At 41.7% G+C, this 280,935-nt stretch overlaps 4 protein-coding genes across 8 annotated transcripts; 3 read left to right on the forward strand and 1 right to left on the reverse strand.

Moving 5' to 3' along the window:
- Window positions 1-7,893: 7,893 nt before the first annotated feature.
- Window positions 7,894-12,619, forward strand: LOC136675827 (tissue factor-like). Of its 2 annotated transcripts, none has more exons than XM_066652594.1 (7): window positions 7,894-7,909; window positions 8,858-8,970; window positions 9,803-9,926; window positions 10,109-10,305; window positions 10,571-10,749; window positions 10,865-11,033; window positions 12,171-12,619. In XM_066652594.1, the coding sequence occupies exons 2-7, from the start codon at window positions 8,922-8,924 to the stop codon at window positions 12,311-12,313; spliced, it is 861 nt and encodes a 286-aa protein (XP_066508691.1). In that variant the 5' UTR covers window positions 7,894-7,909; window positions 8,858-8,921; the 3' UTR covers window positions 12,314-12,619. The 2 variants fall into 2 exon arrangements, with proteins under 2 accessions (XP_066508691.1, XP_066508689.1); XM_066652592.1 differs by lacking the exon at window positions 7,894-7,909 and adding an exon at window positions 8,093-8,108.
- Window positions 12,620-34,969: 22,350 nt separating this feature from the next.
- On the forward strand, window positions 34,970-85,875 carry LOC136675406 (rho GTPase-activating protein 29-like). Of its 4 annotated transcripts, none has more exons than XM_066651938.1 (24): window positions 34,970-35,090; window positions 35,603-35,654; window positions 36,129-36,379; window positions 45,261-45,395; window positions 52,856-52,952; window positions 53,770-53,836; window positions 54,351-54,411; window positions 54,937-55,074; window positions 55,370-55,434; window positions 56,096-56,206; window positions 56,851-56,931; window positions 57,192-57,359; window positions 66,725-66,862; window positions 67,825-68,015; window positions 69,048-69,205; window positions 70,666-70,806; window positions 73,241-73,339; window positions 73,793-73,956; window positions 74,169-74,357; window positions 76,691-76,828; window positions 77,655-77,887; window positions 80,267-80,561; window positions 80,718-80,829; window positions 81,147-85,875. In XM_066651938.1, exons 3-24 carry the CDS (start codon window positions 36,178-36,180, stop codon window positions 82,262-82,264), a joined length of 4,101 nt encoding a protein of 1,366 aa, XP_066508035.1. In that variant the 5' UTR covers window positions 34,970-35,090; window positions 35,603-35,654; window positions 36,129-36,177; the 3' UTR covers window positions 82,265-85,875. The 4 variants fall into 4 exon arrangements, with proteins under 4 accessions (XP_066508035.1, XP_066508032.1, XP_066508033.1 ...); XM_066651935.1 differs by having other exon boundaries at window positions 80,715-80,829; window positions 81,147-85,874; XM_066651936.1 differs by lacking the exon at window positions 35,603-35,654 and having other exon boundaries at window positions 80,715-80,829; window positions 81,147-85,874.
- A 2,544-nt stretch (window positions 85,876-88,419) lies between these two features.
- Window positions 88,420-175,719, forward strand: LOC136676101 (retinal-specific phospholipid-transporting ATPase ABCA4-like). Its single transcript, XM_066652959.1, has 49 exons — window positions 88,420-88,485; window positions 89,260-89,353; window positions 89,433-89,574; window positions 89,879-90,018; window positions 90,312-90,439; window positions 90,558-90,755; window positions 94,638-94,727; window positions 99,782-100,022; window positions 100,282-100,421; window positions 101,173-101,289; window positions 103,764-103,961; window positions 105,136-105,341; window positions 106,435-106,611; window positions 106,834-107,056; window positions 107,258-107,479; window positions 107,828-108,032; window positions 108,869-108,961; window positions 111,108-111,329; window positions 111,829-112,006; window positions 112,089-112,220; window positions 112,556-112,695; window positions 114,869-115,006; window positions 120,029-120,210; window positions 121,060-121,159; window positions 121,255-121,460; window positions 122,868-122,922; window positions 152,693-152,865; window positions 154,027-154,151; window positions 154,233-154,331; window positions 156,694-156,883; window positions 157,159-157,253; window positions 157,338-157,370; window positions 157,500-157,605; window positions 157,964-158,038; window positions 159,085-159,254; window positions 159,510-159,687; window positions 160,234-160,349; window positions 166,470-166,617; window positions 167,107-167,230; window positions 167,837-167,966; window positions 168,063-168,180; window positions 168,848-168,910; window positions 170,988-171,094; window positions 171,238-171,379; window positions 172,291-172,425; window positions 172,531-172,634; window positions 173,011-173,103; window positions 173,459-173,708; window positions 174,350-175,719. Exons 1-49 carry the CDS (start codon window positions 88,420-88,422, stop codon window positions 174,476-174,478), a joined length of 6,936 nt encoding a protein of 2,311 aa, XP_066509056.1. The 3' UTR covers window positions 174,479-175,719.
- A 511-nt stretch (window positions 175,720-176,230) lies between these two features.
- LOC136676102 (very-long-chain enoyl-CoA reductase-like) lies at window positions 176,231-195,688 on the reverse strand. Its single transcript, XM_066652960.1, has 12 exons — window positions 195,521-195,688; window positions 184,488-184,539; window positions 184,281-184,325; window positions 182,860-182,963; window positions 181,888-182,003; window positions 181,580-181,685; window positions 180,026-180,098; window positions 179,491-179,534; window positions 178,761-178,818; window positions 178,095-178,183; window positions 176,455-176,500; window positions 176,231-176,358 (listed from the first exon to the last, which is right to left on the reverse strand). Exons 1-12 carry the CDS (start codon window positions 195,686-195,688, stop codon window positions 176,231-176,233), a joined length of 1,029 nt encoding a protein of 342 aa, XP_066509057.1.
- Window positions 195,689-280,935: the final 85,247 nt, after the last annotated feature.

Here is a 280,935-nt window from a genome sequence, read left to right on the forward strand (position 1 = left end):
CTCCATCACAGACCGATGCAGCCCCTTCATCACAGTTTGTTACACAACCTCCATCACAGTCCGATACTCCATCTCCACTTTGTCCGATACAGCTGCTCAGACAAAGTCCGATATACCACGCCACCACAGTCCATTACTCGACATCCACACCACAGTCAGATTCAGCCATCCATCACATTCCAACACGGCCACTCAAATACCGTCCTATATTCCACCTCATCACCACATCACAGCCCATTAAACACCCTGCATCACAGTCCAATACACCCCTTCCATCACAATCCGATACTCCATCTATACCACAGTCAGTTAGACCCTCCTCCAGAAGCTCTAGGTGAAGTGGGGGGGGGGGGGGGTGTCAGACCATGACTGCAGGGTGTAGACGATGTGGCTCTTTGGGAATTGCTTCCAGCCACTCTACGTACTGCCTCAGCACTGTTGCTGCACAGGGTGTGGAAATCATTTGGTGCCCATGTGGATGATGATGTGCTGCGGGTTTCTGGAGCTGTTCTTTTAGATTTTCAATCTGTTTTGTCAGGCTTCTTTTGTAGTAGAAGGTGTGAATGGGTTCTCTGGATTGTCCTTTACAGTGGCATTCCCCCTCTCTCTCCACCTCTGTCCTCAGCATGGGAAAGGTCTCCTCAAAGTAGCCCAGACTGAGCTCATTCCCCTGGATCAGCACTGTGCCCTTGGTCTCTCTCTCACTCTCTCTCTCTCTCTCTCTCTCTCTCTCTCTCTCAGCTCTTTACACACACACAAACTCCAGAGAAACTCTGAAGTAATGGGTCCAGAGAAATCCTGGAGTTATTCTCTCATACATGGCTCAGAGTGGGAGGTTTTCGCTGAAAGATGTGTTCTCTCTGAGGGAAAGGTTTGGCTTAGGCTTTGGGGGCAGAGCCTGTGCAGCGTGTACAGGAAAAACTCTGGGATGTTAACAGCTCTGTTCATGCACAAGCTCACTCTGACTTTACCCTGAGTCCCCACTAGGGTAGCAGGGGGGCTGGGGTAAAGTCTGTGGCAATTCTGTTTTACTGTGCAGGCAAGGTGATGCTTAGTGTTCTCCTCCGAGCGTGTTGAGTCCTGGGTAGTGTGTGGATGTCGGAATGATGTAATTGGTTAAAAAAGGAAAATTAGTGTAATTCAAGGTTTAATATTGTTGGGAATTATTTTCTAGAGCTGAAACATTAATGAGCAACTTCCAGTCATCCAGAACCCAGCAAAAGCCCGTCGAGTATCTGAATTCTCTTGATGCACATTCAGCACATACCGCTTCCTGTTATTGCTCTCTCTCTCTCTCTCTCTCTCTCTCTCTCTCTCTCTCTCACACACACACACACACAACCAGCTCAGCTCATTATAGTTCATCATTTTCCATCACAGTCCACCAGACCACCCCAGTCCTGCCCCAGGTCCATCAGGATTGTGGCACTGATGAGCTGTTTGCAGGAGTTTCGAGTTGAGTGGAGATCTTAGCTGTGAATGGTTCAAACAATTTCAGGAGTCCTCACCACACTCTGCTCCTTATATGTGCATGAGTCTGTGTGTTTATACTGAGGCATTCTCTACATTCCAAAGTTTTAAGGTGGAAGGGAAGCAGATAGAAACTGCTCTGTGGCCCTGTAGAGATCTGCTGGAGGCTCCAGAATGCCCCCTGGAGTTCAGCTGCTGTAAAACACTCCTGGAACAGACACTGATCCTCACTGATGATTATGAGGCTGAACACCATCAGATTCTCACAGCAGTGTTCCAGTGTGTAGTGAGAAGTCTGTAGTAGATCAGAGTCTGTTCCTGCAGTGAAGAGGAGGATGTTTCACTCCTGGCGCTGGGTTCTGTTTAGTGAGAAATGTCTGAAAACTCTTGCCCCAGAAAACACTCTTTCTCTGAAATTTCAGGCAAGGTTAAAAAAGGCAGATGTATGTAGATGTTTGGTCACAAGTCTCTAACTAAAGTTTAAACAAATAAGCCATTTCTAAATTTAGTTTCAGGTTGAGGACACAGTCCACACACAGACACACACACAATGACAAATAATAGATTATTCATTCATTCATCTTCTGTAAGCACTTCATCCTGTTCAGGGTCAGGATGGGTCCAGAGTATACACAGAATCACTTGACACAAGGAACACACACTGGACAGAGCACCACACACTCACCAATTTACTCAAACACTCACTCAGTCACTCACACCTGAACAGTCTGTGTGAATAAACCAGTGTGTACTGGAACTGTTTGGAGCTCAGTTGAGATGTGTGGAGCTGTATTGAGCCGTGTGGATCTGTACTGAGATGTGTGGAAGTGTGTGGAGCTGTACTGGGATGTTTGGATCTGTATTGAGATTTGTGGAGCTGTATTGATGTGTGTCAAGCTGTATTGAGTATTGAGGTGTGTGGATTGGTACTGAGACGTATGGAAGTGTGTGTAGCTGTGCTGAGACATATGGATCTGTGAGACATGTGAGAGAGAAAAATTCAGAAGATTACGACACAGTTACAGCTGTAAAAACAGTCACTAACAACATTTCACCTCCCTCACTGTCGGCCGTGTCTAGACAGAGTACCTCAGTCCTGATGTAAACTCTGCCACTATTCTGAGCATCTTCCTCTTTTTTTAGACTGAAATTGAGACTTTTCTTTCATGATGAATTTGATACACCTCCCCCACTTTCAACCCCTTACACCTACACAAATACACAACCTCACCATTCTACAGCTCCTGCAGGAGTGTGTGTGACAGCTTGTGTGTTACTGCAACATGTGTGTGACGTCTCTCCTCAGGTATTAGGACGATTCCCTGCAGTCTGCGCCCAACAGGCTTTGAACCGAGTCTGGACAGGTTGAAATTTAAGACTGCAGTGAGCAGTCCTCAGACCACATGACCATCCTCCACTGCCCCCGGACTTTGGGCTTTAGCTGTCAGCCTCTGACACAGAACCCTGGGGTTCTTCTTCTCCACCGCCCAGACCAAGTTCCTCAGAGCTCAGCTTTATACTCATCCTTCACTTCACTTTCATAACAAACATGCATTGGGACTACATGTGTCTGTGTGAGAGAGACGGAATGGAGATATTGTTATGTTGTTTTTGCGTAGCCACTAGTTGGCTAATCCAGAGAAGGCCATAGTAATGGTTTCCTTCCTCTTTCGCCTCAGAGCACACACACACACACACACACACACACACACACAAATGGAGAAGATGTGTCCACTGGGGCCAGAAATACCTGGACGGTTGACGTACGATTCACAAACACTATAAACACCATCAAATTTTCTGAACCTCTTACTTTCAGACCCAGTGTTGGTTCTGTTCAGTGTCTGCAGGTCTGAGGAGTAGCTGAGTTTCTCCTGTCTTGTTTTCCCTGTTCTTATCCCCACAGTCTCACTGACGTATTTCCATATATTGTGGGTGTGGCTGGATGTCCATATAACCCCCTAATTTATAACTTATATTTAATATTTTTGTTTGGATTTTTTTGTTGATATTCTGTCTCTCTCTGTTAAAATAAACCTACCATACAAATTAGTCTTCATGTCTTTGAAAGCAGGTAAACTTAAACTTGAAAAATGCAGGGTCTTCACTGAAAGAGATGACGTCTAGGTGGGGGCATATGTTGTTCTAGAACCTGAAAATAGTTCTCTGCATTAATGGTGCCTTTCCAGACATGCAAGCTGCCCATGCCACAAGCACTCATGCAACCCCATACCATCAGTGATGCAGGCGTCTGAATGGAGCGTTGATAACAACTTGGGTTATCCTTGTCCTCTCTGGTCCGGATGACATGGCGTCCCAGTGTTCAATAAAGAACTTCAAATCGTGACTCATCTGACCACAGAACAGTCTTCCATTTTGCCACACTCCATTTTAAAAGACCCCTGGCCCAGTGCAAACGTCTGAGCTTGTGGAGCTTGCTTAGAAATGGCTTCCTCTTTGCACTGTAGAGTTTCAGCTGGCAACGGCGGATGGCACGGTGGATTGTGTTCACTGACAATGTTTTCTGGAAGTATTCTTGAGCCCATTCTGTTATTTCCTTGACAGTGGCATTCTTGTTTGAGCTGCAGTGATGTTTAAGGGCCTGGAGATCACGAGCATCCAGTAGAGTTTTACGGCCTTGACCCTTACGCACAGCAATTGTTCCAGATTCTCTGAATCTTTTGATGATGCTATGCATGGTTGATGATGATAACTTAAAAGTCTTTGCTATTTTTTACGCTGGGTAACACCATTCTGGTATCGCTGCACTATCTTTCTGCGCAACAATGGTGGAATAGGTGATCCTCTTACCATCTTGGCTTCAGAGATACACTGACACTCTGAGAAGCTCTTTTTATACACAATCATGTTGTCAATTGACCTAATTAGTGTTAATTGGTCTTCCAGCTGTTCGTTATATGCTCAATTTCCTTTTTCCAGCCACTTATTGCTACTTGTCCCAACTTTTTTGGGATTTGTTGACACTGTGAAATTTTGAATCAACATATTTTTCCATTAAAATGTTACATTTACTCAGATTAAACTTTTGATCCGTCATCTATGTTCTATTACGAATAAAATATTTATATAAAATAATTGCCATCTCCACATCATTGCATTCAGTTTTTATTCACAATTTGTTTAGTGTCCCAACTTTTTTGGAATCCGATTTGTATATATATATAGGCACTAGGGTTTCACTCAGGATAGAGCGCCAGTCCATATCTGGGCACATACAGACATTCATTCACATACACACTTATTCACTCACACACCAGGACAGTTATTTTAGAAGCCATTTCACCTAACCTCCATGTTTTTGGACTGTGGGAGGAAACCGGAGACCACAGAGGAAACCCACGCAGACATGGGGAGAACATGGAAACTCCACCTACATTTCTATGCATTGTGAGGAATTTTTTAAATAATGATGCAGAAATGGGAGAATTCCTGTTTGTATAGAAAAGGAAGGCAATAGTTGAAGAGGAGCTAGATGTCCAGCTAAAGTTCCATTTGTGTCTCAGATACAGCGCAAACTTAGGGTCCTACACTAACACGGCACACAGACACACACACCGACCCGTCTAGTTCTGTTCTGTCATTAACACACACACACACAAACACTCTCTCTCTCTCTCTCTCTCTCTCTCTCTCTATATATATATATATATATATATATATATATCTTTATCCCTCTCTTACAACATTACAGAGTGCAAAGAAAGAATTAATTTGCATTGTTAGTTGTTAACATTCTCCCTCTCTCTCCCTTTACCTTTTCCCTCTCCCTGTTCTATCTCTCTAACTCTTCCCTCTCTGTTTTCTCTCTCTGTATGTTTTTTGTATAACCCTCACAGTCTGAGAGCTCATGTCCCTGATCAAGAGCCCTGTAAAATCTGAGAGTGTGCAGGAGACCATTTCTAGTTTAGAAAGTGAGTTATCACTTCAGACAAAAAATTTGTGTCTCCACAACAGCAGAGTTTCAAGAAAATCAGAGAAGTTTGTTCCAGAGTTTCCGTGAGGGCTGTGGTGAAGTAAACGTCCACTAGTGAATCATCTGTTTTTCTGCTGAACGTCTTGGGGTCAAGAAAAGTTTCATCCGAGAAAGCAGCAGAAACTCAAATCTCAGCCCCAGTCAAGAATTCTTGTCCTGTACCAGGCATTCCGAAAGGAAGGATTAATACCAGCAAACTCTGTTATATAATTCCTGGCAAAGTCAGATAATGAGCTTTTCAGCAAAAAAAAAAAAAAAAAAAAAAACCAGTGGAAAAACACCACCCAGAGCTGAGCCAGTGTCCACACCACTACTCTCAGAGCGGAGGCCAGTTTAACAATGGATGTCTTGACTCAATCAGCATGTATCTCTCACAGCCTCATGCATGTCCCTCTCCACCAGGACTTGGTTTAAAAATCACCACCTTCTCCAAACTAAGGCCAGACATCAGCCGTGTGTCCCCCGCAGTTTACTGTCTCCGCTTTCTGTGAGGAGCTTTTAGAAGAGGACGTCTGGTTACATTCACCTCCGTTGTCCACAGTCCTCCAAAATTTATTGTCCTCACTTTCTTTGAGGAGCTTGTAGAGGAGGACATATGGTTCCCCCTTGGAACTATTTGGTCCCTCCACTATTCGACTCTACTTGTCTTTTTTGCTACTCAAACAGGTACATTTGGTCCTGGAACCAGGTTCTTTTTTAGTCCTTGTTCTCAGAGAGCTGAGAAGCTGATTGTTGCAGAGAGCTGATTGTCCAGAGAGAGTCATCACTCTATGCCATGCATCTTGCATGTGTAAAATCTCCAGCTACAGCAGAGATCACATTTGTTCTTATCTTAACGCACAATGGCAGCTCATAAAAATATGCCATGGTGTTTTGAAGAGGTTCAAACGCTCCTTGGATCGGTGGCTGATGAAATAATCCAGTGAGAGCTGGACGCTACAACAAGTAAGGAACAAACTTTACTAATCTGTCTGAACTCATGACAAAGCTGTGTTCCCAAACAACAACACACCAATACACGATGAGTAAACAGTGCTTAATGTTAGCACTGCCACTGTTGTGGTTTCCGGCTGTTTACGGTGACCACCTAAGTCACATCAGAACAACATTTACAAAGCAAACAAAAACTCAACTCAGCAAACGCAACAGCATAAATGAGAACACAAATACATTTTAAAAATGCAGCATTAATAAAAATGTTGCATAAACTCAGAGCACAACAGCATTAAGGAGAACACAAATAAATAAATAAAAGACTCGACATTACAAAAATGCTGCATAAACTCAAAACACAACAGAATTAAGGAGAACACAAATATATTAAAAAAAACGCGGCATTGAAAAAACGCTGCATTGGAGAATAACTCACACCAGAAAAGCCCCTGGCCACAAGGGCCATTGTATATGTTGACTTGTTGTGATTGCACCAAAAGCCTTAGAAAAACATGAAACGTGATTTGTGAGATTTCATTCATTCATTCATTCATTCATTGACTGTAACCGCTTATCCAGTTCAGAGTCGCGGTGGGTCCAGAGCCTACCTGGAATCAGATTTTATGCTCTATAAAATTATTTCTAATAAGTAGCCCATACAACCATCAGATATCACTTCAGTGTTTTCCATATTATGTACCTGTGAAATATGAAATGATATTGTAAAATTTTTTGAGTAAATGGCATCCAAAATCCCAAATCTTTCAACCGGTATAATGATTTGTTAGGTTCCGTGTTCCATGAAATTTTTTCTAATAAATAGTCCATACAGCCATATGTTTTCCATACTATGTACCTATAATTATTATAAAAATAATAATATATAATTATTAGATAATGTCCATTTTCATTTTTTTACAAAAAGCATTAAACTCATAATTAAAAACAATGGACAATTATGGGGATTTTGGATGCCATTTACTCAACAACTATACAGTAAAATCACTTCATATTTCATAGGTACATAGTGTGGCATACACTGAACTGTTGGTTGTATGGACTAATTAGAAATGACCATTTTATGCAGCATGTAATCTGACAAATCATTTAAAACAATGGACAATTATGGGGATTTTGGATGCCATTTACTTAAAAAAAAACAGAAATTTAATTTAATACTTCATAGGTACATAGTACGATAAACACCAAACTGATATCTGCTGGATTTGTGAAGTATTTAGTAGAAATGTTTCTTTTATAAATCGATAAATTGTGGTTATTTTTCCTTTAAAATTAAGGGCTTTCTTTCTGATTTTCACTCGCTTTGAGTATTACCGTTCAGTCACCGGTATTAGCGCACTTAAATGTGATGTGTGACTAGTTTAATTGTGTTTTCTCAAAGGGCGACTGCTTAACCACAGTGAGGATAGCTCACACCGGAACGTGCTTAAGTCAAAGAAGGAGAGAAGCGGTGGATAGAAGTTCGTCCCTCGGGGCCTTATTAGAGACACGGTAAGCTTTCTGGTATACAAATTTCTACAAACTTATAGTGCAATCATAACAAGTCAACATATACAGTGCCCCTTGTGGCTAGGGCATTTCCGGTGTGATCTATTCTCCTAAGCAGCATTTTTAAAATGTATTTGTGTTCTCCTTAATGCTGTTGTGTTCTGAGTTTATACAGCTCTTTTCAATGCAGCATTTTTGAAAGGTATTTGATTTCTCCTTAATGCTGTTGTGTTCTGAGTTTTTGTTTGCTTTGTAAATGCTGTTGTGATGTGACTCAGGGGCCACTGTAGCTGTTCCATTAGAGATGACACCAGATACATTTCAGGCGGGAGCTGTGGGAGTGGAAAACCAGGCAACAGGGGCTAAACAGCGAGTAGAGACCAGCAGAGTCCAGTAGAGTACTGTAGAGACCAGTAGAGTCCCATTAGAGATCAGTAGAATCCATTGCAGTCCAGTAAAGACCAGTAGAATCCAGTAGAGCCCAGTAGGGTCCTGTAGAGAATAGTAGGGTTCAGTGGAGTCCAGTGAAGTCCTGTAGAGATCAGTAGAGTCCAGAAGTATTTTACAGTAGAGACCAGTAGAGTCCAATGGAATCCAGTAGAGCTGGTTCCATGCAGGGGAATTGTCAGACCACAGTTAGATGATTCATTTGTTCTGTGACCCCCCCCCCTCTTTTTTTTTCTTAGTGGGTGCCTGTTAGAGGACCTCTATTTTGGGAATAATTCTATGTGTTAAGTTCTGAACAGAGAAGTGTGTTAGAGTTTAATCCTGGTCTGTAAATAGTTTAGCGGATGTAAAGGGTTAATGGGGGCCCAGGGAGTGGGGCAGTACTGAAGTGTGTTCTGGGCTGAGACCGGAGGACCATATTTGGTCATCCCACTCCCCCAGTGATGAAACTGAAGGAAGGACAGAGTGAGTCGTATTTTCTACAGCGCTCATATACTCTCACAGTTCAACCCACCTTAAATCCAGCTGCAAGCTCCTTAGGAAATACTTCACCAGGCTCACGGACAACATGCGCCCGCTCTTTATCGTCCTCTTTGGCCTCTTCAGCGCCTCTTCGGGTAGGCTGGGTTTACAACGTGTTTTTTTTTTGTTTGTTTTTTGTTTTGCATTTATGGTTAAAATGATTTTTTAGACTCATGTCTTAAAATCCAGTTAAAGACCAACATACAGACTGTATATCACAGAGCCAACACTGATATATTATCATTTTCAGAATTTCTTTTTGGAATTTTCCGTTCCACCTTAAACAGTGCATAAGGTAACGTGTATTCCGGACCTCAGAATAGAACCACTCCGCTGTTTAGAATTCTTTAGAATTCTTAATTTATCATTTCAAGTTATTTCCATTCTACTTTTAAAACAATCATTTGTTTAACTATTGGTAACTGGTGAATCATTTTAAGGTGGATCAAACAATTCCTTCTCTACAGCACATTTAATAAGTATTTAGGTAATTTATTTTTATAATTTTTACAAGTTTCACAATCATCTCACCAAGTTTCAGGGCTACATTCATTTAAGGTGGAAAAGAAAAATCGTATTGACACTGTATTGTTTAACTTGATTTCTTAATAATATTTGTTCTAAACCTTGTTTTAAAACGCTTTAGGCATCAACAGCTCCAAACTCAGTAAATAATCAATATAAAGTAAATATTTGGACATTATTAATATATACAGAGCTGAAGTTGGCATATTTTGGAACTCTCAGTTCCACCTTAAACGTGGAACTATCAGTGGAAATTGGAAATGCTCATTTTATCATTCATTCATCTGTAAACTTAGATTCATTAAATAGTATTTGTGCTGGACTATATAAAGTGGAATTCGTCATTTGATAAGGTGGTTTATATGTTTATAAATTGTGCGTATATACCTCTCTTTATTTCAGCCTCATTAGGTACAGACCCCCTTCCCAAAGCTAAGAATGTGACCTGGATTTCACACAACTTTAAAACCATCTTAACCTGGGCCCCCAAACCCATCCACCACACCTACACTGTGGAGTTCTCCAGGTGATCTGCACACACTTTATCATTCACAATGCCACATAATGATACATACACACACATACACACAATACAAACATTATACATTTGCACAAATTTGAGTATTTGTGATTTATATGTATTGTGTATATTCAATATATATGTGTGTGTGTGTGTGTGTGTGTGTGTGTGTTTGTGTGTGTGTACAGGGTGGGTAGAGACAGACGGACGAATGTACACTGTATCCAGAGCGTGGAGACAGAGTGTGACCTCACAAAAGACCTGCGTGACTTCAGAGCTTCATACACTGCAGACATTCTGTCAGAACTTTCGCCACAGAAACACGGTTCTGACCTGGTGGAGCCACCCTTTTCAACGTCCAAGAAGTTCTGCCCTTACAACGATAGTGAGCACACAGTCCTCTCTGTTTACTTACTGTTTACAACCAATTACTCAGTGCTTACTCTGTTTGCTCAATGTTAACATGTTGCTTACTCACATTGATTACACACAAATACCTTACTAAGTTTGCAGTTTTTAAAGCAGTAGTCAGTAGTTTCTTCTCTAGATTTTAGTGCTGAGACAGCTGTTATATAGACTCCTGCTGTGGTTCTGACTGAGGAAGACAGGCAGGTGGCCGCTGACTGTTCCTCCTCTTCCTGTCGTTTCAGCTCTAATCGGGAAACCTGAATTCAGCATAAAGCTGATGGAGAACAAAACAGTTGTGCTGTACATCCAAGATCAGCTGACTGCTCTGTACTCAGACCACAAACAGCTGACCATCAGAGATGTCTTCAACACAGACCTGAAATACAAGATCCTCTACAGGAAGGCGGGGAGCACCGGGACAGTCAGTAAACATCACCCTGTCACTACACAGCGTCAAGCATCAGACACATTCACTCAGTCACATGCAGACTGGTGTTTATACTCATTACAGTTATATGTGTGTGTGTGTGTTACAGAGGGAAGTGGTTGTAGATGGAGATGTGGTGGTGATGGCAGAACTGGATGAAGGGGAGAGTTACTGTTTTACTGTTGCTGCATTTCTCCCGAAACGAAAAGGAACCAAGCGTCTGGGGAGGTGGAGCCTTTACAAGTGTTCACCAGCAGAAGGCAGCAGCTCCATCAGCGGTCAGTTTTCGCAGAGACACTAGTAAAGTGACACTGGCCACGTTTACATGCAGTCTGATAATTTGTTAATAATCGGACTAATAGCTCAGTCGGAATAGAATCCATGTATACACCTCAATCGGAATACTGATTGGGGTCATTCTGATTACATTAGTGATCTGATTGAACAAGGTGGTTATCCTGTATAAATCTGTTAAACAGAAGAATAATAGCCATGTAAACACCTGTATGCGATTAAATACACCCAATTGGAAAACTTTTCTACATTCTGCAAATGAACCGAGCTTGTACAAGGTAACAGCAGTAAACATGACTGAACTCGAAGTCTTACTGTGTGCTCTGTACATATAATCACCTTAGTCGGAATCTATAATCAGAATTAATTCATTTTGATTAGAGGAAATGGGGGACTGTGGGGCTCCGGCTGTGTCTGACCCGCTGTGGAATGAAGATCAGCTGATCAGGGGTCACTCTGGGTCAAAGGGTCAGCTGTGTGGAAAGAGTCCAGGGATTTTTTCCTGTTCCTGGAGAGTTAGAAAAACCAGGATGCCATCTCTTTAATAAAAATACACTCCAGTTGTCCCTTACTGTGTCAGGAGGCTGGTGCCAGGGGGAGGGTTTAAGTGTTGGTGTTTAATCTCCTCTGTCCACTTTAAACTGCCACTGACCATCTCTGATACAATAGCAGTCATGGTCTAATGTTTAGAGAAGCGTGTTTGGGTTTAGAAGGTTTTATCCCCATGACTGGCAGGAAAACTGGGGGTGGAGTTAGTGAACACCACTGTCTCCTTCATCAACATCCACAGCGGTGAGGCCCTTGAGCAAGACACCTAAACCCCAGGTTTAGGTGTCTTGCTCAAGGGCTTCACCGCTGTGGATGTTGATGAAGGAGACAGAAAGGAGAGCCTCAGAGCCTCCTCCTTGCTGCCCCCAGTGCACAGTGTGTGTGTGTGTGTGTGTGTATGAGTGGGTGTTTGTGGTTCATGTCCTGCAGGGGTTCAGTGTGGTTGTATGTGCTGATGATAAAATAACTTTTTCCTCTGATCAGAGCAGTAACTGAGTGAAAATGTAAATGAACTGTGTTGTTGTGTGAATTTCTTATTAAGTGTGTGTTTCTGTGTTTTTCTATATATAAAGAGTACAGATTGGAGCTGGTGGGCTCAGTGCTGCTGGGAGTTTTGACTCTGGTTCTGATCCTGATCATTGTGATCATCGCCTGTTGCAAACGAGTGAATAAAGAAAATCAGATGAAACACAGTGAGGACATCAGCCAGGTTTAAACTCAAAACACACACTGCACCGTTTCCAACAGAAATAAAATATAAATATGACCCCTGACCCACTGGCACCCTCAGCAGGATGGAGCACTTACAGAAGATGAAGGAATCAATGTTTATTTCTGATTAAATAAAACAGATGTTATTTCTGAGGTTAGTCACAGAGTGAAGATGGTGTTTTATACAGAGCTTTTATATTTTAGTAGGCTTTTATTTTGATTTAATTTGAAAAAGGACTTTATAGTTTTTTGTTTTGTTTGACTAAGTTGTAAATACACCTTATTTATTTATTTATATTTGTAAATGAACTTTTTTATTAGATATAAATATTTTGTACAGATCGTTGTGTAAAATATTTACAATAAAATACAGTGTTATACTTTGGGAGTTTTGTGTCTGTAGTTTACTCCAGATTATCCTGAAGTAGATAAGTTTACTGCAGAGCACATGTTTATCTACAGAATTAATGACGGAGAAACAACACCCCTTACTGCACAGTCAGGACTACTTCCGGAGGTTAGAGGGTTTAAGGGCGTTCTGCGGAAGGCTCAGAGAAGTTGCTTCTGAAAAGTTTTTTTGTTTTATTGTTTTGGTATGGTCGTTTACTCTGAATTAGTTTTGATCTGTTTGGGTGAATGTAAAGCAGAGAATGTGAACATTTCCAAAGTGTGGACTCTGGCAGATTTGATTATGACAGTTTTAACTAAAAGGAGAGAACCAGAAGGGGACACAGACACGGGAGCATCCTGAAACACACCTATGGAGAGAGATTAGTCCCAAAATAATTTACAAATGCATAAATGTTAATCCACTAATTATAAACATTATAAATATCTAATATTTTATTCAGAATAGAACACAAATCAAAAGTTTAAACTGAGAGAATGTATCATTTTAAGGGAAAAATATGTTGTTTCATGGCGTCAACAAATCCCAAAAAAGTTGGGACAAGGTCATTTTTTACCACTGTGTGGCATCCCCCCTTCTTCTTACAACACTCAACAGACGTCTGGGGACAGAGGAGACCAGTTTCTCAAGTTTAGAAATAGGAATGCTCTCTCATTCATGTCTAATACAGGCCTCTAACTGTTCAATCGTCTTGGGCCTTCTTCCTCTTTATGATGCGCCAAATGTTCTCTATAGGTGAAAGATCTGGACTGCAGGCTGGCCATTTCAGTACCCGGATCCTTCTCCTACGTAGCCATGACGTTGTGATTGTTGCAGATTGTGGTCTGGCATTATCTTGTTGAAAAATGCAGGGTCTTCCCTGAAAGAGATGACGTCTAGATGGGAGCATATGTTGTTCTAGAACCTGAGCATAGTTCTCTGCATTAATGGTGCCTTTCCAGACGTGCAAGCTGCCCATGCCACAAGCACTCATGCAACCCCATACCATCAGTGATGCAGGCTTCTGAACGGAGCGTTGATAACAACTTGGGTTATCCTTGTCCTCTCTGGTCCGGATGACATGGCGTCCCAGTGTTCCATAAAGAACTTCAAATCGTGACTCATCTGATCACAGAACAGTCTTCCATTTTGCCACACTCCATTTTAAAAGACCCCTGGCCCAGTGCAAACGTCTGAGCTTGTGGAGCTTGCTTAGAAATTGCTTCCTCTTTGCACTGTAGAGTTTTAGCTGGCAATGGTGGATGGCACGGTGGATTGTGTTCACTGACAATGCTTTCTGGAAGTATTCCTGAGCCCATTCTGTTATTTCTCTGACAGTGGCATTCCTGTTTAAAGTGCAGTGACGTTTAAGGGCCAAGAGATCACGAGCATCCAGTAGAGTTTTACGGCCTTGACCCTTACGCACAGCAATTGTTCCAGATTCTCTGAATCTTTTGATGATGTTATGCATGGTTGATGATGATAACTTAAATAGCCTTTGCTATTTTACGCTGGGTAACACCATTCTGGTATTGCTGCACAACAATGGTGGAATTGGTGATCCTCTTACCGTCTTGGCTTCAGAGAGACACTGACACTCTGAGAAGCTCTTTTTATACCCAATCATGTTGTCAATTGACCTAATTAGTGTTAATTGGTCTTCCTGCTGTTTGTTTGTTTCCTTTTTCCAGCCACTTATTGCTACTTGTCCCAAATTTTGGGATTTGTTGACACTGTGAAATTTTGAATCAACATATTTTTCCTTTAAAATGTTACATTTACTCAGATTAAAATTTTGATCTGTCATCTATGTTCTATTACGAATAAATTATTGACATTTGCCATCTCAACATCATTGCATTCAGTTTTTATTCACTTTGTTTAGTGTTCCAACTTTTTTGGAATCCGGTTTGTATATAATTCCATATACACTAATCCTTTGTTAGGGAGCAGCACTGATTTTGGGCTGGTGATTAATGGGTTGAAGGAGGTTATATTGAAAACAATAGAAGCCTATTTATTGAGAGAAAAAAATAAACAAAGGCATGTGAAATAGTTTATTTTTGGAGCTGTGAATTTAGTTAAATTTTTCAAAATTAACTTTGAACATGGACTAATTAATTTTCTTTATGTAATTATGTAAAGATGGATTGCAGCAAGAAAACTAGTGGGGCAGTGAAAAGTGCAGGTGGGCAGGGAGAAGGTAGGTAGGAGGTTCATTTAAGTTATTTACATGAGATCAGTTGTAGGATAATCATTTGTACTATAACCTGATAATCTTTTACATTTGAAGTTCTGTAGTTAATGAATTCGCATGCATAACAGTTTACAGTTTTTCGTTAAATATCTTTAAATCTAAAGAAAATATATTGAAGAGAACAGAACATGTACATAATCTCTATATGTTTAATTATAGAGCCGGAATTCAACAAGGAGTACAACTGAGGTGACTACATTTGAGCGTTCTTTCAATACTCTGCACGTCCTGTCAAATATGTACTTCCACACATTTGAGGAAACTCAAGCTTTTTTAAAGCTTTTTTTTTTTACTTTTCCAAATCTACTGGTGAAATATTTATTTTATATGGGCTTAGCGTAGTACATAAATTGCATATTTCTAAAGAAAAGTCTGAATGTAAATGGCAGTTCTTAGGGTGTAAAACCAATTGTACCATTCGCTTCTGGATACCGCTCGGAAGAAGATGGACGCCAGGATCGTCGTCTCCGGCCCCCTACCCACCTACAGACGAGGATGTGAGGCGTACAGCAGGCTCTTCGCACTCCACTCCTGGCTCCGGGTTTGGTGTGGCACTGTTGGCATGGACTACGTCGACCACTGGGAGTGTTTTCGGGAACGTCCTGCCCTCTACCGCTGGGATGGGCTTCACCCTAGTTGTCTAGGTTCTGCAGTTCTCTCTGGGAACATCGAGGATGTTCTTCGCCAGGCTTGACTAACCCCACCCACCAGCACAAACCAGGCAAGTAGATTACACAGCGAACAGGTAAGTGATTTTAAGGATACACTTACAGATAATGGCCATTTGTTTGCCCATAGTAAGGGTATATCTACAAAGCTTGCTTTAAGAAATATAAAAATTTGTTACAGTATCAAGACTGTGTCTGTCCCCCGAATCAAACTTAATCCCAGAAAATATCAAACAGCGTGCCCCAATAACCTAATCACTATTAAACCATCAGAAACAGAGGGTAGTATCATCCCCACAGACCTAAAGTTTGGCATACTCAATATAAGAGCACTTAACTCTAAAGCAGTCATTATACATGAAATAATAATGGATCAGAAACTTGATGTTTTATGCCTTATTGGAACTTGGGTCAGAAATGATGAATATTTAGCACTAAATCAAGCCACTCCTACAGGCTATAAATATGTACACAGCCCCAGACTGACAGGCAAAGGGGGTGGATTATGTATAATTTACAAAAATAATTTAATTATTAACCAAAAAAATGGTTACAACTGTACTTCCTTCGAAATTATGTACATTAACATAATTAACCCCGCCACAAATAAGAACACTATCTCCGTATTAAACATTTATAGACCACCAGGGCCCTATTCAGAATTTATAAAAGAATTTGGTGAACTAGCTGCTAATTTAGCAGTGTCATGTGATAAGTTAATAATTGTAGGAGACTTTAACATTCATTTTGAGAAAAGTGATGATCCCCTAAAAAAGGCGTTCACATCAATCATAGATTCTGTTGGTTTCACACAAAATGTATCAGGTCCTACTCATTATTGTAATCACACACTAGACTTGGTTTTGATCCTGTGCACGAACATAAAAAACCTAAAAATTCTCCCTCAGTCTTCCACGGTCTCAGACCACTACCTAATTTCATATGAACTGAGTTTAGATATTAAAAAATGTACATGCCGACATTATTATCTAAAGCGCTCACTAACCCCATCTACAGCCCCTAAATTTACTGAAAACATCACTGATTTATTGACCTCAGTCAGTAGTCCAGCAGACCCACTGGAGCTGGACAGACTAACGGACTACTTAGATAACACTTTTCGATCAACTTTAGATAGTGTAGCACCGCTTAAGCGTAAAAAGCTACAACAGAAAAAACTCGCTCCCTGGTATAATGAAGAAACACTCACCCTAAAACAAACCGTAAGGAAATTAGAGCGGAAATGGCGGTCGACTAAACTGGAAGTATTTCACTGTGCCTGGAAAGACAGCCTTATCCAATATAGAAGGGCACTCGTCAATGCACATTCAGCACATCTGTCCTCACTGATTGAAAATAATAAACACAATCCTAGAGCACTCTTTAATGTAATCTCTAAACTTACAAACAATCGGGCAGCTACTGATCCACAGATCCCAGCCATTCACACCAGCAATGCTTTTATGGACTTTTTTAACAATAAGATTGAAAATATTAGACAAACCATAAATACCATATTACTAAACCCAGCCTGTCTGTCATCTGGTGTGGATGATATAGAACAAAACCTAGAAGAAAGACTAGAGGACTAGAGGAGAAAATCATCTACTCGTCAAATTGTACGACCTGCACACTTGATGCAATACCAACAAAACTATTTAAAGAAGTATTACCAGTCATAATCAATCCCATTTTAACAATCATAAATTCGTCCCTTAGACTAGGTCACATAACCAAAGCATTTAAACTAGCAGTTATTAAACCCCTGATCAAAAAACCTAATCTTGATCCTAGTGTACTATCCAATTACAGACCTTCCCTTCATATCTAAGATCTTAGAAAAAGTTGTGGCCCAACAACTTAGGTCATACTTGCATAAGAATAACATATATGAAAAATTTCAATCTGGTTTTAGGCCACACCATAGCACCGAAACAGCTTAAGTTAAGATAACAAACGACCTTCTTCTCGCCTCTGATCGAGGCTGCGTATCCATGCTAGTTCTACTAGACCTCAGTGCAGCTTTCGATACAATTGATCATACCATTCTGCTAGAAAGATTAAAAAACATGGTTGGAATAACAGGAACACCCCTATCATGGTTTAAGTCTTACCTCACAGATCGCTATCAGTTTATAAACGTAAATAATGTTTCTTCTACTCATACAAAAATAACATTTGGAGTTCCCCAAGGCTCCATTTTAGGACCTTTACTATTCATATTATACATGCTGCCACTGGGCAGAGTTATTAGCAGGCATGGCATTACCTTCCACAGTTATGCAGATGACACACAGTTATACATATCAGCCAAACCAGATGACAAACATACACTAAAGAAAATGGAGGACTGTGTTAAAGAAGTGAAGCATTGGATGTCATACAATTTCCTTCTGCTAAACAGCGACAAAACCGAGGTTCTCCTTCTAGGTCCAAAACCTGCTATAAATAAGGTATCAGACTTAATACATAATTTTGACTTCCCTGTTCTCCCTAGGTCATCAGCTAAAAATCTGGGTGTTATAATTGATTCAGATCTATCATTTGATCAGCATATAGGTAACATTACAAGAACAGCTTCGGAACCTCGCTAAGTTAAGAAATTCATTATCCCTCCCAGATGCGGAAAAATTAGTTCACGCTTTTATTACATCAAGATTAGATTATTGCAATGCACTTTTATCAGGATGCTCCAGCAGAAACTTGAGTAAACTCCAGTTAATTAAAAATGCTGCAGCCAGGGTCCTCACTAAAACTAGAAAATTTGGTCATATCAGCCCAGTATTATCGGCCCTTCACTGGCTTCCAGTTAAATTCCGTATTGATTACAAAATTCTTTTACTCACGTATAAATCCTTACATGGTCTTGCCCCTGAATACTTGCAAGACCTCATTACACACTATGAACCACCAAGATTACTCAGATCTCAGGGCGCCGGCCTCTTACTAGTACCCAGAATTCATAAGACTTCAGCGGGGGGGAAAGCCTTCTCCTACAAAGCCCCTCAGCTCTGGAACAATCTTCCAGCTAGTGTTCAGGACGCAGACACAGTCACTATGTTTAAGTCTAGGCTCGAAACACACTTGTTCAGTTTAGCCTTTGGCAACTAACTTCTGTCTAGTTTAAGGTTGTCATTTCAGGAACTCATGGACATGGAGAATCAGGGTAAACCTGGATGATGTGCTCACAATTTCTCTTGCTTGGAACAAAAGGATGTCTTTGCCTGAGCTCCTTCTGGTTTCCCTACTCCCAGTCTGTTACAGTCAGATCCGTAACTACACTAAAGAAAATATTCACATGCTCTTATTCTCTGCTGTACTCAACTAAACTAACTGCTTCCCTTTATTGTTTTACTGTTTTCTGAGAGAATGGTGGCCCACTGATGGAAGATTGTTTGCTGGATTCTCCTGCAGACCAGACCAGACCAGACCAGCTGCTCACCTTATTATTATTATTATTATTATGTAGCATAATGACACTTCATTGGTGATCATTTAAAATTCAATCTATAGTTTGATCAGAGGAGGATGGGTCCCCTTTGTGAGTCTTCGTTCCTCCCAAGGTTTCTTCCTCCAGCCTCAAGGGAGTTTTTCCTTGCCACTGTTGCCTTCGGCTTGCTTGCATTGGGCTTTGATTTAAATGTTCTGTTTTGAAACTGTGAAGCTGCTTTGTGACAATGTCAGTTGTAAAAGGCGCTATTCAAATAAATTTGATTTGATTTGATTTGTTTCTTTGAAAAACAGCATTTGAATGTTAATTGGATTTAGGAAATCATGACACTGCCCAATTCAAATTTCAATGCCAGTTACAAATGCATTTTCTATTTATTAATTATATGTACTATTTGTATACATTGCAACTGCTGTATGTTTACATTGGTTCAAAGTTGTATGAAAAGCACACTTACTGATATTGCATTGTCAGATGTTGTGTAGTATGATATGATGAATGTGTATTAATTTCTAATAAGAAATTTGACTTTCTGAGATTTCATTCTAATACCCAGATTTTAGCTGGCTCTCAGAGACATCCCCTCCTTGCACCAGTAGATGGAATTTGAGATAATACAGAGCAGAGTCATAAAAACCAATCTCCAGGGACCCTTTTTGTGGTGTAAAATTATGACAGAATAAGAAAGCTGAGTCTCTGATTCGGCATCAAGTAAAACAACAATTTAATGGAGAGAGAATGCTACGCGTAGAACTGTTTCCTCTCTGTCTGACAGTTTCTCAGAGTAGAAGCAGAGTATTTTATACCTGTAATTCCCTCACCCTCATTACCATGGTGCCCTTTGAAGTTACCATCTTCTCACTTTTTTACATTTCAATCAAATTTCAATGTATCCTGTTCTCAGTATCTACCATTTGTTTTATTCCCTTTTGCATTTCTAACGCCTTTCTAGACGTGCTCTTTGCACCACCTCTATTCAGTTGGTCTGGGTTGTCTCCTCTCTGGTTTGGAGACAAAAGGAGTTGATTGAAGGGAAGGTGTCGATATGCTGTTATTTGAAACACACGCACACACATAAGTCTGCTGTTTCACACAGAGAATTAGGAATAAAACAATTTCAGCAATTGGAGCATTGGAGCAAGAGAGGCTCCAATCAGGTCTTCAAGGCAGGTTTTCTAAGCTCTGGTAAAAAGCCAGTGGCCCCAAATGAGAAAGGCTTTTTCCCACACTTTTCCGCCCTCTTCACACACCTTCGCTTCACTTCACACTTTTTCTCCTTTAGCCTTTTTCAAGGAAAAGAGGAAAATGGTTTTGAAATTACTCTGTAGGCACCTCTGCAGGCATCAGACTCTCATGGCTTTCTTAAATAGTCTTGGGCCCCTCAAGCGTGGTCCAGATAGAACAGAAGTTCTATTTTAATTTTATCTCATGTAGAAAACTATAGTTTAAGAAAAGCTATAGTTTAACTCCAGCAACATTCAATGCCACTCAGAGCATGAAGGAGACCTCTGATTTTCACAGTGATAACAAAAGGTTCCGGACCAGCGACGAAGATGGCCACACGCACCCTCAGAATGACCTTCTGAGATGAGGCCCAGGAGAGACCTGCATATGTGTCTCTCACAAGGCGGCAGATCAGCGATGACAGAGAACTTCAGAACGCCACCAGCTCCAACGGTGGGGTTGCCGTGTCTGGAAAGGGGGAGAAAAGGAAAGCCCGCGGCTGCAGCCTACAAGGCCCACATCTGCAGTTCTCCAGGACGCCGTGCCTGAAAGCACCACACGTCAGTGACATTCTCCTAGTTCATCTCCCGGGATACATAAGGTCACATGTTTTCATTTCTTTCATTGCTCAGGAGGTTGGTGCTGAATACTTGCTGGGATAAACAATAGCCTTTCTAGAATCTAGGGTAATTATCACAGAGAAATTTCCTCATATATAAATCTCCCTGTTCCCTCATGTATCGCTGTAATCCATTTCATTATATGAATGTATAATCAATATTCATTATTTTATATTACAATTAATAAACCAGTTGTGTGGTAAAACCAATCCTTGGTTATTTGTGTGTGCACTTTTTTTTTAACACAATTATTACTTCTAGCTCAGATTCAATATCAGAGCCAAGAACCTACAGCGGGTCAATGAGCATAATTCATTAATAATAATTAATTCTAGCTAATTCTGCTATATAATATGTAAAGTTATCTAACATGATGACCTACTTGTCCAAGCTAAAATTGGACCGGTAAAGACACTATAAATAAATAAAATATAATAAATAATTAATTATTAATCAAATGATAATTAATTATCATTGACTCCGCTATGTAGTGTTTATGCCACCGCAACGTGTGCGTAATCATTTCCACTACAGTTGTCACTGTGGTGGTACCCTCAGTTGTATATATTTGTACATTTAATTAGGGAATATAATTAAACTATAATTGTAGATTTTAAAGTGTGTTGATTTCATACACCCTGTTTTATCTTCAGGATGTTTTTCAGAATGTTTTTCTGAGAACAGACTTGAATGTTTTTTTATATGACATTTCTATAATGAAATATTACAAACATGTATCTCTCCCTCTGGAGAAGAGAATGCAATGTACCTTTAAGGAACTGCTAGCTTAAAAGCTTTGGGTACATGGCCCAGACTAAGGGATGAGTTTAATATAGTTAAAAGAGGATTGATAATAACTGGTAGCATCTCTCTGTGTAATTGTGTGGGAATTGCATCAAGTGTGCCAGCTGTACAGTTTGCAGAGGTGCTCATCTTTTCTAGTTCTAGCCGTGGGAGTAGGTAAAAAGTTGTAAAAAGTCTTTCTCGGTCAGATTTAATACTGTGGGTTGAGTTTGTTGGCAAATATTTTTGCTAAACACTACTTCAGGATTATATTTATTATTGTAGATCAGCAAGGCCAAATATGCTGAACGAGTTTTAGAGGGCATTTCTATACTCTAAAAGGCTGTCCTTCCAGGCAGAGTGGAACACTTCCAGCTTGGTTTATCGCCATTTCCGCTCTAGTTTCCATAGTGTTTGTTTTAAGGTACAGGTTTTCTTTTTGAGGTACGGGTACATTGTACCATGGGGCGAGCTTTTTTTTGTCTCATACTTTTTCTTTTAAGTGGTGCCACATTTTCTAAAGTAGATTGTATTTTCTAAGTAGTCCATTTGTACATCTAGCTCCATTGGTTCTGATGGAGTGGGAACTATGGTTGATAATTATAAAAATGTGTTCTTTTCTGTGACCGGATTTGTAATGATGGTGGAAAGAACCTCAAAAGAAGTGAAAGGGTTGCATTGTTTCTGACTAATAATTAGTAATCTTATATTGAGTAATCCAAATTTTATTACCCTTAGTTACCTCAGACTGCTGCAGACAAATATAATTGGCCCCTACATGAATGATTATCCTTGAATATTTCCTATTAGCTAACAGTCTATGGTTGGCACTAATGTCTGGTGCTCTGGCTCCCGGTAAACAGCTACCTGTTACTGCTGGCACCTCTAAACGAGTAGCTAATTTCACGTGTCGAACGATAGTCTCCTATAACCATAGCAGTTTTAACAGGCTCCTCACTGAGCGGGGAAAACACGTTTAACACATGAATCGGAAGAGCATGGTGTTCCAGTGGGCTAGCTTTGGCCTCAGTGTTAGCATTAGTCTTAGCTCTCTGGCTATGTAGCAGAGACGTCACCCATTCACCCTGCTGTGAGGGCTCTACCGCCAGAGCCGAGGGTGTGCTGACTCTCCCTCAGGCACCCGGAGTTGCTAGCAATGAATCTCGCTGTTTATCCCTTAATAATAATAATAATAAGCCCCATATGCGCACTTCTAACTAGTCCACCTTAGCCACCAGAGAGCTAACTAACTGGCACTTAGCACAAACACAGCCCCTATCATTATCGCTAGAGGTGGAAAAGGGGGTTAAACTAAACATGCCACACTCTGAGCAGGCAAAACAACCAGCAGTAGTCATGGTATTGCAGGTACTTAGCTACTGCTTTTGGTTGATTTAGGAACTTACACAAGAAACTTTGCAGGTGGATCAGCTCTGTGGATCTGATCTTGTGCCTCTGTAGTAAATAATCCTGGGGAGATAATCTGTGTCCTGCCTCAATGACTATTGTCATCAAGTTCGCTGATGACATGACTGTGGTGGGTCTCATCTGTAAGAACGATGAGTCAGCATACAGAGACGAGGTGCAGTGGCTAACTGACTGGTGTCAACAACCTGTCTCGTGGACGTGGACAAATCCAAGGAGATGGTTGTTGACTTAAGAAAAACAAGGGGTGAGCACTCGCCGCTGAACATTGACAACTCTGCTGTGGAGATTGTCAAGGACACTAAATTCCTTGGTGTTCACCTAGCGGATGATCTCACCTGGTTCACTAACACCAGTAACATCAGAAAGAAAGCCCAGCAGTGACTCTACTTCCTGCGAAGGCTGAGGAAGATTCATCTCCCACCTCCAATCCTCACCACTTTCTACAGAGGAGTCATTGAGAGCATCATGACCAGCTGCATCACTGTCTTATTTGGGAACTGCACTGTGGCAGATCGCAAGTCCCTCCAGCGGATTGTGAGGACAGCTGAGAAGATTATCGTTGTGTCTCTTCCCTCCATTACAGACATTTACACCACTGTGCTGCACGCGCAAAGCATTCAGCATTGTGGGAGATCACACACACCCTTCACACACGTTTCAACCTACTGCCGTCTGGAAAAAGGTATCGAAGTATTCGAGCCATGACATCCAGACTCCGTAACAGCTTCTTCCCACATGCTATCAGACTCCTGAACACCTAGAGACTGAGACTGGACTGAAGAAGCGCGCACACACACACACACACACACACAGACACATTGTTTTATGTAGCACCTTGGTCCTGGAGGAACGCTATTTCGTTTCACTGTGTACTGTAAACACTGTATACTGCTGAAATGACTTGAACTTTAACTTGAACACACTGAATGAAACACTACAGCTATACTCACTGATCAGTTTACCTGAAATAAGACTTGCCTTGTTCTCTAGGGAGAGTTTGGTGCCTTTTGTAGTGGATACGTATGCTGATCACCTTAAAGATTATGGATTATTTAAATAATTTTATCAGGGAACCCCTACACACACACAAATGGTCTCTATCTATCTGTCTTTCCCTAAAAGGAAAGGTATCATAGACATATTTATGCATTTCCCCTATCCAGTTTATCCATTATCAAATTTATTATATTATCCAAAATGATGTGTGATTCTATATTATTCTCTAAATGTGTGTAACCCTGTTTGCATGATTTTATATGAATTTCTGTAATAAGGAGATTAATTCCTTCCTCAATCTAAAAGAATACCAATTAATATCTAATGACTAGAGTAATTTTATGCCCAGATTATCATACTCAGTTTATTAATTCAGGAAAGAAATCAACAGTAAAATATAAAAAAGGTTTATCCACTACTGTCATCCTAAGCAAAAGTAGTTAAAGTTAATTAATGTAGAACTGCATGCTCAAACCACATGGCGGTTGCATGGCTCTATGCTCAATAGCTAATCAGAGAATAGTCCCCTCTCAAGTGGGCGGAACTGCATGACTCAAAAAAGTCTAAGCACACCAACTAGAAGCCATTCAGTCAGGAGGCCAGGAAAATCAGAGGAAGGCAAAAAGATCAGAAAAGGCAGAAGTCAGAGAAGGTGACCTACAAACAATTGAATTAATTGTGATTCATTAATTCATTAATTGTGATTAAACGTGGAGGAATCACTTTTCACATAACACCCAAGTTTAGAATTATACACAAAAACACAAAATTTCAAAATGGGTTCCCAGGGGCTTTAAGGGCAAGACCTTCAGGTTGGAGTTTCCCCTCGACTGGTTTTCCCTGTCTTTCAAGCTTCAGAGTTTCAGGGTTTCAAAAGCTCCTCAAGGTCTGAGGGTGGTAGATCAGGAAGACCAGCAAATCCTGTGAAACACACTTTTAAGAGTCATCAATATCAAATGTTTTTGGACGTATACCTGGTCTCTGACTGTAGCTTTAGGGTCTGTTCAACTGACCAACTGACCATCAAAGATCAGCTTCTGGAAAACTGACTGTATCTGACCTTTAAAAGAGCACTGCTTCACCTAGTCAGGAGTTCTGAATGACGACGCTGGACACCACATCATTTCCAACATTAACCTTTAGTCTGTGGTAAATTTAAAGATCAAAGCAGAATAAACTCATCTGAGACACAAAGGAATAAAGATACCTGGCTTATAAATCCTTAAAAATGATTAAAAAAAAACATCCAATCATGAAGATGTAAGGTGAAATTGCCTAATAAATTTATGAAACTCAATCAGAAAAACAGTTAATTAAACATTAGACCATTTTCTTCAAATAAAGCTTAAAGATTAGAATCAATGACTGATAAATTAATGCGCAGAAATTATAACCAATTCTCCTCTAAACCATGTTGTTGGTGTTATTTGAGAGGAGTATTAAACTCTAGTTTGTTCGGTCTACAGCACTACAGAGTTTGTCTCATTAAAGAACAAATCCACCAAATTCCACAGAATACCCTGCATGAGGTCTTGTTTCCCCTGAATGTTTTTTTTTTTTTTTTTTTTTCTGTAGAACACTTGTTTCAACACTGACACAAGCTTTTAATGTCGCTTTAATCAGACAAATATCTATTTATTATTTCATATGTTCTGTGAGTGTTCCTGGTTCAATCCGGTACCAGTGCATTTACTGAAGAACCAATAACAGAGGCTACCAGACTCTCCAAAGAAAGAGACCAAGCACTAACTTCCCCTAAATGATGTATATTTTAAATACAAAATCAGTTTGGTAAATCTGCATTTACATCATAACTTCTCAATGATTTCTAACAAGAACAAGTCTTACAGAATCCTCTGGGTGAGCTTTAGACAGAGAGGTTCAGTGTGTCCGTGAGGGTCAGCAGTGCAGATGAATGGATTACAGCGTGAACCTCGAGTGTATGACTGTAGATAGACTGTGTATGACTGTAGGTAGATTATTTCCATTCTGTCAGGTGCCCCTTGCTGTCCTATAAGTACTGGTGTCACTGTTGGTTATGTGTGTATGTGGTGGAGTAATACTAGAAGAGCTTTTGTCAAGAGTGACATTACCGTGCAATATTCGCACTCTTACAATGTCCCTCAGCTAATTACAATGCAGAGGCAGGAGTTAATGGGTTAATATGTAACAAAAACATTCAATTTTTTAATACAGGCTATTGTTAATTTTTTTCTTGACTTTCCATCAATCCAGCAGAAATCTAATGTGCCACTAACATAAACTTGAGGGTCATATATTTTAATCTGAATCATTATGTCAGGAATCACGGAGCGGACTGACGGAAGCGGACTGAAGGAAGCGGACTGACGGAAGCGGACGCACTCGCTAAGAAAGAATCAAACAGAGACCTAGACTAAAGAGACAGCTACTGACTAAACCTAAACAGAGGGAACTAGACAGACAGAGAACTAATATACTACAGACAGAAACCACAAAAGTACACAAAGCACAGGAAAGGAAACACTAACAGACAAGAGAAACAAACTAGAGAGGCACAAGGAAGAAAACAGACAGAACAAACCGAATAGAGGGACAGATTGACTAGACTGAGCAACGAGACAAAGGAAGCAAAACAACGAGACTAGGAACTGGAATTAAATGAGAACGAGAACGACACAAAATGACATGAATTGACTGGGAACCTGATCAAACAAAGGTGAAATGTCTGACAAGAGGGAGTGAGAGAAGGGGACTTAAATACACATGCAAACGAGACACACCTGAGACAGATAATGAGGACAGCGGACAAAGGCGGGACATGGGCGGAGACAAGGACAACAACAGACAGAGTCATGTGCAGAGAGAGCACATGGCGGTGAAAACAGGCATGACAGGACAAGGGCGTGACAGATGCCCCCCCTGGACGCGCAACTCCCGGGGTGCGTACACTTAAACCCCCCAGGAGCTGGCACAGGACAGGGCACGGAAAACAAGACCGGATATAGGAGACAGGACTAGAGACTGGAATGGACTAGACAGGACGGGACCGGAAACACAAGACTTGACAGGAGACTGGGGTTGTATATTAGACAGGAACTGTGACAAGACTGGGGACTGAACAGGTTTAGAGACAGAAGACTGGACAGGGGCAGGTGACAGGACAGGGGACAGGAGTGGAGACATAACTGAGGTTTGAGACAGGACAGAGGGTTGAAATGGGGACTGGACTGGATTAACAGGGGACTGGACAGGACTTGGCAGGGGAACAGGGACTGACATGAACACAGACATAGGAACAAAAACAACTGAGGGATGCCCAGGACTGTCAAATGTCTGAGGAACCAGCCTGGGCACAGTTCTGGGGATCAGCCATGAAGTCCTTGGGGCCGACCTACGGACAAGATCAGGAGCGGCCGGGGCCACAGTCACGGGTGCAGAGGCGGCCGGGGCCACAGTCACTGGAGCAGAAACGGCCATGGCCACAGTCACTGGTGCAGAAGCGGTGGGGGACGCCGCCTTCATAGGAACAGACGTGGCAGGGAATGCCGCCAGGAGCGGGATGAAGCCGCCTTCACGGAGTCAGGAGCGGCTGATGAAGCCGCATTTTCAGGAGCACGAGCGGCCGGTGTGGCCGCCTTCTTGGAGACAGGAGCGGCGGGCGCCGCGTTCACCGTGACAGGAGCGGCGGGCGCCGCGTTCACCGTGACAGGAGCGGCGGGCGCCGCGTTCACCGTGACAGGAGCGGCCTGGGTGGCCGCCTTCACGGAGACAGGAGCGGCTGTGGAAGCCGCCTTCATGAAGACAGGAGCGGCCTGGGTGGCCGCCTTCACGGAGACAGGAGCAGCTGTGGAAGCCGCCTTCACAGATATAGGAGCGGAAGCCGCATTCACGGAGACAGGAGCGGCGGGTACCGCGTTCACGGAGACAGGAGCGGCGAGTACTGCATTCACGGAGACAGGAGCAGCAGGTGCCGCATCCACGGAGACAGGAGCGGCAGGGTTTGCCGCCTTCACATAGACAGGAGCGGCCTGGGTGGCCGCCTTCACTGGGACAGGAGCGGTGGGTGCCGCCTTCATGGAGACAGGAGCAGCTGGGTTCGCCACCTTCATGGAGACAGGAGTGGCTGGATTCGCCGCTTTCACGGGAACAGGAACGGCCTGGATGACCGCCTTCACAGGGACAGGAGCAGCCTGGGTGGCCGCCTTCACGGGGACAGGAGCGGCCAGGTGGCGTCGCCTTTGACAGACATCCAGAAATGCATAAAGGCTTGCAAAATGGAGGCAGGGGGCCCTGCGACGACATCCAGTACTCGAACTGTTAAGGGTTTAGGGGGTCTGATGGGTGCACTCTTGAGGGATCTCTTTAACCCTGGATCCCCCAGAGGTGCGCCCCTGTTAGCCTCACTTCCCTTGTCCAGAAGTCGGAGGCTAACAGCCCCCACCCTTATCCCCCCCCAAAAAATTTCCCCGGACCTGAGGGGGTAATCCATCAGCGAGGGGGAGACTCCAGCCCGCTTCTTTCGCTGGTTCCTACGATTCACGTTGGAGTAATCACTCGATTCAAGAGTCGACTCCTCTGGTAGGGGATAAGGAACCGCGCCGGGCATGAGCTGGAGCCGGCTACTCCATTCCGAAGCCGCTTTTAAAACCTCCCCCACAGGATCTTTGAGACCAGTATGGAACGGCGTCCAGTGAATAGCACACCTCGCAAAAGGTTTGTTTGTGTTAGCTGCGTCCTTATTGTGGTCAGACATTCTGTCAGGAATCACAGAGCAGACTGACGGAAGCGGACGCACTCGCTAAAACACAGAATACTTTATTTAATCTAAGGTTAACAAAACAAAGACAGGCAGACTTGGACAGAAAGAATCAAACAGAGACCTAGACTAAAGAGACAGCTACTGACTAAACCTAAACAGAGGGAACTAGACAGACAGAGAACTAATATACTACAGACAGAAACCACAAAAGTACACAAAGCACAGGAAAGGAAACACTAACAGACCAGAGAAACAAGCTAGAGAGGCACAAGGAAGAAAACAGACAGAACAAACCGAATAGAGGGACAGATTGAATAGACTGAGCGTCGAGACAAAGGAAGCAAAACAACGAGACTGGGAACTGGAATCAAACGAGAACGACACAAAAAAACATGACTTGACTGGGAACCTGACAAAACAAAGGTGAAATGTCCGACAAGAGGGAGTGAGAGAAGGGGACTTAAATACACATGCAAATGAGACACACCTGAGACAGATAATGAGGACAGCGGACAAGGAGGTGGAACAAAGGCAGGACATGGGCGGAGACAAGGACAACAACAGACAGAGCCATGTGCAGAGAGAGCACATGGCGGTGAAAACAGGCATGACAGGACTAGGGCGTGACACATTAATTTCTTATTTTTGCTTGACCTGATGTCATTGACCACACTGATCTGTATAGACCATCAAAGACCAACAAACAAAAACAACAATAACCACAACAAACGTGTACAGTTTGTGCAAAAACAGCATGTAAAGTTCAGCTACAAGTAAAAAGTAGCATATTGGACGGCAGATCATTTATGCATAATATATTAGCTGTTCCTGTTTAAACGTTTTATCACTGACACATTTTGTGTGGTCATGTTTAAGGCTGTGTAAGGTTATATTTGTGTTGAGATTTTGGTCCTCCAGGAATGGGGCCTGGTCTGAGAGGAAAACCTGTGTGCAGCAAAACTTCATATCTCCAAAATGCTAAAGTGGACAGGATATGAAAGACCTCTGAGTTAGTGGACTGAGACCTTTTCTTTAAAATGTGAACAGAATAGAAAGAGCAGGTGGTTCTTTTGTTTACAACATCACCAAAACTAATCCACATAGAAGCTTTGTCCCAGCACCGACTATATGAATCTCCATCCAGCCCTGGATGAACTGCCCTTTGAAATGCTTCAACTCATTTATGTTTCCATTGAGAGTCTTTCGGATGTGGAGGTGCCTTATGATGTTGAGATGTAATCGATTGCAGTGATACATTTTTACATGCATTAGTTATGATGCACAGGCCAAGAGCATAGCTGGTCTGTGGTTGATGTTATATTTTGCATTTATTTTAATACTCTTTGATATATTTATTATGATTAAGTGTGATTCATTCCATGTGATCAATCATAACTAAATCATATTAATCATGAAAAGGGGGGAATATGATGGAAAAATGCAAATTAACTCTGTAATCCATGTATGATGTTCTAAGACAGTAGATGATATGTAATGACCCAACAGAATGTGCTGTGCTTGACCTTGAGTGTAACTTTGAGAAAGGAGAAGTGTTTTGCAGGTTCTGCTTAAGCTAGATTAATCCAAATAAGTTAGAAGCTTTATCCAAATGTCAAATATACATAAGAGGGCAACATAAGGAGAAGGAAGAATTAGCTAGCAAAATCATACTGAGAATGTCTAAGACTTGGGGAAGTAATCAGAGATAACAAGACAAGTGTTTGTGACAAAAGGCATATATAAACGTGTGATTGTCCAAATAAATTGAAATTGGAGTGAATGCTTGACTCTGTGTCTTTATTCCTCTGTTTTCTCCTCGGATCTGAGAAGAATCTGTCTTCCTTTCTGGTGACTAGACTAATTGCCATAACACCCACCTCTTGCACAGTTTTTGCTGATGAATATCATTAAAGGTGTGTTTCTAGAAGAAATGCTATTTTGGTTTCCAGCTGTTTTAGAGGATTAAGAACTTTATTTTTTTTTTTTTAGTTTTACTGTTGCATTACAACCAGTAAATTTTAGTGAACCTCCAGGACCATGTAACTAACATTTTTTTTGCCAGTATACATGGTCCAATGATGCAAGCTATATGTCTGTTTTTCCAAAGGGAGTACTGTTGTAATTTGAGTTAACCAGAAATTAACAGATTGAGTTAACCATAAAAGTAAATTTTTATGGTTAAATTAATTTGGTTTGTTATTATTCCCTTTTCATATTATTTTTCTATTCACAAAATATAAAATGCTATTTCCTCCTAGTGTTTTCATGCTACAGCCACAAAACTTCACATGGTCATAGATCCTATGCCAGCTCGGGTTGCTTGTGCTTTTTGGAGTGATCCAACTTACGGATTTCGGAATTTTTCCCATAGGAATGCATTGGCCAAAATTTCAACCTGCTGTAACTCTGAAATTTCGTGGCTGTAGCTTCAAAATTGACAAACGGTCGGACCCAGGTACACCAAGACCCATCACATCAAATATCGGACCTCTCACACTCATCCGTCCCATTTAATCCCTCCTTCACTATCCCTCCATTCACTTGAATGCGGGATGGCTAGAGTGCATGATGTCATTGCACTCTAGCTCCTCTGCCCAGAAACACATAGTATGTGACTACCTTGGTTCTACATAAATTCATATAAACAAAAATGACTTTAAACACATGTAAATTAATTCCACCTATTTTGATCGTCAAAACGGGATTAATTTCAAACAGTTGCGCCCATATACAACTTGTTTCCATGTAAGAACTTTGGGATGTTTGAGTCTTTTTAGAGTAAACAGTCTTTAAAGGTGTAAGAGGGCATTGTGAGTTTCAATCAAGATTGAGTCTCTGTGTCTCTCTGCATTCTTTTCTTGACCCTGGGGGTCCTTAAGTCATAAAAAGGGTCTTTGGAGGGGGTTTTATGGGCCTGCTCTGGAGGTTTATCTCACCTTACGATCTTGGTTAGAGATGTCTCTGAAACGAGCTAAAGTTTGGGTATATCAAATCACATCTTCAGAAAGTCACAATTTTGAATTAGAAATTAATACACATTCATCATATCCACTACAAATGTATTTTCAGAGCGGCTCAGTGCGCAGAATTTATGTAATTAACTCGTCATGATGCAATCAATTCTTGCTCAAACTGCTAAACTGCAACCAAATTATACAGCCCTCAGAATTCCCCCAGTAACCCCCACAGCAGTAGGTAACTGAGCATGTGTGTGTGTGTGTGTGTTTGTGTGTAATGCATCAGGTGTTCTGTTGTACACCATCTCTGTGTCTGTGTGGCCCCCCTGGACCCAGGGGTCCTCAGAAACGAGCAGAGCCTCAAAGTGCTATAAACAGTTATAAACATTATATTATAAAATAAATGAAATATAAAACGGTTTGAGACTCACTGTGGCTCTGATAACCAAGGTCTGTTTGAAGATGTAGATGGTGATGTCCAGCAGTGGCTGCCGAAACACACCCACACACCCACACAGAGGTCCTCTTCACTGTTCAAGTCTGTGAATGACTGAGTAAGTGATTGAGTGAGTGTTACCTTGCTTATGTTGGAGTAAAGGTCCACAACACTCGTACAGAACTTCTCCAGGTCCTGAGTCAGCAACTGGTCAGGGTTGGTGATGCGATTGTCCAGGTTGCACAGTTTATAGAAGGTCAAATATCTGCAGAAAAAATGTAGTTCCTCCTGAAAACCCGTACTGGGGTGTGTTTGTGTGTATGTGTGTGTGTGTGTGTATATATATATATATATATATATATATATATATATATATACACACATAAATATGTATATATACATATTTATATATGTATATATATATATATTTATGTGTATATATATATATATATATATATATATATATATATATATATATATATATATATATATATATATATATGAGTGTAGTTCTGTACCTGAGGTAGTATGTGTGCGGTGAGTCTCACTCTGAAACAAAGCTTCATTCAGACCAAACTTCAGAAAATTATTCACTAACGAGATCCGAGATAGATAGATAGATAGAGGGAGAGAGAGAGAGAGAGAGAGAGAGAGAGAGAGAGAGAGAGAGAGAGAGAGGGAGGAAGAGGTATTTTATTAGTTATTGATTATATACTGGATAAAGGTCATGAAAGACACTCATTAATGAATGAGTAGTAGTCCATTAATAAATGACGCACTTACAAATGGCATCATAGCAATAAAGTTGAATAAATATGCCTTAAATACTTTGGTTGATTGCACTGCAAACACACACACACACACATATACACACACACACACAGAGAAATAAGTTAACAAATGATGGACATTTATAAATACTGGTTAAACAGTGGTGTAACGCCTATGTGTGTAGTGGTGTGCGTTTGGGAGAAAGATATGTTAAACAGGTAAAACAGGGTCGGCGACTTTTACCTAAGCAGATAAACTCCTACAGCGACCCCTAATGGTAAAACACTCACTACACAGAGGCGCACAAACAAGGTTCAGTACATTTCACCACCACATTGTAACCTACACACCACTGCACTCTAACCTCAACCACTTCATTTGCTCACGCACACACATGCACCTTTAGTAAAGATTAAAAATGTAATGCAGAATAATTGCAGTGTAATTAATGCATAATTATAAATTCCGTTGTAGATCATCCACACGTCGCAGAAAGTTCTGGACATTAACGTCACAGTGATGAGCAGTAAACATCACATATTTATCACAAATAAACACATAAACAACTTTAAAGAGAACATTTCTGACAATAAGACCACAGCAGGACCGACATTACAGAGGAATTCCTCTTCAGGGTCTTCAGGCCAGGCTGTAAACACAGAGATGATCAGAGCCGTGAAGAGTATCAGGACAGTAGTTGAGATGAATGGAACTGGGCATCCTCCTCTAAAAGCTCCTCAAAGAAAGTGAGGACAGTAAAGGAGAGGGACGTGCAAGGTGCTGTGTGGGGGACACACTGTCCTCCACTATAATCAGAGACTCTGTAGACCATGCTGGCACTGGTGAAGGTGAAAAGGGAATAAAATGCTGGGTGTGTGATGCCTGGTTCCGTTCACCAAAACTAGTCTCAACAATCAACCATATCACATCGGCGAGACACCACATCGATGTGTAATTTGTGAAGGACTCACCTCTTTACAAAACACCTGTGGAGGATTTTCAGGATATGGAAAATTCGGCCGAGGAATATTTTATCCACCACAGCTTTGTCCTTCTTTCCATTCTGTTCCTACTTCTAACAGTAATAACCATAATAACAATGTATTTTATTCATGTACTACTTTACATTAAGGTATAAAATCCTAAGATCAGAAGAATACAAGCCATAAAATATTCATTCATTCATTATCTGTAACTGCTTTTCCAATTCAGTGTCGCAGTGGGTCCGGAGCCTACCTGGAATCACTGGGCGCAAGGCGGGAACACACCTTGGACAGGGGTGCCAGTCCTTCACATGACGACACACACTCACTACTGTGTCACACAGACAGACAGACATCCGCTCACCTCTAAAACTCACACTACAGACACTTTTAAGTCACCAATTCACCTACCCAACGCATTGTTTTGTTTTTTTTTGGACCATGGGAGGAAACCGGAGCACCTGGAAGAAACCCACACAGACATGGGGAGAACACACCAAACTCCTCACAGACGGTCATCAGGAGTGGGAAGCTGTATGACTGTGACACTATACTGCTGCACCACCATGCCGCCCTTAAATAAAAATATTATGTAGTAATAGTAAATATTTTAACACATCCCTGGTTTTTGTCCCTACAATTTATAATTATAACCTTATAATTCCTTATAATTTTATCATTTGTATATAAAAACAAATTATCTAACCAAAATATCAAACAGCAAATATGGTCTGGGCATTTCAGTCGTGCAAAGACAGAAACATTTCATCATGTTATAAAACACAAAGTGTGACTTTTTATAATATACATGGATTTGTCTTTAATGTGCCCTCCACAAAGATTTGTCGGAAAACGTGTGGGAAATAAAAAAAATACAAACTAATGAACACAACCTCAATTGAGGAGCGAAATGGGAAACAGCGCCAGCCAATGTGAAGTTTTTGCAGTACATTTACGGTTTACCTCAGAGAGAGTGCAGTTGGAGACTTACAGATTTTAACTCAGAAATCGCTTAAAACCGGATTTTATGGACTATAATTTTATGTAAACTAAAACTCCAGCCGTATGATGTTGCTTAGTAAGTACAATTTTACATTTATTCGATGTTATCTTGTTGAATTTTGTCTTTTACGAATTTTCCGTTCCACCTTAAATGGCGAAGGAGTTACTGCATCATTTAAGGTGGAACGGAAAATTCTTCCAGCACAGTGTAATTTTTTTGCATTTTATAGCACTAGCTTCACCTAAAACAACCAAACTATTTATTAACACGGCTACGGGTTCATTTTAAGGTAGAACCACTCAAGATGGAATTACAAATTAATTTGTTACTCTTCGTATTTGTGTATTTTTCAGGTGTTTGTTAGCCGTCTTAAATCTCCCCCTAAACCTCGAAATCCAGCTATGCTGTCATTGTTTTAAAAATGAGACCCTTTAAACCCTTGTCTAAATTAAATACGACTTAAACAAGTTACATTTTCTGTAGGCTTTGACTTGGTTTAACTCAAGCCAGAGATCTTAGGTATGAGAAGTATTTAGAAATGAGGTTTTTCAGTCCTGAATTAATGATAAAGATCTCTTACATTCCAGGAAGTCCAGAAGATTTCAGCTGTTTTAGCCTTGGCTTTTACAGGGAAACGAGGTGTGTAAAATGCTGAAAGAAAAGAGAAGTCATGGTTTAAATGGGATTTTACTCTGAAATGTTTTTAAGGCACAGTTTGAGTGAGGGATGTGTGATGAGATCAAGAAAGTATATAGGCATTGTTATATATTGTATATTGGTGTTAATATTATTCACTGATGTATTTATTATACTCTGAGACGGGATGGCGGTGGGTGGCAATTAGTTATTATCACGTGATTCTGTGATTCCAATTTTAAAATATACTAATATAATTGTAGCAAAAATTGTGATATTAATGTTAGATAATATTAGAGATATATGTAGTAATAACAATATTATTGTTGGCATAGTAATAACAGTAATACAGATCATATTTATATTTCTGCTGATCTGTCCATATAGCCCTCTATCCCTTTACCTGCCCACTTCTTAATTGAAATCATTATATGATTGACTTGAGATGAACTTACTCTCTCTCTCTACCCCTCGTAGGTACAGTGAATGAGGGTTTAAGTGCCCATTTGCTGTGGTAACCGCTGGGATGTTTGGTCAGAGCGGGGTCAGTGTGAGTGGTGGTGTAGGGAGTGGTTCTGTGCTGTGGGATAGTGGCAGGGGCCCAGGCGGTACGGTTGATGACACGACCCTCTGCGCCGATCGTCCTGATTACATTCTGCAGCTGGTCAGTGACGTCCGGAACTTTGCCAACATCCTGTTGAGCCTCAAACAGGCCTTCCACCGACAGGGTGAGTCTCAATTAGTCTCCGTGCCAGTGAGCACACACACACAAACAAACACACACACAGAGAGAGAAATAGAGTGGTGGGTTTATGTGTTGGAAGTTATGTGACTTTCTCAGAGCCTCCTCAGCTGTAAATGTTGAGGGAGGAGATGTTACTGTCCCTTTACTCTCTCCCAGTCTGCATCCTGGCCATCAGAGGAATTCTGTAGCTCATTGCAGTCATAGAGAAATCTGGCCTATACCTGGAGTTCCTGGGAATGATGTAGCATGTCAGGGGGATGTAGATTCATTGAAGATTTTATCCCTCTGTAGGAAACAGAACCACACTTGTCCGCTCACCTGTTCACTTTCCATGACACCAGTCTTTCTGAACCTCAGCTCATTAACCTTTACCTCCCAGAAAATCAGACCAGCGTTCACTTCCATACACAGCTGAAAGCTTTGGGAGCGTAAATCACATGTCCACATCTCCTCCTCCTAGAGGATGGCTCCGCCTTCTATGTCTAATCTCCGTCTCACCTCCTTCTCTGTCTCTGCGTGTCTGTGGACCCCCATCCCTTTTGAACTGAGGGTCGTTCCTCAGGTGTGTGTTCCTTTCTTCACTGGAGGAACAGTCTGTACTCTCCTGGGAGGTTTTGTACTAGGTTTTGGAACATTACTGTGAGGATCTAATAGTGTTCAGCCTTCACATAATTAGCCTTCAGCTTGTCTCACAGGTATGGATCTTCACAGGTAGGGATGTACACACTATCCTGAGTGGGGTCTGGTTACAGAAGGGTGTTCACAAACATTTGGACACTCTCAGATGTTTTTGTTTATATTTATTACCCCCACCGTGGGTGGACTTTGGGTGGTTTTAATGCTGGAGAATCCAGTATATTTACTTTCCCAGCTATTATTAGCCTCCATCAGAGACACTGTGGATTTTTGGTCTGTTTGATGGGAATGGTGGCATTCTTCTCCATAAATGGTAAAAGGAGCAGAATCCTGTGGTATTCCTGTGGACCAATTGAAATGCTTTAAAATTACTTCTAATAAAATGTACTTACATTTACTTCCATTGATATTCAACAAAGTATTTTTCTTCTGTAAAGTTACTATTTTGGGAGATACAAAGATATGTATTGCTGCTTTCTTCCAAACTCAATTCTTCTTGAGAATTGTCCTTGTGTTTTTACAAAGAGGCGTCATACAAAACGGGCAAATAAGAAACATCCATGTTATCTCTACAATGCTGAGAACAGGAACACAATGCCAGTGGGAACAGAATATTCAGAGAACAGAAGCTGAGGATCTTGGGCCAGTATGTCCAGTGGTGTAAAACGTTGCTTAGCTCTGCCATCATTCATTTGTTTGACACTGACAAAATCCCAGAACAATCTGTCACTTATCGCTCTGGCGCAGTGTCACTTGTTGATAAATTACAGCTATTAATCATGCACTCCCCAAGGAAATGACTGATCACTCACCTTGTGGGTCGCCACATTGTGGGAACACACAGTTAGAAGGGATGTAGGATGGAGAGAAGTGTAAATACAGTTGTGTTGGAGATGGCTCCCAGCACACTTTTCACTACATTATACACTAAATAGTGCACTCTTACAGGGAACTGAACTCAGGAGGGTAGTGGGCAATATCAGACACGACCTCAAAATGGTTCTTCTGTTGTAACAAGATTGACATTTTAACAACAGAACCATTGTTGCCATATAGATCCCTTCTCTGAATGGTGATGCATTGTTTAATGTGGGCATTAATCTCTGTTCATAGCAGCTGATATCAAAATGACCAATGAAACCTGAAAAATCACTTTCTTTAAAAAGTATCTCCATTGGCTGCTAGACCTTTATGGCCCCCTCGCCATTCTGCCAGTACAGTTTGAGTGTCCATTAAGAACTGATAGCAGGTTTACTCACTTGACATATTAGACTAGCGTGGCTAAGGATTAAATATGCTGATTTTGATCAAGTGTTGTAATGATAGACTCTGCTTTTGCTAAAACATCAATTCGTAGTGGCAGTGTTTTAGGAAAATACGCTGCAGGTTGTGGTTACACGGAGTTGGACGAGGCTCATTGGAATCCACTAAAAGAAATCTGCGTTTGTCAGTATTTGATGTCTACAATTGTCACACATTTTGCCCTGTTTCTTGTTCCAAGCTCTTTCTGTTTCCTGAGCACATGGCTCTATTTTTGTTTTGTCCCTTGGCTCCGCCCTCTCGTCAGTGTCTTCACCTGTGTCTCTGAATCTTCACTGGTTTCATGATTTGATTAGTTTACGATTATCATGTTTTCGATTCAATATCATGATGCATCACCATGCGGCACATACGTTTTCTATATTACTTCACATGGTTTTGTTTTCATCAATTAATACAAATAGCATGATATAAGCTCCTTTTTTATTTAACAAAGCTTGAGTATGAACACAGCATACAACAAACTTTGATGAAATGCCACAAATTTGTTCACAAATCAGAACAATTCCTGAGTATGGCAAAATCTAGAACAATCTGGAATGCAGTAGACACCAGGTAGCATTGAATTAGTGAATTTTATATGATGTTTACTTAGTATTAAACTAATTACTTAATTGTGTTTACTAAGTATTAAACAAATATTGTTACATATTAAACAAATATTGTAAATATTGTTGTATAATACAACAAAAGAGCTTTTAAAGTAATAAGTGATTATCATGTGATTTGGGTTCAAAGCTCAACCTGAATTAAATTTTCTATGATGATAATAGTGAAGATTTCATATTTTCATATCAATTTCCTTTTCTGGATGAATAACTTTAGTGCATTAATACGGGTATACAAAGATTAATTTGGGTTAGTAGATATTACATCATACACATTGCTTACACATACATTTAGCACAAAAAGTTAGGGCATTTGTGTTTGGTAGATACTACACTTATTTGGTAGATTATACATTATTTCTTTGTTGTAGCAATGCTTCTTGGCAACAAATCTTATGCCGTTGGAAAGCCTGTTAATTTCCCTTTTAAATGGTGCCACAGTTGTAAGGAACATGCATTTGTGGGATGTATAGTAGCAGTAGAGCTGAGTTTGTGGGTTGCGCCCGTGAAAAATGTGCAAAATTCTCTCTGCCTCCTTGAGCAACTTGTACCAAAGAAAAAACAGCATCTGTGATGTTGTTTTGACTTTAATTTAGACAACACTTAACAAAAAGAAGTCTAATGTAAACACTGAGAAAAAAACATTTCAGTGACCAAAGCACAGTCACACACCAAATATGAACAGTGCTCAAAAAATGAGAGAAGAAAGAGCTCTCAGCAACTTTAGAAAAAATGTCCCAGTTTTTCTGAAACAACAGAAAACAAAGCAAAGGAATATGAAAATATGAACTAAATTGTCCATTTTTTTCTGGAAAACATTTTAAATAAAGTATTATGTTGACATGCATTCGTTTCATTGGTTTATTTTTTGTCATGGTATCGAAATTGGTATTGAGTGGAATTGGTACCGACTTATAAAATTCTGTTCTGTTTTTTTTTTTAAATCAAACCAGATAATGGAGAATGCTGCTGCTACTGTGGAAGGAATTTGTGAAAAAAACAAAACAAAAACTGTGCACCCAAGCGTTTTCCTTAACTGCTAAAAATCTTCAATGAAAGTAACTCACATTTCACCTTTATGTAACAGTGTGAGCATCTTAGTCATATCTTCAGACTCTATAAATTGTCTTCATAATGTTCATAACATTCATTCATTCATTATCTGTAACCGCTTATCAAGTTCAGGGTCGCGGTGGGTCCAGAGCCAACCTGGAATCATTGGGCGCAAGGTGGGAATACACCCTGGAGTGGGCGCCAGTCCTTCACAGGGCAACACACACACATTCACACCTACGGACACTTTTGAGTATCAACATGTGTTTTTGGACTGTGGGAGGAAACTGGGGCACCCGGAGGAAACTCACGCAGACAACACACCAAACTCCTCACAGACAGTCATCCGGAGCGGGAATCGAACCCACATCCTCCAGGTCCCAGGAGCTGTGTGACTGCGACACTACCTGCTGCGCCGCCATGTTCATAACAGATTATTACAATTAATTTGTTTGATTTGATTCTAAATTACTCAAAAATACCTGACATGAGAGCGTAACCAAGGAAATGGTATAGTGTAGATGAGGTAGTTTTAATATACAAATAGTTTATTTATATTAAACTGTAGAATTATAGAAAATGTTAATTCATTGATCTCCAAACTTTTGGACACAGTGTAGAGGGTGAAAGCAGTAGGTATTCACTGAGTTCTGTAGGTGGGTGTGCATATGTGTGTGTATGTTTGTGTGTGTGTGTGTGTATGGGTTGGGAGGACATCAGAGAGACAGTTTGTGAGTGCAGTGTAACAGTGTGAGTGTTGGAGTGAGACAACTCTGAGTTTACAGTAAACTCTACCTTCAGTGTTCACTTGCCTTGCTCTTAAAGGGACAGCGCTTTTAATGGGACAGCGGTCTTAAGGCTCATTTATACTCCCTCTTGGTATGGAAATGTACAGGGGTTGGACAATGAATGAAACACCTGGTTTTAGACCACAATAATTTATTAGTATGGTGTAGGGCCTCCTTTTGCGGCCAATACAGCGTCAATTCGTCTTGGGAATAACATATACAAGTCCTGCACAGTGGTCAGAGGGATTTTAAGCCATTCTTCTTGCAGGATAGTGGCCAGGTCACTACGTGATGCTGGTGGAGGAAAACGTTTCCTGACTCACTCCTCCAAAACACCCCAAAGTGCCTCAATAATATTTAGATCTGGTGACTGTGCAGGCCATGGGAGATGTTCAACTTCACTTTCATGTTCATCAAACCAATCTTTCACCAGTCTTGCTGTGTGTATTGATGCATTGTCGTCCTGATACACGGCACCACCTTCAGGATACAATGTTTGAACCATTGGATGCACATAGCCTCACTGGTGCAATGTGCAATTAATGAAGATTGGCCACCAGGCTGCTCCAATTTAGCCATGAAACCTCCGACACTACAATGACAGGTGTTTCAGTTTCATTGTCTAACCCCTGTATTTGTGCACTTCAAGCGATATAACTGTCACTGCCAACAAGCTTCCTTGCATCAGCTCCATTGACATGTTTGTTGAGCAACACATCCAGTAGAGGGCAGTTCAGAGTAAAAAGCAAACATGGCGATGGCGGAGGAACTTAGTAATTGTGTTTAATTAAAAAACAATGAAAAGGCAGCATTCTAGATGGCGGTGGTCTCTGGGGCTATTAAATACTGCGTTATATTTGGACGGAGAATTTTATTCACTCGTCTTACCAATGAGGGAAATTGATGACGAATATCATTTCCAGTACTTTCAGATTGCCACCAGGACATTCAAAAACTTGCTTTGCCAAGTAGACTCACACGTCAGGCATGAGAACCTGCACAGTGCACCTCTGAGTGAGACAGGGCGATTAGCATCCCCATTCGCATCTTGCACTGCCCTCACGGTTTCCAGTGGTATTCCTCTGTCCCATCCACATCCGTAAGTTTTTAGAAAACTTGCAAATTATGTACAAAATGAACACAGAGTACCGACAGAAGGCTCTGTCTTCATCTGTATCTGTGTTTAACGTTGAGCATAAATGAGCCTTTAAAAGGACAGCATTCTGATCCTCACTGCTCAGGGCTCTGGGTCTTGGGAGGGACATTTTAATTGAAGCTTCTTTATCCCGTGTCCCAAAGGACCTTTGCAGGGACCCTCGCTCCACACTCTCAGAATTGCACTATTTACAGTCTACAGCAGTTACTGAATTCACTCATTCATCTTCTGTAAAATTAATTTGGATCTGGTCTGGAGCCCATGCTTAAATCAGGAAGGAACACACCCTGAGCAAAGCTCAGGTCCACAGCTACTTCTCTCTGTCTGTCTATCTCGCTATTTGCCTGTCTGTCACTCTTTCTGTCTCTTTGTCTCTCTACCTTTGTTTTGCTATCTATCTATCTATCTATCTATCTATCTATCTATCTATCTATCTATCAGAGGTGATTGCTGTAAGATGGCAAGGGAAGCTCAGCTTCCCCTAAAATGTCAAAAAATAAGTGATCAAATATATACTGTTGTGTGTACATGTCATTGAATAAATATGCACTACAACACGAATCAGCTTCTTATTACTGGTAAAGACGCAGCTTTCCTCTCAATCATTCCCGCAGCCTCACAGTGATTTAAACAGTGTGGACGCTGAGCCTCCACAGAGTTCAATAGCGAAGCAGCGAAGTGCAGCGAAACGAGACGAGTCATTAGATAAATGCTGGGCTTTGTCCTGTCCATCGGACGCTCAGCGTCTCTGGGGGTCTATGGGGCAGTGGGCTGGCCTCGCCCGGACGCTCAGCTTCTGCATGATGATTGGATGATCTGTCTGAGGCTGAATCCCTTTTTGATTGACAGCGAAATGAGCGAATCAGCGATCCTTTGGTGTAGAGCTCCGTGGGAGCATTACATTTTCATTCTGTTCTGAGTTGAACCGGAGACGTTCTTAATCCACTTAGTGGCATTTCTTTGTTAAAAACGACTAGCGACAAATCGAGCTTCTATTTTTTGTAGCTGCTTGTTATTGGAGACTGACTTCTATCACTCTTTCTGACTTCTATCGCAGTTTCTGTCCAGCGGGTGATGCTGAGCCCCTCCACCGTCAAAAAGCACTCACAGACGGACACACTTCACATGGGCCAAGGCCGTTTAAGCAGCCTAGCTCTGCTGGCCATTGAGAGGACACTAGTCAAGTCCCTGGAAAAGACGCCTTGTTGGTACGACAGGGTCACAGATCATTGTCTTGAAAAGGAACGGAGGGTAGAATTTACGTATAAATAAACTAACACATTTTATGATGTAGGCCGAAATTGAGCTTCCCCTCCTTGAAAGACCAGCATCTGCCACTGCTAGCTATCTATCTATCTATCTATCTATCTATCTATCTATCTATCTATCTATCTTTTTCTATTTTCTTCTATCTGTCTGTCTGTCTCTCTGTCTCTGAGATTAAAGTGTTTTTTCTGAGCTGAAACCAAAGCAAAAATGTACTCAGAGCTGCTGCAGGTTCAGACTTGTCCCTCCATAGTGTTCTGTAGAAACAACACAGCGGAAATAACAGAGGAATCTCTCTCTCTCTCTCTCTCTCTCTCTCTAATTCTGGCTCTCTCTGTCACTCTACCTCTGTCTCTGTCACTCTCTGTATCTCTATGTCAGTCTCTCTCGCTCTGTCTCTGTATCTCTATCTCTTTTTCTTGTCTTTCTCTGTGTGTCTGTTTTTCTTTTTTTTTGTCTTGTTTGTGTCTCTGGAAGTCTGTGGACCCCCACTCCTCCAGCATTTCTCCTGAACTGAAAGGGTTAATTACACTGAAAGAATGAAACTTTGAATTTACTACACGTCAAAGAAATTAAAAAATCATATGGATCTAAAATTTTAGAATGAGTGTGAGGATTTGATGGCTACTATTGAGATAAATATGTGTTTAGCTCACGGGTTGGTGTTTATGCTTAGTTCATAAATATTTTAGCTCCGCCCATTCAGCCTAAATAGAGTGTCAGGCTGAACTCCTTTCTGAATAAGGTACACCGAGAGTGTGTGCTGCTCCTATTAGTGATGTGTCGGTCGCGAACGAACCGGTTCAAAGAGCCGGCTCTTGTAAGTGAACGATGAGAGCTGGTTCCCGTCTAAGACCGAGCCATTTTTTTCTAAGGCTTGTCATTCAACCAATCAGAGAACAACAAGCGAGCTCCAACCCTCCAACCCTCCAAGCTGAGACACTTGGTTTTCCTGAATGCCAATCTGCCTTCCAAAAAATAGTTGAAGAAAGTGTTAAATCAGTTAAATGTTTGTTGACAGTTGTGGTTGTTTTAATCACTGCTGTTGAATGCTGCTGTTTTGCACTTTGCAGAGTATTTGTTTATTTTATTACCCAGAAATGGATGATTATTTAATTTAATAAGCTATTTTGTAATACCTACCTTTTGGGTTCCATTGGCTGTATTTCAGAGTTTACAAGTGATTTTTTATTAAGGTGTTTAAATAAAAATCCAGTTATTTATACAATTGAATGTGTGAGTGCAATCAGTGAGTTGTTACAAGACAGCCATAAAAACAATTGGCCATTTCAACACTATTTATTATTTTTAATATTGAACAATAATATTTTGTCCATATAGTCATGTAAAATTTAGGTAATATTATTCTGTACCAGTGGAAAAAGTGGTAAAACCCTACACGGAAGTTCTCACGGAATACTAACTATTATCACCAGTAGATTGACCAGAGGAGGATGGGTCACCCCTTGTGAGCCTTGGTTCCTCCCAAGGTTTCTTCCTCAGCTGGGGGAGTTTTTCCTTGCCACTGTCGCCCCTGGCTTGCTCACTTGAGGGTTTTACATTTGTTTTTACATTTCATGTCAAATCTTTGTCTTACTGGAGCCGAAAGAGCCGAGCCAAAAGAGCCGGCTCCCCAAAAAGAGCCGAAATTCCCACCACTAGCTCCTATAGTCAGTGTTGTGTCCCACTCTCATATAATTCGTGTCCTCGTACTGTTGGGGGGGGGTTCAAAGTTGGAATGTCCCTTTATACACTATACAACCTGCCGTATTATTGGGTCACCTGCCCTATCACACTCAGAGATTCTGACCCTCACACCCAGCTCAGACGGTATTTAACAACCTCCACTTCTTCATACACCCCATGATTATCCTGGGGTTGCAGACTGGGTGGAGAGGAGGGAGGAGCTTGTGAAGGTAGTTTACAGTGTGTGTGTGTGTGTGTGTGTGTGTGTGTGTGTGTGTGTGTGTGTGTATGTGTGTGTGTGTGTGTGTTGGTGTGTATGTATATGTGTGTTTGTGTGTGTGTGTGTTACAGACTGGGTGGAGACACTGGTGGAGGACAGGCTGGCGGAGCTGCTGCGAGTGCTGAAGGCTGTGATCAGTAAACACCAGCCTCTGAACTCGGTGGAGATCCTCAGCACCGCAGGAACCCTCGTCACCAAGGTCAAAGGTCAGCTTCACTCACAAACACAATCCCATCCTCCAGAACCTGTAAACACAGCGCTGGACAGTGTCTCAGTGAGGGTCAGGACAGAAGACGGTGTTGGACAGTGTTGTGTGAATGGAACCATTCCTCTAAAAGCCCATAACATAAAATGAGAACAGTAAACAGTGGGGGACAAACGGCTGAAGTCTGACCATAGTTTGGAGATTATGGTATGTGTAGATGCCTGGTTCTATTCACCAATATTGGAGAGAAATCTAAGTCTCTACTGTCCTCCACTCTCCCACAGGACACTGTCCAGCACTGTGTTCCTTGTCCACCAGAACACTCTCCACTGCTCACACAGGGAATTATGTGGCGGAATCTATTTAGATCCACTTCCTCTGGAATATGTAGGTTAATTCTGGTTTATTTATAACGAGTTGGTGGGGAATGTGTGTCACGGTTGAGACCATTACCTCTTTTAGATTTAGAAATGAAACTAATACATCTTTTGGACACAGACGCAGAGCAGTTCAGGCTTAGTTTGGTTTTGTTTTTACTTTAATTTAATCACTCAAAATAAACAAGAAATAAACCAGAAACAACAGTGCACAGACAGTGTGACAATAAAATCCCAGACAGGAAACTGACCCTGTCCAGTAGAAGCTTGGTCAGCGATGGTGAGTTAAGTTGCAGGTCAGATCTGCTCCTGAGCTGCTCTTCCTGAGGCTCAGGGTCCATGTCACCTCTGAGGAACTTCCCTCAGCTCCACCCAGTATTGGAGGTGTCACACTCTGCACTCCATCAGCTCTGTGCAACGGAGCGTTTCCCTGGAGTGTTTAACCAGTTCCACAGGTTCAGCTTTGTCAGAGAACACTCTGCTACCCTGAGAGCTTCTGTGCTTCAGGGCAGCAGGCTCTCAGCACTGTATTCCACACACTTCAGTATTCTCTACGTTTCTGTATTCCACACACTTCAGTGTTCTTCACGCTTCAGTTTTCCACACACCTCAGTTTTCCTTACAATTCAGTATTTCACACACTTCAGTATTCCAACCAATCCAATCCAACTTTACTTATAAAGCACTTTAACACTTTCACAAAAGACCAAAGTGCTGTACAAAAGTAAAATACAAAACAATATAGCAATACATTACAGAGTAAAAACAAAAATAGTGTTCTCCCCGTGTCCGCGTGGGTTTCCTCCGGGTGCTCCGGTTTCCTCCCACAGTCCAAAAACACACGTTGGTAGGTGGTTTGGTGACTCAAAAGTGTCTGTAGGTGTGTGTGTGTGTGTGTGTGTGTGTGAGTGAATGTATGAGAGTGTATGTGTTGCCCTGTGAAGGAACGGCGCCCCCTCCAGGGTGTATTCCTGCTTTGCGCCCAATGATTCCAGGTAGGCTTTGGACCCACCGTGACCCTGATCTGGATAAGCGGTTACAGATAATGAATGAATGAATGAAACAAAAACAAATGCAATCAACAGACTAGGTGACGAAAAGCTAAGAAGTGATTTAAAAACAGACATTGTGGGTGCCTGTCTAATGTACAGGGGCAATAACCTAACTGTTCCATAACTTAGGTGCCGCTACAGCAAAAGCAGAGTCCCCTCTAATCTTAATGTTGGTTTTGGGCACCTTTAGGAGCAGGAGCTGCTCCAGACCATTTAGGTATTTAAAAGTAAGTAATAATATTTTAAAATGGACTCTAAAGTATTTGGGCAGCCAGTGAAGTGAAGCTAAGATGGGGGATATATGCTCATGCGTCCGTGTGCCTGTTAAGAGCTGTCCTGCAGCAATTTGTACAGACTGTAACTGGGCAAGAGAGGACCCACTGACCCCCATGTAGAGGGAGTTATAGTATTCCCTCCGAGTGATAACAAAGGCATGGATTACAATCTCAAATTGTTGTCTTGAGACAACTGGCTTTACTTTGGCCAGTTGCCTCAGATGAAAGAAGCTTGATTTGACTACTGCTTGTATTTGGCTATCCAGCTTGAATTCTGGGTCCATTTTAACTGCCAGATTTGTGATAACGAGCTTGGTGTACTGAACCAAAGAACCCAGATCTACTGGTAGGGTCCTAATGGTGCCACCAAAGACCATCGCTTCTGTCTTATTTTCATTTAGCTTAAAAAAGTTACCTGCCACCGCTGATGTCCCGCAGATCTTCACTCTGTTGTTTCTCTGGGGCTTGACTTGTCACGGCTGAAGTTAGGCTGATCAGTGGGGAGATTCCCTCCCGGAAAAGTCAACCACTTTTCGACGTCCTTCGGACGGTGTGACGTCAGCCGGGGATTCCCTTCACAGAGAGCTGCTGGCTTGGCTGGATTTTATCCTTCCCGATAGAAGGGCTTCAAGATGAAAGTCTGCTGTTTTTCCTCCGATCTCCAGAACCAATATCGAATTATTTAGCTTGTACTTAATTTACGATTTTCCTCTGTCTTAGCGGTGTCTTTTATTCTGGCCACGAATAAGTTTCACCTGCTTTGATCAGTCGTAAAATTAAAACTTGGATTGGGCTACAAACACGAACACAAATAAACAAAGAAAAGATTACTGACAATTAGTCAACGTTACTCTGTAGTTTCTGTATCGCACTGCTAACTGGCACAAGGTGTCCCTTGGGAGTTGCGTGAGGTCCTTTTCTTAGAGTTCTTTGAGAGTCGGCTTGTCGGCTTAGAGAGGAGACAAAGAAACAGAAAACGTACGGTAGCTGTACGAGAAGATTCAGAAAAAGGTGAGCGGAAAAAGAGCTCGGAAGTGAGCGCGAAAAGAAGAGAGAAGCGAATTGAAGAGGGAAGAGAGCTGCTTAGAGCTGGGCGACTCCTTTTCAGATGTGGCGCGGTCACGCCCATTTAGGAGGTCTCCTTTCTTTGATTGGATTCTGGGTCTGAGGCTCACGTGACTTTCTTCACGTTTCAGAGTGAGAGGGAGAAGTCACATTTTTGGCTATTACAAATATACTGGATAAAATAAAATACTTATACATACTTGGGTATAGAATAATGAGTGTACTGGATTATTTTTTATCAAATATATATGTATATATCTTGAGTACATTACCAACTATTCTAGATGTTAGAAACTAATTCGTTTTCCTTAACAGAGACAGAAATTTTCCTTCATGATTGAAACAGTAATACACATCACCTCATTAGTTAGTAGACATTCTCCTGAGAATAACAGAGGGTAACATTAATACATATTGCATAAAACATGTTTATAAACAGCGGCTCCCCGACGCGTCCGTTATGTATTTAGAGGGCGGCAGGGCAAAACGTGATTTTGCAAATGTCCACTTGGGGGCACTGTTGGTCCATGCTGTTTGTCTGGTTTGAACCAGGGTTGCGAGAGTTCACTACAAGGTCAGTTCTGGGGGCCATCTGTTGATTTGCAGAAGATAATCATTGCGCTATCTAGGCGCCAATCTAGGTGCCCATGGCTATAACTGGGGTTCTTTAATCCTGGTCTCCAAAACTTTGTTTGATCTCCTCGGCTTAAAAGCGTCATAAACTGGGTTCTCCTTTTCTTTACATTCCTGAAGAAGACGGGGAGTAGTCATCTGGGTTGAAGGTGGTGATTCATTCATCCTGGGGTCACTGGAGTGTGTTCTGCTTAGTCCTTGGGTTGAAGACATATGTGTGTGCGTGAGTTTGTGTGTGTGTGTGTGGGGGGGGGGGGGTGCAGAGTCTTTCAACACACACACATTTTGTGGAATGTGGGGTTCTGTTCCAAAAATCCTTATCAGAGTGGAGAGTCTTAAACTTTTCATTTCTTGATCTGGTCCATACTCTACTACAAGTGGCACATATATTTGACTATTATCTGCATAGCAGTGAAAAGCAGTGCCAAGTATGGAGCCAAAAGGGAGTAGGTACAGGGAAAATAGCAATGGTCCCAAAATTTAGCCCTGTGGTACCCCACACAGAAACGGAGCAGAGGATGACTCAGAGTCAGCTATTCTGATCTGAAATGTTCTATCAGTCAAGTATGACCTGAACCATTTCAGGGCTATGCTCCCAATACCCACCCACTGTTCCAAGCGGGAAGACAGGATTTCATGGTCCACTGTATCAAAAGCAGCAGTCAAATCAAGAAGTAAGAACACAACACAATTCCCAGAGTCAATAGATAAAAAGATATCCTTAAAAACTTTTACGAGTGCTGATTCAGTGCCATGCAAAGTTTTAAATCCTGATTGAAAAACCTCAAGAATACTTTGCTCGTCCAGAAAAAACATTAGTTGACTGTAAACAATCTTTAAATACCTGTAAATAACTCACAAACTAATAAAGTTACGTTAAAACCTTTGTTTTTCTTGTGAAATTCCCAATAAGTTTGATGTGTCACATTGACCCTCTTCCCATTGAAAAAACAAAAGTTGGATCCAAAATGGCCGATGTCAAAATGGCCGCTATGGTCACCACCCATCTTGAAAAGTTTTCCCCCCTCTCATATACTAATGTGCCACAAACAGGAAGTTAATATCACCAACCATTTCACGTATCTTTGAAAAATAGCCGCTTATGTCCGCCTTCTTATTTTTTGCTACCATCCTCACTCCTACCAACGTGTTACCCACAGTCTTGCACAGTAAGTCTCGCATATGACTGGAAAATTTCCCTTCCAGTTTTGGCGCTGCTAACAACCCAACATAGCTACAGAGTCTCGTGTGACAGCAGGGAAAGGCACAGTCCATCACATTTGAAATACAGGGAGGTAGGACTTGAGAAGGGAAAGATGATTTAACCATTTCCGCAACTCTAGGTTAATGAGACGTTGACAGACATTTTTTTTGAGGGGATCAAATTATTGGTGGGGACATTTCAATAATCGCTGTATATTGGTGGTGACATGTCACTTCCGTCCATGATAATTTTACGCCCTTGCTCCAAATGCTTCAGGTTTCCACTCTTCAGTATTTCACACACTTCAGTATTTCACATGTAGTGGGATGACAGTGGAGCTGAGAGAGGGGACAGAGCTCGGGGTGTAGGTCACACCTGGTGAACTTTAATATGATCTAGAGTTTCAGAGAAACATCCATGAAACTGTCTCCATTTATTTTCCAGCATTCCAGATATTTACTGCCAGTAAATCTCTGCTCTGTTCTTCCTCAACTTGTTCATCCTCTGTCACATTTTACTGTATGTGAAGGGGAGGTAGTCGTCACTGTAATTTATTTCCTCCAGCAGGAAAACTGGGTCTGAACAATGTCAGGAGTGTGTTTGCCCAAAGAATTTCTCAGAGCTTCGGTTACTCCAGATTTCCTATGAAATTCCTCCCACTCCGGTGTTCTGTCCGCAATGAAACAGGGTAAGTCTGAAGGAGTCGCAAAGGCTCTGGAGGAACGTTTCTGTTTTTTTTTTCTGGATCACATCGTGCCTTCTGGATATTCTCAGAGGAGCAGGGAAGTGTCAAATATTCCTAAATTCCTGAGCACACCCTCACGCTTCTCAGGAGAGAACACAGCTGGCTCAGGGATGTTATTATGACCTCCAGCTGTTAGTCACAGTGACCATGGACCATGCCTTAAACGGATGCAGTGTAAAATGCCACTTGGGACAGAAGGAACAGAGCTCCTAATGTCAGAATGGTTCCTGCAGGGTTTATTCAAATGGACTTTGGAGCATTTCTGTTGGTTGGTTTCTCATGAGGATGTGACTCACTGTGGGTGGAGTTTATCTACGAAATTCACAACCACAGACATAAGTGTGAATCAGCAACAGACACTGATAAAACGTGTATTGTACCAATGGAGATTGTGTTTAGTGTTATAGTGTATAGTGTGGAGTTATAGTGTAACTAAGAAATCATATGTAGTATAAACATGGAAATGGGTGTATCTTAACCATGGCAATAATTCTGATGTAACCATGGAAAACAATGTAGTGTAAAAAATAGAAAATTGGTGTAGTGTAACCATGGAAATGGGTGTGGTGTAACCATGGCAACAACCATGATATAATCATAGAAAGAGATGCAGTGCAACCATGGAAATGGTTGTGGAGTAATCACAGCAATACTAACCGTAAAGTTACCATGGAAATAGATATAGTGTAACCAAAGGGGCACTTAGTGTGTCCAGGTGAATGCCAGCAAAGTGTCTGTGAAGGTGTAGACTATGTACTAACTCCATCCCCTCGTTTGTAGTAGTGGTAGTGTAGCTGGGATGTGAATCCAGCGCCTCCCACAGGTTGCTGGTGTGCAATGAAGCATTAAACTGTGGAACTTAAAGACTAGAACCACTGGTCTCAGACCTGTCACGGCTTCCTCACACGACTTGTTTAATAGGTCTGACGTTAGGAGCAGTAAGAGTCCTGAGGGGTCTGGCTGGAGTTCCGTTCTGAGAGAACGCTGTTCCTATGCGTGATGTGGCCGTTCCCTTATTTGGGTTGGAGTTTGGGCCATTGTTGGGGAGCTGCAGGATGTCCTGAGGAAGAACTTTAACAGAGAGCAAGAGCAAAAGAACTGAGAGTATACACACACACAAACACACACACACACACAGAGCACAGAGCTAAGGAACATGGTTCTGCCTTTGGTTTCACGTGGAAGAAATTAGAAAATGGCGACATGGAGCTGGTGTGCCATCTGAGGAGCTTCACTTTGTGCGGAACTAGAAAGTGGCAAAACTGAAGTGGACGTTCTGAAGTGTGTGTGTGTGTGTGTTTGTGTGTGCGTGTGTGTGTGAAGAGAGGAAGAAGTGGAAGTGTGTCTCAAGTCGATGCGTTTCTCTTGTCTGAGAGACTGAATTTTGCAGATGGAGAGTCTGAGCTGATCTCAGGTGTGTAAATTTGAGTTGAAATTAGATTATGTTTGAGAGTTTGAGTGTCTGTATTTCCTGTGTGTGTGTGTGTGTGTGTGTGTGTGTGTGTGTGTGTGTGTGTGAGAATGGGGGAGGTGTTGAAGGCTCTGAGACAGGAAATCTTGCTGCTTTTACAGAATTATTAGATTTTAAAATCGCTCCAAAACTGATTTCCTAGCTAGAAATTGTTTATTAGTTGTACGTTTCTTAAACAAAATATTAAATTAAAATTACTTAAAGGTGACTGGAAATGAGTTCAAAATTAAGCTCTCCTCCGGATGGCGGAACTGAAAGACTATGGGTAAGTGTAGTGTTTAATCCTTAAACTGTTCTGGAGAATGTAAGTGATGACTGATCACTTATTCCTTATACGTGAGCTATCTACAACATAGTGTCTCGTCACTGATGGAACAACATTTTGTACTTACGCTGTTGTTGTTTGTTTGTTGGTGACTGTGCAGGTGTTTGTGTCTTTGCTGTTTGCTCGGTTGTTTATCATACCGTGTATCTCACTGTTCTCTGTAAATTGGGACCACAGCAGGTTGGCTGGTGCTCAGCCTGAGAGTGTTTGGCTAGAATTTTTGAAACAGTATATCATAAACAGTATATCACTATATCATAAAAAGTATATCAGAATTAACATTTCTTTATTTTATTTTATTTCACTTTCCTCAGGTGTGAACTTTAAGGAGGTGAACAGAGAAAACCGGAGCGCCGTTGTTCGGGAGATAAACTCATCCATCGACACCTTGGCATTCACCTTTGGCAATGTGTGAGTACAGAGAGTTGTTGTGGATGTGTGTTGTTACTGCCTGAAGCTGTCACTGGGGTGTGGTAACATGGCTCAGTTTATAGCTCCACAGACCCAGCCCTGGACTCTGGGGATCTCCTGAAACCCCGAAACCAGTGGAAACCCCCTCTTGACCACAATTTTGTGAAATCTAGACCAGGCTTTAGGACTTTTATCAGAGAGGAGGGAGGGGTAGAGATGTACTTGTTGTATCATGGCTACCTTGTGTATCCTGTGCCCATTTTAAGTGTTGGTTGTGCACGTCCTATGCGTAGGCAAGGTTCAGTACACGTGAGACTGTAGGGAGTAGTGCAGGTCAAAACTGCATCACAATGCTGGAAATTTTTGAAGAAAGCTTTCCAAGTCCACAATTACCTGTGTCGTTCCCTGGTCTGCCCTCTAGTGGAAGCCTCCAATTACAAGCATAGCAAGTAAGCAAGTTTGTGAACAGTTACGTTCACAACACAGACATTTGTCAGTGCGAATGCATGGCTAAACAACAAGTATATCTCAATCCTTAGGGATTAATTTGGGACCTGAAAGGGCTTTACATTTGAATTTGTTGTTTTTTGTAATTTTGTAATTTTTCCACAAGCCTCAGTTCGATATAGATTTTTGTGTCTTGGTAAAGAGCATTGTGTACAATGTAAATCATTTTAACTCTGTGTTTCTGTCCTGACTGTGCTTTTCTGGAAAGAAGAATGAAGAAATGTGTGTTTTCCTGTTTGTAAATATCCATGTCTGTTTTTGTTGGTCAGTAACTGTGTTTTCTGTGGTGTTGTGTGCTCTTTGTGTGTAGAGTGTCTGATTTCCTTATGGAAGATGTGGAGGGTGGCTCCAGCGAGGGGCCGCACAGAGGCAGCCGGGTAAACACAGCCCTGACACCTTACACACAGGATGTCAAGGTGCAGTCAGTGATTTTCAACACCAAAAAGAGCAAATAGTACTCGAGAAAGTGATTATTTTTTATATTTAAATTGTTTTCAAAGACTTCAAATTTGTCCTCCCTGAATGAACCAGTAATTACTTGTTAGAACGGGACCTCCACCAGGGGGTGGTCATGTTTAAAACAGGGTTTAGTACAGAATCCCTGATACATCCTGGGCACTAAGTGTCAGTGTAATGGCTTTTTCATAATGTGAACAAGAATCAGTGCAGAAAATTACTGATTGCCTCTTTTAATCATGTGATTATTGCCACACACACACACACACACACAAATAGTATGTGTGTGTTTTATTTCTGTTTGTGGTAATCTCCCTGAACAGACTGCGAGTGTGTTAAAGTGTGCAGGAATGAGTTGAAAGTGTGTACAAATAAATAGATGAATGAAAATAAGCTCATGGAATTAATGTTTTGTTTGTTTGTTGTTTCCCTCAGCTCTTTGAGAACCTCTCTGTTGAGTCGGGAGGATACAGGGAGGAGAAAGATGCTCGGCCAGGTGTGGATTTATTTATTAATTATTGTCCTTTGAGTTCCTCAAATAAACAAATAAATAAATAAGTAAATAAAGAAATTAAATAACTAATAAGTCAGAAAATCATTGCTGTGATCCAGTCCTCTTTTGTCAGTAAAGTGCTGAATATTCAGCAGTTTGTGGACACAGATCTCAATCTGTTAAATCAGGACTGCAGGAACAGCCTCAGCTCTCTTGGGACTTTACACTAGATGTAGTGGAACATAGCTGTAGAATTCAGCCTCGTAATCATCAGTGAGTGTCAGGGGCTGGTGTTGGTGATTAGGTATGGATCACAAACACCACTCCAACTCATTCCAGAGGAACTCCATCACTCCAGAGAACACAGTTCTCTGTGCAGCTGCTCCAGAGCTACAATTTATCTTAACTGTAGAGATTGTACACACTGCAGGCTGTCTCAGCCAGCTCTAAGGTCAGAACATTTCTGTAAGCACAGCAGTAGTTTAATTTGTTTTAAAAATGTGTGTGTGCGTGTGTGCGTGTGTACAGAACTCTCCTCTATACAAAAGGTTGACCAGGCCCTGCTGAAGAACGACAGTGGAGTGGAGTCTGCTCTCCTTTACGCTAAAGCCTGGTCTAAATACACTAAAGACGTTCTGACCTGGGTGGAGAAGCGCCTCAGTGTGGGTTAGTCTAAACACACTCACAGACACATACACACACACTGTGAAAAATTATCTTAAAACTGCCATGAAGACCCTTTTACTGTGTATTTGATAGCAATTATGATGTGTGTGATGTTTCCTTGTGCAGTGTGCTACAACAGCCATGATACACATACATACTCCCTCACTTGCACACACACAACTCTCTCTCTCTCTCTCTCTCTCAAATGAAATCAAAATTTATTTATATAGCACCTTCAGACTCCTCCAGATCTCCCAGGTATCTTGTTCTAACTCTGGTCATCTCTTTGTGTTAGATATGGAGTGTGCCAAGAGCTTCACTAAAATGGCAGAGTCTGCTAAAGCTGTCGCAAGTCAACAGGTATCATTTTACATCTTTATCCATGGTTGCACTTTACACCCATTCCCATGGTTACACTTTACACCCATTTCCATGGTTGCGTTCTACCTGTTCATATTACACAGGTTTTCATGGTGTAGCGGCTGAGCAGGGAGGACAAGGAGATGCAAGGAATTTATTTAACAAAAGACAGAATCAAAATAATCACGGGTAGATACAGGGAAACTAGACAAGACTAAACTATGAACTAAACAAAGACAGATAGGGAAGAGCCATGAACCGGGTTAGACACATGTAAACAGAAAGACTGAGAAAACACACCTCTACGCACACAACACCAGACAAAGGAGCACTCAAACCACAGGGGTATATAAGGACAAGACAAACAAGGAACACGTGGAGACAATTGGACAGAGGCAGGACTAAGGCGGGACTAGGGCAGAGACAGGAACAACAACAAGCAGAGCCATGTGCTACATGAGTACATGGTGGGGAAAACAGACAGAACAGGGCCAGGGCGTGACATGGCTACAGTTTATGTCCCACCTGTCTCCATAGCTCTGCCACATCATCTTCTATGGTTACATTGCACCTGCTCTTTTTTGTAAGAAATCCTAAGAAATATTTATATGACTACTGTTATATTTTGTTGATGTTTATTGTTATTTATTTTAATTTATAGGACTACATGCCATTTCGGGATGTTTACGTCTCTGCATTCAAGAACGAGATTGAGTACAGTCAGGTCCTCCTGCAGACAGCAGTTGCCCTCCAGACCAACAGATTCATACAGGTAAACCATCAAACACGGCGTTAATCCATCAAACACACCAGTAAACCATCAACCACACAGGTAAACCATCACACCCAAGAGATTCATACAGATAAACAATCAAACACACAGGAAAACCATCAAACCCAGTAGATTAATACAGGTGAACCATCAAACACACAGGTAAACCATCAAACACAACAGATTCATACATGTAAACCACCAAACACACAGGTAAACCATCAGACATACAGGTACACCATCACACCCAAGAGATTCATACAGATAAACAATTAAACACACAGGAAAACCATCAAACACAACATATTCATACATGTAAACCATCAAACACACAGGAAAATAATCAAACCCAACGAATTCATACAGGTAAACCATCAGACACACAGGTAAACTGTAAAGCCCCAAGATTAATACAAGTAAACCATCAAACACACAGGTAAACCATCAGACACACAGGTAAACTATAAAGCTCCAAGATTTATACAAGTAAACCATCAAACACACAGGAAAACCATCAAAACACACAGAGTCATGTATAAAGCACACTGTTGGCTGTGGGTTGGGGATGACCCACTGCACTTCCCTGGAGTGGTGTGTATATTTTAAGCAGTATGAATCTAGTAACTCTTCCCTGTTGACTCTAGCCGCTCATGTCCCGGAAGACAGAGTTGGACAAGAAGAGGAAGGAGCTTAAGGAGCAGTGGCAGAGGGAGCAGAAGAAAATGGTGTGTCCACATTACTGCACAACACTCACTCTTTATCTTCCTGATGTTACCACACAAATAAAATCCATCACACAAATACGATTCAGCACCTCAGAGGAGTGCAGGGCAAACCTGGGTAGTTTTGTTTGTTTTTATAGATGTCTGTTATAACTGTTAATATATGGAAATGTAAGCATGGTGGGGTGTTGGGGTGTGGTCCCTGGTATATTTACCTAAAAAGCTGTTGAGGAACCAGACTGATTTGTGTTTGTGTGTTTTAGAGTGAAGCTGAAAGTGCGGTCCGTAAAGCTCGCCTGCTCCACAGTCAGCGCCGGGAGGAATATGAAAAAGCTCGTAACTCCACCCATCGTAGCGGAGAGGAGCAACAGAATGCAGGAGGAAGAGCAATGGAGAAGAAGAGGAGGCTGGAGGAGGAGGCCCTGCAGAAGGTGCACAGTGTGGTTGGCTGATTGATGATGTAGCCCTCCCCTTTTTCTCCTGTTGGTAGAGGAATCTCAGGAGAATTATAAAGCCTGTATAATGTTTTGTGAATGCGGCTCTCTGAATGGATTTGGATCCTATTTTACTTTGCTCGCCTATAGGCAGGGGAAGCTCAGGGGTAACATAACACATGATACATAAAACAAAACGTGAGTGTGTCAAAGCAAGTGACAGAGAGCGCATTTTCATTTTACTGTTTCAATTATATTTTGTTTTTTAGTTTCCTATTTTATTTGTTATTTATTTAATTATTTAATCTTCGTGGCTCCCCACCATGCCCTCGCCTACCTCACCACATGCAAAAGTTGTTACTGTCTGTCGCAAAAGATAGCGGAATTAGAGGGCCACGCAGCTGCACCAGATCATAGAGGATGAGGACCTGCTAGATTCAATACTGGCAACAGCCCAGGCTTTGAACTCAGGGATGGGAGTTGATGCACCTTTGTTGCAGTTGGAGGACCAGTGACCCAGACTGGGTGTGGTGCCTAAGATGGTGAGTTGCTCAACTACTTACCACATGGTCTGCAGGAGCCAGCATGGTGGCAGACGCTCTGCACTCCACCCCCAGACTCTGAACATTCCTGTAGATCACCAACCACCTCCTCACCTCCTATACCATGTGCTTACCAGATAGTCCCATCCACCACAAGCCCCTTCAAGGCCACACTTACCCAGGGCTCTGATGCTGGACCCAAACACGCAACAAACACACCAACCCCTGCCACAGGAAACCAACGTGCGGCAAATACAAAGGTCTATCGCTGGTATCCAACGTGTGGCAAACATGACAGGATCCATCCCAGCAGACTCAGTTCATAGATTTTAAACCATAATATATCCTACAGAGTAGACAGAAATTCAAGGGGTAGAGGTGTTCAGTATTCAAGTAAAAAATACTAAATACACGATCCAAAGAAAAAAATTTGAATTACTATCTTTGCAAATCTGCTTAGGGTGCAATAATAGCTTTGTGGTTGTCAGGGTTTACAGACCTCCTTCAGTACCCTCTCAACTTGCTAACTAATGCATCTGATCACATGAAGTAAGTGCATGGTAACCTCTCTCTCAATCAACTAATTACAGAATCAACAAGACCAAACATGCATGGCCCCACTAAGTCAACTGTAATAGGTTTAATTTGATTAAACAGACATGATAAAATTACTGCTGTAGGTGTTTTTGAGCCTGGTATTAGTGACCACTGTCCTATCGAATGAATTAGGAGTAGCGGCTTAAAAATTGGGTGGTGGTTAGAAGGTATTTTAAACATTTTATTGATCAGGCATTTCTAAATGATCTCTGTAATCCCTGATGTTGACTTGGCACTAGAACATTTTAGCAAATAATTTCTGGCCATGATAAACAAACTTCAGAGTGCGAAATAGGTCTAATCCTTGGATGACAAATCAAATATCCTTTTACTAAATGCAAGGAATAAAGCATGGGCCCTTGCCAGAAGAAGTGGGGGTAGAGACCAATCGCTTACTTTCAGACAATTAATTAATAAATGTACTTCCCACATTAGAAAAGCAAAAGCCGAATATTATCTGCATCAATTTTCCAACTCAGCTTCAAACCCTGTCAAATTCTGGAAGACAGTTCATACTCAAAAACAGATCAGAGCTCACTCCAACCCAAATCTTTGTAAATAAGGACTAAATTTTTGGTCAGAGAGAGCTCGGTCAAGCATTTAATAACCATTTTGTAGCTTCTGGACATTTATTTGAGAGTACTAATGCAGAGGCCTCCCCAGAAGAAATACATACTCCACCTATTGTAAGCTGTGGTCTCTTTAAATTGCACATAGTTTCTCCTCATATGCTCATATGGTTGCTAAAGCCCTAAGCACTATTAACATAAAAAAAGGCTCAGGAGAAATAAACTTGACCCCTTTACTGAAGCTTGCCTCTCCAGGCATTTTAGAACACATTACATACATTTTAATCTCTCCCAGTATCTGAAAAATAGCACAAGTATCTCCACACCACACAGGAGGTGACCTTTTATAATAATTTTAGCTCATTATTTTAGAATCGTTAGTGAATGATCAACTGAAGACATCCTTTTGTGCAAACTCAGTTCTGTCTGAATATCAGTCTGAATATAGAGAGAAGCACAACACAATCTCGGCTACCACACTCATTGTAGACGATCTTCTAACTTCCATTGATAGAAAATAACACTGTGTAGCCATTTTTATTGATCTCTCTAAAGCTTGTGACACAGATGATTTTTCTTTGCTTTTAAAAAATTTACAAAACATTGCTTTTGACCATAATAAGGTTGACTGGTTCAGCATTTACTTATTCCATAGACAGCAACATGTGGTCTTGGGACAAAGAAAATCAGAACTGCTACAAATCACTAAGGGTGTCCCCAAGGAACAATTCTTGGACAAACACCTTTTAATCTTTATATAAATGATATTGGCACCTCCACTCTCGATTGCAAAATACATCTATTTGCAGCTTATCACATTAAGTAGTTTATCCACTGTACTTTTTTAATGCCTTAGAGTCAGTCTTTTTAAAACACAAACGGGTTTTAAATGCTGAGAAAACTGTTCTACAGATCAGCTATTATAGATTTTAAAACTTTTAAAATCACAATATAAGTAGCTTGGCATATGGCTGGATGATAAATGTACTTTTAAAAAGCATATAAACAAGCTTACAGGTAGGCTAAGGCAAAAACTTGTCTTCCTGTATTGAAATAAATCATGTTTTCACACACACACTCACAAGAAAAAAGATTGTTGAAGCAACACTGCTGTCTGTGCTGGATTATGGTGACATGATTTACAAACATGCATCTGCAGCTATATTGAATCGATTGGACGCTATATATCATTCGACCTTAAGATTTGTAACACAAATTACCAGACCCGCTCCAGAGATTGGATCACCCTTCAGGTCCCAAGAGTTCTTTTTTTTTTGGATAAATAATTTTTGGATATGTAAAATAGTATAAGTCACATTTTTACAATTTCTAATTTTTAATGTATACACATGTAGTGGAAATGATTATGCAGATGTTGCAGTGACATAAACACTACATAACAGAGTCATTCATTCGTTCATTCATTATCTGTATCCGCTTATCCAATTCAGGGTCGCGGTGGGTCCAGAGCCAACCTGGAATCATTGGGCGCAAGGTGGGAATACACCCTGGAGGGGGCGCCAGTCCTTCACAGGGCAACACAGACACGCACACACACCTATGGACACTTTTGAGTCGCCAATCCACCTACCAACGTGTGTTTTTTGGACTGTGGGAGGAAACTGGAGCACCCGGAGGAAACCCACACACCAACTCCTCACAGACAGTCACCCGGAGCGGGAATTGAACCCACAACCTCCAGGTCCCTGGAGCTGTGTGACTGCGACACTACCTGCTGCGCCACCGTGCCGCCCAGAACGGAGTCGTGTTTGGGAGCCATTAAATAATATGTAGTGTCTTTACCGGTCCAAAAGAAGTTCTTAATTAAGCAGTTTTACACAGAGCATAAACTGAGCCTTGAGAGTGTCTCCCAAAAGATACTTCTCTTTACGCTGTGTCTTGGTGAGGGCCTGTAGTGTCATTTTTATGACCCTCTGACAGTCCTTAGACGGTCCTTCAGGCACCAATTTGGGGCCAATGCTTGCTGGAAGGGTTATCTCAAATTCATATCTAGGCTTGGAGATGTCTCTGAAAACCAACTAAAGTCTGGGTATTAAAATCAAATCTCAGAAAGTCAAATTTCATTTTAGAAATTAATACACATTCATCATATCACACTACACACATTTGTTTGAAGTAATCATTTATCGCAGTCCCAACTCCCAACCCTTCCCTCCCTCAGCCCATTTCCCCAAAAAATAAAAAAGGATTTATTAGGATAGGTCATAAACACCCAATTCAAGTGCAACTTCATAAATGTGCTCATATGTACATGTACAAAAATACAAATATATTCAAACATAACATGAGAAACAAAAACTGGATTCCTGTAATATGCAAATGTACAAAAAGACCATAGTTTTAAATAAATTAAATAGCATCAGGTAAAAGTTTTTGTTTGTCCAAATACATGAGCACTGGCCTCCAGACCGAGAAAGATTTGTTCACAGAGCCCCTGAATGAATATTTTATTTTCTCCAGTTGTATGAGTTGTAACAGATCACCAAGCCACATAGAAGCTTTAGGAGGATGTTTTGATTTCCAATGTGGTAGAATTCTTCTCAGAGCAAGTAGGGTTGTAAAGGCGATGATATTTTTATGACTCTTTAAAGTTTTGCTGTCCAAATAGCAGCTAATGCGTTTGGCCGAAGATCAATATCAAGAGATTCTGATAAGATGTGAAAAATTGTAAGCCAGTAAGTGGCTAGAGCAGGGCAAGACCAGAACATGTCAAATTATCTCAGTGTTATGACATCAATTACAATGAGAATCAATATCGGAAGACATGGCTAACCTTACCTAGATTTGTACAATGTAAAATTTTAAGTTGTATTATAATTTCGCACAGGAAATACTATTATTAACTCTGAGTAAAGCATAGTTCCAAGAATCCTCCTCTATAATCAGTCCTAGTTCCCTCTCCCAATCTGCCTTAATTGTTGCTAAGGATATATTTTAAGTGAGGTAATGATGTCATTTATTCTTGAGATTAAAACATTGGATTTAGGAGATGTTTCTAATTTATCGTCTAATGCTGATTTTAGGGGTAGATTTAAATTAGGGTTTGAAAATAACGGAATAGATCAGACCTACCTAGAGTTTTTACTGAACTGGGAAAATCTGCTTTTAGTTACAGTGCACCAGTGAGCTGAAATTCACTACAGGAAACATTAAAGCTCGCTGGTGTCAATCAGTCATTTTAAACTTTTAATTTATAACCACCTGGTGCTATAGCCAAGCAGAACACATCAAGGTCCATAACTCCTACCCTGTGTGTCGTAGGGACTAAATTATTTTTCCCTGTTTCCTCAGGTCAGTCCCTACAAAAACCGCCCAAAGAACCTATAAGCACCACCCACTTACATTTTTAGCTAATTTGCATAAAATGTTTAGAAAGCTAACTAGTTGCTGAATATGAATCCAATATGGACATATGTGTTGTCAGCACAACCTAAGAACCTGAACTTAATTAATTGTCCAAAAGGAATTTCATCACTGCTTGACTTACAGACTCCTCCTAATAACTAATATTGTCTGAATAAAAATTCAGACAAATACAGCTATAACTCACAAATGTTTTCGCCGAATGTTACGATACTACACATCCTTGATCCCTATAAGAGTTGGAATATATGATTGCATCATGATGCAACTGCAAACATAGAGGGTGCTATAACAACAAAAAAACTGTTACGCTTGGGGAAGGACCTTGTGCATTTTCATAACATATGGCAAAAGCATTTTTGTGATAATCCTGTATTTATGTGATGCTTGGACGGCAGGCTGCACAACGGTTTTTAAGCAGAATCTGGAAGTCAGTAATGAAAGTTCAACATATTTTTAATCATTATTAAATTTCAGGTTGTTAAGATTCTCCTGATACCATATATATATATACCATAGCATATATATCCTGATACATATGCTAATACTGGGTTATTATCCAGGGATGAGTTTGCTTGCCATTATATGTGGGTTAAATCTCACCAGTGCATTCAAAGCACCATTCTGTTATGCTCTCATCAGCCCATCAGCCCTCCCTTTCCCACTCCTTCAAACACACACGCACACACACACACTGTCAGACAGGGGCCCACAGCTACCCATCCCTCTCACACTCTATCTCGATAGAGACAATAGAATGCCAAGGACTACCTTTAAAAACACTACAAAAACTACACTAAAGTGTGGATTCTGTCTCAGGAATGGTCAGGTGCTGTCACAATGGGTATCTTCCAACAAATACCAAGCTTGGACCCAGTAAATTGCAGCTTGCTGCTATATTACTTGAATTTATATTTTAAAATAATTTAAATTTATTCTTTTAATTTAAATATTTTTATAATTTAGGGGGGCACAGCAGCGGGTAGTGTTGCAGTCACACAGATCCAGTGACCTGGGTGTTGTGGGTTCAAGTCCTGCTCCAGGTGACTGTCTGTGAGGAGTTAGGTGTGTTCTCCCTCTCCAGGTGCTCCGGCTTCTTCCCACGGTCCAGACGGAGAGTCCAGACACCCTGTGGAGAAAACTAATTTCAGTCGCTTGTACTTGTGATCTTCTTTTGGTCACTACCCAAAGCTCATGAATATAGGTGGGGGTCGGGACGTAGATTGAACGGTAAATCAAGAGCTTTGCTTTTCTGCTCAGCTCTCTCTTTACCACAACAGACCGGTACAGGGTCTGCATTTCTGCATTCGTTGCACCAATCTACCTGTCAATCTCCTGCTCCATTTTTCCCTTACTCATGAACAAGACCCCAGGGTATTTGAACTCCTCCACTTGAGGCAGGAGCTCACTTCCAACCTGGAGAGTGCATTCCACCTTTTTCCGACTGAGTGCCATGGACTCAGATTTAGAGGTGATGATTCTCGCTTCCTATCGCTTCACTTCGGCTGCAAACTGGTCCAGCAAGAGTTGGAGGTCCCGGCTCGGAAGCCAACAAGACCACATCATCCACAAAAAGCAGACAAAAGACCCTGAGACCACTGAACCGGACACCCTCCGCCACTTGGCTACGCTGAGAAATTCAGTCCATAAAAATTATGAAAAGACCCGGTGACAACAGGCAGCCCTGATGGAGACCGGCTCCAACTGGAAACCACGGACTTACTGCCATCCATAAAAAACAGGCTCCTGCTCTGTTTATGTAGGGACTAAATAGCTCATAGCAAAGAGAAACCCACACAGACACGGGGAGAACACACCAACTCCTCACAGACAGTCACCCGGAGCGGGAATGGAACCCACAACCTCCAAGCCCCTGGAGCTGTGTGGCTGCGACACTACCTGCTGCGACACTGTGCCGCCCATTATTATTATTATTATTATCCTTGAAGTATTCCTTCAACCTCCTAATGACGTCCCCAGTCGAGGTCAACAACTCCCCACCCCCACTATATATAGTGTTGGTGGAAAACTGCTTTCCTCTCCTGAGTTGCCTGACAGTTTGCCAGAATCTTCTTTGAGCCGACCGAAAGTTGTTTTACATGTCCTCACCGAACTCCTCCCACACCCAAGTTTTAGCCTTTGCTACAGCCAAAACCACAATCTCGCTTGGCTCTTCGGTACCCGTCAGCCAACCAGGCCCGATAGGACTCTTTCTTCAGCTTGACAGCCTCCCTCACCCTGGGTGTCCACCACCGAGTGTGCGGATTGCCACCACAACAGGCACCAACAACCTTGCAGCCACAGCTCCGGCTAGCCGCATCGACGATGGAGGTCTGGAACATGGCCCATTCGGAGTCAATGTCACCAGTCTCCCCCAGGATGCATTTGAAGCTCTGCCGGATGTGGGAGTTGAAGATCTTTCTAACACGTTCCTCTGCCAAACGTTCCCAGCAAACACTCAACACACGTTTGGGCCTGCCAGGTCTGACCGGCAACATTCCCCGCCACCTGATCCAGCTCACTGCTAGGTGGTGATCAGTTAATAGCTCAGCACCTCTCTTCACCCAAGTGTCCAGAACATATGGCTGCAGGTCAGATGATATGACTATAAAGTCGATCATCGAAATGCTGCCAAGGGTATCCTGATGCCAGGTGTACTTATGGACACCCTTATGCTCGAACATGGTGTTTGTTATGGAAAAACTGTGACGGGCATAGAAATCCAATAACTGAACACCACTTGAGTTCAGATCAGCGGGACCGTTCCTCCCAATCACGCCCCTCCAGGCCTCACTGTCATTGCCCATGTGAGCGTTGAAGTCCCCCAGTAGAACAATGGAGCCCCTAGAATGAGTACTCTCCAGCACCCCCTCTAGGGTCCTCAAGACGGATGTACTCTGAACTTCTGTTTGGTGCACAAGCACAAACAACTGTCAGGGCCCTTTCTTCAACCCAAAGGCGCAGGAAAATTACCCTCTCGTCCACTGGTGTAAATCCCAACATACAGGCACTAAGGGGTCTATGAGTAAGCCCATTCCTGCCTTATGCCTCTCACTCTGGGCAACTCCAGAGTGAAAGAGCATCCAGCCCCTCTCAAGGAGAATGGTTCCAGAGTCCATACTGTGTGTCGAGATGAGCCCACCAGAGAGGTTACATTCCATGTTCCAAGAGCCAGTTTCAGTAACGTCAGAGTCCCCACCCTCGGCTGCCACCCGATCCACATTACATCAGACCTGAATTACTACCTCTCTCACAGATGGTGTGCCCATGGGAGAGTGGACCCATGTTGCTCCTTCTGGCTGAGCCTGGCCTGGACCCCATGAGTAAAAGTCCCACCACCAGTCGCTCGCTGAGGAGCCCCTCCCCCAGGCCTGGCTCCAGGTCCCCGGTAACCCTACTCCGAGCAAGGGAAGCTGTGTCCCTGTTGTATTTTTCATCAGGATCTTACATATCACTCTTTGTCTGCCTCCACCACATTATGATGGTGATCCAGGGAGGGGTACTGTTATTATTTCTTTTACTATTTTGTTTTATTACTTTCTGTTTTTACTGCTATATTATTTTTTACTGCTGTGTTATTTTTATTATTATATTGTTATTTATTTTATTTATTATTTTTTTCTTTCATCTTATTATTTTTATTACTGTTATTATTTTTCTTATTATTTTTAGTTATTACATTCCTTTTTTTTACTGCTGTTTGCCTTAAGTTTTTATGTTCCTTTCTTATTTATTAATTCATGAGATTTATTCTTAGTTTCTAATTTTGAGTTAAGTTTTATATTTATATTATTTATTTATTCTTTATTTTGTCTTACACTTGGTTTTAGGTTATTTAAGTGTGATTTGTTCTCTTTTACAATTTGCTTTAATTTATTTTCATTTTGGTTACATTATTTCTTTATATTTTAAGTTCCCATATTAAATTTAATTTAAGTTTTCCTTTCTTTTCTCAATCCCTTTATGGTAAGTTATATAATGCTCAGCCACATGAGGGTAAATGAGGGTTTCCCTCAATGTACTTCCAAGTGAAAATAATGGTTGATTGATCGATGTGGCTGATGTATGATTTGCTGATTTAGCTCCTCCCCCTGTTCTCCTGTAGGCAGATGGAGCTGTCTGTTTTGCTGTTGTGTGATTGGCTGATTGATGATGTAGCTCCTCCACCTGTTCTTCTATAGGTGGAGGAATCTCAGGAGTATTCTAAAGCCTGTGTGGCTGTTGTATGATTGGCTGATTGATGATGTAGACTTCCTCCGTTCCCCTGTAGGCAGAGGAATCTCAGGAGTATTATAAAGCCTGTGTGGCTGATGCCGAAGTGAAGAGGACGGATCTGGAGAACGTTAAGAGTGAGATTCTTACTCACATCCGGGAACTCATCTTCCAATGCGACCTCACCCTCAAAGCTGTCAGTATTTCTTTCTATATTTCTTCATTTATTAATTTATTCTATCAATGTAAGACTCAAATTAAGCTTAATCCTGGACTTTAAAATGGCCCCTGCTGTGATTCAGCATTGACGCTGCAGTTTAGTCCAAATCTAGATCCCAGACTGGGTTTAAGTTCTTCACTACAGGATAATTCCATGCACCTCTTGGTGTTATAGAAATGATCAGATTAATCGATACTTGATTTAATTTTAACAATGAGCTCGTCTTAAGCAGTGGTCACACTGGGTTTGTGTCCACAAATATTTGCATGCAAAAGTCATTTGCATTTATTTTAATGACTTCTGGCCGAATACATTTTGCCTGTGAACTTTTGCATTGAGTTCCACTTTGGTGAAATTTGGTGTGTGAATTTGTGTTTCTGACCAATAGCACTGCTGCTCTGTGTGTCCTCTGATGCTTTCCGTACTGTCTGTGCTCTGTCTGAGCCACACAGAGACTGCTGCTTCTCCAGAACTGGAGACATTACACAACTCTTTTGTGTGGATTACAAACTAAAACACGAGAGTCACCGTGAAAGCAGAACTAACACAACTCTTCTATGAGAACTCCTCATGCTCTAATGCCAGCTCTTCAGATGTAAAACTGCTGAACCAAAATGAAGGACAGTTTACATCTCTGATTTCCATCTGTGCTCGCAACCACATGCACTTCACATGGTGAAGCGAAGTACAAAAACCCAGTGTGACCAACCGCTTTAGTTGACTCTGCGAATAATAAATATTGGGTAATGTATAATTAAGAGCAGATAAAGATAGAAATAACTGACATTACACACAGAAAAGCTTGGATTAGATGTGATAAGTATAAAATATTGAATGGTGATTTATGTCAGTTGTAAATAGGGTTAGACGCTGTTTGATGAACACTGCGTGTGTGCATGTGTGTGTGTGTGCGTGTGTGTGGGTGTGTGCCTGCACAGGTGACCGTGAACTGGTTCCAGATGCTGCAGGCTCAATGTGTGCTGATGCCAGGAAAGCTGCAGGTTCTGTGTGACGAGGTGAAGCTGTATGAACCGGGTCAGTGTTATTCAGAGTTTGTGCACAGTTTGCCGAAAGAGAAAGTGTGGCTCGAAGCTTTGTCTCAGGACAACACCGGACCCTCCAGGACCGGGTGAGGACCTGCACATCTTTATTTTATATTTATGACATTTGGGATAGACTCAGAAGCTCTTTTGGGAATTTTTAACACGCTGTACTTCACCGTTCCTGTAACAGGGAACAATTCCAAAGACAGCTTCCCTCTTTAGTCTTGGAGTCTTGCCCTAGGGAGTTTTATTGATGTAGTGTGGTGGTCCTACATAAGCTGGGAGTCGAACCTGAGTCTGCCTTGTGGAGAACAGAGATGTCATCAGCTAAACTAATCACCCACTTAAAAACTCAGGAGAATACAGGAGGAGAACACAGTCCTCCAACAAAACAGTCACCACTTAGGTGAAATAAAAAAATGTTTTAACTTCTGCACTATTTAATAATTTAATGTGGACTGGCACCAGAATGTAATGCTATGCCCTTTAAGTGTGAGGAGTTCAGACCCTGCTGCGCTGGAGCTGAGAGTGTGAGCAAGCAGCGTTTCAGCCTGGTTTCCTGTGTGTGCTGTATGAATTAATGCTGAAGTGGTTAGAGATATTGTGCGTGTCCTTCCTGAGGAAGTGAAGTGCTTCATTCAAATTGTGCTGTTTACTCCAGAGTGTATTGTTCTCCCTGTCCTCTGATAAACCCAGGCCCTTTAGTCCTCTGCTCTCAGTCTTAAGATGAGGTAAAGGCATTAATTTAACCTCAGGACACTCAGGATGTTCAGCGATGGGGGTTTGATCTGTGTCAGTCACAATCTAACGGTTATGTCCCAAATCTGCACGTGTTCACTCCATATTTGTTTAATTCAGCTCAAACCAAGTTCAGGAAACTAATGCCAAGAAGTTTAACTCCTGATACAATATAATCTGAACCAGTACAGTGAGGATCATGCACAGCATTCCTGGACTCTTAAATCCAGGGACTGAATTCAGTGTAAATGAGTTAGAGTAAATTTGCATCACAGACTAAATGATATGAGCGCAGGGTATAACTGAAGTGTGTGTGTGTGTGTGTGTGTGTGTGTGTGTGTGTGTGTGTGTGTGTGTATGTGTATGTGTATCTCCTTTAGGATATCGTTCCACAAGCGTTCTCTGAGCAGTACTCACTCTCACGCATCTGGATCTATTTCTCATGGAGACAGACTTGGTTCTGAGGAGATAAGCTTCCCCCACAGGCGGGTTGGCAAGATCGGCGAGAAACGCTCCAACAGCACTGCGGATATTCAGGGTAAATACCCATCAGTATATTACAGATAGGTTACAGATACACACATTATATTTACACACACACACACATACACACACACACACACACATTTATATATGTGTCTAGAATGGGCTCTCAGAACCTGTGCTCCTTAAATAAATACACAGGTAAAAATCTGAATCCACCACACTTGTGCAATAACAATAATAATAATAATAGGAATTTCCTTTCATTATGCAGAATTTGAGTAAAACATAAAACCAAAGCAAAACCTAAAGATGCATCAAACTAAATTGGAAAAATGAAATGCAACATGAAAATCATAATCGCTGATTCTGTTTTACTGATATATGAGTTAGTAAGCCGTGTTTCTTGGGAAAAGCCTGATTCTGCTTTTCCAGTTACATTTACCCTCACTGCTCTGGGAAGAAGAATCCCGATTTCACAGTCTGTAAACAGTTGTAGTTTCGTTGTATGTTTGAGATTATCAGCACACAGTGAGTTGGGAGTTGGGAAGGTTGGAGAGGGGAAGTTAGAGGGAATTAAATGTGTTTATAGCAGAGTGAAAGGAGGAAGTAACCTGAAGATGGTGATAAGCCCGGAGCTTTGTGAGTTTGTGTTTGTTTTGTGTTGTGTATATTTTGTGGTCGCTACAGAACCATCCACAGTTCCCCTCCACGTCAGTCAGCAGCGTCTTCCACAAATTGACTCTTAAACTCATTCCACATGTGTGAGGTTTTCCTGGCCTTTCCCGTCCATGACGTGTTGAAGCAAAGGCTGACACATGAGGAATGAGTTCCTCTGAAATCCCCTGAAATAACTTCCTTAAAACAGAAACAGAAGCAGCTCTTTCATGGTGTTGTGGTTGAAAACTTTTAAAACTGTAAAGGTCATGAAAATTGTGAGTCTGTAGATATTTAACATTACCTATTCTCACTCTATTCTGAGTTTGTGTTTCAGTGTTTCAGCTCACTTCTGTTTAAATGGAGCAACCTGTCACAACCAAGCTCAATTAAATAATTCAGTTTTGTTAGATCTTGTTAGATCAGTGTTTCAAGTTTATTTATTTGTCCACAACAGAGTTCCTCTTTGAGGGAAGATGTGTTTTTTGTGGTGTTGCTTTGAAAACTGAAAACTTGAGGAGCCTCAGAACTCAGACACTAAACCAAAATCATATTTGATTCATTAGAGAGTGAAGAAGAAGCTAAAGTGATGTCTGATGCACCAGTATTGGTGGATTTGATCCATTTTTCTACTTTCTCCCATAGCTGTGAGGACAGTAAATGGTGGAGGACACACCACTGATGTCTGACTGTATTTTGGTTTTTAAACCCAGTCCTGGTGTAGAGGGACATGCAGGACACTGTGTAGGGCACTGTCCTCCATCACCATCATCATCTCTCCATAGAAATTGTGTAGACAGTGGAAGAACTGGTGGAGTTGGAGACGGAATAAAATGTTGTGTGTGTGTGTGTGTGTAGGAGTGAAGTCACAGTGCCCCCCACAGGCATGGAGCAGCAGTGTTTCTATCGGAAGAGGGGAAGGGCCAGCTGTCAGTGACTCTGAGAGTGCTGGTGGCAGCAGTGAGACTCGCTCTGTAGACTCACCTACAGCCAGCCCAGGTACACACACACACACACACACACACACACAGACACACCTACCTATAACATAAACCTGTCTTTAAACTCATCTATAGTCAGCCCCATTATACATATCTGCCTACAACACACATCTGTCTGTAACATACTGTCTACAACATACACCTGTTTATAGCACACACTTCTGTAGACTCACCTGCAGCTAGCCTAGTTTGTACACCTGTCTTTAACACTAGAAGTGCAAAAAGCAAACTTTTATTCGTAAGGCAAAGATCCTGCACACCCCTGCTGTGAAGCAGTTAGTGCCTATTGTTTTGCTAAGTAGGAGCGCTAAACAGGGCATGGGGTGGAAAGCAACAGGCTGCAGTCTGTGCTTCGGATGAACTTGTCACATTTTGTAATTCTTTTTTTGCAATATATACATTATGCCTGAGACATTTTCTCCATATTCATTTTTTATTAATTGATTCACTGCGTCTTCAAGCTAAGCTAAATACTCTAAACACTATGTTTCCAGGACTCGTCAAAAGCTAAAATTTTGTTATTCGTTAGATGATTGTTTTTACAATATTTATTATTATTTTTTTAGTCTTGTTGCTTGTCCAGATTTTATTTTTTTTTATAGCAGGAAGAAAATGGGTAAATGTGTGGGCGTGAATGAAAAGAGATATGCTCTGATAATAATATGGTGCAAATGCCCCTGGCATTGTGGAACTTGGCAGTGGAAACTGGTTCTTGTTACGTGGAATGGAACCTAACTGGGGGGAAAGAGCCAGAGCTGGTGTGGGATGTTGAGAGATACCAGCTAGATACAGTTGGGCTCACCTCTGCACACAGTGTGAGCTCTGGAACTAAACTCCCCGATAGAGGTTGAGCTCTCTCCTACTCAGGAGTTGCACAGGTTAGAGTCGTCTGGCAGGTGTGGGGATACTCACAAGTCCCCAGGTGGCAGCTGTACAGTTGGAGTTTGTCGCTTCAATGCAGCTTCGGCTCACAGATAGGAAAACATTGACTGTTGTGTGTGCATAAACACCGAACAACAGCTCAATTCAACAAGAGTATTCAGATTTCTTGGAGGTAGTGTTTGGGGTTCTAGAGAGGATTCCATTCACTGACTCTATAGTTTTGCTGGGACATCAATGCTCAGATTGGCAAGTATATATATATATATATATATATATATATGTCAGATTTACATTAGAAAGTGTAGCTAATATTCCAGTAATAGGCTGCAAGAAGGAGGTATAGTGTCCTCAGGATCCCAAAATTTCAGCCTTCCTTCCTATCTTGCATACAACGATCTAAAGACTCACCTATACACGGCCTTGCACTCAGTGATTCTGGGTAGGCTCTGGACCCACCGTATATCTGAACTGGATAAGCGGTTACAGACAATGAATGAATGGATAACACACACGTCTGACGTACATAATTCAACCTGAATCACCTATATAGAACCTACAGAACGTTTTACAGAGACATGCTTTCTCATACTGTCAAAAGAACTGTTAGTCAAAAGAACTGTAAAATAACTTTATATTAGAGAGGATGGAAAGGTGGAAAGGGTTATGAACAAGACGATAAGGCCTGAGCTTCTTTACTCGCCCTGTTGCCAAAGTGGATGATGATGATGATGATAAATTGCTATATATATATATATATATATATATATATATATATGGTTCTGAGGGTGCTGCAGTGTTAAAGTAATGTGGCATGGTATGGGAGAGGGGCACTGGAGCTACCACTCACAAGTTTAGTTGATAAATTTAAATGTGCATAGGTGAGTCGCCAAGTGATTTTGTCAGAGTCGAAGGATGGAGCCTTACTCACCAGGTAGGCCTGTGTGAATTTATGGTTGATGGTTAAGAGTAAGGTAGGACTGCAAAACTAGCTTGGAGAGGGGTGGGTCTGGGATGCGAGACTTCCGGAGGTGTCGTGGGCTTAATTCAGTGAAATATTGATAAGAGGGGGTGCCTACCTGATAACCATGCAGCTAGAATGCAGCTAGTGATGCAGTGGGTGGTTGGGTATGCAAGAGATGGGCTCAGTGAGTAACCATAGTTGTAAAGGGTTGCTGATTGGATCGTAAATGGCCACAGCAATCTTCATTTCTAAATTTCATTTGAACAATAGAAATATTGTGACTGCAGTTAGGAAGGCTGTGGAGTGGGCCCTATGTGAAGCACTAAAGGATTGGATAGGATATTGTACATCTTGTGTGTGATTATAATAATAATAATAATAATAATAATAATAAAGATAATAGCTGAGAGCCGAGGACAGAGACAGAGATACATTAAAGAAACAGAAAGTGAGTGGCTGAAAGCCAGTGGTGAACCTGTGAGTGTCTTCTGTGAACCTGTGTCTGTGTTTTCAGCGTCTTGTGTCCGTGGGAACATAAATAAAATGTTTTTTAACGTTTATACTATGTCATATCTCTGTGGATTTGCAGGTGATTTTAAGCGGAGGCTTCCCAGAACCCCCTCCACCGGCACCATGTCGTCCGCTGATGATCTGGATGAGAGAGAACCTCCTTCTCCTTCAGACAATGGTGGGTCACTGAGGTTGAGATTCCTCTGTCCCCACATTACATCCTCTACTCTACCGGGATAACTATTAAATTGTCAGAAAACTGTTGTGAGGACTTGATGGCATTCCACATATATTGTGAGGTCATGTGCTTGTGTTGGACGATGTGTTTTGCATCCCAGTTTGTATCAAGGGTATTCAACGGAGCTTTATTTCTCCCCTCCACAGAATTATACTGGGGGTGTTATACCCCTCTAGCCCACATTTGGCATTGAGCTTGCTGATTTTAGGCTCATGTGCAGCTGCTCCAGAGGAGCCCTTTGTGTTTTATGTGATTCTAAAGAGTTTAAACACAACGTCCACAAATTGGCGCAGCTTAAAACAGCTGAACTCACTTAGTGTAGAGAGATATCTATAAATGTCTGGCTGTGTAGTGCAGATGTGTGACCCATGTGTGACCGCTGTGGTCCTGCAGGTGTGGGGGAGATAGTTCTGGAGGTGGCCAATTCTCCTGGACCGTTTAGAAATGCTTTGATGTCCAAAGCAGCTCAGACTCACAAGCTGAGGAAACTCAGAGCTCCATCCAAGTGCAGAGAGTGTGACAGTCTGGTGGTGTTCCACGGGGCTGAGTGTGAGGAGGTAGGCAATCATCATCATCTTCCTCATCATTATCATCATCTTCCTCATCATCATCCTCACAAGTGTCTTTACAATAATCACAATAATAAATACAGACACATGGGAGGCAGCAGCTCCGACCGTGGGACCCTGCTCTACATGCCACTTCGCACATGCAGCCTTTCCACTGCAATCTCTAATAATGGTGTTTATTTGTGTGTTGTGTTGTGTAGTGCTCGTTGGCATGCCATAAAAAGTGTTTGGAGACGCTGGCGATCCAGTGCGGCCATAAGAAGCTGCAGGGACGACTGCATCTGTTTGGGATAGACTTCTCTCAGGCAGCGAGGAACAGCGGAGACGGAATTCCTTTCATCATCAGGAAGTGCACCTCAGAGATCGAGAACCGAGCACTCAGCATCAAGGTAAACAGCTCAGGACAGTACAGAACAGAACAGGGTAGGGCAGAACAGAAAAGGACAGGACAGAACAGAACAGTGGTTGGTGCAGTGGTAACACCATTGGCTCACATGTGAGAGATCAAACAGATCAAACTGGGTTCGATTCCAGGTCTGGGCAACCATTCTGTGCTACACCAATAAAAGTCCTTGTGCAGGACTCCTAACACTGCATTGGCCTACCTGTAATACCAGTAACCTTGTAAGTCGCTCTGGATAAGAGTGTCTGACAAATGCCTTAAATGTATAAGACAGGCCAGAACAGAATAGGACATGACATCACTAAAAAGGAAAGGGCAAAATTGAACAGGATAGGACAGAACAGAACTATGGATCTAAATCAATGACATAAATATTTGAATTATATTTTTCTGAATATATTATATCTGAATTATTTTTGTATGGCATTTGATAAACTTGAAATTTTGAGGTGGTGAAATATTCAGATTTGAAAAATTTGAAAAAAATTTCAGATAAAAAAAAATCAGAATAAAACAAAATTCAGTAGTAGCAAGAAAACAATCACAGCGCCCTCTTCTCAAGAACACAAATCACAGAGCAGTCTCACACCATCCCAAATCCTGCTCTGAAACCAAAGTACTACTTTGAAGTGAGCACTTTAATGACAGTGTAAGCATAAGCAAAAGGGGTGCAGTGTTTAAGTGATGAAGGGGTCTGAGAGTAGAAATTGGACACTTAGCCTCGTTGCTTCGTCCATAACTACGGCTCTAACGCCTTCCACACTGTAGTTAGCCGAGCTCGGCTCAACATTACAGTGTTTTACTGGATGTTCAGACAGAAACGTGTTGAAAGTTGTTGAGATTTTATCATAATCTCTTATTCATGTGCGGAGAGTTTCTGTGACACACGTGTGTTATTTTCTGATGGAAAGCACCCTCTGTCCAAAACCCACAGACTTGCTGATTTTCTGACAGGTTCACCCGCAGCTTTTCTATTTAACTTTACAGAAAAACAACAGAGATCTCCAAAATAAATCACAACATCTGAGAGTGAGTGCTTTGATCACTATTTGAGCGAGACTGAATCTCCATTACAAACACTGTTTGATCAATCAGACCCTTATAGATATTTAAACATTTCTAAATAAACGGCCAGTTAATTCATCTAGTATATACTATTCTGGTTAATTAAATGTAAAGGTCCTTGTGTTTAATGACACATCACCATTAAAATTGTATCTTTTAAGCTCCTTCCATGATCTTGAGTTTATTTGTGTAAATTAGGCAGTGTCTTCAGTTTGGTCCCTAAACTGCATGAACTGCTTGACGTTAATATTATATCACCATGGCAAATTAAACAGAGTGTTTCCCCAAACTTTAGCATGTTTTTAAGAAATACACTGTACAGAAATGCCACTCGTTTACATGAGAAAACGGATCATTAGTTTATTTTAAACGGTGATATATTTAATGTTACTAAACGCAAATACCTTTAATCATTTATTTACCAGAATATGGCACAGGGCATAGCAGGGAACCTGTCATTTGTAGAAATACTTACATTTTCATAAACATCTGATTATAAAACCATGCTGTGTGTAATGGAAGTCCAGTCGCCATGTCTAAAATGTAATACCAAAAAAAAAAACAAAAAAAAAAACACTTATGCACTTGTGGCTTTATCATCCGGAGATTTGCCCTGTTTTGGTTTAAAGTTAAACAGAGACACTGTGTAAATTTGTCAGAGGTTCAGTCAGTATTTATCCAGTTAAACACTGCGATCGATCTCTCTGTGGAAGTTTACTTTTTCCTGGGAAGCCTGCTGGTTGACCTCTGGCCTAGATTTGTATTTTTGCCATCTGATTTTTTTCAGCTTGAATTTATGGGTCTGTATTTTTTAAATCTGATTTTTTTTACTCTCAATTATTGTAATATGAAATTTGTAATGTGTTTTCAAATCTGAATATTTCACCACCTCAAAATTTCAAGTTTATCAAATGGCATTCAAAAATAATTCAGGTATAATATATTCAGACAAGTACATTCAAATATTCATAATTCAGGTTCAGATACTGATGTCATTGATTTAGCTCCATACAGAACAGAATAGGATAGCACAGGACAAGACAAGACAGGACAGGACATCACTACACATGACAGGACAGAACAAGTCACCAACACCAGCATACTTCCCAGAGAGTAGAGTCTGTTCTTGCAGTGAAGTGAGGAACACACTCTGGACCCATGCCCTTGGTTTCTGTGAAGGTGCTGGGAACTCTGTGCTCGGTGTGTGACTTGATGTGTGTGTGCGTGTTTGTGTGTGTGTGTGTGTGTGTGTAGGGGATTTACAGAGTGAATGGAGCAAAGTCTCGGGTGGAAAAGCTGTGTCAGGCGTTTGAGAACGGGAAAGACCTGGTGGAGCTCTCTGACCTTTACCCTCATGACATCAGCAACGTCCTCAAACTCTACCTGAGACAGGTGAGCCCTGCCTACTCAGACCAGTTAAGCCCCACATATTCAAGCCAAGGTCTCTGCAAAATAACATCAGCTAAATTAGAGTTTTCCTCCGGGTGCTCTGGTTTCCTCCCACAGTCCAAAAACACACGTTGGTAGGTGGGTTGGCCACTCAGAAGTGTCCATAAGTGTGAGTGTGTGAGTGAATGTGTGTGTTGCCCTCTAGGGTGTATTCCCGCCTTGCACCCAATGATTCCAGGTAGGCTCAGGACCCACCGCGACCCTGAACTGGATAAGTGGTTACAGATAATGAATGAATGAATAGATTAGAGGTTGAAAATTAAAACTGAAGCGTGCTAGTGTTTGGTGTAAAGCCCAAATGTGATTTAAGTGAGGATTACGAAGAATAATGCAAAATGTGTGTCTTGTAATTGTCCAGTATATATTGTATATCAAATTGGTAGTTATTAATAGAGGCAGCACTATAAATCATTTCATTTCTGATACTGATTTGTTGCGATGTGGAAGAGTGAGTATCGGCTGATACAGATATGACTTTACGACTTGTTATTAACATTGGTGAATGTTTTATAAATTTTATTTTCATGGGTATGTGCATCAAAAATTATTTTTCTTTATCTTTTAATAAAAGGTCATTTTTCTTTTTCCTGAGTTTATTGCACCCAGCATTTCCCAATATCAGCCAGAAACTGACACTGGAGTCAGATCAGTGTCAGCTGTAGATATCAATTTACATTTATTAGTAAATATGTTATTACTTTGCAGATTGAAAACTCAGATTTAATTACTTACTCCTCTGATGTGAATGTTGTTGTTTTTGTTTTCTCAGCTTCCAGAGCCTTTGATATTGTACCGTTACTATAACGACTTTATCGGTTTGGCGAAAGAGGCGCAGAGCATCCTGGTGGATGAGGCAGAGTCAGCTCGGACACTCCCTTTGGGGGAGGAGCCTAACCTAAATATTGAGCTGAACAGGATCATCTTTAAAATAAGAGACCTCCTACGACAGCTACCGCAAGACAACTACAAAACGCTACACTTCCTCATAACTCACCTACACAGGTACACTACTGCAGAGGTATACACCTGTACAGGTACACTACTGCACAGGTACACACTTGCACAGGTACACTACCTCACAGGTTCACTACTGCACAAGTATACACCTGCACAGGTACACACCTTGTAGTATGGGAACTAGATTATATTTATTTATAATTACGTAGGATTATTATTTATTATTATTATTATTTTTTTTTTTATTTTTTTTTATACCCTTTAGTGGATCATGATAATAATACGCTGTTGTGAGACTTGATTCAAATTCTAGAATGTGGGATCTTCACGGACTTTTCAGATCTTTTAGGAGTAAATTCCACACATACACATCACATTCAAATAAAAAAAGGAATATTTTTTTGGATAAACAATAATCATTTATCACCATAGTACCATTATTAAAGCTTCATAGCTAGGTTAACGCATGTGAAACTCCTTTTATGGATTTTTAATAATAATAATATGGAAATGATATAGAGAATGTTTGACTAAATGCGATCTTACTCTAAGCTAGTTTAACTACAGCGCCCACCATAATTATTGGCACAACTAGATAAAATGTGTTAAAAGTATGTGTAAGGTGTGTTAGTATACATATATCGATTAGTAAAGATCAAATATATGAGGAATAATGCACAATAAAGTTGAGAAAAGAATCCCTTCCAGGTTACAGGCACTAGAACAGATTTAAAAAGCTATGTATCTGAGCAGTAAGTGTTTATTTGCTAAAAAACTAGTAAATAAACTAAAAAACAAACAACAAATAACACCCAACATTAGAACAAAACCAAATAACATTATTCCAGTAAGTGTGATATTCTGAGTGAGAATGTGTGGGTTTAACATTTTCCAAATCTCTCCTCGTGACAGTTCGTATTATTATATAGGTTATTATCCAATATCTAGTTGTACTGCTTAATAAAGAATGATTTTAAACAATGTGTATTGTTGATTTAACAAATTCATGCAATCAAGGAGAATCTGAACAAAATATTGTTCTTCAAACATCTTCTTCAAATACCTACTTTATAGAAAATCAAACTTTTTTATTAAAAAAAAGTACTGTACATATATAAACGTAAAAGAAATAAAAACAATATAAACTTCTTTAAGGTAGTGTGGCATCATCCTTTGGTGTGTCCACTTAGGAGCATTATTTGTCTGAGGATCCTTACCAACAAGTATGATCTCAGTATGTTTGTTACACAAAGTTCTGTTGTTTGGTCAATGTGTTTGTTTGATGCTGCCAGCAGGAAAGAAGATTTTTAATATTGAAATTCTCTAAAAGCCTCTTTAGGCTTGAACGGGTGAAAAAGATGTCAGTTTGGCAGGGCAAGAAATAAGGGCCATTTGCTTGTCTTCCACAGATTGGGCCTGACCTTTAGGGTGAAGGACAACTCCTTTGGATGCATTATGGTATTATCCTGGGCCATTTTCTAGAGTCAATATTTAAAGCAGTGGTCCCCCCCCCCCCCCCCCCCCGAAAACACACACACACACACACACACACACACACTTATTGACATATCCACTGAAATTGATTTATACATTCATACAGAACTGCAACTACTTATAAAAAAAAACAAAAATAAAGTTGTACGTTTGCCTTGCTGCACCCTCCCTGCAATAACTCCCTCCACTTTGGGAACCACTGGTTTATAGAATGCCAGAGTGGTTGACCACAAATTTGTGGGGGTGTTTTATGGTAGTCATAAACCAAGGTCCAAGGCCAGAGGAGATCTCCAGACCCTTGTTTATAACTACCCATTCTCCAAAGCTGGTAACTTTGGAATCTCAGAGTGAGGTTAGAGAGAGTTTCAGATCCTCTTTCACCCATGTGAGTTTAAATCCTGCAGATAATTGGCATATTTCATCCTTACAACACCACAACCTACATACGTACACTTCTCCACAGGTACACACCTGCACAGGTAATCATCTGTACATGTACACACTTGCACCTCCTTAAAGCAAGGTGTGCAGCTGCTTTAAGCTGCACACTCTGTGAAAAAAGACGCTCTGGACCAGCTATACATGAGCCTGCGATAACAATGTCCAGTGCCAGCACAGGGCTGGGGAGCAGTGGAACTGTGTTCTCTGTGGTGATGGAACTCCATCCAAAATATCCATCAAACAGCAGAAGCCACATTGCCCCCTGTGGTTCCTGTAGTGTATTACACTCTGTCAAAACGATTATGTGAATCATGTGAACATATGAGCAGCTTATCTTAGCTCTTCTTAGCTTATCTTATTTTGTTTGATTGTCTAATATTATCTGATCTCATCTGATTTGATCTTACATTACCTTATGCTATATGATTTAATTTTATCAGATCATGTTGTGCTGTTTAATTACATGTTAAATCCACTCTCTGTTCCCAGGGTGATGGAGTGTGCGGAGGAGAATAAGATGACAGCGAGTAACCTGGGCATCATCTTCGGGCCGACACTTATCAAACCGCGTCAGTCAGAGGCGGAGGTGTCTCTCTCTTCTCTGGTGGACTATCCTTACCAGGCCCTGATGGTGGAGCTCTTCATCAATCACCACACAATGATCTTTGACCTCCCCCCAAGCTCCATCTCGCATGTACCCCCTCCTCACGACTCACTGGTCACACAGGCTCGGAATACGGACCGACTCGGACGGCACTCCACATCCCTGCTGGACATTAAAGAGGTCAGTCTGAGCACACACTGAGCCCAGAGCTGCAGAGGAGCAGAAGAACAACACTGAAAACAGCTGTTTTACATAAATATTAATGATTATTATAATTAATATTCATGATTAGTGTTGTGTAGTGAGGTTGTGTGTGGTTTTGATTTCCTCCAGCAGAGCTCTAAATCTTACAAGCGATATTCCTCCATCTTCCCTTCTACACATTTGCTGGATGAAGCGAAAGAGGTAAAGGCAAGAGACGAGCAGCAGGAGGGAACCAGCAGCACTGGTCAGTATCAGTCCAGCCAGAAACATAAAGTATATGTACACGTTAAAATGCTTAATATTTAAATTGGACTATATGAAGAATATGCAGCACACTGAAAAAGAAAGCCATATCACCACCTACCCTTCCTGTACTCTACTACAATCTGTGGAATATTGAAGAGCAGTGACCACGGAAGTTGCTGTCATTGCCAATTTAGGATTTCTCCAGATTTCATCCTTTGTTTTTACTACACTCTCAGACAATGTCTGAGTGAATCATTTTACTCCTTCACATCTCTCTCTCTCCCTCTCTCTCTCTCTCTCTCTCTCTCTCTGTAGCAGGAGAATGTACGGAAGGAGTGAACTATGTAGCGGAGACTCAGAGATCAACCCTGGTTTTTGGACGCCCGAACGTTCAGCTCCGCCCACACCGCTCTCGTCTTGTCTCTCGGCCAATCAGCATGCCTGTCGATCGACTGCTCAGCGAGAGGAACAGACACAACTCAATAGAGCAGGAAAACAATCCAGCTGCCATCCAGGAGCAAACAGAACCTGAGAGAATGGAGAAAACTGAAAAGTTGGAGAAATCAGATAATACAGAGAAAGAGAAGTCTGAGAAAACAGAGAAATCGGAGAAATCAGATGGCCGTTATAAGAGTCCATTCATACACACACATACTCTACGGCGCACTTGGGACAAACAGTACAGACACTATGATGTCACACCTCGCACAGCAATGATCATGGCCAACCTGCCCCCAGCTGCAGCGACAGATAAAGGCAAAGTGTCCGCCGGAAGCGAACCTGCTTCAGTGTTCAGCTCGACCACTATTCGACCTTTCCGAGCTTCATGGAAGGACAACAGTCAAACAGGAGAAGGGCCAATCTCTTTCCGAGCACCGAGAACCCTTCAGCCACCTCCTGGAACTTTTTATAAACCTCCCTCCACCTCACGAGCAGAGAAGAGCCCTCCATACTCTTTCTCAGCATCTGTTACCACGACGACTGTGGTCACAAGGTCATCGGATGCAGAACTGAGGTCCGTCACAGCATCTTCTCCATCTTTGGCATCTGTTAATATAACAACGGCCCTTTCTAAACCTGAACTGCGAACTGCCAGTGTGACCTCGTCTCTAACCACGCCTAAGGTTGTCACAATGGTTTCCATGACGATGGGAGCCCCCGTGGCCACGTTGACGGTTTCCACGTTGACAGCTTCAACTATAGCTACACCCACTTATACAACAGTTACGTCATCATCATCGCTGCATAAAGCAGAGGACTCTCAGTCGGAAAGCGGCTCAGACTTGGTCAGTGTCTCGTCTCTCTCTCCTCCGCTCTCTCCGTCCTCCATTCCGGATGATCTCAGCTCCCCCGATGCCAGGCCAGTACATCAAAAACGCAGCAGCAGCCGCCACATTATCCCCAACAAACACAGGGAGGCGCACTTCGTATAGAAGTACAGATGTGTATTGGCTATGTAAAAATGCCCACAGCTGTGATTGTATAAGTGAACGTGTGATTGTGTGATGTCCTGTGAGGGACTGGTGCTCTGTCCAGTGATTCTGGGTCGGCTCCAGATCCAGCGTGACACTGAACTGGATAAGTGGTTACAGACAATGAATGAATGAATGAATGAATAATTGCATTAAGTCGCTGCTGGGACAAAGCTTCTATGTGGATTTTTTTTGGTGATGTTGTAAACAAAAGAACCACCTGCTCTTTCCATTCTGTTCACATTTTAAAGAAAAAGTCTCAGTCCACTAACTCAGAGGTCTTTCATCTCCTGTCCGCTTTAGAATTTTGGAGATATGAGGTTTTGCTGCACACAGGTTTTCCTCTCAGACCAGGCCCCATTCCTGGAGGATCAAAATCTCAACACAAATATAACCTTACACAGCCTTAAACATGACCACACAAAATGTGTCAGTGATAAAGTATTTAAACAGGAACAGCTAATATATTATGCATAAATGACCTGCCGTCCAATTAGCTACTTTTTACTTGTAGCTGAACTTTACATGCTGTTTTTGCACAAACTGTACACGTTTGTTGTGGTTATTGTTGTTTTTGTTTGTTGGTCTTTGATGATCTATACAGATCAGTGTGGTCAATGACATCAGGTCAAGCAAAAATGAGAAATTAATGACTCAGATTAAATTGTATGACCCTCAAATTAGATTTCTGCTGGATTGATGGAAAGTCAAGAAAAAAATTAACAATAGCCTGTATTAAAAAATTGAATGTTTTTGTTACATATTTACCCATTAACTCCTGCCTCTGCATTGTAATTAGCTGAGGGACATTGTAAGAGTGCGAATATTGCACGGTAATGTCACTCTTGACAAATGCTCTTCTAGTATTACTCCACCACATACGCACATAACCAACAGTGAAACCAGTACTTATAGGACAGCAAGGGGCACCTGACAGAATGGAAATAATCTACCTTACAGTCATACACTCGAGGTTCATGCTGTAATCCATTCATCTGCACTGCTGACCCTCACGGACACACTGAACCTCTCTGTGTCTAAAGCTCACCCAGAGGATTCTGTAAGACTTGTTCTTTTTAGAAATCATTGAGAAGTTATGATGTAAATGCAGATTTACCAAACTGATTTTGTATTTAAAATATACATTATTTAGGGGAAGTTAGTGCTTGGTCTCTTTCTTTGGAGAGTCTGGTAGCATCTGTTATTGGTTCTTCAGTAAATGCACTGGTACCGGACCGAACCAGGAACAGTCACAGAACATGTGAAATAATAAATAGATATTTGTCTGATTAAAGCGACATTAAAAGCTTGTGTTAGTGTTGAAACAGTGTTCTACAAAAAAAAAAAAAAAAACATTCGGGAAACAAGACCTCATGCAGGGTATTCTGTGGAATTTGGTGGATTTGTTCTTTAATGAGACAAACTCTGTAGTGCTGTTGACTGAACAAACTAGAGTTTAATACTCCTCTCAAATAACACCAACAACATGGTTTAGAGGAGAATTGTTTATAATTTCTGTGCATTAATTTATCAGTCATTGATTCTAATCTTTAAGCTTTATTTGAAGAAAATGGTCTAATGTTTAATTAACAGTTTTTCCTGCTTTACTGACTGAGTTTCATAAATTTATTAGGCAATTTCACCTTACATCATCGTGATTGGATGTTTTTTTAATCATTTTTAAGGATTTATAAGCCAGGTATTTTTATTCCTTTATGTCTCAGATGAGTTTATACTTTAAGTTTACCACAGACTAAAGGTTAATGTTGGAAATGATGTGGTGTCTAGCGTCATTGTTCAAAACTCCTGACTAGGTGAAGCAGCGCTCTTTTAAAGGTCAGATACAGTCAGTTTTCCAGAAGCTGATCTTTGATGGTCAGTTGGTCAGTTGAACAGACCCTAAAGCTACAGTCAGAGACCAGGTATACGTCCAAAAACATTTGATATTGATGACTCTTAAAAGTGTGTTTCACAGGATTTGCTGGTCTTTCTGCTCTACCACCCTCAGACCTTGAGGAACTTTTGAAACTCTGAAGCTTGAAAGACAGGGAACACCAGCCGAGGGGAAACTCCAACCTGAAGGTCTTGCCCTTAAAGCCCCTGGGAACCCATTTTGAAATTTTGTGTTTTTGTGTATAATTCTAAAAGTTGGGTGTTATGTGAAAAGTTCAGTAAAGTTTAAATAAAAAAAAAACACAAACCAGAAATATGATAAACCTCTACTCAAAAATGACCAGTACTGCTCTCCTCTTGATGTGGAATGAGCAGTCCTAAAAGTGGGTAATGCTTATATCACTGTTACCCTGACCAGTCACAAGGCTGCCATAGCCACGCCTCCTCTCTGGGTCGAAGACAGTGGTGAGCTAACGTTTAGGAGCCAGTAGTAAACGAGCTATTCACGACCTATGGGGAGGGAATGAAACACATAAACAGAGCAAACAGATCACAAAACAATACAGAATGAATGGATCAGGTCTGAGTACAACAGAGATAACAGCAACACTCCGACAGCGTGTTTAGCGGCGTATCTGCGTAGATAGCCGCATTTGGCTGGCGTGTATAACAAATTAGCAGCGGGGATTAAAGCTACACACCTTCGGCAGTACACCAGAGTACTTGTGAGAGTAGCAGCGGTAGAAAGCACTCCAAGGTATGCAGTTCGTACAATTATGTTAACATATATATACTCTAACATCTAATATATGCACTCTAACATTTGGCAGAGGGTAGTATACCACCCCTTTCCCCTTTAATTTCAATAAAGTGCTGTAACCATTAATCACACCAGGGTGAATCCCAGGAGCAACAAACACAAATCATACCTCGTGTTCCTTGGAGAATTCCTTCATCAGCTGTTCCCACCTTTCAGGTTCCAGGAGTTCCTCAGGGTCCAAGGGGGTTGTCTCTGAGGATGACCCAGGAACACCACCGGACCCCCAAGACAATGAGTGTTTGTGTTTTTGATGTTGTGTATTGATTACAGCTGGTCATGTGGGGTAAATGTTGGGTGTGTGTCTGTGTTTGTGTGTGTACAGAGTGTAATCATTGTATTTATTCCTCTCGAATTGGTGTGCAAAGTGTATTCTTGATGTGTGTGTGACCCCCATGGCACACTGCAGTCACTCTGTTTTCCCAACATCCTTGTTGCTGTCTTGGACAGATCCTCGGTGTTTCTGTGTGTCCTCACATCCTCCTGTTCTCGCTGGACATCTTTGTCATCCGCCCAAGATGTGCTTCAGTGTTCCAAAAAACAGACCCGGAACAGTCAGTACTCCCAGATGTTGTTCCCTATCCCCTTCAAATAATTAGTATGCATCGGTTCCTCACTCTCAACAAGAACCATCTGAGTCTCCCATCATGTACAGTGGCCTCACTGGGACGTCTGCAGAACCTCCTTCTGCAGAACACAGGTGCTGAGAAACACTGATTTTACATTTTCATTTAAACTCATTTGTGCCTGAATTGCACCTGAAAATACAGAGGATTTCCAAATTAAAAGTGTATAACCTGTTCTCAAAATGATCTGGATTCTTTTCATTCAAATTGTTTGGTTTGTTTGTTAGGTCTGTGTATGTAGATTCCTTCTCAAAATTCCACTGTTGTTAACTTTTGCTGTGTTGTGAAGACGTGATGGTGATGGAAAAGAATCTCCGCAGACACGGTTAAAAGTGTAAATACATCTTTATTTACCAAAACAGTGTCTTACGGGTTCTTAAGGATCCCGTGAGAGGAGTCAGAGTCTCTCTCCCATCTCTAAAATCTCTCTCTCCTCCTGGCTAGGACCTCGCTCTATATGTTTCTCTCCTTTCCAAATAAAGTAAACATAAAAGATAATTTACAATGCATGTTAAGGGAGGGGTAAAATTTATGGCCTCCTGCCCTCACTGCCAGCTTATCCTAAACATTCCTCTTCTGTGGAGCACAGACACAGAACATATGGCTGAACATGAAAAACACAGTGAACATTTCTTAATACTGCCTTACGAGGCCTTCTGATAAATATACCTCACCACCTAAAAATTTAAAAAGAAGCTAGTTATATTTCTAAGCGGACTGTTTGCAATTTGTGTGCATATTTTCTTAACATACCTTCTCACAGCAGTTTAACCCCATCCAATTCTTCTAGGCTTCAGCTTCTAACTTTTAAGCCAATCAGAGCAGAGCTCATTTACATATCTGAATCTTAAAGGTGCAGTGTTGGTTGTGAGTATGAGAGGAGAGAAAATGAGCTACGGATTTGTTTCCTAAAGAGAAAATAAATAAAACAATGGGCTCTTTAATGAGTTTATACACAGGGCCCAGCTAGTGTTTGTGTGTGTGTGTGTGGGGGGGGGGGGGGGGGTAAGATTCATCAGCTTTAATCAGCTGTGACATCACAAATCTGCCCTGACTCAGCTTCCTTCAGCTCAGGTATAAGGAGAGACAGAGAGAGTAGAACCTGAATGTCTCTTTGTTGTTCTAGAATCATTCTGTGTGTCTACTGGGATATAAGTGTGTGGTTCCTGTGTGCGTGTGTGTGTGAGGCAGGGAGAGCAGATTGAAGCTTGGATTAGCTTAGATTATCTCTCACATGGCTCAGTGCAGCGCTCCAGCTTTTTCCCCAGGGACATGGACTCGCACCCGCAGCTTTTCCACCTGTGAACATACCAGAGTCTGTCTCTAAACTGAGGTACGAACTCACCTGTCTTATCTGTCTCTCTCACTTGTCTCCTGTCTCTCTCACAGTGCCTTTAGTAGGAGAGTTAATCAGAGTTTCATTCAGTATGAGTGTATAAAGGAAGGGTGCATGAGGGACATGTTGTTTATTCAGTTAAACTGTAATTATTATCTATTTCCGGTTTATTTGTTTGTTGATTAGGAGCTTTGTTAGAGCATAACAGAGTTCTGTTTATAATGCTGTAATAATCACATTTTCAGCTCTAATAAAGAACATTTAACCCTCCTTCTGTGAACTGCTGAACAACTGCTGACCTAATTCCACTAAACTGCTTTATTTACCATTATTCTTCATAGATTTATTGTACAATTCTTCAGGGGATCAGAGTAAATGCTGTTTTTATGCTATGCTGAAATAATGCAGAGTAACAGGAGCTCCTTTAAAAATCACTAATTTAATATTGTTATTAAGTCAAAAAATAAAATAATAACCATAATGGTAAAAAAGATTTTCATGAGTGGCTGCATTTTTTTTTTGGTGTGAAGTGGTGAATGATGAGAGGAAGGTGAATACTGTTGGAGAAGCAGGTGAAACAGATCCTGGAGCTGTGCTTATGTGTCTGCAGTGTGTGTGTTTGTGTGGTGCTTAATGTTGGGGGCAGTGCGTGTTGAATTTATTTTAGACTGGCATGGTTGGTGCATGATTCAGGTTTGTGTGTTCATTTGTTTAAGTTGTTTACCAACTTAACGTAAGGGGTTAAATTGTCATGGGTTTATTTGTCTATTTTAGGTTGTTTACCTCTAGCCTATTACTGGGGTTAAAGGGTTAAATTGTGTGTTTGTTTATTTCATTCATTTAATCATTGTCTGAAACCACTTATCCAGTTCAGGGTCACGGTGGGTTCGGAGCCTACCTGGAATCATTGGGTGCAAGGCGGGAACACATCCTGGAGGGGGCAACAGTCCTTCACAGGGTGACACAAACTCACACATACACTCACACCTATGGACACTTTTGAGTTGTCAATCCACCTACCAATATATGTTTTTGGACTGTGGGAAGAAACGGAGTGCCCAGATGAAACCGGACATGGGGAGAACACCCCAAACTCCTCACAGTCAACCGGAGGGGGACTTGAACCCACAACCTCCAGGCCCCTGGAGCTGTGTGACTGTGACACTACCCACTGCGCCATCGTGCCACCCTGTTTGTTTGTTTTAATTTAAACACACCTGAGCCCCAGGTGCTGTTCCACAAAGCCAGATTTAACCAATTTAACCAGATAAAATAATCCCAATAACAACAGACTTGAGGGACATTTGTGAGTGGCTTAACTTATCAGGCTAAATGAGAAATCCTGCTTTATTAAATGCCCCATTATGGGGTTAAACTTTTGTGTGCTATGTTTATTTTAGGTTGTTTACTCCTTGTTGACTCCTGAGGGGGTTAAATCTGGGAGATGAATTCAGCCGAACAGGTCCGTCTCCTGCTCTGGAAAAACTGGTCAATCCGCAAGAGACAGAAGGTACTGTCCAGTTTTTTTTTTTGTACACAAAGATTATTAAACTCTCGTTTTGATTTAATGTGTTTATATTTACAAAATACAGAATTATTCAGAGACACCATTGGAAACCTTTTCTTTGATCTGTTATGGTTACATATGAACAAATGAACTCCGGAGACACTTCAGTGAATCTCTGGCGTATCAGATCTGTCCCGGAGTTATCCTTTCACAGGCATCGCACAGTGGGAGATTTTCTGTGTGAGACATGTTCTCGCACCTGGAGCCTGTGCAGCAAGTACAGGCAAAACTCTGGGACATTATCGGCTCCGTTCTCACGTGTTGCGTCTTGTTTTTAACTCGAGCTTTTACTATGTGCTAGTGGGATAAAGTCTGGAATAAATATTGCGTCTGTGTATTCACACATTCATCTACCCTGCTGTGCGGGTGTGAATGGGGCTCTAGATTTATTGTCGAGTTTATGCCTGAATGGCTTGTGTTTGCCTTCAGAGAATGAAAACACTTCCCTTCCCTGACAGTCACAGTCTTCCTGGCCTTGGTCAGGACCTTTCTTTAGGTCTGTTTAAATCAGGGCCTTGGATTCAGGTTTCATGCAGAAATTTTAAAATGGTCGGCGTGTATGACACAATAGCTACAGATGTTAATGCACCTGACTGACCAAGTGTAGCCATACCGGCTGAACATTGTAAAATCCTGGCCTGGAACCTGGACCCAAGTCCATATTTGAAGTCCTCTGCTTTACAGATGCTTTTGTTCTATGTCCCGGCCCATTGGCAGGTGCGGCTAGTGGTGGAGGTGTTGTGGCCCGTGTTGCTGTTCACTGGTCTGGTTTGGCTGAGAAGAGCGAACCCTCTCTACCGACAACACGAATGTGAGACTTTCTGCTTTACTCACCACCATCTGCATCAACTCAGCTCTGAAATTAAACTGAGACCCATTTTTACCTTCAGGTCATTTTCCAAACAAGGCCTTGCCCTCTGCAGGAATTCTGCCGTGGATTCAGGGAATTTTCTGCAACGCCAACAACCCATGCTTCCGTTATACCACTCCGGCCGAGGCTCCGGGAATCATCTCCAACTACAACAACTCCATGTGAGTAACATTCCACACAGTGCCAGAACCAAAGCACCTCACATCCCTCACTATGAGACTGCAGCCTAAGGTCACCATACCCAATGCCAGGAGTCCACCAGAGCACTGTAAATCTCTGGAACTGTGTTCTCTGGAGTGAGGGAGTTCTTCTGGAATGAGCTGTAGTGGTGAGTGTGGTCCAGAACTAATCACCAACACCAGCCACCGACAGTTGATCCTCACAGTTTTGTTCCAAAATCTAGTATAAAGGCCAGTCTGAGATGTCTTCTTTTGCTGAGTTTGTGTTCCTGTCCTGGTTCCCCAGTCTGGCCCGGTTCTATGCAGACTCTCAGGAGCTCCTGTTAAAGGACCCAGAGTTCCAGCAGCTGAGTCGGTTGTGGCAGGAGGCATCCAGTCTTAGCAGCTTTATGGATACTCTGAGGAAAGACCCGGGTCGAGTTTCAGGTATGTCATCCACATCAGTTTCTGGTCCAGTTTGTTCACATCTTGAGGAGCCTGACCTGCTGCAGAAGCCTGTGCACATGGTGGTGCCGCTGCAGAACACAAGAACTCTGTTTCCTGACAGTGCTGTCCACACTGGAACACTCACGGTTCTTACAGCAAAGAATTACATTATCTTCCTTTTGTGTTCTCGAGTCCTGAGGCCAGGCGTAGGAGCTTCTGGAGAAATAAAAATGATCTAGGTCCAGTTAAGTTCTGTTCATATTAATTCAGTTCAGTTTAATTCTCTCTCTCAGGGCGTGGTCTGAAGGTGGAGGATATACTGAAAGATGATGAGACTCTGACCTCATTTTTGCTGCGTGATGTTGGACTCTCTGAATTCGTGGTCCATCAACTCACTAAAGCACTAGTCCGAGTGGAACAGGTATTACTCATTTTACCTAGAATTTACCTACATTTTACTTGTCCTTTACCTGTCCTCTCTGTTCTCTCTTTTCCTCTCTCTCTCTCTCTCTCTCTCTCTCTCTCTCTCTCTGTTCTAGTTTGCATTCGGGGTTCCTGACCTCTCTCTTAAGGAGATCTCCTGCAGTCAGGTTCTGTTGGAGAGGTTTATAATCTTCCCGAGCCATAGGGGGCAGTATAACGTCCGGAGTGCTATGTGTGCTCTGAGTCCACAGAAGCTGCAGGACATTGAGGACAAGCTGTACGCCAATGTGGACTTCTTCAAACTTTTCAAACTGGTCAGTCCCACCTGCCCAATTCCGGCCACCATCTGACAGCATTTTTGCTACACTCTTAAAAATAAAGGTGCTATAAACGGTTCTTTGAGGTATGCCATAGAAGACATTTGGTTCCTTAAAGTACCCTGTGTGTTTACAGTTTTTCTCAATATCTCAAACACAATTTCTGAAACCTTGCTCCATTTTCTTAGAACATTAAACACAAAACCTCATCTTCAAGCAGCATTTACAAAACCTCTGACAAATCATTAACAAAGCCATCAAAATGATATATACTATCAAGCAGTCTGTAAACAATATACCAAAAAATAGAAAACGCATTGTTCAAAACATACCGTTCTCAGGGAGAAGAACATTTTTAATCTCAAAACAAATTTCATATTTTTCTGTCATTGGCTTTTGATGAACGAAAACATGTTATATCATAGTAGCTCAACTACAATTCTTGTTCTTTGTTGATATGAACCTGCAATAAGGCAAAATCTAGTGAGGAGTACTGTAAACAAATGGAAAGTACAATGTTCAGGGTCATACAATTTGTTCATTGTACAGTACACAGCCTACAATGCAATACTACAGTATATAATACGTATATATAAAGGGACAAAAAGGACCAAACAAGTGATCAACGTGCTTCCTCTTTTCTTTGGGCTGGCTCGGGCCAGAGCACTTTGTTGACATCACAAACAATATTTTCCATCCTGAGGCAATGGAGAAGAAGCCTCTTTTGTGCCATATCCAGCCCTGACATGATTACCACATACAAACTGGATTCCAAAATGGGACACTAAACAAATTGTGAATAAAAACTGAATGCAATGATGTGGAGATGGCAAATGTCAATATTCATTCATTATCTGTAAGCGCTTATCCAGTTCAGGGTCGCAGTGTGTCCAGAGCCTACCTGGAATCATTGGGCGCAAGGCAGGAATACACCCTGGAAGGGGCGCCAGACACACACACATTCACTCATACACTCACAAATGTCAATATTTTATTCGTAATAGATAGATGACAGATCAAAAGTTTAATCTTAGTAAATGTAACATTTTAAAGGAAAATATATGTTGATTCAAAATTTCAGTGTCAACAAATCCCAAAAAAGTTGGGACAAGGCCATTTTTTACCACTGTGTGGCACCCCCCCCCTTCTTCTTACAACACTCAACAGTCTGGGGACAGAGGAGACCAGTTTCTCAAGTTTAGAGATAGGAATGCTCTCCCATTCATGTCTAATACAGGCCTCTAACTGTTCAATCGTCTTGGGCCTTCTTTGTCGCACCTTCCTCTTTATGATGCGCCTAATGTTCTCTATAGGTGAAAGATCTGGACTGCAGGCTGGCCATTTCAGTACCCGGATCCTTCTCCTACATAGCCATGATGTTGTGATTGCTGCAGAATGTGGTCTGGCATTATCTTGTTGAAAAATGCAGGGTCTTCCCTGAAAGAGATGACGTCTAGATGGGAGCATATGTTGTTCTAGAACCTGAACACAGTTCTCTGCATTAATGGTGCCTTTCCAGACATGCAAGCTGCCCATGCCACAAGCAGTCATGCAATCCCATACCATCAGTGATGCAGGCTTCTGAACGGAGCATTGATAACAACTTGGGTTATCCTTGTCCTCTCTGGTCCGGATGACATGGTGTCCCAGTGTTCCATAAAGAACTTCAAATCGTGACTCATCTGACCACAGAGCAGGCTTCCATTTTGCCACACTCCATTTTAAAAGACCCCTGGCCCAGTGCAAACGTCTGAGCTTGTGGTGCTTGCTAAGAAATGGCTTCCTCTTTACACTGTAGAGTTTCAGCTGGCAACGGCGGATGGCACGGTGGATTGTGTTCTGACAATGCTTTCTGGAAGTATTCCTGAGCCCATTCTCTTATTTCCTTGACAGTGGCATTCCTGTTTGAAGTGCAGTGACGTTTAAGGGCCCGGAGATCACGAGCATCCAGTAGAGTTTTACGGCCTTGACCCTTACACACAGCAATTGTTCCAGATTCTCTGAATCCTTTGATGATGTTATGCATGGTTGATGATGATAACTTAAAAGTCTGGTATTGCTGCACTATCTTTCTGCGCAACAATGGTGGAATTGGTGATCCTCTTACCATCTTGGCTTTAGAGAGACACTGACACTCTGAGAAGCTCTTTTTATACCCAATCATGTTGTCAATTGACCTAATTAATGTTAATTGGTCTTCCAGCTGTTCGTTATATGCTCAGTTTCCTTTTTCCAGCCAAATATGGCAACTTGTAACAACTTTTTAGGGATTTGTTGACACTGTGAAATTTTGAATCAACATATTTTTCCTTTAAAATGTTACATTTACTCAGATTAAACTTTTGATCTGTCATCTATGTTCTATTACGAATAAAATATTGACATTCGCCATCTCCACATTATTGCATTCAGTTTTGATTCACAATTTGTTTAGTGTCCCAAATTTTTGTATTTTGTATATCATAATTTCCATCTACAAGAGGAGAATAATTCCTAAACTTTCTAAAGTACATAAACTGCAACTTTTGCAGTGGCAACTGACATAAGTGGGAATGGGATTCTCATTTAGCTTTTGACTCTGCTGTTCTTGACCCTGCTGCTCAAATAAAATATATCTTAGAGTGGCAAGGAATCTTAGAAAGTGCTGGGTGTTATATGGCCCCAGTGTAACATGGTGATGTAGAACACCATGGTTGTTGAAAGCAGCACAGATTGTGACATTGCCACCTCGTTGACCAGGGACTTCAACAATGGCCCGCTGTCCAATCATGTTTCAGCCTCTCCTTCTCCTTTGTTACGATGAAGCCTGCTTCATCGGCAAAGATGAACTCATGGGGTCTGTCCAAGGATTCCAAGTCTAATATTGTCTGTGTAGAAATACAATATATTGTTTGCAGAATTTTGTAAGTCATACAAAGGCAGTGCTATACTGTAGAGTATAATTAGGCTTACTGTATGCACTTCTGATTCAAATACATTGTGTGTAACAAAGTGTAATGTTATTCACATAATATGTGGCAGTACGCTATATGAGTGGTTCTCAAACTGTGGTGCAGCAAGAGGTGGTACGCCAAATGACCTCAAAAAATGTACTATTAAATTAAAGTATTTATTCATAACTGAATATCTAAAGTTTTTATGTGTAAATTACATAATGTTTTACAGTTTTCATAATCTGTCGACAGCATTGACGACAGCATTCCTCCACATTTTTCCTGGGAATATTTTAGCATTTTGCTGAAAAACATAAGTGAGACCTGCAAATAATGTTTTACCATGTGAAATGTTTAACGTATTGACAACAGACTGAACAATTAGCCAAATGAATTTAGGCAACTTGGAAACTCTGTTCAGCCAATGGGATTCAGTGTTTTAGCAATTGAGAATAACCTTTTAAAGGGTTAAAATCCCATCACATGATCTTAAGGTTCTTTACCCGTTTAAACGTATGAGTAAAAATGGTTCTATATGGACCCAACAGTGGTACTTGTATGGCATCGCTCAGAGAAACTTTTGTAGCTTCTTTATTTTTAGAATTGTGGGAAAATGCTAACTGCCCCGATCTGTTGTGCAAACTAACAGATGTCTGCACTGGATAGTACTGTGCTTTGGATGGGCGTGGTCACTCTGTCTCTCTCTCTGGTAGGTGTAGTTGTCCTAGTTATGTAATTAGATTATGGTGCAGATGATCCTGATGGGATGTGCTGGTTCTGCTGGTCTGGGATCAGGTTCCTGAATGCGCTGTTTACAGTGTTCTGACCCACAATGACTCAGAGAGCGAGAGAGAAAGAGAGAGAGTGAGCGGTGTTAAAATGTGATTGCATGTGTTTAAGTGAACTTAAGATATAATCTGTTTCAATCTCTCTCTCCCTCTCTCAGTTGCCGATGGTGTTGGATAGATACTCCTCTGGTATTGATCTTTCTTTCTGGGGACAAGTGCTGACGGCTGTGTCTGAAAAATTGCAGGAGGTAAAACAGCTCACTTACCCTATCACTCCATTATTCTATCACTCTATCAGTCCATCCCTCCCTCACTCTGTACTTGGGTCACTCTTTCTCAAACGTATGATCCAGTTATGGACCCGGCTACAGAACTTGAACATGGTAAAATTTATGACTATTTTCCTTTGAAAAAAAGTTTTTACCGTGAAGTTTTTAACAGAAAATATCTGTGGTGCACAGCTGATGAAGCTGTATGTTTGTGTTTACATGGCCGGTGACAGAGCGACAGGTGCCCAGTCGTTCCCACTGAGATTCACAAACCACAAATAAGTTGAGATTTTCTCAACTTTATGCAGAGGATTTACAACATGGTGAAGAGACATATTCAATGACTGGCTCCAACAAATCCCTCAAACATGGTACCACACCCCCAGCTTCTGCCCTCTTTGGCTGCATACAAAATTTCCTACTTGAATACAACCGTGAATACTTGAATACTTGTATGCGACCGTGTAGTATGCACACTGCCTTGGACGCACTTGATCTGCCATCTTACCAACAACATTTGACCCAAGATCACACCAGCTGAACACCACCTTTGAGAGCCATGTCTCATGTATTAATAAATTTAATCCATCTTCCTGTGGTACATTCTTTCATTCATTGTCTGTAGCCACTTATAAAGTTCAGGGTCGCAATAGGTCTGAAACCTACCTGGAATCATTGTGCCCTGTTATGGCAATTGTCTAAGTGCAACCAGGAAGGAAGACCGATTCTCAGGCCCAAGGAGAAATCAGAGAAACAAAGACACAGAGTCAAAGATTCTCTCTAATCTCCCTCTTTATTGAACAAAATCAGTCATATATATATATATATATATATATATATATATATATAGGACCTCAGTCACGTACACCATCAGCATGTCTCATTCCTTTAACCCAAACGTTCCCTTATTGGTGCCTCATTATCTCCAACTTTATAGTTGCCAGGGAGAAATGGTGAGAATGTCCTTCTAATCTGCTCAGCGCATTCCTCCCACAGATCACCGTAACCATACAATGCAATAAGTCCCTTTACCTTCAAGCACTAAGGCCTACATAATTTAGTAAGAATCAACCAAGATTAATCAAACCCCATATAGATTATGTCATTTGTTATTATTAATCATTACTCATTAGTGTTAACCTGCATTTTTCCATTACATGCCCAATGCAGGAACACACCCTGGAACACTATTTATATAAAAAAAAACATTAATAAGCAAAATTATGACACTACATGTAATTATATATATATATATATATATATATATATATATATATATATATATATATATATATATATATATATATTATTTTATTATATATTATATTTTAATTATACAATCAGATTTTATAAAAAACACATTTAGAGAGCAGACAAAATCTTGATTAAACAAATTATTTATTTAAAAATAGCAATATTTCACATAATTTTAAAGAGACATGTGAAAACGTTCATTAAAAGTTGTTTTCGTTAAATACACAAAATGATTTATTAAAAACATTTAGCTATTTTCGAGAGAAGACAGATATGAAACTATTTATTACTTAATTACAAATTTTAATTGTTTATTTAAAACAATATCCTTGGGCCAACTTTGATCTCTCTGTTACCTGGCCAATCCAAAGGGGAGTGGAACAAGATAAAAATAAAACGTTTATTACGTGATAAACCAATACTTGCCAACAGTCCAATAGTAAAATATTTATAAATATATATTTTACAGCATGGGAAACTGAGCTCAAACTACCTCCTGAACAGAAATGTGCCCATCCTGCATGCATTGATGGAGGACAGTCTAAAACACTTAACCTGGCTTTAAGTATTAAAACAACGACTTAGGAACACTGAATTTCCCTCAGTTACGACTGATCTAAGTGCTCTACTACTGAAATTACGATCCTGTGACTTAAGCATTTTTCTTCTCATTTAAACACATATGAAATGAGCTTAAAATGTATTACTGCCCTTCGAGTCAAAGGTTAATTCTTTCAGCAACAGAGAGCACTTCTAGTAACTCAGTAGTAATTTTAAAAAAAGATGTTCCTAGATTATAGTTTTAGCACATTAAACTGAGGTCAGCTTACCTTAAGCGTAGACTCTCTCGTTGAAGCTGAAGCTAAAGCTCACTTCACCCAGGAACATTTATGATTCGTCAGTGTTAACCAATTTTAATGTGATGTACAGTTTCGGTTTGTCCAGTCCCTACTTTGTGGTACACTTTTTATTAATCATTGTGATAACCTTCATTTGTAAATAAATGTTACCTCAGCTCCTACACCATAAACTTGCTCCAACTCTTTTGCCCCTTTCACACATGCTTAGTAATCCAGACATGTTCCGGAGTCTACCCGGAGGTTTTGCATGTGTGAACGCGACCACCTGCAATATTCGTCCCGGACCTTACCCAGATTTTATCCTCCTCAAGACCTAGTAAATGTCCAAGTCCGAGTCAGCGCATGTGAAAACGGCTCGGGAAATCTTCCCAATTCCCTGCACGCGCTGTACATATTCTGTGCACCACGCAGAAAATTTCCCACACTGAGCTGCATGTGTGAACGACCACTCTGGGAAATCTACAGACCGAATACTTCGGAGTTTCTCTTAAAAAAAATGTAAAAGTGACATGTAAAATTGGCTTTCCACTCATCACAAAGTTATTTATTGTGTTATATACATTACAGTTTGCAGATTAAATAAATCTGCTAATAAATATTAGTACAGACTGTTCATTTTACTCACGCTTGTAAACCGTCCGACCGTATCCACTGTTACTCCTCTTTTCTCTGCTTCGCTGCTCCAGGTGAATTATGGGATATGTCGGGCTTGAATAGTGTGCTGGGGCATGCTAGCAAACCTCTCCCGACCTCTGATGATATCTGAGAATTGTTTGCATACTGCCTGTTACATACTAGGTATTCAGACACACTAAATCGTATTGCATACAAAATTTCCATACTGACTAGTATGGGAATATGCCATTTTGGATGCAGCCTTTCTCTGGGGGAACATTGTGCTCAGGCACGGTAAGATTCAGCCAGGCCCAGTGTGAGTAACATTCAAACAGTTCAGTCATTTACTACATCATTCCCTCATTCTCTCACTATATCACTCCCTTATTCTCTCACTATATCACTCCCTTATTCTCTAACTCAATCACTCCATCTTTCTCCAACTCCCTCATTCTCTCCCTCCATCACTCCTTTCTTCTCTCCATCACTCCATCATTCTCTTACTTCATCACTCATTCATTCTCTCACTCCATAACTCATTCACTCTCTTACTCCATCACTCTTTCATTCCATTGCTCCATCACTCTTTCATTCCATTGCTCCATCACTCTAGCATTCTCTTAGTCCAGGGGACGGCAACCCGCGGCTCTTAGATCCCTCTGATGCGGCTCAGCTTTTGAAAATAATTAATGATTATTTAATTAAAATGTATTTTATTTTAGTGCGTTCATTTTCAAAATGTAATTCTATGAAGATTATGGCGATCTTGTAACATCTAAAATATTTTAATATTTAAAATATTTTTGTCGCTCTTAATACACGTCAAAACTTCCACTGTGCGACACCCGTCAGTGTGCGGTTTCTTGAACTTTTTGACCGCTGACTGCACTGCGCCAGTAAAATAATGACGGCACGCGGAGACAGGACAGCATTGTTGTTTGCTGCCAGTGGATAATTTAAGTTCGGCGTTTTTTTTTTCGATTACTACAACGACTCAAATAGACATTGAGTATTTTACCGTCAACACAACGTCTTTTTTTCGGAGTTAAAAATGTTTTGTTGCATGCAGAAGAGTTATTTCATTTTCCCTGCAGTCGTTCATTGATTTCATAAATGTAACACAATATAGTTTGTTTATACATAGCACAAAGGCAAAAAAAACAAAACAAAACCCTGTTATGTGCCGTGTTATTTCATTTAGAATTTCAAAAGGGTTTTGTGGCTCCCAGTGTTTTCTTTACTGTGTGAAACGGGTCCAAATGGTTTTTTTGAGTGGCAAAGGTTGCCGACCCGTGTCTTAGTCCATCAGTCATTCATTCTCTCACTCATTTACTCATTTACTTAATCACTCTCTCATTCAGTTACAGTGTTTAGTTCTTGTAATCTCAGAAAAAACTGCTGGAGTAAACTGTGTTTGTTTGTGTGTGTGTGTGTGTGTTCTGGGCAGTGTTTCAAAAGAATATTTTTTTTGCTTGATTAACCCCTTCAGTTTAGGAGAAATTTTGTGCAACTATGTTTGGGCCTGGTGGGTGTGTGTGTGTGTGTGTACAGAGTTAAAAAATTAATTGTTTGTGTGTGTGTGTGTGTGTGTGTGCACGAAAAAGAGATGTTCACCCCACCCCCCTTCACTTCAGCTGTCTGGCATAAAGACAGAGATAACATCAGGACAGAATACACACGCACACACATCCTACTTCCTTATCTTGCTCTTGAGTGCTGTATAACTCTGTGAACATGGACCCAGTCTGGCCAGGACTGTCCTCACACTGTACCCTTTCTCAGCTTCAATCTCCCCATTCTCAGCTCCACTGTCCATACACGGTCTCCTCTCTAAGCTCCACTGTCCCTTCTCTTAGCTCCACTGTCCCCACGCTTCCCCTTTCTCAGCTCCACTGTCTCCTCACTGTTCCCTCTCTCAGCTCCACTGTGCCCACACTGTCCCCATTTTCAGCACCATTGTCCAGACACTGCTCCCTTTCTCAGCTTCACTGTCCCCTCTCTGAGCTCCACTGTCCCCACACTGTTCCCTTTCTCAGCTCCTGTCCCCTCACTGTCCCTTCTCTTACTTTCACTGTCCCCTCTCTCAGCTACACTGTATCCTTCGGTCACTAGATGTCTATAAGTGTAGTTGTACACTTATAGACTGTAGTCAACGTATTCTTCTGCATACTTTTTAACAACCCACCCATTTCTTCCTTTTCTTCAATGTTCAGGACCCCCACAGAGCATAGGGGATGTGATCTTGTTTTATGAATGGAGGAATTATAACTCTGCTGTGTCTCCCTGTGCCTCTTTGTGTCTCAGCTCGCGAGCCGACCAAGCAGCAGGGCTCTGTTGGAGGTTCTGTTGCCAGTGTTCCAGGAGGGAGGTCCGTCCTCTTTTTCTCAGCTGAGTTCAATTGTGTCTGGTCTGTTTTGTGGGTTTCCGGACGGCGGAGGGTCCAGGGTTCTGTCCTTTAACTGGTATGAGGACAACAACTACAAAGCCTTCCTTGGGATCAACACGTCCCGTAGCCAAGACAGCTACATCTACGACCACACCACCAGTGAGTCAGCTCTCACTTACTGTCCAAATTTCTCACCGTTGTAGACCGGCTCAGGAGACTCAGTGGAGAGACAGTGTGAGATGGTTGTTTCCAGCATCAGAACTGAGTTGGTTCTGAACACTAGTGAGAAACGGTGGAGCTCTGATATTTGTTCAGCTGCAGATAAACAACAGTGATATTATTGCACTGCCTTTCTCTCTCTCTCTCTCTCTCTCTCTCTCTCTCTCTCTCTCTCTCTGTGTCTCTGTCTTTCTCTCAGCTCCGTTCTGTAACAGTCTGATGCAGAACCTTGAGTCTAATCCTGTCACTAAGATCCTCTGGAGTTCGGTGAAACCACTGCTAATGGGGAAGATCCTCTACACCCCTGACTCTCCAGCTGTACACAGAATAATAAAGAGTGTAAGACACACTCGAATACACACATACACACACACTTGTGATCCATCACCTTTACGCACTTTACTATTAATTCTCAGAAACTATTCACAATTTTTGTGATGTCACAGGAACAAATATATTTACATATGTCCATATTTCCTACATCAGTTGAGCCCCGCCCTTTCAGCCTTTATCAGTCTAGCCCTGCCCATTCTGACTACATCAGTTTGGCTTGCCCATTCAGCCTACAGAAATCAAACCCTGCACCATTCATCCTACGTCACTCTAGCCCCTCCCATTCAGCCTACATCAGTCTAGGCTGACTCTTTCAGACCATATCAGTCTAGCCCCTCCCATGCAGCCTACATCAGTCTAACCCCACCCCATTCAGCCCACATCAGTCTAGCCCCACCCATTCTTCCTACAGATGTTTAGCCTCGCCCATTTAGCATACATCAGTCTAGCCCCACCCTTTCATCCTATATCAGTCTACCTGCCCATTCAACCTACATCAGTCTAGCCCCTCCCATTCACCCTACATCAGTGTCCCTAATTTTATGTCAGACTTTTCTTTTAAAAAGCCACAGCCAATCAGTTCAGAGCTAATTTAAATCAATCAGACTTAAAGATCCAGTAAGTACAGCGATGTTTAAATCTCTGGCTCTAGTTTATGTCCTGATGGACTGAACCAGACTGGAACACGGTGCTGAGCTCAGTGAGGGTTACACTGCTCAGGTGTGTGTGCTGTTGATGATGACGCCATGTGTTTCAGGCCAATGCCACGTTCGAGGAGCTGGACCGGCTGCTGACGCTGCTGAAGCTGTGGGAGGAAGTGGGTCCTCAGGTCTGGCAGTTCTTCCACGACAGTATCCAGATGAACATGATCCGGGTACGAACTCGCCGCTTGTTCACTTCACTCCGGACCACACACACGGCCCTCTGCCTTTAGACCAAACATTTCCCAACCCATGGGTTTCTTAAGTTAGAACAGAGAAGGTGAAGGTGGTTAAGGACACAGTGGCTCACTCACTCTAGCCTACCTTAAGGGGAGGAGGGACCTTGACTTTACAGATAATCTATGTTAATAAAGCAGACACACATTTCTGAAATACTCCATACCAGACTCTAGAGCAGTAGTCCCCAACCACTTTATGTACAAGATCACCTATTGAATTCGGAACAATTGAAAGATCTACCAGCATCAATGCCAGGCTTAGGCTACATAGAAAAACAAAGCTGTGTACATCCACATTGCCTCCAATAACATATGAAACAAATGAAACGGTTAATTACGTCATTAATATACAGCTCAGTATTGGCTGTAGTGGTAATCAGTACCTGAAGCTGTGCTACCCATCGATACCTTTCCTACAGCAGCCCTGCACATGCTCAGACCCACAATTTTTAATGATTTTATGGGAAATATCTTTTTCTCCAGTGCATTATACAATCTTAGCTTACTGTTATTTGCTTCAGCGTTCCAAAACTATACATGCTGAATCAAGTGTTAAAAAAATATAAATTTATATACAATGTATTATCACTGTATTTACCTTAATTACCTTATCTTTACACTCATAGAGGACTTTAGACATATCTCTGTGCATATCTCTTGCTTACCAACTTCAGTTGGTAGCATTTTCTGAAGTTCATTAAACCTATCCAAATATCCTACCTTTCATTTAGGTGTCTGTACTTACAAAAGTACATTATGTCGGCATTTTTCCACAAGGAAATGACATGACAGAACACCGACATGACATGACAGATTACCGACATGAGAGAACATGACATGACATAACACCAGGGGTATAATTTGACTCTAGTTGTATTGTTTATAATCTGAATGAAATATTTGTGTAATATCTCCTGGTTTAAAACCAAAACCGTCAGCGCTGCCGTCGCATTGGCTCATACAGGGCAGAGACACAGCAGCAGCACTATTGGTCAGAGACGCATATTTGCATGTCAGTATTCACAGACCCAAACCCCATGTGGCTGCAGCTTTATATGTCCCTGCTTAACTAGCTTGCAAACCAACTATAGTATAGACCTTTTTATTGTTTGTAAACAGAAATGACATCGTTTGTGGGCAGAGCTTAATTGGTAGAAGGAAGTCACAGTGAGCATAGAGGTGTCAAGTGTAGGAAAATGTGAATATGGCTAATCCGGATGCTTTCTCCAGTTATTTTATTAGGTTACAAGTAAAAGAGTGGTTCTCCTACAATAATAAGCTGACTCTTAGTAATGGTGTGAGGTTTCTTGACCCATTCTCACTGTCAGGTAAGTGAGTCAAGGAACCAACTAAATGGCTAAAGTAACAGTGCGGATATCTTCTTATGGAACAACCCAGCATGTATACAAAAGAAACACTCAAGGAATAAAACCTCTCAGTGCCTTGAATACCAAGATTTGGCGTATGCTTTTTGTGTTTTACAGACCAACGTACTGCCACGAATGCCAGCTTTGTGATTGCTGCTTTCACTAATTTGTTGTTATTAAGTACATCATTGATTTTGCATTTCTGTGTGACAAATGATGGTGATGGTGAAAAACCTTGCCTGATATGAAATGTGCACTGCAGAAGCGAGAAAGGAAGCTTTCATCAGTCCAGTCTTAATACCTTGTAAACATAAATGTCTGCATTTTACCAAATGGCGTCTTTGACGATGGTATTTTATAAAAATGAAGATGATTTGTGTTTCCACTCCGATTCTGGCACAACATGACATTTTTTGTCCCTATTTTGTGTATCTTGCCCGTTTCACTCCATTTGTTTATGCTGTTTTACTGCCACAACAATGTGCGCAGCTGCCAGTGATATAATGATAACGTCCATTCCAAATGGGTCTATAGAATGACGCAGCTTAGTAACTTAAATGCCATAACTGAAGCAGCCATGATTGAAAATGGTCTTGGAGATCCTGTTGATCACGATCACATAGTTGACGACCACTGTTCTAGAGCAGCGGTTCTCAAACTTTTCTAATATGGGGCCCCTTTGTGGATGGTAAGTGCCATAAATAAAAAAAATAAAAAAAACTTCCCTAACACATCAGACAAACAGACCCCCAGGTGTTTGTGATGACGAGATTGTTCTGTTGGTTCTGGTTTTAAAGTGTGCTCCACATTAAAAGAGACCAGGCTGTGGAAGACATTTTAAAGTCATTAACAAAGGTTTGTGTCACTGTTCCTTTGTGCTTTTTATTGTCTTTCTATCCTTCGGCAGGTTTCTGATTAAATTAACGAGATAAGGGTTTGAGTGTCAATGAGGTATTTTTATATATTTTTTTATACTTTTATAATTTTCTCTCTCTCTCTCTCTTTCTCTCTATGTGTGTGTGTGTTTGTATGTGTGTGAAGGACACTCTGAGGAACCCTACGGTGATGGATTTTCTGGATCGGCATCTGGAGGAAAGCTCGTTTAATACCAAGCACATTCTGAACTTCCTCCATAATGGCTATGACAGAGAGCGCTATGAGAACATGCCCAGGTTCGACTGGAGAAACATCTTCAACCTCACGGACCAGGTTTTCCGCCTGTTCCTCCAGTACAGCGAGGTACAGCTTCACTGGAACCACAGCACTGGGACACCAGCTCAAAACGTGCATCCTTTCACGTCCATATAAGGAGTGTGGGTGTGTCTGGATGTCATTATAAGGAGTGTGTTTGTGTCTGAATGTCCATATGTGTGTGACTGGATGTCCATTTAAGGAGTTGTGGGTGTTGCTAGATTTCTCTGTGAAATAAATCTCTGCTGATGTGTCCTGTGGGAAACATTTAGAACCACATCCATATCCACTGTGTTGCTGTCGCAGATCCAGACGATGGCGATGTGTTCTCTGGTTCCTGTGAGTGTACATCACAGAGCAGCTCTTCCTGGTTCCCTGTGCTGTGTGTTCAGGGCTGGACCAGGTCTCTGTGCAGCTGTAGATTAAACTGAGGAGTAAAGCCAATTAGCTCCGTGTGCTGGGGCCAGCTGGGTGAAAGGGAACACAGTTCCACTGCTCTGGTTAACAGGCTGCTGTGGAGGATTTGTAGAACGGGGTCTGATTTATTAAGAATAAAGGATGAGTAAAAAAAAGAGTTTTTACCCCTGCCCTGTGTTGGAGTGTCTCTCTCCCAGACTGACTGGACAGTTTGGGAATGCTTTTGTACGGAATGTCACAGCTCCTTTGTGTGCTCGCTTTGTATGTTCGTTGTATGTTCCCCATTTCATTAACTGTCACAGCCTGTTAAGGAAAGGAAAAGGGAAAAGTCCTTTTCCCTCAGTTTCCCCTAGATCTTGATTAGCCAGATCTGAACCTGGCATCTTTAGCAAATCTTGTCTGTCAGTATGTGTGTAAAGAGGAGTTCTGGGTGGTGAGTTTTGAGTGTGGGGCTGTTGTACAGTGTGAAGCCTCTGTAATGGAGAAGATCTTTTATATCAGGGTTTCAGAGGATCACACATAACACACAGTGAACTCAGCTCCTCTGGGAAAAACAGGCTTCTGTTGTGAGAGGAACATGCACTAAATCTGTAAGAAATATGCATTAAACAGCTTTTATAAAATTGAGCTCTAAACAAAGGTTGCAGTGTGATGTGGTGTTCAGTGGTAGAGTGGTGAGACTGATTTCTTTCCTGTGGTGATGAATGGAACCAGGCATCTATAGAAATAAGCTCTTAGTGAGAGACAGAGCTGCAGACTGGAGTTAAGTGGACTTCACTCAGATGTGTTGTTTTTTTTTTTGCAGTGTATAAACCTGGATAAATTTGTGGGTCACAGAGATGAGGAGCAGCTTAGTCACCAGGCTCTGTACCTGCTGGAGGAGAACAAGTTCTGGGCCGGATTGGTATTTCTGGACATTTACCCCTGGACCACGTCACTCCCCAAACACGTCAAATACAAAATCCGCATGGACATCGATGCTGTGGAGCGCACCAATAAAATCAAAGACAGGTGAGGCACTCCTCTCTGTTCTCCACTCTCCAAGCTCAGAGGAGAACCAGGGGTTCTCAGGGAAATTGCTAATGTTCAGAGGAAGTTTTGTCATAAATTATTTACTTTCTGTTTATACTGTTTAAAACAGCCCTTTTTCATCTAAACATTAGCATTTACACCAGTTACCAGCATTCTCCAATTAACTCCAACAGTCTCCAATAAATTCCAACATTCTCCAACAAACTCCACACATCTCCAATAAACTCCACACATCTCCAATAAACTCCAACAATCTGCGAACACACATCAGTCCACTTCACTTGACTCTGGTGATATTAGTTCCATCTGGATACACACCTGCGTGTTTTAGGCCACATATATTAGTTAATTTTTTTAAATTGAGGTTTTTGTCTGTGTTGTTCCTCCCGTCCACATGGAAGTTGTAGGTCACTGAAAACTGTGTCACTGAGGTTTTCAAGAACACTCTCTGAGGTGGATATTTTGGAAAACGTTGTTGTGACTGTTCTTGTTTGGACAAGTAAATTGAATGAAACTCAAACAGCTCCTCTATAGTGAATTACATCAATCATAAAACTACATTGTACATACACAGACAGCACTAGATTTTAGATTGCCACATGAATAAATATAAATAATGCTGTATTAGCAATAAATAATGCATTGTTAAGACCTAGATTCAGTAATTTCATGACTGGCACAGGGTACTACATAGTGAGTATGTAGTAATTTGGGATTTAACCTCTGTTTCTCTCATGATTAACTGTGTTTTGATGTCTCTCTTAAAGACGTACTATAGCCCCATACAGGACTGATATGATAATGCAATCGTTGTCATATTCGTCTGGATGGGGACGTTTTCAAAAACGGAGGGAGGGAAATCTCCATTTTCAGCTTAGAAGGAGAATATCTGACTCCACTGCCTGAATGAGCCCTTAATCCATTTGTAAATGTAAATTATATCTAAATCAGATTTGAATATGTCAATATAATCAGTCAGTTTGATTTAATACCTCTTTGTTTGAAGAACTGATCCCCTCTGATATGTGTGTGTGTGTGTGTGTGTGTGTGTGTGTGTGTGTGTGTGTGTAAGGTACTGGGACCCTGGTCCGAGGGCTGACCCCATGGAGGATCTGCGTTATATCTGGGGAGGGTTTGCATACCTACAGGATATGATTGAACATGGACTACTGAGGCTGCACACGGGCCTGGACTGGACCATGGGGGTGTATGTCCAACAGATGCCCTACCCTTGCTATGTGGACGATATGTAGGTGGAACACACTTTTACTGTAATCCAAGTTAATTTAATGTAATTCAAGCTCTAACTGCTTTATCTCAGCCCTCAGAGTAACAGCTAACATACCGTTGTAGTTAAAACAAAACCTGTTATACCCAGTTTTCTTGTTGTTCTCTTATTCTGAAAGAGAGTATTTTGAAAACTCTGAATATTGTGTGAAATAAAACAGAACCTACTTACCCCTGGCCCCAGGTTCATGCTGACCCTGAACCGGTGTTTCCCAATCTTCATGGTCCTGGCTTGGATCTACTCCGTCTCCATGATGGTGAAGAGCATCGTTCTGGAGAAAGAAATGAGATTGAAGGAGATGCTGAAGGCCATGGGGGTCAGTAACGGAGTGCTATGGACCACTTGGTTCATCGACAGCTTCGTCATGATGACCATCAGTACCAGTCTTCTCACCGTCATCGTCACGGTGAGAAACAATTAGAAAACAAAGCCCTGTAACTTTCAGCTTTTTCCTGGTGGACCTTCGCAGTAAATTCACAGCAGAGAAACTGACCCCAGCACCTTTTCTTCAGCTCCTCCTGCAGCAGGAACCATGCCTGAAACATTTTAAGGGGATTCATTCAGTTTTTCACATCTTCTTCTAAATCTTCTTCTCCTCTGTGTCCAGGTCGGAAAGGTGTTGAACTACAGTAATCCCTTCATCCTTTTCCTCTTTCTGCTGTCGTTCTCCACTGCTACGATAATGCAGTGCTTTCTGATGAGTGTGTTCTTCAATAAAGCAAACCTGGCAGCAGCCTGCAGCGGTATCATCTACTTCACACTCTACCTTCCACACATCCTCTGCTTCGCCTGGCAGGACCGCATCACTCAAAACATCAAACTCTCAGTGGTCAGATAACCTTTACTTTACCATAAACAACTATATAGAACAATAAACACAGTTACAAAAAATATACACAGTTACAGACCAATAACATCACCCAAAACATCAAACTCTCAGTGGTCAGATCACTTTTAAACTACTGTAAATAACACTTGCACAACAATAAACACAATTACAGAACAATGATATCACAAAAACATCAAACTCTCAGTGAGTCACATCACACTACTATAGACAACAATAAGCAATATTACAGAACAATAAAAGCACGTAATACAAAGACTTAGTGAAGTAGGTGTCTAATGAGCTGGCACTATGTGTGTGTGTGTGTGCACATGTGTATTCGTATTAAAGAGCCTGCTGTCCTCAGTGGCTTTTGGGTTTGGCACGGAGTACCTGTCCCGATATGAGGAGCAGGGCCTGGGGCTGCAATGGGACAACATCGGCTCCAGTCCACTAGAGGGCGACCAATTCTCCTTCCTCAACTCCATCCAGATGATGCTCCTGGACACGCTGCTGTACAGTCTGCTCGCTTGGTACCTCGACAACGTCTTCCCAGGTCAGTATCTAGAACTTTAGAACCCACCAACTCGGGTTACACCTTGGACCCTGTCCACTACAGTTACACATTAAGAACCTGCTCACTTGGGTTACACTCTAGAACTCGCCCACTAGGTTTATTGTAGAACACTTAAAACGCCAGGAACGTGTTTCCTGGAGTAATGGAGTTCCTCCGGTCTGTGGAACACTAGAACTGTGTTCTCTGGAGTGATGGAGTTAGAAATTCAGCAGGAAGAGACTGGAGTTTATTTTCACATACACAGAGTTATGTACATCTGGGTTGATCTCGATCACAAGATGGTCTGAAGTTTGAAGACAGGATGTTCAGATTCTGAGGTTTCTTCACGTACATACAGAAAACCATGGGCATAGCTTGGTCATCAGTTTGTTACCAGTTCAGTCGATAACCAGTTCACACTGTACCCATTCAGGTCTGTGGCTAGTTCAGCCTGTTGCAAGTCCAGTTTGTGGCTGTTACCAATCCAGTCTGTTCCCAGTCCAGTCTAAAACCAAATATTTTAGGGGGGCTTTATATACATTGATAATTGGGGGATGGAGTAGGAGGAAAGTGAGTAGTTAGAGGATGGTTAAGGGTGGCGATTAAATATAGAGGTTGAAGAGGAGGAGTAGGTGTGATGATAAAAAAAGAGGGACATAAAGAACTAATCACCAACACCAGCACTGACCCTCACTGATGATGATGAGGCTGAACATCAGATCCTCACAGCTATGTTCCTATGTGTGGTGCAAATCCTGTCCCTGCAGTGCAGAGGAACAGAAGACACATGGTGTGGTGTGTTCTCCTGAAAATTTGCATTTCTGAATGTTCTGCAGGTCAGTATGGGATTGGACGTCCATTACATTTCCCTCTGCAACCGTCCTACTGGCAGAGCCCACAGCGCCCTCACACTGATCAGGCAGATTCAGGTACTGTGTGTTAATTCCCCCGTACATCATCTTTTTATTCTTTGCATTCTTTTTTTTTTCACTACCAAATTTAAATTCCTGAATTTTCTGTTGCCAGGGTCTGAACTGCCGATGTACTGCTGAGAGCACCACAGCCCTCACACCTTAGCTTGGATTTAGTGTCTTCCTCAGAACCGCACAACGCTCTCATGTTCTTTAGCAAAATTATTACAAACCGGATTCCAAAATAGTTGGGATACTAAACAAATTGTGAATAAAAACGGAATGCAATGATGTGGAGGTGCCAACATCTAATATTTTATTCAGAATAGAACACAAGTCACAGATCAAAAGTTTAAACTGAGAGAATGTATCATTTTAAGGGAAAAATATGTAGTTTCAAAATTTCATGGCATCAAAAAAGGCCATTTTTTACCACTGTGTGGCATCCCCCCTTCTTCTTACAACATATGTTGTTCTAGAACCTGAACATAGTTCTCTGCATTAATGGTGCCTTTCCAGACATGCAAGCTGCCCATGCCACAAGCAGTCATGCAATCCCATACCATCAGTGATGCAGGTTTCTGAACGGAGCATTGATAACAACTTGGGTTATCCTTGTCCTCTCTGGTCCGGATGACATGGCGTCCCAGTATTCCATAAAGAACTTCAAATCGTGACTCATCTGACCACAGAACAGGCTTCCATTTTGCCACACTCCATTTTAAAAGACCCCTGGCCCAGTGCAAACGTCTGAGCTTGTGGAGTTTGCTAAGAAATGGCTTCCTCTTTGCACTGTAGAGTTTCAGCTAGCAACGGCGAATGGCACAGTGGATTGTGTTCACTGACAATGCTTTCTGGAAGTATTACTGAGCCCATTCTCTTATTTCCTTGACAGTGGCATTCCTGTTTGAGGTGCAGTGACGTTTAAGGGCCCGGAGATCACGAGCATCCAGTAGAGTTTTACGACCTTGACCCTTACACACAGCAATTGTTCCAGATTCACTGGATCTTTTGATGATGTTATGCACAGTTGATGATTATAACTTAAAATCTTTGCTATTTTACGCTGGGTAACACCATTCTGGTATTGCTGCACTATCTTTCTGCACAACAATGCAACAATGGTGGAATTGGTGATCCTCTTACCATCTTGGCTTCAGAGAGACACTGACACTCTGAGAAGCTCTTTTTATACCCAATCATGTTGTCAATTGACCTAATTAGTGTTAATTGGTCTTCCAGCTGTTCGTTATATGCTCAGTTTCCTTTTTCCAGCCACTTATTGCTACTTGTCCCAACTTTTTTGGGATTTGTTGACACTGTGAAATTTTGAATCAGCATATTTTTCCTTTAAAATGTTACATTTACTCAGATTAAACTTTTGATCTGTCATATATGTTCTATTACGAATAAATCTCCACATTATTGCATTCAGTTTTTATTCACAATTTGTTTAGTGTCCCAAATTGTTTGGAATCCGGTTTGTAAATTAAAGACTTTACTACCATTAATATGTTTATTACTGAGCTGTTATTCACATTTTAGTTTCTTTAAACATATTTCATCTTTAAAACTGAGTGTTCTCAGTTCAGAACACTCTCTCTGATTCTCTCATTTTCTCTCTCTCTTGCTCTCTCTTTCTCGATCTGTCTATTTATCTGTTTCTCACTTTCTGTCTCTCTTTCTTTCTCTCTCTCTCTTTCACTGCCTCTGTCTGTCTGTCTGTCACTCTATCTATGTCTCTCTGTTTTTTTTTTTTTAAGTTCAGTGATGCTTTATTGGCATGAATGTAGTGAGATACACTGTTGTCAAATCAATAAACTAGAACAAAAAAATGATCATTGCATAGAAATTGGGGGAGGGTGTTCCCCCAACTTCTTAATTGTGAGGTTGGGTCACAATTAATCACAAAAAAAGAGAAATCACAAATTATTTACAAGATTAATGATGATCAACATAGAAGGTCAAAGAAAACAAACAAACAAACAAACAAAATTAATATAACAATGTAATAACAACAATGTCAGTAAATATTAGTGAGTGGGCCCACTGGTTTCTCTCAGGTAGTGACAGGCTGCTACATATCTTTCTTTTTCTCACTCTTTCATTCTCACTCTCTTTTCTCTCTCTCTTTCTTAATTCTCTCTCTGTCTCCCTCCTGCAGGTCCTGAGACTCCTCCAGTTCAGATGGTGGAGACCCCGGAGTATGGAGAGACGGTGGGACAAAAGGAGAGTCCCGGGGCCGAGCGCTCAGAGCCAGACTGTAATGGCTCCAGGAGGCAGTGTAAACACCAGGAGAGACGACAGAGACTGGAGAGGGAGAGAGAAGAACAGATGAAGAGAGAGGAAGACCATTCTCGGGATGAGAGACCCACAGGCAGCACAGGTCAGAGAGGCAGGTCTGGACCGAGAAATCACTGACCCCACAAAGGATTATAATCTTCTTAATTCAGATGGAGGGAAATGAGTTTTTCATCACATACATTCAGCAGAGGAGGAGTGGAGTGTGTGTTATTGACCCAGACAGCAGCCACATTCAGGCCAAATCTCACTTTTGGCTCATACAATTATGGCTGTGGCTCATGTTTGGTGCTCCAGATGTGGTCCAAATATCATGAGCCGGGCTTGACTTGGGTTATGGCGAATGTTGTGTGGGTGGGACAGACTTGGGCAAAATATCGATTGTAACACACGTCCTGACCCATTTAATGTGGAACTGTGGCTGAGATGAATCAGCAAGACTTGGGAAGGGGCTTGAGATTAGGGGGTCACGACTGGAAAGAAAAATATGGGACAGGGAAATAAAGGAAAAGGCAGAGACGGGGGTGGGACATATTTACAGTGGTTATGTGAATGTTATAGTTACTGAACCCTGTTCTCTTCAGGGGGTCCCTTCTTCGAGGCTGAGCCCGATGGTCTGATGGTGGGGGTCTTGGTGAAGGACCTGGTTAAAGTTTACTCTGGAAGCTCCAAGCCAGCGGTGAACTGCCTCAACATTACCTTTTACGAAGGACAGATCACTTCCTTCCTCGGACACAACGGCGCGGGAAAGACCACCACTCTGTACAAATCTTAATAATGATAATATTAATAAAAATAATATATTGATATAATGCTTTTCTAAAACCTTCTCCTGCTCCCTCAGGTCGATCCTCACCGGATTATTTCCACCAACATCAGGAACTGCGTATATCAATGGCAGAGACATTCGGACAGACATAGATGCTGTCAGACAGTCTCTGGGCATGTGTCCTCAGTACAACATCCTCTTTCCCCAGTGAGTTCACGGCCCAACACTGGGAGCTCTGAGCATTCACAATTCAGGCCAAAGTCTGGGGAAATTCCTAAGTTTGTAATTCCTGCCGTAGCTCAATAGGTCTGATCTCAGTCTGATATTGTCTCCTGTCTCTCTGATCTGATATAGTCTGACATTGTCTCCTGTCTCTCTGACCTGATTTGGTCTGATCTCAGTTTGACATTGTCTCCTATCTCTCTGATCTGATCTTGTCTAATGGCATTCCATTTATGAACTTGCCTCTCTGATTTTGTGCGATGTGATCTGATCTTAGTTTGTCTGTCTCTCTGATCCTATCTGATTTTGTCTAATCTCAGTCTGACGGTGGAGGAACACATCCTGTTCTACTCTCTGCTGAAGGGGCGTGACAAGAAAGAAGCAGAGCAGGAGGTTGAGGACATGCTGGGGGACCTGGGTTTACCCAACAAAAGAGACGACCAGGCTCACAACCTGTCAGGTGAGTGAGGACACTGGGACACTCCTCTGGACCAGACCACATTAAACAGCTCACTAACACAGTCAGGTGAGTGAGGACACTGTGACACCCCTCTGGACCATACCAACTTAAACAGCTCACTAAGGCAAGACAAGTTTATTTAAAGAGCACCTTTTGTACACAGTCGCAATTCAAAGTGCTTTACAGAGCGATACAGAAATATTGCAGTAGAATTTAGAAAGAAAAAAAAAACAATTAGAAAGTATGAAATTGAATTAAAACAGAATATATAATAAACAACAAACATGATAAAAAGCTATTCAATAAAATTTTAAATTATAAAAACAGAGTAAAAAGGGGACAGTTATTAAAATGGTGCTATAAATAAATAAATTAAATCTACATTTTTAATTCAATCTAAGTGTAGTGCTACTTAAATGCACAGGAGAACAGGAAGGTCTTTAGTCTAGATTTGAAGATTGTAATATTTGGGGCAAATCTGATGTCTTCTGGGAGTGTATTCCAGGTGCAGGCAGCATAGTGACTGAAAGCTGCCTTCCCCTGTGTGGTTCTGACCCGGGGCACCACTAGCTGACCAGTCCCAAGTGATCTGAGGGGCCACTGGGTTCATACACTTCTAGCAGATCTGAAATATATTTTGGTCCGAGGCAGTTTATTGATTTATAAACAATTAATAACACTTTAAAATCAATTCTGTGTTTAAATGGCACCCAGTGCAGTGACCTGAGGACAGAAGTAATGTGCTTGGTTCTCTTGGTTCTGGTAAGAGTTCTAGCTGCTGCATTTTGGATAAACTTCAGCTGCCTAACTGTGGACTTGGGAAGTCCAGTAAGGAGATCATTGCAGTAGTCCAGCCTGCTAGAGATGAATGCATGAATGAGTTTTTCTAAGTCTGGTTGTGACATATACCCTTTGAGTTCTGATGTGTTCTTAAGGTGATAAAATGGACATTTGTTATTGCCTTTATTTGGCCATTAAAGTTGAGATCCTGAGTCCAGGATTACACCAAGATTTCTGACTTGGCCTTAGGCTTTAGAGCTCTGCTGTTAAGCTGAGTAGTGACCTCAAGTCTTTGCTCCTTGCTGCCAAACACAATCACCTCTGTCTTATGTTTGTTTAGCTAAAGGAAACTGTCCTGTCAAGAATTGATCCTTGTGGAACACCGCAGGTCAATGATGTTCGTTTTGATTTATAATTACCACTAGCAATAAAGTAGTCTCTATCCGCTAGATATGATTTTAACCAGCTGTGAACTGTTTCTGAAAGCCCTGCCCAGTTCTCTAGTCTCTCTAAAAGGATGCTGTGATCGACTGTCTCAAATGTAGCATTAAGTTCGAGAAGCACTAGCACAAATATTTTACTGCTGTCTGTGTTCAGACAGATGTAATTTAGGATCTTTATGAGGGCAGTTTCTGTGCTATGATGTGGACAGAAGCCTGACTGGAATTCATCATAATAAAAATGTTCATGTAAAAATTTGCTGAGCTAAATAAAACAACTAAAAAAAACAGTCTAAATTGCTCTTTTTTAAGAGAGGTTTGATTACTGCAGTTTTTAATGCTTGAGGGAAGATCCCTGAAAGTAGAGACCCATTTACTATTTGCAGTATGTCCTCAGATAGACAACAGAATACTTCCTTCATAAAGTGTGCAGGCAACACGTCTAATATGCATGTGGATGGTTTTAGATGCTGGACAGTTTTATCTGTTTTCAGTTTTATCAGATCAATAGCAATGAATTCAGACAGGGTACATTTCAGATTTTGAGGCTGTATCAGAACAGCTCTGCTGTCAAGAGACGTATTGAAGATCACTTGCCGGATGTTTAGAATTTTATTGCTAAAGAAAGCTGCAAATTCATTACATTTTTCCACAGAGAGTAGTTCTGGGTTTACCTGTGGTGGTGGGTTTCTCAGCTTATCAAATATTTTTAATAATGAGCGGGTGTTGTTAGAGATTTTACTAATGATCTCAGAGAAGTAGGTTTGTCTGGTCTTTGTAACTTCCAAATTGTATTTTTGGAGTTTCTCTTTATAAATTTCCAAGTGAATGTGAAGTTTAGTGTGCCTCCATTTACGCTCACTAACACAGTCTCATGCAGCATTTCCCTTCAGCAGCAGCTGTGCGAAAGCATCATATTTTTAAGGCATCCCATTTCTCTCTCTATGTTTAAGGTGGGATGCAGAGGAAGTTATCTGTTGCAATGGCATTTGTAGGGGGGTCGAAGGTGGTGATTTTGGACGAGCCGACCTCAGGGGTGGATCCTTACTCCAGACGCTCCATCTGGGACCTGCTCCTCAAATACCGTTCAGGTACTAATTTAATTTAAATTATTTAAAATTACACTTATATAGCGTCTTTATAAAAACCCAAAGACGCTTTAAAAGAGGGCCAATCCATATCTGGGCACACACACATTCACTCACAAACATACACACATTCATTCACATACATACTCAATCATTTATACACCAGGACAGTTATTATAGAAGCCAATTCACCTAACCTCCATGTTTTTCTTTTTTTTTTACTGTGCTTGTGGTTGGAGGTATGACCCTGAGACATAAGAAACATACCTGGGGATTCCACCTTCTGAAATCTAGTCTTTAATTTAATATTTCTCATTTTCAGACAGTGAAGATTACTTGTGATTTTCTAGGAATTACTTAAGGAGTTTAAATATTAGGAGTACAAATAAGTTTTAAAGTTTTTATTGTGTATTATAAATATGTAATTAAAAACTCAAACATTCTCCTCTCTTTTGTCATTTTATGGTCACCGTTGTGTAGAATTAAATATCATAATTATAATTTTATTTAGCAAAAAAATAACCAAAAATGAAGCAGTGTGAAAATTCCATGTGAAAAAAATATTAGTGACTGAATTTCTTATGAGCTCCATCTGTCACGCCTTCGTCCTGTCAGTCTGTTGTCCCTGCCATGTGCTTTATTTGCACATGGCTCTGTTTTGTTTATGTTCGAGTCTCCGCCTTTGTTCCGCCTCCTCGTCCGTGTCATGTGTTACCCGTCCTCGTTATCTGTCCAGGTGTGTCTCGTTTGTGTGAGTATTTAAGCCCTCTTGTCTCTCATCCGTTTGTCGTACATTTCCCCTTTATCCTGTGTTTAGTTGGTCACGCTATTTAGTCTGTCTGTCTGTCTCTAGAGTTTCCCCGTTTCTTCTCCTTTTTCGTCGTGTCGCTTTTCGTCCGTCCGTCCTGTTCTCCCTGTCCAGTTTCCTTTGTTTTATTTAGCTTGTTTGGCTCCTTGTTTGTTTGTGTCCTGTTTAAGTATCGTTGTTTTGTTTATATTAAATTATCCCGTGTTTTAGCGAATGCGTCCGCCTCCCTCAATCCGCCCCTCACTCCTGACAGAATGTACGACCCCCAGGACGCAGCTAACACAGCCGAAATATTGGACGAAATCCTTAAACAAGGGGAGAAATTACTGGCCAGAACGGTGGGTGATCAACCCGCTGTTTTACAGTCTGTTATGGGAGTTCCTGCCGAATTCGAAGGCGGTCCCAAGTGTGATGGATTTATTTTGCAGTGCAAACTTTATTTTCAGTTTTTAACCTGTCCTGCTCCTCCCGACCTGATCCAGGTCATGTTCCTTAAATCCCTCCTTAGAGGAGAAGCGTTGAAGTGGGCAGAGGAACTACTAAAAGAAAAAGCCTCAACCCTTACTGTTGACTCATTTTGTGGACTTCTAAAAAGACGATTCTCACAACCAGCTCCCGAGGACGTCTCTGCAGGAACCCCTGCTCCCGAGGACTACCCCCTCAGGTCCGGGGAAATTTTTGGGGGGGGGTTAAGGGCTGGTACTGTTGGCCTCGTCCCTCAAGACAAAGGAGATGAGGCTAACAGGGGCGCCTTCAGAAAGCCCCACAAGTGTGCGCCCACCAGACCTCCTAACCGTTCCACAGCTCCAGTCCTCGAGAGCGCGGCACCTCCAGCCGCGCCTATCTTCGTGAGCGCGGCGCCTCCAGCCGCGCCTGTCTTCGTGAACGCGGGGTCTCCTGCCGCGCCTGTCTTCGTGAGCGCGGCGCGCGCCTCTCCTGCCTCCGAGGACGACGTCGCTGCAGGTTCCCCTGCCTCCGAGGACGACGTCGCTGCAGGTTCCCCTGCCTCCGAGGACGACGTCGCTGCAGGTTCCCCTGCCTCCGAGGACGACGTCGCTGCAGGTTCCCCTGCCTCCGAGGACGACGTCGCTGCAGGTTCCCCTGCCTCCGAGGACGACGTCGCTGCAGGTTCCCCTGCCTCCGAGGACGACGTCGCTGCAGGTTCCCCTGCCTCCGAGGACGACGTCGCTGCAGGTTCCCCTGCCTCCGAGGACGACGTCGCTGCAGGTTCCCCTGCCTCCGAGGACGACGTCGCTGCAGGTTCCCCTGCCTCCGAGGACGACGTCGCTGCAGGTTCCCCTGCCTCCGAGGACGACGTCGCTGCAGGTTCCCCTGCCTCCGAGGACGACGTCGCTGCAGGTTCCCCTGCCTCCGAGGACGACGTCGCTGCAGGTTCCCCTGCCTCCGAGGACGACGTCGCTGCAGGTTCCCCTGCCTCCGAGGACGACGTCGCTGCAGGTTCCCCTGCCTCCGAGGACGACGTCGCTGCAGGTTCCCCTGCCTCCGAGGACGACGTCGCTGCAGGTTCCCCTGCCTCCGAGGACGACGTCGCTGCAGGTTCCCCTGCCTCCGAGGACGACGTCGCTGCAGGTTCCCCTGCCTCCGAGGACGACGTCGCTGCAGGTTCCCCTGCCTCCGAGGACGACGTCGCTGCAGGTTCCCCTGCCTCCGAGGACGACGTCGCTGCAGGTTCCCCTGTCTCGGTGATGGCGGCACCCGCCGCTCCTGTCCCGTTGATGGCGGCACCCGCCGCTCCAGTGTCCGTGATGGCGGCACCCGCCGCTCCAGTGTCCGTGATGGCGGCACCCGCCGCTCCAGTGTCCGTGATGGCGGCACCCGCCGCTCCAGTGTCCGTGATGGCGGCACCCGCCGCTCCAGTGTCCGTGATGGCGGCACCCGCCGCTCCAGTGTCCGTGATGGCGGCACCCGCCGCTCCAGTGTCCGTGATGGCGGCACCCGCCGCTCCAGTGTCCGTGATGGCGGCACCCGCCGCTCCAGTGTCCGTGATGGCGGCACCCGCCGCTCCAGTGTCCGTGATGGCGGCACCCGCCGCTCCAGTGTCCGTGATGGCGGCACCCGCCGCTCCTGTCCCGGTGATGGCGGCACCCGCCGCTCCAGTGTCCGTGACGGCGGCACCCGCCGCTCCAGTGTCCGTGACGGCGGCTACGGCCTCTCCTGTCCCCGTGACTGTGGCTACGGCCTCTCCTGTCCCCGTGACTGTGGCTACGGCCTCTCCTGTACCCGTGACTGTGGCTACGGCCTCTCCTGTACCCGTGACTGTGGCTACGGCCTCTCCTGTACCCGTGACTGTGGCTACGGCCTCTCCTGTACCCGTGACTGTGGCTACGGCCTCCCCTGTCCATGTCCGTAGGTCGGCCCGAAGGACTTCAGGGCCGATCCCCAGAACTGTGCCCAGGCTGGTTCCTCAGACTGTCCCACAGACATTAGCCAGTCCTGGGCACTCCCCTGTTATTTTGGTTCCATTGTCTGTCCCTGTCCTGGTTCCCGTCTCTGTCCTTGTCCCAGTACCCGTGTCTGCCTTTGTGTCTGTCCCGGTCCCTGTTACTGTATTCATGTCTGTCCCCGTAAACGTCTTGGTCCCTGTTCCCCTACCAAGTCCAGTCCAGTCTCCTGTCAGCCCTGTCCAGTCTACGTTTCAACCCCCTGTCCTGTCTCATGTTCAGTCCCCTGTTAGTCATGTCCAGTCTCCGTATCTGTCCAATGTCCAGTCTTATGTTCCTATCCTGTCCAGTGTCTTGTCCCCTGTCTCGTCACCAGTCTCTGCTCCCGTCCATTCCCAGCACCCAGTCCTGTCATCAGTCCCGTCTCCATTCCAGTCCCCTGTCAGCCCTGTCCAGTCTATGTTTCAAACCCCTGTCCAGTCTCAAGTCTCGTCACCTGTCCAGTCTCAAGTCTCGTCACCTGTCCAGTCACCGTTTCAACCCTCTGTCCTGTCTCCGTTCCAGTCCCCTGTCATGTCACCTGTCCTGTCTTCTGTCCAGTCACATACCCCTGTCCAGTCTAATGTTCCTATCCTGTCCAGCGTCTTGTCACCAGTCTCTGCTCCCGTCCAGTCCCAGCACCAAGTTCTGTCACCTGTCCCGTCTTCTGTCCAGTCCCTGTTTCCATCCAGTGTCATGTCCAATGTCAAAAACTCTGTCAAGTCCCATGTGTCCACTCCTGTCCTGTCCAGTCCGTTCTCGTCTCTTGCTGCCCCCCTTTGTCAGTCTCCTGTCATGTCCCAAGTCCCGTCTCGTATATTCGGTCCTGTCGTGTCCCCAGCTCCTGTGTCGGTTCCCGTCCTGTCCTGAGTCCTGTCACCTGTTGGTTTGTTGTCCTGTCATGTTTTTCGTGCCCTCTCCTGCGCCAGCTCCTGGGGGGTTTAGGAGTACGCGCCCGGGAGTTGCGCGTTCTTGGGGGGGGCATCTGTCACGCCTTCGTCCTGTCAGTCTGTTGTCCCTGCCATGTGCTTTATTTGCACATGGCTCTGTTTTGTTTATGTTCGAGTCTCCGCCTTTGTTCCGCCTCCTCGTCCGTGTCATGTGTTACCCGTCCTCGTTATCTGTCCAGGTGTGTCTCGTTTGTGTGAGTATTTAAGCCCTCTTGTCTCTCATCCGTTTGTCGTACATTTCCCCTTTATCCTGTGTTTAGTTGGTCACGCTATTTAGTCTGTCTGTCTGTCTCTAGAGTTTCCCCGTTTCTTCTCCTTTTTCGTCGTGTCGCTTTTCGTCCGTCCGTCCTGTTCTCCCTGTCCAGTTTCCTTTGTTTTATTTAGCTTGTTTGGCTCCTTGTTTGTTTGTGTCCTGTTTAAGTATCGTTGTTTTGTTTATATTAAATTATCCCGTGTTTTAGCGAATGCGTCCGCCTCCCTCAATCCGCCCCTCACTCCTGACACCATCAGGAATAAGCACTGCAAAAGCAAGTGATGGATTTGTTTTGTTCTTGGGTATAATATTGTATCCAATATTACATTTCTTCTTTAGAAGATGGGGATTTTGAGGTTAGAGATTGTGAATAGCATATTATTGCTTAATTTTTAGATTATTTTTGTTGAATAAAATGATAATTGTGATTTTAAAATAATACAACAGTTACCATAAAATGACAAAAGTGATTACTCCATCTACAGTAGAATTTAAGTGTGTGGTGCTGGAGAGGTGCAGGCTTTAGCAGTAAAACTGGTTGTTTATTGTATGTAATACATTAACCTGTCTCAGGCCGGACGGTGGTCCTGTCCACTCACCATATGGACGAGGCGGATCTGCTGAGTGACAGAGTGGCCATCATCTCTAAAGGCCAGCTGCACTGCTGTGGTTCCCCTCTGTTCCTGAAGAACTGTTTTGGGGTGGGGTTCTACCTCACTTTGGTCCGACGCATCAAGGACCCACGGAAAAGAGAGGTCAGTTCCTCCAGACTTTAGAGCACTATTCATTCACACAGTAAAGGGCCCGGCCCAAGAGTACGGTCCTGCCATTCTCCTCTGGTTCTCCTCTGGTACTGACCTTAATGGAGTGCTCCCTATAAAAAAATTATTTATGTTGTTATTAATTAAAGTACTTTTTAATTTTATTCCTTATTTTACACTGTTTCCTTTACAGAATTAAACTGGTTTATTTTCCTTAGAGAGGATCTCCTACACACGGTAGCAGTCATGTTAACATCAGGTGTAGTACAGTATCTCATGCAGATCCATGGGGCAGTTTAACACCACTTTCAGAATGAGAAGAAGCAGTTGTGGAGAAAATGATGACATGCTGCTTTAAACAGCTTTCAAATAATGGGGGAGAAAAAAGCATAGGCTTCGGCTGAGGTAGGACGTGTCCTTGGTAGGACTGTCTTATGAAAGCTCCCTTTTAGTAACATAGGTCACACTAAATGGAACAGTTCTAGGAGGCTGCGTTGTGACATCACGGAAAGGTTGTATATGCATCAAAGCATATATTAAAACATACTTCAACCTTAAACACCCAAATTTTATTTCTGACCTAATTTGACATAAACTCAAATAAATAAATTATGTTACTCATAATATTTGAAGAGTTGAAATGAAGAGTTGTGCATGTAGTTCCAGTTTTAGGGTTAAAATGTGAGCTTTTATATGAAGGGAGTGGATTTAAATGAACAAAATTGGGACCCTGCAGTGGGGCTGACTATATAATCTCTGTAGGTGACTGTGTGTGTGTTATATGTGATTTGTATGTGTCTTTATGTTTTCCATATATTTAATGTGTGTGTTGTGTGTTGGCAGAACGAGTGTGACTGTGCGTCTGAGTGCTCCTGCACCTGCTCCACCTGCACAAGGTACAAGGAGGAGACTCAGGGACTTTACCTGGAGAGAGCTCTAGAAGGTAAGTCACACTGGAATTAATCTCCCTACATATACCTCGTAATCTCACACCATCTCCCTGAGCAATGATTTCCCCCTCCTGTTCCCTGTCCCCAGGTGACGTGGACAGCATCACCAGTCTGATCCATCACCATGTCCCCGAGGCCCAGCTGATTGAGATGGTTGGTCAGGAGATGACCTACCTCCTGCCCAACAAGGGGTTTAAACACAGGTCCTATGCCAGTCTGTTCAGAGAGCTGGAGGAGACACTGGGGGACATGGGTCTCAGCAGTTTTGGCATCTCTGACACATCCCTGGAGGAGGTACGGCTCTAACATCACAATGGTAAAAGATTTTGGGGACCCTGGGTACATGCTGGGGACCACTCTGCTCTGTCAAGGCTGTGACAGCTGGGACACGGTGTTTTATTTGCAGGAGAGACAAGAGAGCAACAGCTCATCAGGAGGAATAGCAGTGTTCTGGCTCCTGCTTTATGGAAGTAGTGCCACTGTGTTGATTATAACATGAGTGTTCTGTGTGTTATGTTATCGCTCTCTCGTGCTGCCTGCAGTTCAGACCCAGTGTTACAGCTAAAGGTTCGAGAATCACTTGACCAACCCCTACACTACTGAGTCACCACATGTCCAGTGCTGCCATCCAGGGACATTGGGTAGAGGTTCAGCTTGAGGAGGAAATCCTTCATGTGTTCATGTGATTTATGTGAGAGATTATCAAGGTCTTTAGGATATGAATGTCATGTTTAAAGAAGGTGATGTTGTTTGCAGATAAAAGAGAAATCCATATTTATTAAGGAAGTAAGGGATAAACAAATGCAAAAGCCAGAAAGTCAATCACAAAATCTGAATAAACAAGGCGACCAGGGGGATATTGCACAAAGTAGGATTTGCCCAAAGACCAAATCATAGATATAGTAAGAAATAGTAATGTCCCTCAGCTCTGTTGCTATTGGACAAGTTTAAACTTGGGCTTAAATAAGCTGGCTAAACTGAGAAATCCTGCTTTATGGAATATCCCCCATATCCAAAAAAGTGTGAATAAAAAAAAGAAGTTAAAATACAAGCATAAGGTCAAAATCAGAAAAAAAAATACACAGCAAAAAAGAGAAAACTTTATGTTCAGGGAAAGGCCAAACTCAGCAAAGTTACCACTAAAGCCTGGGCTTTAATACAGACTATAATGATCTATAATGGTGAACAGGTGTATTAATTGTGTGAATTGGAGAACTAGAAAACATTATCATTGGCTGCTGTGTCCAGATATTGTTCCTGAGGTTTCTGGGAATTCTCTGTTCTGAGGGAGGTGTCATGAACTTGGTGTTGTAGTTTGATGATGAACCGGTCTCGGTTTTGTCCAGCTCTTCTGGAACTGGTGTTGGTGTTGTCTGGCTCTGCTGTGTTTTCCACCTCCTGGTGGAAACTTTTGTTCCAATAACCAGAAAGATGATATGCAGAGCTGCACCAAACAAACCTAGATTACTTTCACTGGTGACAAAATTATAAACAAGCAGTGTTTGATGGGTGGAGCTAGAGGCGGAGCCAGACCAAACGGGATATATTCCATTGGCTGTAGTAAAGATGATTGTATTTTAAAGTTAAGAATCCAAGGTTAAAGCTGGTTTCAGAGCAGCAGGGTATCATGTGTTGTTCTCTCATATCTCCTGTTACATGCTGCAGAAATACAGCTGTTCATATAGGTTTCTCCTCTCTCAGATTTTCCTGAAAGTCACTGCGGATGGAGAAGCAGCGAATGGAGCCATGAACCTAGGTAAATATTCTTATACTTGTCCTTCACTTTCAGCATCACCCTCAATATGGCTCCTTAAAGATAAATCATATTAAATCTGGAGGATATCACTAACACTCCTTGTTCTGAGGTCACAAGAACACATACAAGGCCAAAAGGTTAGTAAACCAGCCGGAAAAATGGTGTGGGAGGAGTGAAGGAACATCACTTTTTCGTTCCTCAACATCCACAGCTGAATAGCCCCTGAACAATACACCGAAGCCCCAATTCAACCCTGGTTGTTTGCTCCTAATGCAAATATTTTTGTAAATAAACAAACAGTGGCTGTAATTGGACCCTCTGACGAGTGTTATTATATCATTATTGATAATGTATCACATCTGATTGGTTCCTCAGAGCAGTGGATGCTGCTGCAGGGGTGACATGTAAACACTGTGGGTCCTGAAGGTGAACAGAAACAAATGAACAACAGATAAAAACTGTTTTCGCTTAGCGTTCCCCAGCAGCTTAATGCAGACAGTCAGCCAGGGCAGTGTCTGAGCGGCTGTGCTTTACTGTAGAGCATTGAGACTAGTCTAGACCAGGCTACACAGCTCACCGAGGAGGGACAGAGCTCTTCTGCACTCTAAAATATATGAGCATCATTCATAAAACCTTTGTAAGAAAACAGAAGCAAACTGTGTTTAATTTACGTGGAAATAGACATTCCCAAAAACTTTTCCGCCAGATTCAGGAAAACTGCGTAAATACCAGAGCTGTATATGAAACTATGCCCTATTTACTATATAGTGCCCTATATTGGTGTTCCACCATTTTGTAGAAGTGTCTGAAAACATAGTGGACAATTTTCAGAGCATTCAAACAATCCCACAATACAGTGTAGTTACAACCCATGTACACTAACAGATTACCCATAATCCACAGGGTTGTTTGCCAAAGACTCACATGAGGTAGTGTCCTAAATCATTCACTAACCTCCTGAATTCAGTTCCCTATAATATTGAACTATATAGTGAATAATATATATAATAATAAATATATATATATATATATATATATATATATATATATATATATATATATATATATATATATATATATATATATATATATATAGTGAATAATAATATGTGAATAGGGAGCCATTTCAGACACGGTATATTTTTTAGTAGAAAGTGTGTATGTTAGTGAATACCAAATATGTTTCTTTGCAATTAACATACCATTACCATAATCAGGGGTGTATCAAGCTTTTCAAAAGTGGGGGTGTTCTCGGATGGGGAAGTAAAATTCATTCATTCATTCATTCCTTATATGTAACCGCTTATCCCGTTCAGGGTCTGAAGCCTACACGGAATCATTGGGTGCAAGGCAGGGACACACCCTGGAGGGGGCGCCAGTCCTTCACAGGGCAATACACACACACACACACACACACACACCTCTGGACACTTGTTCACAAGCTTAGCAGGATGGCTTTGGACTCCCCTCTAAACATGTCAAAACGCAGCGGTTCACTGGAAAGAACCAAGGTTCCAAATCGGGAACGGAACCAGTTCAAGAACCAGAGTTCTTTTCGTGGAAAAGCGCTATGGTTGACAGAAACAAATCAGTGTTCCAATTGGTTTCCACCTCATCCAAAACACCCACTGTCACATTTGGAACCTCAAAAGTGTTTGCTCTGGCACATTTTAAGCCGTTTGAGAGGTACTGTTTCACACATTCACTACATTTGATTTACAAATGCAAATCTTTTTTACACATTTAAAAATTATTTCTATACATTACATATATTTTTTTCCACATTTGCGATTTTAAATTATTAAATTGTTATTATTGTTGTTGTAGTGCATTCGAAGATGTCAGGGTCGAGGGGCGGATTGAGGGAAGCGGACGCACTCGCTAAAGCACAGTATATTTAATATAAACAAAACAACGATACTTAAACATAATGAAAACAAACAGGGAGCCAAACAGGTTAAACGGGACACGAGGAGCAAATCAGGGCAAAACGGGACAAACAGACTAAAGAACGAGACGACAGGAAATGAAACGACAACGTGGGAACTTACAGAGACAGACTGGATACCACGACTGACATGACAAAGAATGAGAGAACAAGAGAACACGACAGACTTGACATGATACAGGGAACAATAGAACAATGACCAACAAACAGGAAGTGTAGGAAGGGGACTTAAATACAAGACACTGACGAGACGCACCTGAGACAGATAACGAGAAGGACGGGTTAACAGATGACAGACGAGGAGGCGGGACAAAGGCGGAGACTAGAACATAAACAAAACAGAGCCATGTGCAAATAAAGCACATGGCGGGGACAACAGACTGACAGGACGAAGGCGTGACAGATGCCCCCCCCAAGAACGCGCAACTCCCGGGCGCGTACTCCTAAACCCCCCAGGAGCTGGCACAGGAGAGGGCACGGAAAACAAGACAGGACAACAAACCAACGGGTGACAGGACTCAGGACAATACGGGAACAGACACTGGAGCTGGGGACACAACAGCACCGAATATACGAGACGGGACATGGGACATGACAGGTGACTGACATTGGACATGACACAGGATGGAAACAGGGACTGGACAGAAGACGGGACAGGTGACAGGACTTGGTGCTGGGTCTGGACGGGAGCAGAGACTGGTGACAAGACACTGGACAGAATAGGAACGTTAGACTGGACAGGGGTACGTGACTGGACAGAAGACAGGACAGGTGACATGACACTAGACTGAAACGGAGACGGGACTGGAGACTGGACAGGGGATTGAAAGGGAAACTGGACCGGAGACAAGACAGGTGACTGGACATTGGACGGTTACGGGAACTGGACGTGAGACAAGACAGAGGGTTGAAACAGGGACTGGACAGGACTGACAGGGGACAAGACAGAGGGTTGAAACAGAGACTGGACCGGAGACAAGACGGGTGACTGGACATTGGACGGATACGAAGACTGGACATGACTAACAGGGGACTGAACCGGGGGTTGAAACATAGACTGGACAGGGCTGATAGGGGACTGGACAGGACTCACAGGAGACTGGACTGGACTTGGTAGGGGAACAGGGACGAAGACATTCAGGGGGACAGACACGAACACAGTGACAGGGACTGGGACAGAGACAAAAGCTGACATGGGTACTGGGACAAGGACAGAGACAGGAACCAAGACAGGGACAGACAGGGGAACCAATATAACAGGGGGGTGCCCAGGACTGGCTAATGTCTGTGGGGCAGTCTGAGGAACCAGCCTGGGCACAGTTCTGGGGATCGGCCCTGAAGTCCTTCGGGCCGACCTACGGACATGGACAGGAGAGGCCGTAGCCACAGTCACGGGGACAGGAGAGGCCGTAGCCACAGTCACGGGGACAGGAGAGGCCGTAGCCACAGTCACGGGGACAGGAGCGGCCGGTGCCGCCATAGTCACGGGGACAGGAGCGGCGGGTGCCGCCATCACCGAGACAGGAGCGGCGGGTGCCGCCATCACCGAGACAGGAGCGGCGGGTGCCGCCATCACCGAGACAGGAGCGGCGGGTGCCGCCATCACCGAGACAGGAGCGGCGGGTGCCGCCATCACTGAGACAGGAGCGGCGGGTGCCGCCATCACCGAGACAGGAGCATGTGCGACGACGTCCACGGAGGCAGAGGAATCTGCGCCGTCGTCCACGGAGACTGGAGAACGTGCGACTACGTCCACGGAGGCAGAGGAATCTGCGCCGTCGTCCACGGAGACTGGGGAACGTGCGACGACGTCCACGGAGGCAGAGGAATCTGCGCCGTCGTCCACAGAGACTGGAGAACGTGTGTAGTGGAGTATGGACCAAATATGAATACCAGATCGAAATGAAGAAATGAAAAGTTTTGGATTAAAACTTTTCCAGTCTGAATAGGACCTTTCCTCTGCGACCAAGTCACATTCCAGAGGACTGTCTGTGCCCGCGGGGGTCAAAGCCCACACACACGCACACTCATAAGCTAAGAGCATCAAAGAACCCTTTAAAGCAACACATGGCCCCAACAACCCCGTCTCTCTTTTAACTAACAGGAACTGTCGAGATAACTAACTTAAAGAGACAGGAACCTCAAACAAAGGAGAGAGCTTTTACGGCCCGTTTTTATGACAATGGCACCTAAATGTCTAATCCTTATCTTTCACGGAGATCAACAGATGTTCAAACCAAAGTGACCTCGAGTGAACTCCCGTGAATCAACAGCTGAAGCACGAATCAACAGCGACACCAAATGGACACTGGCGAAACTACGCCTCGCTCGGAGTCGCTGGAAAACAATAGCGGAAAATAATCAAACTCTGATTATTTGTGTATTAAACCTATGTATTGATGTCACTTTCTGTACCCTCAGATGAATGCCTACCTCCTAATGAAATGTGTATATTGTGGACTGTTTTCTATCATGAAGAGAAATCCTACCTCTGAATAGGATTAAACGAACTAATATACTTTCCCAGCATAGCATCATAAATGGGACGTAAAGATGAAACCTTATGTAACTGTCTGATGTTAATAGTCCAATGTACTCATTGTTATATGTTGATAGCGGGTATAAGAATTTTGATATGAGAAATTCATATTCTTTATGTGAGAATCAATGATTCAAACTCCCTTCGACTCTCTCCCCCTAGCGAGAGTCACGTGAGACTGAACTCGCGTCCAATCAGAAAGAGGACGCCTCCCATTAGGGCGTGACCGCGCCAGCCTTGAAAATAGCAGCTCGACTGCTCACATCCAGTTCGAAGTTTTGAAGAGTCGCGAGGACTCTACAGAAGTAACGGACCACGAAAGAAAGTGGAAAGAGAGAACAACCACGAGGAGATCCGAGAAACTTTGAAACAACAAAGAAACGCTCTCGTCTCCACGCCGACAACAAACAAAGAAAAACCTCTCAGACTTCAGAAAAAGCTTACGAGAGACGTCTCGAAATTAGCTAAGAGTATGAAGTTTTACTAATACGTCGAGTAATTTGAATATCTTTCTTTTCTTTTAATCTTGTTTATGTTTATTACCTATCGAAGTGTGATCTCACGAGTGATCAAAGCGGGTGAAACTTATTTGTGGCCAAAGTAAGGTATCAACCGTTTGAGTAATCGATAACAGATATATTAACGTTATAAGCTGATTCCTGAAGACATCAATCCTGGAAAGCTGAACAACGAGACTAGCTAATACTCTGAAAAAGCCTCTCCACTACGGTGGAAAACCAGCCACGCCTGTGAAAAACCGAAGAAGGGAAATCTCGATCGACGCAGCTCAGCTCGGAATCGAGAGTCTTCAAATCGACTGTAAAGAGATCCTCCATAAGCGGGCCTGCTTCTCACCACGTGGGAACGACGAGAACACCCCGGGACACGGAGATTAAACAGCAGGACGCGACGGCTCGGTGAAACGGCGAACGAGTAAGCTAGCGTATTTAACACCTTTTCAGGAGCTGATGTCTAAATAAACCCTCTTTATAATTTACCATTTATTAACCTTAGTTAGCAACAATTTAATCACAAGACAGTAGTGCCTAGCTCACCTTTAAGCTTGAATCAGTTCCCCCTGCCGGACACAGTGAGATTACAAGGTTGTGCTATGTTAATTAAATACTTCTCTTTATTAATAAAACTCTCATTATTTGAAATCACAGTGTTTGCAATTTGTTCATTAGAATTTCTGAAAATCCGGAAGAACTCATTTAGCATGATTATTATTCATTCTCAAACTAATTATTAATGTTCTAATTGCTTAAACCAATTATAAATCTTAATTAATTTCATTAAGTCAAATATCAGAGGTTGAAGGAGTTTGAATAAAGTCAAGGCTATAAAACAAATTATAAAATTATATGTATGTATTTGTGGTGTACCTTACTACACTACATATACGAACCATTATAAATTTTTGGCGCCCACGCGAGGCAGGAAAAAGGCTTTTTAATGAGCAAACTGAAAAACACTGAAACAATCAGCTTGGGTTTATGAAATACTTTACGCTGTTGTGTTACTGAATAACGATTGAGATTCAAAGCTTGATGTGGGTAATTTCGTGTTGTGTTTGTTACTGCTGAAAAACTGTTCTGTGATATATATACCGGTTAGAAAATAAGCTTGGTTGTTTTTGAAAGAGCGCGGCTCTGCGCCATTTTGCATGCATTAAATTGAGGCCTAGGCACGTCTGAACTGCGCGAAATTCCGCTGTAAGACTTTGCCGTCGGATTCGACCTCCCGCCGCGAAACTCCGGCGAAGTGAGACCACCGAACCGAACACCCCCGTTCGTTTTAAACTGGGTCGCTACCAGCGTTAATAACGAGATCGCGCGCTAGGCGATTGGGAGGTTATTAAACAGCCGAAAATACGGCTTGTATGAAGAGCGGTCTGCTCTTGTCAGCTGTTCCTGTTAAACTGAACTCGTATTCAGAAAGGAGCGAACCCCTTTGAAGGGGCGGAGCTGAAACTAAGGAGGGAAATTCAAAACGCCCCCAAAACAGAGGAAGACAAATTCCCTCTTGTGGTATAAGTGCGTAATTGCAGGGAAAAATACTTCAAAACTAGCGTCTATTGAAGCGTGTCCTCCCGTGCTCCTCCTTGTGGTCAAGTGGTGCTACCCTTGACGTTTGATTCCCGTACACCCTCTAGTGGTTGGGAGGTTGTCCGCCGAGACAACATAAGTGTTTAGCAGCCCTCTGGTGTTTAAAAGTTGTCATTACAGATGAAATTCTTTTAAAATACCTTAGTGTAAAATCTCTGTTCCCCTTTTAAATTGTTATTTTTATTTTTGATAGAGTATCTGAGCGTTTAAAATCTTTATCCCATTTTAGATTTTAATCTGATAACGCCCTCTAGTGTTGAAACTTCCCGCTACAGTGGAAATTCCCACTTGTGTTATATTGTGTCTGCCCGTACTGTGTCGATTGGGATTCCCACCAGCGCCGACTGGTGTCCATTGCTGCTATTGCATTGTAACTTGCTTGTCGCCCTCTGGTGTCCTAGTCTGGTATTAAAATTTAAGTTCAACTTAAATACTGAAGCTCGCTGTTGCCATTCAGACTTACCTTCAGTACCCTCTGGTGGAGAAAACTTGCTATCACAATTGAAATTGTCGACCAGTTCACACTGATAAGACCTGGTATCACAGCTCTAGTGGCTGTCTCTAAACTCTGCACATCTGAATAATTACAAGTAAAGGCTTGGAAGCATAATAAGTTGGTACAACTACAGCAGACAGTGTGCAGTAATTAGAGATTGACACTTTAACTTGATACCAGATCACAAACGCAGTTAAAAGAGAGAGTCTTTTAATCTTGCTGTTCTTAATAATTCTTTAATTTGGAAAATTCTTTTACTTTCATAATTCCTTAATTGGAAATTATATCTAATAATAAACCTCACTTAATATTAACATTCCTTCATCCAAATTTTTCGACAATCCTTTAATTCAAAATTTTTAATAATTTTAATTATTGAAAATTTTTTTTTTCTCTCTCTTCTTTTATTCACTCGCGCATAGCAACTTTCACTCCACCCTCTCCTACTAACAGACTTCCCTTAGAGATTCACAAGTGAACTCTAACACCATACATACTAGCAGTTACTCTTAGAGCACTCGATACAGGTGAATTTAGTTCAGATTTAGTTAAGAAAAGGGATTAGCGGAATTAATCCTAACTAAATAGAAGTAAGTTACACCTCGCGGTTAAAACACAGCTAACATGGCAGAAGGGACTTTTTCCTCGGAAGTATATATAGAAGGTTTGTGGGATGAGGCATTCTCTGTTCTGACCAGCATCACCAGTGATGTGATGCCGGGACTCGCAGAAACTGTGCAGAAAACCTCACAGGCCCATCGTGACCACATGGTGGCTAAGTGGGTAGAGAACCACTTAACCGACATCCTCAAGGGCAAGCCCCTAACTGAGGCATTAGGTCAGATAGCCCTCCTCGCTGTAGTACAGCTAAGAGCCAGCGAACGTGAGCTTGAGGTATCAAGGCGACAGCAGGCAAAGGTAGAGGCAGAGCTAAGTCGACTTCAAAGCGAAATAGCTGAAGGGAACACGCTGCCCCAGGTCACACCCGATGTGCCACCTAGTGCCGCTACAGAAAGACAAGGCCAGCAGGAAGATAGTGAGGATCAGGAACCAGACTCAGGGACCGTAACCTTTAGAGCTGCTGCAGCACCTCCTCTGGTATCAACGGGTATTTCCCCTTCCCTTGTGTCTCCTGTCAGTCGTCCCTTACAACGCCCTGCTAGACCCAGAGCACTGCAACCCAGTGTCTGGTCCCCTCAACCTTTACCCTCTCACGGTCCCTCATACAAGGACCTAGATAAAATCGCGCGTAATATAACCCGCTTTGATCCCAAACCTGACGGTTCTAATGATATCTTTTCCTACCTAAAAGATATTGACTTTTACCTCCAAAGGTTCCCCGGGATCACCATAGATGACAGACTATATGTGATCAAACTGACCTCCAACCGAGACGTCAGTAACTTCATTGAACGTCAGCCAGACTATGTAAAAGCGCGATATGATGTGCTGTGCCAAGCATTGGAGGAAGAATTCTCCAATCACCTGTCACAGACCGGACTGGCCGCTGCTTTGAACATAAAACAGCAACGCCAGGAATCCCCTCAGCAATATTATAACCGACTCAGACAGGCGTACTTCGGACCTAGAAATGACTCCGGAATGGAGGAAGAGTTAAATTTCAAATCACTATTTATCCAAAACCTCCATCCCCACACCAGTCATCAGTTGGGAGTCTCAGCTTGCCCTCGCACCCTGTCTAGCAGACAGCTGCGCGATTTAGCACTCAGAGGTTTCCTAAAATCCCAACAAATTCCCAACAGGCGGTCCGAAACACCCCAAGTCTTTAATGTCGACTCCCACTCCTCACATTTAGAGTTAGAAGGTGCCACCCAGGCCGATCCACAAAGATCCACCCTGGACCCTTCCTCCACTCCGTGGACCGGTGAGGGCCCGAAACCTCATCCGCCCTCACACCAATACAAGCGCTACCCTCCTCGCAGGCCAGACAGAAATCACGACAAAGATTTCTGGAACCCTCGGGACAGGGCTGGGTATGGTCGTGACTATTACCCTGTAGAAAACCGCGGTGCGGGCCGTGGAAAACCATCACATCCCCATAAGGGATATGAGCGAACAGCTCCGAACCAGCTTTCTAATTCCTATAGAGAAAAGAAAGAAAAATACTGGTATCAAAATAAAGAAAATCACGCTAAAGACAAGCTTAAAGACAAGGAACTCAGCTCTAAGGAGTTAGAGGACATCCGCCGAATGCTTGTAATGATTTGCAAAGAGAAAAAGAAAAAACCTGACGTTCTTTCTATCACCTCTTCGCGGTCTAACCCAAAGCCATCCTCTAACACCCCAGAAATGTTAGAAAGTTATGTAGGAGAAGTGACAAGCGAAGCTCCGTCTTCTAGCGCACCGTGCAATCTCCTCGTGACCCAAACAAACACTGAAAACCCGATGATACAGGGGGGTGACTCGCAACCACCCTCCAGTGCTGTTTTAGTTGTTCAGTTAGACGGTAAAGAAGGTTTAACGCCAAATGACCCTTCAGTCATTGAAGGCGACACACCTGTCCGACAATTCATGGGACACCTAACGGAGAAAGGGGTTGCACGCAAATTCTACTTGTCCACCATTGTGGAGAGAAGGCTAGTACATGAGGCCCTGTTGGACACTGCATCAGATGTCACGCTCATGTCTTCCGCCTTGTTCCACCAGGTTCGAGCCATTGCGCGGCGTGAAAATCGCGAGATACAGCTCCAAAACTGTTCTCTTAAAATTCAGCCGTATTCACATGCAGGCCTCACTATCCAGTCTATGGCACTAATACACTTAGCCATTGGACCAATGACCTTAGTGCATCCAGTCCATGTGTCTCCTCTCGAAACAATTCCCTTCCTCATCGGCAAAGATCTCCTAAATCGCTTCGAACCACTGATTGACTTCAAAAGGTCAAAGATCTGGGCACAAGTGCGTGAGCCTTTACCCATCTGCACCCCACACCACCGGGAAGCTCAGTGTTGCCGCCTCGAAATCCGGCCTGAATCAATAGGAGATCCACCAAGTCAGATCCCTCACTTCGAGGAAGAGGAAACTGAGCCCATGGCGGCCACACCAGAGACAGCAGTCTCTCCCTGGCCCCCTAGTGCCATGTTAGAACAACGGAACACATTCCTATGCACTTTCACACAGCCGTCCACAACAGACGCTCCAGGCCTTCCCATCGTGAATGGTCTCACAATGCAGGACTATCATGTAGACAATGCAGTTCTGGCTCTATGGACCGACCAGTCCGCCATAAGCCAAACCCTCTTTAACACTCTGCGCCTCACTCAACCAAATATTCCTTTGGTGAGCAGTCCTTGTCGCTTTCCTCTTAACCTGACATCAAAAGCAATGTCACCCACTGATGGAATTTGTGCTTTAACCGTCCAGTGGAACAAAAGGGTAATCACCCATTATTTCTTAGTCGTCCCTAACTTGCCGCACGACGTTTACATTGGAAGTGACTTCTTGGTGCGCCTCGACGTCCACGTAGACACCCTCAATAGTGTACTGTGGTCTTTGACTGATGTTTCAACGGAAACCTGGTCCTCCGATCTCAGCAACCTAGGCTCAGGACAAACTATTCCCGAGGTATGTCAGGTCACTAACCAAGGTTCACTTGTGGTACCTGCGAACGCAGCAAATGTACCCATCCGCTTAGTCATGCGACCTGGCCAACACTTAAGCCACGCGCATGCACTTTTCCAACCGTCACCTCAGTTCTTCGAACTAGGCCTCACCCTCGAAGCCACACCTTTGGTGGAGACGCGAGCAAGATCCACCTATCTATTCGTACGGAACGAAACCACTCAACCCTTAACAATCCCTCACTCATCTCCTCTGGGTTGGTTAGTCAGTACGAAATTCCATGACTTTGAGTTGCGAATTCCGATCATAGGACCAATGCCTGAATCCCTGCTTCTTGACCATGCAGAATCAAAGGTGTTCTACACTCATCCGACGCGAGCTGTTGCTCTCTTCTCAGCTCTGGACATGAGTAACGACGCCATTTGCAGGATAGATCTCGCTGACGACAATCAAATGACGATCACGGTTCTTTCCATAGATTCATCCCCGGAATCCTCCCGGGAACCATCTCTTCTTCCCGAAGCGGGAGAAAACACTTCAAATCCACGTACTTCAAAAGAACTATCTGACTCCGAATTTCGTATCCAAGTCGAACAAGTTCTAAAGGAGGCCGACGCCCTCCAAAGCAAAGAAGAACGTGAGAAACTGTGAAGTGCTCCTTAAATATCAAAAATCTTTTTCCAAAGATTCAACGGACTGTGGTCTCACTGACATTCATTCAGTACGTATTCCCACTCGTCCAGGAGCACCACCCACGTTTGTCCGCCAATACAAAATTCCGTTGGCATCCTATGAACCGGTACAAGAAATCATTGATGACTTGCTGGAAAAGGGCATAATTCGACCCTGTAACAGCACGTACTCGGCACCATTATGGCCCGTCATAAAACCAAATGGTAAATGGCGCTTAACCATCGACTATCGGAAACTAAATCAACAAGTTCCCTTGTCTCGATGGCCGATGACACAATTGGAGCAAGAACTTCCCTCGGTCCGAAACGCTAAATACTTTTCCACCATCGATGTAGCCTCTGGCTTCTGGACCATCCCGGTGCAAGCAGAAGACCAACACAAGCTCGCTTTCACTTTCGCAAACCGACAGTACACATTCACTCGGTGCCCTTTTGGATATGCCAACTCACCCGCGGAGTTTAATATTTTCTTAAACAAAGCATGCCCTGATGCCCGCGAGCGAGGCACCCTCATATATGTGGACGACATACTCATGCGTAACCACTCCCTACAGGCACACATTGACGAGATTGATCATGTTCTTGACCAGCTTACAACAGCAGGTGCGAAAATATCACTCTCCAAATGTCAGTGGTGCAGAACAAAAGTGAATTACGTCGGTCTGCTCGTAAGCACTGATGGTGTTGAACCACAAGTGAGTCGAGTGCAAGGGGTAACAAACCTCGCAGCACCCACCAATCTTAAGGAACTCCGCAGTTTCTTAGGAGTATGCAACTACTCACGACAATTCATAGAGAACTACGCGGACCTAGCTCGTCCACTTTATGACCTCCTGAAAAAGGACACTCCGTTCACCTGGGGCGAAGCCCAGGAACACGCCATGCAGGCACTAAAATCGAAACTGTGCACGGCTCCATGCCTTGCCTATCCTGACAGTAGCAAAGAATTCTACCTAGAAGTAGGGTTCTCGAACCACTGTCTCAGCTCCGGTCTGTATCAATTACACGACAGAGACAAACGTGTCATAGCCTATGCTAGTAAAACTATGCTGGCTGCCGAAAACAAATACAGTGACTGCGAAAAAGCACTACTAGCAACAGTGTGGGCAGTCAAACATTTCTCCAACTACCTAGGTGGTCAGAAGGTGATTGTTGAAACTCATCATCAACCAGTCACTTTCCTAAACAGCCAACGAATTCGAGAGGGTGTAGTAACTAACGCTCGAGTAGCATCATGGCTAATGGCTCTTCAAAGCTTTGACTTAGAGGTGCGTTACGCGCAAAACTACAAGAGCCCCCTAGGCACAGGCCTTGCTTCCTGCAGGCGATGCGAAGGAGACATGCCTTCCCAAGTGCCACAAACTCTAGAAACCCTCTTACCTACCGTGGCTAACCACCACTATTTTGATCCTAACACATGCAAAGACCTTGTCACTGCATATGTAGATGGTTGTTCGTTCCGCCGAGAACACACCCTGATGGCAGGGGTGGGTATTATCGGAATAAACGGATGGCCTCACGAACCCCTAAGTTTCAAATTGGGTGCTCAGTCCTCCCAATATGCTGAAATAGCAGGAATTCTCATCACAATCCAGTCTGCGGTCCAGAAAAGCGTAAAAACGTTGGTGATCTGCACAGACTCCAACTACGCACGCCTAAGCTTCACATGCCACTTGAGACTGTGGAAAACCAACAACTACACCACGTCAAACAAAAAGCCAGTTAAACACAAAGAGCTTTTCGCGGCATGCGAACACTTGGTAGACACGCATAACCTGCAGATCTACTGGAAGAAAGTGAAAGGTCACTCCCGAGTCCCGGGAAATGACAAAGAATTCAATGATCAAGCAGATAGCTTAGCCAAGCAAGGGGCACGCAAAGGCACATTGTGGACATTCGATCCCTCCCTTTTTCCAAACCCACCCGACATCGAAGTCCTAGCTGTCACACGGTCTCAAACTGTAACAAAGGCGTCGCCTGACAATGCCAAAACTACCATTGTCTCTATTAACCCTGCTTTTTCGGACGCTGACTTAGTTACTCTCCAAGCTCGAGACCCATCCATTTCGAAAATGCTTAGCCATGTCTCTGACCCATCTACTAATCCCATTGCAGCACAAGATCTTGACACCATACCAGGCCTTAAAGACCTATACGGCGCCAGAGCGTCCCTCCAAGTCGTCAAAGGCTTGCTAGTTCATGCCACTGACTCGCACACTTCACCTACGTTCGTGGTTCCTCAGTGCCACAGGGGGGTGATGCTGATGCACGCCCATGACTCCCCATCTGCGGGACACAAAGGGGTCAAAGCAACACACCATGCGCTCAGGCAGGTGGCATATTGGCCCCACATGGTAAAAGATGTGGCTGACTACATTAAAGGCTGTCTGGTATGTTGCCAATTTCAACCCTCGAATCCTCTTCATAGAGCCCCCTTGCAAAAGAAAGGAGTATCCTTCCCTTGGTCAAACCTCCAGATAGACTGGGTTGGACCACTCACTCGAACAGTAAGAGGTAACAAGTACTTCCTCACAGTCACGTGTGCATTCACTAAATGGGTAGAATGCCTCCCCGCACCGAATGACACAGCGCTAACCACTGCATACTTACTGATGAACCATGTCTTCTCACGGTTTGGCCTACCCAGCCGTGTCGACTCTGACAGAGGGACACATTTCACAGCTGAGGTCATGCAGCAGCTCTGGCAACTCTTAGGAGTAAAAGCCAGCCTTCACATTAGCTACCATCCTCAAAGCTCAGGTCAGGTAGAACGAGCCAACCGAACTGTTGTTAGCATACTGAAAAAGTACGTAGCAGCAAACCAACGAGACTGGGATGTCAAACTCCCCCTCGTACTGATGGCCATACGGGCGACCCCACACGACGCGGTCAGGGTCTCACCCTTTGAGTTGATGACAGGGAGACAAATGACTCTGCCTCTACATCTGTTATATCAGCCAGGTGAAGCTAGCATAGCCGTAGCCTACACCACTCATCAGTATATGGAGGATCTGCAGAAACACCTCAAAGCCACCTTTGCCTTTGCCCAGCAGAAACTGGAAAAAAGTGCAGAAGGTCGCAAAGCGTACTACGATCACAAAGCATCCCACGATGAACTCCAAATAGGGGACAAAGTATGGTACTACATCTTTGTCCAACCTGTTGGAAGGTCGCGAAAAACAGGGGGGAATTTGGCCCGCAAATTCCTACCCCGATGGTCCGGTCCCTATAAGATAACAGACAAACTGTCCCCCGTTGTTTACAGGATCAAAATAAACAAAGCTCGGGGCAGTACCGAATTCAAATGGGTCCACCGCAACCAAATCCGACCACACACAACCCCCATGGGACTTGTAGGGGATACTAACGCTTGTGTTAGATCATAAATGACAGAACCAAAGGCAGGAAGGGTGTTAGTTAACAAACAACTATAACCTTCTACTCACACCTTAGTTCTCCTATCCCTTTTCCCTTTTTCTCTCACTCTTTAGCAGGCAACGAGCTTCTAACCAGACTGAGGACACTCAGGGTGCAAGACCCTAGTCCCTCATCGTCAATTATTGTAGAGTGCTTACCCTAGGAAATTTTTATCAAAAAGGGGGGTATCGTGAAAATTTTTTTATAATTTATCTAAACGACTCGCCGTAAATACCCTAAATCTAACCATGAGCATCTCTCCCGGTAGGATGGCCCCGCTGCTCATTCTCCTGATCGTCGGCTCCCTAGGAACCGCCGTGCTCCCTGAAGTGATTGAACCAGGTCCTGACTCAGGAATAATACTGAAAGACCAGCCGGGACTGCTAATCACTAATTGCCGCCTCCATACCCAGAGAGTATTTGTACGGTTGAATCCCGCCGAAGCGTGTAGCAAAAACCTACCGAAAACCACGCTGCAGACTGGCCGGAATGGAGTTAGATGGACTGAGGAAGCTATCAGCCATGCTGAAGCCGACGTAACTCACATGCTCCGCCAGCTACAAAAGTTTACCGTAACGCAATCAGAACTAAATGGTTTTAATAAACGACCTAAACGCTTCATAGGCGGATTACTAATGGCAGCTGCAACTGTGGGATCACTACTGAGTCTCGGAACGTCCGCCGTCAATGCCGTCAATGTAGCCACTGTTAAACGTCAAGTAGGGGAATTGCAAGCGGAAATTCCGAACATTAAAACCCAATTAGACAAACAGCAGCAGCACCTGCAAACCATTGGGCAAACCCTACGTGGCACCGTCGTAGTGCTCAACGCTCACAGTGTCGCTTTGAACAAAACGCTCCAGACGGTTAACTCCATGCTTTCAGTAGTACAACTTGACCTTGCCCACATCCAGCTTGTGAATATGTTATTGTCTGATATGCTACAAGAAATCAGCTCCTCTGTAGATAGCCTAGCCATGGGGAGAATCCCTCCCTACCTGGTGCCCCTATCCTTAGTACAGGAGATTTTATCCACAGCAACTCGAGAAGTAGTTACTGATCTCCAGGCCCACCTAGCCTATACCTTAGGTAGCGCCATCCCAATTTATGTTAATCCTCAAGACCGAGAATTAGCATTCATTATTAACCTTCCCATAATGGCGCCTGAAAACATATACCGTTTGAAAGATGTTGTCAACGTTGGTTTCTGGCAAGATTCTGCCTACGTTCGTGTGAAAACAACATCTCTTGTAGCATACCAAGACGATAACCCTGACCTATATCTGGTACCCAATTTGCTTATGTGCACACTCACTAAAGACATTCACTACTTGTGCCCTAGCAAACCTTTCATTCGTGACAGCGCAAATGGGATCTGTGGCCTTAAGCCTATGATGAGTAATACTCAATGCCCGGTAGTCGTCACGCCCCGACGTTTGGTAACCAGTACTCAAGCTGAAATTGTTGGAAATCGTTGGTTGGTTAACACCCCCTTTAGAGAGGCCCTACTAACCTATGATCAACATGACACCTCAGAAAGGGTACTCCTTCCTAGCCAAACCTTCTGGGTAGACGTCCCCGTAAACGCAATCTTACATGTAGGAGACCTGGCCCTGTATCACCTAAACCCTGACCAATATGAGAGCGACATAGAAATCTCAGAGTTCTTCTCTAAACACACCATCGAGCTAGATACTAAAACACTAACTCGCCTAGAATATGAGGGAACCCAAGTCATTGACCTAACCCCCATAGATAACACTCTTAGAGAACTATCGTCTCAACCCCTATGGCCAGTTCAGCCTGTCACCTATGCATGGTCCACCCCGGACACCTTACTAGTTACCCTGGTAGGATTAGGATATCTTTTGACCTTTGGTATAGCTTGGTTCTATTTCAAACGCACTCAAGCCCTCCAGAGCAGGTTAGAAACTTGGTCTAATAAAATGGTCAAATTCGTTAGACATAAAAGAGCCCAGAGAGGTGAACCCCCAAGTTTTAGATATGAAGCCGAAGGCCATGTCGAAGAATCAGCTCTCGAGGTTGCGTTTGAACAAGACCTACCCCTAAATAATTAGGATCCCTTCAGCATGCAAACATACACATTCCATATACACCCATAAACTAATAGGAATACATCAGCTCTGGAAATGTGTTTGAATATGCTTGCTGACCTCACCTTCCTCCACAGCAAAAGTTCTTTTCAGCTCCATGATCCCTGACGAACCATAAAACTGAAAAGAAAGGGGGGAATGTAGTGGAGTATGGACCAAATATGAATACCAGATCGAAATGAAGAAATGAAAAGTTTTGGATTAAAACTTTTCCAGTCTGAATAGGACCTTTCCTCTGCGACCAAGTCACATTCCAGAGGACTGTCTGTGCCCGCGGGGGTCAAAGCCCACACACACGCACACTCATAAGCTAAGAGCATCAAAGAACCCTTTAAAGCAACACATGGCCCCAACAACCCCGTCTCTCTTTTAACTAACAGGAACTGTCGAGATAACTAACTTAAAGAGACAGGAACCTCAAACAAAGGAGAGAGCTTTTACGGCCCGTTTTTATGACAATGGCACCTAAATGTCTAATCCTTATCTTTCACGGAGATCAACAGATGTTCAAACCAAAGTGACCTCGAGTGAACTCCCGTGAATCAACAGCTGAAGCACGAATCAACAGCGACACCAAATGGACACTGGCGAAACTACGCCTCGCTCGGAGTCGCTGGAAAACAATAGCGGAAAATAATCAAACTCTGATTATTTGTGTATTAAACCTATGTATTGATGTCACTTTCTGTACCCTCAGATGAATGCCTACCTCCTAATGAAATGTGTATATTGTGGACTGTTTTCTATCATGAAGAGAAATCCTACCTCTGAATAGGATTAAACGAACTAATATACTTTCCCAGCATAGCATCATAAATGGGACGTAAAGATGAAACCTTATGTAACTGTCTGATGTTAATAGTCCAATGTACTCATTGTTATATGTTGATAGCGGGTATAAGAATTTTGATATGAGAAATTCATATTCTTTATGTGAGAATCAATGATTCAAACTCCCTTCGACTCTCTCCCCCTAGCGAGAGTCACGTGAGACTGAACTCGCGTCCAATCAGAAAGAGGACGCCTCCCATTAGGGCGTGACCGCGCCAGCCTTGAAAATAGCAGCTCGACTGCTCACATCCAGTTCGAAGTTTTGAAGAGTCGCGAGGACTCTACAGAAGTAACGGACCACGAAAGAAAGTGGAAAGAGAGAACAACCACGAGGAGATCCGAGAAACTTTGAAACAACAAAGAAACGCTCTCGTCTCCACGCCGACAACAAACAAAGAAAAACCTCTCAGACTTCAGAAAAAGCTTACGAGAGACGTCTCGAAATTAGCTAAGAGTATGAAGTTTTACTAATACGTCGAGTAATTTGAATATCTTTCTTTTCTTTTAATCTTGTTTATGTTTATTACCTATCGAAGTGTGATCTCACGAGTGATCAAAGCGGGTGAAACTTATTTGTGGCCAAAGTAAGGTATCAACCGTTTGAGTAATCGATAACAGATATATTAACGTTATAAGCTGATTCCTGAAGACATCAATCCTGGAAAGCTGAACAACGAGACTAGCTAATACTCTGAAAAAGCCTCTCCACTACGGTGGAAAACCAGCCACGCCTGTGAAAAACCGAAGAAGGGAAATCTCGATCGACGCAGCTCAGCTCGGAATCGAGAGTCTTCAAATCGACTGTAAAGAGATCCTCCATAAGCGGGCCTGCTTCTCACCACGTGGGAACGACGAGAACACCCCGGGACACAGAGATTAAACAGCAGGACGCGACGGCTCGGTGAAACGGCGAACGAGTAAGCTAGCGTATTTAACACCTTTTCAGGAGCTGATGTCTAAATAAACCCTCTTTATAATTTACCATTTATTAACCTTAGTTAGCAACAATTTAATCACAAGACAGTAGTGCCTAGCTCACCTTTAAGCTTGAATCAGTTCCCCCTGCCGGACACAGTGAGATTACAAGGTTGTGCTATGTTAATTAAATACTTCTCTTTATTAATAAAACTCTCATTATTTGAAATCACAGTGTTTGCAATTTGTTCATTAGAATTTCTGAAAATCCGGAAGAACTCATTTAGCATGATTATTATTCATTCTCAAACTAATTATTAATGTTCTAATTGCTTAAACCAATTATAAATCTTAATTAATTTCATTAAGTCAAATATCAGAGGTTGAAGGAGTTTGAATAAAGTCAAGGCTATAAAACAAATTATAAAATTATATGTATGTATTTGTGGTGTACCTTACTACACTACACGTGCGACGACGTCCACGGAGGCAGAGGAATCTGCGCCGTCGTCCACGGACACTGGAGAACGTGCGACGACGTCCACGGAGGCAGAGGAATCTGCGCCGTCGTCCACGGAGACTGGGAAACGTGCGACGACGTCCACGGAGGCAGAGGAATCTGCGCCGTCGTCCACGGAGACTGGGAAACGTGCGACGACGTCCACGGAGGCAGAGGAATCTGCGCCGTCGTCCACGGAGACAGGAGAGGCACGCGTCGCGCTCACGAAGACAGGAGAGGCGCGCGCCACGCTCTCGAGGACGGGCGGCTGGAGGCGCCGCGTTAATGAAGACAGGCGCGGCCGTTGGAGCCGCTTTTACAAGGACAGGAGTTCGTGCTGCTCGCCGGGCTCGCGCTGGAGCTGTAAAGGGTTTAGGGGGTTTCACAGGCACACCCATTAGATCCCCTCGAGGTGCGCCCCTGTTAGCCTCAGACCTCAGAGCTACGGAGGTGAGGCTAACAGCCCCTACCCTTAACGCCCCCCCAAAAATTTCCCCGGAACTGAGGGGGTAATCCCCCAGCGAGGGGGGGACTCCAGCACGTGTTTTCCGCCGACTCTTACGACTCGCGCTGGCGTAATCACTCGATTCACGAGCTGCCTCCTCCTGTAGGCGTTGATTAACGCTGGCGTGTATCTGCCGGAGCCGGCTACTCCACATCGCAGCCCTGTCGAACATATTTTCTGTGCTAGCTGCGTCCTGGTGGTTGGTCATTCTGTCAGGGTCGAGGGGCGGATTGAGGGAAGCGGACGCACTCGCTAAAGCACAGTATATTTAATATAAACAAAACAACGATACTTAAACATAATGAAAACAAACAGGGAGCCAAACAGGTTAAACGGGACACGAGGAGCAAATCAGGGCAAAACGGGACAGACAGACTAAAGAACGAGACGACAGGAAATGAAACGACAACGTGGGAACTTACAGAGACAGACTGGATACCACGACTGACATGACAAAGAATGAGAGAACAAGAGAACACGACAGACTTGACATGATACAGGGAACAATAGAACAATGACCAACAAACAGGAAGTGTAGGAAGGGGACTTAAATACAAGACACTGACGAGACGCACCTGAGACAGATAACGAGAAGGACGGGTTAACAGATGACAGACGAGGAGGCGGGACAAAGGCGGAGACTAGAACATAAACAAAACAGAGCCATGTGCAAATAAAGCACATGGCGGGGACAACAGACTGACAGGACGAAGGCGTGACAGAAGACATTTGGGGATTTTAATTTTACGTGTATGTAGTTGCTCAAACTCAGTTACAAATTCCGTTACATTTGTGAGTATTATTTTAAAAAACTCAGAATCTTTTTGACCCTTTTTTGACTCCATAGGTCTGGAGTAATTGCCTCATAGTAGCAAGCATCTTTGATGATGTACAGATTAAGCAAAGCCACAAGTAGCTGCTGCCTTTACAATATAACACAATTGTAAATATCCATCTACAGGTAGAAAAACCAAACTAAGTTGTGAACAACTATTAACTGATTATACACAGATATCTGTAAAATATACAGTCATAGCGTCATTAAAGAACATAAACAACAGTTAAGTCTGCCCTAAATACTACAGTGTTTAATGCATGAATATTTTAACTGGCTTTTTCAGCAGGCTTACTTTACATTCATCAATAATCAGGTTTCCTCTGCTAGCATAATGCTATTTCAACTAGTGCATCAGTGAAATTCACTACACCTTCTCATGGGCGAAGGGTTGACAACTTTTTGAAATCAAAATAAGGAATTTAAATAGTAACAGTTTCTGACTGTAGTAAATCAGATAAAACATACATAAAGCCTTTTTGAACAATGGCAAAGCAGAATCTGTCCATGAATTTTGCAAATACTGTATTAAAAGTTTAAAATAACTATTATATAAAATTGTTCATTAATTACAATAAGGTCTCAAGTGAAAGAATCGTATTTGTCTAAGAGTCTAAAAGATTCATTTAACATCATTATCAGATGTCCAATCAAAATATCACATAATGAATTGCTTATTTAGGACTATTTGTCTTACACTCTAATTAATGTTAATCTGTATGAAAATACTGAATTTGCTTTTAATGTATAAAGAATTACTTTAATTCAAAGAATTTTCTGTGATGTATTGAGGGAGAATGAAATGTAATTTCTCCAGGACAGAGTACTAACATTATTTCTATTTAAAAGTAGACCTGTAGTTCCCAGTTTTTGAGCACTGACCCGCTGCTCTCAGCGCGGCTGCAAAACAAACCCTCTGGAGGGTTTGTGACTCCATTGGCTGCTGATTGGCTAAATAATGGTCACGACCAATGGAAAGCTCATTCTCTGTTTAGGACCCGTGGAGAATCTGCGTGTGACCTCCAATACTACGGAACAAAACGAGTCCCATATTAGTTCAAAACAGAACACCTTTTAGCGTCCAAATATGATACGATAACCTATTTTACGGGATGGTTGTATACGTGTATGTATTCTGTCAAAGCAATACAGACCGATTGCCAACGGCTATCTGGAGACAGAGAAATGATGTTTAGATTAGATTCAAGATTAGATTCAACTTTATTGTCATTGTGCAGAGTACAAGGGCCAATGAAATGTAGTTAGCATCTAACCATAAGTGCAATATATAACATTATTTACATAATTTACATAAAGTGCAGTTGTGATTATTACATAAAGTTGCTTTTGTGAAATGACATTATGATTATGGATTGTGATTAAAGTGCAGTTGTGATATGACATTGTGATTATGGTTGTTAATGTAACCATATATACATATTGAAATATAAAACATGTAAACAAAGTAACATTTTGTAGGTGATGCATTAAGTACTGAAGGATAAATTAAATACAACTTTACAGAAGGTGCAATGTAATGATTGTGCAATGTTTGTTTAAAGTGCCTGAATAGTGTTCATAGTGTTCAGCCTCAGGAAAAAAAAAAACTGTTACGAAGCCTGTTACTGCGGGAACGGAGGCTCCTGTAACATCTGCCAGATGGTAAAAGGCTGAAAAGTCCATGATTTGGGTGGGTGACGTCCTTGACGATGTTTCTTGCCATGCCCAGGCAGTGTTTATGGTAGATGCCCTCGATGGTAGGTAATTCGGTGCCTATGATGTGCTGTGCTGTTTTTACCACCCGCTGGAGAGCTTTGCGGTCTGCAGCACAGCAACTGCCGTACCATACAGAGATGCAGTTGGTAAGTATGCTCTCGATGGTACAGCGGTAAAAGTTCACTAGTATCCTGGGACACAAGTGAGCTTTCTTCAGACTCCGAAGAAAATAGAGGCGCTGCTGCGCCTTTTTGATGAGGACGGAGGAGTTCAAGGACCAGGTGAGATCATTGGAAATGTGGAGACCAAGGAACTTGAAACGGGGCACCTGATCCACTGCAGTTCTATTGATGTAAATGTGGGCGTGAGCTTGGTTCCTAGTCCATCTGAAGTCCATGATGATCTCCATTGTTTTGAGCGTGTTTAGTACCAGGTTATTGTTGTGGCACCACAAGGACAGATGCTGTACTTCATCCCGGTAGGCTGTTTCATTATTATCTGTAATCAAGCCTATCACCGTGGTGTCATCTGCGAATTTGACTATGGTGTTTGAACCATAGGCAGGTACACAGTCATGGGTGAAGAGAGTACAGAATCGGGCTCAGAACACAACCTTGTGGAACGCCAGTGTTCAAGGTGATGGTTGATGAATGAAGGCTGCCTAATCTAACAGATTGGGGTCTGTTAGACAGGAAGTCTAAAATCCAGTGGCAGAGTGATGTGCTGATATCCAGTTGGTTGAGTTTGGATATCAGCATAGACGGAATCACTGTGTTGAATGCAGAACTAAAATCGATGAACAGCATTCTCACATATGAGTTCTGACAGTCCAGGTGGGTTAGTGCAGTGTGTAGTGCTGTTGAGATAGCGTCCTCGGTGGGTCTGTTGCTACGATAGGCAAACTGGTGTGGGTCCAGCGTAGCAGGCAGGCAGGATTTCAAGTGGGAAAGAACTAGTCTTTCAAAGCACTTGGAAATTATTGGGGTGAGTGCAACAGGTCGAAAGTCATTTAACTCTGAAGCAGTAGAGTGCTTAGGCACAGGCACAATGGTGGCAGACTTAAAGATGGATGGTACAGCTGCCTGGGCAAGCGAAACATTAAAAATGTGAGGGAAGACACCCGCAAGTTCCACAGCACAAGCTCTTAGCACACGGCCAGGTACGCCATCAGGGCCAGCTGCTTTTCATGCATTCACTCTGCTCAGCATGCGACTGACGTCCGAAGTGGAAAGTACAAGTGGGTTGTCGTCTGGTGGAGGATCGTTTATTGAAGATATCTCGTTGCCCTGGTCGAACCGAGCGTAGAAGTTGTTCAGCTCATCAGGGAGTGAAGCACTGTTGGTAGATGGAACAGAGTTGGCTGGTTTATAGTCAGTCAGGGTGTGAATTCCCTGCCACATACGCCAAGGGTCAGAGGAGGTAAAGTGCTCCTCAATCCGGCGTTTGTAGCAGTGCTTGGCTATAGCTATTCCTCTCCTCAGGTTAGCTCTGGCCAAGCTGTATGCTTCCCGCTCTCCTGATCTGAAGGCAGCATCTCTGGCTTTGAGCAGAGTGCGAACCTCTCTGTTCATCCAGGGCTTCTGATTAGGGAATGTTATTATTGTCTTTTGTGATGTCTGTCCACACAGTTGTTGATGTGTTTCAGGACAGAGTTAGTGTAGGTGTCCTGTGTAAGTGTATGTGCACTGAAAACAGTGAAGCTAGCGCGGAGCTACAGGAAGCGAGAACAATGCTTGTTTTTCTGCTCTCTCTGTTGATGTTTTCACTCGGTTTTCTTGATTCTGTGCGTTGAGTCTGACTCGCTCAATTTAATGTCATTTTTGCGCTCTCGCATAAAAAACAGTGATCTCACTCCAAATAAAAAGCCCTAAAAATCTCCACAGAAAAGCAAAAAGAAATTATCTGAGCGGAAATCAGTTTTATTGAAGTGCATTCAGATTTGCACATTTTAGTTTCGTTCTATGTGTAAGTTTACTCACTTATGGGAAATTCTAATGAGGGAAGTTCTGTGCAAAAGTTTTAGGCACCTGAGAAAATAAGATTTAAGCTATTATCTGAACAGTAAGAGATAATGTGCTCAAATAAAAAATAAAATCAAATAACATTAATAGTGATATTCTGCATTTTAATGTATTGGTTTAACCTTTAACATCTCTCCTTGTGGCAGTGCAGTTACATTGACAACATTGTGACCTCAAAAATATAGAACAAAACGCATCCCATATTGGTTCATAACGGATTGCATCTTTTAGTGTCCAAATACTGGAGGATTACATATTTTATGAGAGGGTTGGCAGCACTAGTTCCAGCCCAATCTTCATCCAGCTAATCATCCAACAGGCTAACAAAACCATAGCACAGCGTACTTTCCGCAGTAGCTCTAAACACTTCTCTGGCGTCATCAAAGTATTGTGACACCCCTACCAACAACTATGAGAGATAATGCTTGATTAAAATTATTTACATTATTATAATTTACAATTATTTATATCTAATTTATAAAGAATAGCAAAAGAACCTAATGAATGAAAAATTGCGAATGCAAGTGTGAATGCAAATGTGGTAATATGTGGCATTTTGTCTGAAATTCTGTTTATTCATGGGTAGCCCACCCAGAAAATGCTGTGCAAAACATGAGCAGACCTCCAACTTTGCCCACAGTGGACCAGCCGTGGTCTGTCACCTCCTTGCTATTAGGGGTGTCTGGTAAATCTAAATATATATACATATATATATATATATTAGTGTATTTCAAATCATAGCTTCATAAAGAATAAAAAACATCAGATTAATTTATTTAAAGTTCAAATGTCTTTATATATGCAGAGTACACAGTGAACAGAAAAAACATTCCTCCGGGACCATGGTGCAACACAAAACATGAGTGCAGACAAAAACACAATTGCAACACAAGTACTAGTGTAGACAGACAGACAGTGCAACACAATACAGAAAAAAAGTGTAAATTTTGTTCTGTGGAAGATCTGTACAGCAGTCTTCCTGGTAGCAGCCACAGAACAGTAAGAGTACAGGAAGTAAAGTGCAAATTATACAAGTTATACAATGTACAGGGGTAATGTGCAATTTTTAAGTGTATAAGAGGTAATGTGCAATATTAAAAAAAAAACGTACAAGAGGTAGTGTGCAACACATGCAAGATATGTATGTGACAAGAGTCCAGGGTCACAGTCACAGTGTGAGGAAGTAGTAAAGTGCAAGAATGCTTATCATGTTAACTGGGATAAGTGGTTGGTGTTTATGAATGTGTGTGTGTGGAGCAGTCTTGTCAGTTCAGACTTTGGAGTTGAGGAGTCTGATGGCTTGTGGGAAGAGGCAAAGTCAGGCTGTGTTGGACCGCATGCTGTGGTACCTCCTTCCAGACAGCAGGAGAGACGACAGTTAGTTTGAGGGGAGGGTGGGGTCGTCCACAGTGTTGGTTGCTTTGTGGAGGGAGAGGGTGGTGTAAATGTCTGTGATGGAGGGGAGTGAGACTCCGATTATCCTCTCAGCTGTACTCATTCTGCGCTGGAGGGTTTTGCAGTCAGAGACAGTGCAGTTCCCAAACCAGGCTGTGATGCAGCTGCTCAGGATGCTCTCTATGGTGCCTCTGTAGAAGATGGTGAAGATGGGTGGAGGGAGACAGGCTTCCTTCAGCTTGTGGTGGAAGTAGAGATGCTGCTGGGTTTTCTTGCCTGTAGAGCTGGTGTTTAGTGTCTAGGTGAGGTTCTCTGCTGTGTGGACACCATGGAACTTCGTACTCTTAACAATCTCCACAGATGACCCGTCCATGTTGAGTGGAGAGTAGCTATTTTGTGCTCTCCTGAAGTTAGCAACCATTTTCTTGGTCTTGCTCACATTCAGGTGAAAGTTGTTGACTTTACGCCAGTCTGTCAGTCCCTGCACCTCCTCTCTATATGCTGACTCGTTGCCTCTGCTAATGAGGCTCAGCATGGTTGTATTATCTGCAAACTTTATAATGTGATTTGCACTGTGTTTTGCCAGACAGTCATGAGTCAGCAGAGTTAACAACAGAGGACACAGAACACTGCCCTAGGGGACCTCAGTGTTCAGTGTGATGGTGCTGGATATGGTTTTCCCAATCCGGACTGACTGGGGTCTCGCAGTCAGAAAGTCCAAGATCCAGTTACAGATGAAGGTGTTGAGGCCCAGCAGGCTTAGCTTTCTAAGAACAGCATTCTAATGTATGTATCCTTCTTCTCCAGGTGAGTGAGAGAGAGATGAAGTGTAGTGGTGTTGGCATCACCCGTGGAGTGGTTAGGATGATAGAAAAATTGCAGGTGGTCCAATGAATGGGGCAGCTGAGTTTTGATGTTCCTCAAGACTAGCCTCTCGAAGTAGCTCATGATGATGGAAATGAGTGCAACCGGTTGGTAGTCATTGAGGCAGGACACTGTGGACAGGGGGATGATGGTGGTGGTCTTGGGACAGTGGAGATGCTCAGGGAGATATTGTAGATCCATGAGAACATCCGTCAACTGGTCTACACATTTACTGAGCACTCTGCTTGGGATGTTGTCTGGTCCTGCAGCTTTCTATGGGTTGAGTCTGGCCAGAATTTTCCTCACATCCACCAAAGACAGACACATCACCTGTTCATCTGGCTTGGGCATGGTCTTCCTCACAATTGTGTTGTTATGTGCCCCAAACTGTGCATAGAAGTCATTCAGGGCATCAGGGAGGGAAGGCATCAGTGTCACAGGATGGTGGAGTTGTCCTGTAGTTGGTGACTGCCTGGATACATGCGATGTGTGTCATTTGTTTCCTCAAAATGGACACAAACTACATTAAATTTAAAACAAATATATTTATTTATGAGATTATCTCAGTGATATACATATTAGTACTCTAAGCTGATCTCATGCAGATATTGAAACATGTATTTACTTTGTTACTTATTTCATAACCCAATGTATTAGTTTGAACAACTTCAACAGTAACAGGGCTTAGCGCCGCTGAAAGCTCCATATTTTCTACCTCTGTATCTGGATAGTGCCTGCCTGCAGCACAGAAGGTCTCCATCAGAGACTGAAGAGAGACAGACCTGAAATTCTGCACAAAAATGACTCTGCTTATGCTCTGCTTTTTGTGTCTGTCTTCAGACTGAGTGACTGACTGTCACTCCGCTTATGCATTACACACTTACCCAGGCGGAAGAAAAAGTAGCTACCACCAACCGCATATTTAGACAAGATCTCAATAGTTTAGTTACTTTCCACTGTGTTCCTCTTAATGATACACATTACCCCAAATGACTGAAGTATCAAAAGTATCGATATTTTGATTTGAGAATAGATTTTAGAGCATAAACATCTGGTAACTGAGGTTTTGCTATTTCAGTATCTATATTTCAGTATCGATCCTAACATCACTAGCGTGCACACCCTTGCGCCAGTGACATTGCATCAAGTATAACAGCTTAAAATTCCTGGGATGATGGTTGGATGAATGTGGGCTAAAGAATTCATGTTTTAAACGCTCCGGTGTCCAAGCAGCCAAACATGAACAGTTCCTGCACAGGTTCAGGAACATTACAGTGTTCTAAAATGGTCCACAAATACAAAAGAATGAATCTCGAGAGTAAACTGACCACATCGAGAGATCACTTAGCTAATAAACCTAAACACTGTATCATCTCTAAAGACGATACAGTTCTCTGTGTCAAGCTGTCTGTTAAATTGTGCAGTGCAATATCAGCTATTAACACAGGTTACAGACTTTAAACTCTTTTATATTGCAATGATCCATATTAAGAAACTGTCTGACTGAGTAACAAAATTATTTAGCAAACTTGCCTTTAGTTACTGGAAGTTGCTCTGAATACCAGGCTGTATTAGGAAGAGGACTGTTTTGTGAAATTTCTTTTGATTATTTATTCATTTATTATATATTTATGTAGTTTGTGCATTTTCATTCATTTTTAATAACGTTTATTTAAAGTTCTGTCAGGTCAGATGATACTTTCAAAGTCTTTTGGATATTATGCACACTTTACATGTTTTCAGGAGCAGGTGTAAATTTCATTCGTACCTACAAATATTTTGAGACCACGAACATTTTAATGAATCGGGATATTTACGAAAAAAAGTCAATTACGAGCAAAGTCATTCTGGTCTCATTACATGGACGAGGCCCAATGTGGTTAAAGACCACACACACGACAGGCTCTATACCCTGCAGAACATAGATCCCTGATCAGAGCAAACACGTTAAGTCAGGTCAGCTCCTAACATTCTGAGAGCACTGCAATGATACTTTGTCTGTGTCTGTGTGTTTTGGGGTTTATTATTTTTCCTTAATTTGAACTGTGTCCAGAGGTTATGCAGGTCTTTTAGCTTTTTCAGGAAATGATGCTTGAAACAAGTTAAGTTTTTGTAGATGTTATGTGAAACAGATCCAGAAAAGGATACTAACGCTTCCTGCTCTCTAAAAGTGAGGACAATCAGAGACACTGACTGTTTTAAGAGGATTCCCTCAGTAAGCGATTCTGACCCTTAGTGGCATTGTTTACATGCAAAGATTGCAGACTGAATTCATTCAGATTATAGGTACAGACTGATGTGTTTTCATGTACACTACACTCACCAATCTGATAAAAATGGCAGTTTATGTGCATACTACAAGTAAGATTTGCAGGCGCAGAGTACCACTTAGTCTACACGTTACTGGATTTTACTGTAATTGAGAGGAAGACGTCATGACTAATCACACAGGGACACGCACTCAGACCTGCAGAATTTCTGTATGACATGGCAGTCTTGTATGACATGGCAGAAGGTGAGTTGGCTGTAGAGGCTTTTGACTTGTTCCTTCTTTAGTGTGGGTTGTTAAAAGTCACCAAAATCACGAATCTTTGGATATTCCAATCAATTAATTGCCCCACTTAGCTAAGTATTACATAAAGAGAAAGACAATACTCCAGCATCTGGGCTCAAATTACATAATGGATAATAATAATAAATAATAAATAATGGATTATTTAAAGGACTACCCGCCTCGTTCGATTGGATAGAAAATTTAATCAGAATTGGCCTTGTTCAGACTACACCATTCCAATTGAGATGTGTACATGGACTACTACTATTCCAGTTAAGCAATTGTTATATTTATTTATAAATATTATTGGTTAATCAGGCTGCCTGTAAATGTGGCCAGTGTAAAATAAACTCTGGGCTGTGCACTAAGCTCAAAGGCTATGGGAGGTTAATCCTGTCAAAATTAAAATTCAAATTTTTCTTACCAGCATAATTTTGAAAATGAAACGACAAAAAGCTTTTTTAATTTTAATTTTGTCATTCTGACACATGACTGAGTGAAAAAATGAAATTGCATATGTTTCATTTCAACTTATTTAATTTTATTTTTAATTTTGTCATGATATTTACGCATTTGGAAAAAGAAACGGTATTTGTATTTTCATTTTATTGGTTTCATTTCACTTTCAATTTTGACAGGATTAACCTCCCATAAAGAGGCTGCAACAGCTGAGACTAGAGTCTGAACTCTGTCGGAACAGTGGGAATGTGATGAAAAGTTTCTTATTTGGTTTCCACAGAGGGGAACGGTCTGCAGGAGAATGGATTGGGGAAGCCTGAAGAGTCGGACAGCAGCGCAGGGAAAGCGTCCAGGCAGGTGAAGGGTTTCAGTTTGGTGCTGAAACAGTTCCATGCTTTGATGGTGAAGAGGTTTCACCATGCCACGCGTAGCCACAAAGACTTCCTTGCCCAGGTGAGACCCTCAGACCGTCTGAGTCCCACTAAGTCCACCCGAGTCCCAGTGAGTCCACCTGAGTTTGCCTAAGTCCCATTAAATCCACACAAGTCTGTCTGAGTCCATCTGAGTTCCACCTAGTCCACCTGAGTTTGTCTGAGTCCCATTAAGTCCGCCCGTGTCCGCCTGAGTTTGTCTGAGTCCCACTGAATCTGTCTGGGTCCCACTGAGTCCACCCAAGTCTGTCTGAGTCTCACTGAGTTCATTTGAGTTTGCCTGAGTCCCATTGAGTCCACTTAAGTCTGCCTGAGTCCAACTGAGACTGCCTGAGTCCGCTCTTGTCCCTGAGTTTGTCTGAGTCCGCAAGAGAGGCTCTAGTCCCACCTATTCCATTCTGAGTCTGTCCAAGTCTGCCTGAGTTCCAGTGAGTCTCTCCAAGTCCCACTGCATCCCACTGTGTTCATCTGAGTCTGTATGTGTCCCACCAAGTCCATTTAAATCTAAGTCCACCTGAATCTGCCCGAGTTTGCCCAAGTCCCCCTTAGTCCGCCCGTGTCCCTTTGAGTCCACCTAAGTCTGTCCCTGTATGACTGTGTGTGTTTGAGTGACAACCCAAGGTGAAAGTATCTCTGACCTTATGTTTACTTTAACGGCAACATATCACACATTGTGTCCCTGTTTGTTACTTGTAGGTGTGATTATAACTCTATTTGTTGTCCTTTCTTTCATCACCTGTTGCCAAATCACTTGCTCTCACCGGTGCCCAGTCCCTCTGTCGCTCTCTAGTGTTAGCGTGAATAAGTGACCAGCAGTAGAGTCTGGCGACAATGAGGAAGCATAAACACTGACTACAAAAAGTGGGTGGATATAGCCCATTAATGTCAGTACTAGAGGGTATAAAACACCATTTCTTGTGTGTAATTATCCATCCAATACAATTATGAGCTTGGCGCATGAGGAAGTCTTTAAAATCAAGAGGGAAAACCTATCTGAGTCTGGTGATTAACAGTAGGAGCAGAGTTGTACATGCTTTATCTCTGCTGCTAATCTCTGGTGCTTAGTGTCATTTTCAGAGGCAATGACTTGAGTCTAGTGTGAGCAGAGAAAAGCAATGAATGTATCTGTGTTTAATCACAAAGAAGGACACACTCATGATTAATGCCCTCTGTGTGTTTGTAGATTGTGCTGCCGGCGAGTTTTGTGCTGATAGCTCTGGTCTTCACACTGATCGTTCCTCCATTTGGAGAGTACCCCAGTCTCCCCCTCAGCCCTTGGATGTATGGACCACAGTTCACCTTCATTAGGTAAACACAACATCACTGACAGAGCCTGGAAAGTTCCTCACACTGAGAGATGTCTGTCTCTGAGCCATGTGTGTTTTGCAGTAACGAGCAGCCGAGGCATCCGAAGATGCAGCACTTTGTCCAGACACTGCTGAGGGAGCCTGGGATGGGGACGCGCTGCATGAAGGACTCAGTCTTACTGTAAATATATTCATGTTGTCATCATTCAGTCTAAACATCTGTTTTTTAGGAATGTTCATGGTCTAATGCCATGATTTTGTGACTCCTGCTGACACTCTGTGTTTTACTGTGTGTCTGCAGCAGGTGGGGCACCTTTAAACCATTTAAATAGCAAATAGACCTACCAACGTGTTTGTAATCAATAAAACACGCTTATATAAATTATTTACAATAAGGGTACATATTTCATGATACCTAAGACAGTAATAAACCTTATTACATGGTTAGGGAAAGCCACAATTAATCATTAATTATTGATAATTAAGAAGCGTTAATTAAGGTACCCTTAATGTAAACTGTTACCCAGGATTATAGTTATCTGACTGAATATTTTTATTATATATTAAATATTAATAACTTTTAATATGAAAAAACTGTCTTTAAAGCCCAATATTTAGAATAGGCTACAGTAAACACGTTTTATTTATTTTATAATATTGAAATCTATTTTTGTTGTTATATTTAATATGAATCAAGTCTATGTACAGCTTTTACTCCATAACTTGATGTGTCACAACAATTAAAATATCCAAATCAGGAATCAGTCAATCTGTCATAATTCAGAATATTATGCTGAATAAAGGAAGGGAAGGTCTGAAATGATCCCCAAGTATCTAAGAGGAACTCAATGATACATGAAAGACCGCCATCTAGTGATCTTCATATGTCAGTTACAGTTTCCTTGTGTAAAGATGATGTGGTCATTTGACTGCTGATCCACGCTTCTACGTTTAATCATGATTCCTTGCCAGAAGTGTCTTTGGAACAATTTCACTATGCTTGTTATTTGTCATTACTTTGTTTTTCTGTTTTCTCTAAATTTTCCTGTGATTTCACCATCTACAGTATTGTGGGATTAGTTGTAATTAATTTTTATTAATTATTTTATTATGAATCTAATTAATAAGTGAGAGTTTCTCACTCACCAACCTCTGAGTTATGACATGACCAACATGGCATTACGCTTTCCCTGGGGTAGCAATGAGATGGTAAGTAGAGGAGTTACTAGATGCACAGAGCTTTCAGAAGCCATTTTTGTTGCAGTGGTAATCAGCCTATGGCCTCTTCTTCCTCTGGCACTGGTCAGAGGCACAGCCATATTCGAGTGACCATTCTGCAGGATCCTGTGGCTTTCTCCATCGCTGGATCTGCATACTTTGGCAAACCATGGCCATATATGTCCTAGGCAGCAGGCTGGGGCCTTAAGCTCTTGTTCCACAACTTCCAGCGCTCAGAGGTCAGAGGGTTCTTTAATGCCAGGGCGTGGTGTCGAGTGTTGGTAATGGCTGTTACAAGCTAACAGCTTCCTAATTTGCTAATGTAAACATAGAAATAAAACTTTGGCTGGAATTTCTATTACATTGAGGCACTGGCTTTAAACTTATTTGAAGTAGTTTTTTCTTACTTTATTTCTGCAGTGCTGAACTGCCAAATTGGAAGTCCAATTATTCTGTTTGTGTCTCTCAATTCTGGAATTGTTTTTACAACATTGTATATCTTGTGAATATGTGAAACCTGCTTTGTTAATGCTTTTATATCAATGGGAATTAAGGAAGTTTTGATTATTTAGTCTTAAGGGTCTTTGAGTACGCAGTCTCAGAGGACATAAAGGTTGTGTCTCTGATTTGTCTTGCTCCCTGTAGAAAAAATAGATCCTGGAGTGAAGTTTGTATTACCCCATATTCAGACCTTTAGGCATCTCGGGGATTGAAACAGAGTCTTGTGTACACTGGAAGGTCTTTTTGAAATAACTGAAGATCAAAGTCCCAAAAGTAAAAGATTTTGTAAGAAAAATTAAACCCAATTCATCGTACTACAACAGAAGCCTGTATTATTTGTATATTGCTTAAATAAACATGATGTAGAATAATTTTAAGTATAGCTTTCCAACAGGTTCCAACAGTAAAAACCTGACTTGTTGCAACATCAGGTTTTAGGCCTTTTTATATGTATAGGGTCAGGGTTTGCCCTCAATGCAGCTGCTACATTTTAAAATACAGCTATTTGTTGACACGCTTACTGGCTGTGTTTGTACATTCAGCAGAACTGAATTCTGTACTGTTTCTGTATAGACGCAGCTAGACTGCCACATGTGGCGTATTTTGGCACCTCACAGGGGCCGGTTTGAAAGACTACATTGATAAATACAGGAGCACAGCATGTGTTGTCTGGTTCGGGGTGGGCTCCTTAACCACCACAATGTTCCACTGTTTCATAGAGCATTTAGGAAATATCAAGAACCTGACTCGGTGAGGATGTGTGATTGAGAAGGTTCTAAGTATTCTCCTCCTGGTTTAACTCTTGCATTTACATGTGTGTACAGGGATTTTCCATGTAGCAACCAGACATCAGACTGGGAGGATCCTGAGGTTTCTCCTGTGGTCAAGAACATCTTACAGAGCCCAGAGTGGACGGAGACAAACCCCTCCCCTTCCTGTTTGTGCAGCACTGAGAAAAAACTCATCATGCTCCCTGTGTGTCCAATCGGAGCCGGAGGGCTGCCCCCCCGCCAGGTCAGAACTGGCCATAATTATCAGGACACTTTTCAAGATGTTTGAAAACGTGACCATTTTCACTGCTGGCTGCTCTGACTTGTAATTCATTTTGTTTACAGTGAGCACAGTAACCAGTTTGAGGCCTTCAGAATCAGAGTCAGAAACGGAGACAGAGACATTCAGAATAAAAAATCCGAATCAGAGTCAGACACAGTGTCAGATACAGACTCAGAGTCAGTGTGTAGGGGTGGTGTAGTTTAAAAACCCTGATGTTGTGTTTCCGTGTCTCTCAGAGGAAGGAGGCGACGGGTGACACGTTGTTGGATCTCACGCACAGAAACATCTCAGATTATTTGGTGAAAACTTACCCCAGTCTCATCAGGACCAGGTCTGACCTCACCAACTTTCACTGATTTTGTTTTTAAACTTGTTCACTTTCTCAGAGACAAACTTGCCCTTTGTTTGTTTCCAGCCTGAAGAGCAAGTACTGGGTCAATGAACAAAGGTATGGACCTTCCTTCAACCTCACAGAGCGCGGGTTTATGGAGAAGAGAATTCAATTCTGAAGATGTTTAATGGTGTTTTATGGGGTTTAAATGTTATAGATATAAAATTATAGATATCTGATTCTCAGGTATGGTGGTCTCTCTGTGGGGGGACAGCTCCCTGTCCTGGATGTGGACCCTAAAGAAATCCAGAGAGTGTTCTCTCAGCTTGGACAGATGATGAATATCACTGCGGTACATTTATATGTTTACTCTATATGTTTTCTTATATTTCTGTAATGTCTCTCACTCTGAGGTTGCTGTGAGAGTCTTATAACATCCATCACCTGTTTCTGGATGTGTTTACTTGTTGAAAGTATTGAAGTTGACGTGTTGAATTTATTTGTTCTTTAGAGAAAATGTCTAATTCCCCCAGCAGATATTTTGACTTGCTATAAAGCAGCAAAGTTAAAAACAAGTAAAACCATCTCCAATTGGAATCAGACATGACAATTACAGTTCTGAATGCCCTGGTGTTGGGGACCCACCCTCTGGAGCATGAACAGATTCCTTCAGGGATGACAGAGCAGTTAGTTTTTATTTCCCATTGCAGGGACCTCGATGCCGACTCGCTGCCAAAGAGCTCGGACCATTCCTTCGCTACATGGAGAGCGAGTACAATATCAAGGTATTTTAAAATTGAATTATCTTTTAATATCAGCTGATAAGGGGTTGTGAAATTTACTTGTCTTATTAAACCTTACAGCAGCTTTTGACACAGTATGCCATAGTCCATTACTACCTCGACTTTGTAAATTGATTGGCATAACTGAAACTGCTCTTGCTTGCTTCCAGTCTTACCTTGCAGACAAGCAGAAGCTTGTTTCTATTGGAGGTTTTAGATCTGACTCATGCCCTCTGTCATATGGTGTCCCTCAGGTTTCAGTCCTTGGTCCACTGCTTTTTTTGCTCTTGTTGACATTATTAGGCAGCATGGATTGCAGTTTCACTGTTTTGCTGATGATGTGCAAATTTATATATACACTAAACCATCACTCAGTCTACCACCCTCGGTTCTGATAAATTTTTTAGCTGATGTGAGGACATGGATGAAGGTGAACTTCTTGAACCATTGTTCATGCATTTGTAACATCTAGAATTGGCTACTGCAATGCTGTATTGTATGGACTCTCAGCTCGATTGTTGAACAGACTCCATACTGCAAGGTTTCTGACCCATACCAGATCCTGGGCGCATATTAGTCCAACTCTGAAACATCTTCATTGGCTCATAGTACAGTATTGTGTACAGTACATGCTAATTGTGCTGGTGTTCAAATCTTTGCATGGCCTTGCTCCCTCTTACCTAGGTGATCTCCCTCAGTTACACTCTCCAGTATGCACTCTCCACACTTGATTCACATTCATTTAAAATTCTGCTCTCAAAGCTGCGTTCTGTTGTTGATAGGGCCTGGCCCAAAGCTGTGGAACAGTCTCCCTTTCAAGTTACGTGCTTGTTCGTCCAAAGCCATGTTTAAGGCTAGCCTTAAAACCCATCTTTTCCAGCTGGCTTATTTTTTTATACTGTATTTATTGTTAATAAAATTAATATTTAAAATTTCAGGTATGGTGTAAAATTAAAAGCTTGTATTTTGTATTTGTTTATGTCTTTTCAGGTGTGGTGTAATAATAGTAATAATAATATGGGTTTTATTCTGTATTTTTTTTATTTCAGGTATGGTATAATAACAAAGGCTGGCACGCGATGGTGGCATTCATGAATATAGCGAATAATGCCATCCTCCGAGCAAATCTCCCTCATTATGTGAATCCAGCAGAGTACGGCATTACCACCATCAACCACCCACTTAACCTCACCAAGGAGCAGTTGTCCGAGGTCACTGTGTAAGTTACATCCCCAACATGATGAGAGAGAGAGAGAGAGAGAGAGAAAATGAGAGAGAGAGAGAGAGAAAATTATGAATTATTTCCTGGTCCCGTCACCCTCTGTTAAAGAACCTTCATGCTGCTAAACGTGAGAGACAGTGAGGAGCCTTGCTTTAAAAACTAAACAATATTTTTTAATCTAGTTTGTAGAAATTTCATTTAGACTGAAGTAGCATTTACCGTTTTAACCCCTGACCTCCCGTGTCTTTGCAGTTTGACCACATCTGTGGACGCAGTGGTGGCGATCTGTGTCATCTTCGCCATGTCATTCATCCCTGCAAGCTTTGTCCTTTACCTCATTCAGGAGCGTGTAAACAAGGCTAAACACCTACAGTTTGTCAGCGGTGTCAGTCCCCTGGTCTACTGGCTCACCAACTTCTTCTGGGACATGGTTAGCGACCTGCACTATCATCATTGCAGTAAAGATTTTGCTCCAGTCCCCTGAATTCTCAGTGTTTTCCTCTGATGTCTGGGGTGACCTGGGGAGATCTCCACAGAGCTGAAGGTCCAGGCGGTCAAGTCCTCAAGTCCTAGAAAGAATGGTCACCACTGTCCACTTCTCTTAACTTGATGTTAAGCTGTGTGGGTTTACTGAGCAGGTTTTGACCTGCTGAGTGATGTTAATGTGGTCATGGAAACTGTTGTATGAGCGCTGTATTGGACAAGCGCAAAAATAAATGGAATATTAAAAATTAAATGGAATTAAATGGAATAAAAATTATAGCAAATATATACGGTCTCCTAAGCTTCCCAACAGAACTGTCTGTTCCACCTTAAATGGGGCAGCACATCCCGTGTCCCATGTCCCATGTCCTGTGTCCTGGACATGTTGTGGCATCTGAGTTGCTGGGTGTTGCATTGTGTTGGTATCAGTGTTGACTGTTTTTTCAAATTGTTTGCTTTTTTACTTTTTGCTCCTCCTGTCCCCTCTCTGCAGCTGAATTATTCCATCAGCACAACCCTGGTGGTGGGGATCTTCATTGGCTTCGACAAAAAGTGCTACACATCCCCCATGAATCTCCCAGCTCTGGTGGCTCTGCTGTCTTTATATGGGTCAGTAATCACTCTTTTAGATGATTATGATGATGATGATGATGATGATGATATATATATAACTTAAAAAAAAAAAAAAAAAAAAAAAAATATATATATATATATATATATATATATATATATATATATATAAGTTCTGATCCAAGGAAATGTACTTACCTTCTTCCTGTTTTACTCTTTTGGATGCCCCTTTAGTTGAGAATTTACTTCTTTGGTTTACCATTTTTTTTGTGATAGCCAGCCTTAAGTTTCATGTTCTTTGTTATATTTCCCACATAAACCAAAGGAATCAAAGCAGGTGGATTTTCTAATTACCTTTGTTCTTTGTTGTTGAGTGTTTACTAATCTTTATACTATGTTGGATTGAGGTGTTTGTTGAAGTTGTTGAGAATTAATTACACAGAGTCACATGCATGTGAGGAGATTAAGTATGTTATTTTATTTAAAAACAGAGATGGAAAAGTTTGGGAGGACTTTGTTAACCTCAAGTGGTGGAGCTGGTTTAGGTGCTGTTGGTGCTGGGAAAGGTGACTCAGGAATACCTTTGGACATTGGATTCTGCAGCTCCCTATTAATGTCAGTAGTTCTCTGTTGGTTGCTAAATAGCTGTGAGTGTACCTCCTCTAACTCTGCTTTAGCAAAGTCTAGCTTGCTTTCTGTCTCTGACTGCAGGTGCTGAGACAATTTGAGTTCATCTTTGACAGCAAAAAGTTCTGCTGTTGTTTTTGCTTGCAGTGTCATTAACTGATTAGGCTCTTTGCGAGCATTTCTCATGTTCTCCATTTTGGGGCTCATAATTTGTGTTTACACTCCATCTAATTCTATGTCCCGGAGACTGTGTTTAAGTTTTTCTAATGCTAGTGTAGCCATTTGGCTGGGTAACTTTCTTAAGGCCTCGCCTGTAGGTTCATCCATTAAATGTAGGGCCATTAACTGCGACATCAAATTTGCCATGTGAGAGGGCTCAGCGCCGTGGATCATGGCTATATATTCTGATACTGTGGCTTCTGTTGAGTTTGCTAATTACAAATACACATCAGTCTTACCACTGATGTTTTGTGACTGGGTTGTGCGCCAGATTAGATACTAATTAATGTTTAATTAGATATGCAGTTTTATTTTATTTCACCTCAACCAATATGGATTTTATAATCAGTAATTGGCTACTTCCACTTATGGAAGACTGAGTAAAGGACAGAAGCAGTACATCAAAAATAACTTACAATTTACATGCCAATTTAGTGTGCCATATGAAAAACAACTGCTTTTAATCAACTTGCACTTACACAAGTCATACACAAGGATGCACCAGAGAAACTTTAAATGCAGTAGTGCAAGTCAGTTTTATTTGTTTCCAGGGCTGGGTCAGTGGTGACACTTTATTTACTTAACTTAACCCCTCCTCCCAAGGTAGTCTGACTGGTTTGGCTTAAATGGAACCACTTAAAGTTCAGACACTGAAGGAGCAACACACACCATTGCCAGTTTTAAAGAACAGGGACGTTCTTTTTTTGGGCCGCTTTAGAGCGAGTTCACTATTTACGTTGTTTTACAGATTCAAGGCACAAGATTTTGTGTGCAATTATGAGCTGGGATTCACGGTCTCACTACTCAGGGGTTGAATCAGTGTTGCTCACAAACAATTCCTGTATTTATGAACATATTCTGACAAGCCGTATCTCAGAGGTACAACATTTGCTGATCAAAATCAAAATTCAGAACATACACATACACAGAGATTCGCGTGCAGTGATTACTTTAACCTTTACTTTAATACATACGATTAAACAGTGGCACAGCACAGCTGATAAACCCACAGTATTACTTCAAAATTAGGTGCATGCCAGCAGCCTAATAATTTCACAAATGAAAAGCGTGTTCACACTACTCATTAAATCAAAACAACAGTGAAATCGCTCACATTCAAGGCTTAACTTAGGAGCAGGTCCTAGTTAAGAATTAATTAGAGGGGAGGAAGGTATAAAGCAGTTGTGAGGCCAGTGTTGCTTACACACTCTTATCACTGAAGCACAAGGCTTATGCTTAACTTATTGGTGTGCGATTTTCCTGCACAGGAATCATAACTTCTGATCATGATTATGTCCAGAGCCCCTTAGTTGGGGGCCATTATATATATGTAGTGAAATAATTATGCCTCTTGTTGGGCGCCATTAAATATATGTAGTGAAATAATTATGCCCCACATTGCGGTGGCAAAAACACTACATAGTGGAGTCAATGATAATTATTATTTGATTAATAATTAATTATTTAATTCATTTTATTAAGCTCCGTGTTTGGGAGCCATTAAAAAATATGTAGTGTCTTTACCTGTCCAATTTTAGCTTGGACATGACATATTATATAGCAGAATTAGCTAGAATTAATTATTATTAATGAATTATAATTAACCTGCTGTAGGTTCTTGGCTCCGAAATTGAATTTGAACTAAAATAACAATTTCGTACAAGAAAGATGTGCACACAAACAAATAACCAAGGTTTGTAATATCAAAATCATAAATGTAATATCAAATAATGAATATTGATTATACATTCATAAAATGAAATGGATTACAGCGATACATGAGGGAGCAGGGAGATTAATATATGATGGAATTTCTCTATGATATTTACCCTAACTTCTAAAAAGCTATAGTTTATCCCAGCAAAGCGTTCAGCACCAATCTCCTGTCATGAAAGAAATGAAACCATGTGACCTCACGTATCCGTGGAGATGAACTGGAGATAGCTGGGAGTATGTCACTGATGCATGGTGCTTTCCAGCGCGGGCTTCCTGGAGCACTGCAGACACAGGCCTCGTAGCACTGCAGCTCGCCAGAGACACGGCGACTACTCTGTTGGAGGTGGTGGCGTTCTGAAGGTCTCTGTGGGAATTCTCCGTCATCGCTGATCTGCTTCCTGGTGAGAGACACATCTATGCAGGTCTCTCCTGAGCCTTTGCTCAGAAGGTCATTCTGAGGTTGCGTGTGGCCTCCTTCAATGCTCTGGGCATGGCATTGAGCTTTTGCTGGAATAGGCTATAATTCTTTTAATTATAGTCTTTCTACTAGAAGTAAAATTAAAACAAAACTTCTGGTTGGAAGTTCTGGATTTGTTCTATCTGGACCCTGCTTGAGGGGCCCCACACTGTTTCAGAGATAGCCATAAGAGAGTCTGATGCCTGAGAGACGCCCGCAGAGAGCTGGATACCTCTAGAGAGAGCTGGGTCTCTCCCTTAATTGACTACCCTTCCTACATTTTCTTTCTGTTCTTCTCCTGTTCTGTTCTGAGAGTGCGAGAGTGTGAGTTAGAGTGAGTTCTCGCTTGTTCTAGTCATTTCACATTTCTAGTCATTCCGGTGACTCCATTCCACTCCGCAAACTCTTCCTTGCTGTCATTGCTGCAGTTCTTTGGAGACATGACTGGACTGGCTGAGTCATTCTTCTCCATTCAGATAACGAATCAGTCATTCACATTCCCATTCCAGTTCACTCAGTCTCATGCCATTCATTCGCAGCTTTACTTGGCACTCAGTTGTATATCAATTTCTGTTAAAACCAGTTCACATTTCCGGTCACATTAATCCTATTGCTGACTCTATGTCTCATTTCCAGTTTCAGAAGTTCAAACTATTGGCTCCACCGTCCGACCTACATCCTACTGCGGTTCAACTATTTTCAGACCACATCTTCCATCTTCCCACAGATGCAGCAAACTGACTCTAAGATCTCAGGATTTAATCATATAATCTCTGGCACCAAACATCTTGTCTACCTACTGGATGGGATGGCAATGCTTTCGGTGCTTCCATCACACACACATATTGTTCCCTTCTTCTGATATCCACTTTTTCACAGCATTCCTCTCCTTCACTAACTCTCAATATTCTATCCGTTCATCAATATTAAAAGTCTAGGAGCTGCAACCTCTTTTTTAAACTGATTTATGGCTCTCCCCATCCGTTTACTAATCACCACCAAGTCGCTTTGCTTCCTGAAGGAATAAGAAGGACTAAACCTCATCATCTACATCAACACATGCCTTCTCACATACTTTACAGCTCCCTAGCTACTCTGCAATCCGGTTACATATCACCAACTACCGATGCCACTCTCAAAGCCATGTTCCTTTTAGCTTTTTTGGTCTTCTCCGTTGCTCTGAATTCATAACCCTGTCTTCTGTCCACTATAGCTCTCTCCACCCTTGTTTATCTGACCTACTCATCCTCAATCTAAACACAAAGTAAACACAGTAAAACAGATCAATTTCACAATTATTCTCAAATATTTCTTTTTAAACTCCCGTCCCCTATGAGCCCATATGAAGCACCTAGATTATCTCAAGGTGCCTCCCAATTCGATCCATTATTCGCAACTGAATCAGGTTTGGTTACCACTCGCCACTGGTTTCAATCCCATTTACATTGAATCCTTTCACTTAGTAATTTTAATCCATCACATTTTTCCGCTTACTTTTTCAGGATCAGTGCTGCCTCTATCGCTTACCATCAAGATTACTTTCAGATCATACCATCCAGACACTCAGCCGATGGACCTCTCAAGCATATAATTTATACATACGCACCCATATCCGTGATCTTTTCGAAGCTCACCAATGTATCGCTTCTCGATACATTTTGGGGCCTGGTTCTACACACGCTCAAAACTGTTCCGAACTCCATCCCAAATTCCTCTGAGTTTGCCTTCCCCTTTCCAAACTATAGGGCGTGGCGCATACTAGCAAAATATATAATATTATAATATTGTAAAGACATCTTTCTTCTTCAAAAAACAAACAAAAAAATCCCGTACCTGCACTTGTCGATCAACAGACCTCATGCAACACTGACAAATAAAAATGGATACACTTCTACAACTATTATTTATTCATTCATTCATTATCTGTAACCGCTTATCCAATTCAGGGTCACGGTGGGTCAAGAGCCTACCTGGAATCATTGGGCGCAAGGCGGGAATACACCCTGGAGGGGGCGCCAGTCCTTCACAGGGCAAAACAGACACACACTCACACATTCACACCTATGGACACTTTTGAGCCAATCCACCTAACAATGTATTTTTTTGGACTGTGGGAGGAAACTGGAGCACCCGGAGGAAACCCACGCAGACACGGGGAGCACACACCAACTCCTCACAGATAGTCACCCGGAGTGGGAATCGAACCCAAAACCTCCAGGCCCCTGGAGCTGTGTGAGTGCGACACTACCTGCTGTGCCACCATGCCGCCCTTACAACTATTATACAATTAAAAAAAAAAAAAAAAAAAACCATATATATATATATATATATATATATATATATATATATATATATATATATATATATATATATATATATATATATACTGGGCTTCCAAACAGAAGGATTCACCTACTCCTCCAGATCTGAGGGGAATGAGCCACATAGTGGGACCCCTCATTAGCAAGTTCGAGAAAATAAGCAAAACATAAAAAATAAAATAAAATAATAGTGTGTTAACCATCCTTACTAAAAATAGTGGTGGAAGTTACATATTGGTACTGGCCATTAATAACTATAAAACATATTTAATTTTTTTCAAACAAGAAAAAGGTTAATAGTTCACCATGTAGACTGTATCTCTGTAGCATCACTTACAGTTAGACCTTAACAGTCCACTTCTGGGTAAGGCTTGAGCTATAACCCAAAACGTAGAGGGAAAATAAAGAAAAAAGAATTAATCCTCCTTCATCCCTTCCTCTCGACTTATCCTTTGAAAGCCACAAAGTTTTTTCTTAATATCTTCTTGGAACTTGGATATATTCCCCTCTTGATTCCTTTCAGCTATATTCCAAGGGAGAAGCCTTTCCAGGGATTCCTTCATGGTGTCATGCCTTCTTTTAACACCAATGGAATGGGACTCCTTTCCTGGGTAAATTCTCAGAGTCTTCAAAGGCACTGTTGTAGGTGAATGTGCCCAAGTTGAGATGCACCTGATATTTAGTCAGTGGACGACATAGTTGTGGTCAAAAAAACACCCTCCTGTACAAAAATTCTCTTGTTCTACCAGGTGCCCTGGTATCCTAGAACATGGCTAGGATATGTGTATTAACGTGTGTGTGTGTGTGTGTGTGTGGCAGGTGGTCAGTAACTCCCATGATGTACCCCATGTCCTACATATTTAGTGTCCCCAGCACAGCGTACGTCTCTCTGTCCTGCATCAACCTGTTCATTGGCATCAACAGCAGCGCCATCACCTTCATCCTGGAACTCTTCGAGAACAACAGGGTACAGACACTGTTCCCTGATACTTATTCTGAGATTGTAAACATTTATATTATCATTTCAGATTCCAACTGAAACACCACCCCTGGGGAAAGAGGACACAGATAAGCGCAAACTCCTGTTACCAGGCATTTGGCTGAAACAGCAACAATAGAATCTGTGTTCGTCTTGTTTTTGTAAAGTCCCCACATGTGGTGTTAGAGTCTGAATCTGAATCTGAATCTGAATTTAATGGACTAAATCTGTGTCTGAATCTGAATCCGATTAACTGAATTGCGGCATACAGTGTCTTTATCTGAATTTTCCACAGTGTATTATCCACAGTGTACCTAAACTGAATTAAATCAAACAGCATTCCTTAAACCATAAAGATAAACACACAATCCGATCAAAGCAAAAAATATTCTGCTGTAAATATTTTACAAAGGTACATTTTCTAAATGTATAAAAAAAACTGTTTTGTTTGTTTGTTTGTTTGTTCCCTGGGTGTAGTCTCTGCTGGTGTTTAACGAGGGTCTGAAGAAAGCTCTGCTGATTTTTCCTCATTTCTGTTTGGGACGAGGCCTCATTGACCTGGCCATGAATCAGGCAGTGACCGATGTCTATGCCAGATTTGGTCAGTTTATCATCTTCAAAAACTTCAGTGCAAAAATTTAAAACTATAATTAAACTAAGACAAAAAATTTCAGACAGTCATCTGAAATTATAAGATAATAATTAGAGGTGGATTTACAGATATTGGCCTGAGCTCAATATTTCATTTGATTTTAGCATCTCAGAATGAGTCGTTTGAATATTTTGATTGCCTGACTATGTGAGTTCTAGTGAATTTGAATGTTTAATAGGCAGTTTATATTCTTGCTAACATTATACATGTTCATACTGAAGAACCATGACCTGTCTAAGGTCTGTCCTCCATCAGAGGTCAGTGTAAAGCCTGTGTACTTCATTTTGCTCGAGGTTAGGGTTTCTCTGTTTGGTGCTAGTGCTCTGTCACATTTGATGGCAAATGGAACAGTGGAAATGGAAATGTCTTTTATTAAAACAAGAGCCTTGGTTTATGAGAGAAGGCATAGCTTTACCAGAAGAAAAGACAATAAATTGTGAGAAATAAGAGAGAGTGATTAAAAGTGTTTGTGTAAGATGTCGGTCAGTTAGTGGCTGGTCAGTCCTGTGATGTGATGATTTTCATATCTCTGCCTGCATTTGCTCCTGTTTGAAGGTGAGGAGTACAGCATGGACCCATTCCGGTGGGATTTTGTGGGGAAATACCTGGTCTGTATGGCAGTGGAGGGTCTGCTCTACTTCATCTTCAACATTCTTATTCAGTACAGGTTCTTCTTCCATCACTGGTGAGGATAAATTTGGACTATAGACTTTGTCTCTGAAGAGAACCCCTCCATGTCTTTGCACTTGTGTATGATGAAGGTGTGTCCTGGTCTCTGCAGGTTGTCTGATTACAGCCAGGCTCCTGTACAGGATGAAGATGATGACGTGGCTCAGGAGAGACAGAGGATTTACAGCAGCAGCAAAAATGACATTCTGTACATCAGAGACCTGTCAAAGGTACAGTTCAGTCACCCAGAGGAACCAGTTAAGGATGCACCCTTGAGTCATTTCTGTTTGTTTTCTCTATAGAAAGGAGTATTCTGAGTATTAATAAGTATAAATAAATATTACAAAGCATCTGAGAAAGTAACAGCTGCTAGAGGTGGGACGAGGCTGTGCAGAAAAATCATCACTCATCATACATGTACACTTAGATGTCTGGATTTTGGAAAGGGTCTCACACACACACAGAGCTCATGATATAAAATATTTGTAATTAATTTTAAGGATTTAGAGCTAGAAATTGAGCTTGGTTGTTCTGTTGTCTGATAAAGACTTTCTTAAATAGACTGATAATGATACATTTGATAGACTCTACTGATTGTTGTGATGTGTGTGATATTAACCCTTTCATGACTGAAGAAGACTAGAAAAACTGCCTGCAAACAGTCGCAGTTCTGCCTTGGTTTCCAGTGGTAACCATATTGAGTGGACAACAGTGCAACTCTGGGTTACAACTCTCCCAGAAATCACAGTAATGTATAGTTGGTGGAACTGTGGAGTAAATATGTCTTTCCTGATTTTTGAACTGAAACAGTTTGCTCTTTTCTCTCCCTGATCTCCACAAAGCCCCTGTCTTTACCCTGTGTGTTCTCAGAATGGCAGTCTCTCTCTGTGTTTACAGACATATGTGGACAGGAAGAGGCCGGCAGTGGACAAGATCTGTGTGGGGGTTCCTGCTGGGGAGGTATATAGTTATATATATAGTTAGACAGAGTTTTAAAGTTCTGGAGTTTTTAATGTACTTATGCATCAAAATATTGTACAAATTCCTTATAATTTGTGATTTCAGATACATTAAAGGAGCAATCTGTAATACTGACAACAAGAGTTTAAAATCAGAACGATAATACAGTTTATAAAAAAGTTTCAGAACAGTGACGAGTGTCTGCCTCCTCCCCAAACATGAAGGTCATTCAGTTTTGCCAGTTTGAGGAAAACCGAACAAATAATCAAGACACAAGTTTAGGAATTTTGGGCCATAATAGCTAAGAAGAATGTGCCATAATCAGAATATTTACAGTGAAAAGTGTTCATCATTTCACTAAAACATCTACCTACTCAAGAAAAGGAAATAATTGAATGAGAGGCTGCTTTCCCTGCATTTATAAGTCTGTACTGTCCAAACCCACCTTAAATATTTAGACTAAAAAGGCTGGTGTTACTTATCGATTTTCCCTACTACCATAAATGTCGTAAAGGAGGCAGAACTTTGCTTTGTATTCACAATTTTGATAGTCAAACATTTAATTCCACCTTACTTAAGAGTCTTACTGGCATTACTAAGCTCTGTTCCACCTTAAGAGCCAAAGCTAGAGCCATACCATTTGATAATTTTTGAAGCAACGGTTATTCCAGTTCATCCATTTAAAACACACAAACAAATTGAATGTGATGTCACTAAACTTTAATCTACTTAAGTGAAAGGCAAAAAATGAAAAGAGCCACCGCTGTTTTTCCTGCATTTACAAGAATTTACTGTCTAAACCACATTAACATTTTAGACTAGACAAGGCTGGTGTTTTTGCTTCCAGATCCTTACTTCTTATTCACAACATTCACATTCAAGCATTTAGGTCCACCTTAAATTGGTCAGTTTAAGAGTCTAATCTCCAGCTTCTTATTGAATACTCATTTCCACCTTAAACAGCTGTGTGAAGCTAAAGCTAGTGCTAGAATTAATAACTCTCATTAACAAAACTGGTTTTGAAAAAAAATTCTTATTTCTTATTTTGTCCATTTAAAACACACAACGAAGTGTACATCATGTCACTAAAACATCTACCCATAGTGAAAGCTTATATTTGCTGTGCTTTCTCCATTCTACCTTACAAAGGCAAATATGTGAGATCTTTCAAACACAAATTTTATTCTTTAATTTGTTTAAAACACACACACACCACAGAGAAACACAAATGTATCTACCTCAATTTCTTTAAAATATGCAAACAATGGTATTTACACCTTTCAGTTGTTCAGTGTTTACTCCTTTTAATCTATACATAGGTGTCTGTACTTCTATATTTTTTCAGGAACAATTTGCTTTTAACACAAGGCCAATATTTCCTCTCTGTTCAGTAAAATTAAGACAAATTCTGTCTTGGTCTTTTCATGGCTGCACTATGTATGTAGACAAAGCAGCGGTGGGCTTGGACTGAAAATGATTGGACAGAGGGTGGGATCACAGGCAAGACCTTGGAGGGCGGGATCACAGGCAAGACCCCGGAGGGTGGGATCATAGGAGCTCCGACCTGGACTTTGCACTTCTCAAAGAAAAAGTGTTTTAGCTTTGACTGTTTCCTTAATTTATGATCACACATTTTATGACTAAGTACAGTAAATATCTTACAGATTGCTCCAGAGTGTGTGATATGTGTTTCTATTTTGAGAGCACAGCAGTACAGGGAAATTTATACTTTTAACCCATTTAACCCATCAGTGGAATCCCTCATTTTTCCCGCTGGTCAAGTGCTCAAACTGGTCACACAATCCCATGACATAAGTTCATCTTGTGTGCTGAATTGTGGAACTGTGATCTCTGGAGTGGTTTGTGTGATCGAGAACTAATCATTGACACCAGCCCCTGGCCCTTACTGATGATTATGAGGCTGAACTCCACAGCAGTGTTCCAGTGTATGTGTGTAAGAAGCAAAAAGCAGAAATTGCTTTAGCAGTCCCTGTGTGCTTGTGAAATGATGTGATTTATGAATGATAATGAAAAAATTAAATTCAAGCCCTGAATGTCTGGTCTGATTGTCCCATAGTGCTTTGGGCTCCTGGGCGTAAACGGTGCTGGAAAAACAACCACATTTAAAATGTTGACGGGAGACACAGACGTGACATCTGGCGAGGCTTCGGTGGCAGGATACAGGTGCTTTGCCTGGAAAACATAAAATATAATAATAATAATGCATGCTCTAAAACTAATCCTGATATATGTGAACATATGAAAATTACTCTCTGAGTGTTTAAATTTTTAACACATCTGAGTGACTGTGTGCTGTTGTTTGTCAGTATTCTGACCAACATCCTGGACGTGCACCAGAACATGGGCTACTGTCCTCAATTTGACGCCATCGATGAGCTGTTGACCGGCCGAGAGCATCTGTACCTTTACGCTCGCCTCCGAGGAGTTCCAGAGAGAGAGATCTGCAGAGTGAGCACAACATCTTCAGCCCCCACACTCAACCACAGACTAGTGCTGCATCCCAATTATGTACCACACACTAATACTAAAGAGTATATACTACATACTAACCTGTGTGAGTTTGGCAGCTAGCACACAAAATATTAACACATGACATTTTTGTTACTCACAGCTTGAGCTGCAACTCATATAATTCCCTCCACACTAGAGCACAGATTCTGCATTAAAGTAGTGCACTATACGTCAGATAATGAACTATATTTAGTATATGCTTCATATCACTCTAACATTAATGGTGCTTTTCCACTGCATGAGATCGGCTTGACTCGCTTTTACATGGTTGCATTTCCACTAGCAGAGCTCCATGTGAAATGGAGCCAGGGATGTCACATGACCCATCTCTAATGGAAATCGCAGGCTTTGACTACCACAAAAATGCTGGCGGTATATTTAGGCACTGTTTACTCATTGTGTATTCACGTGTTATTGTTGTTGTTTTTGGATGGCTCCATGCCCAGTTCTCATAGTTTTCCTTCTTGCACTTTGCACTGAGGATTTTTATCTGCCTCTGACCGAAGGGCCATTTGAACCTCTTCAAAACCCCTCTGGGTAATATACAAACTGCTGTGGGAAGTCGAATAAAAACAAATGTGAAAGCTACCGTAACTTCAAAGATTTTACAAGTAGCAAGTTTGTGCTGGTGCTCTGCCTTTCATGCTGATTGGCCAGTCAACGCTCTGCAGTGTTTACACATCACGATTTAGTATCTACTCGAGCTGAATTGTAAGAGAGCACGGACTAAAAAAGAACCTGGTTCACAGAGGTATCTCTGCAGGGCTGTGTTCTGTAAGCAGCAGGACTTTGCACCGCCATGTGAGAGCTGGTCTCTCTGATACTGCAATGCCTCCTCTGTCTTATAGGTGGCAGAGTGGGGTATTGAGAAGCTGGGTTTATCGGAGTATGCTGGACAATGTGCTGGGACGTACAGTGGTGGAAACAAGAGGAAACTGTCCACCGCCATTGCCATGATCGGCTGTCCCCCCCTTGTCCTGCTGGTGAGACACTAAACTACATTAATCCTCTCCGTACCCACTTTCTCTCTCCTCTGAAATACAGTAGAGCTAAGAATTAGTATCTAATACTTGCACTAACCATTCCAGGATGAGCCCACCACAGGGATGGACCCTCATTCCCGACGGTTCCTCTGGAACGCTATTATGAGCATTATTAGGGATGGACGAGCTGTGGTTCTGACATCACACAGGTCAGAGATTATACAGAAGTGCTTCAGGATACTGTTATAGTGGACATATATGAATAATCAGTCGCTACACTGACACCTAGTGGTCTGAATGTGTCAGAGATTCTGCTCTAAACCTGTTTTAAAGAGTCATTGCTGTCATTGCTGCAGGGGTGCTTATAATATTTGTGATATCTGGGAGTGAGTGGTGTGTGGGAAAACTGTGTGGGTGGGGTGTGTGGGTTGGGGCATGGTCACTGCAGGGAGGTTTATAATATCTGTGATTTGTGATATGTTAGCATGGGGGCATGGTAAGTGCAACAGTTATAATATCAGTGAAATCTTTGCATGGGTGGGCGTGTGGTCACAGGGGTGATAATAATATCGGGTGTTGTTGCAGTATGGAGGAGTGCGAGGCGCTCTGCACGCGTTTGGCCATCATGGTCAACGGAACCTTCAAGTGTCTTGGCACCATCCAGCACCTCAAATACAAGTGAGTCTGTCTCAGGACACAGGAGTTATATTTCACCTCTTTAGTCCAGATGTTTGAAGCCATTAAGGACAAAGGTTATATTTGTGAGTAATTTTTTTAGACCTGTGGCTGAGACCCTGGAGGCTGGGCAGTGGGGGCTTGTTACAGTCATGCCTTGACTCTCTGGTCAGGTAATGAGCTCCCACCCGATGAAGGACTGAAGAGGGGACGAGGGGCAGAAAGAGACAGAGATTTGTCTGGTGTTTGAGCACTGAAATGCTGCTTAGTTTGGAGTTCTGGCTGTGTCTGGAAATAGAGAAGGACTGCACTATGGGAAAGTAGTTCAAAATAGTTGGTTTGTGTGTGTGTTATCCAGATTTGGTGACGGTTATGTGGTGACGATGAAGATCCGAGCGGTCCGGCCTGGTTTGTCTCCGGACCTGGTTCCAGCGGAGACATTTATGGACGGCAGTTTTCCTGGCTGCGTCCAGCGAGAGAAACACTACAACACTCTTCAGTACGAGATCTCGGCCTCGTCTCTTGCGCGAATCTTTCAGTTGGTGGCCACCAACAAGGACAAACTCAACATTGAGGATTACTCTGTCTCTCAGACCACACTGGACCAGGTAATGAAGACACAGGGAAATAACTATGCAGACATGAGACTTCTGTGAGATATTCACCCACAGTGCAGCAACACTCCCCTACAGCTCTGAAATCTGTAAAGAGCTCTAACCCAGACCTATACATTTTTACTTTACATACAGTTTTATGAACTCCATTATGATGTACACACTTAAAAATGATGGTTCTACAAGGATTCTTTATTGAAAGAAATGGTTCTATATAGAACCCTGAAAACTTTTGCATGATTAAAGGCATTCTCCATCAATCTGAAGAAACCATTCATGATGCAAAGAACCCTTTAATCATGAAAAAGTTTCAAGTGTTTAGGTCTCTTATTAGAACCATTTCCTTTACTAAAGAACCATCATTTAAATGTGTATTTTTAAATAATTGTTTACACATAAATGCCTATGGTCAAAGTGTGTTAGAGTGGTGTGTGGAACTGTATTCTCTGGAGTGATGGAGTTTTTCTGGGATGAGGAATGGTGTGTGTTATCCAGAACTAATCCCCAACAACAGCTCCTCACAGATGTTTATGAGGCTGAACTCCATCAGATCCTCACAGCTATGTTCCAGTTATATGTGTATGTGTATGTGTGTGTGTGGGTGTTCACTGACGCTCGTTCTTCTTCCTTTGCAGGTGTTTGTGAACTTTGCGAAGCAGCAGTCAGGTGAGGATGAGGATGTAATGATTCTTCCTAGAGCAGCAGGAGCTCGGAGAGAGAAGAAGATTTCTCCCCTCACCACAACCTCCAGAAACACCAGATAACAACAGGACAACAGCAGCCATCCCAGATCAGTCACAGGGCAGACCCTATATTAGACTCCCTAGATAGAAGCAGTACCAGAGCAGGCTCAGAAGAAATCCTGAAGCAAACAACAGAGCAGAGCAGATGCCAAAAAATATCTCAGATAAGACAACAGAGCACACCCTAGATCAGACAATCAAGCAGGCCCTAGATCAGACAACAGAGCAGACCCTGGATCAGACCCCAGAGCAGACAACAGGGTGGAGCTCATAATCACATAATTCCAGTCACTGAGCTCTTTACACAGACATCTACCTCCTCCATCATCCACTCTCCTCTCTTAATCGCCTCCACCCTCCATATACACTCACAGAGCTGCGGTTTTGCACCTGAATTGTGCTGCGGATGATGCCCTGGTGATCTTTCAGCTTTATCAATAAATATCTTCATTTCAGTCATATAGAGCTTTTTAGGAGTGGTTTGAGGTCCAGTCCTTCCCCGAGAGCACAGTAGCTCTGGCCTAGGTCCAGCCCATATCCCCGCTGTTAATGCAAAACTGGACACATGGACTGATAGCACCTGAATGCACTGCTCCTGCTCACCACATGAGGGCCATGTCCACAACTGATCACGACCATATTGCCAGAGGTCAGTTTGGGCCACTTTTGTCTCAAGTCCAGTTTGCCCCGGTCAGCCAGGACTGTGTCAGATGTGTTTTGTGGCTGAGTGAGTGTGCTTAATACGGGGGTCACTTGTGGTTCATATAGTCTGCAGAACTGACAATGGGTCGGAAGCGCTGCATCTTAGCCTGGACTGACCCACATTTGTCCAAGGTTTCGAGCGTCTCTGCACTCTGGTTATTTTCTTTTTGTCTTATATTGTTTAAAAATTTTACAACAAAAGTGCTCCAAATTAACTTTTAACCCTTTAATAAACCTCAACTGAACTGTGGGATGCTCTTCTCCTGTGATGCTGCTATTTGGGATCCTAAGGTTCCTCAGCTGATTACATTCTGAATTTGTGTTCTAGATATCCCAACATGTTCAGGGTCTTCCCCTGGTGTTATTGTGGTCTAACCCTGTGATGTTTTGTCCTGAGATTTTGTGAACCTCAGCTTCTGAACTTTATTAATCCTGGGTTAAAGAGCGGGTCAGATTTCTCTGTGCTTCTGGAGATAGTCGTCAGGATTAGATCTGAATGCCGCTGAAGCCGTGCCTGTTTCTCTACTATTTCTACCACTTCACATTCGCTGCACATTTTCTGAACCTTTCTACAGACTCTGAAATTTCAGATGCTACTCTTCTGGACTGCAGCTCTCAGAGAATAATGTCTACACTGCTAACAGCAGCATTAAAATCATTCAAGCACAAGCACAATCTTTGCCTATTTTATTGGAAACGGTTTGGGGTACAGTGTGGAATGGTTTTGATTCTGATTACTGATACTGTGTTATATCATTAAAAATGAACAGCACCAGAACTACTAACAGCTTCTGTCTGGAAATGATAACTGCTTTTATTATTCACTGTACAACATACAATCTTTCACACACACAAACACGCACACTAGTACACTAGGAGCAGAGAACAAACACAGATAGTGTTTACCCACCTGGAACATTTTTAATCTAATTTCCAAACACAGTTAACAACATCCCGTTTACAGTGCAGTGCAGTGAAGACTAGTGTCAGGTTTAATTTCTCAGGATTTACTGCCTTTAATCCCTGACTGTAAACATGTTCTTAATCTTAATCTGGATCAAACCTCTGCTTTTAGAGCAACAGGGGAACGATGGCACTTCTGAGTTCAGGATAATCCTTAAACTCCTTCAGGTAGGATTTGTGTTTCCCATGGGCCCAGATGCTCATCTGCACGAAGCCTATGAAGGTGAACAGCGCCACTGTGGAAAAACCAGAGAAGAGAAGAGGGGTTTAGACACAGAATTAGGTATCCTTCATTACAGATGTAATACAGATGTAAAGAGTGAAAACGAAACCTGGAACACACTGCGTCATCACCGTGAAGCTCAGCCAGGCGCCCACCTGAAACAGAACACAGCTTTACACACACCGGGGTTTGCTGCAGATGTACGATGGCAAAATCAGTCCTAAAGAAACTGAAGGAAACATCCATCCATTATCTGTAACCGCTTATCCAATTTAGGGTTGCGGGGGGTCTAGAGCCTACCTGGAATCATCGGGCGCAAGGCAGGAATACACCCTGGAGGGGACGCCAGTCCTTCACAGGGCAACACAGACACACACACATTCACACCTATGGACACTTTTGAGTCGCCAATCCACCTACCAACGTTTGGACTGTGGGAGGAAACCGGAGCACCCGGAGGAAACCCACGCGGACACGGGGAGAACACACCAACTCCTCACAGACAGTCACCCGGAGCGGGAATCGAACCCACAACCTCCAGGCCCCTGGAGCTGTGTGACTGCGACATTACCTGCTGCGCCACCGTGCCGCCCAACTGAAGGAAACTGAAATGAAAATTAAAATACTCTCAGTATCTTTTCAGTCTCAGATAAGTCTTGGACATTTCCTACAATGCAAAAACAAAGCTAATCTGTTTTTGTTGTCAGACATTTATTAAGCCAAATGCCATCCGGACTGTCAGTAACCTTTTTGAACAATGGCAAAGCAGAATCTGTCCATGTATTTTGCCAGTAATGTATTATTTTAATTTGTTCCTTAATTACAATAATATCTGAAGTGAAAGATTCATATTGGTCTAACAATCTAAAAGACAGTCTCGTCCTCGTTACATTATCGAATGTCCAGTCAAAATGTCATAGAATTAATTGCTTAGGACTCATATGCATCTTAGCGGGCATTTATATCAAAACACACTTTATATCAAAAGGCTTGATTTAAGTATTTGTTGGAGCATCTGTGTTGTTTCTGTAGCATAGAGCTTGTTCTTAATGTTTGGTGACTTTGTTGTAGTGCTGTATATATATATATATATATATCGACCAACCGATGTGGACCTGAGAAGAAAGAGATCAAAATCCTTCAGCGTCAGTGTGTTTCAGTTTCAGACTCATGCAGCTTGCAAGCTTGATGTGGCTTTCATGTGATTAAAATTTATTTATTTATTTTTTGGTTCTTGTGTGACTGTGTGTCATTGTTGTGTAATGTCTGTGTGTTTTTGTGTCTTTGTGTGATGATTGGGTGTTGTATGTTTTTGTGTCGTTTTGTGATTATTGTGTGTCGTTGTGTGATGATTGTCTGTCGTTGTGTTTTGTTGTGTAATGCGTATGTGGACACTTTATCCCCAGGTCAGCTCCATCCGGTTGTACAGATGTTGAAGTTTAAAGCAGCTGGTCTGTTTCCTGGCACTGGCAGGCTGCAGCTCCAGGCAACGCTTGAGGGGAAAAGACAGAATTCACTCCCCCCTCAGTCAGAAGGACACCCAGGCAGAGCTGAGAAATCTGTGGGTGAGACCAAGGCCTTGCTGAAGTCCCAGGTCTGAGGATTTGCAGAAGTTTGGGTGCACTGGGTCCAGCATGGGTTAGTTTAGTGTGTTTTATGTAATATGGTGCTGATGGGATGTTTCAGAGCATGTTCTGTGTTGGGGTTTTGGCCCAGGATTTTTTCACTGGAGTTTTAAAGATGACAAACCTCGTAGGTGTAGTTTGGGCAGGAGACAAAGAAGAAGAGCCAGGTGAAGGGGTTTTTATTCGGGTACGGGATCTGCCTCGGCCTGGACCCTGACCAAACCATAGTAAACAGAGAACATATGATCAATTGGATTGCCATGTCCAGCAAAAATACCCAGATTTACTCAATATCCCTCCCACCAGAAAGTCAAAGAAGCGTATGATCCAGAGAAAAACAGATACAGGTTTAACCTCTTCAAATAATACATCTACAGATATATGGCCAAAAGTGTGTGGACACCTCCTCAAATATTTGTCCTGACCTAAGAGGCATTAATCAGGGGCATTTATCTCTCTTCACTGCAGGAGCAGTCTCTACTCTCCTTAGAAGGCTTTACTGGACCATTGCTGTCTGATGGCATTAAGCATCATATAACCTCTGGATCACAAGTCATCCCAGAGGAATTGGATGGAGCTCCATCTATCCACAGCCCAGTGCTGGGGGCTTTAAAATCCTCTCCCCTCTGCTTGGGATTAAGCTCATGTGCAGCTGCTCCAGAGCATCCCATTACTTACTGTGCCAACAAAGGGAGCAGTTAAAAGGAGGGGCAACCACACACTTTTGGACACAGTGACTGTCCTCAGTAAAATGTTCATGTTTTGGTTGGGGCAACCCAGTCAGTCTCACCGTTACAGCGGAGGTGGTTCAGAGTGAGGTTAATGGAGAGGTTTCCACACTCACAGATCTGTAAACACACCCACACACACTGATATCAGCCCTAAACCAAGCTCAAAATAAATTCCTTAGGATTGTCTTAAAATTTAATTTTTGTCTACATTTAGAGTCAACATGTTTTAGATTGGAAGAGTAGACAATACAGGTGCTGCTTACTGACATTACCATTAAAAATAGGGTCCCAGGGAATTTAACAATTTACTTTGATAAGTTTAGAGACACTCTTGCTCATTATACACCAGGAAGCTCCACATATTTCATTCCATTTTGTTTTAAAACACAATCAGGAATGAAGACATTTCTTTATTCTGCAGCTCTGAAAGAGCTTTTAAACTGATTTAAAAAGGATAACCAGTGATATGTAAGCAAGTGGAACACTGGATTTTCTTATACGTTGAGAGTATTATACGAAAGATATCCTCTGGAAAACCACCTTGTTGTCTGTCTTCTTGGTGTATATCTTAGTGTCCGGTTAGTGAGATCCATTAGTGTCCATTCTGTTAGTTTGTTCTTAGTGAAGAGGATCATAGTGGAGATAGGTCTTAGGGCTTTATTGTTTTTTTTATCCTCAATTATTTAAAGTGTGTAATGGCTGCTGTGCAGTGTTGTGTATTTTTGAGTCATTAAATAAATTAAATTAGAGGGGTATGTGTTGGTTCAGGATAGAGTGTGTGAAACTAACCAGAAATAAGAGCAGCGCAAAGTAGATCTGGAGTTTCCCATAAGCTGAAAAACACAACAACAGGATTCAGGATGAAAGCAACTAACCCAGTTCTGTAAATCCGGAGTTAAAGTCTCTGGATTTCTTAATCCTGAAACTCATAAATAAAATCAAATGTATCTGTATAGCACTTTTTACAACTGGTTTCCTCTGGGTGCTCAACTTTCCTCCCACAGTCCAAACATACACTCACTGGTAGGTGGAGTGAGTGTATGACACTGTCATGTCTGTGGATTGTGGGAGGAAACTGGATACTGGAGTGTGGAGTGACTGGGTCAGTGTGTGGTGCTCTATCCAGGGCGTGTTCCTTCCTCAGTGGTGGTGGTGTAGAGTTAGTGAGGGGTGGAGTCAATAACCCCAGGGGGTGCTGTATAGTTAGTGAGGGGTGCAGTCAGTACTCACTTGGGGTGGTGTAGACGTAGTGAGGGATTTTTGTCAGTACTCACTGCTCACTGGAGTTGGTGTAGAGTTAGTGAGGGGTGGAGTCATTACTCACTGGGGGTGGTATAGAGGGGATGGTTGATGTAGTATGCTAACCACGCAGCAAAGCCCCAGTAATACACACAATTCTGAAAGGAAACAGGAGTGTATTATAATATAAACCTGAGGAAAAGTGAAAGAGGTAATTGTCAGTGCTTCAACAAATTACAAATAAACAATACATTTTAATTTAATATATTGGAATATTTTGCCTTATTACTAAGTGTGATAGGGCATGTGAAGGATGGGGGCAGTGAGGATGGTGAGGGTGATGGTTAATTTGGTTAGGGTGATGGTAAGGGGCAGTGAGGGTGATTGTGAGGGCAGTGAGGTTTGTGTCGGCAGTGAGGGTGATGGTGGTGAGGTTCATGGTAAGGGTAGTGAAGGTAGTGCACGATATACAGATACTAGAAAATCTCAATACTTAAAAAATGGTACAATACCCCATATAATGAGTACCAGTATTTTAAAAAGGAGTGTTTTAAAGTAAGAGTGGTAATTCCAATGAGTGCCACAGTTGGGCAGTGTGCACCCGCAGCGCTTTGCCACCCTCCCTTAATGATTTTGCTGCTAGTTTTAGTGACTTTTCAGACCCTCTAGCGAGTTTTTTTTAAAAATAAAAATACCCAACTAGCACCCAAATTTCTGCACAAACCTTAGCTACTTTATATAGAAGAGAATCGTCGGTAGCACAACTTGTTAGAACACCGGGACTGACCGTGAGAGGGAGAGACGGCTCTCTCTCCCTGGCTTTTCTGCACAGCTCCCTCGACGCGGCTCGTCTGCACCAGAGATGGAGCAGCACAATCAGTCTGCACTGCAGTTCGCACAGATCAGAATGATTATGCAAAAAGTGCTGCAAAAGACACGTTTGCTTCCTTTTAAGGTGAATTTATTAATTTTTCTAAACTCCTGATTGGCGCCATGGTGGTGCAGCAGGTAGTGTTGCAGTCATACAGCTCCAGGATCCTGGGGCTGTGGGTTTAAGTCCCGATCCGGGTGTCTGTGAGGAGTTCGGTGTGTTTTCCCCGGGTGCTCCGGTTTCCTCCACTTAACAAACATACGCCGTCAGTTTGTAGAGAATGTACTTTACTTTTCCTGATATTTTAGGTGTTTGCGATGGTATCTTTTCAGTATCTGTATCAAGATATTTAGGTAGGTATTGTATCGAAAGTCATAATTTTGGTATTGTAACAACACTAAGTGAAGGTGATGTGAGGGCAGTGAAGATGACGGTGATGGTGGTGACATGATAAGGAGACAGTGACGGTGATGGGGCAATGAGGGTGATAGTGATGGTGAGTGTCTTGAGGGTGATCTTGATTGTAGTGGTGGGAGTGATTGAGAGGTTGGTGAGAATGATAGTGAGAGGGGTGAGGGTGATGGTAAGTGTGGTGGTGGGGAGTGTATGGGTAATGGTGAGGGCCATGAGGATGATAGTGATGGTGAAGTGGGGTGAAGGTGATGGTGAGAGTGGTGAGGGCAGTGATCAGGGTGGAGAGAGTGAGGTGGTGGTGGGGAGTATGAGGATGGTGAGGGTGTTGAAATTGATGAGAGCGTGCATGTGGACCAGGGCGATGTTTTGCAGAGCCAGAGTTCCCCGAGAGAAACGATGGACAAAGATCGTCTCCATCAACCGCTTTATATAATGAAGAGAGTGACAAACACAGGCCAATCTACAAACACACACACACACACACACACACAAACATACACAAATATGCACAATTAACTGTTAATTGTGTGTTTACTCTTTAATTACTATGTGTTTATGATTTTTTGTATGTTCACTTTTTACTTTATAATGTGTGTTTACTCTGTTTTCATTTTTTACTGTTTACTGCGTTTGAACAGCTGCGGTGCCTGTAGTGCCCCCACCTGACGATGGCATGGGGGCTCCTGCTGTAGCTGAACTCTGGGCTGTAAATGTACGGCACTCGGTAAAAGAACAGCAAGTAAATAAAGAGAGGACCGATACTCTCCACTAAGAACACCTGCAGAGAGAATGGGACCAAACACAGCACCTTTAACCCCCACACACAGAACAGCACCTTTAACTTCCACACACAGCACAACTTTTACACCCCACACAGCACCTTAAACCCCACACACACAAAATTTAACACACTCACAAAGCACCATTAACCCCCCCACACACAGAGCCTTTAACCCCCCCCCACCCACACACACAGTGCCTTTAACCCCCACACATAGCACCTTGAAGACCTCCAAACACAACACCTTTAACCCCCACACACAACACCTTTAGCCCCCACACACAACACCTTTAACCCCCACACACAGTACCTTTAACCCCCACACATAGCACTTTTAACCCAAACACCCAGATCCTACCCAATGTCACCTCTTCATCTTATCCCACTTTTCCCCCTGTTCGTTAATGGTTAGGACCCCCACAGAGCAGGTATGATTTGGGTAGTGGATAATTTTTAATGCTGCAGTGACACTGATGTGGCGGGGTGTGTTAGTGTGTGTTGTGCTGGCACGAGTGTATCATACTGAAGACTGGAGTTTTTAAACCCATCAGTGTCATTGCTGGACTGAGAATAGTCCACCAACCAAGTCCTCTGTCCACTGATGAAGGAATAGAGAACGACCAACACAAACAGACAGATTAGCCGCTGTCTCTGACTTTCTACAAGGTGGACCCACAAGGTAGGAGTGTCTAAAAGAGTGGACAGTGAGTGGATACAGGGTTTAAAAACTCCAGCAGGACTGCTGATGATCAACCACGCAAATCATACCTGCCCTGAGTGGGTCCTGTGGGGTTCCTGACACTGAAAAATAAAGATCTGTATTGAATGGAAATGAAGAAGATAAAGTCCCCACCATGGTCCAGCTGAGCTGGGGGCCAAGGTCCTGCAGGAAGATGGTGGCTGTGGTTCCGACCGGTAAATCCTCCAGAATGTCTTCATCGTTCAGAGCCTTTCCTTCTGAAACCCGGGAATATTCACCACACGTTCAGTAAACACAAGGGCTTCCAAATAGAAATTTCCTAAAATTACTATTTTTTAAAGGCATATTTATTTGGACTGCAATTATATATGAGAATATATATATATATAGTTTCTCAGTCTAGTTTTGTAGGCTACACAATCATGGGCGAGACTGCTGACTTGACAGTTGTCCAAAAGACGACCATTGACACCTTACACAAGTAGGGCAAGACACAAAAGGTCATTGCTAAAGAGGCTGGCTGTGTGAGAGCTCTGTGTCCAAGCGCATTAATAGAGAGGCGAAGGGAAGGAAAACATGGTAGAAAAAAGTGTAAAAGCAAAAGGGATAACCGCACCCTGGAGAGGATTGTAAAACAAAACCCATTCAAAAATGTGGGGAAGATTCACAAAGACTGGACTGCAGCTGGAGTCAGTGCTTCAATAACCACCACACACAGACGTATGCAAGACATGGGTTTCAGCTGTCGCATTCCTTATGTCCGCATGCCACTCTTGAACAAGAGACAGTGTCAGAAGCGTCTCGCCTGGACTAAAAACAAAAAGGATTGGACTGCTTCTGAGTGGTCCAAAGTTATGTTCTCTGATGAAAGTAAATTTTTTGCAAGTCCTTTGGAAATCAAGGTCCACAGTCAGTGATGGTTTGGTCTACTGTGTTTTCTGAGGTTCAAGGTCAACACAGCCATCTACCAGGAAGTTTTAGAGCACTTAATGCTTCCTGCTGCTGACCAACTTTATTGAGATACAGATTTCATCTTCCAAAAGGACTTGGCACCTGCACACAGTGCCAAAACTGCTAGTACCTGGTAACTTGCCTGACCTTAATCCCATAGAAAATCTATGGGGTATTGTGAAGTGGAAGAAGAACAATGCAGAAGAGCTCAAGGCCATTATCAGAGCAATCTGGGCTCTCATAACACCTGAGCAGTGCCACAGACTGATTGACTCCATGCCACGCTGCATTGCTGCAGTAATTCAGGCAAAAGGAGTCTAAGTATTGAGTGCTGTACGTGCTCATACTTTTCAGTTGGCCAGCATTTCTAAATATAATTTTTTTCATTGGTCTTAAGTAATATTGTAATTTTCTGAGATACTGAATTTGGGGTTTTCATTAGTTGTCAGTTATAATAATATAATATGAAATATTATAACATTATATTATAATATGAAATATATCAGTCTGTGTGTAATGAATGAGTATACTATACAAGTGTCACTTTTTGAATGGAATTACTAAAATTAAATCAACTGTTTCATGATATGCTAATTTTGTTACCATCACCTATGTATTCTTACCTGGGTGCAATTTTAGAGCCTGTCTTGATGGGTACCACTTAGGATCTGGAAACATTTAACACCATTATCACCATCTTTATCTTCTTCATTGTCAATATATTTTTTAATATTGTTATACACAGCAGAACGAAAACATAATCACAGTTATTGTTTACTTCCTTGTTTGTTTGTTTACTCCATTGAAGCTAGGGTGAAGAGTTCACTCACACAGTTTGTGCAGCTGTCTCTTGATTTCTCCGATTGTAGCGTTGGGCTCCACCTGCTCGACAAACATCAAACATCATATCAATCCTTAAATTTTTTTCACACAACCATAACATTAGAACAGATCATATTAAGTCTACTAACTCTCAGTAACTAAATGGTAAATGACCAGCATTCTGGGCAAATTTATTAAAATCACATAAATTGGGAGTTTATTTATTGAGGAAAATCGTCAATAATATTACATATCTGTGAGTGGAAAATATATGTGAACCGTTAGGTTATTAAATCAAATGTATTTGTATAGCACTTTGTACAACTGTTGTCTGTTTTACAACTGTTTTTACAACTGTTTTAGTTTAACCCCCTTTTCCACCTCTAGCGATAAAGATAGTGGTTGTGTTTGTACTAAGTGTCAGCTAGTTAGCTCTCTGGTGGATAAAGTGGACCAGTTAGAAGTGCGCATCCGGAGCTTATTATTGTTAAGGGATAAACAGCAAGATTCAGTTTTAGCAACTCCGGGTGCCTTAGGGAGAGTTAGCACTCCCATGACTCCGGCGTTAGAGCCCTCACAGCGGGGTGAATGGGTGACGTCTCGGCGTCATAGCCGGAAAGCTAAGGCTGATGCTAACGCTGAGGCCAAAGCTAGCCCACTGGGACACCACGCTCCTCCGATTCGCGTGTCAAACAGGTTTGCCCTGCTCAGCGAAGCACCCGCTGAGGAGCCTGTTAAGAGTGCTCTGGTTATAGGAGACTCTATTGTTCAACACGTGAAATTAGCTACTCCTTTAGGGGCGCCGGCAGTAACAGTTAGCTGTTTATCGGGAGCCAGAGCGCCGGATATTAGTGGCAACCTTAGACTGTTAGCTAATAGGAGATATTCGAGGGTAGTCATTCATGTAGGGGCCAATGATATTCGTCTGCGGCAGTCTGAGGTAACTAAGGGTAATATTACAGAGGTGATTAAACTGGCCCAGATGATGTCTGATGCCGTAATCTGCTCTGGCCCCATACCAATGCGGCGTGGCGACAAAGCTTACAGCAGACTTTGGGCGTTAAACTGCTGGATGTCCAAGTGGTGTTCCGAAAATCAAGTGGGCTTTATCGACAATTGGTTACGTTTTGAGGGCAAGCCTGGTCTTATAGGTAGGGATGGTATCCACCCCATGCGGGAGGGTGCTGCCTTACTTTCTTGCAGCATAGCACATAGTCTTTTAGTTAGTCAGCAGAGTAGTGTAGATAGCTGCTGACAATCCAGAGCCGGGACCAGGCCGCAGACAGACAGGCTAAACCGACCGTCTGCGAACTGTCTTGAGGCGTCACCCAGGTTCAACTGTATTGAGACTGTGTCTTTCCCCCGAACTAAATGTAAAAGTAGAAAAACAAAATCAGCCTGTTTCAGCAACCTAATCAATATTAAATCATACACAACACCTAGCAGCAACACCTCAGAATTAAAATTTGGGTTACTCAACATAAGATCACTCAACTTAAAATCACTCATCGTAAATGATATTATAAGTGATCATAAATTCAATGTTTTCTGTCTCACGGAAACGTGGGTTAGACCAAATGAATATTTAGCACTAAATGAAGCCACCCCCCTAGGCTATAATTATGCACATAGCCCAAGAATATCAGGCAAAGGAGGTGGAGTATGTGTAATTTACCAAAATACCCTAGAAATTAGTCTTAAACAATGTGACACCTTCTCTTCTTTTGAGGTTCTCTCCACTATTATTACAAATCCGGTCAAAAAAAAAAGAACGCATTTTTATTATGCAACATTTACAGACCACCAGGGCCTTACTTAGAATTTCTGAAAGAATTCAGCGATTTTGCTACAAACCTAGCGGTGTGCAATCATAAAGTTATAATTGTAGGAGATTTCAATATCCATTTTGAGAAGGAAAGTGACCCACTAAAAAAGGCATTTACCTCAATCTTAGACTCTATTGGTATTACTCAAAATGTAACAGGGCCTACACACTACTGCAGCCACACTTTAGACTTAGTTCTGACACTAGGTCTTAACATTGACAAAATTAATATCCTACCGCAATCCTCAGCAATCTCCGATCATTACTTAATTTCATATGAGCTACGTTTTAGCCATAATATATGTAAGAACCCTCGCTATTCTACAAGGCGTATAATAAAACCATCTACCGCCCTACAATTTATAGAAAACCTACCAGAACTATCGACCCCAGTTCCAACTTCATCAGACCCAATGGACCTAGATGAACTAACTGATTACCTAGAAAATACCTGTCGATCTACTTTAGAAAAGGTAGCACCACTTAAACATAAAAGTATAAGACAGAAAAAGCTCGCACCATGGTATAATGATAAGACCCGTACTTTAAAACAAACATTACGAAAACTAGAGCGGAAATGGCGATCAACCAAGCTTGAAGTGTTCCATTCTGCCTGGAAGGACAGCCTTAGAGAGTATAGAAATGCCCTCACTAAAGCTCGCTCAGCATATCTGGCCTCGCTGATCTCCCATAATAAAAATAATCCGGGAGCACTGTTTAGTGTGTTTTCTAGAATTACAAAAAATCAAGCAGGTTCTGAACAACCAATTCCAGCAATTCTCACCAGTAAAGATTTTATGGACTTTTTTAATAATAAAATTGAGAATATTAGACAACAAACTCAAGCCACAGGATCAAATCCATCCTGGCTGCCACCCGATGTGAATGATATAAAACATGATATAACTGTAAAAGAAAGACTTGAAACCTTTTACCCACTCCCACAATTAGAACTAGAGAAGATTATCACCTCCGCAAACTGTACAACTTGCACACTTGATGCAATCCCCACAAAGTTGCTCAAAGAAGTACTACCAGCTATTATTGATCCTCTTTTAACTATAGTAAACTCATCGCTTAGTCTGGGCCATGTACCCAAAGCTTTTAAACTAGCAGTTATTAAACCTATGATCAAGAAACCAAATCTTGATGCTAGTACACTGTCTAATTACAGGCCTATTTCTAATTTGCCATTTCTGTCCAAGATCTTAGAAAGAGCTGTGGCCCAACAACTTAGTTCATATCTACATAAGAATCATATATATGAAAAATTCCAATCTGGATTCAGGCAACATCATAGTACAGAGACAGCTCTAGTCAAGATAACAAATGATCTTCTTCTTGCCTCTGATCAAGGCCACGTATCCCTGTAGGTGCTTCTTGACCTAAGCGTAGCCTTCAATACAATAGACCACAATATTCTCATAGAAAGGTTAGAAAACATGGTTGGAATCACAGGGACAGCCCTATTATGGTTAAAATCTTACTTAACGGAACGTTATCAATTCGTAAAAGTAAACAATCTAAATTCAAATTATTCTAAAGTAAGATTTGGAATTCCACAAGGCTCTATTGGACCATTATTATTTACATTATACATGTTACCGCTAGGCACAGTTATAAGAAACCATGACATTAACTTTCACTGTTACGCAGACGACACACAATTGTATATTTCAGCCAAGCCCGATGACAAACACAGATTAAAGAAAATAGAGGACTGTGTAAAAGACGTGAAAGGCTGGATGTTGCGTAACTTCCTCCTTCTAAACAGCAACAAAACAGAGGTCCTGCTTTTGGGTCCAAAAGTGGCAAGAAATAAATGATCAGATTTAATTTTAAATCTAGCTTTCCAGTTAAACCTGTTTCAGCAGCAAAAAATCTTGGTGTCATAATTGACCCGGATTTATCATTTGATCAACACATAGGTAGTATCACTAGGACAGCTTTTTTACATCTTCACAATATTGCTAAGATTAGAAATGCCTTATCCCTTCAGGACGCAGAAACACTAGTACATGCCTTTATTACTTCAAGGCTTGACTACTGTAACACACTACTGTCAGGATGCACCAGCAGCAATTTAAGAAAACTTCAACTAGTTCAAAATGCTGCAGCTAGGGTCCTCACTAAAACTAGAAAATTTGAACATATCAGCCCAGTTTTATCATCACTTCATTGGCTGCCTGTTAAATTCCGCATTGACTACAAAATTTTGTTATTAACATATAAAGCTCTACATGGGCTTGCTCCTGAATATCTTCAAGATACAATTTCCTATTATGAGCCTCCACGTTCACTCAGATCACAGAATACTGGATTTTTAATTGTTCCCAGAATTCAGAAGGCCTCAGCTGGGGGAAGAGCCTTTTCTTATAAAGCCCCCAGACTCTGGAATGATCTTCCAGAAAATGTTCGGGACTCAGACACAGTCGCAATCTTCAAATCTAGGCTAAAAACACATCACAACACTGTCGTCCCGCTGCTTCTCGCAATCACTCAGGTTTGTTGACGGTGGAGCGGAGGGATGCCAGTGTTTCAGGATGCTCCCGTGTCTGTGTGTCCTCCTGGTTCTCTCCTTTTAGTTAAAGCTGTCATAGTCAGATCTGCCGGAGTCATTAGCCACACTCTGGAAATTTTCATATTTTCTACTTTACAAACACAAAACAGTTCAAAACTAATTCCATCCCTTTACATCTTTCCGAGTAAACAACTGCCCACCTGTCTGTCTGGACACTGATGGATGACTGTCGAAACCCTCCTCCACGCTTTAGACCAGCTGCCCACACTCCAGCAACCACCAAGTGCCTTGAAGCTGTCCCTACACTGAAGTTCTCATGGACTACTAACTATCATCACCAGTAGATTGACCAGAGGAGGATGGGTCACCCCTTGTGAGCCTTGGTTCCTCCCAAGGTTTCTTCCTCAGCTGGGGGAGTTTTTCCTTGCCACTGTCGCCCCTGGCTTGCTCTTGAGGGTTTTACATTTGTTTTTACATTTCATGTCAAATCTTTGTCTTACTGGAATTCTGTGAATCTGCTTTGTGACAACATCAGTCGTGAAGCGCTATATAAATAAATTTGATTTGATTTGATTTGATTTGTCACAAGCAACTTCACAGAAATCAGGTAAAGACAAAAGTTTTAAAATGAAAAATAAAACCCTGAGGCGACCAAACCAGCCCACCCCCACTACAAACTTCCTCCACACACACACACACACACAATAGAGTCCAAGTGCAGGGAAATGCGTTTCTGTAAATCAAGAATGCCCATATAAGGAATGCCCACTTATGTTTCATTGGCAGATATGTCAGAAAATGGCTTCTCATTGGCGGAGGCAACTTAAAGTTGAAACTGCGTCACACCAGTGCTTACAAATGGCAGACATTACTAATTCTAAACTAGCAATGTTTCTATATTTAATGTTACCTAATGATCATTTCACGTTGATTGTAAATGCTGTATATGGTTATAATTACAGGTGTGTGTATGTGTTTGTGTGTGTGTGCTCACCACCAGTGCTTAATTTGAGACGGATCCTGCTGGAACAAGATGTGCCCTTACCTCAAGATTTACAAATTAAGCACTGCTCACTGCCACTAGTGCATTCACTTGTGCCCACTACCACAGCTGAGTTTAATGCAGAAGACATATGTTGCACAGTAATCAATTATTTCAAGTTTGTAAAGTTGTAATGTTTCTTAAATTAACCCTCATAATATTATAGGCATCAATATCTGTAACGAAAGTGCTGAAAACCTCTGACCTTTCTTCATTTATTCAGCAATGTTACTGTCCCTTTAACACCCAAGCCCACTCACAACTGATGTCATGCAAGGGGCTTTCCCAGTGGGCGTGTTTGCATCATAGAAACACCCTTGGCAAGAAACACAGTTGGCAAGTGGCAAGAAAAAAAATCTTGCAAGGAACCAAACTTCATGAGGGGGTACCTATATATCCTCTTCTGGTCAGACTATCATGCCAAAAGAGCAGACTTGTGATTGGTCCCTTCGCATGTCAGTCAAATTTCTTTTCCTGCAGTAGTTGGAGGTTCTTGGCCATGTTTAGTAGTGAAAGGTACTAGACTCTCCCTAGAGAATCATTAAAGGTGAGACTACATGAATATCTGCATTTGCAGGGAGATCTAAAATTATAATGCAAACATTTTTCATTTGATTTGAAAAAAAAAAAAAAGTCCAAGAAGATGTTTGCAAATGTAAACTTAGGTGACAATGTTGCAATTGTGACTCTATGTGAAGACCACCCAACAAATTATCTAGATTTTTATTGTACACCTTTAATGCTGTAATGAAATAAAGTGTTTGATTAAATCAACTTTTCCTGTGCTGAATGGCATTCCCACTGAAGTTAATCATAATACATTCATTATTGTGTATAGTGTTGTGTTTTACAAAATTTTGTAATGATGCTCCAGTCGCTGTAATATATATTTGTGAAATATTTTAGTACTTATATGGTTTCGGGCAATCTCCTATGCATATTGTGATGTTTTCTCTGACATACTTGATGCCTGGTGCAAACCTTCTAATTAACAATTGAAGTTAAAGTAAAATGATGAAAATACTCAAATATAAAGAACAAGGGACTGAGAATTTGTGGTGAACTGAAATACAGAAAAACAGTTAATAGTTGTTTAATCTTTTAAAGTGTAATAAAAAGGAGCTTTCTTTAATTTGTCAGTGAAATAAACAGTGTATATCTCATTATTTTCATTTATAATGAAATTATCTTCAGTAGATGAAGTTAAATTCATTTTTAAAGGTAAAACTGCTGGAGAAAATGCAGATTATGGGTTGGAGGACAAACAAATCTGAAATGCTGGCAAGCGGATCTGGGGCAGAGAACAAATGGATCTTAAATGCCAGTGTGTGGATCTGGGCCAGAGCTGATCCAGATTAAAAAAATGAAGCTACATGCATTTGGGCCGTAGAAGTGATGACTTTACTGAGAACTGGCCCTGCAGTGGGCCATTGTTGGCCCAGATCCATTAACTAGATCTGTTTTGGCCCATTCTGCCATAGGACACCGGGCCAGATCTGTTTAATGGATCCAGGCCAGAAATTGTGTGTGATCTCGGCCAGAACCTTGGCAGGTCCTTTGCTATCTGGATGTGTTCCAAAGCCTAGTTTGTGGTTGAGGTGTCCTCGGTAGGACTGTCTTATGAAGACTCCTAACCCAATTACACAAATGGAACGTGGTAGATTATTTTTTTGCTGTAAAAATGCTTCTTGATCTTAATCTTATACCGTTGGAAAACCTGTTGATTTCCATTTTAAATGGTGCCACATTTGTAAGGAAAGTGCATTTGTGGGATGAGCAGTTGAGCTGAGTGGCTTGCACCCATAAAAAATTTGTCAAATCCTTTCTGCCAGTGCCAACCAACTTATTCTACCATTGACTCGTTTGGTGGACTGGATGATTGGAGAAATAAAACATATTGACAATTTAACAATTTATTAATTTAACCAGCAGGAACCTCAGTAGTGTGTGGATGAACCATGTAGTGGATATGATTAATGTGTATTAATTTCTAATAAGAAATGTTGACTTTCTGAAGATGTGATTTAAATACCCAAGCTTTTGCTAGTTTTCAGAAACATCTCTAACCAGGATCGAAATGTGAGATTAACATCCAGAGCAGGCTCATAAAAAAACCTCACTCCAGGACGTTTATGACCCAAGGTCCCAGGGTCAAGAGGAGAATCTCTGCAAAATGCAGAGAGACACAGACTCAAACTTGATTAAAACTGTTCTCTCACACATTTTGAAAGATTGTTAAATAAAACAATCACAAACCTTAATTCCCATTGGTTTAAAACAATTTGAAGTTACATATGTGCACAACTGTTTGAAATTAATCCCGTTTTGACAATCAAAATAGGTGGAACTAATTTACATGTGTTTAAAGTCATTTTTGTTTTATACAAATTTATGTAGAACCAAGGTAGCCACATACTATGTATTTAGTTGGTTAATAATTATATAGAACATGGTTGTCTTTTTCTTAATGATATTACTTTGTGTTAACATATAAGCTTTATATTGCAAAGTATGATTCAGAATCCTGGGATATTCATTCACCAGGGATGGTCAAGTCTTTGTCTTGTCAAGTGTCAAAAATTCTATGTGATGCCACTCCCAAGGTACAGGAAACAGCCAATCAGGAGCAAGAAAAGATCCAATTCTCCCTCATTGAGGACGAATCAGGTATTCGGGGCGGGTTTTCTAAACTCTGGTTTAAAACCTGTGGCGCCAAATGACACTGGCTTTTTGGGCTTTCTGGCTTCTTTCCCTTTTTCTCTGCTGTTCGACTCTTCAGTTTAAGGCTCCAGATACTTGGGGCGTTATGTCTTTTAGCCTTTTTCAAGGCTAAAGAGTAAAATGACCTGAGTTTTTGAAATGACTCTGCAGGCTTATGAAAATGAAATGACTTATGGCTTTCTTAAACAGTCTTGGGCCTTTAAAGCGTGGTCCAGATAGAAACTACAGATTAAGATAGTTTAACCCTAGCGAAATTTCAACGCCACACCCAGAGCCTGAAAGGAACCTTAGACTTCTGACCCTCAAAAGGACAACAACACCACGAAGAGGACGGCTGCACGCACCCTCAGAATAACCTTCTGAGATGAGGAGAAACATGCCCAGGAGAGACCTGCATGGACGTGTCTCTCTCTCACAAGGCGGCAGATCAGCGACAACGAAGAATCCCCACAGAGACCTTCAGAACACCACCAGCTCTGACGGCTGCGTCTGAAAGCCTTGGGAGAAAAGAAACGCCCGCGGTTGCAACCTGCACGGCCCGCGTCTGCAATTCTCCAGGAAGTCGTGTCGGAAGGCACCGTCAGCGACATGCTCCCTGTCCATCTCCAGATACGTAAAATCACATGGTCTCATGTTTCTCATGGCTCATGGGTTGGTACTGAAAGTTTGCTGGGATAAACAATAGCCGTTCTTAGAACTTAGGGCAATAATTATCATAGAGAAATTCCCTCATATATTAATCTCCCTGTTCCCTCATGTATCGCTGTAATCCATTTTATTATATGAATGTCTAATCAATATTCATTATTTGATATTACAATTAATAAACCAGTTGTGTGATAAAACCAATCCTTGGTTATTTGTTTGTGTGTGCACCTTTCTTGTATGGAATTATAACTTCTAGTTCAGATTCCATTTCAGAGTCAAGAACCCACGGCGGGTCAATGAGCATAATTCATTAATAATAGTTAATTCTAGCTAATTCTGCTGTATAATATGTGAAGATGACCTACTTGTCTAAGCTAAAATTAAGACAGGTAAGGACACTACATATTAGTTAATGGCTCCCAAACATGTAGCTTAGCAGCATGAATTAAATAATTAATTATTAATAAAATAATAATTAATTATCATTGACTCTGCTATATAGTGCTAATGCCACTGCAACATGTGCACACTATTTCCACTACAACCATAAACAGCCACAACAGCCTGGCATGTCCTCATGCTGGTCACCAGCCTGGTCACACACTGCTGCATCCCATTCTTCAACCAGCATTTTTCACGTCAGCCAATGTGGTTGCATTGGTCACTTTGGCATGAACCCACTCTGTAGTCGCGAGCCTTGCCATCTTGGAGGACAGAGTTTGGTCCCAGACTGTGGAGATATAGTATTGTCACTGGTTACAGAAATTCATCTTAATATTTATCTGAATTGAGATTGCCTCCAATGATGAAAAGCCTAATTTTTCCAGTGAGGGAGAAGCCACCACATGCCATCACACTGCCTCCACCAAAAGATATTACTCTATCTATGCAGCAATCAGCATAGCGTTCTCCGTGTCTTCTCCACACCAAACGACCCAACTGCCGTAGGCAGAATCTGAACTCATCACTGAACATAATATTCCTCCACATGTTCAGGTTCCAGTGTACATGTTGCTGACACCAGCGCAAACTGGCCTGATGGTGAAGGGCAGTCATGGCAGCCCGATGAGACCGGAGATTGGCTGCATGCAGTCTGTTCCAGATTGCTGCCAAGTGTGGACAGGGTGAGGAAACGATCTTCTGGGGTGTCGTCTTATTGGGACGCCTGTCTCTGACATCCCCCGTTATATGAATCTTGGCCTTCAATTTGGGGATGGTACTAAGGCTCACTCCAAATAATGCCACAACTTGGTTTTGCTGAACAGCAGCTTGAAGTTGCCCTATTGCATTGGCCCTATCCAGGTCATGCAAGCGTGGCATGCCGATTCTTGGACCAGACACCTACTGTAGCAGGGCCCATGCTCACAGATAAAATAATCTACCAAACACAAATTTCCTTACTTTTTGTGCTAAGTTTAGTTGTTTTGTTTTTTCCTACCAGATATTCGATTTTTTTTGGTAAAGGCAGCAGCTCCTTGTGGCTTTGCTTAATCTGTACCTCATCAAAGAACCTTGCTGCTATGAGGCAATTACCCCTAGACCTAACTGGTTAAAGCTTAGTCACCCTATTCATCAATCACTGGTTAAAGCTTAGTCACCCTATTCATCAATAATTAGGGATGGCCCTGCACAGAGAGAAAGAGGGCAGGAACATGAGAAACAGGAGAGTATGGGAGTAAAGGAGTAAAGAGGAGGGAGGTGTGAAATGTTCAGGGTTTGTTCGTAACTCTGCCCGAGACACTCCCCTCAGTTTCTCTAAGCTTCATTTGATTATTGATAAGATTTCAGTTCTGTGGTTTATAAACTCTCAGGAGAATCTGATATCACACACAAACCACAAACAGCACACACACTCTATAACTGAACACTCTATTCAGATCTGCACCATTTCTACATTTCATAAAATAATTTACAAACACATTAGTAAAATGAAAAGCTGTGTTTGATTTTCTGAGTGAAATATCCACAGTTCCTGAACAACTTAACAAACACTGATTGTTTATTACCTCACATTTCTGCAGAGTTGAGATTAAACCTGACCTGCATAAAACCTTGCAACTTATTTTAGAATTTCTTTCTTTCCCAGCACAACATTAAAGCCATTCACAGTTAATAGAAGTTGCTCTAAAACTTGCAGAAAACATAATTTCACTCAGAATATGCCTGTGGAGTGATATGAGGAGCATCTGAATATAGCCGATAGATAAACGATTAGAAGATTCTAAACACTGTCCTACAAACCAAACCCAGTCACCCCTTGGAAATAAAAAGTTAGAAGACGCACCTTGTCCAGGAAGCAGAGCTGGGCCTTGCTCTTGGGGTCAAGGATTTCCACCTCAAAAAAAACATAATTCTTAAAGTTAGCGGGTGCTCCGGCCTTCAACCCCTGGGCACATCTGGATTTAATAAACTGAGCGATAGTGAAGAAATTCCTTAGCTCCACACACTCCATACTGCTGCTGCTGGGATGTCTGTGTGTGTGTGTGTGTGTGTGCGTGTGTGTGTGGGTGTGTATGGGAATGGCATGTTGATGATGACCTCACACACCTATCGTCTTCTAAATCTCAGATGAAGTGACCAGCTGAGAGGGTTTTTAAATCATCTTCAGGTTTCCTCTGAATACAGTTCAGTCATGGGTCACTTTACATTTCTGCATCCAACTGTGTGGGGTGGGTGTGGGGTCAGGCAGGTTGAATATGTAGGCCATATGTAGGCCTACATATTCAACCTGCCTGACCCCACACCCACCCCACACACCCAGTCACGTACCGTTGCATAAACTAAGTGTAAATACAGACTATTAAAGTAGAAACTTGTTGTGTGTCCACACTCATGTGTCTGATCTCAGAGCCCTGCGGTGGGACTTGTGGCCATATAAGGACTTCCAGGTATAAGCTGTATTTCTCTAATGATCTCGTTACGCTTCCCACGGATCCTGGCTCCTGTTCCTCTCTGGACTGCTACAGTCATGTCCATTGCGTGGTTGGCTCAGCTGTCCACAACAGATGGGACATGGCCTGACACAAGACCCCTTCCGAAGGACACAAGCCCCCTTCCGAAGGGGGTCTGAGTGACTGGCGTGTTGTCTCCAGACCCATAAGACGAGATGAGAGAAGTGTACTTTCCCTGTACTTACAATGTAGTCCTAATTGCAAGTAGGAACTGCTCAGTAACTGATTCCTATAGAGAAGTTAAATAAGGGAGAATACACACTAAAACATAGGCTATAAAATATAGTGTTACCACATAATATATTATAATGTATAATTACAACCCAATAAGCGTTTGGGAACCAAGGACACTAATTGTTGAAGATTTGTAGGTGCAATTATTTCCCATTCTTGCTTGATGTACAACTTCAGTTGCTCAACAATCCGGGCTCTCTGTTGTCTTATTTAGTGCTTCATGGGCACTAACACACCCCCATACCATTAGAGATGCTGACTTTTGAACTTTCCGCTGATAACAATCCGGACAGACCTTTTTCTCTTTGGCCCAGAGGATACGAACTCCATGATTTCCAAAAACAATTTGAAATGTGGACTCGTCAGACCACAGGACACTTTTTCCACTTTGAGTCAGTCCATCTCAGATGAGCTCAGGCCCAGAGAAACCAACTGCATTTCTGGGTGTTGTTGCTATATGGCTTTAAATGTGCATGGTAGAATTTTAACTTGCACTTGTAGATGGAGTGTTCACGACAATGGTTTTGTGTCACTGATGGACATCAGTGGTAGCAGTGCACCTGGTGTGCTTTTCTGGTGTCATATCTCCTCGTTCTAAGCTGTGTGGAAGAACAGACATGTTCTGCGAGGGTTGTGTCCATAGCTCGGAGCGCTACAGTCAGCGGAGGAATGTGTTCCTGTACACAGAGCTGTGATATGGTTCTAATTTTATCTGAGTGTAATTTATCATTATGTTTTGACCTGATGCTGGAAATTTGAACTCAGAGCAAACTCATCCATTCACCAGCAGACTACAGCTAATGACCACAGATAACACCACCCAGAACCACACAGGACACTGATTTAGAACCACTCTCATGTCTTCAACCAACCTAGGGTTAATTTCGCCCCTCCCCCTTGTTTTGGAGGGTCCTCTTGCCCCTTGTAGCTGATTTACAGGGTGTAGTGGTTAAACTCTCCCCTACAAAACGGAAAGACCCTTCAAGATCATGATACGGAATCAGAACAGAAAAAGAGCAGCGCTTAAGGGGGGGTGGGGGGTTGGGGGTTCTGATACAGCTAATTCAAGACAGCTGTAGGAGCGCAGAGTAGGAATAATTTCTCTACAGCAAAGTTAATCATTCCTCAGCATGAGAAATGCCATGCATGAGCTGAACTCAGATTCTTATTCTGCAGATTTTTTGTTCAAACCTTTTAGATCCACCTTAAATGTTGCAGTATCTTCAGGCTCTAATATGTAATTGCTTCAATATTTAAGATGGAACTGGAAATTTACAGCTAACTGCAGAAACATCTGCTACTACTAGTGCTGCTTCTGCTTGTTCTGAATTAAAGGCAAGGCATGCCAAGGCAAGTTCAAGTTTATTTATAGAGCACCTTTCATACAAGAGCAATTCAAAGTGCTTTACAGAAAAGAAATAAGTTAAATTAAAAGCAAGAATACAAATCATAAAAGTCCATTAAAACAATTAAAATAGTGCAATAAAAGGAGTAAAAGAAAACATGATAAAAATGCTTCAGACAACTTAAAATACAATAAAAGAAAAGAAGTAAAGAGCCATTACAGAATAAAAAGTGCAGAGTATTTTAAACTGAGCTGTAAGCCTGCTCAAACAAGAATGTTTTAAGTCTTGATTTAAAAGTGCCTAAAGTCAGGCTCTTCTTATATTTTCAGTCAGCTAGTTCCATTTAAGAGCGGCATAGTAGCTAAACACTGCTTCTTCATATTTAGTTTTCACCTGAGGCAAGACTAACTGACTCATTCCTAAAGACAGAAGATCTAAATTTTTCTTTTTTAGAAGAGGCTTTACAACTGCAGTTTTTAGAGAGCTCAGAAAGACCCCCGACATAAGAGGTGTTTACAATGTGGAGTTATCCTGGTGCTATAGTGTGAGACACACAAATTTGGTTGGTCGTGTGTCAAGACTACAAATGGATGGCTTTTAACTAAGGTGTCTTTATGAAGTGATGGAGAGGGTGCAGACACATTGTTGGATTATGGATGTACTAAGCGCTTGATTTTGCTGTTGTAAATGTTGTTGATGATGCTAGAGAAATACGATTTTTGTGTTTTGCATATTATCATGTTGTATTCACGTAGCCTTTGTAGATCTTTGTAGATTTCTTTGTGAATATGAAGACTCATTTTACGTCATCTGCATTCTGCCTTGCGATGTTCCCTCTTTTGGATTTGAACAACAGAAGTGTTTCTCCATGGTGCTTTCTGTTGGCATGACATAGCCTTCACTATAACTGGCACAGTCTCATCCATAACACTGACGATTTTTTAATTAAAGCTATTCAGCATATCATCAACAGAGTCAGATTGTTTACATTGTGTAGTTACATCAGTGATGACTTTAGTGATCTGACAATGTGACATCCTTCACAGTGACCTTTATGTTGAGACTCTTTGAGATTATGACATCCAGTGTGTGACCGTGACAATGTGTACTCCCTGTAACATGTTGTGAAAGACCAAAAGAGTCCAATATGTCATGTAGTTCCTTGGCAAAACAGTTCTTAAGATTGTCAGTATGTATGTTAAAGTCACCAGCAATAACAAAATGGTCAATGTCAGTAGAAATATAAGACAGCATCTCAGTACAAAGTCAGTTAAAATAAAAGACAGCAAGTTTGGAGGAGCCAACTCCATTAAGATTCATTTAGCCAAGTCTCTGTTAAAAGTATAAAATCCAGTCCATGTGCTGTAATAAAATCATTAACTAAGTGTGATTTGTTTGTGAGAGATCTGATTTTTAAAAGAGCTATCTGATCAGGGCGTCTGCTGTAAGTTTGTTAGGGTGTTGTGTCCGGCTGACACTTCTGGCACTTTCTGTGTTGTGTTCACTGTGTTTGTTATTCTCGCAAAGGTCATGCAGTGGTTCAAATTCATTTTTCAGCTGATGTTAGTAAGATCGATATTCTAGTCTGGCTCTGGGCTGTGGTCTCTGCGCAGCAGTGTTAGGTTTAGCAACTGAATTTGCTGGATCGGCTGTGGTACCAGGAGTTGAAGATGAGCCTACAAAACTATACAAAGCACGGCATTTGGGTCTAGCTTCAATCTGCAACCATTGTCCGTCTCTAACTGTACTCATGTCAGTGTTGCCATCCACACGATCCTCTGGTCTGGTTCTGTGTGTCTCCGCTGTCTGCTGCCAATACTCCCACTCACTGTTACTCCTCGCACAGCGCTGAAATGCCAGTCCTTAAACTCTTATAGCAGGCTCTGAAAATCCCTTTCTTTTTTTTCGTTCTCTGAAGAAGTCCATAACAATTCTGATAGCACATGTGTGGGAAAAAATGATGAGGCATTTCACAAGTTTTTTCCACTGTAGCCTGTTAAAAGTGTCCTGGTTTTTGGAACAGTCCTGCTTCCTAGAACAATCTGAATCTCAGTTTGAAGTGCTCACACTTCACCCCACCCCTCTATCCCAACAAGAACTGAGGCCCCCACCTCTAGAAAACATGTAAGTGGTATGGGCAAGGGGTGAAACGGGATTCACGCCCTAGAATCATGCTGGGGTTCTCACTGATCTATATTCACCCTCAGGTCTGAGTGAGTGAGCAGAGGTGTGGAAAAACAAAGGAAAGTAAAGAATGACAGAGTAGGGGAAACTTACCTCGAAGTAGGCAACTCTGTTGATGGCTCGCTGTGTCCAGCTCCTTGAGCAGTGACCGAGCCACACGACCAGATCACAGCCTCGGATCATCTCTGGATTCTCATACGGAAACAAATCCATCCCTGCTCTCAGAACTGACCTTATCCCTTACTGGGAGACACTGAGGTTACAGTGTCTCTGTCTCTCTGTGCTAGTCAGTGCTAAATCAGCAAAGATCATCAATCAATACAACAGTTAATTAACACAGTGTTAAATCATCACTTTTCTCAAACTATTTATGTCTGTTTCAGCTGACCACAGGTGTGAGTGTGTGAATGGGTGAGTGTGTGAGTGACTGGGTGATTGTGTGACTGGTTGCCAAGCTCTGGACCCACTGTGACCTGAATCCACTCCAACTACCAACACAGAGAGGATAAAACCAGGCATCCAGAGACCCTGCCACTATGTGACAAAGACTTCACCTGCTCAAGAACAGGGGAACAGTCCAGAAATCATCTGAATAATCTTATAATGTTCTTATACTGTTCTCACTCTGCTCCTGAGAAACAGTGAGAACTCAATGTTTTGTCTTGAAACATTACGTTGTGGTCTCAATGCCTGTTTCTGGCAGAGCCAAGCAGAGCCCTCGAGAGAAAGAGAGTGATTCCGCTGAGCTTCAGCTTCCAGAAAACTCACAACCTCAGCATCAGCATCAACTCCCTCCATCCCTCCCTCCTTCACCCGTGGCCTCTAATGGAGCTTTTCCACTGCATGGAGCCTACACGACTCGACTCGACTCAGCGTGGCTCTTTTGCTTTTCCACTGGTACCTTGTCCCTGGAACTGGGTAATCCAGCACAAACTATCTGCTTGTAAAATCTCTTAAATTACCACAGCTTTCACATTTATTTTTATTGGACTCACAATGGCAGCTTGTAATTTACCTTGAGGTGCTTTGAAGAGGTTTATACACTCCTTGAGCCAATGGGCAATGACAATTTCCAGTGAAAGCCGAATAAGCAACAAGTAAAACTGATCTGTGAGAACACAGCTGTGTTCAGTCCAAAAAACAAAAACAACACACGAGTACACAATGAGTAAATAGAGCCTAACTTTACCTGTTAGAGACAGCGTTTTGTAATGTCACCAGCTCCATTTCATGGGGGAGCTGTGCCAGTGGAAAAGCGAAAACTTTAAGCCGAGCCAAATTGAGTTAATTCGTGTAGAGCAAGACTCATGCAGTGAAAAAGCATCATAATTGTAAATCTGATCATTTGAACTGCTGTGATCCTGTGGACTTTTGTGTTCATGTTTCTAGTTGATAACTTCAGTCAGTGTTATTCAAGGTGGTGTTATTCTGCTGTTCTTTAAATATTTCCAGGTACCTGAAGTTCCTGCATTTGTACAGTATTTAGATTTTGTTAGTATTAAAATGATAATTACATCTCATTGCCTTTGGCAGTTCCTGCCAAATCTCTCAGGGGTGGGGATGGGGTGGGGAAATTTTTGTCATATCTGCTAAGGTTACTTGTTCACTAGACAAATTCAGAGCTAGCCATCTAAACAATTGTCACATTGCACTGTACAAAGTAATCAGGAATCTAATTTGACAGTGTCTTCTAACAGTGAAGAGTTTTATTTCTGTGGTCACCTCATATAAAAATAGTATCAGTAACCACTTGATTCATAAAGCTTTCTCTTTATCTACATACTGTACTGTATTTGTGGAGAGCTTTATCCAGGAGTTCATTATAAAGGTCTTCTAAATAAAGTTACTTTGCCTCTATAGCTAATCAACAATCAACTGTGGTCATAAACAAATAAATTGCAATTGAGTTGCCCTCACAGATATTTTGAAGACCAGCATTTTCACTACTATAGAATTCTATATATTTTTTCTCTTCAGTCTTCAGATATTTTATTTTAGGTGCAGAAGTTCCAGAATAAAGAGTATTGTGAAGTTCATGGAAGTCGTACTGTCCAGATCATTAGCTGTTCTCTGCACATGGCTCTGGTGTCTCCGGGCATCTGTACAGGTTTGTGCTCAAAATTAATCAGTGCCCTATTCCCTATATAATTCACTACATAGTGAGCAATGTAGGGAACACACCTCACCTTGTGTAATTATGAAGGTATATTGGGGCGAGCCTTCTCTGAACCCACTGAGAATGTACTGAAGGCTCTGCAGCTTAGAGCCTTATCATGAGAGTCTATGAGACGTGTGTGGGGCAATCTTCCACCATCTTAAAACTGCTCAAAAAAAGAAGAGGGACTGTACAAAACAAAACTTAATGAGACAAGACAAACTGTCTGTCAGAGCTTGGTTAATACAGAGCCATGGGTTTTTAATGAAGTAGAATGAAAGAAAAAAAAATCTTTCCTTTCCCTTTTGGTGCTGCGTTGCACCATTGCCCTAAGGAACAAACCGCCCGTGCCGATTGCTCTTGTATAAAACTACATATGCAACCTCAGAGAGATTATATAAATGCTAGAAAGATTGTCCCTTTAACTGAAATTTCCTCTCTGACCATGTCCACCAATCCCTCTCCTACATCCTAAGACGTCAGCTGATGTTTGACATTTGGTTCTGTAGGAAAAAATGGGACGTCTCTCAAAAATTGATGAAAAATGGAAAACCTTTATTACAGCAAGCAGTTGCAAGATACAAAGATGTACCATGGATTCAGCGGAGCTAGACTGAACATTGAGTAATAGAAAAACACAGCTTATATAGTTTGACAATACCGCCTTCCATCTCAGCTCCTCCTAAGGACCACAATACACATGGAACCCTGTCATCTGTGAGGCACTTAATGTGTATTGAGTTCTATCACCTTCATGTCTAGACTAGTTCACTTTGTCTGTGGTGGTTGTTGATTACTCAGTAATAAACCTCCCTTGATATTGATTAGGTCTTCTGGTCCCACAGTGAGAGCTGTTGTGGCTCTTCCTGCTTTGCCTGTTTATATACTAAATATGTCAAATGGTCAACCTATCTCTAGGAAGACACACTGGTTTGGAACATTTATTATGATATTAATATTGTTGATTGCAGCAAGTCAAGCCAGTCACATTTGGGTCCATGCTGTAATTTCTTACAGTTCCCCCCTTTGATGCTTTTGAAGCATCACATCAACTACTTACTATACATAAATTTTCTGAGTGATACCCAGTGGTCGACACCCTCCTGCCTTAGGTTGCCCCTCACTGGCTTGAGAAGTCTTACCCGTCATTGGAGAAGTGCCTCAAAACACACTGGTACATACTTGCTCTAATAGTAAACTATCATAACAGTTCCTCTACAAGGAAGAAGAGAATGAGAAAATAACAAGTAAAAAAACAAACATTAACAAGATTTCTTGGAGTCTCATTCAACAAACATCACATTCAGTGGAACTGCCAAAATGAAGTGTTTGAGGAAGTTGGAATGTGAAAACTAACCACACACACACACACCACAACATTACACATTAAACACCAACCTCAGCTTTGTCAGCTTGATCAGTTAATGAAAGGTTGTAAATTTGGAATGTGAAAGGAAAGTATATAAAAGAAATAAAAAAAATATATACATCCTAAAATCTCTCCCTTTTTGATAGCACTTTTTGTTTTCATTTGAGTTAATTTCATTTAAGACAGTAGGAGAGATGAATGCTTTAAGTGTTGCATCTTCCGTCGTCATCTGTATTTCAGTTGGTTTCAGGTTGCTGAGTAGAGTATCTGCTGGCATCTCTTTATCCACCATAGCTTCCATAGCTTGAAATGCATAAACAAAGCAACAGCACTATCCTGTTTTGATGGCATCTGTTATTAAAATAACTGTGGACTTTCACATATTAAATAGTGCTACTACTGTCCCTACCTAACCATGAGAGTTCTAGACTCTAAGAGAAGTGAGGAAGCGCTAACCGCTTTGTGGGGGAATAGGGAGTCTTCACTTTGAGTTTGATCCCCACATTCTAAATATTGTGGTTCTGCTCAAAGCCCTTCTTTAGAGTCACTCATGTTTTCCCTAATATTAGTTGTAGCACTAAATAATGATGTGAAGCACAAATGTTTATATTTTTGTATGAAAGCTGCCTGCACACCTTGTCCCTCCCCTCCTTATCACACAGCTTTAGCTGCTGAGTGTCAGACCTGTCAGTGGGGGGTTTGTGCCAACTGGCAGCACAAACAAACACCAATATTCATATTGTGGTGTGAATACACAACAATGTCAAATGGGCCGACCTGTTTCATCTTGCATCGGAAAAGATGGTGAACACAAAACCACTAATGAATGGTTATTACGGATTTCACAAATGCATCATTTTTATTTTATGTGTTTAATATCTTCAATAGCCAATCATTGCACTGACCTCCAATAACATTTAAAATTGGCTTACAATACTGTTTCATGGCATAAGTACTACAGGTATCACAGAGTCCTGTGATTCCTATGCAGAACCATGCAGAGATTTACAGTCTGCTCTTCCTAGAGCAGCCTGTAATTCACAGTTGTCTATGCTCAGTTTCTCTATTGCTGCTTGCAATTCACCTAGAGCAGCCCGTAATTCACTGTTCTCTGTGCTCAGTGTCTTCATTGCTTTTTGCAATTCCCTGAGCTATTTATGCACCTTGGAGTTTGGGAACATCTTTGGAGATCCATGCCTCAAAGTAGATTTGCATTCTCTAGCAATATGTCCCTCTTTATCACAAGAATAACACACTAAGATTGCATTAGGATTATAAGGTGGTGGTCTCTCATCAGCCGTTCTAGCTATCTGACCTTTATTCTTCCAGGAAACATTTCTTTGAGCTGTATTCTGATGGGAAAGTTTACCATTGATGGCTGCTATGGGGATGGATTTTTTATTACCGCTACTACTATTGTAAAACTGAGTCATTTTAGTAATGATCTCATCATAGGTAGACATATAGGTCACATGCATTGCAATGGCGGCACGGGTGAAACCATCACTTTGTGCAATCAGAGCAGATTTAAATCTCTGGTCTTGTGTAGTAATGTCCACAATATCGCTGTAGGTTAAGAATGCATCCATGAGTCTCTCTGAGAATGCGACAGGATGCTCCCCTTTTTGCATGGTAACCTCTGTGATTTTTTCCCAGTTAATGACTCTTGCTTCTAAAACAATGCCTGTTTTCTTTCTGCCTGTTTAGCCTTTTTATTTTTAACTTTATCTGAAAGAGCTCGGCCTAGAGTAGAGGGAAGACACATAATCAAGACAACACAAGCATCTGCATCTGTTAACCTATGAATGTCAGCGTGCTGTTCCAATTTGTCTAAGAAATTTAGGGGATCGTGTTTTACTGGATCAAATTTTCCCACATTTTTGATTAATGATTCCAGTACAGTGGGATTCAGAGCACGGACAGTAGTAGTTGTGACAGCACTACTTTCTTCCTCTCCGAGGGGGGGAACCGTGGTGGAAGAATGCAGTGGTGCCATAGGAAACCTTGTAGTACGATTAGAGTAGTGATCATGGCTGTTTTGTGGAAGAGAAGCTTCCTTCCAATTTGGGTTTGTTTCATACATGTTCTGAAAATGTGTTTGATTTCTGATTTGATCCAATGGTGTTTTGGAATCTATTGTTCCCTCACTATCTAGTCCTTCAGCTAATTGGGCAGACATATTTTTTAACATAAACTGACATGCTGATCTAGTCTGCTGTAGATCGCTTGATAACCTTTCCACAGATGATACAAGTCTGTTATTGTCCATCTTATAATTAGAGATTTCTTGTTTTAGTCTGACTATTTCCTCCTTCAGAATTGTCTCCCCTGCTTGGTAATTTTTCATAGACATTATGTTTTCACTAATTTGAGTGTATCACTGTATTTTCCATCTCAAGTGCATCTCTCTGTGTCTCTGCTTCCTTTAACCTTTTCCTGGTTAGTTTATATGAGGCAAAGATGGCATAAAGAGCATTTGCAATTTTCTTTTTCTTATTCTTGGGCATTTTAGGATCGTTTTTGAATTGGGAAATTGCCCACTTATAGGGTTCGTCCACAATATTCTCAATCCCATTAAACAGTTCCTTTGAACCATGTTTAGAAATGTATGACTAATTCCTCCATTCTAAGACTTTTATTCAGTGTAATAGAAAGGAAGAAATAAAATAAAATAAAAAACTATCTCAGTGCTTCCACCAATCAGGCTGCTTCACGGTCAAACAATTGTATGTATTCACCACACAGAAACCTACCCCCGTTTCAGTTACTTTTGAAACGTACAACAAAACAAGTTTCAGTTACTTTAGAAACGTACAACACAACAAGTTTCAGTTACTTTAGAAACTTTACAGCACAACAAGTTTCAGTTACTTTAGAAACTTTACAGCACAACAAGTTTCAGTTACTTTAGAAACTTTACAGCACAAGTTTCAGTTACTTTAGAAACTTTACAGCACAACAAGTTTCAATTACTTTAGAAACTTTACAACACAACAAGTTTCAGTTACTTTAGAAACTTTACAGCACAAGTTTCAGTTACTTTAGAAACTTTACAGCACAACAAGTTTCAGTTACTTTAGAAACTTTACAGCACAAGTTTCAGTTACTTTAGAAACTTTACAACACAACAAGTTTCAGTTACTTTAGAAAATTTACAGCATAACAAGTTTCAGTTACTTTAAAAACTTTAATACCTATTCTGTGCTCTGGAGCTGTCAGGGAAACATCAATCAAACATCAAACATCTGGCCAAGGGCAGGGAAGAGTTCAGTAGAAATGCCTGAGCAACCTGGACACATCACTGTAAGAATGTTGTTTATTATTTTGTAGGAATACACACACAAACACAACACATACATGAAAAAATTTAAATCATAAGCTTACTTACCAAACTGTGAGTGGGCGGTCTTCTCACTAAACCCTTAAAAACCTTGTGCTCTCTGGAACCATCTCAGAGGAACTGCAGACACAGAAGAAGAACCTGAGTAAGTGCATGCTTGTGCATTCTGTATTTATTTACCAACTCAACTGATCTTGTGGACTTCCTGTGCTGTGGCTCCAGTCACCTGACTGCAAGTATCAACTGAAACCCATTCTAAAGGTGTTAAGTACCACTACTGATTCAATTAGGGAAACAATCAGCTCGAGGGAGTTTCAGCTGTGACCACTCCCTCAGGCCTTTTGTTCTCTACCAAACTGTGAGTGGGCGGTCTCAGCTGGGACAATCAATCACCAACACAGGACAGCTGTGTGAGATCTCCATTACAAAAATGAATGATCCCTCTGAAGCGTCAGCCTTTCTGGTGTGAAGACATTCTGGGGTAAAGACATAACGTGTCTCCCAATCGTGTCCCCCAAGCGAGGCCACTAAACCTAATTTTCCTCTTTCCTCTTTCCACAATGTGTCCCTACCCCATCTCTCCTCTCTCTGGAACTCGCAGGCGCTTCTACTTCCACAGACGGAAACGAAACCTTGATAACCTTCGCTCTCTATATCACACATCCACACCCATAACCAATTCCTTCTCAATAGGTATATGGAACTGTCAGTCTGCAGTAAACAAAGCAGACTTCATCTCCGCCTATGCAAACCATCTTTCACTAGACATCCTAGCCCTCACTGAGACTTGGATCAAACCGGAAAACAGCGCTACCCCCACTGCTCTCTCCATCAACTACAGATTCTCCCATACACCACGGCCTGGTAAACGAGGTGGTGGTACGGGGCTGTTGATTTCCAACACATGGAAATATACCCAGTTCGAATCATCGGTCTCATACAGCTCCTTCGAATTCCATGCCATCCTGATGACTGCACCAGTAAAAATGTATGTGGTCGTTGTATACCGTCCCCCAGGGCAACTGGGTGATTTCCTAGAAGAACTAGACACCCTGCTTTCATCCATCCCTGAACATGACTGTCCCATGCTTATTCTCGGTGACATGAACATCCACCTTGATACTCCGTCTGCTGCTGACTTCTTCTCTCTGACCCACTCCTTTGAGCTACAGCAGGTATGCACCCCCTCAACTCACAAAGCAGGTAATGCACTTGATCTCATTCTCACCAAACACTGCCTAATTAACTCTGTAAATGTTACTCCTCTACATCTCTCTGACCATTACTTTATTCAGCTCAATGCTTGTCTCCCTCAGCAACCCACTGTGTCCGCTCCCCCTGTCCCCGTCCGGCGCAATCTCCGCAACCTATCTCCCACCCACTTCTCTGCCCTTGTGACTTCTGCTCTCCCACCCCCCAGCACCTTCTCATCTCTTGAGGTCAATGACGCCACAGAGTCACTCTGCACAACACTGAGCTCCTGCTTAGATCGCCTGTGCCCTCTGACTACCAGACCCGCAAGACCCATGCAGCCCCACCCGTGGCTTACTGACTCCCTTCGATCAATGCGCACTAACCTCAGAGCTGCTGAGAGGAGATGGCGAAAAACAAAAGACCCATCACACCTGACACAACTACAATCCCTGCTCTCAGCCTTCTCAACAAATGTCACCATTGCAAAAAAGAAATTCTATCAAGACAAAATCAACAATGCTACTGACACCCGGAAGCTGTTTTCAACCTTCAAGTCTCTGCTGAACCCTCCACCTCCACCCCCTGCAACCAACCTCACCGCTGACGCATTTGCTGACTTCTTCACCAGCAAAGTTGCTGCAATCAGCAGCCGGTTTTCTGACCCCTCTACACAGCCTTCGGCTCCCCCTTTGAATCCTCCTAAACCTACTGCTTCCTTCCCTTCTTTCACTCCTCTCACAGAAGACGAGGTATCAAATCTTCTTAGAGGTGGCCGTCCCACATCCTGTTCACTGGATCCCATTCCTACCACCCTACTGCAAACAATAGCCCCGTCCATTGTGTCCGCAGCCACTCATGTAATCAATTCCTCACTAACCTCTGGAACATTTCCAAACACCTTCAAGCAAGCTCAAGTAAGACCTCTACTCAAAAAACCTGCTCTTGCTCCTTCTATAGTAGAGAACTACCGACCAGTCTCTCTCCTCCCCTTCCTGTCTAAAATCATTGAAAGAGCTGTCTTTAAGCAGGCAACAAAATTCCTCTCCCAACATAACCTTCTTGACTCGAACCAGTCCGGCTTCAAGAGCGGCCACTCGACGGAAACTGCACTTCTGTCAGTAATGGAAGCTCTTAAAGATGCGAAAGCAACAGGTCAATCCTCAGTTCTCATTCTGCTCGACCTATCAGCAGCGTTTGATACGGTCAACCACCACATCTTACTAAACAAACTCACTGACATGGGCTTCAAGAACAATGCACTCTCCTGGTTTGAGTCTTATCTCACTGGACGATCCTTCAGTGTGTCATGGCTTGGACAAACATCAGCGCGACACCACCTCACCACAGGTGTGCCCCAAGGCTTGGTGCTGGGACCCATCCTCTTTGCCTTGTACACTACCTCTCTAGGCCCAATCATACATTCGCACGGCTTCTCCTATCACTGCTATGCAGATGACACACAGCTCTATTTATCCTTTCCTCCAGGAGACACTTCAGTGGCAACTCGAATCTCTGACTGTCTCTCTGACATATCTACATGGATGAAGGAACATCACCTCCAATTGAATTTATCCAAAACTGAACTACTGGTCCTCCCAGCCAAGCAAGCTATTCTCCACAACATCAGCATCAAGCTAGGGTCCCTATCAGTGGCTCCCACCAAGGTTGTAAGAAACCTAGGTGTCATGGTTGACGACCAGCTGACCTTCGCAGATCACGTTACCGCTGTAGCTCGATCGTGCCGCTTCTCCCTATTCAACATAAGGAAGATTAGGCCATACCTAACTCAACATACAACACAGCTCCTCGTTCAGACGTTAGTAATCTCCCGTCTAGACTATTGCAACGCCTTCCTGACAGGTCTTCCGACCTGTGCTGTGAGACCGCTACAGATGATCCAGAATGCGGCAGCACGCCTGGTCTTCAACCAACCAAAAAGAGCACATGTCACGCCCCTATTAGTTGAGCTGCATTGGCTACCCTTAGCTGCTCGCATCAAATTCAAATCACTAATGATGGCCTTCAGAGTATTCACTGGTTCTGCTCCCATCTACCTCAATAGACTCTTAAAACCATACGTTAGCGCCCGCCCTCTCCGTTCCTCAAAGGAGCGCCTACTAACACGACCAACCCTCCGTACAGGTCAGTTGAGGCTATTCTCATCTCTGGTACCACGCTGGTGGAACGAGCTTCCAAGCACTATCAGAGCAACAGAAACCCTCTCTGCATTCAAGAAATCATTGAAAACCCAGCTCTTCCGAGAGTATCTTTTGCACTGAATGTCTTTCTTAATAATGCACTTATTACTTCCAGGCATACTGCACTTAATGTAAGGTATTTTGCATAATTTGTGCTGTAGTTCGAATGTTAGCTCCTCTTTTGTAAGTCGCTTTGGATAAAAGCGTCTGCCAAATGCATAAATGTAAATGTAAATTAAGGATAATATTATTTTAAACCCTGTGTCCATTCACTGTCCACTCTGTTAGACACTCCTACCTCGTTGGTCCAACTTATAGATGTAAAGTGAGTAACAGTAGCTGTCTCTGCAAAGTTTGTGTTGTTCATCCACTAGTCCTTCATCACTAGACAGAGGACACGGCCCACAGGAAGCTGTTCTCTTTTTGGTTGGTGGATTATTCTCAGTCCAGCAGTGACAGTGAGGATTTTAAAAACTCCAGCAATGCTACTGTGTCTGATCCACTCGTACCAACACAACACACATTAACACACCACCATGTCAATGTCACTACAGCGCTGAGAATGACCCACATTAAAACTCTGTGACTTGTCTGAACTCTATACTCCACCAGGGGACAGTGTAGACCTTTGTCTCTGCTCCATACAGACTGGGTTGTGGCTTATGTTGTGCACTCCTTTAACTTTCAGCTGGTAAATTAAAGTGATGTGTTAAATGCTTCAGAAACATCCTCACCCTGTGAAAATGTGAGTTGGAGTTAAATGGAGCAAGAAGCTTCTGCTGACTTTATCATGTTGAGTAAAGCTTATGTGCAGTTTTAATCATCACTGAACTGAGACTGACATAAAAACCCATCCATATCCAAACCTCCCACAGGTTTAACAATTCTAGGATGAACTGCAGCATTTAGGAGAACATATTTATGAGGACATGAGGAGCACAGAATTTAGGGATAAACACAGGTGCATGATGATAAGTTCCATATCCTGCATATTGATGTATCCTTGTAGTTATGGCAACATTTTATGCAGTTAACAACTTCAAACAGAATTACACTTTCAGTTACATTTCAATATATTTCAGCAAGATTTTAAAATATTATAAATAACAAATACTTTAAATAAAACGTCCTTTTGTCACCTCAAATAACATTTACAAATAAAACATTCATTCATTCATTCATTCATTCATTCATTATCTGTAACCGCTTATCCAATTCAGGGTCGCAGTGGGTCCAGAGCCTACCTGGAATCATTGGGCGCAAGGCGGGAATACACTCTGGAGGGGGCGCCAGTCCTTCACAGGGCAACACAGACACACATTCACTCACACACTCACTTTTGAGTCGCCAATCCACCTGCAACGTGTGTTTTTGGACTGTGGGAGGAAACTGGAGCATCCGGAGGAAACCCACACGGGGAGAACACACCAATTCCTCACAGACAGTCACCCGGAGCAGGAATCGAACCCACAACTTCCAGGCCCCTGGAGCTGTGTGGCTGCGACACTACCTGCTGCGCCACCGTGCCGCACAAATAAAACAATGATTTTGAAAAAAAATGCATATGTAAATAAAGTCCCTTTTGACTTTAGTAGTTGCTGTTGACTTACTGCTTTACATAACCAGCAATCGGATTAATTCTTATTGCTGGAGGGCAGGACTTTATCCGTTAACAGCAAGCTGACTGGCTTTTAATGCTGATGGACGGGAATCCATGTTCAGCGTCATGAGAATTTCAACCCGTAATCGTACCCTTATTTTAAAGATTTCTGGCTGGATTTACCTCACACAACACTGTCATCCTGAAAGTGTCCCAAAAAAGCTTTTTCACTGGGCTATTTTCACTGGCTCCAGGACAGCGGTGTCTGTGTGTCACTCAATTGAGTCATAGCGCTCATCATAATGAGCAGATCTGATTGGCTGAGTAGCCTAATGTGTGATATGCAGAAACACATGTGATTAGTCTATGAATTGACTAGAAGAGTAATTAAAACAAAAACACTCTGTTAACAATTAAAAAGCTCTTAGTTTATCAGTTACTGGCCCAGGTCCTTATAGGACAGTGTCTGTGTCTGGACTAGGGCTGTCACGATCATTAAATTTTAACTGACGATTATTTGTCATACAAGTAATTGTGATTAACGATTTAATTGTCTGTTTTTTTATACACCCCCAGTATTTTAATAGGCCTTTATGCTTAATGATAACATAAACACTGTACAATGTACAATGTACACACACTATTATGATAAAAAACGTCAGTTTATTGAACATTCATTAATTCATTCATTATCTGTAACTGCTTATCCAGTTCAGGGTCGCAGTGGGTCCAGAGTCTACCTGGAATCATTGGGCACAAGGCGGGAATACACCCTGGAGGAGGTGCCAGTCCTTCACATGGCAACACACAATCACACATTCACTCACACACTCACACCTATGGACACGTGGGTCACCAATCCACCTACCAACATGTGTTTCTGGACTGTGGGAGAAAACCGGAGCACACAGAGGACACCCACACACTGAATGCAATGATGTGGAGATGGCAAATGTCAATATTTTATTCGTAATAGAACATAGATCACAGATCAAAAGTTTAATCTGAGTAAATGTAACATTTTAAAGGAAAAATATGTTGATTCAAAAATTCACAGTGTCAGCAAATTCCAAAAAAGTTGGGACAAATAGCAATAAGTGGCTGGAAAAAGGAAATTGAGCATATAACGAACAGCTGGAAGACCAATTAACACCAATTAGGTCAATTGACAACATGATTGGGTATAAAAAGAGCTTTTCAGAGTGTCAGTGTCTCTCTGAAGCCAAGATGGTAAGAGGATCACCAATTCCACCATTGTTGCGCAGAAAGATAGTGCAGCAATACCAGAATGGTGTTACCCAGCGTAAAATACCAAAGACTTTTAAGTTATCACCATCAACTGTGCATAACATCATCAAAAGATTCAGAGAATCTGGAACAATTGCTGTGCGTAAGGGTCAAGGCCGTAAAACTCTACTGGATGCTCGTGTTCTCCAGGCCCTTAAACGTCACTGCACCTCAAACAGGAAAGCCACTGTCAAGGAAATAACAGAATGGGCTCAGGAATATTTCCAGAAAGCATTGTCAGTGAACACAATCCACCGTGCCATCCGCCGTTGCCAGCTGAAACTCTACAGTGCAAAGAGGAAGCCATTTCTAAACAAGCTCCACAAGCTCAGACGTTTGCACTGGGCCAGGGGTCTTTTAAAATGGAGTGTGGCAAAATGGAAGACTGTTCTGTGGTCAGATGAGTCATGATTTGAAGTTCTTTATGGAACACTGGGACGCCATGTCATCCGGACCAGAGAGGACAAGGATAACCCAAGTTGTTATCAACGCTCCGTTCAGAAGCCTGCATCACTGATGGTATGGAGTTGCATGAGTGCTTGTGGCATGGGCAGCTTGCATGTCTGGAAAGGCACCAGTAATGCAGAGAACTATGTTCAGGTTCTAGAATAACATATGCTCCCATCTAGACGTCTTCCTCTTTTAGGGAAGACCCTGCATTTTTCAACAAGATAATGCCAGACCACATTCTGCAGCAATCACAACATCATGGCTACGTAGGGGAAGGATCTGGGTACAGAAATGGCCAGCCTGCAGTCCAGATCTTTCACCTATAGAGAACATTTGGCGCATCATAAAGAGGAAGGTGCGACAAAGAAGACCCAAGGCGATTGAACAATTAGAGGCCTGTATTAGACATGAATGGGAGAGCATTCCTATTTCTAAACTTGAGAAACTGGTCTCCTCTGTCCCCAGATCTCTGTTGAGTGTTATAAGAAGAAGGGGGATGGCCTTGTCCCAACTTTTTGGGGATTTGTTGATGCCATGAAATTTTGAAACAACACATTTTTTCCTTAAAATTATACATTCTCTCAGTTTAAATTTTTGATCTGTGATTTGTGTTCTATTCTGAATATAATATTAGATGTTGGCACCTCCACATCATTGTATTCAGTTTTTATTCACAATTTGTTTAGTGGAGCAATAGCTGGCTTGTGGGCCAAGCAGCAGGCCGATGTAACACTGACGATGTCACAATGACCCGGAGCAATGGCTGGTCTGTGGGCAAGGCAGTAGGCCTACGGAACACTTATGATGTCACAATGACCGGGAGCAATAGCTGGCCTGTGAGCCAGGCAGCAGACCGACGGAACACTGACGATGTCACAATGTCCCGGAGCAATAGCTGGCCTGTGGGCCAGGCAGCAGGTCGATGTAACACTGACGATGTCACAATGACCCGGAGCAATACCTGGCCTGTGGGCAAGGCAGCAGGCCTACGCAACACTTATGATGTCACAATGACCGGGAGCAATAGCTGGCCTGTGGGCCAGGCAGCAGACCGACGGAACACTGACGATGTCATAATGACCGGAAACAATTGTAGCGGAGTAACAGTATTTGAGTTGGTTATGTTTAATGGTAATTATCACTTATAATAATAATTATTATTATTATTAGTGAATTAAATGGCAAAAATAATCATTTATTAAAGATTGAAATACTGTCAACGCTAGGGAATGAGTTCTCAGGATTTTCAGACTCTTAAGGAACAAACTCCACACACTGTATTATTTCAAATAATGGAAACACTTTATTAAAAGGAAAGATAATAGGTTGATAAACATAGCACAATCATTAAAATCTCATGGAATCAACGCAGGTGAAACCAGTTCGAATTTAATACTTGGCTAGGCTATATGACTTGTGAAGGATGTGTTGCTAAATTATTTAATTAGGGTATAATTTTATCAAGAGATTTAGTCCGATATCAGCTCTGAAGATGAGGAATTTAGCTTACTTTTTTCTCTTTTTCCGTTATGATCACCTAGCCGATGGGTCAAGCAGATTTTCTCTCTGTTCTTCCAGTGTTTGACTTGTTACAGCTCAAGTTAGGCTGGTTAGTTGGGGAAAGTTAGGGAAAGTTTTACGAATTAATTAGCTAATACTTTTTTATGATTTCAACGGTGGTCCTTATTCTGGCCAAAATAAGTTTCACCTGCTTTGATCAGTCGTAAAATTAAACTAGGATTGGGCTGCAAACACGAACACACAAAAAAAGAAAAGATTACTGAAAATTAATCGACGTTTACTCTTTTAGTTTCTGTATTGCAATGCTAACTGACACAAGGCGTCCCCTGTAAGTTGCATGAAGGTCCTTTTCTTTTAAGAGTCTTTGAAGAGTCGGCTTGTCAGCGTAGACGAGAAGAAAAGTACAAGAGAAAACATGAAGAGCGAAAATGTGAAGCGTGCAAGGAATTACAAGAGAGTTCAAGAAGAAAAAAAAAGCAGGAACACGACTCCCTTTTTCATAGGTGGCGCGGTCACGCCCATTTGGGAGGTCTCGTTCTCTGATATATATATATATATGTACATTACGAACTATTCCAGATGTCAGAAATTAATTCATCTTTCTAAATTGAGACAGGGATTTTTCTTCGTGATTGAAACAGTAATTCACATCACTCGGTTAGTTAGTAGACAATCACCTGAGAATAACAGAGGATAACATTAATAACACATTGCATAAAACATGTTTAGAAATAAAACATGTTTGGCACATATCCCAGCTAGCAAGGTAGATCTGGGCCGATTCCGGCTCAGGCTCGGCACTGTCGGCTGGCTGCCGTCTCGGCGTGAATGCGGCACGCCGCATCTGGCCCAATTCTGGCTGCACGTTGGCACTATCGGCTAGATGAGGCTCGGCGTGAATGTGGCACCCTGCATGTGGCCCAGTTCCGGCTGCCCGTTGGCACTGTCGGCTGGCTGCCGTCTCGGCGTGAATGCGGCACCCTGTATATGGCCCAAGTCCGGTTGCACGTTGGCACTGTCGGCTGGCGAGGCGATTGCCATTGCAGTTAGCACACTACACCGATCAGGTCATTTTATTAAATACTGCGTATTAATTGTATGTGGCCCACATTTAAAAATGAAAGAAAATACTGGTAACTATCTGGAAAATGATGTAATAAGTGTTAAATAAATAGAATCATTATTTTAACTTGTTAAATGCCATACAGTTATAGGTAAGCTCTGTTCTGTACTATTTTAGAATATTGATGTAATGATTGGGACATGAACGACAGAAATGATTATGATAAATATGGTTAATAAGGAGACAGTGCGGTGCTGAAGGGAGGAAATTGTTATTTAAGTTTTTGAAGATGGCAGCTTTAAAATGAATGAACTCTGAATGAGAAAACGGAAGGTGGCAGAAGCGAACCGCTGTAAAAACACAGAAGAAGAAGACGATGAAGTTTCGCGCTCTTTTCTGTGACCGCGGCGCGTAAGTATTTCAATTTAACCTTATATTTTCGGATACATATGTATTTTGGTATCGCCCAAATGTAGTTAACATTGTTAATGTTACGTACGTTATTCTATAAACTGCTATACGTGTAGTAGTATAAACTACATGTGAAGTAGTTTATTTTTGGAGCTGTGAAGTTAGTTAATTTTTTCAAAATTAACTATGAACATGAACTAATTAATTTTCTTAATGTAATTATGTAAAGATGGACTGCAGTAAGAAAACTAGTGGGGCAGTGAAAAATGCAGGTGGCAGGGAGAAAAGCAGATAGGAGGTTAATTCAAGTTTAGATGAGATCTTTAGTATTGGTTGTAGCATAATCGTTTGTATAATCGTTTGTACTATAACCTGATAATCTTTTACATTTGAAGTTCTGTAGTTAATGAATCTGCATGCATAAGCAGTTCACAGTTTTTCATTAAATATTTTTATAGAAAATATATTGAAAAGAACAGAACATGTACATAATCTCTATATGTTTAATTATAGAGCTGGAATTCAACAAGGAGTACAACTGAGGTGATTACATTTGAGCGTTCTTTCACTTCACTGCACGTCCTGAAGATCCCTTTTCCAGGCTGCCAGAGATGAGGATACAGCTGATATTTCCATCATTCCTGAGGGCAGTGAGGTATTGACAAAGTGTGACAACACAGCAGAGGCTTGCAAACTGTTGATCAAACTGATGTGTGCCATGAATAAGTGTCAAATGTGTACTTCCACACATTTGAGGAAACTCAAACTGTTTTAAAGTACCTTTCTGCCTTTTTTTTTTTTTTTTTTTTACTTTTCCAAACCTACTGGAGAACTTTAAGCGATTTGTTATATGGCCTTAGCATAGTATATTTTAAAAGAAAAGTCTGAATTTAAATGGCAGTTCTTAGGGTGTAAAACCAATTGTTTTTTTGAAAAACAGTTTTTGAATGTTAATTGGATTTAGGAAATCATGACACTGCCAATTTCAAATTTCAATGCCAATTACAAATGTATTTTCTATTTATTGATTTTATGTACTGTTTGTATACATTGAAATTGCTGTATGTTTACACTGTTTCAAGGTTGTATGAAAAGCACACTTACTAATATTACATTGTCTGATATGTTGTCATTGTGGTGGTACCCTCAATTGTACATATTTGTACATTTAATTAGGAAACATGATTATATTATAATTGTAGATTTTAAAATGTGTTGATTTCATACACCGTTTCATCTCCAGGACTTTTATTATTTGTTTTATTATTTGTTATTTTTTGTTATATGACATTTCCATAATGAAATACTACAAACATGTATGTCTCCCTCCGGAGAAGAGAACGCAATGTACCTTTAAGGAACAAAACTGGACTTTTAAACACTTGTACCTTTAGTGACCAATAATGTACCTTTTTTCCTGAGTGTAAAAGTTATTTAATAAAGCAGTTATTTCACCATGAACCTGATTGTACCGTTTTCTGAGGGAAGGGAGGGGTGTGTGTGTGTGAACTATTACAACCGATAATGAGCCAGATCTGGGCCGAGTCTGGCACTAATGGCGTGCTTCTGGCTCAAACTCGGCCGTGGTCCAGTTATCGCGATTTAGTTATGGCTTGCCGGACTAGGGCCGAGTCATTTGAGCCGCGCCTCAGCCACAACACTCGGCCGAGTCTGCGCCGAGAGTTTCCCAGACTTGGGCCAGAATTATCGGCCCACTCTACGGCCGTACGTCACGGCCGAGACAATGCCGACTCCACGTGCCGGCATCGGGCCGAGTGTTTTTGTTCCGGCGTGCGTGATTCGGCTCGAGTGTGGGCCGATACAATTTTGCTAGCTGGGATGCGTCCGATATGATGTTTAGAGTGAGAGAGGGCGAAAAGTGATTTCGCAAATGTCCACTCGGGGGCACTGTTGGTCCATGCCATTGGCAGTCCTGGACCATTTATTTTTCTGGATAAGGGTACTCGTCGAAGCTGATGGTAATAACCCAGTAAACAAGGAACGTCCCTGGACGTTCAAAAAAGGTCTAAAAGTAGTCGGTCCGTCAAGGACATATTTTAAACGTCAGTGGACGTCCAAAATTAATTGAAAACAAGTCTGTTATTTCAGGACCAATCGACAACGTCAATGGACGTCCGAAAAGTGCTGAAAACAAGTCCGTCATTTCGGGACCAATTGATAACGTCAATGGACGTCCGAAATGCGTTCAAAACAAGTCAGTTATTTCGGGACCAATTGATAACGTCAATGGACGTCCGAAATGCGTTGAAAACTAGTCCGTTATTTCGGGACTAATTGACAACGTCAATGGACGTCCGAAATGCGTTGAAAACAGGTCAGTTATTTCGGGACCAATTGATAACGTCAATGGACGTCCGAAATGCATTGAAAACAAGTCTGTTATTTCGGGACCAATTGACAACGTCAATGGACGTCCGAAATGCGTTGAATACAAGTCCGTTATTTTGGGACTGATTGACAACTTCAATGGACGTCCGAAATGCGTTGAAAACAGGTTAGTTATTTCGGGACCAATTGATAACGTCAATGGACGTCCGAAATGCGTTGAAAACAGGTTAGTTATTTTGGGACCAATTGATAACGTCAATGGACGTCCAATGTTAACCAAATATCAAAAGTGTTGGGCTGGAAAGTAAAATCATACAATAACATTTGCGCAGGCCACATTTGTGCTTTTCCAAATATGTGAAAATCATCAGATGAACGGTACTTTTATCTGAAGTTGTGTGTAAAATATTGATGTATTGTACTCTGTTATTACTTTTACTTAGAAAATCAATGCATATAATTTTATTAGGTGCACCAAAACATTTGCATATGATACAATATTTTGTTAGACTGACAATTTTTTTCCCACTCAGGTATCCAAATAACTTGGAGTATGTTCATGTTCCCAAAGGTTTAACTGTGAAATATAAATGTTGTGGGGAACACTAATGCAAGTATGTATTTTATTATATTGTAGAATTAGTAATAATATTTTAAAACGTATAAGCTGTGATCTGATTATTAATGAAAGCATACATGTTTTGAGTCAATACTGTCCATCCTCCAGCACACCTTGCATATTTCACTCAAGCAAAAGCTAGAAAATGTGCCACTTTTCAATGTTGCAGAGATCTGAAGGTTTCAGTAATTTTATCAGGCAAGGAAGTCAACAGATGCATCAACAGCATTGTCACCAAATGCCCAGTGCTGGTAGCAAGTGAACCAACATCATATAAGTATTATTGTATCTTTTATAATTCTGAAAATATTATATATAATATGTATAATATTATTCATTCATTCATTCATTCATTATCTGTAACCACAAATCCAATTCAGGGTCGCGGTGGGTCCAGAGCCTACCTGGAATCAATGGGCGCAAGGCGGGAATACACCCTGGAGGGGGCGCCAGTCCTTCACAGGGCAACACAGACACATACACACATTCACGCACACACTCACACCTACGGACAATTTTGAGTCGCCAATCCACCTGCCAATGTGTGTTTTTGGACTGTGGGAGGAAACCGGAGCACCCGGAGGAAACCCACACAGACACGGGGAGAACACACCTCACAGACAGTCACCCGGAGGAAATCCACGCAGACACGGGGAGAACACACCAACTCCTCACATCGAACCCACAACCTCCAGGCCCCTGGAGCTGTGTGACTGCGACACTACCTGCTGCGCCACCATGCCGCCCTATAATATTATTATAATATTTATAATATAGTACTATAATATAATACTAGATTTATATTTGTTATTTTACTGTAAGACCATTATTAATATTCTACTATATTAATATTTGTCTAATATCGTTTCCTTTTTCTATCTTATTTGCGCTACACTATTGTCTTTATTGATATAATTTATTGGATTATTATAATAAAGCTTTCATCTATTGTGTTCTGCTTTGTTTTTACAGTTGTCTGATGAGGTTGATGGAATACATACTCTAACAGTGAACAAAATTCACCAGTTCAGCAATGGATTTACAGCTGTACTCCCTAAAATACACATCGCCACACTGACGTTGAGATGAGAGAGGACTTCAAAGCTTACAGGTTTGATTTAAACATTTGACCTAAATAATAATTTAACAATTATTGCATCAATGTGGCTTCTGTGCTTTCATTCATTCATGTATTCATTCATTGTCTGCTTGTCTAGTTCAAGGTTGTTTTGGGTACAAAATATTTACATACTACCTGGAATCACTCTGCGCAAGGTGGGAACACACCCTAGACAGGGCACTAGTCCTTCACAGGGCACCACACACCCACACATTCACTCACGCACTCACACAATGGACACTTTTGAGTAGCCAATCCACCTGCCAATGTGTGTTTGGATCATGGGAGGAAACCAGGAGCACACAGAGGAAACCCATGCAGACACAGTAAGAAAACACCAAACTCCAGAGGGGGGCACCAATATAAATTAATAGTTAATAGGTATGGGATCATTATTTAAGCATTTTTCTTCATGATGTATAGGCATTGACTTGTTGACTTGTTTTTCTTGACTTACAACTCTGACCCCCTCATTAAGTATGATAAAGTAAACTGTTGCCACACCAACTGAAATAGTCACAGTCAACAGAAAGTCAGTATTATGTCTTAGTGTGTCATGCCAAGTCTATTTCTGTTTTTCTGTAGGGTGAACCTACAACATTATATCTGATAATTCAGCTGAAAGATCAGGACTGGGAAACTGGTGTTTCCAGAGGAAGCCAGAGTGTGGTGAAAGCTGAGTTGAGGTTTGCTGTCATAGTGCAGTAGATGAGGCCTTCTTCACAAACACCTGTATGTATCACGACTTCAAAATTGGAGCAGGAATCGAACCCACAACTTCCAGGTCCTTGGAGCTGTGTGACTGCGACACTAACTGCTGCGCCACCGTGCCACCCATTATGAATATTTGTGTTAATAATTCTGGTACACTTTAGTCACCACAGGGTACAAAATGGTTTGTCAGTGGGGTGGTATATATAAAGCTAATGGTAATGATACATTTTAGCCCCTTATGGTTCCAAGTAAATTAACTAGTACAAAAACATGACTACATAAAAGAACACTGAAAGGTACTGTATTGTACCTAAAAGAGGTACAGCCCCAGTGACAAGCTTTTGTACACTCTATACTTTGTACAAATCTGTACTTCATTTTCTTAGTATGCAAATTTTTGTTTCATTTACATGTGTAATTGAATTTTTTTTATATTTTCATTATATATATATATATATATATATATATATATATATATATATATATTTTTTTTTTTTTACATGTATGCCATGTTTGAGTCACATATTTTGGGCTAATTACAAAATTTTGCCAATATGTTTATAAATATTTTGCTTTTACCTATGGGTGTAATGTTTTTTCCAACCGGGATTGTGAACTGAAAGGTACAATTAAATACTAATAGAAGTGTTACATAATAGAAACTATTAAAAGAAATAATGGATAAACTATTAGGAGCTTTATTAAGTGCTAATGGGTTACATGATGAAAACTATTAGATGTAGACACCAGTCTGAACCATTAAATTCTTAATGGAACCTACTGTACTTTAAAAGTACATTTGTAATGTGACTCTGTTACTCGTCTTTTCAAAGTTTATGTTTGGATGTCTTTTCAACTTTAATTCAGTGTTTATTGAATGACATTTAGTACGTGATTTCAATGTTGAAATAATGGCTTTAAAAGGACATCTTTAATGTGATTTTGTTAGTTGTCTTTTCAACTTTCATTTTAAACCATAAAAAAACGCTGATTGAACGACATTTAGGTACGTGATTTCAACGTTGAAATAACAGCTTTAAAAGGACGTCTTTAATGTGACTTTTTTTAGTCGTCTTTTCAACGTCTGTGTTTGGACGTCTTTTCAACTTTCGTTTTCAACCTTAATAAAACGCTGATTGAACGACATTTAGGTACGTGATTTCAACGTTGAAATAACGGCTTTAAAAGGACGTCTTTAATGTGACTTTTTTTAGTCGTCTTTTCAACGTCTGTGTTTGGACGTCTTTTCAACTTTCATTTTCAACCTTAAAAAAACGCTGATTAGACGACAGTCAAGTACATTATTTCAACGTTTAATCAACGGCTAAATGTTTACTGGGAAAGCTGGGGTTCTTTAATCCTGGTCTCTAAGGCTCTGATTGATCTTTTTGGCTTAAAGGGGTCATAAACTTGGGTTCCACTTTTACTGTCCAGAAGAAGAAGGGGGAGTAGTCATCTGGTGTCGTAAGTTTGAAGATGACCCCTCCCTGTCATCCTGGGGGTCACTGAAAAGTGTTCTGCTTAGCCTTTGCTGTCAGACATAGGTGTGTGCGTGAGTTTGTGTGTGTGTGGGTGGGGGTGCATAGCCTTTCAGCACACACACACACTCTGTGGAATGCAGGTCCTGTCCATATCTTAGTGGAGAGTCAGAGTCTTAATTTTTCATTTCTTGATCTGGGTCGATACTCCACTACACAATAGTTGGCCTGTGGACCAGGCAGCAGTCCAACCAAACACTGACGATGTCACAATGACCGGGAGCAATAGCTGGCCAACGGAACACTGACAACATCACAATGACCTGGAGCAATAGCTGGCCTGTGGGCCAGGCAGCAGGCTGAAGGAACACTGACAACATCACAATGACCCAGAGAAATAGCTGGCCTGTGGGCCAGGCAGCAGGCCGACGGAACACTGACGATGTCACAATGACCTGGAGCAATAGCTGGCCTATGGGACAGGCAGCAGGCCGAAAAAACACTGACAACATCACAATGACCCGGAGCAATAGCTGGCTTGTGGGCCAGGCAGCAGGCCAACGGAACACTGACGATGTCACAATGACCTGGAACAATAGATGGCCTGTGGACCAGGCAGCAGGCCTACGGAACACTGACAATGTCACCCTGATAGCAAGGAGACGGCGGACAACTGTTGGCCCATTGAGGGCAAAGTTGGAGGATATAATATTCAATAAGCGGCATAAGTTATTTCCATAGTGCCTCTGGATGTATGATTTGGGTTATTATGTAATTTAATTTTCTCTCAAGTATAGCTGTTAGAATAAGTACATCTCCATTAAGCATTGACAATGGTCTATAAGAACCACAATCAGTAGGGTTCTTACCTTCTTTATGCAATACCACTATTGTTGTATCAGACCACGACGGCGCCATTGTTTTGGTCTCTAGAGCAGAGTGATATGCATCTAATAAAAATGGAGTGACAATATCTCCAAAATATTTATAGAATCCATTTATGAAACCATCTGGGCCAGGACACTTGTTATTCATAAGGGATAAAATAACTTTTTTATTTCCTCTTTCTTAATGGGCTCATCCAATTCTTTAGCTACTGTATCAGATAATTCAGGAATGTTTATATTTTGTAATTTGCTAGACAAACCTCATCAGGGCAGGTATTAGTATCTTGTTATAAGACTTTATTAAACACTGCAAAAATGTTGCCTATTTCTCTTGGTTTTACAATAGCTTTATCATAGTTTTAGCTTTTGAACTACATTTGAGGACTGCTGTTTCTTAAGTCTGAAGGCTAAAAGTATACTTGCTCTATTCCCATTTTCATAATACCGTTGTTTGGCAAAATGTAGGTTTCCCTCAATCTTTTCTGACAGTAAGTCTTGGAGTTATCTGCGGGTTGTATTTAGATGTGTTAAAAATGTTAGGTGATCTACCCTGTTTATGATTATATTCTAGCTCTCTTTCCTCTAATTCTTGCTTTTTGGCTCTTTTTTTTTTTTTTGCTGTTTTATAAGAAATAATACGGCCTCTTAAATAGGCCTTTGCACAGTTCCACAACATGATAGGAGATGTTTCAAGTGTTTTATTTGTGTCTAAATAATTTTTACACTCTGTTGTAAAGAGAGCAATTAAGTACTTATCCTAAGAAGGGAGGCATTAAGCCTCCACTGCTTAAATTATGTAGCCAGGCACAAGTGAGATTAAAGGGAAATTTCTCTCCTTTGGAAATTTGGACTGCCATATATCCACTATTCTGATTTCTGCAGATACGTTTTTGAGCATTTTTACCCATTCTGGATATGGGTGATTGAAAAAGGGGTTGTCTATTAAAGTTTGACCTTATGCAATTAAAATCTCACCCCATAGTCAGACATCCAGAACTTTATTCTGTAATCATGTTAAGAACTGACTTAACAAACCCCGGCAGGTCTTCATTAGGAGCATACACATTTATAAATGACACTGCTATTCCATTGATTATCCCATTTACCAACATAAATATGCCCTCCTTGTCCTTATGTACAAATGTTTCTGTAAAGTTATGTATTAATATGGCCACGCCCATTTTCCTACCAGAACAAATGTGAAGAGTAACTTTATCAGCCCAAGACTTTTTCAATTTCTTAAGTTCATCATCTGATAGATGTGTTTCCTGTAGAAGCACTACTTGACACTTGAGTTGCAGTAATATTTTCTTACATTTTATTGGACTTTCACATTATAACTTATTACAGATAATGTACTCATGGCTATTTTATAGAATTTTTAATATTAAGAAATCATGTTGGAGGCAAAGACGGCCATCTGACACACAGGACAGGTCATTTGAGTGTTGAAACCCAAAATGGAGACATAAGATGCAAGTGCCATGACTTTGCTGAACAATACTTCCAAGGCTAACTTGTGTGATGGAATTTGTTTATTAAAATGATTCTTAATCAATTTGCTAGTATGGGCCACGCCCTATAGTTTGGAACAGGGGGGCAAACTCAGAGGAATTTGCGATGGAGTTCAGAGCGGTTTTGAGCGTGTGTAGAACCAGACCCCCCCTGTTAGAAGATTAAATTTTGAAGAGGGAGGAGATGGGGAGGAGGTGGGAGCGACTTAATTGTCACGGAGATTACGTGAGGTTGAAGGGTATAAATAGGCCTGGGGGGAGGAGCGTGGGCGTGGCCCAACTCCCAAAATTCTGTTATAATATAACTTCAATTTGCTAGTATGGCCCATGCCCTATAGTTTGGAACAGGGGGGTGAACTCAGAGCAATTTGGGATGGAGTTCAGAGCTGTTTTGAGCGTGTGTAGAACCAGGCCCCCAAAAGTTACAGGGAAGCGATACATTGGTGAGCTTCGAAAAGATCACAGATATGGGGGCGAATGTATAAATGATGTGCTTGGGAGGTCCATCGGCCGAGTGTCTGAATAGTATGATCTGAAAGGCCTTGATGGTAAGCTGTAGATACAGCACCGATCCTGAAAGAGTGAGTGGAAAAATGTGATGGGTTAAAATTACTACGTGAAAGGATTCGTCCTAAGTGGGACTGAAACCAGTGGCGAGTGGCGACCGAACCTGATTCAGTTGTAAACAATGGATTGGAGTGGGAGGCACCTTGAGATAATCTAAGCTGGAGGTAGCGTGTAAGAGGTTCATAGGGGCTTATAGGGGAAGGGACTTTAAAGGGAAATATTTGAGAAGAATTGTGAAATTGGTCTGTTTTACTGTGTTTAATAGTAAAGATAAGTGTGTTTAGATCAAGTATGAGTAGGTCAGATAAACAAGGGTGGAGAGAATTATGGTGAACGGAAGACGGGGTTGTGAATTCAGAGCAACGGAGGAAGCCAAAAAATGCTAAAATGAACATGGCTTCGAGGGTGGCATCGGTAGTTGGTGATACGTAACCGGATCGCAGAGTAGTTAGGCAGCTGTAAAGAATGTGAGAAGAGATAGGCATGCATTGAGGTAGATGATGAGGTTCAGTTCTTCTTATTCCTTTAAGGAGCAGGGTGACTTGGTGATGATTAGTAAACGGATGGGGAGAGCCGTAAATCAGTTTGAAAAAGAAATTAATAGCGGCTGCATGGCTTTTTAATGTGGATGAACGGATAGAATATTGAGAGCTAGTGAATGAGAGGAATGCTGTGAAAGAGTGTAGATCAGAAGATGGGAACGGTATAGAGTATATGTGATGGAAGCGTCGAAAGCACTGCCATCCCGTCCAGTAGGTAGACAAGGTGTTTGGTGCCAGAGATTTCAGGATTAAATCCTGGGATTTTAGAGTCAGATTGCTGAGTGTGTGGGAAGATGGAAAATGAGGTCCGAAAATGGTGGAACCGGAGTAGGATGCAGGTCGGACTGTGGAGCCAATAGCTTGAACTTCTGAAATTGGAAACGAGACAGAGAGTCAGCAATAGGGTTAATGTGACCAGGAATGTAAACTGCTTTTAATAGAAATTGATGGACGACTGAGTGCCAAGTGAGGCGGCGGACGAATGGCATGAGACTGAGTGAACTGGAGCATCCTTTATTAATAATATGAACGACTGATTCATTATCTGAATGGAGAAGAATGACTCGGCCAGTCCATTCATGTCCCCAAAGAACTGCAGCAATGGCAGCAGGAAAGAGTTCGCAGAGCGCAATGGAGTCACCGCAGTCTAGCGTTAGACGGGTGAATTGATCAGGCCAGGAAGATGCGAACCAGTGTCCCTTGTAAAAACCTCCACACCCCACGGACGGGGCTGCGTCGATGAACAAATCAACGTCCTCTGGGTTAGCTAGTGCATCATTGTAAAAGAAAGAGATGCCATTCCATTTGCGGAGGAGGAGCAACCAGAATTGTAGCTCTGAAGCGCAGGCTTGGTCCAGGGAGATTAACTGAGAGAGAGAAGAGGCTAGGTGCAGCAAATGAGAGATGAAGGAACGACCTTGTGGGACAACACTAATGGCGAAAATAAGATGCCCCAAAAGGGAGAGGAGTTGTCGTTTGGTGACACGTTGAAGAGTAAGAAATTCAGGGAGGAATTCAGTAATGCGGGCCAGCTTGTCGTGTGGGAGTGAAGCACGAAAAGAAACTGAATCCAGAAAGATGCCTAAGAACTCAAGTGAGGTAGCGGGGCCCATAGATTTCTCGGAAGACAAGGGAATGCCCAGGTGATGGAAAGCGTAACCACATCAGGCTCTGATTCAGCAGAGAGAAGGTTGGAGGCATGGAACGAGGAGACGGGCAGAACCACCAAACCTGGGGAGAAAACAAACAATAGACCATCCAGGAGATAACATACGAATGCGGGATAGAGGGGAAATGCGAGTGCGAATTCGAAAGTTGTGAGGAGTTTGGAAGCTCTGTGCTCTGAAGTCTTCAATGAGAGGGTCACATCCCCCACGTCAATGGAGCGGGGTGTTGTACAGGAAGCTGAGGGAAGCAATAGAGAGGACAGGTCAACGTCCGCACCTTGGAGAATCCGCTAACGAAGGGTAGGCTGCACCAGGGGTGGATTGAAGACACGAGCATTGGGAGGAGGAGGAGCTGGAGCAGTGGTGAAAACAGGGAAAAAAGGGTCCTCTTGTTGGCTGAAGGAGCGAAGGGGATACCGCGGTCTCGGAGCACTCTCTGGAGGCCCGCTACGGTCCAGTCGGAGATGGACGGAGAAGCGGGAGAAGCCGGATCGGGCCGTACTTGTCCGACGGTGAAGGAGGGCTGCCGAACGTGATGGTCGCAGCGATGAGGTCGCTGAGGAGGAAGAGAAATCGGAGAGGAGCGGCGTCCGCGCGCAGAACCCGCGAGTGTGGAGAGGGAATGACGAGAGTGTGCGGAGGAGCTTGGAGCAGCTGAAGTGGTAGGTGAGGCAGGCATGACGACTGCCGAACGCAGTCTCTTAGTGCTGATGACAGGGGTGGCGTTGGGCGATCGAGTAGGGGAAGGAGAGAAAAGCTCGTGGTCAGAAGCGAGCAGGTCAAGATCCATGGTAGCAGCTGGCAACTCAGTGACGCAAGCAGGAAGTGCAAGACTAGCGACTTGATTGTCACGGAGATTACGTGAGGTTGAAGGGTATAAATAGGCCTGGGGGGAGGAGCGTGGGCGTGGCCCAACTCCCAAAATTCTGTTATAGTATAACTTCAATTAAAGTGATTGTTTATTTCAGTCAATATCAGTAAAGCCATATATGCTTGTGCGACTGAAGTTGTTTTCCCTTTTTGAACTCTCTGTGAAGGCAGCAGGCTTATGTGTGTATGTGTGTCAGATAACGGTGTGCTGGCACATCTTGACCTTCAGTTCCCTCCCTCCCCGAACTGAGTTGAGGTAACTGAAATTAGTTAAAAAGGTCTGGAAGGGGGCTATGGGAGCGGAATGTGTCAGAGCATCACAGATAGTTAGAAAAAGAATGAGCACCTGCATAATGTAACCTTGTTCATGGCTATATGAGACAATGGAATGATAGTTATATAATTAGGGAGGGGCTAGGGGTATAAAGGCTTTTTGAGAGACTGTTCCATAGGAGAATAGAAGGGTCTATGAGTGGCATTCTATCACTCAAATAAATAAATTTGTTACTCACTTTTGATCTTGACTCAGAGACTCACTTTTTTTTTTTTACTTCTGTCACAGGTGCAAATGCCCTGTTGTTCATTTAAGTGTAGTTAGATCCTCGGGAAACAGAAGGATCAGAATGCAAAAAACACAATGTTTGGTAACATTGCATGTTACTTACATGGCACAAGATGTGGGTCCCAAGCCACTAGGTTTAAGTGGCAACAAACACAAGCCAGACAGATTGGCTGTGTACAATACCAGTGAAAAGGAGAAAATATAAAGAAATGAAGTGTAGGAGTTAAAGTTCCTGCAGATATACATAAATGTACATGTTTTAAAAAAATATGAATTGTACAAGAAATATTCATACAAAACATGTCTAGCTTAAACCTTACATAAAGGGATTAGTCTCTGTCATAATATAGCTTGGCAATAATAACATGGGGGCCATCTCTCAGTTTCTTGAGTGCAAGTGCACAGTGTGAGCGATCGACTTCTCACACTTGTTCCATAATTTTACTAGCTCACTCTGGAGTTCGATTACTGTAGTCTGCAGTGTAGATACTTCATCAGACCACGTTGATAATCCACCTATCACCTCTTCAATGTCAGTTTTCATAGAGGTGATTTCAGCTCGTATTGCAGTAGCACTGCTAGAAATGTTGGCCCACATCAGCCTTAATAGCATCGAGGTCTTCAGACAGTGCACTCCGTATTTTGTATGAATCGGGTTTTTTTTTTTTTTTTTTTAAATTATTAGTAAGCCTGCAGGAGCTCTGAGATATGCGTCTTTACTCCATCTTGACTTGCTAGCGCACCCAGTGTTTATTTTTATCACCAAAAATAACATGCTGTATTATCTAATTATCAAACTGTATGTCTAAGAAAAATGAGCCTTTAAATATTGAGTATCTGCCAATACTGAGTTCTGATCTGATACTTAGATTTTCCTAAATAGTACTGTTACACAGTGCACACTTCAAGTAAACTCCCATTAAAAATAAAACTGCCTCCATCTAAGCTGCTGCTCATTCTTTTTGTAGCCCGAGAGAAACAAATAAATATATCTATCTATATAAATAATTGTAAGAAGAAGAATAAAAGAATAAATACCTGAGCAGTAATATAGTTATGTGCTGGTTCACAATGTAATAGAATCAGCTACTTATTTGAGTGTTTGTGTGAAAAAGAAAAAAAAAAGTTGATAGTCATCAAGCCATCCTACGTATTTCAGTTGTGATGAGGAGTCCTCTGGGCCATATGGGGGGAGGAGGGAAGGAGAGGATGGTGGCACGAGGTTTAGAGCTCCTGCTGTGAAGGTTTTAGCTCAAGAGCTTTTAGTAGGTGTTTAAAACCGTCTGTTGGGAAGTCGACTAGATATCCATTATCAGATTCGAGTATTACGGAGCGTTTTACCCGCTCGCTAGGCGGGTTTTCGGGGTTTTTTCCCCCGTTGCTCAAAAGGTTTGCCCCGAGGCTGCTAGCTGGCTAGGCTAGATATAATTGGGTATTGGCACTGTATGCTCTACCTAAGATATATTCAGCACAGCTGAACGGTTGAACTGTGCTGGGTAAACCGTCGTATTTATGAGCAGGACACTTAAATGACTGTGCTGCTGGTTATGAGTGTGGCGAGGACTTTGGTGCTTCGAATGGAAGTGCAGCAGAGGACTATCAGTATTCCTCCTATTTCCGACCGTCCCCTAATTCCGGCCACTGCCGTATATGGTGCAATTCCGCTCTCTCTTTTTGCCAATCGCATTTCGCAACAGATATTTCCCTCAGTGTAAAAGTTAGCTTACGGTTAGCTTCCTTTTCTCTGAGGGGAAAATCTACAGCCACTGTAATCCTTACATGTAGAGTACGACTACCAACACAGGACAAACGTAATCTCATTGTGAACCTCTCAAAACCACTGAATGTGGTAGCAACGGTCTCGTTTGACTGTCACAAGCAGGGGAGGTGGCCGAAGTTCGGGGATGCCAATAATCTTAGCAGTATTGGCACCAACTTAAACAAAAACGTCTTTATATAAAGACATATATACTGTCAAAGTCAAACAGGTCTTGGACATTAATCTACTGTCACGTCCTGGCCCAATCTTGTTTGTTTTCCCTCGCCATGTGCTCAGCACATGGCTCTCTCTGTCTGTTATTGTCCATGTCTCTGCCTTTGTTCCACCTCCTTTACACTCATTATCTGTGTCAGGGGTGTCTCGTTTGTTTATGTATTTAAGTTCCGTTGTGTCACTTCCTGTGATTGGTCATTTGCTTTGTATTGGATTGTTTTGTATTGTATGGTTTAGTATTGTTTGCTATGTCCAAGTCTTGTTCTCATTTCGTGTCGTTCCCATCTCTAATCATGTTGTCTATCATCTGTTCCTCGTTTCGTGTTTACCCTGAAGTTCGTTTGTGTTTGTTTTGTTCTATCGTTAATAAAGTATCTGTGTTGTAGCGTGTGCGTCCATCTCCGTCAGTCCGCCCTTCGCGTCTCCCTGACATCTACACATATTTGACTCCTGAAAAATATTGTTTTGAGTGAGTAAAGAACTTCTATTTATTTACAGTTAGCTAAGATTTCCAATATTGTAATTAAAGTGGCCGGAAGTTGGGGTAATTACACTACAAGACTAATGTTTCTGTCGAGTTCTAACTAGAGTGAGGCCTCCGAGATAAGTGGCTGACTTAACTTGCAGGGAGGGAGTACCTCTGGTTCTGATCATCTATTTCAGGTACTGCCTATGAGTTTCTTTTGTTTGCTCTATGAGTGAAGCGGTCAGTGTATTTTTTTAGTTTGTTGACCACAAAGCACCCCGGCAATGCTCAGGCCTGCAAAGTTTGTTTTTGGTTACTACTATCTCAAGGGCCCTTTAAGGAAGGGGGACTAATTTAAGGTTATTAACCAACAAGGGACTCAAGACATTTATGCAATTTCTGTTAGAATTCTATTGTTTTTTATTAAAATTTAGTTTATTTGATATTATTAATTTAGTAAATTGATTTATTCTTTTACTAAGCTTTGGCTTTCTTGTTTTGATTAATAAAAAGGGGCATTATTTTCTGCATCCATTGACGGACAGACTACTTTTATACCTATTTTGAACGTCCAGGGACGTTCCTTGTTTACTGGGTAGAGAACAGCCTAACATCAGAGGAAGTTGTGAACAACAAGTTTATATACATTCATCCTGAAAGTGCTAGTCAGAACGCCGTAGCTCCACATATCACCATAGTAACAGGTGTATGAGACATACACCTTCTTTCTTTTCGTGAAAGAAAGAAAAAGTGTGGACAGCTGTTGTGAAAAATAATTTTATTACTTTGTGTTAGTGGATAAATATCCTTAAATGATTAGTTAAAATTAAGCAATTATAATTGTGTGAAATCTTGTATTCATATGAATGATTAACCAGTATTTTAACCCTGCATTTAAACAGTTTAGAATCTGCACACTAACTGACATGCTGACTCAGTGTTTACACCTTTCTAATTTCTTAGATCTTTAACAGATCTGCACTTAGGCTTGTAGTATAAATTCCAAGTGTTAGTTAGGACAGTTGAACTTTAGGGCATCTCAGTGACCTTAAGTCCATCAGTGACCTTAAGTCCATTAGTGACCCCTCTGTATCTTGGTAACAGAAAAGGAATGTGGGTAATAAAACCTACAGAGTCAGAAGGGCATGATGAGTGTTTTGGGGTCATAGGTGCATGGGAGACCTGCACGCGAGGAACCTGAGTACTGACATGTCTAATCATGCATATTAATATATGTTAATCAGTCAGAAACGCCTTGCCAGCAGGGTATTCGTCATTTGGGGTATAAAAACTTTGGAGTCAGATGGGAAGGTCAGAACTCTGCGTGGAAGGGCACTAGGTTGCGTTTCTTATGTATTAGTTCTCCTGGATCCAGTATTAAAATAAATACTTTGGTTTGCTTTGAACTTCACTCGACTGGTCTTTGTAACGCTTCCGGAACGAGCACGCCTCCCTCAGGAGAGAGGGTGTATTTTGGATCTTTTGGAGATCTTCTAAATTTTAATTACTTTGGGAACGGTCCAAAAAGAACATTTAATTCTTCACAGCGCACTGGGGTAGGGTTCAAGCTATGAATCTTAATGAAAAGCCTTTACCAAGCAAAGTCTCTCAAAAATACGGTCATTCAATAATAAGATGGAGGGTGTAAGGCAGTGGCTCAACACACAGAGATCTCTGTGTGGACTGATTTTTACAGAGACGTGGCTCAGCGCGCTGACTCCAGACACGGTTGTGGAGCTACCGAGCCGGTCCCTACACCATGCGTTTTTTTTTTTGGGGAATTGTAAAAACAGAATATAGTCTGGGAATTGTAAAAACGGGATACAATTGTCTGCCAGAACAGACCTTTACACACATACACACATTACTCCAATACACTACCAATAGCTAAATATTTATTTAGGTGTTCACTCTCCATTCATTCCCATTGTTTAGAAACTGTTTATTGTCTATATCTCTGTACTGTTCACGTAACCTTTGTCCATGCGCTTGCACTTTAACTGCTCATCCTCATTTCATAGCAATTAATAAATCCATCCAACGCTGTTACTTATTATGACTCTGTCCACATTTCGTACTACACTGGTTAGCTGCTAGCTTTTCAGTATCATTTAAGCTGCTGCACTATATATAATGCTGCCAGATTATACTGATAATACTGTATTTCACAGCTGTACTTGTATTGTCTAATTGTAGGGTCTAGTAAGGAATCTGTAAATGTAATCTTGTACTTGGGCTATAACATAGATGTTCTAGTCTATTAATCAGCACAGGGGCAGTGTATATAGATGATTCAATCATTTACTTTTTGATTTGCTTTTGTGTAGCAGGATGGAGTTCTGCCATTAGTTTTACCTCCTATACTTCCCAGTCTGAGGATTTTGGGGTGGGACTTTCAAATTAATGAGGGGGGCAGGCCTTCCTTGCGCTATATGTATCGGCAGTGGTGGGTTGCTTGCCAAGGCATTACCTGTTTCTCTTCCGGCGTCTGATCCCTGTATTGGCAGTGTTTAACGTTGCTGAAGTTTGTGGCTTGCTCCGTGACAATCGGAAACCGTTGGCTTGTGCTTGGATTGCCGGTGTCAGCTGGTTGGATTCTGGTGTTTGCATCATAGCGAGGGTATGTTGACCTGTTTTATTAATGATCAGATTGGGAGATACTAATATTTCTTTTAATCTGGTGGGTGATAGTAGCAACCGTGCTGCATGGTTGGGTCGTTACTGCTGCTGTACTCTCTGATTTTGACCGCAGTGGGGAACGCTGTGCTACTGTCTCCTGGTAGGTTATCTTACTTTTAAATTTTTTTTTTTTTTTTACTCGAATGTATTGTTTAGTGTTTGTGTTTTTTTTAGGTTCCTGAGCCTGGGTGGTCCTGGCTTTTGTCCAGTTCCTGCGGTGCTGCTGCTTTGTCTTGGGTTTTGTTTTGTTTCAAAGACTACATTGTTTTGCCTTGGTTTTGTTTTGTTTTAGTTTGTTCTGTTTTAAAGACTACATTGTTTCGTTTTAGTTTTTGTTTTCTGTGATTTCTTTTGTATTTTTTTTATTTGAATTTGATATCATCGTTACCAGCAAGCGCTCGGTGTGTGTGTGTGTTTGATGTGAAGAGTGGTGTTTTTTGGAGTGAATTTTGATTTTTCTTTTATTATTTTCTACATTTGTGTTCTCTGCTCTTCTTCTGTCTCTCTCTCTCCTGTTTAGACAGGAGCTGTGGGTCACGGCAGGAGGTTATAGGGTTGGTTTGTGGAGTCCCGGTCACTCGTCCTGCAGTGTAGAGCACTGGGTGTGTAACCTGTGTGGTGTGATTACATATGGTGGTGGTATAGGGGACTCCCTCTGAGCTCAGTCTCTGCCGTGGTAAGCCCAGCCCTGTTCTACTACTTGGTCTTGTCTAGTAATTATGTTACTGCTGATAGTCCTCCCAGTCCTGTTGGTTACATGAAACTGTTTTAAAGTTTTTTGTTAATAAATTTGGAAGTGTTGGAAATACGTCTCTGGCCTCTTGGTGTGAACAAACCTGAGTGTCTTTCTTATTTCTTTTTTTTTTTCTTTCCTCTGGGCCTTAACGCCCCCTTTTTATTTCCTAGGGGTGAAAGTCCCTTAGGTGGCGTAGTCGTGCTACATCACTTTATTGTATATTACTCCTGACCACTACCACCTCGCCACATCTGCATGTAGCTAAAGGTCTGAATTGTATAGGCTTTGATTGAGAGCTTAAAAGCAATCACTGGAATGGAATAAACCTGAAGCTGATGATTTTGATTTTAATCTTATGACCTACAAATGGAGGAGGACATTGAAAGTTTCCTGAGGTCAAGAGGAGTGTCAGAGGAGGACCTGGATAAAATGAAAAGGGACAAGGTACGGTCATCACATTCCTAAGAAATTCTGTTAGATTTCATCAAATGAAACCAGACATATATCGTCACTGTCCAATCAAATATAATTACACTCCACAAGGTATGGTGCCAGCATAAGCCCACATGTGTTAAATAACAGACAGAAGCAAGTTTACAACACTGTGTATTGATTATTCATTTAAATTATTTTTATCGCTGATATTTTTGGTAATGTTAGATCTGAAAGATTTTGGCATTAAACCAAACCCTGGGGTCTGATATTTGAATTTTACAGTCAAAGTGGAACTTTAGAGATATTCAGATTATCTGTAAATGTTTTACTGTAGTAATGAAGTGTCTTTGTTTTGTAAAATATAAATGTTCTCTGTTGTATATCTTTAATCCAGATTGTCTATTCAGGTGTGTTACTTGCATTTCTACTGATATAAAGCAAATCTGTAATGTTTGTATTTGTAGATTGACAGGTCTGTCCTCATTATGACAGATGAAGAAAGGGCAAAGTATATTAGGTCATACGGTGATCGGATTTGTGCTGACAAAGGAACTCTTTTAGAAAGACTGAAACAGAAAATCTTTGCAAGAAGAACTGGGTCAGAACAACACAAGCCAGATATAGCAACCACACAGGAAAACGGGACATCTTTTTTTCCAAAATGGGCACTCACCTAAAGGAGCAGAAGAGGACTTTACATTTACAATTCATTCATTCATTATCTGTAACCGCTTATCCAGTTCAGGGTAGCGGTGGGTCCAGAGCCTACCTGGAATCATTGGGCACAAGGCAGGAATACACCCTGGAGGGGGCGCCAGTCCTTCACAGGGTAACACAGACACACATTCACTCATACCTACGGACACTTTTGAGTTGCCAATCCACCTACCAACATGTGTTTTTGGACAGTGGGAGGAAACCAGAGCACCCGGAGGAAACCCACGCGGACACATGGAGAACACACCAACTCCTCACAAGACAGTCACCCGGAGCGGGAATCGAACCCACAACCTCCATGCCTCTGGAGCTGTGTGACTGCGACACTACATGCTGCGCCATCGTGCCGCCCCACATTTACAGATTGTGATTTTAAAAGAAATCAAGTCTCTATGGAAAGCACACTCTTCCAGCTCTATGAAGAATGTAAACTGAAAATGACAAAGTTTCTCCAGTCATGATCCATGAAACATCTTCAGACAGTGATGACAACACAGAATGGTCTTCTTTAAAGCGTTTACCTCACAGATCTCTCACTGAAGAGGTATTTGAAGCACCTAGAGAATATGAGGTGCCTGAATTCAACAATCAAGCACAAGATGAAATGCAACAATTGATTTTGATACCAGAAGATTCAGAAATAGAAGTTGGACACCCATATTATGAAACGGTTGATGAGCTTGCATCAACAATTGAGTGGAATTTTGAGTATAACCACAAGGATATAACAAAGGTAATAACAATGAAGATATGTCTGTCACTGTTTTTGGTTGGTTGGTCCAGTAGTTTTTATATCATATTCACATATTTAATTAAGTTTGTTATACAGAATGATAAGAGGAATGAAGTCCAAGATGTGGTATCTACAGAAAATGACCCTCCACCATCATCAGTGGGTCCTGTTAATGCAGAAGATTTGCAACATGTACAGGTGACTCATACAATATCAATGTTACTTTTTTATTTAGATTAAGGGTCATTCTGGTTTAAAGTTTTAGCTGAAATTCTTCATTAACCTTCTTAGCATGGACTTAATGGCTTTATTTTGTAAAATTATTTTTCACATATTACTGTAGTCATCAACTTATACACTGAATGATCACTGCATAAGAAACACATACATTGTATCTACATTCGCTGTCCATTTTATTAGCTCCACTGACCATGCAGGAGCACTTTGTAGTTCTATAGATGTAAAGTCAGAGACGGTAGCTCATTTATTGCTGCAGTTTGTCAGTCCAGCAGTGACACAGAGTGGTTCAAAAACCTTCAGCAGCACTGCTGTGTCTGATCCACTCGCACCAGCACAACACACACTAACACACCACCACCACGTCAGTGTCACTGCAGCGCTGAGAATGATCCACCACCACATCACACCTGCTCTGTGGGGGTCCTGAGCGCTGAGGAACAGGGGGAGAGGGGGACAAGAAAATATTCTAAGAAACAGGTGTACTACAGTATGTAATTGTAAATATAATGTGCTCCTGTGTTGTCACTTGATCTGGTAAAATGGATTACAAGTGTAAATACAAAGAAGGTTTTCCTAATCCAGTGATTGTTCCATGTAGTAAGTGGCAAAATAAGTTGATTATTTGAATTTAGTATAATTTACTATTGCAATGAGCAAATGTATCTAACGTAGTTTAATGCAAAGGTTTTTTCATTTTCACAGAAACATATTAGAAATATGTGCAAAAGGCAAATTTTAAATATATATAATTCTGCTTAGTTAATTTCAGGAAATAAATTGTCACGCCCTCAGCACAAGCCTCTTCCTCCGTGGACGTCGTCGCAGGTCCCCCTGCCTCCGTGGACATCACCGCAGGGCCCCCTGTACCCAAGGACGTCGCTGCAGTCCCTCCTAACCTCCACGAGAAGCTTGCAAGCCTCTATGCCCTTCTGGATGTCTTTCTAGGGCAACACCACTCAGCCGCTCCTGTCCCTGTGAAAGCGGTGCCTCCAGCCGCTCCTGTCCCTGTGAAAGCGGTGCCTCCAGCCGCTCCTGTCCCCGAGAAGGCGGCTTCCACGGCCGCACCTGCTTCCGAGAAGGCGGCTTCCTCGGCCGCACCAGCTCCAGCGAAGGCGGCTTCCACGGCCCCACTGTGGCTGCGGCCGCTTCTGCATCCGTGACTGTGGCTCCGGCCGCTTCTGCACCCGTGACTGTGTTTGTTTTGTTCTTTCCGTAATAAAATCACTGTGTTTTAGCGTTTGCGTCCGCCTCAGTCAGTCTGCCACCCGCTAATCGTGACAAATAGAACTACACAATTAAATATTAAGAGAATGTCATAATTAAGAAATTAATTGTAGACTTTGTTATTTTCACTTAGAAAATGAAAACGCTGTTGGTCTAGGAGAACACAATATTTTGCTTAGAAGTCTATATGCTTGGTGTACCATAAAATGTTAAACTGCTTGTGTGTCCAAAATGGGCATACTTAATAACCTGCCCATAGTATTGTGGACCAAAATTACATGATAAATAAGTATGTATGTAAGTAAGTAAATCAATAATAAGAAAAATCACATACTTTAATAAATATCTTGAATCTATTTCTTTATGTACACAATGATGTAAAATCTGAGCTATTTCTATATGTCTACATTTATTTAAATCTTTCTTTATTTCTACATTTATTTATTCTTGTATTTCTATGTCTATGTTTAATATTCTAAAGCAGGATTGGTCAGCCTGGCAAAGCAGTACACGGCTCAGTGGCTCTTTTGTCCGGACAGTATTATCGCATATCACAGACTGGGGACACAACAGAGACATGAAAGCTATGTACAGATGTGTACTGCTTTGCCAGGCAGCACAGTGACTGTGTTAAACAGGCCAAAACAACTCTATTCACACTTTAGATGTGTGTGTTTTTTTTTTGTTTTGTTTTTTGAAGTTAAGACTATAAAGACAGATAGTTAAGATGATTTGTTTGAGACAGACAGAATTACTGCTGTCCCTCAGCTGTCTGTGTTCCTGCAAGTTTAGTCCCCATTCATAAATCTAGCAATGCCTCTGCCAAGCATGGATAGAATGTATAGATAAAAGCATGGAGAGAGCTTTTACCCCGTTTTATACAGTCACTGTATGACCAGCATGTCTCTGTTGTGTTCCCAATCTGTCAGTAATACTGTCAGGACAGAAGAGCCACTGAGCCATGTACTAGTATGCCAAGCTGACCAATTCTGCTTTAGAGTAAGTTTAGGACCGCCCTCATACAGACAGAAATACATGAAGACACATATGCAGAAAAAGTGAATTAAATAAACAAATGCTGAATGTGGAAATACAGAAATAAATGTATGAATAAATAAATATGAATACAGATATAGCTCAAATTGAAGTTAATTTATGTAAATATAGAAATCAAATCAAATTTATTTATATAGCGCTTTTCACAACTGATGTTGTCACAAAGCAGCTTCACAGAATTCCAGTAAGACAAAGATTTGACATGAAATGTAAAAACAAATGTAAACCCTCAAGTGAGCAAGCCAGGGGCGACAGTGGCAAGGAAAAACTCCCCCAGCTGAGGAAGAAACCTTGGGAGGAACCAAGGCTCACAAGGGGTGACCCATCCTCCTCTGGTCAATCTACTGGTGATGATAGTTAGTAGTCCATGAGAACTTCAGTGTAGGGACAGCATTTGGTGGTTGCTGGAGTGTGGGCAGCTGGTCTAAAGCGTGGAGGAGGGTCTCGACAGTCATCCATCAGTGTCCAGACAGACAGGTGGGCAGTCGTTTACTCGGAAAGATGTAAAGGGATGGAATTAGTTTTGAACTGTTTTGTGTTTGTAAAGTAGAAAATATGAAAATTTCCAGAGTGTGGCTAATGACTCCGGCAGATCTGACTATGACACGGGAGCATCCTGAAACACTGGCATCCCTCCGCTCCACCGTCAACAAACCTGAGTGATCGCGAGAAGCGGCGGGACGACAGCACCAGCGTCTCAGTTTACTATAATTCCCTGTGTCCATGGACCCCCCAGATCTGCCGCCTTTATCTATGGGGGAGCATTAGCTACCAAAAGATAAACTAAACAAATGTGTTTTGAAGATTGCGACTGTGTCTGAGTCCCGAACATTTTCTGGAAGATCATTCCAGAGTCTGGGGGCTTTATAAGAAAAGGCTCTTCCCCCAGCTGAGGCCTTCTGAATTCTGGGAACAATTAAAAATCCAGTATTCTGTGATCTGAGTGAACGTGGAGGCTCATAATAGGAAATTGTATCTTGAAGATATTCAGGAGCAAGCCCATGTAGAGCTTTATATGTTAATAACAAAATTTTGTAGTCAATGCGGAATTTAACAGGCAGTCAATGAAGTGATGATAAAACTGGGCTGATATGTTCAAATTTTCTAGTTTTAGTGAGGACCCTAGCTGCAGCATTTTGAACTAGTTGAAGTTTTCTTAAATTGCTGCTGGTGCATCCTGACAGTAGTGTGTTACAGTAGTCAAGCCTTGAAGTAATAAAGGCATGTACTAATGTTTCTGCGTCCTGGAGGGATAAGGCATTTCTAATCTTAGCAATATTGCGAAGATGTAAAAAAGCTGTCCTAGTGATACTACCTATGTGTTGATCAAATGATAAATCCGGGTCAATTATGACACCAAGATTTTTTGCTGCTGAACCAGGTTAAACTACAAAGTCAGCTAGATTTAAAATTAAATCTGATAATTTATTTCTTGCCACTTTTGGACCCAAAAGCAGGACCTCTGTTTTGTTGCTGTTTAGAAGGAGGAAGTTACGCAACATCCAGCCTTTCACGTCTTTTACACAGTCCTCTATTTTCTTTAATCTGTGTTTGTCATCGGGCTTGGCTGAAATATACAATTGTGTTTCGTCTGCGTAACAGTGAAAGTTAATGTCATGGTTTCTTATAACTGTGCCTAGCGGTAACATGTGTAATGTAAATAATAATGGTCCTAAAATAGAGCCTTGTGGAATTCCAAATCTTACTTTAGAATAATTTGAATTTAGATTGTTTACTTTTACGAATTGATAACATTCCGTTAAGTAAGATTTGAACCATAATAGGGCTGTCCCTGTGATTCCAACCATGTTTTCTAACCTTTCTATGAGAATATTGTGGTCTATTGTATCGAAGGCTGCGCTTAGGTCAAGAAGCACCAACTGGGATACGTGGCCTTGATCAGAGGCAAGAAGAAGATCATTTGTTATCTTGACTAGAGCTGTCTCTGTACTATGATGTTGCCTGAATCCAGATTGGAATTTTTCATATATATGATTCTTATGTAGATATGAACTAAGTTGTTGGGCCACAGCTCTTTCTAAGATCTTGGACAGAAATGGCAAATTAGAAATAGGCCTGTAATTAGACAGTGTACTAGCATCAAGATTTGGTTTCTTGATCATAGGTTTAATAACTGCTAGTTTAAAAGCTTTGGGTACATGGCCCAGACTAAGCGATGAGTTTACTATAGTTAAAAGAGGATCAATAATAGCTGGTAGTACTTCTTTGAGCAATTTTGTGGGAATTGCATCAAGTGTGCAAGTTGTACAGTTTGCTGAGGTGATAATCTTCTATAGTTCTAATTGTGGGAGTGGGTAAAAGGTTTCAAGTCTTTCTTTTACAGTTATATTATGTTTTATATCATTCACATTGGGTGGCAGCCAGGATGGACTTGATCCTGTGGCTTTTTCTGTGGAGTTTGTTGTCTAATATTCTCAATTTTATTATTAAAAAAGTCCATAAAATCTTTACTGGTGAGAGTTGCTGGAATTAGTTGTTCAGAACCTGCTTGATTTTTTGTAATTCTAGAAAACACACTAAACAGTGCTCTTGGATTATTTTTATTATGGGAGATCAGCGAGGCCAGATATGCTGAGCGAGCTTTAGTGAGGGCATTTCTATACTCTATAAGGCTGTCCTTCCAGGCAGAATAGAACACTTCAAGGTTGGTTGATCGCCATTTCCGCTCTAGTTTTCGTAATGTTTGTTTTAAAGTATGGGTCTTATCATTATACCATGGTGCGAGCTTTTTCTGTCTTATACTTTTATGTTTAAGTGGTGCTACCTTTTCTAAAGTAGATCGACAGGTATTTTCTAGGTAATCAGTTAGTACATCTAGGTCCATTGGGTCTGATGGAGTTGGAACTGGGGTCGATAGTTCTGGTAGGTTTTCTATAAATTGTAGGGCGGTAGATGGTTTTATTATACGCCTTGTAGAATAGCGAGGGTTCTTACATATATTATGGCTAAAACGTAGCTCATATGAAATTAAGTAATGATCGGAGATTGCTGAGGATTGCGGTAGGATATTAATTTTGTCAATGTTAAGACCTAGTGTCAGAACTAAGTCTAAAGTGTGGCTGCAGTAGTGTGTAGGCCTTGTTAGATTTTGAGTAATACCAATAGAGTCTAAGATTAAGGTAAATGCCTTTTTTAGTGGGTCACTTTCCTTCTCAAAATGGATATTGAAATCTCCTACAATTATAACTTTATGATTGCACACCGCTAGGTTTGTAGAAAAATTGCTGAATTCTTTCAGAAATTCTAAGTAAGGCCCTGGTGGTCTGTAAATGTTGCATAATAAAAATGCGTCCTTTTTTGTGACCGGATTTGTAATAATAGTGGAGAGAACCTCAAAAGAAGAGAAGGTGTCACATTGTTTAAGACTAATTTCTAGGGTATTTTGGTAAATTACACATACTCCACCTCCTTTGCCTGATATTCTTGGGCTATGTGCATAATTATAGCCTAGGGGGGTGGCTTCATTTAGTGCTAAATATTCATTTGGTCTAACCCACGTTTCCGTGAGACAAAAAACATTGAATTTATGATCACTTATAATATCATTTACGATGAGTGCTTTTGAGTTTAGTGATCTTATGTTGAGTAACCCAAATTTTAGTTCTGAGGTGTTGCTGCTAGGTGTTGTGTATGATTTAATATTGATTAGGTTGCTGAAACAGGCTGATTTTGTTTTTCTACTTTTACATTTAGTTCGGGGGAAAGACACAGTCTCAATACAGTTGAACCTGGGTGACGCCTCAAGACAGTTCGCAGACGGTCAGTTTAGCCTGTCTGTCTGCGGCCTGGTCCCGGCTCTGGATTGTCAGCAGCTATCTACACTACTCTGCTGACTAACTAAGAGACTATGTGCTATGCTGCAAGAAAGTAAGGCAGCACCCTCCCGCGTGGGGTGGATACCATCCCTACCTATAAGACCAGGCTTGCCCTCAAAACGTAACCAATTGTCTATAAAGCCCACTTGATTTTCGGAACACCACTTGGACATCCAGCAGTTTAACGCCCAAAGTCTGCTGTAAGCTTCGTCGCCACGCCGCATTGGTATGGGGCCAGAGCAGATTACGGCATCGGACATCGTCTGGGCCAGTTTAATCACCTCTGTAATATTACCCTTAGTTACCTCAGACTGCCGCAGACGAATATCATTGGCCCCTACATGAATGACTACCCTCGAATATCTCCTATTAGCTAACAGTCTAAGGTTGCCACTAATATCCGGCGCTCTGGCTCCCGATAAACAGCTAACTGTTACTGCCGGCGCCCCTAAAGGAGTAGCTAATTTCACGTGTCGAACAATAGAGTCTCCTATAACCAGAGCACTCTTAACAGGCTCCTCAGCGGGTGCTTCGCTGAGCAGGGCAAACCTGTTTGACACGCGAATCGGAGGAGCGTGGTGTCCCGGTGGGCTAGCTTTGGCCTCAACGTTAGCATCAGCCTTAGCTTTGCGGCTATGACGCCGAGACGTCACCCATTCACCCCGCTGTGAGGGCTCTAACGCCGGAGTCGTGGGGGTGCTAACTCTCCCTAAGGCACCCGGAGTTGCTAACACTGAATCTCGCTGTTTATCCCTCAACAATAATAAGCTCCGGATGCGCACTTCTAACTGGTCCACTTTATCCACCAGAGAGCTAACTAGCTGACACTTAGTGCAAATACAACCACTATCTTTATCGCTAGAGGTGGAAAAGGGGGTTAAACTAAACATGCCACACTCTGAGCAGGCAAAACAGCCAGTAGTAGCCATGGAATTGCAGGTACTTACTGCTTTTAGTGGATTTTAGTAACTTACACCAAGAACGTTACTTGAGGGTCCGGTGGCAGTTTTAGTGCCTCTGTAATGAATATTCCTGCGGAGACAATCTAAAAGATAGATCTATGGAAGGTTAGTAGGTTATAAAAACAGATATAAATATAGAAATAAGTAAACAGGAAAACCAGAGCGATCAAAACAGCTTCCAAACGGGTACAGAAACAGCCAAAAACAGATTCAAGAAATAGATATCTAGAAATAGATTCAAGATATTATTTGTGCATTAATTTATATAGTTATGCATTTATTTATTTATAATAATAAAAGTTGAAAGCATTGGCCAGAAGAATCAGGGTGAGAATTAGTGCCTTGTATGTTTAGGAATAATTACATACATAATTTGGGCATTAGTAATGCTGTCTCACTACAGTTGTATTTATGATTTTCCTTATCTTTCTATAGAGCAAACCATAGAAATTTCTTGCACACAAGAGGAGTCTTTTGCACCTGCAGAATCAGTGGTTGAGAAACGGTATGCTGTAATACGTCGGGTTAAAGTTGTGGATGACCTTTTAGACATATTCATGGACAGCAAAATAATGAAAGTTGGTCTAAAGATGGAGTTCAAAAATGATCTGGCCCTGGATGACAATGGAGTTTCAAGGGAGGTTTACACTGCTTTCTGGACAGAATTCCTGGAACAGTGTGAGGGTGAAGAAGAGCGAATGCCAAGGTTGAGGCTTGATTTCTCTGAAGCACAGTGGCAAGCACTTGGAAGAATCTGGGCAAAGGGTTACATTGATCATGGTATAATTCCAGTGAGACTATCAAAGGCTTTCATTTTAGCTTGCATACTTGGAATTGATGCAGTGGATGAAGATGTCCTTATGCCTTCTTTCTTCAACTATTTGTCTGCTAGTGAGCTATCAGTTGTTGAAAAGGCACTTAAAGGCAGAATTGGAGATGATGACAAGGAAGACTTGCTTGACCTTTTCTCAAGGATGGGGTCACACAGCCTTCCTTGCAAAGAAAACACACGCATTGCCATTGAAACAATGGCACATAAAGCCATTCTTCAAGAGCCAAAATTTATAAAGGACTGTTTCTCTCATAGTCTTACCAGTGCACAGCTGAATCTGTCAGACAAAGAGAGTGTGATGCATCTGTATGCATGCAAAAGGCCAAGCAAAAAAGTTTGTGAAATGTTACAAATATCCTCTGTGTTTCTATCTCAAAAGGAGCAAACAACATTCAGTTACTTGCAGCGCTACATTAGAAATGTTGATCAGCGTAAACTAGAGATGTTCTTACGCTTTTGCACTGGTTCGTCTGTAATTTGCACAGAGAAGATAGATGTAAGTTTCAATGCTGTATCTGGTTTGAGCCGAAGGCCTGTAGCTCATACTTGTGGAGCTGTACTCGAAGTTCCTTCAACATATAGCTCCTATCCAGAATTTCGCACAGAATTTGATAACATCTTGTCTGGTGATTTTTTTTCCATGGACATACTATAAAATGAGTAATAGGTTGGTGCCACTTTAGAATAATAATACACTTATAAAGGTTTATCCATCATTTAAAATCTGTTTATTAATGATTATTAAATGTTGTTAATGCATTAAAAGTCATTAATAAGTTTACCTGTATACATATTGAATACATGTATTCTTATTTTAAAGTGGTACCAATCATTTAAATGAACTGAATAGTTTTATTCAGTTAAGCTCCATTGCTGGAATTAACACTGTCCACAAGACATATAAAAGCCATCTGCTGGACATCTGGCGTAAACTTGCACATGCAGACTTATAAATGTTATTATAATTATAATTGTTCCTAATGTTGCATATTTACAAGATTTGTTTACCTTGCGAGATTGACCGTAGGATAGGTGCAGCGTCTGCAGTAATACGATCACTGTACCGCACCGTTGTGGTGAAGAGAGCTGAGCCATAAAGCAAAGCTCTCAATTTACCGGTCAGTGTACGTCCCCACTCTCACCTATGGTCATGAGCTCTGGGTAATGACCGAAAAAACAAGATCGCGGATACAAGCGGCCGATATGAGCTTTCTCCGACGGGTCGCTGGGCGTACTCTCCGTGATTGGGTGAGGAGCTCAGTGACTAGGGAGGAGCTCCGAGTAGAGTCGCTGCTCCTTCGCATTGAGAGAAGTCAGTTGAGGTGGTTTGGGCATCTGATCAGGATGCCTCCTGGACGCCTCCCACTGGAGGTATACCAGGCACGTCCAACTGGAAAGAGGCCCCGGAGTAGACCCAGGACACGCTGGAGGGATTATATCTCCCGGCTGGCCTGGGAATGCCTTGGGATCCCCCAGGAGGAATTGGTGGATGTTGCAAGGGACAGAGACGTCTGGGCTTCTTTGCTCGTCCTGTTGCCACCGCGACCCTGAAATGGAAAAGCGGAAAAGAAGATGTATGTATGTATGTTTACTTTGCCTCAAAAGTAATATCTTGGTATGTGAAACCATTTTAAATCTACAACAAATACATAATATTATTCATTTTTAAATTGTTTTAAGTTATCATAAAAATAATAAACATGCAAACTTAAAACAAGCTAAATAAGCCTACAGCAATCGCAAAATGAGAAAGGTGTTTTGTTATTAGATTTATTATTTTATAATTTATGGTTTTACTTACTAAGAAAGTGTTTTGTTTTGTTTTTTCAGTGCATTGTTAAAAGTGCAAATATACAGATTTGTGTCAGGTTGTGTATTAATTAACCTAATAATAAACTGGCTTTAATTATAATAAAGCCTGTAACAATTTACAATGTACATTATGTCCATTTTTAAAGTACCTATATATATATATATATATATAGGTACTTTAAAAATGGACATAATGTACATAATGGACATAATAAATGGACATAATATATATATTTAAGCTACAAAATATTCAAGTTTTGATATTTGTTGTTGGATGGAATCTTTTAAAGCCATGTTCCCATTTAAAAAAATGGAATTATAACTCAAATATTTTTCTGTTTGTTTACTACAAATGAGTGCATACACTAACCAGCCACAACATCTTGACCATCTCCTTGTTTCTACACTCTCTATCTATTTTCTCAGCTCCACTGACAATAGAGGAGCACGTTGTATTGAGAATGATCCACCTCCCATATAATACCGGTTCTATGTAGGTCCTGACAATTGAACAGTGTTGAAAGGAGCAAACAAATTATGCAAAGTGGACTACAGACTGTAACTGTAGAACTATAAAGTGCTCCTGTGTGGTCAGTGGAGCTGATAAATGAACAGTGATTTTAATCTAGTGATCTGAATTGCTGTGGTTTCTAAATGCTTCCACTTACACCAATGACTTGTTGCTATGGTGGCATCCTATTACATCAGTACAATGCTCAATTTCAGTGAGAATAACTTGTTTTACAAATGTTTGTAAATGTGGGCTGCATGACTAGGTTTTTGATTTTATACACCTGTAGCATAGGACTGAATGAAACAACTGAATTTACTAAGAGTTCCCAATATTTTGTCCTTAGAGTGTGTCTCTTACAGAATTTACAGGACATCAACATTAGTAAAAAAAATAAGGCACATATTTTTATTCTGAGGATTTTTCTTTTTTTGATCCTGCAGTTTGGGCCAAAAAGGCAACATGTCCCATTCGAATGTAAGTATGTGAAAAGAATGTGCGTACAGACTGTATAACAATTTCGAATGTCATTTAACAACAAACAAAAAGAGAAACATTTTCTATCATATTATTTCACTGAGGACTATCAGACATGCTTTTGTATTTAACACACTAATCTTACTTTAAAGAAATGAACAGAATAAAATGTTGCTATTATGATCATGTGTCACCACTACAAAAAGACTACAGAGATGATTTTATAACATCTCTCAAAAATATGTACAAATCAATAGCTTGATATGGATCTCTTGGGAGTGTCAACTGGGATTCAGCCATAATTATATTACAAAGGTGTAGTGGAGTGTGGATCAAATAAAGAAATGAAAAGTTCTGAATGAAAAGACTCCACTCTGAATAAGGATTTTTTGGAACAGAACCCCACATTCCACAGAATGTGTGTGTGCTGAAAGACCCCCCCACACACACAAACTCACACACATCAACAAAGGCTAAGCAGGGCACTTTCCAGTGACCCCCGTCTTCTCCAGGAATGTAGAGAAAACCAGAACCAGTTTATGACACTTTTAAGCCGAATGAGATCAAACAAGGTGTTAGAGACCCGGATTAAAAAGAACCCCTGTTTTATGGCCCTCGGCACCATCTGCACTGGTTATCTCCTGCAAAAAATCAACAGATGGGCCCAGGACTGACCTATAGTGAACTCTCCCAACCCTGGTTCAAACCAGACAAATAGCATGGACTAACAGTGCCCCCAAGTGGACATTTGCGAAATCACGTGCCGCTCTCTAAATCCATAACGGAAACATCGGGTGTTTATAAACATGTTTATGCAATATGTATGAATGTTACTCTCTGTTATTCTCAGGTGAATGTCTACAAACTCACGAGGTGATGTGTATTACTGTTTCAATCATGAAGGAAAATTTCTGTCTCTGATTAGGAAAACGAATTAGTTTCTAACATCTAGCATAATATTGTAATGGGATGTAATCGTAATGTACTCAATATATATACATACATGGATATTTGATAAAAATAATCCAGGACACTCATTGTGCTATACCACAAGTATGTATAAGTATTTTTTACTTTATTCAGTTTTCTATGTTGTCCAGTATACGTGACTCTCTTCTCTCTCTGAAATGTGAAACAAGTCACGTGAGCCTCAGACCCAGGATCCAATCTGGGTCAAAGAAAGGAGACCTCCCAAATGGGCGTAACCGAGCCACATCTGAAAAGGGGTTGCCCAGCTCTAAGCTCACTCTCTTTTCACTTCGCTCTTTTTCGCTTCACATTCTCTTACGCTCTTCACGTCGCTCTCTCTTCAATCTTCTCTTCGTGCGACGCTCTTCTTATTCTTTATGCCGACAAGACTCTTCAACGAACTTTATAAAGGACCTCACGCAATTTCCAAGGGACGCCTTGTGCCAGTTAGCAGTGCGATACAGCAACTACAGAGTAACGTCGAGAAATTTTCAGTAATCTTTTCTTTGTTTATTTGTGTTCATGTTTGTCGCCCAATCAAGTTTTAATTTTACGACTGATCAAAGCAGGTGAAACTTATTTTGGCCAGAATAAGATACCACCTCTGAGATTAGCTGATAGCTGATATGTTAGCGTTATACTCTGACTTCTGAGGGCGTCGCTTCTGAGGATTTGAGGAAACAGCGAGCTACTCTTCGACGTCCCCCCTCACTCCGGGGACAATCCAGCCGTTCTCTGTGAAGGGAATCCCCCTACTGACGTCACACCGTTTAAGGCCAAGAGTGGCTGACTCCTCCTGGAAGGAATCCCCTCCCTAACAAGCCTACCTTCAGTGACACGGGGAGGACAGGAAGCCAAGATCCGGAGAACGGAGATTGAATCTGCTGGACCCATCGGCTTGGTTATAATACTGACAAGAGTAAGCAAGCGTAAATTACTCATTTTCAGAAGCTGATGCCTAATTAAGTCTCTTGATAAATTTATACATTAATTAAATCTCATTTAGCAACACATTAGTCACAAGTCATACAGCCTAGCCAATTATTAAAATAGAGATGGTTTCACCTGCGTTGATCCCGTGAGATTTTTATGATTGTGCTATGTTTATTAAATATTATCTTTCCTCTTAATAAAATATTTCCCTTATTTGAAATAACAGTGTGTGGAGTTTGTTCATTAAGAGTCTGAAAATCCTGCAGAACTCACGTAGCAATGACAGTATTCATTCTCCAATTACATGTTAATGTTTTTGTCATTTAAGTCAATCATAACAATAATAATAATAATTATCATTAGTCAAATCACTATTAATCATAACGAGTTCGAATAAGGTCAAGCCGCTACAAAGGTCATATACATCTGGGTCACATGGCACTGACTGGCGAAATGTACATTCAGTTTTGCATGTATGAATGTCCTCGTCTTCAGCTGAATGAAGAAAGTCTCTGGTTCCATACAGTTCTGGCAGTCCATACATCGTGTTTGGCCGGCCACTAAGAACACTGTCATTCTTTGATGGTCTGATGGTGTGTGAATCCCACACGTCTGCAGTGTCATCCAGCTCATCCTAGAAAAAAGGTTTTAAAAGATGTACCAGAAAACACCAAAATTAATTTCAGTATTACAATCCCTACAATTATTAGACACATATTCTTTTACCAATAAACATAACGTACAAACATCTTCAGTGCCAACTTTGCCTATTCATTCATGCATTCACTGTCTGTAACTCCTTATCCACTTCAGGGTTTTCACCCGAAATCACTGTGTGCAAGGAAGGAACACACCCTGGAAGTGGTGCCAGTCTTTCACAGGGTGACACACACACACACTCTCACACTTATGGACACTTTTGAGTCACCAATCCACCTAACATTGTTAGGTGCAACCCATCCTTGCACATTTATTAAATTTAAATATAACTTAAATATACAGTAATGACAAACACCATTTCCAGAAATGTGGGGATGCTTTGCAAATCAAATTTGAATTTGATGCCAGCTTAGGGTTACAGAAAATTTGGTATATTTACCACTGTGCTGCATCATTTTGTTTTTTTATCCCAAAACGCTGTATGCTTGGGAAATGAGAAGACCAAGTTCTGTAGTTGTGAAATAAAAATTTTCCCATTCTTCTCTAGGGTTTCAGGTGCTTAACAGTTTGGGTGTCTGTTATAATTGTTTTCAGTGGGTAACAGGTCTGGGTTAATATAGCTCTTGGACTCTAGACATGTAGAATGTGGACTGTCCTTCCAGTCACTCCATATCCTGTATATTTATTATTCAGCTTTATAATATATATATATATATATATATATATATATATATATATATATATATATATATTGTCCCCATTTTTACTTCTGAAAGACTCTGCCTCCCTGCTTTTGTTGAAGAAACTGTCTACTGAACAGAGAAGGTTGTCTACTGGAACAATGATATGAAGCAATGCAGTGAGATAAGGATGTTGGATTTTCAACACCCTGCCCCATCCACAACTCCCCAACTCATCCCAAAAGTATTGGGTGGAACACCATCATTCCAGAAAACACATTTCCAGAACTTAATGCTGGGGGCTTTATACACTTCTAGTTCCCATATGGCATTATTTATGGTGACAACAGGTTTGTATTTATCTGCTCCTGAGAGTCTTATTCTATTGCCAGTACTTCTGTACAGGGACTAGACAAGTTGTGTACATTTGCACATCTTTGTCAGCAATTGGTGCAAGTTAAAGTAGCTGAATGTATTCATTAAAAGGAGTGTCCACAAACAATTAGACATATTTTGTTGTTTATTTATAGCCTCGCTAAAATAAATAATAATAATAAAAAATAACCAGCTTAACAACCCCTGTAAAGGACTGGCGCCCCCTCCAGGGTGTATTCCTGCCTTGCGCCCAGTGATTCTGGGTAGGCTCCGGACCCACTGGAACCGAACTGGATAAGTGGTTACAGATAATGAATGAATGAAGGAATGAATGAATGAATTTATACTATGTTTAACAGATTAGGATATGGTTTAGTCTGTATAAACTGTTCAGCCTCTTTAATCAAACACCATCTTAGCACTTATCAAATCAACACCCATCAAATAGCTAATTCATCAACTCACCTGTATGAGGCCCATGCAGGAGAACTGAAGAAGGCTTTTGTCCATAAATTCTTCATCAAAGCGCCCCCTTTCCTTGAGGTCAGCAAAGAGAGCTATCCAAAACTGCATGCATTATTACCTTAAGAAGCCCCACCAGCTTTGTATTCTCTGGTTGGCTGTGCTTGCAGAGCACGGTACCCATGGAGTTGTCATGGAGGTAATAACTCTATGTATATTAGAGTGATCCTTCCTTCTAGGAAATCCCATAGACCGTAACAAACGTTTCAGTTGGCGCTCCCCAATAACATATCCATCTTTACCGCTGAGAAGAGATGCAATGTCTTTTTATTTCAGTCCAAGGTCAAAGTAAAATTCAGCGAGCTGCTCCATAGTTCACCTGACAAACACAGCAAGCACACAATCAACAGCAAGCACACTACTTTACCATACGGAGCCCACAAGGTATTTGCGAGGGAACGCAATTGTGTTTGCGAGGGAACGCAAAATCAATAGCCTTTTTTTTTTCCAAGTCCCTTTAGGGGCTCCGTATCAAACAGATGTGTTGAGGGAAAATTAAATGTAGTTTCTTTGAGACACTTTTTATTTATTTAATTTTTTTTAAGCACTGACTTGTTTCTCTCAGCATAGCCACAAAACCAACAAACCCCTGTAGGTGGGACTGTGACTCCATTGGCTGCAGCACTAAATGATGGATAGCTGGCTGCTTATTAGCCAAATAAAAGTGATGACAAATGAAAAGTGCATTATCTGTTTGGGAGCGGTGGACTATCTGCCCCTCAACTGACTGAGGAGCAGCATGTCTCAAACAAGGCATGGTTTTAACAGCGCTCTTTTTTGGAATTAAAGCTTTACCACCAGTTTCATTTTTGTCCTTTGCTGAGAACTGCTCCAGTTGCATACACGACCAATGGCAGGACAGTGTGGTGTTTGTGTGTGCAAGTGTGCATGCACACACGTGCGTAGGTGGGTGTGCGAGCGAGAGAGAAAAACAGAGCTGAAGAGGACATTTGTGCACTTTTTTAAAATGTACTCAGATGAAAACCTGCGCATCCTCGGCATACTCAATATAGGATATGTCAATAGCAGTCTGGGTTGCTGTTTGCGAGCTTTTGTAGGAGGTCGGGAGGTTTTGCAGGAAAAACACACACCCAAGGCTGTAGTACAATGTGCATCGAGCCAAGTAAAGAAAACATTGCCTGTCACTAGTTGTCGTCTGTTTCTTTCTCTTTCATACCTCTACATGGTGTCAGAAGCTTGAGGATCATGGCACTTGGGTTGAGGTGCATTGACCCATTGGTCTTTGATGAACACGTTGCTGAAAACTGGCTGCGGTTCAAATGCGAATGGATTGTGTATTGCAAAGTGGGCTTGTCGGCTTGCTTGAAGAAAGTTCGAGCCTATACGCTGTTGAATCAAATGAATCTACTGGACAAATTCGACACTTTCACTTTCGCGGAGGATGAGGACAAGGAGGACCCGGACGTGTTGATAAACAAATTTGATGAGGTATATCTACCAGCCAGGAATATCATTATGGACAGGTACACAATCAATACGTGCAACCAGAAGCCAGGTGAATTGATTCAAACATATCTGTCCACTTTAAGACTGCTTGCAGGGTGCTGTGACTTTGGAGCTCTGACAAATGAGCTCATCAGAGATCGGCTGGTATGTGGAATTAATGATGATACCCTCCGTGCTCGGTTGCTCCGCAAACAACAACTTACATTAGAATCAGCTGTTAGTCTCAGTAAGTTGCATGAGCAGTCTAAGAAGCACAATAAAACACTGTGCAGAGAAGTTGAGGTATTTTCACTACAGTACTCACAATGCTTCAACTGTAGTGGACATCATTCACTGGACAGATACGAATGCCCGGCTTTCAACAAGCACTGCAATTCTTGTGGAAATATTTTTTTTCCAGATGCTGCAAGTCAACTAAACAACATGGTCAGACCAGGGCAGCACTGTTTGCACCCTCACACAGAGGGGTTACACATACAGGATAAATGAACTTGAATTGGAGGAATCCCAGAAACCCACTGATGTGCTCTATTGTGAATGTGTTGACATAACTGCAGAACGTGGAGAAATCTTCACAAATCTAACTGCCATCCACATCTTGTCAGAGTAAAAATAAATCCTGGAGCAAAGTGTAATGTGTTACCACTCACACTCCTGCACCACATTGACCCAACAGCCCAAACTGACTACTCTAGCAAAGTCAACCTCATGGCTTATGGAGGTCAGGTCATCAAAACAGTTGGGAGTGTGGATATAGTCTTTACATGTGGGAAGCTTCAGTTTCATGTGGTGGAGCAAACACTTCTGGGACTCACTGACAGTCTCAAGCTTGGTTTTATCCACCTTGGGCCTGATGTCCATGCCATATAGCAGCAAGTTCCGGAGCTCTCGGAGTACAAGGATGTATTTGACTGCAGCACCTTAGGCAAACTTCCTGTTGTTCACCACATGCGTTTGGATGAGTCGATCCACCCAAACATCTGTTCTCCAAGATGAATTCCGGTTGCTATGAAAGACAAAGTTATCAAAGAATTGGAGCACATGACACAGCTGGGTGTCATTGCCCCTGTGGAGGAGGCTACTGAATAGGTTTCTGCCATGGTGGCTGTAAGAAAAAAAGGTGGATCAATACGGTTGTGCATCGACCCAGTTCATCTCAATAAATCTCTCCTTCGACCTCGTTACCCGATGAGAATAGTGGAACAAGTAATCTCTTACATGCCTGATTCCAAAATCTTTACCATCTTGGATGCCAAATGTGGATTTTGGCAAATTCCTCTAGACAGAGAATCGCCAAAACTCACTACATTCATGTCTCCTATTGGAAGCTATGCATGTCTACCCATGTCTTATGGGATTTCTACAGGCAGTGAAGTATTCCACAGATGCATGGAACAACTATTTGCTGGCTTTCCATGTGAAATAGTGGTTGATGGCCTCCTCATCTGGGGCCGCACCCTATATGAACATGACCAGCGCCTCCACCAAGTACTGGACAAGATAAGGGCTGTTGGTCTTAAGCTTAACCCTGACAAATGTCATTTCAGGGTTTCTGAGGTCTCATAGGCCACTTTCTTACAGACAAAGGCATCAAACCTGACCCAGCGAAAACAGAGGCTGTGCGCCTTATGCCACCACCGCAGGATGTCCAGGACCTCCAGCATTTCCTGGGCATGACAAACTATCTTTCCAAATTTATTCCAAACTACAGTACTGTGACAGGTCTGCTGTGACAGCTGCTCCATAAAGACTCTGAGTGGGCATGGCATGATTGTCACACAGTTGCATTTGATAAGCTCAAAGAACTTTTGACAAATCCACCCCTTCTTTAGTACTTCAATGTCCAGCAAGCAGTTGTGTTATCAACAGATGCATCACAAAATGGCTTGGGTGCTGTCTGCCTGCAAAATGGCAGGCCCGTAGCATTTGCATCCAGGGCAATAACTGACACTGAATCATGTTATGTATAGATTTAAAAAGAGCTCCTGGCTCTTGTGTTTGCATGCCACAAATTTCATGACTATATTTACAGCAGTCCAGATATTTTTAAGCCACACCAGATGAGGGAATGCCTGCATCTCCATGAGACTCCGGATCTCCACTGGAATGTCACAACAGCTGATATCTTTGAGTGGTGGGGAAAGGAACACCTGGTTTTAGTGGACTCATTCTTGGGATGGTTTGAAATTGATCACTTACCAAACCTTACTAGCACTATGGTAACTGCAAAGCTTAAACGACACTTTTCTGCCCATGGGGTCTGACTTTGCAAATGAATGGGATTTCAAACATATCACAAGCAGCCCTTTGTACCCACAGTTAAATGGCCTCTGTCCGTTTGGCAAAGCATCTGCTGGAGATATGTGCTCGTGGTGGGACTGAGATATATGTTGCCTTGCTCAATACACCCAACTTGCCAAGAGATGGTTTACCATCACCAGCACAGCGGCTCCTTTCCAGGCGCATGCGCACCATGATCCCTGTTGTCAAGAGCATGTTATGTCCAAAGGTGGAAAGTCAAGTACCTGCTGCCTTGGTGAAGGCCAGAAGGACAAGAAAAGTACATTATGATAAGTCAGCAAACACTGCCAACACTCCAAAAAGGCCAAACAGTGAGAATGCAAACTCCATGTGGCTACGACAGGCTGGCCATGGTGATGGGAACAGCTCCACAGCCAAACAGCTACAAAGTCCAGGCACAAGGTTCAGTGTATGTGCAAAACAGGCACCACCTACTTAGTAGTTGTCGTCTGCTTCTTCCTCTTTCATACCTTTACACTCAGTATAAGGCATATGGTCATTTTAAAAGCGTCTGCGTCAGAAACTTGCAGTTACGTCACAATATCGCAATATGACAAAAGTCTTATCATATTAAAAATCATTGTACAACACCAGTATTATTGTGCACGATATTATATCACCCACCTCTCCTAAACTCATCTAAATATACTCAGACTAACAAAACACACTCTCCTAAACTCAACTAAACACACTCTCCTAAACTCAACTAAACAACTCAGAATAACAAAACACAATCTCCTAAACTCAGCTAATCAAATCCAGACCAACAACACCACACTCAAACTCAACTAAACACACTCTCATAAATTCAACTAAACACACTCTCCTAGCCACAGAAGGACTAGACTCTAAACTCAACTCACCAGACATTTCTGGACGCTGGCTCAGACAAGATTTCTTCTGAAATGAAAGCTACTGGAACAAAGGAAGTGTATTCTCAGGGGTGATGAATTTCCTCTGGTGTGTGGAACTGTGGAAACCTGCGTGAAATTTCGGTTTAGAGTGTTTAGAGTGGAACTTGCATAAGACCCTGTTGTTGGAGTAACTGTCCATGTTCCCAACCCGAAACAAAACATGATTAAAGGAGCATCTGTCATTTTAAATCTTCAATAACTGAGCTGATTTCTTCTCATTCCAAAACCTAACTGTGACAGTGGTACCTTATTGTTCTGAGCTGAGGCCTGAAGGTCCGTTGTCCATGCTGCAAACCTGGTCCTGGATGTCTTTAAAATGTCAGGACCTGAGTTATTCATCAACTTCCCACACACTGCAGAAACAGAAACAGGAGGCTATGATCAGCTGTGGGCTAAGGGCATGCAGACATGTCCTAACACCAAGTGAGGGACAGAGAGACTGCAGCGATTAACACTGGCCAAGTGTCTGTGCACTGACACAAAGTGTGAAGGAAAGCTTCTGTGTTGAAACGTAGTAAATCAGCATATCTGTCCCCGCTGATTGAGAATAATGAATATAATCCTAGAGTACAGTTTAGTGTGTTATAAACTTGTCTTCTGGTGGTTTCAAAGTGAAGAGAGGAGACCAGTCTGGATATAATGCTGTTTATGGAGCATTCTGGTTGATCCTCAGACTGATCTCAGAATGATCTGGTCACAGGCTGAATCTCAGACTGATCTAATGGTTTGTAAGAGGCACACATCTTTATACCCATTTTACAACTTCACACAAGGATTGATCCTTTACCTAAACAGGATCTGGAAGTGCCAGGAACTATCGTAAACATCATCTGAGTTCCTGGTGCACTGTCGTAAAGTTAACAGCTGTTCTTATCAGAGGTGTTTAAGACAGGGAATGTGTGATCTCTAAAACAGTCCAAAATGTTATAGGAGAAATGGTACAATTCAGATCCAAAGGAAAAAAACAATACAACGAGTATGATGTCCAGAATTGCAAAAAATCATGCAGGTACTGAAACACAAATTCCAGCAACTCTCATCAGTGAAGTTTTTATGGACTTTTTAAATAATAATGTCAAAAATATTAGACAAAAAATTATGTACCCAAAGCTTTTAAACTAGCAGTTATTAAAACTCTGATCAAGAAACCAAATCTTGATGCTAGAGTATTATCTAATTACAGGCCTATTTCAAACCTACCATTTTGCTAATACGGACCATGCCCGTAGAGGCTGAAACGGGGAGGCGAACTCAGAAGTCTTTTGGGGAAGAGTTCAGGGCGGCTTAATAATGCGTATGAAGCCAGACCCCCAAAAATTTACAGGAATGCTGGTCTTAAGTGCTACAGAATGGATAGGTTCAGGTACTCCGGTCAAGGGTTTGATTGGTGTCCTGATTGTGTTTAGGTGAATGAAGGGGTTAGTGAGTCTTTGAATGAACTACCTTTAATAAACTGGTGCATGACTGAGTGTCATGTGAGACAGTAGAGAAATAGCATGAGTAAGTTGAATGTCCTTTATTGATTATGATAACGGAAATTCTAGCGTGACTGGTAATTCGAGTATTCAGATGCCGCAGCGGTAAAGGCGTGATGATTGCGAAAAGTGATATAGAGTCAGAGTTGGTCTTAAGATGGACAAGATCATTGCATTGGCAGAAATCAAATTGATCAACTAATAATAGAATTTTAACGTATCACCAGCTAAATGTCATTAAGCTACGGTGTAACAATAATAGTGACATTTATCTGGGGCCACCATGATAGTGCATCAGGCTGGATGCACTGGACAGAGTGTTGCTAAGTCCAATTTCCACTTCAGTGTAATTGATGGTGATTGGGTAATAGTGAGGGGTCTGAAGCTGGCAACAATAGGTGGAAAGTGGATTAGTAGCAGCCTTGAAGTCAAGTACTACAGAGGGGCAGCGTTAATAAAGCGAGATATTCCTCGTTGGCAGGTGTGCCCTGGTGGTGCCTTTCCAATGGCATAGAGGGAATTGAGAATGGAATGGTGATCTAGAGGGATGACAGATGAGGCCAGTTAAGAAGCCCAAAAAGGTCAGCACCGCAGGAAAGGCGAGATAGAGAGAAGGCATTTTGTCACACGGGAGAAACCTCTGAAAAAGTAAAATCCAAAAGGCTTCTGAAGAGCTCAAGCAAGGTGACAAGGTAGAAAGTCAACTACAAGATAATGAAGATGCCTAGGGGGTGTTGAAAAAACAGGTGCCAGAGGTGGCGTCAAGTGCCTGAGTGCTGGTCCAACGTAACCTGGGGAGAGAGCATAAGCTGGAACTTAGGGGCTAGATAGCAGCGTGGTTGTGAAGATAGGAGGACAGGTCGACAGCACCTGGAGGAATCAGTGTGAACAGTACCATAGGAGGCAGGGTGAGGTGCTGTTGCTAGCGAGAGATGAAAGAGCAAGGTCCTCGCTGGCACCAGCTGGAAAGTTAGAAGCTGAGAGCGACAAGGCTGCATGTGAGAGGGTGAATTGAATTTGAGGTGGCGTCAAGGGCCTGAGTGCTGCATAGGCCACGCCTGAGAAGGGAGCATAAGCTGGAACTTAGGGGCTCAGAGCGCCATGATCGCGAAGAGGAGAGGTCAGGTTGAAAGTCCGCAGCTGCTGGAAGAATTAGTACGAACAGTACCATAAGAGGCAGTGTGGGGTGCAGTCGCTAGGAGAAGCTTAACTGCCAGCAGAAGCAGAAGGTAAGATCCAGCAGGAAAGGGTACAAGCCGTACAGTGGACGCAGGGCGCAGTTTGTTTGTGAGGGGAAGGCATAGGGATGAGCATCCACAGCAGTTTCTGAGGAGAGAGTGCAATCGTAGAAGTTGGAGGTGGGCGGTGCGGCCACAAAGCTATGGGGTTGGGACGAAGGTCTGTGGCATGAGAGAGGAGGGCTGTAAAGAAAGGCAGGATGCAGCAAAACTACGAGGGGAAGGGGATTAGGATGAAGGTCCACATAAGGAGAGAGGGTATGCTGTAAAGGAAGAGGTGGGGTGTGGGACAGCCGCAAAGGAGAGGATTAGGACATGGCCTGTAACGGCACCCGGGAAGATGATGAGCTGGAATGTCAGAGACTCGGAGTAGTGTAGCAGCAAGAAGTGGGAGATGAAGGTCCACCGAAGCACCTGAAAACAGAGCAGGAGTTAGAAGCTGTAGAGTGTGAGCAGCAAGGCAGCACAGAGGAGGGTCCGGTACGATAGTCCACAGCAGCATCTGAAAAGAGAGTATAAACTGGAAGCTGTGGGGTGGGAGAAGCACATCAGCAGAGGAGTCAGGATGAGGGTCTGCAGCAGCACCTAAATAGAAAAAGGAGAATTGTAATGTTAGAGGCAGGGTATGGCGCGGCCACAAATTGAAGAGGTTGGGAGGAGCGTCCATGACATATGCAAGCTGCTGATGTAGAGGCTGGGAGAATGAGACGATCGGATGGGAGCGAATCTAGGGTGAGGAAGCTGTGCAGCAAGGAAACTGCATAGAATGCCCAGAGCTCCAGGCAGGAGGCAGGCCCGCAACAGCAACCTGTAGAGGTGGTGCAAGCTGGAAAGTATGGGGCATAGAGCAGCAGCATGGGTAGAGAGTGGAAAGAAAATGAATCAGCAATGAGGGATGATGCGTAGAGACAGATGTAGAGGAAGAAAAAGGGGAGGGTTGGGATGATAAAGGGAGGGGTGGGATGATGCGTAGAGACAGATGTAGAGGAAGAAAAAGGGGGAGGGGTTGGATGATGCATAGAGATAGATGTAGAGGAAGAGAAAGGGAGGGGTGGGATGATGCGTAGAGACAGATGTAGAGGAAGAGAAATGGAGGGGTGGGATGATAAAGGGAGGGGTGGGATGATGCGTAGAGACAGATGTAGAGGAAGAGAAATGGAGGGGTGGGATGATGCATAGAGAGGACAAGAGAGAACAAAACGAACTTGGAGGGCTGTGTCTAAATGGATGCAATGCTGTCAATCAAGGCAGTGTTCAGATGGAAAGAGGAGCCGATTTGGAATGGAGGCTTAAACATGCTGCCTGCTTTTTTTTTTTTTTCTTCCAACATTTCAGATAGGACCAACTTGGCAAGCAGTGTAGGTAAACTACTGCCCTGGAGATGTGCATAAATATTGCAGATTCTAAGTCATTATCCAATTCAGCTCAGATAATTATATTATTATCAAAACAGCCCTCTAAGGCACCGACCTGTGAGACAGCAAAGACTATAAGACATTGAGGCTAATGTCTCCAGCTTAGAAACAACCAGAAAGGGTAACGGGAAGACGAAGAATACTCCAGCAGGGGGCGTTGAGTCGGAGATAGAAGGTTGTGACGTCATCGCATTGCTGCACAGGGGATCCTTAGACCGGCAGACGGGTTTCTCTCTTTTTGTCTGAGTGAGTGAAGTGGACGCCATTGTTTCGGAGCACATTGCTGGAACGCCGAGGCTGTTCTGCCGGAGAGGAGGAAATGGGAGTCTCAAGGCGCTGTAGAGCTCGTAGCTGTGGAGCAGCAGTCGTGACGACGGTAGATTTGCATTCCCCAAGACACAAGGCAGTCCCGTAGTAGCGTAGCCGGAGATGAAGATAAGGGGAGGCTCGAAGCCTTGCGCCAGCATCGGAGGCAGATGCGGGGGGTCACTCGGGAGGCCGAATGCAGCGGGAGGAGAAGCAGGAGAACAGAGCACAGATCCGGAGCGGGTAAGACATCAGAGCATAGAACAGTTGACTAAATGGACTCCTGGACTAAATGAGGCGAGTTTGTCTGACGCAGAAATGACGTGAATTTGCAGGGTATATATAGGGCTGAGAGGAGGAGGGGTTCGGGCGTGGTCCTACTCCAAAAATTATGTTATTACATAACTTAATTTATATCTAAGATCCTTACACCCTACATTGAAGTTTTCATGGACTCCTAAATATTATTCCACTACTATTATTAATAATAGATCTAATAATATGGTCATCATCATTGCTTACAATATATATACTAGGATTGTATCAGTACAAATAAGCGTAACAGCAGACCATGTAATGTGTAGTGTCCTTTGAATTTTGTTAATAATATGTAGGTATATTGACCAGAGGAGGATAGGTCCACCTTTATGAGCCTTGGTTCCTCCCAAGGTCGCCCCTGGCTTGCTCACCCTGGGGTTTTACATTTTATGTTAAAACATCTGTCATTACTGGAATTTAGAGAAGCTTCTTTGTGACAGCATCCGTTGTAAAAATGCTATACAAATAAATTTGATTTGATTTGACAGACGCTCCTCGGAGTGGTTAATGGATTGTAATGGAAAGGCACCCGAATGTTATTGGACAGCGTCATCCTCCGGCTGGACTGTCTGAGCTTTGATCTCATCGCTTTAATCTGACTCTATGTCTTCATCACGTACTGGAAGTCCCTCTTGTAGTGGAGTATGGATCGAGAAATGAAAAATTCTGAGTGAGGAACTCTCCACTCTAACAAGGATTTTCGTTTGCAACAGAATCCAACATTCCACAGGATTGTATGTGTGTGCGCAGATCCGTTTTAAAACACACACACAAACTCACCTAAAGTCTACATCAAAGGACGCCTGGTTACGGCCAGATAACAAGCCCATTTTTATGATGCTTTTAAGAAAAAGAAGAACAAACAAAGTGGGGAGTTATAATCCCGGTTTATGGCCGTGGCGCCTAAATGTCGGAACGTTATCTCCTGACCAACTAACAGGTGGCCCCAAAAAATTGACCTTGCACTGAACTCCTGGAAACTCATCCGCAAAGGATGAACAACATGGATCAACAGTCCACATGGATTCCCCCAAGTGGACATTGGCGAAACTACGCCTCGCCCGAGGTCGCCTAAACAATAACGAAAATTAATCAAATTCTGATAAATATGTGTATGCGATATGTATGAATGTCACTCTTTGTGTCCTCAGACAAACGTGTACCAATCAATGAAGTGATGTGTATTACTGTTTTCAATCATGAAAGAAAACTTCTGTCTCTAACTAAGAAAACGAATTAATATCTTCTAACATAATATTGTAAATTGGACGTAAGCACGACGCACCCCAAATAAAACTTTATGTAGGTGTTTGATATTAAAAATCCAGGACACTCATTGTGATATGTCACTAACATATATAGGAAATTTCGGTACACGCAAATTTTCTATCTTATTACTTTTTGAATCTCTGATCCTGCCTTCCCCCTTTCCTGTCTCATGAAGCCAGTCATGTGAGCCTCGGACCCCGGATCCAATCAAAGGAAGGATACCTCCCAATAAGGTGTGACCGCGCTACCTTTGAAAAGAGGGTGCCGACTCATTTTCTCTCTCTTCATTTTTTTACTCTTCAATTTTACTCTTCTCTTGCTCTCTTGCTCTCTTACTTCTGAACGCTTTTACGCGTTCTCTTTGTTTTATTTCTTTAAGCTCCAACATCTCCAAGTGAGACGTTTTCTCCTCCTCACGCCGACGAACAAAGACTCTTGAAGAACCTCACTAAGCTCCTAGGAGATGTCTTGAGTTAGCTAGTGTGAAAGAAATCTACGAATATGTCGAGTGATTTGAATACCTTCTTTTCTTTTAATCGTGTTTATGTTTTATCGCTCAATCTAAGTTTAATCTCACGAGTGATCAAAGCAGGTGAAACTTATTCGTGGCCAGAATAAGATATCACCTCTTTAGATTAGTTGAAAGCGGATATATTAGCTTTATAAACCGACTTCTGAGGGCACAGTCTCTGGAGAATCGACTGACGAGCTAAACACTCTGAAGAAGCCACCCCACTCCGGGGAGAGACCAGCCAAGCCTGCAATTCTCCGAAAAAGGGTACTCCCGAGCGACATCACCCCGCCTAAGGCCGAGAGTGCCTTACTCAACCTGGAGGGAATCTCCTTCACAAGCGGGCCTACATTCCACAACTCGGGAAGGACGAGAAACAACCCCTAGAGCACGGAGGTTAAACAGCGGGACTCAACGGCTCTGTAAAACGGCAAACGAGTAAGCAAGCTAAGATTCATTCATTCTCCAGAAGCTGATGCCTAATTAAGTCTCTTGATAAATTTTATACGTTAATTAAACCTCAGTTAGCAACACATTAGTCACAAGCCTTAGTGCCTAGCTTATCTTTAAAGTCGAATCGGCTTCCCCTGCGTTGATGCCGTGAGATTTCAAGATTATGCTATGTTAAGTAAATATCCTTCTTCCTTTTGTTAATAAATACCTTCATTATTTGAAATCACAGTGTGTAGAGTCTGTTCATTAAAGGTCTGAAAATCCTGAAGATCTCACTTAGCTTGACTATCATTCATTCTCAAACTAATTATTAACGTTTTAATTGATTAAGCCAATTATAAACTTTAATTACTATCGTTAGTCAAATATCAGTAATCATAAGAGTTTGAATAAGATCAATGCTATAAACACAATATATAAATATATATATATTATATATTTATATATATCACGGTGTATACCCAACATACACTACACTCTTGAGTTCTGAGGTTCAGAACCTCTATGGACTGGGACACAGCACAGCAGAATGTTAAATCAGAGAGACAGGAAGCTTTACTTTAACATACACACCCTTCTTTTTTTCATAAGAGCAGGGGAGAGTACGCCATCTGACCAGAAATAGTCTCTCATATGCACACGCGCACACACGCACACACACACACATCTATTTTATTGTAGGGTGCTGGGGTGTGTAGCTGTATGTTTAAGCTGTGTAGTGTCAGAAGGAGTAATCATTTATTAATCTCATCTGGAAACAGAGGTTTTTTAATCAAGACTGAACTATAATTGACCGTTGATCTCCAGCTCAGCCCCACATCAAGGCAGAGAGGACCCCCCCCCCCTCGTGTCTTACGTCGATATTCATATTACTCACTGGCGATTTCAATATCCACATGGACTCTATTATTGATAAACATTGTGCTGACTCTTGGACATTTTAACTAGTTTCAATTTCACCCAGTAAGTCAACTTTCCTACTCATTCTCGAGGACACATCTTGGACATAGTCTGCTCCACTGGCATCCACATTGACACCCTCTCACACATGGACCTTGCTATCTCAGACCACCAGGCCACCTTTCATATTAACATCCCTAGCCCCCACCATAATCAAATCCGTACCATAACTTATCGCAAACTTAAGTCTCTCTGTCCCACCACCCTTTCTGCACTTACCTCAGCCCGCACATCTTTTTACTCTGGCATTATTCATTCTGGCTCCTCTAACCCTCACACCCTCTTCTCTACTGTTAAAAAACTACTCAACCTAGATATGGTAACACAATCATTCACTACAGACAAATGCAATAACTTCATGAACTTTTAAAACTTAAAATAGACAATATTCATCTATAGCTTTCCTCTATACCTACTGCCAACGCTGATCAACCATGTTTTTCTACTGGTTTCCCTCTTAATTCTCTTGCCTCCCTATCACACATCTCAGCCGCTGACCTCAATAAACATTTTTCCAAAATCAAACTCTCCACCTGCCCCTTGGATCCTATCCCATCGTCATTAGTTAAATCATGTCTCTCCTGCCTCACTCCACTTACTTTGGACATCATAAACTCATCATTTACGTCTGGTACTGTCCCCCCTGCCTTCAAACTAGCCACAATCACACCAATACTCAAAAAACCTGGACTAGACCATAACAACCCCGGCAATATTTGCCCCATCTTCAACCTTCCGTTCATTTTTAAAATCCTGGAATGGTCAGTATCTCTACAATTGAAACAACATCTCCACTCTAACCAGCTTTATGTGTCCTTTTAATCTGGATTTCTCAGCAACCACAGTACAGAAACAGCCCTCATGAAAGTAACAAATGACCTGCTAGCCACAGACTTTGGTAACCTTTCCATCCTCCTCCTCCTGGATCTCAGCTCAGCCTTTGACACAATAGATCATTCCATGCTCCTCCACGATTTACAGATGCACATTGGTTCAGCTCTTTCGTGGTTCACATCCTACCTCTCCAATAGATTTCAATACAACTCCATAAACAACTGTACATCTCACACCAATGGAGTAACCTATGGAGTCCCTCAAGGCTCAGTGCTTGTTCCCCTCCTTTTCATACTGCACATGTTACCCCTTGGACATATCATTCGCCATCATGGACTTCAGTTTAACAGATACGCCGATGACATACAACTTTATTTATCCAATAAAACCATCACCCCGCCACAGTCTTTATCCTCAACAACTCTCTCATTGCAATAAAATAATGGATTACCAATAACTTCCTCAAACTCAACTGTAATAAATCTGAAACAATCATAACTGGTCCCAAATCCCTCCTTCCCTCTACCCAGCACTTCTCACTCTCCATTAATGTACACAGTGTCACCCCCTCCCCTCAGATCAGATACCTCGGTTTTATTTTTAACCCCACCCTTTCATTCCAACCTCACATTAGACAACTCACCAAAACAGCCTTCTTCCATCTCAGCAATATTGCCCACCTTTGCCCCATCGTATCTACCTCTGCTGCAGAAACCCTAATCCATGCCTTCATCTCTTCCAGACTTGATTAATGCAATAGCCTCCTCTATGGTCTTCCCTTCACCCACCTACAAAAAACACATCACCGCGGTCCTTCAAAAGCTCCACTGGCTTCCCATACAACAACGAATCCACTATAACATCCTTCTGATAACATATAAAACCTGTCAACGACCTGTCCCCCCCCTATATATTTTTGACCTCCTGCAGCATCACTGTCCATCTCGTCGCCTTTGATCATCGGACTCCAATCTCCTCACTCCCATCACCAAAGGTAAGCACCGTACCTCGGGGGACAGGGCATTTGCCATAGCTGCTCCCACCCTCTGGAATCCTCTCCCTTCACACATCCGTGCTTCAGACTCACTACAAACATTTAAAAATCAATTAAAAATGTATCTTTTTAAGCAGGTTTCAGCATCCACTAACATCCCTCCTTTCTGTTATTGTTCCCAAATCTAACAATATTAATGTGCTTATATACTTTTACCCAACAGGAATTAAAGTATTATAAGCACATGATAATATTTGACTCACATGAGCACCCCATAGCATGAAAGAGACCTCAGACCTCTGACCCTCAAAGTGGTGACAAGAACTTCTGGATGAGCGACGAAGAAGGCCACATGCTCCCTCAGAATGATCTTCTGAGTAAAGGCCCAGGAGAGACCTGCATGGACGTGTCTCTCAACAGGAGGCAGATCAGCGATGACGGAGAATCCCCACAAAGACCTTCAGAACGCCACCAACTCCGACGGAGTGGTCGCCATATCTAAGATGTCTCTGGCCAAATGGGGGAAGAGGAACTACAGAGAGAGATAATATGAAGCACTATATGTAACTTCATTTTGACAGGTCATTTGGACCTGAACTTTATGAAAGAATATGAAATTTATATTAACTTGTATAGATAATTTTATCAACATATGCTTGGGTACGTGTATTACGAAACAAATCAGGAGCTGAGGTAAGGAATGCTTTTGAGTCTATTCTTACGGATGGGAGAGTTCCTAAAACACTGCAAACTGACCAAGGAAAAGATATTTTTTAATAAAAACTTATTAATGAACAGGTATAACGGTGACAGGACAGAAAGCTTCCGTCTGTGAACGTTTTAACAAGACACTTAGGAATAAAATATGGAAATATTTCACAGCTGTTAATATGAGAAAATACATGGATGTGGTACAGGATATGGTCCATGCATACAATCATAATCACCACAGTGCTATCAAAATGAAACCTGTTGTGGTTAATGAAACAAATTCATCAATTTTTTATTAAAAACTTATTTTCCTTGGTCAGTCCAAACTTTTATTCTGTTCCGATTCTTTAAACAATTGTTCAATGTTTTCAAAACATTCTTTATATAATTATTTCCAGTCATCCCATTGTATTTCACGCATGAATCTCTGCCTGAAAATCCTGTATTAGGAGCATTTCTTTTACGACTGTATAATATATACAAGCACACAATGAACTTACCTTTAACATTTCTCACCGTTTGGAGAGCAAATGTGTGCAATGTCACATCCCTTGTTGAATTCCAAGGTTTTATGAGGATCTTGAATTGTTGAAAAGTATACAAATTACCGTACATAATTTTGGCATTCATCTCATCGCAATGATTCTGGACCCCATTCCAATCATTGTGATGAAGGCTAAATTTTTCTGTGGCATCTTTGGAACTCTGTTGAGCTTTTGAAAAATGATACGCTGTCTTTCTCTTCATCAAACTCATATCCAAAATAGAGCCCATTTTTTAATCGGCACACTTTAACCTTGTCTGACTCAGAGCAGTGAATATGTTCGGTTAAAAGACGTTGCAGGTAACTTTCTTGGAGTATGTAAAATAATTAGCCATCGTGTCTGTTCTTCTCTATTAAAACAAATCTTCTGATCACGAGCAACTAATATATTCTGACACCTCAGCGCTAAGATACCCATCTAAAAATTCTGAGTCATTTATCATAAAAAAACAGATGTGTGTAACAAGGGGTGGTTGGGAGGGGTCCTATGCTCACTGTGTATAAAAGTTTTTTGAAGATATAAAAAAACCAATGAATGCTTTTATTTTCAAAAAAGTTTTTTATCACTAAAACACTAATTGAAGTTGGAGTCAGATAATTAAATATATAAAATAATGTATTTGGGTAAATCATTCAATTTTCATGTTTAGAACAGCTTGTGATATCTGTTTTAACCTCCCTAACACATTCGTACCCCCTCCCACCCCTCAAAAAAAGGTCGTGACAGTAGTGCTTAGGGGTGTTAATGTTATCTGTTTGTGTCTGTTTGTGGGTGTAGCAAGGGGGTGGTTGGGAGAGGGGACCGGTTGTAAACCTGGGCAGGGGTCATATGCTAGCTTGTGTATAAACGTTTTTTGAAGGGGGAAAAAAATGAATGCTTTTATTTCAAAACAATTTTTCATCAATCATTTTAAGTTGGAGTCAGATAATTATATATAAAATAATGTATTTGGGTAAATCATTCAAAATTAATGTTTAGAACAGCTTGTGATATCTGTTTTAACCAGAGTCTTGAAATCTAACCTCCCCTGAACACATTCACAGATCGTAAACCCTTTAGATTCTTACTTCATATCAATGAAAAATATATAGTAAATTAAAATATAAGATTTAAAACAAAATTATACAAATCTTTTAATAGGTATGGTATCTATTGAATACATATACTTGTGTTTGTGGGTGTGCGTGTAGCAAGGGGGTGGTGGTTGGGGGGTGTTAATGTTATCTGCATGTGTCTGTTTGTGGGTGTGCGTGTGTGTGTGTTTGCAAGTAATTGTATGAACTGTTGTTATCTGTTTGTGGGTGTGTTTCTGATTACGTGACAGACGTTTGTTATCTATATATGTATGTGTGCGTGCGTGTGATCAATGAATGTTTATTATTGGTTAAGGGGAAGGGGTGGGACTTCCGACTAAAATTCACGTTTATGATTGGTTAAGGGGAGGGTGGGAATTCCGGTCAAATGGATGCTTCTAATTGGTCGAGAGGGCGGGGCCATACCCAAAAGGGGCAGGGCACACTCTCATTGGTCCAAATGACCTGTCAAAATGAAGGTCTCATAATAGAGCCTCATATTATCTCTCTAACGACCGCTGCTGCAATGCTCCAAGGCCTGTGTCTATGATGTTCCATGGATACGTAAAGTCACATGGTTTCATTTCTTTCAATGTTCAGGAGATTGGTGCTGAATGCTTTTCTGGGATAAACTATAGCTTTTCTAGAATTTAGGGTAATTATCATAGAGAAATTCCCTCATATTAATCTCCCTGTTCCCTCATGTGTCGTTGTAATATATTTCATTATATGAATGTATAATCAATACACATTATTTGATATTACATTTAATAAACCAGTTGTGTGATAAAACCAATCATTGGTTATTTGTTTGTGTGTGCACTTTTCTTGTACGGAATTATTACTTTTAGTTCAGATTCAATTTTGGAGCCAAGAACCTACAGCGGTTCAATGAGCATAATAATTCATTAATAATATTTAATCCTGCTATATCATATGTAAAGTCATCCAGCATGATGACCTACTTGTCCAAGCTAATATTGGACCGGTAAAGTAATTACATATTACTTACAAACACGGAGCTTGGAGGCTGTGGGTTCGATTCCCGCTCCGGGTGACTGTCTGTGAGGAGTTGGTGTGTTCTCCCCGTGTCCGCGTGGGTTTCCTCCGGGTGCTCCAGTTTCCTCCCACAGTCCAAAAACACACATTGCAGGTGGATTGGTGACTCAAAAGTGTCCGTAGATGTGAGTGTGTGAGTGGATGTGTGTGTCTGTTGCCCTGTGAAGGACTGGCGCCCCCACCAGGGTGTATTCCCGTCTTGCGCCCAATGATTCCAGGTAGGCTCTGGACCCACCGCGACCCTGAATTGGATAAGCGGTTACAGATAATGAATGAATTAATTAATTAATAATTAAATAATAATTCATTATTACTGACTCCGCTACAGCTGAGAATTTGAGATAAGTATTCTCTCTCCCACTGCTGCAGCTCCTCATTAACATTCAGCTCCATCCACTTGACTGTCTGAGTGTGTTTGGAGTCACTGTAGCAGATGGTGGATGTGGTGGATCTGGATCAGAACCCGAGGCTTGTTTATACATTTACATCATCTTTAAACTGACCCATGATCATCATCTTTCAGAGATGACCACAGTTTGTTCAAACTCACAACCAATCACATCTAACCGTCCAGCAGCTTTCAGCCTTCTACAGAGGAATGTGTGTGTGTGTATATCCACATCTCTCCTCCTGATAGTCCAGTATTATTTGAGGATATCATAAAATCCTAGTTTTAGTGGTTAAAAGGATAAGCACCAGCTATATGAAAGTGTCAAACAAATAAATACAGTGGAATCTGAGTTCCTAACTTATGCTTATTGATAGTCAGAAAAATGTTATTTCTTACTAATTCAAGGAATAAGGTTTAAAAGACCGTTGGTCTCCCCCCCACCCAAACTGTGTTCGGAAACTCTAATAGGCGTCTTGCATGTGACGTAGATGATGTACAACAACTCTAGAAGTTGCACTTTATTTAATGCAAAATGACGAAAAGGTGTGTTGTTTTTGGGTGAAATAAATCAGTGTACAGTGGGACATCTGTGCACAAATGGCCCAAAGATCCCAAAATATCCAGAAAATGGACTAAATTTGTCAACTTTAAACTGGCACTTTGGAAAGGACCATCCGCTCACTCCGTTATCTGTAGCTCATTTGACTGGTGCTTTTCCAACAATATGGGCATGTAAGGAAACCAACGAAAGGTGTTCAAGAGCCTCTGTAACATGGAGGTAAACAGAGTAATTACACTTACTTTGCCCGTTTAGTTAGTGTTAGTTAATGTTAGCTTGACTTGCTAAACTTGGTGGCTCAGATTATACTAGGCTATGTAGTTGCATTAGAGGTTTATATTGTCGAATGAATTCGAGTCACGAATCACATTTACAAGAATAACGGTACCTCTAAATTTGAGTTTAACTTATTGCTAGGCTATTGTCATGAATAATGTTGATTATTTAGCTAGCTAGATACTGTCATAACAGTCAGTCATAACGGTGTTTTACCGCGCCGTTCAACTGTTGTCCACTTGTGACGTCACGGTTGCGTTCAAGAATTTCCGTAGCAAGCTCTGGTTTTTCCGTCAATTTAATAAATTTGTCAGTTTTAAAGCAAATTAAGCAGCTATTTTCATTTTAATTCATACTTATATATGTCAGTACCTAAAATAATGTGAAATATTCATGGAGGTCCATTAAGTGGTGCTTAGCCTTTAATAAATACTTCATTATATTAAATCAAGTGTGCCATTTATTTAAAAATCCATACAATCAAGGAGAACATCTGGAAACACACATTGTTCTTCACAATTGCTCACAACACAGCTACTACTTTTTAAAACAAAACACTTTTACTGTATTTATGTTTTTGTGTTTATTGCAATTATTTATAATTTTATACAAACACCAAACCTACTGAAAATATACATTATTTTAAGTAATAATAATAATAATAATAATAATAGAAGGACTGGCGCCCCCTCCAGGGAGCACTCCATGGACCCACCGGGACCCTGATTTGGATAAGCGGTTACAGATAATGAATGAATGAATAATAATAATAGTAGTAGTAGTAGTAGTAATAGTTGTAGGTGTTAAAACTTTAGTCTTGCTGTACTGCTGTGGAGTGAGATGTGGGTATTTTAATGTGGGGTTGTAGTTTGTTTAAGATCCACCACCCAAATCATACCTGCTCTGTGGGGGTCCTGACCTTTGATGACATGACTACAATGTGTAACTGTAGAAATACAGCGTGACTCGAGTGGATATTGGAGCTGAGAGAGTGGAAAGTGGAGCTGAGAGAGTGGACAGTGAAGGGACAATAAAGCTGAGATAGGGGACAACGAGAATACAGTCAGTGTGGAGGACAGTGGGAGGTGTGTGTGGACTGTGGAAAGTGTGTAAATGGAAGATCTAAGCATTGTGTAATAAATCCACTCCTTCTTTAAAAAATTACTTTCTTTTCTATAATGTTTAACATTCATAAGATGAAGAATCAATCATCTTTGAAAGAACCAATTTATGCTCCATAAAACAGGCCCCTGATATTGGGCAATCATGTTTAAAACAGGGATTGTACAGAATCTGACAAATCCAGGCCAATAGGCGTCAATGTAAGAGCTGGTTTATGATGTGAAGATATATCATTGACACCTAGTGGTCTGTATGTATTAGATTCTACTCCTGTGTGGGAGGACCTACTCTATGGAGCACAAACTGATTAATTCAGGGATGACAGAGCAGTTTTTGGGTTCAAGAGACGTTGTGTAAACTAGGGTAAAGGGACACGGATCCTGCTGGTTCAGGAAGGAACCACAAGCTTTAAAGCTTTTTTTTTTTTTTTTTTTTTTTTTTTTTTTTTTTTATTGAAATCATTTTTATTTAAAACGTTTCTTTTTATTAAAATTTTTATTAAGTGTACAAATATGTTTTCATGTTTTTGTGTAATGTATAATTGCAAATCCAAACCTTATCTGCTCTTTTGTCATTTTATTGTAACTTTTGTGTCGTATTAAAATTCACAATTTTCCTTTGATTAAAAAAATGAGCTTAAAAAGGAAGTCTTAATGTGCTATATTCATGATCACTAACATCGTTATCTCATCTTTAAATAGTCAAAACAAAAGTCACATGTAGTGTGATGAAAATTTGTTTATAGAAATGATTCATAATCAATAGAGATATTTTTAATCAGCAATGGCCACGCATGCTTGTGTAAACTGAAATTGTTTTATTCCTAATTCTCTGTGTGAAACAGCAGACTTATGTGTGTGTGTGTGTGTGTGTGTGTGTTTCAAATAACATATCGACACTTTCCGTTCAATTGGAAAGTGTCTCCAGACCAAAGAGGTAGAGGGGGAGGCACAGGCCATGTCTGGAAAGGTGTTAGAAATACAGGAGATAGTGGAAAACAAATGGTGGGAAACTCAGAGTTTTGGGAAAAGGATACAGTGAAAGATGATTGAAATGTAAAAGAGCGAACAGATGGTGAACTTCAAAGGGTTTTCCAGGTATAAAAAGACGCTGATCAAAAATGGTCAGCAGAGAGGTTTAAACAGCGTTGCGCGCATGTTACTCTCTCATGTTAATAAATTGCTGCCTCAGTTGATGCCGACTCAAGAGCTGTCTTATTTTCTGTCATGATTTTCCACCACAGTAGTTTTGCATAAAATATTATCCCCAAGAATGGAACAAATCCATCACATGCATTTGCAGCGCTTTTCCCTGATGACGCTTGTAGCAAATGCAGAGGCCAATACATTTTTCAATCACTATTTTCACACTACTTCATTTTTAGGTAATTTTTTTTGTTGAATAAAAGGAGAACTGTGATTTTTAAATACGATACAATAGTTACCACAAAACAAGACTAAAGCAGAGAATTTGAGATGAAATGGATGATTGGGGGGCTAAGCTTTAACCAGAGGGGTCTGGTCTAGGATATTTGCTTCATAGCGACATTTTTTTTTTTGACGAGGTATAAAGTAAGCAAAGCAAGGAGCTGCTGTATTTACAAAAAAAAAAAAAAAAACCTTTACCTACCTAATGTACCTAATTGGTAGAAAAACAAAACTGAGTTGTAATAACTATGAACTCATTATGTACAAAGATCTGTAAAATATACAGTCATAACGTCATTAAAGATCAATTAAATATCAATTCAGTCTGCCCTAAACACTGCAGTGTTTAATGCATGAACATTTTAACTGGCTTTTTCAGCAGGCTTACTTTACCTTCATCAATAATCAGCTTTTCTCTTTAGCTTGCATAATGCTATTTCAGCTAGTGCATCAGTGGCTTTTCAATTTGGTTAATTAAGATTGTAGCAAACATTCAATTAATGTATTTTATTGTGTTGTTTAACACTTGTTAATCCTTCTCAACTGTAGTCAATCAGATAAAACATTTTGTTTTCAGACAGTTATGAAGCCAATTGCCATCAGGACTGTCAGTGTCTGTCAGTAGCTTTTTTGAACAATGGCAAAGCAGAATCTGTCCATGTATTTTGCCAACACTGTATTATTTTAATTTGTTCCTTAATTACAATAATATCTGAAGTGAAAGATTCATATTGGTCTATGAATCTAAAAGACAGTCTCGTCCTCGTTACATTATCGAATGTCCAGTCAAAAGGTCATAGAATTAATTGCTTAAGACTCATATTTGTCTTACACCCAATGCGTGTTAATGTTATTGTTAATCTATATGAAAATCAATTATCTAGTGTGATTTTTGTGTAATTCATCTGTGATGAGTTGAGGGAGAATAGATAGAGCTGTGTGTTTCCATCGATTCCAAATGGAACGCATCTTTAAGAGTCCAAATACGGGAAGATTCCATATTTTTTTATGGATGGTGGGCAACACTAACAGAAAGCAATACAGATTGAGAGCCAACAGCATCAAACAGCAGCAGGTCCCCTAGGTCCTAGTGTGACCAAATTTAATTATTTTGTTAATATGGATTCATTTAGTGGATTAGACCCCCTAAATCAGGTCTAATGACATTTGATGGAATAAATCACCTCATAAAACATTACATCCAGCATTAAATCTATTGGTTGTGTAGTAATTTTTTCCATGAAAAATAATCCAGGGTACACATAGATGAATTCACATAGATAGGTGACACACATAGAGGGCATGGAAATTCCCCTTTGTCTGAGATGGGGAATGATAGACAAGTTTGAGAACCACTGCCATAAAACTATACTCCCAGCATTAGGATATGTATTTGTGCTGGCCCAAAGTGATTAAGGACCTCAAATTCCCCCCAGAATGTCAGTCTCATATACATTTTTTTTTTTGTGCACAATTGCTCAGTATACCATATTTCCAGTTGAATTAAAGTATAAAATCAGTTCAGGCCTAACATGGGGAGACTAGGCCTATGTTCAAGATTTGTATTCCCGCCAGAATTTCAGTCACATATTCCCTTTTTCTATTGTTTGTTTTTGGTTTGTTTTTCTACTGTGTATGCACATATAATAGTAATTATCTAGTAAACTATGCAGAAATATTGGATGAGTCAAAATTAGATTGAATAATCTCTGAATAAAAGACTCTATAATGAAATAGCAGGGTTAAATTTAGTATGAGAATAAACAGTAAACTGAAATTATTTCTCTCACCACACCCATTGTATTGTATACTTTTTCAGAGATGCTAAAAATTAGTTTTCTTCTCTAGAAAAATAAACTCAGGAAGAGGAACAAATGTTGGTACATGAACATGGGAAAAATAACCAATCAAGAATTAAACTATATGTCTGCACTCTGCTCAGGAAACTGTTGGAATCTGAGTGGCTTTCTTTTTAGGAAATGTTTGTGCTACAGGGCAAACAGGGCTGGCCAGTATATTTTCAGTATATTATTTTAATATAATTTTAATTTTCACACCTGTAGCATTTTTTTATTTTTTTTATTCTGTTAAATTACAGTAAAATAATTTACATTTGTTAGAAAGTGATTAATTTCATATAAATTCTACAATTTACTCTGATTGTCTTAGAATATGTTTTAGGTTACTGTGAACTCTGTATTGTGTATCATCGGTTTAACCTTGATGTTTGGCGGGGAGGGGGGTGGGGGGGGGGGTTGTTTATGGAACAATTGAGGGTGATAACATTTTCTATAATATGTGTACACTCCCACTAATGGTGGGAGAAAGTAACCAAGCCGCGACCAAGAAACAAAACCAAAAACAACTAAAATTGCCAGTAATTTACTGTAAATGTTACAGTAATTTTCTTTAGAGAATAGATATGATATGTGTATTTTTATTGGTCTTCAATATGATTGTTTATTTTTTAATTGCATTAATCAGAAAGTCTGCTAACATTTTCTGTGATGGAAGAGCATGTAATGTTTATCAAAACTGCAACAGTAACTATTCAGAGCATATACTGAGGCCTAAGTAATTATATATTTTTCCAAATGATCCTTGATGAATTACATATTTACTCTGCATGAAATATCACAACTTTACAATAGGGGACACAAATACTCTTAAGTAATATAGAAGTACTGGTATTAACACATTATTCATTTTAATGATTAATGAACACATGTTGAGGTGTCAGTACTTAGTGTTATTTCCCAGTGATCCTTAATGTACTACTTAGGAGTTCTGCATGAAATTGTCCAACTTTACAATAGACCTTTTTTTTGTATGTAAATGGAAATGATGTGGTTTGTGGGTGGAGCTTAATTAGTGGCAGAAAGTCACAGTGAGCATAGTGGTGTCAAGTGTAGGCCAATGGGAATATGACTAATCTGGATGCTTTCTCTGGTTGTTTTATTAGCTTATCTTTAGTAAAAGAGAGGCTGTCCTACACTAACAAGCTAACTCTTAGTAATGGTGTTAGGTTTCTTGACCCATACTCACTGTCGGGTAAGTGGGTCAAGGAACCAACTAAATGGCCAAAATTAGAGAGGCCGGATATCTTCATATAGATTGTGGAAAAACCCAGTGTGTATACAAAAGAAATAGGCATAAAATCTCTCGATGGTATGTCCAGGATATTGAATACCAATATTTGACGGATGCTTTTTGCTCTTTACAGACCGAAATACTGCCTATGGTATTTACCATTATGAAATAGCTGAGAATTATGCCAGCTTTGTGGTTGCTGCTTTCACAATTTTTTTGTTATTAAGTACATCATTGATTTTGCATTTGTGTGTGATAAATAGTGACGAAAAACATTGCCTGATATGAAATGTGCACTGCAGAGGTGAGAATTTTGGCTGATTTCATCAGTCCGGTCTGCCTGTTTAATAGCTTGTAACCGTAAACGTCTGCTTTTTCCCTCAGAGTACATCTTCAACAATGGTATCCTATAAAATAAAGATAATTTGCTTTTCCATTCCAATTTTGGCATCCATCAGCACAAGCAGGGATTTGGCTGATTTGACTACAAATCCTCTAATACTGATCTCCACCGGTCATACATGTGCCTGCCACCTACGTTCTCTCACCTCAGCCACCAAGTCTACATACTTCAGCTTTTTCCTTTCTAATGCTTTATCTCCTGCATCTTCCTATGGAATTATATGAAATAAACTATCCGTTTACTTTCAGAGTCTAGCACCATGTCTGGCCTCAGTGTAGCTAACACAATGCACTCTGGGACCTGCAGCTTTTTTCTTGCGTCCACCAACAATTTCCAATCTCGTGCCTCACCCCATCTACCAATATTTGTAGCCTGCACACTTCCTCAAAAACATTCCCCCTCAGAGACAAAGCTAACAATTTTATTACTACAGCTACTCAATAATGCATTAAGCTCTAACCATTTGCTGGCCAAGAAACATGCTAAAACCCTTAGCATCTGATTATGCCTCCATGTATACTGACCCTGTGACAAACTAACTTTACAAGCTGATAGAATATGCTTCAGCCAACCCCTAGCCACTTCCTTATGGCCTTGTTAAAAACCCTTTCCATCCTCTCTACTTCTGTGATTGAAACATCATAAACCGTCAATGGCCACATAATATGAGGCAGTAAGCCAAATTGCAGACACCACAATTTCAACTTCCCTGGCAAACATGATCTATCAATGCTATTAATAGCTTTTGCCAGTTCAGCTTTTAGTCCCACCACTTGTTGTGTATTGTTCAGTGCTGCACTATACCATCTACCTAAACTCTTCACTGGTCTCTCCAGTACTGTAGGGATAATTTCTCCTTCTATCAGAACATTTTCTTGCACAACATTTCCTTTCACAATTGACATACTTCTAGACTTGATTGGTTTACCGTTCAGCCTAGCCAGACTTAGATTTTTAGATTTAACTTCTCTAGCAACTGCCATGTGCAAGGCACAGTAGTCGTTAGTCTCGTCATGTCATCCATGTAATGGATTATATGACGCGCTAATTGGGTGGAGATGAGTACTGTCATGCAACCTTTCCCTGCCTACAACACACTTAGAGGCCCTAATTACTACCTCCATTGACATTGTAAATGCTAATGGTGAACTCATACATCCAGCCATTATACCTATTTCTAATTGCTGCAATGATGTAACAAATTCCCCTGTAATAAAGCAAAACTGAATATCCTCAAAGTATGCTTTAACAAGCCTAGTAACATTATCTGGCACCTGGAAGAATTCAAAAGCTTTCCACATAAATTTATGTGGCACTAAGCCAAATGCATTTGCTAAATCTAGGAAAATAACATGTAAATTCCTACCCTCTTCCTTAGCTGTCTGAATCTGATGCCAGATAATGCTGCTATATTCCAAACATCCTACAAAACCAGAAACCCCTGCCTTTTGTACTGATGTATCAATAAATTAGTTTGCTTTCAAATAAGCAGCAAGTCTCCATGCTACTACACTAAAGAAAATGTTACCTCCACATTCAGAAGACTTATGGACCAAAACTTTAATTAAATTAATTAAATTAATTAAATGGATTCCTAAAGAATGCTGCCCTTGCATGTTCCTTATTTTTCCTCAAGTTCTCTGCTCTTCTTAACACTGCCAACCTACCATTTTAAGGGATGTTTGACTGATGCCACTCCCCAGTGACATGCGGCGAGTGCTACGCTGTGGGCTCTTGCTGAATGAAGCTAGGACAACCATTGATGTTTCTTCCTTAGTGACAGGTTCATGAAACTTGGCAAGCAGTTTGCTAACTGTAGCATGGGAGACGGGTGGTCTCATCGGGTGTCTTGCATTGTAATCTGCTGCAATGACCCGGTTACTGCGTTCACCAGACATCAACACAATTTCTCTCCGCTCCTCACGTGTTAACCTCTGCGACATGTCAATGGCTGTAAACAAAGATAAATTTGTAAATAACTCATGAAAGAATAAAATTACGTTAAAACCATTGTTTTTCTTGTGAAATTCTCAATACGTTTGATGTGTCACATGACCCTCTTCCCATTGAAAAAACAAAAGTTGGATCCAAAACGGCCAACTTCAAAATGATGTCACAGACATCATATTTTTGATATTGGATTGTTAAAAAAACTGGTGATTATTTTTTCCGAAAAACATATGCTACTCTCCCTCAGCCTCAGGGAGTGGCAGATACCCTACGGCTCCTGAACAGAAAATGCATTTCTCATTAGTCATCACTTTTACTCAGAGAGCATGCAGAACTCAGAGCTCACGTACAAAAGTCATGGAGCACAAAGGTCAGAGCTGGATATTTTGTTTGCAAGTTATAAGTTGTACGTTATTTTACGATAAAATTCCATAGATTTGTGGATGAGGCTGTGTGTGGATCGAACGAAACGCGAGAGGAAAGTCTCAAAATCCAAAAACCCCCAAGAAGAAATGAACAAACATTCGAGACTCGAAATTCGAGTTTCGAAAAATTTGAGACTATGACTTTACAAATATATACAATGTAAATTAAAACAAATGTTTTTATTTTCGCATAAAATTATGATATTTCATGATATATTGATATATAAACCCAAACACATATATTTATGAATTTAACTGTATTTGTACATATTGCAGACTGTGAGACACAGATTGCGATGTATTTATTTGTGAATAGTGAAACATATTTGTGATTTGTTTTTAATTTGTGAATTAACATTTATGCATTTATCAAGTATTTTGAGACCCGCAAAATGGAACCAGTGACATCGCAAAACCCTGTCTCTAATGGTGCTTTTCCTCCGCATCTGTTCAGCTCTATACGCCTCGACTCGGCATGCTGAAAGCTTGTCGCTTTTCCACTGACAGTGCTGTTCCATGGAATCAAGAAGGTGACTGCGAAAAATCCACCTCTTACAGCAATTGCTGTCTTTGAAAACCAAAACAGCAGCTGTGTTAAAGTTAGGTGCTGTTTACTCTTCATGTATTCACATGTTGTTTTTGTTTTTGGACTGATCATGGCTCCATGCCCCAGTTCTCACAGATCGGTATTACTTGTTGCCACTTTGGCTTTCATTGGAAACCTTCATCCACCATCCAAGGAGCATGTACAAAACACCTTGAGATAATATTACGAGCTGCCGTTGTGAGTCCAATATAATAAATGTGAAAGCAGCAGTAACTTAAGAGCTTTTACAAGCGGCGGTTTGTCCTGGATTTGAATGGGCTATGCATTTTGTGGTGATTGACATGGCTCTGGCCAATCAGTGCTCTGCACAGTTTATATATCACCATTTAGTACCTACTCGGTTGGAACCCCAAGCTAGCTGGGACTGAAAACATACCTGGTTCCAGGGACTAGGTAGCAGATTTGGCCAGTGGTAAGGATCCGTGCAGTGGAAGAGTGCCATAACAGGAATCACTGTCTTTGAAAACAGCAAAACAATGGCGGCTGTAAATTTAGGTGCTGTTTGCTCATTGTGTGTTTCCGTGTTGTTTTTGTTTATTGGACCGAACACGGCTCTGTGCCCCAGTTCTCACCGATCAGTTTTACTTGTTGCACGTTCGGCTTTCAATGGAAATTGCTTCCTTAAATAATGTTCTTTTAATTATTTCTTGTTTTAACTCATTCTTCTCTCTTAATTGCACCAAGGGGAGGGGGGCTGTAACCCAATTTTGTTGTATAAGTAAAATGTACAATGACAATAAAGGTTTCATCATCATCATCATCATCAAATTTTCACCGGCCATCAGCACAAAGAGCATTTAAACCTCTTCAAAACACGTTGAGGTAAAGTTAAGAGCTGCCATTGTGAGTGCGATAAAAATAAATGTGAAAGCTGCTGTAATTTAAGATATTTACCAAGTGCAGTGTTTGTGCTGGATTTGAATGAGGTCTGCATTTTGTGGTGATAGACTCTCCTCACACCTCTTTATATGGGCATGCAGACATATGCACTCATAACTCATTATATTGGTATGATGGACTGTAGCTAAAGGAGAAGATATAGGACACTAGAGAAAGAGACTGGGACA

The sequence above is a fragment of the Hoplias malabaricus genome, chromosome X1 (genome assembly GCF_029633855.1).
Source record: "Hoplias malabaricus isolate fHopMal1 chromosome X1, fHopMal1.hap1, whole genome shotgun sequence".
In the NCBI taxonomy this organism is placed as follows: Eukaryota; Metazoa; Chordata; class Actinopteri; order Characiformes; family Erythrinidae; genus Hoplias; species Hoplias malabaricus.

Coding starts and splice junctions, on each gene's coding strand:
- LOC136675827 (XM_066652594.1), top strand. CDS start 8,922: ATGCGCCCGCTCTTTATCGTCCTCTTTGGCCTCTTCAGCGCCTCTTCG. Junction 8,971..9,802: donor CCTCTTCAGCGCCTCTTCGG/GTAGGCTGGGTT, acceptor TCTTTATTTCAG/CCTCATTAGGTACAGACCCC. Junction 9,927..10,108: donor TACACTGTGGAGTTCTCCAG/GTGATCTGCACA, acceptor GTGTGTGTACAG/GGTGGGTAGAGACAGACGGA.
- LOC136675406 (XM_066651935.1), top strand. CDS start 36,178: ATGTTTGGTCAGAGCGGGGTCAGTGTGAGTGGTGGTGTAGGGAGTGGT. Junction 68,016..69,047: donor ACCGGACCCTCCAGGACCGG/GTGAGGACCTGC, acceptor TATCTCCTTTAG/GATATCGTTCCACAAGCGTT. Junction 80,562..80,714: donor CCCTGCTGGACATTAAAGAG/GTCAGTCTGAGC, acceptor GATTTCCTCCAG/CAGAGCTCTAAATCTTACAA.
- LOC136676101 (XM_066652959.1), top strand. CDS start 88,420: ATGAATTCAGCCGAACAGGTCCGTCTCCTGCTCTGGAAAAACTGGTCA. Junction 120,211..121,059: donor AGGACCCACGGAAAAGAGAG/GTCAGTTCCTCC, acceptor GTGTGTTGGCAG/AACGAGTGTGACTGTGCGTC. Junction 166,618..167,106: donor AACTCTTCGAGAACAACAGG/GTACAGACACTG, acceptor CCCTGGGTGTAG/TCTCTGCTGGTGTTTAACGA.
- LOC136676102 (XM_066652960.1), bottom strand. CDS start 195,688: ATGGAGTGTGTGGAGCTAAGGAATTTCTTCACTATCGCTCAGTTTATT. Junction 184,540..195,520: donor AGCTCTGCTTCCTGGACAAG/GTGCGTCTTCTA, acceptor TTTGTCGAGCAG/GTGGAGCCCAACGCTACAAT. Junction 176,359..176,454: donor GATGACGCAGTGTGTTCCAG/GTTTCGTTTTCA, acceptor GTTTTTCCACAG/TGGCGCTGTTCACCTTCATA.